A 266,166-nucleotide genomic window follows, 5' to 3' on the forward strand; every position below is an offset into this window, starting at 1 on the left:
ACAAAGCGAGTTCCAGGACAGCCAGGACTACACAGAGAAACCCTGTCTTGAAACACCCCCCACCCCAAAAAAAATTAAATTTAAAAAAAAAAAAAAAAGGAGAGAGATGGTTCAGCCAGTAAAGGTGCTTGAGGTCTAGCCCGATGACCTGAGTTCAGTACCTGGGACCCACACGATAGGAGGGAACCAACTCCCCCAAGTTGTCTTCTGACCTCCACACGCATGCTGTAGCACACATACACCTACACACACACACACACACACACACACACACAAATAAATAAGTAAACATAAATAAATAAATAATGTATCTTTTAAAGGAATAGAATAAGATCCATAGTCTCTCACACTTCTGAGGGCTTGCTCTATGCCAGGTGTTAAGCTAAAGCCCTGTGCAGACATTTATCAACTCACCAAAGTTTATGCTCACAAAACTTCGATGTGGATATAATCATTATTTCCATTTACACACGAGGAAACAGTCTGACATAGTCCTATATAGGCTACAAAATGAGAATGCAATCTGACTGACTTTAATCTCTAGGTCAAACTTCTTCATACATGAGACACATGCAAACACTGCAAGGCATGTTTATTGGGGGAACTATCATGTGGCGAACACTGGGTAGACACTACCGCGGTAAGGGGCTTATGAATCTGCCCCCGCTGGGAAGGAAGGAGCATGGGGAATCTGTGCACTGTTGGGAAGTTCAAAGAGGCTCCAAAGGACAAACAGGACTCTGCTAGACGGGGGTGGGGGTGGTGGGGGTGGTGGTGGTGGTGGTGGTGGTGGTGGTGGTGTGTGGTGTGGGGGAGGTGGGGGGTGGGGTGGTGGTGGTGGTGGTGTGTGGTGTGTGTGGGGGGGTGTAACCCAAGGAGACTGCAGGAGTGAGAGCGTGGTGGCAGCAGCAGCTTCAGGAAGCAGCAGGTCCTCATCCACGAGAGAGCCGTGGAAGATCAGCCCTGAAAGCTAATTGGAAGTCCTTCTGGAACACTTGACAGCAAACAGATACAGGCCAGATAGAATGGAGCATGTCTGTAAACACTTGGGAGGTAGAGGCAGGAAGGTCAGTAGTTCAAGGTTATCCTCGGCTATACAGGTATCCTGTCTCAGAGAGAAAGATAGGGGTGAGGGGGGACGATTCAGTTGGGAAGCTCCTGAAGCCTTTCAACAGAAGAGTATCCCAAGTCAGTGTGATTAAAGGGTTCCATCAAGGAGCCTCTAGGGGCACCTGCAGGGCAGCTGTAAGTGAGAACCCTCTGGTTTCCTACATAGCTTTGGTATTGATGGAATAGCACAGCCGGGCACCAGAACTGAGTCCCTAGGGCATTTGCTAGAGCTCACAGCCTATGGAATTCAGTTCTCAGAGCCAGGTGGCCAATGTTCTCTCAGCCTGGATGCTGCCCTCCAAAGCTCTCTTCTGTGAATTGTTTTTAACATTTAGTGTGTGTGTGTGTGTGTCTGCACACACAGGGCATGTGAGGTTGGGTGGGTTTTCCATTCCACCCTGTGGGTTTCAGGAGTACCAGGTTTTGTGGTAAGTACCTGGAACCATCTCATTGGTCTTCTTCTGTATATGTTCCCCCAATCCCAACATGGACAAATTGAGATCCAGGATGTAGCCTGGGATCTCAGAATACTTCCTACCCCCTCAGTGGTGGGGTGCTGAGCTTGGAGCTGAAAATAGGATCCCACAGCTAGAGAAATGGACAAGAACTGGAGTCAAGCGTGAGGGGAGCAGCTCAGAGTATGGCAGGGACTGGATATTGCCGTGGGCCCTTTTATCACCAGCCAGCCCAGATGTGTCCTTGGTGGGTGGGTATAGGGGCAAGGGGGGTGAGAGTCAGGGGGGGAAGACAAAATTTGCATCTGACAAGGGCCTGTGTCTGTAGTTAAAGCAGCTTCCTCAGCTAAGGGGGATCTCCAAGACAGCCACGCAGGAGGATTAGCTCCAGAAAATCGCCCACTTGAATGAAGGTCTTGAGTGTTTGGGATAGCTGAGTGGAGGAGGAAGGCTTCCCTGAAATGCACTTCCAGTTTCTGGAGCGTTAAGTGACAGCTGGGTGCTATCCTCACGTCCCTGGAGAGGAAAGTTAAACCAGCAGACTCAGGAGTCACCCTCCCACCCCCCGCTGAACCCAGGGAAAGGAGCAGCACTTACCCACAGAGCCTCTTCTCTGGCATCCCTGGGGCTGGATCTGGAATAACCAACTGTGTGGCTCCTTAAGTAGGCCCTCACCCTGCCCCGGAGCCCCGCCCACCCATGCAGGCTCTTCTGAGAAAGGAGGAAGGTGTGGGAGGCCAGGCATGCTGTCTGCTGCCCAGAGAGCCGTTTCTGACCTCAAGCCAGAGCCAGGGACAGCCCTGCTCCAACACATTCTTCCCAGTGTCCCCTTCCTTATTTCAGTGCCCGAGCGCTCCCCGACTCCCGGAGACCAGCCTTCTGGTTCTTTTGCCGTTCTTGATGCCAGGAACCTCTTGCCCTGATGCTAACTCAAACCTGATCCCTGGTTCTGCGGCAGGGGGCTGGGGAATTACAAGCATCCCCATATATATAGCATAGGCTCCTAGTCTTTTCTGTCAATCAAGGAAGCCCCGTACCCTACATCTTAGGGAAGAGGAGAGAGGAGGCAACACGTGGGCGCCCCACCCCCTATGACAGCGCTCTGGTGGAGTTGGCTCCCATCTTGGGGAAGGGAAAGTAAGAACTTAGGGGACATAAAACCCGGAACTATGGGCAAGGTCCGGTTAGCTGTGGAATCCCTAGCAGATGGGCTTAGATTGGAAGTTCTCAACCTGTGGGTCGTGACCCTGTCGAGGGTCGAATGGCCCTCTCACAGGGGTTACCTAAGACCATTGGAAAACACAGATATTTACATTATGAGTCGTAACAGTAGCAAAGTTACAGCAATGAAGTAATGAAATCATTTTCTGGTTGGGGATCACCACAGCATGAGGAACTGTATTGAAGGGTTGCAGCGTTAGGAAGGTTGAGAACCGCTGACCTAGAGATTCATGGAAATGCCAGCTGACATTTAGTCTGTGGTAGTCCTTCCCTCTGCCCAGCCTTCTGTCTGGGGGCCGCAGAACCTGACGCAGTCTGCACAGAGTCTGAGTCAGGAATAGAGGGACCCCCCCTAGAAACCTTGGGCACAGTTCTTCCCTGGGAATTCAGGGTGCTCTTCCTGCTGTCGAGCTACACACGATAGCCAATCAAGCGAGATCCGGAGTTGAGGAGGAGGACCGCACAGCCTCGGGGTGGCTGCAGGGGTCTGGGGTCAGAATTCAAAGCAGCCCTGCTGAGGAAACCTGTAAGTTCCGGGAATGGGGGTGGTAAGAAGTGAACAGTCATCAGTGTTGGGCAATGCGTAAAAGGGGGGAGGGAGGGGACCCAAAGGGGAGGGCTGGCAGGGGCCTAGGGCTCATGGGGAGACCATCGGTCCCTTCTGTCCCTTGGAGAGGCCTGCTTGGCTAGAGTTCAAAGTGGCTGTCACCCACCTCTTATTAACCCTAGCAGCGCCAGGCTGACAGCGGCAGCGCTTTTACAGGGGAAGCCAAGTGTGTTCCTCCCCCCGGCCTTTCCTTCCCCTTCTCAGCAGCCACCCACCCTCCGGGAGGAGGGAGCCCGTGGTGAGGGCCACGGGAAGGAAGGGAGGGCAGGAATCTCTTTCTCCGTATCTTGGCACTACTTCAGTGTCTAGGGGAAGGGCTGGGACTTTCTCTCTGGGACCGAGTTTCTAGAGGCTAGCAACAGCTCCTGGGTCCCTGGCACCCTATTGGCACTGGAAGGAGGCGTCTCCTTGCAGACTGGGATGGGCCGGTCGACCATTGGAAGCGGTTCTTGGCACCCGTTTTTGAGTTCAAAAGAAGGCATGCTTGTGGGCTTCCCCACAGGGCATTAGGGAAGCAGAGGTAGCGGGAACAGAAAGCAGAAGCGGGGGCCTTACTTACTAGGTCCTGATGTAGCTGCTCTGTCTCTTCTAGGTGATTAGCCCTGCCGGTGTAGGCAAGAGGGCACTGGGTGCGGAGGAGGTCGCAAGCCATCTTGGATCTGGGTTCAGGTCTATCCTCACTCCAAGCATTTAATGCTCATCCGAAGACCCTGTGAGCCACCTTACTCTTGGGGAGACATGAATAAGGGACAAAGGGGACGGGTACAGAAGGTCCTGGGATTCAGGCCCCAAGAGCTGACTGAGTGACAGGGCTTGAAGCCAGACCGCACATGAAGGGGGAGATGCTGGAATTCGGGGGCGATCATTAGATCTTGTAATAGGAGACACCACATCCAGTCGGGAGCCACAGAGACGGAAGAAGAAAGGGGATCTATAGGATTTTCAGGTGAGGGTCCGAGGGCGAGGAAATAAAGCGGGCCGGAAAACCCTGGGTTCTTTCAGGAATAAACACCGAAAGGTGCGGGACCTCTAGCGGACAGAAGGGAACATGTCAGTCATGCCTCTCTACCCAAAACAAAAATGGCCGCCGGGGGAGCCGGTCCAAAACGCTAAGACACCGAGAATGGGGAAAGCAGCCCCGCCCTGGTATGGGCAAACTGCCCTTCTCAAAAATGGCCACCACAGCGTCTGCCAAAAAGGAACAGCTCTGAGCCCCGCCTTTGATCTTGTTGGCGGGGCTAAGGGATAAGAACTGCATCGCGCGGGACAAGTCGCCGGCGGCGCCTAACGGAGCAGGTGATTTCCCCTCCAGCCCCGGGTCTAGGGCTAGGAGGTCGCGCAGAGCATTGACACAGGGTACCCCTCCTAGCGTTCGGGAGGGGGTCGGCCGGACCCCTTTCTCTAATTGTCCCTCGTGGCCTGTATCGAGGACCATCTAGCTTGTTCAGGCCTATCTCGTCATGTGACTCACCCCCTCCCAAGGCGGCTACTGAATCCCTGTGTCCTCAGGCCCCCTATTCTGGACGCTTATGAGTGCCCTGCTAACAGTTATAAAAAGCTCTTGCTTCAAGAGTCGGCCATCAATGAGATCCCACTTCCTGTGCTCACCTCTCAGGGTTTGTGCAACTGCCTGACTTTAGATGGTGGGATCCCTTGTTCCCCACAATACCCTTGGTACCTCTAAGACCTGACGTGGGGATCAGGGTGAAATAATATTTTCTAGGGCTTTCATTATGCTGCATCATTACTTTATAAAAGGGCCTGGGAGAAGTAGTGAAGACCTTTGGGCTAGACCCCTTAGCTCCCCAGGGTTCCTTGCCACATTGCTTCCCAGGAATTCCGTGTTCACCTGGCCAGCTCTCAATCTGCATTTAGTGCCTCTCCACTCCGAGGGAGTAGCATGGCTCTCCTTACCCTAGTCTAAGTTGCCCAGAGGGTTCCTCTAGCCCCGCATCCTCTAATAGAGTGTCTGAAAGGTGCAGGCCAATATCTAGTCCTCTGGGAGTCTCTCAAGCCATCCCAGGGCATCGAGGATGGGTAGCTGAGTGAGTTGGCTATACAGAAAAAGTGAGCCCCGCAGAATGGTGATTGCAGAGGCAGAGGGAAAGATGTGTTGAGCAGGGAAAGGGGGCAAGCAAAGATTCTGAGAGGCCCATAGTACAGGTCTGGCATCATGAGAGGTGGTGTAGTAATAGAGAAGTTTCTGAAGCCAGGCTGCCTGTGTCCGAATCTGCCATTAACCTACCCTGTGACCTTGGGAAAGTTTCTCAAAATTTCAGTGCCTTCATTTCCTTTCAGGTAATGGGCATACTAGTATTATCCACATTTTAAGGCTGTTATGAAGATTAGGAAGTTAATACAGTGTTTCACATGCAGTCAGTCAGTAGACACTGTTTTTAACCAGCAGTACAGGTGGTTTTTAAATTGTTTTTCCATTTATTTAATTTCCTATATATTACCATTTTGCTTGCATGTATGTCTGTGTACCATGTGCATGCCTGGTACCCTCAGAGGTCAAAAAAGAGTGTGGTTTCCTTGGGGACTGCAGTTATGGACAGTTGTGTGCTATGTGGGTGCTGGGAATCAAACTTAGGTCTTCTGCAAGAACAGCCAGTGCTCTTAGCCCTTGGCCCATCAGAGGCGTTTCAGCAGGACTCAGGCACAGTGATTGTCACATTTCATAGGTACCACTAAACAGTGATCTCCGTTCAAGAAGTAATAGGTTCCATGGGTTGTATCTGGAACTAGAAAAGTCTCATGGAAATCCTCAGGTTGACTTAGGAAGCCAATTTAGTCGTTCAGGTCTCCCCAGCTCAGGAACTATGGGGAGGAAATATGAGGTGTTCTCAAGCAGGAAGGACATCAGGGAAAGCTGGGAGGAGAGGGAAGGTGGGAAGAGAGAGGTGACAAGCTTTGAAATCTGAACCATCTTTGGTCAGTCCAAAAGCAGGAGGAGAGATGATGGTTCCTTAGCAGAACAGCCAGCCACAGAACCTCGAAGGAGGAAGGCTTTTCCTTTGAAGACCTTGAAGAATTTCCCAGTAACAACTCTGTAGCCCCTACACCTTGGTTAGAAACCCAGAGGCAACTCATATATCCCCAAAAAAGCTTCCCTAGAAACTGGGCTTTTATACAGCAGCTAAGTGTCTTTTTCCCTGCAGATTGTCCCAGGCCACTGTCAACAGTCAGGGTGTGAGGGTGGAGTAGGTCTCTGGAGGGGCTGCCTTTTCAGGAGAGTTGCATGATGGGGGCTAGAATGCCTGGGCTAAGGTGTTCTGTCCTGCACTGTGGCCTGTGGCTAAGGGCAGAGGGTGGTCATCTCCCTTGAGAGACTGGAGTTACTCAGCCCTCCTTTCCAAATTCACTTGTGTGCTGTCACGGCCACTCTGTCTTATCACTGAAGGGACCAAGTAACTAGTCCCACCCACATGGAAGTCTTGATAACCCTCATCCCCAGAGTTCTCCCTAAATGGACACTGGGGAATTGCTGGGAATCCAACTGAGGGCCCCACACATACCAATGCTTACCACTGAGCCACACCCCCAGTCCTGAACGTGGATCCAACTACTGCAGTTCACTCAGGTGACCCTGGCAGATCCATTCTGGGTCTGGGTCACTGGGTTCTACTCATCACCTATGCAGAGGGGAGCGATTTGATTCTCTGAGTCCTAGTTCCCACAGGTGTTGAGTGCACACTGGTGAATAAACCAGGCTGGAGCAATGTGGAAGGGAAGAGAGAAACAGGAGAGTCCTCTTTGCCCTCATGAAACAGCTGGAAGAAACATTAAGCGTTGTCCAAATACTGCATTAGTTATATCTGTGAAAAGTCCTGCTAAACAGGGAAACAAACGTGCACTCTGTAAGGAGGGTCTTAGGTAGGGGTGAGTAGACTAGTTCTAAAAAGTCTGGACTTGAATGTTGACACACTGAAAGCAAGCCAGGGTAGAGAGGAGTGAGGAGCTGGAGAAAAATAGGTGGGGGAAAGGCCCAAAATCAAAGGCCACAAAAAAGCTCTGGACTTTCTGGAAAGGTAATAGGAAGTCACTGTTAAGTTTGATATTTATTTGTTTGTTTGTTTTTGAGACAGGATCTCACTATATAGCACTAACTGGCCTGGAACTCACTATGTAGACCAGGCTGGCCTCAGTTCACAGAGATCCACCTGCCTCTGCTTGCTGAGTGCTGGGATTAAAGGTATGTGCCTCCACATCAGCATTTTTTAAAAAGATTTATTTGTGTGTGTGTGTGTGTGTGTGTGTGTGTGTGTGTGTGTAGGCCGGAAAGGGATGTCAGATCCTATTGGTGCCTCCTGGTGTGGGTGCTGACATACAAACTCTGGTACTCTGATAAAGCAGTAAGTACTTTAACCACTGAATCATCTCTCCAGCCCCCACAACTGGATTTTAAGTAGCTCATACAGCTGTGATGAGGAGAAGGGGTTGCTGGGGGAGAGATGGTAGCAGGGAGGGAGACATGTCAGGAAGCTCCTGTGGGCAATAGCGTCACGTGGAGGCCAAGGGGAGAAGTGAGCTGTGGGCTGGGGAGATGCAATGTGTGCTGGGCGAGCAGGAGGACCTGAGTTCAGATCCCCAACACCACATGAAAGACCAAAACAAACAAAAAATAAAAACAGGTATAGCCAGGCACAATAGTGCCTGCCTTTAATCCCAAACAGAGACAGGAGGATCACTGTGAGTTCAAAGCCATACTGGTATACATAGTAAACTCCAGGATAGCCAGGGCTACATAGAGAAATGCTGCTTCAAAAACAAACACGTGCAGCAGATGTGGTGGCCCAAAGCTGTGACTCCAGCCCTGGGGGTCAAGACAGGAGGGCCATGGCCAGCCAGAGAAGCCAAAAGCTCTAGGTTCATCCACAGTTCTTGTCTCAAAAAACAAAGCATATGCCTTTAATCCCAGCACTCGGGAGGCAGAGGCAGGAGGATCTCTGTGAGTTCAAGATCATTGTGGTCTGCATAGAGAGATCCAGGACAGCCAGGACTATGGAGACACGCATATTTTAAACAAACAAATGAAAAGGGTAGAGAAGGGATGGAAGCAGACAGCCTGACGTCAGGCTACACCCACACTGCAGTAGCAGGACCACCCATGCACCCACACTGCACACACAAAGTAGACGTGTTCAAGAATAATCAGGATTTCCCGGGCCGTGGCGGTGGTGCACGCCTTTAATCCCAGCACTTGGGAGGCAGAGCCAGGTGGATCTCTATGAGTTCGAGGCCAGCCTGGGCTACAGAGTGAGATCCAGGACAGGCACCAAAACTACACAGAGAAACCCTGTCTCAAGAAAAAAAAAAAAAAAAAAAAAAAGAATAGTCAGGATTTGGTAACTAATTGGCTGATGGAAAGCATGTGGTAGGAGTGTCATGGTTAATTCCTAGACTGGTAGCTGGAATAGCTGTGTCTGGGTACTCATTTGGGGAGGATAGTCCTGGAGGAGAAAAATACTTGAAGGGATGGTACTTTGGGACATGCTGTAAGCTTTTATATGGTGGTGTCAGTAAGGGAGAGGTACCGGGTGGAAGCTCAGGCTGCACTAGAGGACTGAGCATTTGAGAGTTGGTGACAGACAGTTGCTACATAAGGATGGGCCCAGATGAGACCTGCAGAGAGGAAGTAGCAGAGCAAGGAGAGCAGTGGCCTTGAGTCAGAGGGTAGCAGAACGGGAACAGAGGCGGGGACCAAGGAAGAGACACCTGAGAAAGGAGAGAACACCAGAGGCTGGGCGCTCAGGAGACAGAGGTGGTAACCTGTACATAAAGTGTTCAGAGTTAAATTGGGGGGTTAATGGTTCGACCTCAGTAGACTAAAACCTGAAAAGTAGCAGGTAACCTTAGCCTGAGAAAGTCAGGAAAAGACGGGGTATTCAATAGGACTTGGCTTGATTGTTTGGGTCCAGAGAAGGGTGAGAGATGGCAAAATCAAGGGTAGTTCCAAGTTTCAGGCATGGGGGCTGAGTGAGTGGGATGCGTTTGCAGGGGATGTGAGGAGGATGTGAGTTTGGGGTAGCTGGGTTCTGAAGTTCCGAAGGAGAGGCCTGGCTGACATTTGGTTCTCTGAGTCTTGATCCATTCTTACCATCTGCACATTCCTGATTCCCAAGAGAGTGCGGGGGAGTCAAAAGCATGGAAATGAGGGCTGGAGATTGGGCTGGGCAGTAAAGAGCACCTGTTGTTTTTGCAATGGACACAGGTTCAGTTCCCAGCACCCATGTGGTGGCCTATATATAACTCCAGTTCTAGCAGATCTGGAGCCCTCTTCTGACCTCCCTGAGCATGTACCTTTGTGCCTATACATGCACACAGGCAAACACTCATGCACAGAAAATTTTTTTAAAATTCCTCCCCCCCCCCCCCCCCCCACCACAGGGTTTCTCTGTGTAGCTCTGGCTGTCCTGGAGTTCGCTCTGTAGACCAGGCTGGCCTCGAACTCCCAGAGATCCACCTGCCTCTGCCTCTGATAGGATTAAAGGCACCACCACCGCCCAGCTAATAAATATTTTTAAAAAGCCTGTAGATAAATTAAGCCAGAAAGTATTTACCTAGCACTTGCTGAATGCAAACATCTTCCTAGGCACTAGGACCCACCAAAGAATAAGAGAGCCAGCATGATCGAGGAACAGCAAGGGCGTGGGGTAGAGCGAGGGAGGAGGGAGTGGTGAGGTAGAAGTGTGCGAGGGCCAGACTGTGTGGAGCTCCATGGGCTGGAGGATGACAAAGGTCTTCATGGTCCAGGCTGCTGGAAAGGCAGGGATTGGGCAAGAGGAGAGGATCCATGTAGGATTTCCCCTCTATACAGGCTCCAGAACCAGAAAAAAGTCCCTTTGTACAAAGGGTGGGTGGCCTATCATGGATGGGGGAAGGGCTGTGCTTGGTCCTAAGACCTTCTTCCTTATGAGGCTGGACAATGGGGCCCCTTGTGAGTGGAATTGGGGGCCAAATAACCCCTTCAGTGATGAGATTCCTCAGCCAGGAAGCATGTGACTCTTGCCACAGGAGATGGGGGAAGGGCACAACTCCCTTTGGAAGGCTTTTAGAGACAGTGCTGTCCCCTGTCTGGGGCTGGAGGAGGTAGAAGTGGGTGGCCAAGGGAGGGACTCTGCTTGCAGGAGCTGAGAGGGTGGCATCCATAGCTGGTTCAATCTTAGAAGGGAGAGGAGGGGCTGCTGGCCCCTGGCCCAGTGGGTGAAGCCGGCCAGAGACCTGGCAATTCTCTTGTGTCCTTTAGAAGTGACAGCATGGAGCTGGAGAGGATCGTCAGTTCAACCCTCCTTGCTTTTGTGCAGACACACCTCCCAGGGGCGGATGTCAGGTAAGGGCTGCTCCTTCTCAAGGATCAGGCCAAGCTCAGAGGGAGTGTTGCAGATAATACTTTGGGCACTGGCCAGGGAAAAGGTGGTTTACAAAGTATTTAACCTTGTTCTGAGGTGGAACTGAACCAGGTCCTCTGCAAGAATACCAAGCACTCGCTGGGCGGTGGTGGTGGCGCACGCCTTTAATCCCAGGCAGAGGCAGGCGGATCTCTGAGTTTGAGGCCAGTCTGGTCTATAGAGTGAGTCTCAGGACAGCCAGAGCTACACAAAGAAACCTTGTCTCAAAAAAAACTAAAACCAACCAACCAAACAAAAAGAATAGCAAGCACTCTTAACCACCAAGCCATCTCTCCAACCCCAGCTTATGTTTTCAAGATTATTTATGTCTGTGTGTATGCAGGTGCCATGAGGCCAGAAGAGGGTGTCAGAGACCAGGGAGCTGGAAGTATAGGCAGCTGTGAGCTACTTCACGTGGGTGCTGGGAACTGAACTTGGGTCCTCGAAAGAGCTGCAAGTGCTCTTAACTACTGAGCCATCTCTCCCGCCTGGGGAGAGCTGAGTTTTATTTACTTAGATGGTCTTCTCTCTCATACTGTGTCTATCATCTATACTGGACTGCTTGAAAACCAAAGCCAAAGGAGTTGGAAGGAGATACTCTGGCCTCAAGGACCGAGCTGACCCATGGGCACCCATGAAACTGAGGACTGAAGTCAGATTAGGTGGGGACTCTGGAAGTACCCAGAGTCCTACCCAGTATACTTGTTCTTTTCTACAGTGGCTTAGATGAGGTCATCTTCTCCTATGTGCTTGGGGTCCTGGAGGACCTGGGCCCCTCAGGGCCCTCAGAGGAGAACTTTGATATGGATGCCTTCACAGAGATGATGGAGGCTTATGTGCCTGGCTTTGCTGACATCCCTAGGTAGGGCCTGGCTGGGGCAGAAAGGAGGTGGGGCTGGCTGGCTGGGGTTGGGATAGGGCGGTCACCTCACCACCTTCTTTACCTTTCAGGGGCATAATAGGGGACATGATGCAGAAGCTCTCGGTGCAGCTCAGCGATGCTAGGAACAAAGGTGAGTTTGGGCATGTGGCATTTGGAGGATTCCCACCCCCACCCCAAGCCCTGGCAAATCCGATACCCTCTCTGCCTCTTGAAGAGAACCTGCACCCACAGAGCTCCTGTGTCCAAGGTCAGGTGCCCATTTTTCCAGAGACCCTGAGGCAACCCGAAAAGCTCAAAGAAGAGACCAGGTCTTCTGCTGCTACTGGGGACACCCAAGATGAGGTTGGTAGAAGGGGGGACCCATGAGGGACCTTGGGGTAGGAAAGGAAGGAGTGGGGCCCACTGTTCACATCCGTGCCCACAGGCAGCTGGTGCTGAGGAAGAACTTCTGCCGGGAGTAGATGTACTCTTGGAGGTATTCCCTACCTGTTCTGTGGAGCAGGCCCAGTGGGTGTTGGCCAAAGCTCGGGGGGACTTGGAAGAAGCAGTGCAGATGCTGGTAGAGGGCAAGGAAGAGGGGCCTCCAGGCTGGGATGGCCCAAATCAGGTATCCTCTCCCCCGCCCCCAAGTAACCTCAGCTCCATTATGCCTTCTCGTTAAGCACCCACCCCTACCTATCCCCATCTGTTTCCCCTACTGTGGCCACTGGGCCTAGAATAGGTCTCCTATATCTGCAGGACTTGCCCAGGCGCCTCAGAGGCCCCCAAAAGGATGAATTGAAGTCCTTCATCCTTCAGAAGTAAGTCTGGGCTGGGCTGGGCTGGACCCTGGAGGGTCTTCCCAGGTGGCAGGAGCTTCATCCAGCCAGTTTTTGGCAGGTACATGATGGTGGATAGTGCAGAGGATCAGAAGACCCACCGGCCCATGGCTCCCAAGGAGGTGAGAGGCTTGGATGCAGTTGGGGGTGTGGAATGAGGGGTACTGACCACTATTTCAATCATTCGTTACCTGATTGCACGACAGGCCCCCAAGAAGCTGATCCGATACATTGACAACCAAGTAGTAAGCACCAAAGGGGAGCGATTCAAAGATGTACGGAACCCTGAGGCCGAGGAGATGAAGGCTACGTACATCAACCTCAAGCCAGCCAGAAAGTACCGCTTCCACTGAGGCCCTGGCTGGACTCTGCTGAGCCTTCCAGATCCCAGAGGGATGCAGAAACCCTCCCGCCCACCCACCGTCCCCTCTCTGTTGCTCTAGTGTTAATCTGGTCTTGGAGCTGCCTTGTGAGCACAGTAAAGGTGGTCCAAGGAAGGTGTAAGTTCATTCTGGTCATTTCTGCCACCGGGGCAAGAAGAGTTACAATGTCCGTCTGACCTGTTCCCAGCTTCACGTCCCCTGTGCACCAGGCAAGAAGGGGTAAAAAGCTCTTTATTTGAAATTCCAGGGTGAGGCAGGGCACACCACAGGCCTCTCAACCACAGGCCTCCACAGTCCAGTTTCCCTGTGTCAGGCAGGCCCCGGCTACACAGTCCAGCTGTGCTCCCACCCAAAGGAAAGTCAGTCAGACCTGCAGGTTGACAAAGGGCGCGAAGCCCGCCATGTCCTGGAGTAGCACCAGGGCCTGGTGCAGGGGTGGCTCCACGTCGATGTCCACACCACGTTTCCGCAGGCGGCTCAGGCTGGGCTCGGCCACATGGTGGCAGTGCCGCACGCGCAGTGAGCGCAGCGCCGGGCAGTACTCCGCCAGTGTCCTGGGGGAGGAGCAGGGTGATGCTAGGTGCAGACCTGTCACGGTCTGCAGGGCCAGCCCGGACACCTGCAGCTCCAGCACACCCTAGGCTTCCCTCCAGCTCAAGGTCTGCTCCTTTCTCCAGTACCCAAGGAAGGGGGCAGGGATGGAATTACAGACTCCAGGCCCCCAGCTCTTTGGGGGCTTCTGGCTCTTAGAGAGTACCTATCCTTGGTTCTTTCCAGCGTTTCAAGATTACCTCCTTGTTGCAGAAACGCCAGAATTCAACTTTATGTCACATCTCTCAGTGTGTCAATCTTGGATCAGAAGTTTTTGTTTTGTTTTGTTTAATTATAGGCTTTCTAGCCTAAAAAAAAAATCCCAGAGGTCTATCTGATGGGCCTTTGCCAAGTACAACCCGCCCCCCTATCCCTAGAGTGACTGCCCACCTCCCACCCTAGCGGCCCCATGCCCAGGCACCTGACACCATCGCTTCCGACCCGAAGGCAGCCTGTGAGGTCGAGGTGCTCGAGTTGCGGGCAGTTTCGAGCCAACTCTTGGACCGCGGTGTCCCCCACATTGGCGTTGACAGCCAACGAGAGGCTGCGGAGGCCCGCGCCGCGTCTCTGCGCCAGGTACACGATGGCCTCGTCCTTGAGCTGGCGACAGGCGGTGAGGTCTAGCTCCTCCAGAGCCGGGCAGCGGTCGGCGAGGCCACGTAGTGCCAGCCCGTCCACCCAGTCACAGTGAGCGAGCGAAAGGCGCTGCAGACGCGGGCAGCCCTCAGCCAGCGCCCCCAGCGCTCGGCGACTCAGTTGGCCGCAGCCGGCCAGTGCTACGCTCCGTAGCTGCGGGTTCCGCGCCAGGACTGGCACCAGGTCCTCGTCCGACAGCCATTCGTGACACGGAGCCAGCGCCAGCTCCTGCAGCCCCTCGGCATCCCGCAGTAGCCGGGCTAAGGCGGCCCGTGGGATCTGTGGACCCACCTGCGGGCGGGAGGCACCGAGACTCAGTCTGTCCCCGGGCCGGGACACTGCCTGGCAGCCGCCTACCTTCAGGACTTGCCACCTGCCCTCCCGGGAGGGACACCATGCTCCCTCCGGGTCGCTGCCCAGTGCTCGCCCCCTGGAGTTCTCCGCGTCGCACCCGGGGTCGCCAAGGGTTTCCAGCGCCGCTGGGGCGGGCCCGGAGGCGGGGCGAGGGTGGGACCCACGCGGGGGCGGGGCTCCGGGCCCGGGCTCACCTGAGCGGGGGCGGGGCTCCGGGCCGGGGCTCACCCCCTCGGGGGCGGGGCTCCGGGCCCGGGCTCACCTTCTCGGGGGCGGGGCTCCGGGTCCCGGCTCACCCACTCGGGGGCGGGGCTCCGGGCCCCGGCTCATCTTAGCGGGGGCGGGGCTCCGGGCCCGGGCTCACCCCCTCGGGGGCGGGGCTCCGGGCCCGGGCTCACCCCCTCGGGGGCGGGGCTCCGGGCCCGGGCTCACCCCCTCGGGGGCGGGGCTCCGGGCCCCGGCTCACCTGAGCGGCGTCGAAGCGGCGCAGCCCGGCCAGGTGCAGCTGAACGAGCGCCCGAAAGGCGCGGCTGACGCGCTGCAGCCGCAGCAGCTGGCGCAGCGGGACCCAGTTGAGGACATGCGGGAGCAGCACGTCTTCCCAGGGCAGGTCCAGGAGCCTAGTAGGAAAGCGGCGCTGACGTCCCCGGGCCGCTGTTACGTGCGAGTCCGTCTGGTATACCCCAGCGTCCCCGCTGGCACGAGGGGTCCAGGTCCGGCCGGGACTCAGCTGCCCTCCCGCGGGTCTCTTTTTCCCTCCCTCGGCCCCTCCAGTGCTCGGTACCTGACAGCTCCCGGTTCTTGCTCCCCTCCGGACTGCTCCATCGGTGGCTCCATCGCGGTCTACTGCGCGTGCGCAGTACGCCCTTCTCGCTGTGGCCTTGAAGCGGCAGCGGCGATCCCGCCTCCTCGGTCTGAAGAGACAGACCGATTTAATCGAGTGCGGTCTCACTGAGGATCCTTATCGGAAAGCTTTCCGGATGGACCCCGAAACCGAGGCAGAACAGACCAGTGATGTACCATTAGATGTCGTCGCAGCTACAGGCTTGAAGGCCGAGGCCGTGCTTTCGCTCTTCGTCGCGGGCCAGTAGCGGCCTCTGAGCGGTGATGGGAGGAGCGGACCAGGCCAAAGGCAGAGGGGGCGGAGCCAGGACTCCTAGGTTACCGAGTGCCTCCCTCCGTCCTCTGGTCGCGTTTAAGCGACTTTGAAAAAAGAAGGGGTGGGGGGACTGCCCAGGCTCTAGCTGGTATGTAGTAGGTGCTCAATAAGTAATTGCCAAAAGAATACGTTAAATGGGCGGCGCTAAGGCTTTTCTTATCACGCAAACTTGTTCAAACCTGCCGTTGCTTGTGAATTGTCAAGTGCACACTCATGACGTCCATCCCTTTCCACTTCAGGACAGCGTGGGCCGGCTTTTTGCCTAAGGAAAAAGGACTGTATAGGACCAGCTGGGGAGCAATGCGTGCCCCGCGCAGCCTACTAGCCGTGCTGCTTCTTGACTGGCCCTGAGTCAACCGTAGGGAGAGTGACGCCCCAAGCTCGCAGCTCGGTCATCAGGCTTCCCTTTCACTGTGCCCCATATCCTAATCCCAAGTCCCACTCTGGGGAACCCCTGGCGTAACAGTTTCCTCCACCATCCAAGGTGGGTGTGGGGGCATGTGAAAGACCGTAGGGCCGTGGCATTCCACATGGTTGCGCACCCCTGTGCCACCGTTTCAGCCACTTCTTCATACAGCTGCTTCCCATCCGTTATCTCACCAGGGCTTTGGGCACCTCTGCAAATGTAGGCAGGTCCGTCCATTTTAAAGATGGGCAAACCGAGGCTCAGGGGAGGAAGCTCCTTAACCAGGAGCAAACGGAGCAAAGATAAAGGACCCAGACATCCTGGGTTTCCCAGAATCCCTTCCACACTACCTCATTACTCAGTGTAGCATGGAGGGAGAAGCCAGCCAGCACCGGAAAGAGCAGAAGAGGGTGAAGCTGGGTGAGGGGGTTGCTTCCTCTCCTCCTCAGCCTGCTGGGGAAGGGGTAGCCTGGAAGGATCTCTGCAAAGACACATGTGGGCGCGTACCTCCTCCGGCCGCGCGCCTCCTCCCCCGCCCCTTTGTCCGCGCCTCTGCGCTTGCGCACTACGACAAATCTGGCGCTGTCCCCTTCAGCACCTCCCGGAACCCGCGCCACCCCTCCCCGCGGTGAGCCCCGCGCACCCCCGCCTCGAACGTCCTCGCACCCTCTGACCTCTCTTCCTTCCGAGGTCATAACCTGTCGGCCCTGGCCTTCCAAAGGAGAGTAGTTGCCATAGTAACTCATGTGGCGTTTTCCTAAAATAGCCAGACCCTCTTCCACCCCGGCCAAGGGCACAAGGTTTGCTTGTGCTTCTCTTCCCAGTCTCTGGGTCACCCCTTCTAAACTCTCGCTCCTGAAAAGGCGGGACGATTAACCTAGGCCGCAAGGAAGTTCTTCCTGGAGTCTGACTTATCCTTCCTCTGCACTCCGGGTGGGTGGTCAGGGCAGGACTCGGGGGTCGGAGGTTGGGAACCCCGAAGTGTTTAAGACTGCGTTCGCTTGATGCCCCTTCCATAGTTGGTCTCCTGGTTTTAGGGGGCGGGTCCGGTCTACTCCTGTACCGTGCGGTTTGCGTGGCCGCGTGCTTGTGGGGGCGGGAGTGCGTGTGGCATGTAACAGGTCATGTGGCAGCCTCCTAGGGACACGCGTGGGGTCTGGAGCAGGACAGGCGTGTGCAGCTGGACCCCGTGTGGCTCAGGAGACGATGGACGAGAGAGAAATGAACATGAGTGGGGTGGGGCATCTGAGGGTTTAAGGAACAGAACCCGGGGTTCTCTACACTCTCCCCTTCCTCTGGTGTGAGTCTGAGGTAGTGACTAGGGGGTTGGCATTCTTTGGGACTCAGGGCCCTGGGAAAGAAGGGAGGTGGGGGGGATTAGCGTTGCTTGAGCAGAGCGTGGGGAGGGGTGGAGGAGGGACTGGGAGGCGGGCGGGCCTGGAGCAAGCGGGAGCCGTGCTGCTTTCACAGCTGAGCGGGCCCGGCCTCTCTGCTTCTCTTCCGTTCCAGCTCCGAACGAGCAGCGGTGAGTACTGGGATGCCTTGGAGGAGGGGCTGCACAGGGGAGGCCCAGGCCCGTTGAGCTTCAAGAACCTGTCTGGCAGGGTTGCTGCTTCTGACAGCTTTCCCTGCCGTGCTTTGCCACCAGAGGCCCGGTTTTCCTTTATGGCCCCTCCTGGACTGGACAAGACATGTCAAACCCCTGGAGTTGGGGGAGAGGGCTGTGGTGCAAGCCCCTCACCCAGACCTGGTCCCTGGTGGGGGGAGGAGAGGATGCGTGTGTCTGATTATGTGTGCAGATGTGCATCTGTGTTTATGATTGTGACGAGGAGGTCTCTGATACACCTGTCTGTGTGTGCATCAGAAGACGAGAGCCTGTCTGTGTATTTGGGTACCTCTTTGTGTGTTCCTGTTTGGTGATCTGTGTGTAAAGCCAGCATGTGCTTTTCCATTATACACATATTTGTTATGACTGTGAGTGTATGAGGGTGTGTCTATGAGCAGTGCTGCGTGTGCCTGTGTACTGGAGGGTGTTGCCTAGGAATGTGTTAACTGTGTACGCCTATCTGTCCTTCTGCATGTGTGTATATGAATTCATATGTGTGTGTGCATGTGTGATATGGAAAAAGGGTGTCTCTTCCCCACTCAGCACCTATGCACTGAAGTTAAGGGCCTCTTTTCAAGCTTTTCTTCTCACCTTTTCCCTGTGTCTCTCGACACTTCCTCGTCCCTATGTAACCCCTCTCTCTCCTTCCAAGAAGCCTGATGTGTCTCTTCCTAAGTGGGGTTATAGAGGACCCAGGGCTGTATTAACGGGTGTCATAGTAGCTGGATGCCATTTCATTTTCCTGTGGCTTGCAGCCCCATGTGATCCAGAAGATGGGATACCAGCCTCCACACAAGAAAGAGTTCCCCACTGCCCCAGAACTGAACTCAGTGAACTTCTGAATTAGCTTGCTCTTTCTTCCTGAACTGATGCTCAGAGCTCCCAGACTGGAGAGGAACTGAAGGCCCACTGAGTGGACCGTCCTTTTTCCCTAAGGTTTCCATGGAAGGAGCCATCAGGGTTAGGACGGGTGATCCCATATTTCCAGGCCTGGCTAGGTCCTGGACCTTAGAAGCCCAACCCACTTCCCCTCCCTCTCTGTCTGAGCTGCCCTGTCTGTCGGACTCCTGTACACGGCACCCATTATCTCCTCCCTCTCTTGCAGGCCTGTCTGAAGAGCATGCAGCCCCCTCACTCCCTGCCTGGCCTCGCCATCCCTGCCCCCCCAGCCTGACCCCCCGGCCCCAGCATGGCCCAGGGTGCCATGCGCTTCTGCTCAGAAGGAGACTGTGCCATCTCCCCACCACGATGCCCCCGTCGCTGGCTCCCCGAAGGCCCAGTGCCCCAAAGTCCCCCAGCCAGCATGTATGGCAGCACAGGATCCCTAATACGACGCGTGGCGGGTCCAGGTCCTCGAGGCCGGGATCTGGGACGTGTGACAGCACCTTGTACCCCTCTGCGAGGCCCCCCATCACCCCGTATGGCTCCCTCACGCTGGGGACCCTCTTCACCCACTGGGCAGCCCCCACCAGGGGCACAGAGTTCTGTGGTCATCTTCCGTTTTGTGGAGAAGGCCAGTGTGAGGCCATTGAATGGCCTACCTGCTTCTGGAGGCCTGAGTCGGAGCTGGGACCTGGGTGGGGTTTCTCCTCCCAGGCCCGCCCCAGCCCTTGGACCTGGCTGCAACCGGAAGTTGCGGCTAGAGGCATCCACATCAGACCCACTGCCAGCTGGAGGAGGCTCTGCTCTTCCTGGTAGCCGGGACCCCTCACGTGGGCCATTGGTACCACCCCAGATTGGGGCAGATGGTCTTTACTCCTCCCTCCCCAATGGGCTGGGGGGGACCCCTGAGCACCTGGCCATGCATATCCGAGGACCTGCAGACACTGGATTCCTACACCAGGTATGCAATCTGCCTTGGGCTGTCTGGGGCCTTAGCACCCCAGCTAAGGGACAAAGCTCAGCCCCTGTTGGACTGAGGGTTGTCTCATATTCACCCAAACCCTTTAATGTCCTAAATCAGCTTTCTTGCCCTCTGTCACTGTGTTCCCGCACCTTCATCCTGTCCCATGTGGTTTTCTTTCTGCTGCTCCATGTTCTTGTGTCCTTGTATGTCTGGCTTTCATTTTGGGGTCCTGTGCCTTTCACTTGCTCTCTGGCTCAGGGGGACACCTGGTCCTCCACCCGGGAAGTCTCCTCTCATGCTCAGAGAATCGCTCGAGCCAAATGGGAATTCTTCTATGGCTCCTTGGACGCCCCCAGCTCAGGTAAGGCTTGGACTTAGCCTAGGGGAAGTGGGTAGGGCCTTCTCCACAGCATCTGAGGACTGGCAAAGAGGCATCCTTCAAACCTTCTTCAGGGCTTCCTTGGGCTCCCCAGTCAGCCAAAGTCTCTCTGGGCTCCAGGCTTTCATCTGCGCCATGAGGATTGGGCTGGGTTCTAGAGGAAGCTGGGGGGTGGGGGGTGAGGGGGGAATGGCCGGATATTGAGGGTTATTCCTAAGAGTAAAAGAAAGTCTGGTCTCCTTCGTAGTCATTCCCAGGCATTTGGATCAAGTGAAGGGTGTGGCAGATGCGTAGTGGTTAGATGATGAAAGAGTCTCCAGCCCCTGTGAGGCCGTGGTGAAGCTATCCAACATAAATGACTTCCTGACCTGGATGTCTGTGCACACAGGTGCTAAGCCCCCAGAGCAAGCCCTCCCATCCCGTGAGGTGGGTTCCAAGCAAGGCTCTGGGGTGGCTGTGGGGCGAGCAGCCAAGTACTCTGAGACGGACCTGGACACGGTGCCCCTGAGGTGCTACCGCGAGACTGACATCGATGAGGTGCTGCTGGCTGAGCGGGAGGAGGCCGACTCCGCCATCGAGAGTCAGCCCAGCTCTGAGGGCCCTGCTGGCACTGCCCGGCCACCTGCCTCACGACCCAGCCCATGCCCTGGCCCTCCTTCCAGCTTGGGCAGTGGCAATGAGGATGAGGAGGCTGCTGGTGAAGAGGATGTGGATGATGAGGTGTTCGAGGCCTCCGAGGGGGCCCGGTGAGTGGATTCAGGGAAGGGAAAGCATGCTGCTCACTGTGTTCAACCTACTCCAGCAAGAACCTGAGGCAGAGACGACAGGGCTGTGAGGACAGCATGGGCAGGATGAGGAGGAGATTCCAGGCAGAGGCCCGAGGCCTGGGAGAATATTAGGAATGTATGGGCTTTGGGCAAGCCTAGGAGTCGGGGCAGCCACATGGACGAGGTGGGGTTCCAGATTATCAGAGGCCAGAAGCCAGAGGCCAAACTGGGGACATGGGTTAGATCCCAGTCCTGGCAAGAGAGTGTGGAAATGTGGGGGCTTTTCCTTTCTGTCTCACGCCCCACTGCTGCGTGGGGCCACATCTTCTCCTAAGATGTTACCAGAAATAGAAAAGGGATGGCAGGAGGGAAGCGGATCAGGGGAAAGGAGGAGAAAGGGAGATTAGTAGGGAGCAGGAAGGAGGGGGGCTGGGTGCTAGCGATGGTCAGGGCTGGGACACCACAGACACTGAATTTCGTGGGCCCTCTCCCCTAGTGGCTTTTTCTTAGGGGGTTTGGGTCTATGGAAAGGGGTTGATAGCCGCTGTATCAGTTGGCAAGAGTTCAGTGACATCCTGCCAAGGCCTGGTTCTGGGGAGCTGATCAGACATTCTCCCTGCCTCTGCAGACCAGGGGACCACATGCTGCTCTCTGGGCCTCTCAAGTCACCAGTTCCCTTCCTACCTGGGACCAGCCCCTCAGCGGATGGGCCTGACTCTTTCAGTTGTGTGTTTGAAGCTATCCTGGAGTCACACCGGGCCAAGGGCACCTCCTATAGCAGCCTTGTCTCCCTGGAGGCCTTGGCCTCACCTGGCCCAACCAAGAGCCCCTTCTTCACCTTTGAGATGCCTCCCCAGCCCCCAGCTCCCCGGCCTGACCCACCCGCCCCTGCCCCACTTGCCCCACTTGAACCGGATTCGGGTACCAGCTCTGCTGCTGACGGTCCTTGGACCCAGAGACAGGAGGCGGAAGAGTCAGATGCTGGGGCCAAGGTGGTCCCAAGGAGGGAGCGTCCTAGTCCCTCCCGTTCTGAGGATAGCCTTGGGCTGGGGGCAGCACCCCTGGGCTGGTGAGTATTTTCTTTCATTGCTCAGCCCCAATCCCAGGCCCCCAGGAATTGCTGATTAAGGGACAGAGCCCCAGAATGAGGAAGTAGTTTATATTCCTGACCAAGAGCAAGTGGTTACCAGATGCCTGTTTTCCCGTTCGGAGGCCTCCTGCCATCGGCCCCCTGCAGCTCCCTCCCTGGGCTCAGATCCAGTGACTGGAGAAGCCATGATTCAGGATGGAAGAATCCCCAGAGAACATCCTCTTTCTCTCTTGGAGGGCCCTCTCCTTCCCAGACAGAGCCTCTCACCCCCACCCAGCCAGACCCACAGCCAAAAGCCCCTCCCTCCCCCTCCCTCCACCCGCTCCTCCAGGAGGCTGTCTCATCCTGCTCTAGGAACGTCCTTTCATAGCCTAACCTTTGTGCTTTCCCCTCTGCTGTTACCCTCTCAGTCATGGCAGCCATGGCAACAGGAGGGGGTGGCCAGGGAGACAGGGTTGCCTAGCAACCAGGAGTTTCCGGCCTCTGTCTCTGGGGTGACAGGTGGCTTTGCGAGTAGAGCAGCTGGGTAGGGAAGGAAGGAGAGGAAGAAGATGAGGGGTGCACTCTGACCCCCCAAAACTGTAACCCCAGAAACTGCTTCTCTATGGGTAGAAGGGTGCACCAAGGAAGAGTCCTCAGAGAGGCGGGAAATGAAAGGAGCAGGAGGTATCCCTAGTGCTCCCAGATCTTTGCGTGACCTCACTGCTCTTCCCCAGCATCCGTTTATACCTGGATGCCTGAGGGGGGGCAGGTGCGGAGATGGGGACTCCATATCAAAGAGCAAACTTAGGGCCGGGTGGTGGTGGCGCACACCTTTAATCCTAGCACTCAGCAGGCAGAGCCAGGCGGATCTCTATGAGTTTGAGGCCAGCCTGGTCTACAGAGTGAGATCCAGGACAGGCACCAAAACCACACAGAGAAACCCTGTCTCGAAAAACCAAACCAAACCAAAACAAAAAACCAACCAACCAAACAAACAAAATACTTAGGTCCCTGGGAGCTCTGGGGAGCAGCCAGGACTCCCACAGCACTGATATGGGTTAGATTTGAGGCAGAACTTCCATTGAGAGATGATAAAGTAGACAGATGGACAGAAGGCTAACTAGTCTCCTCCCCTAGAAAAAAGAAAAGGACCTTTCCATGTCCCTTCACCCATTCCCCATTCCAGGTCTAGAGCAAAGGGGGGTTCTGAATGATCCCCAAGCTCTGCCCCAATCCTCAGCTGCTGCTCTACCCTGGCAGTGAACCACCCCTAAGCCAGTTGGTGTCCGACTCAGACTCGGAGCTGGACAGCACTGAGCGGCTGGCCCTGGGAAGCACAGATACCTTGTCCAATGGACAGAAAGCGGACCTGGAGGCTGCACAGCGCCTGGCCAAGAGGCTGTACCGACTGGATGGCTTCAGGAAGGCTGATGTGGCCCGGCATCTGGGCAAGAAGTAATGCCCCTGGGCTGGGACTGAGGCTGGGTCAAGGAGTGCATCCTCTCCAGTTAATGCTCAAGGCCTCTAGGCAATGCCCAGCTGGCCCCTTCACACTTCCCCTTGTGACACCCCTACCTGTCTGCCCTGCCCGCAGCAATGACTTCAGCAAACTGGTGGCTGGCGAGTATCTCAAATTTTTTGTCTTCACGGGCATGACTCTGGATCAAGCTCTCAGGTGGGTGTTTAACCCTCTGAGGATAGTCCTACCGACCAGGCTTGGTGTTTGGAGTTCCAGCTACGTGTCTTCTTATTTGTCTTGGCGTCGCTCTTCAGTGACCAGGACTTCCTGGTAAGGAGGTCTTGGTGGAGGGTGACATCTTCTTCCTCCCCCCCGTAGGGTGTTTCTTAAGGAGCTGGCCTTAATGGGTGAGACCCAGGAGCGGGAGCGTGTACTGGCCCACTTCTCCCAGAGATACTTCCAATGCAATCCTGAAGCCCTGTCCTCAGAGGGTGAGCAGGCTGGGAGCAGGACTGTCCCCGCGGGGCCACAGAGCCACACATACAGGAGCAAGTGTTTGTGCAAGAGGGAATGAATGTCCACGTTCGTAGGCATGTGCACGCGCATCAGTGTAAATACAGCTATATGCATATGGAACTTGTCTGCGCGGCAGGCAGGATGGCAGGTCAAGTGTGTTTGAGAGGCAGGTGGAGGTGTGTTTGCATGAAGTTGTTCCATATGTATGTGCAGGATCAGATTTGGCCCCAGTGCTGACGGGCTCCGCATATGTGTGCTTGCTTTTGTTTAGTACATTGAGCATGTCGAGTGTTGGGAGCAACCGCCCCAGTAACTTGGGGAACTAGGAAGGGGGAACCAGAGATCGAAGGCTGGGTTCTTGCTGAGGAAATAGGCTGGAGGAGAGACGGAATGGGTTCACAGAGTTCGGATAGTAAGGAAGTGTAGGGCAAAAGGGTGCAGAAAGAACTGGACTGCTGTGGGAAGAGCCCCTGGGAGGTGGTTGAAGCTGACAATCAATTCTCCCCTAGACGGTGCTCACACGCTGACCTGTGCCCTCATGCTCCTCAACACAGATCTCCACGGCCACGTGAGTGGGACATGGCAAGTGGGAGCCAGAAAACAAGAGACTTAAAAGCTTTGGGAGGCTAAGCACCTTCCAACCTCTCAGACCTCTGTTTTCCTCCCTTAGAACATTGGGAAGCGCATGACCTGTGGGGACTTCATCGGAAACCTGGAGGGCCTCAATGACGGTGGCGATTTCCCCAGGGAGCTGCTCAAGGTTGGGGGGAGGGGAAACGCAGCCGGTAGACATTGCTAGAAGGGAAGGACAGGGTACCTGCCCAGCAGCAGGGTTGTAGGGAGGGGAGGGCTGGAACTTGGGACTTGTTGGGTAGCTCCGGCGGCAGGAACCTGGGCTCTAGTGACTCAGCTTGGGGACCGCCCCCTCGCCCAGCCCCCACAGGCAGGCTCTCACCGCACATGCGCACGCGCATGCAATCCTGAGGCAGGGGAAAGGGGGGCCGGTTCTGGAAAACACGTGAGCAGGCCATCCTGGACTCTGCGTTTGCTCTCTTCGGTTCCAGTGTTCACAGAGGGTGGGAGGGAGGTGTCTCTGCTGGTGCGCGGGGGGTGGGGTGTGCACGGGAACCCTGCTCTCCACCTTAATGTATAAGAGCTACAAAGACCCTGTGGCTCCAGTGCCCAGGAGGGAGCCTACGGTAGAGGGGTCAGAGAAGGCGCAAAGGTTTTCCCAGGTTCTTGCCTCCAGGGCACGACGCTGGGACTAGATACTGCTTTTCTGGCTGCTTTGGAAGCAGATCCTGCGCCCAGGTGCCAGGAAAGAGATAGGTACCAGTGGGAGGGAGCCGTCTGACCCTGCCTCGCAGTTATTCTCCTCCCCATGATGGAGATGGAAGGTTTTACCTTGAAGAAGGGGGTCTCTGGGGTACTCTATACATGTGACGACACAGAACAGGTCATGGGTTGGGGTATATTGGGCACCTGAGTTTGAGCGTGTATCTGAGTGGGCGCGTCCACTGTGAATTGAGGTGTCAGTGAATTGTGTGTGTTTGGCAACTGTCTTTGAATCGAGGGACCTGCGTGACTTGAGGTGTTAGTGCTTTGGGTGTAGTTTGGGTATTTGTGTGTGATGCAGCGTGGTGTGCATCTTCCAGCTGGTTGTGCCTGGTTTGACATTAGAGGGTGTTTGTCAACTGTAGATGGTTCTTTTTGGGGTGTACATCTGTAACTTGGGGTGAATGGGAATCGGTGCGTCTGGCAAGTTGGTATGTCTGACCTCGTGGCACATGGACTTGGCTTGGACATTGGGATATCTGCTTATGGACGAGGTCATGACTGTTCGAAGGCCGGCCCGCGAGTCTCAGAGGCAGGACCCCAGAGGGTGGAGGATGGAAGGTCGGGGAGCCAGCCGACCGCGCCCCTCAGTTCCCAATCCCGACAAGCTGCAGGGTGCTCCTGGCGCCGCCCGCCGCCGCCCATCGCGTGCGCGGGCTCGGCCCCCTGGCGAGCCCCCACGCATGCGCCCCCGCTCGCCGCCGGCCCTCCCCACGGCGCCGGGCTCGCGCCGTGCTGCTCCGTCGCGCGACGTCCCCGCCCCAGCCCGCGCCCTCCCCTCCCGCCGGCGCCCCCTCCTTCTGCGGAGCTGCGGAGCCCACGGCGCCGCCGCCGCCGAGCACTCGGTGCGTCGGTGGGAGCCGGCGGGCTCGGGCCGGGCGCTCGCGCCGGCTGTCGGGGAGCCGTCTGCGGCCGTCCGGGCGGCCCGGGGCCGAGGACGGGCGGGGGCATGGCCGGGGGCCGCGGCGCGGCGGCCGGGCCAGCATGATTGGCGTCAACAGCATCCACAGCAGCGCGGGGCGGCTGCGCTCGCGCTCGCTCTGCTCGGTGCGCTACGGGCGCACCCACCGCGGCGCGGAGACCCTGTGCTACGGCTGGCCGCAGCGCTCGCGCAGTCTCAAGCCCGTGCTCTACACCGACCTGGTGGTCAGCCGCCTGCAGAGCCGCAAGAAGAAAAAGGCGGTGAGGGCGTGGGGCCCGCAGCCCACGCCAGGCCCGGCGGCGAGCGAGGGGGCGGCTTGAGGGAGGTGCTGAGGGCAGGAGAGCGAGGAGACAGGAGGGCATGGGTGGGGACGAAGGTGTTTGGGGAGCCCAACGGGGTAGAATTCCTGGGCAGCTAGAGGTGGGCATGTGTTGTGGGGGTGGGCCAAGGTGGACCTTCCTCACCCACCGTTCTGGGTGAAGAGGGTTTTTCTAGATGGGATCTACATAGGACTCTATGACCGGGCTCAGGACCTTCGGAGGAAGGAAGGTGTGGTTGTGGGCCGAGGTAGTCTTGGAGAGGGCAAGATGAAGAGCTGGAAGGCTGGAGACGCGGTTGTGGATTGGAGGTCTTGGTGGTCACTCCAGCCTCCTGGCTGGATAGTTGAGGAGTGAGCGGGTTCAAGGTCCGAGCCCTACTGGGTGTGTGTTGATCAGCCTGGTTTGTGTCATGCGAGGTGGAGGCTTTGGGATGCACCTACCTGCAGACAGGATGCGCAGGCATGGAGTGCCCGGGTAGCCTGTGGCAGGGCATGCATGTATGGGCAGTGAGAGAGTCGGAGCCTGTGGTGTGTTGGGAGAATGAGGGGGTGCTGTGTCCCAGCACCAGGAAGGCACCGACGTCACCACTGCACCCAACTCACGCGCAGGCAGCATCACAGCCCCACAGCAAAACACGCACATGCTGGGGACACACCCACTCACAGACAGGCTGGCAGAAGCGCCCCCACAGTTGGAATCGCTGGTATATTCTGAGCCATCCCCAAGTACAGGGGTCTTGTGACTTCTGAAGGCCATTCTCCATTTTGGCACTTCACGGCCCTCAGATGTTCCCAGGCCAGCTGTACTGAGGGGGAAGTGACTGGTTCAGGACCCACAGTTTGGGGTAGACCGCGACTGGAAGCTGAACTCCGGCTTTAGGCTTTGGTTGGCGCCGCGGCAGTATCAAGTGTGGCTGTGGGTAGAGCACTGAGCCCCGTGGTATCTGGCTGGATGCTGCTATTGGAGTTGGGGAAGGCTCACTTTGTTCTGCAGTTGGGAACCAAAGAGGGTGAATACTTTATCATAGAGCCTCAGTTTCCCCATTTGCTCTGTGTGGGTTTATGCTGTGGAACCAGACCAGAACACATGGTGGAGGGAAGGAGGATTTCTTTGGCTGGCCTCTCGGATTCCATTTAGGGCTGTGCGTCTCCTCCCAGGCTCTAAGCAGGGGAGCCCTTAGTAATAGATAACACCAGCAACTGGCAGTTACTATGCACCAGCTGTGGGCCAGGGTTTCCTGGGCTGACTAGCCAGTTGCCACCACATGTTGCTATGTGTGTTCTCCGGCAAGAAAGCTGCTCAGGTCAGGCAGCTCCAGTGATGGAGATGGGCCCCGGTCTCGGTGCTGCGCTCTAGAGCTAGGTTGTAGTCATGGTGTCCTTCCTCTTAGTTCCACATCCTCTCCCAAGTTAGGAGGGAAGGTTCTGAGCTCTGACACTGGGGTACATGATGTACCTCCCCACAGGATTAATCCACACCTCTTGATTTCTCTCCAGGCCTTGTACAGCTCCATCAAAAATGAAAAATTGCAGTGGGCCATGTGAGTACCGGGGCTGCCTGGGGGGGGGGGGGATTAGGATCGAGTCGGGGCCTGAGGAAGGGAGGGTCCGGGGGCACCAGAGAACTGGGGCTGAGTGTACAGGGAGGGGGTGGGAGGCCGAGATGCAGGAAGGCCACCTCACTTCCTTCTTTGGAAATGCCTGCCGAGACTTGGGGTCTGTCTTGTGTCTAGCTCTGTTGTTATGACAAGCTGGGTGACACAGTGGGGGTGTGTGGGGGGGGTGTGCTGAAACACAGAAGGCCCCTGGCAGCCCAAGGAGAAAGCAGGCTAACTTTGGGAGTGAGTGCAGGAGGTTACCTTGGAGTGCCACAGAACGAGGAATGGAGTTCTCCCCTTTGTCTGGGAAGTGTTCTGTCTGAAGGAGAAGACCCAGTTTAGTCTTCGGGCCCCAGGCTGAGAGCGAGCCCTTGCCTGGCCATCAGTGGACACACACTTGCTGCTGTCTGCAGAGTCCAGTCATGGCTCAGCTCGAATAGGAGCCCTTGGTTGTTAGGCTGCACCTCTGAGGAACAGGACTCAGGATCAGTGTGCAGGGAGGGAGGAGGGGATGGAGGGAGGCTGTGTGGAGGCAACCTTGAGTCAGCAGTGCCTTGTAGGAGATTAAGGGGGAAGTTGGTATTCGGGAGACAAAGGTGTGGCTGAAGTCAGTGTGGACGTGGGGATACAAGGCCACCGGCCTGGCTGCAATGGTTGAAAAGGAGAGTGGAAGAATTCATGCAGGTTCCACGGAGGAGGCAGTGGGACTTCTTGAGCAAGGCGACAAGAGAGGCTGATTTTCCTGCCAGGATTTATGAACAGAGGGGCGCCAAGAGGCCACCTTTCCCCTTTAGATTTTGAGACAGGGTCCCACACTAGTTCTCAGACTGCCGTGGAGTTTTGACAGTCCTGTCTGAAGCCCCCCAGTGGTGGAATTACGGGCACGGGGCTCCAGGCCCGGCCCTTCTCTTCCTTTTGACAGCATGTAACCAACAACTGTGAGCAGTCTGGTGTTAGGTGTGGTTAGGACAAGGCTGAGTCACACGTCCGTCCAGGAGAAAAGTGTGAGGGCTGGGTGTGTGCAGAAACGGACACGATGGGAAGCTTCCACGTGGCAGGGGGAGGGAAGGTCCACACGTGACCCCTCCCCCAGAAGGGCATCTGAGGGAGGGCACAGATCTGCAGCCTGGGGAAGCCTTACTCAGAGGCAGCAGAGCCTCCGCGTGAGGGGAGTCCCTGGCAGCTGTTCACCACTCAAGAGGAGCCTTTGAGGGCAGGAGCTCAGGGTGAAGGTGTGTGGCTGTGTGGCCAGTACTCCTGAATCCATCACACCTGCAGAGACGAGGAGGAGCTGAGACGATCTCTGTCTGAGTTGGCCGACCCTAACCCCAAGGTCATCAAGCGGGTCAGCGGGGGCAGTGGCAGCAGCCCTTTCCTGGACCTGACTCCCGAGCCTGGGGCTGCTGTCTACAAGCACGGGGCCCTGGTTCGAAAGGTGCACGCGGACCCAGACTGCAGAAAGAGTATGTGGCTATGCGGGGGATGGGGGGCAGGGGACGGGTGGGGGGGGGTGGGAGTTGGCCTTCCTCAGGCCACCCTGACCTGCCTTCCCTCCCCAGCACCTCGTGGCAAGCGGGGCTGGAAGAGCTTCCACGGGATCCTCAAGGGCATGATCCTCTACCTGCAGAAGGTGCGGGGCCAGGAGCGGGGTGGTTGGGCTGGCTTGGCAGAGGGGAGCAGGTGGCTGGAGATGGCCAGGCCAGGACGGGGCAGGACAAGATGGGCACCCCCATAGGAGGAGTACCAGCCTGGGAAGGCTCTTTCTGAGGCAGAGCTGAAGAATGCCATCAGCATCCACCATGCCCTGGCCACCCGAGCCAGCGATTACAGCAAGAGGCCACACGTCTTCTACCTGCGCACAGCTGACTGGCGGGTCTTCCTCTTCCAGGCCCCGTGAGTGTCTTCCTCTTTCCCATTCCAGACCCTGCTCCCTGGATTCCACTTTCCTTGGAAGATCACACTCCACAGGCTGGGGACATAGCTCAGCGGTAGAGTGATTGTGTAGTATGCAGAAGGCCCTGGGTTTAGTCTCTAGCCCCGTACATGCCAGACCTGGTGATCATGCCTACAATCCCAGAGCTTAGGAGGTAGAGGCAGAAGTTCAAGGTCATCCTTGACAACATAGCCAGTTTGGGCCTAGCCTGGGATACTTGAGACTATCTCAATGAATGAGTAAATTAATCCATAAGTAAGACCATATTCCAGGTCGGGACTGGCTTTCCTGGACAGGAACCTGGGGTCCCTATGCTGTCTCCCTAGGAGCCTGGAGCAAATGCAGTCCTGGATCACTCGCATCAATGTGGTGGCTGCCATGTTCTCTGCACCCCCCTTCCCAGCTGCTGTTAGTTCCCAGAAGAAATTCAGCCGTCCTCTGCTGCCCAGTGCCGCCACCCGCCTCTCCCAGGTAGTCCCGAATTGCTCAGTTCATCTGCTGACAGTGGAATGGGATGGGTCGGGGTGCTAAGCTATACTCCAGGCATGTGTGATCAGCCATGTAGTATGTGGGTCACAGGAGGAGGGGTGTAGTGGGGATTGAAATCTAGCCCCTTGATACAATTCACACAAAGGACCTGTAGACTAGTGACTCTGACCAGGCACCCCTGGCTGTTAGGAGGAGCAGGTGAGGACCCATGAGGCCAAGATGAAGGCCATGGCGAGCGAGCTGCGGGAGCACCGGGCTGCGCATCTGGGGAAGAAGGCCCGAGGCAAGGAGGCTGATGAGCAGCGGCAGAAGGAGGCCTACCTGGAGTTTGAGGTGAGCCTCCCTGCCCGATGTCTTGGTGTCCCCCACATAGGACAAGGCTAGAGATAAAGCATGGCATCGAAGCATGGAACCCAGCTAGGTGACTGGCAGACTGCCTAATCTCTGAGTCTTCATTTTCTCTTCTGGGGATCAAGTCTAAATTCTACAGCCACTGGGGTTAAGTGACATGTCTGTTCTGCCTCCAGCCCTGTAAAGGCCACAGAAATGCTGGCTGTCACTATCTGTGGTTCGAAGAGCCCGGGGAGGGTCATCGACCTCTCAAAGATGTCTTTTAGGACCAGCACCTCCTGGCTAGGTGGTGGGGCGGGGTGGGCCGCCCGGGACAGGAGGGCAGGCTCTCACTGCTTCTGGCCTTCTGCCTCAGAAATCCCGCTATGGGACCTATGCAGCGCTGCTTCGAGTCAAGATGAAGGCAGCCAGCGAGGAGCTGGATGCCATAGAAGCGGCACTGGCCCAGGCTGGGAGCACGGAGGATGGATGCCCTCCACCTCACTCCAGTCCTTCCCTGCAGCCCAACCCCACCAGCCAGACCCGGGCTCAGCGTCCTGGCTCAGAAGCCCGGGCTGGGGCAGGCAGTACCAGGCCAAAGCCCTGAGCAGGGAACAGGATCAATGGGGGCAGTGCCCGCTGGGCACCTGCATGATGACATGGCCCTGCCTGAGCTCAGCTAGCCTCGGGCCACCCACGAGGGCCTCCTGGCCCAGGGCCCGACCGCGCCGGACGCGGTGTCCGGGGCAGGGCAGGGCTGAGCCGGGCCTCAGAGCCTAGGCAGAGGGCCTCTCAGAGACCCCCCTTTTGTGATAATGTTTTGCACTTTTTCGTACAGGAAGGGTGGGTAGGGTGGGAGGGGCCCGTGCCCCTAATTTTTGATTGGGGGTTTTCTTTTCTTTTTGTGGGGGAGGCCTGATAAAGTTTCTGCTTTCTGCTGAGACCACCCCCGCAGACACCAGCAGTAGCCCTTTGTCCTGGGGCCTGGTTCAGACAGAGGCCAGGAGTTGGGGCTGAGCTGGTCCCCCTCTTTCTCCCCAAGGGCTCACCTCTCTCTTCACAGAGACAGAGGAAGGGTGTCCACACTGAGGCCCCATTCACAGGTTGGGGTGGCACGCCGCTCCCCTCCTTTGGTGGGCCCTGCCCTTTGTATAGCCTCTACCCTCATTAAAACTGCTCTGAATTGCTGGCTGGGTCTCCTCTACTCTCACTCAGGGGCAGGGATGGGCATCACATTGGGGTTGCCGTACCGTAAGTTGGGAAAGGGCCTTCCCCTTCCCATAGGAATCCTTTATTTGGCCCACTGAGGCGTGGGCTTGAGGTGTTAAATAAGATTTTGACTAGGCAGGGATGCTGTACAGAGGGATCCTGGCAGAAGAAGTCAGCCGGGCAGCATTCAGTGCACCTGAGGCTGGGGGTGCCCATGGCAGAGCCCTCCCGGCGGCTCAGGGGGTGGGCACAGCTTCTCTGCCTCCTGCTCCACGGACTGGCTCCCGTAGGCACTGTCTTCTTTCGCCTCTGCTGGGGGAACAGGAGGGAGTCAGGCCTCAGGCCTCAGGCCTCCCGCCTCCCACCCTCAGCCCAGATGCACCTTCCAAGCCGGTCCCTTTACCTGTGCTGGGCAGCTTGTCTCGGGTCTCAGGATCTCTCAGCAGTCTGACCCCCTCATGTAGACCCATGTCCGACAAGGCATCCAGCAGACCCCCCAAGTCCCCACCAGCCAGCTGATGAGAAAGAGGAGACAGGAGATTGGCGTGATGGCTAGGGTGTGGGGGAGAAGGTCCTGGGGGAGGAGGCTCCGAGATGGGTAAGGCCTCTGTCAGCTGGGCAGCGTACAGACTACCCCACCTTGTAACTACGCAGGAGGCTGCCACTGGGTGAGGGGGTCTTCCTGTATGTGTCCACCAGACTTCGAAGCCCCAGTCGCTCGGCCAGTTCTGCCCAGCTGCCTTGGGCTTCTGGCCCATCTAGCATCTGCTCCAGGTTCTGCAGGGCTGCATCCCCTAGTGACAGCCCCGGCCCTGAGGAGACAAATACAGATCTGTGAGGTAGCTCCAGAGGTGGGCAGGGACACATACCTGGACGCAGCTTTTGTCCCTGGTAATGTGACAGCCAAGGCAGACATTGATGGGGTATGGATGGCAGAGCAGGGTAGAGAAAGAGCCCTCGTCAAAGTCCTGAAGGAGATCACCTCTGGGAGGAGGCGCCCGAGACTGGAAGTGCCTGCCAATCATCTCACCTGTAGGGCTGGGTGGGGCCAGGGGTGGCTCCGTGGTGTTCTGAGCAGCATTTAGCAGCAGAGTCTTCACCTGGGGAGAAAGAGTGGCCTGTCACCCCAGACCTTAAGCCAGTTCTCCCCAAGTCCATGACCTGGCCCGCATCCCCAAGCCCAGGCTGTGCCCGGTGCCCACTTCAGTGTTTCCATTGCCAGGATGCCTCACCTTGGTGCTACAGGTGAGGTCGAGAGGTGTATGGCCCCGGAAGTTTCTTTGGGTATCCCTCTCAGGCCCCTCAGAATCAGAGTCGCTCCCGGAGGTAGGGGGTGAGGGCAGAGGGCACAGAGGTTCCTCGTTCTCTGCATGGATGTCAGCACCTGGAAGAGGATGTCATCAGAAGAGACCAGTGGAGGCCCCACACTGCGGACTCAACGATGGCCGGGAGGTCCCCTTTCTCTGTCCTGCCCTGTTCATACATAAGGATGAAACTTACCAGCCTTCAGGAGGAGGCGAGTGAGGGTTGGGGATCCAAGTCCAGCCGCCAGGTGGAGGGGTGTGTTTCCAGCAAACGTCCGGGCATTCACGTTAGCATGGAGCTGTGGGGCAGCAAGGAGTGACCAGCACGGTCCAGGAGGCCAGGCCTTCCCACACACCTCCCGTCCCTCCAGGCTTCATTCCCACCTTGGTAACCAGATGGGTGACCAACCCCAGCTCCTCCATCTCTGTGGCTAGATGCAGGGGTGTTCGGCCCCCTTGCCTCTCCGCTGCCTCCACTTCAGCTCCACTGTCAACTAGCAGATCCAGGCACTCGGGGCTCCGGGCATGAACTGCCAGGTGTACTGGGTACAGTCCTAGAGGAACAGCACACTCAGCCTGCAGCTGTGACCCCCAAGGTGACCTCTGGACAAACCCTGACCGGGTAACCCCTACTCCTGTCTATTAATCACATACCCTTCTTGGTCCCCACCCTTGTCCCCAGGACTAGAGGAGGTGGGAAACTTACCTGCAAAATCAGGCATGTGCAGTATCTGGGGCACGCCGTGGGCCCCACTGTGCAACAGAGCCCGCAACAGGTCTGGGGCTTCGGCACCCGCCCGGAGAGCCAGGTGCACAGCTGAGTCTCCATGCCGATCCAGCAGTGTGGGGTCTGCACCCACCTGCAGCAGGGAGCTCACCACCCTTGTCTGCCCAGTGATGACCGCTAGGTGCAGAGGTGTCTGGGGAGGAAGGCGGAGTGAGCTGAGCCCGCCCCAGCTCAGTGCTCCCCACCTTCAACTCCGCATCCCTCACCAGAGGCTTCCCTCTTACCTGGTGTAGGTGGTTAGTGAGGTTGATGGCCCCAAGGTACTGGGCATGATAGATGACATGGGCTATCTGCTCAATGACACCAGTCTGCCCGTGGATAATGGCCAGGTGCAGCGGCCTGGAGGTTGGAAAGTGAGACTTTGGTCTGGGAAACCCAGCCACCCATAGCATCATCTGCCCTCAAAACTCCGCACCTCCGTGGTCTTCTCCACTGGGGCCTGGTGAATCCTGAATGTTACCATCTTAATCCTTGTCACACCTTGCTACTGTGCCCCTTTCACAGCTAACAAAATTGAAGGTCGGGGAGAGTACATTTCTTGAACACAACTAGAAAACAGCGAGGACCTGAGACCAGATCTGTCCGACTCTAGGGTTCGGCTCTTTGCAGTTTCCTCTACGGGCCCCAGTCTCTAGACCTGGTACCTCTCTAGACCTGGTACCGGGAGACCCCCTGGATGTCCCTAGGCCACGTCCCTTGGGCAGCTTACGTGTCTCCGTTCTCGTCCTGGGCCGTCAGCAGGTGGCGCTGTCCCGCCAGCAGAGCGCGCGCGTCCGCGGTGACGCCGTAGTCCAGCAACGCTCGGGCGCTGCGCTGCGCCAGACCGAACAGGCGCGCGTTGTACTCGCGAGCTGGAGGGGACAGGGCACGTGGGTGCGGGCCAGGTCACCAGCCCGGCGCGCGCCCGCCTGCCAGCACGGCTGAGACGTACCTCGCTGCAGCGCGTCGGGGGCCTGCGGTTCGCCCTGGGGGGCCTGGGGGGACGCGCTCGGCTCTTCGGCCGCCTCCCCAGCATCCACGCCCCGCCCAGAGCCGGCCATCTGCGCTCCGCCCCCTCCACCCGGGTAGCAGCCCATTGGGGCCGCGCCGGACTGGTAGGGGTTGTAGGGCAAGGAGTGGGGGAAAAAGCCGAGGCTGCCACCTGTGGGCATGGGCAAAGCTGTGAGGTGCCAGCCAGGACTCTCCCAGATTTCTTTTCTAACTTCCTCTTATCTCCTCCACCTCTCTCCCGGCCACTGGCACCCGCTCACCTCCTCCAGCGCCTCCATAACCCCCCGCGGAGCCCCCAGAGCCTCCACCCATGTGGGATCCGCCCCCGAAGGGCTGGGAGAAGGTGGGCAAGGCCTTCCTTCGCTTCCGCTGCACTTCCTCCTTGTCTAGGGGGAACAAGAAACGGGGTGTTAAAATCCAACACATGGGTTGTCGTCAGCCCAGCCACCAGCAGCCACCTCTAGGGCGTCTCCAGCCCCTGGGAATCCTGAAGCCCGGCCCCACCTTCCACCAGAGGGTAATAGGTGAACTGTTTGGAGTCGGAGACATCCCCCCCACGCTTGCGTTTCAGCTGCAGGAACACCGTTACAGGCCTCTCTATCTTCATCTTGTGATAGGGCGGTGTCCGGAACACAATGGCATACTGGGGTGGAGGTGGGAGAGAGACCTTTGGTGTCAGTGAGAACTTTGCCTAGTTTCTGCCTCCAGGGCAGGCCCTAGTCCCTCAGTACCTGTTTATGAACGTCTGTGGGAGAGAAGTCCCCAAAGGCTTGCCATCCATTCTCGTCATCCTCATAGAACCGAACCTCAATGTCATCTACAGAGAAAAGTGAGCTTAGTCACAGGGAGAATCTGCAGACCCCATGCATTTATCCTGAAGTTGCCCCCGCCCCCAGCCTCACAGTCAGTGTTTCCAGGTCCAGAGAGGCCTGCCGCCTCACCTTTCTGCACCTTGTCACAAAGCAAATAAACTTCGTCTCCACCGCGCACAGAACCCGCTGTTTTGTCCATTCGGGAAATCTTCAGGTTGGAGGCCCCTGGAGACTCTACACGATGGGAGATGGGTTAGGGCCACACTGATGGGGCTGGGGCCACAGGATTCTTCATTCACCAAGACAGAAGCAACACTCAGACTTGCTGAAGGCCACTCATCTCCCATGTGGCAGGGCCAGGTTCGAATTCCACACACTGAAGGTATCCCAAACGCTCCTCTGGGTCCTCACACCGGGCACCCTGGGGATACTCACTGCTGTCATGGATGGGCTGGGAGATAACCGGCTTCAGAGGCAAGGAGAAGGAGCCATCGCTGGCCCGAAGGAAAGCGGAGAAGCGTAGCCGCACGATGCTCAGATCCATGACTTTCTTCAGCTCCTTGGCCTCCTGCTCTAGCTCCCGACGCTCAGCCTCTGGATGGACAGTCTGGGCGTGAGCTCTGGGTTACTCTTCCCTTCTCCTCTGGAAGTACCTCCTGACATCCCTTGGTCGCCATACCTGTAAGGCCCTGAGGCTTGGAACGAAGCCGCTGCCTTTGAAGTTTCTGAATCATAATCTCCATCATGTTCTTCTTGGTTACGTGCAGGACACCCAGATTATTAAATCTGGTGATGAGGAGGAGGAGTCAGGGGGCTTTGTCCATGGAGCTCTTTCCCATGGCAGAGCACCCCCCCTGGGGGGGAGAGGCAGCCCCACCCCCACCCCCGCCCCCCCGACAGGCTCAGCCTGGCTTTGTCCTCCAAGAAAAGTGTTCCTTTTGTTTTAGCCCTGGGATTCTGGGGCCAAAGTAAAATCTCTCCCTTTGCTAGTCACACAGGTGGGCTGGGACCTATGACTGGCAGGCTGTGAGCATCCCTCTGGGGCCCAGGGACGGGGACACCTACTGAGCAGTCATGTCCTTGGGTCCTACAGACACAGCACAGACCCCCAGCTCCGAGCACTGCTTGCCCACCAGACTGTGGGCATGCGCACGAGGTGGGTCACTGTGCGTGACGAGGTCCACCTCAATCTTGGCTGGTCCCTCATAGTTACAGATCTGAGAAGGGCAAAGGACTGTCAACAGTGGCCCTCGACACACTGTCCCCCAGCCTACCTACCCTCCAGCATCATGGGAACTCACCTTGACAGTGGGGTAGGTCTTCCGGCCCTTCTCACTGGAGGCACCTGGCAGGCCTCCATGGGAGGGCCCTTCACAGCCATATCGAAATCTGAAGCCTCGCTGAAGGTTCCATGACAGAGACATTGTGGTTAGGAGAGACACCCCCCCCCCCCAGTGCAACCACTGGCCATCACTGACCACAATGACCAGCAGTGTGTCTCCTGAACACCTCCCCACAACGGACCAGCAGCAACCAGCCATCCAGTCACAGTGGCTTCCCTGTCAGTTCTAGCTTGTCCCCAAAGCTGAAGCCATCGCACACCTCTGTGGCTCACTCACCTGCTTGGGCTGCTCCACAATCACCAGATAGGGGCTATCAGCTGGAAATAGAGGGGCTTTACTTAGCCAGGGTCCCCAAGCCCTTCCCTCAGGCAGAGGGTACATGCTCACTCCCCTCCTGGTTCTGGGACACCTGAGGCTAAGGACTCACTGACCTGTCTCTGGGGCTGGATCCTTGGGCTCCCCAATGGAGGGGCTGAACTCAAAATCATCATAATCGGGGATGCCATCCAGACCCTGGTTTACAGACAGAGAATGTGGCTGCTCAATCTGAGCCCTCCACCTCCAGGCTCCAAGCCCTCAGCAGTCACTGGGCTCCTCCTCAAGCCATAAGGAAGTTCCTTTCTGGGCAAAGTTTGCAGACAGGACAGATGGACAGGCTGAGACAGTCTGAAGACATGCAGAAGTAGGGGAGTGGAAGAGCCTTCGGTAGACAAGCAGAAGAGACACGGGCACAAGCCGGCTTCAGGGCCAGGCAGTGTGACTCACTGGGTCGTAGCAACTGTCCATGACTCTGGGCTAGGCCCCGCTGTGTCTGGCGGCTTCGGGCCCTTGTTCGGCTTCCCAGGGTTTCAGACGCCCGCCTAAAGTGAAGAGAGACGCGGGAGCGGGGAGAGGGGGAGAGATCAGGATAGAGGTGGGCAGGAGAGGGGGCCCCAGATTTGGGGGAGGGTCTGATCTCCTCCGGCCGCCCGTCCGGGCGTGGCGGGTCAGATCCGGTGGAGGTCGAGATCCGGAGCGGGGCCGGGCCCGGGAAGGGGCAGAAAGTTAGTGCTGCTTAGGAAAGTCCCGAAAATACCAGGGGGAGGCGGAGCCGGAGGGGGCGGGCCTGGAAATGACGCCGGGGCCCCGCCCCCGCGGCGGGAGGGGCGGGAGGCCCGGGCTGTTCCTGGTTCCCCGCAGCGGCCGCAGCCCCCGGGGCTCAGTCGGGGCCTAGCCCGCCTCGCCCCCACTCCGCGGCCTGGAGCAACCTTGGGATTTTCGGCCAGCGTGGAGGACACGGCTGATTCACCCGGGGGCTTTTGTGGGGACATTCCTGCCGTCGGAGGCCTCTTTTCCGAATGGCCCGTAGGCGGGGGCTCTTCCAATGGGGCCCCCGGGGTTCTGCCCGGAGAAGGCGACACGAGCCGCAGGGTGGGGAGAGGAGTTTCCCCCTCCACGGTCTCTAGCGACCCCGGAACAGCTTAGCTTCCCGGATTCTCCCGCTGCACCTGCTCCGGGCGACCGGCGCTTGAGAGCCCAGCCCCACAACCATTTGTGAAACGCGTGTGTCCGTGACGGCAATTTGCGTTTTTCAGCCCTAATGTCTCGTGTGCGTGGTGCGTGTGAGTGGTGGCAGCATGCACGTGCAAGTGAGCATTCGTCCACACAGGTGAGTGAGTCCTGGAGCTGGTCGGCGTGGGCAGACGTCCGTGCACATCTGGATGCTGGTGCTCAGGCACTGGTGCACAGGTGTGTGTGCGGGGCTGACACCCGGCCGGCTGTGCGCAGGCCAGCCTAAGGGCAGGCTTACGTGTCCGTGTGTACCAGGGTGTCCTGTTCGTGTGCGCGCTCTCTGGAGGTGGTGTCCAGCCCCAGACTGTCACCCAAAGTCCCTCCTCCCTCCCTCTCCATTCCCCGGTCACTCAGGGGTCTGGACCCGGCCACTCACCGTGGTGGCGGCTCTGGTTCCGGCTTCTTTCCGAACCCGACCCTGGACCGGTCGCTGCTCCTCTCCCGCAACACGGCTCGAGCCGGGAAAGCCCCTTTCTGCCCCCCGAGGGGGGGAATTCCCGTGACGTTCCTGTGCGTCACTCCTCGAGCCCTTTCTGTATTGGCTGAAAGTTTAACTCCAGGACTCTTGTAGCCAACCCGGGGCGACGCAGGCGCGCCCCTTACGGGGAAGGCTCGCCCGGGGCTGGTCGCCGGGTGTCACCCCGCGCCAGTCCTGCTGCGGAGCGGCGAGGCGGGACGGCGGCGAAGCCAGCGCGGTGCGGGGCTCGGATCTCTGCACCGTCCCAGGCTTGCCCCGGACGGCTAGGGAGCCCACGGGGCCACTCGGCTCTTGCTGCGCCTAGCTCTTGGCTGTCTCCGAAACTGGGGAACCCCGGGGGAAGCGGGCCAGCCCCGACACTCGGGTCCCTCCGGACAGGGACCTCGATGCTGGGAAGTTAAGGGAAGAGGAAGGAGGCCGATCTTGCGGTCAGCCCCAGATTGCCATCTAGCGGCCTTTCTGGACCCACAAGGAAACGCTGGGGTCAACTGTCTCAGTTTCATGGCTTCTGGAGCAGACTCTGGGTTTAAAATGTATTCTCTAAGTGGCGGGTTCACAAGGGCCCAGGCTTTCAGGATGACCTGTTGGAGGAGCAGTGCTCTGGCGGATGTGAACGAGGGGAGGAGATGTTTGTCTGGGAGTCGCAGGCCTCGCTCATACACCACAGATGTCTGGAATTGAAAGGCAACCAACCAGATATACACCTGCAATCCTGGCTTTCGTGAGACCGAGACAGGAGGATCCCCAGTTTGAAGCCACCCTATCTCAACACACATACACACAAAGGTGTCCAAAGTGTAATATTTCAAACTTGCTCCAGTGTAGAAAATGGCTCTCCGTTTGTGGATATTGCTCAGTGGTGCGCTTTGCATGTGTGAGGTCCAGCTGCCATCATAAAAGGTGATGGGAGGATGGGGAAGCAGCTCAGCAGTTAAACGTCCAGGACGACCTTTCCAAGGGGATGGAAGTTCTGTTCCCAGTATCCACTTGGGACCGCTCACAAGTGTCTGAAACTACAACATCAGAGGATCCCATGTTTCTCTCCCGGGCTCCTAGAGTACTGAATTCATGCACACATTTCCTATTCCCACCTCCACATCAAACCCCACATAATTACAATAAAAAAAAATCTATTTAAAAAGCCATCCTGAACACTTGCTCTACTATGTTCATAGCAGCATTATTTGTAATAGCCAGAACCTGGAAACAACCTAGATGCCCGTCAACCGAAGAATGGTTAAAGAAAATGTGGTACATATACACAATGGAGTATTACTAAGCAGTAAAAACAACGACATCATGAAATTTGCAGGCAAATGGATAGAACTAGAAAATATCATCCTGAGTGAGGTAACCCAGACTCAGAAGGACAAACATGGTATGTACCCACTCATAAGTAGATGTAAAGCAAAGGATAACCAGACTGCAACCCACAGTTCCAGAGAAGCTAGCTAGCAAGGAGGACCCTAGGAGGGATGTATGGATCACCCTGGGAAGGGGAAATGTATGAGATCTCCATGAATAAACTGGGGATGAGGGATGGGCAATGTGGGATGAGAACATAAGGGAATGGGATGGTCGAGCTGGAACAGGTATGTAATGGGAGAGCAATGAAAGATATCAGGATAGAGGGAGATATCATGGGGATAGGAAGAAACAGGGTGCTAGGGAAGTTCCCAGAAATCCACAAGGATGACTCCCGCTCAGACTACTAGCAGTAGCGGAGAGGGTGCCTGAACTGGTCTACCCAGGTAATCAGATTGGTGAATACCCTAACTGTCATCATAGAGCCTTCATCCAGTAACTGATGGAAGCAGATGCAGAGATCCACAGCCAAGCACCAGGCTGAGCTTCAGGAGTCAAATCAAAGAGAGAGAAGAGGGATTCTATGAGCAAGGGGCATCAAGATCACGATGGGGAAACCTACAGAGACAACCAAACCAAACTAGTGGGAACTCATGAACTTTAGACCAACAGCTGTGGAGCCTCCATGGGACTGGACTAGGACCTCTGCATAAGCGAGACAGTTGTGTAGCTTCATCTGCTTTAGGGGCCCCCAGGCAGTGGGATCAGATGGGCTTTCTGGAGCCCACTACCTGTGGTGGGACACTTTGCACAGTCTTGATTGGGGGTGGGGCTTGGACCTGCCTCAACTGAATGTATCAAGCTCCGCTGACTCTCCATGGGAGGCCTTACCTAGCCAAAGGAGGGAATGGGGGCTGGGTTAGGGGGGAAAGCTGTGGGGGCAGGAGGAGGGAAGAGAGGGGGGAATCTGTGGTTGGTGTGTAAAATGCATAAAAAAAATCTTTTTTTTTTTTTTTTTTTTTTTTTGGTTTTTCGAGACAGGGTTTCTCTGTGTAGCTTTGCGCCTTTCCTGGAACTCACTCTGTAGCCCAGGCTGGCCTCGAACTCACACAGATCTGCCTGGCTCTGCCTCCCGAGTGCTGGGATTAAAGGCGTGTGCCACCACCGCCCGGCGCATAAAAAAACTTAATAAGGGGGCTGGAGAAATGGCTCAGAAGTTAAGAGCACTGGCTGCTCTTCCAGAGGTCCTGAGTTCTAGTCCCAGCACCCACATAGTGGCTCACAACCATCTGTAGAGAGATCTGGCGCCCTCTTCTAGTGTGCAGGCAGAACACTGTATACATAATAAATAAAATCTTTTTTAAAAATCTTAATAAAAAAGTTTAAAAATAAGATAAAATCTTTAAAGAGAGAATAAAATAATATTAAAAAGATAAGCCATGCAAGGATGGAAAGTACAAAAAAAAAAAAGCTAACTGGAGCTGAGTGGTGGCACACACCTTTAATCCCAGCACTCAGGAGGCAGGGGCAGGTGGATTTCTGTGAGTTGGAAGCCAGCCTGGTCTACAGAGCAAGTTTCAGGACATCCAGAGCTGTTACACAGAGAAACCATGTCTCAGGGGAAAAAAATTAAATTAAGTAAAAAGCCACACTGAAAACGACCTTGCACACTCTGTGACTTCTCGAACACGTATGTCTACAAGAGTTTACAACGTGGACTTCATGTCTGGGTTTCTGGGTGTCAGCTCTCCCTGCAGGAGCTGTGTGCACAATGCATCTCCATTTCTGGAGCACAGACTCTTCAGGGCTCTCCTATGACTTGCCCCGATCTTTAGCACATGATTATAGACTGGCACCAGCACCAGGAAGGGAGTGGTATTAATTCTTATCTCCTCCACCCTTACACTGAATGCTTGAGACAGGAAGTATTTCAGATTTTTTTTTTAAGATTTATTTATTTATTAAGTATACAGCATGTATGACTGCAGGCCAGAAAAGGGCACCAGATCTCATTACAGATGGTTGTGAGCCACCATGTGGTTGCTGGGAATTGAACTCAGGACCTCTGGAAGAGCAGCCAGTGCTCTTAACCTCTGAGCCATCCCTCCAGCCCCAGATTTTTTTTTTTTTTTAATGTTTAGGGTATTTGCATAGACTGCAGGTTGGGCTTAACTAATCCGAATAGATGGAACTGTCCTTTTCAGATTAGGGGTGCCAACCTGTATCAACTTAACACTGTTGATGAAGCCAGGGCTCAAAGAGGCTTAACACAGCCAACCACAGCTGGGAAAGAGAGAGAATAGACTGATTTTTTCTCCAAGACAGGGTTTCTTTGTGTAGTTTTGGTGACTGTCCTGGATCTTGCTCTGTAGACCAGGCTGGCCTCGAACTCACAGAGATCCGCCTGGCTCTGCCTCCCGAGTGCTGGGATCAAAGGCATGTGCCACCACCACCTGGCTGTCATTCCACTTTCTATGTAAGGATTTCTGCTTCTGCATCCAGTCCCAGCATAATGCCTGGTCCAGAGAAGATGCATCAGAAATCTGCTCCATCCATTTGTCAATAAACAGCGAGGACTACTCTGGACAAACAATGTCCCTGCTTGCAGATGGAAATCAAGTAGACATATGCCATTTCTAAGTTCTGCTGAGGAAAATTAAGTGGGCAGGAAGATGAGCGTGAGTAACCAGGAATTTCAGATAGTAGTCAGGGAGAGCCCCTTTGAAGAGGTAACGTTTATACAGTGACTGGAAGGCTGGACATCCTGACATATGCCTTTAATCCTAGCACTCAGGAGGCATGTTGATCTCTGTGAGTTCAAGGCCAGCTAGGACTTTATAGAAAGACTCTTTCTCAAAAACAAAACAAACAAACAGAAAAGACAGTGACTTGAACTAAGCTAGGGAGTGTGTCACCTTTTATATCTAGAGGAGGACCATTTGTGAATGGGGCTGAACACTGCAAAGGTCCCACATGAGTGTGTGCAGCATATCAGAGGAACAGTAAGCCTGTGTAGATGGACAGATGGACTAAAGCAAGAATTTTGGGGATAGGCTGTAGATCAGACAAGAGCATTTTTCTAGCATGAACAAGGCTCTGAGTTCACCCTCCAGTACTCTGTCTCCAAAAGGGTCAGGGGGCAGAGAATTTGGATGCATTTGTTCTGACTAGGATAGGCAATGGGATGAAAATGTCATAGATTCTAAAAGAGTGTATGGTATACCAAGCAAAGGAGGGGGGCCAGGGTCCCATAAATGGAGGCTTGGACTTGGAGGGTGGGGGTAGGTAAAACACACACATAGAATAAAAATAAACATATCTTTTAAAAAAGGAACTTCTGCCTTAATGTTGGTAACTTCAAATGCCTGTGAGCCAGTCACTTGAGTGGAAATGTTGAAGGAGAGTGATTCAGAGAAGTCAGTTAGCCTTAGAAAGTTGAAGCTGGGCATGAAGTCAATGCAATGTATGGTGTTCAATGCTTTGCCAGAGGATGGCATCACCAGAGAGAACAGAGAGCAGGTTAGGGGGCTGGGGACTAAGCGTTGGATGCTCAAATATTCAGAGATTGTGGAGATGAGCTAATAGGGACCAGAAAAGGGCACATGGCCAGTAGGGTGGATGAGAACTGAGAAAAACCAGTGCCTCTTCCTCAGGGAAGACTATTTCAAGGTGCAGATGACAAACTGTGCTGTGGAATAAAATCCTTCTGTACACTGTGAAGATGTGTGCTCTCATTGTCAATAAAAAGCTGATTGGCTGACAGCTAGGCAGGATTTTCAGGGCAGAGAGAATGCTGGGAAGAAGAGGGGTAGAGTCTCAGAGTCAGGAGGAGATGCCATGAGAGGCAGAGCGAACAGGATGGGAAGTACATACATCAGGTAAATGAGCCTCGGGGCAGCACTTAATAGAAATGAGTTAAATTATAAGAGCTAGCTAAAAAAAAAAAACAAGCCTAAGCTACTGGCCAGGCATTTATAATTAATATTGAGTCCCTGTGTGGTTATTTAGGAGCAGCTGGCAGGACAGAGCTGACTGATGGTCCTGATGAAAAACTCTGCCTACACAACTGTTGAGGTGAACATCCTTTTCTCTAGGGACTCAGCTACTAGTTCAGCTCTAGGGACTAGCTACCCCTTGACTACTGTCTCCCAGTCAGTAAGCCTTGGATGAAAATGAATTCCTACGCCCTAATATCCCTCAGCTCTGTTGTTTCTAGCAGGTGAGTGGGTGAAGATATAGGTGTGTGCCATATTCTGCAATTCCCCCATCCTAATATCATCTTGCATGAGAACATTCACATGTATTCTTGGTGTGTGTGTAGTTTCTGCACTACCACCGCCACTTAGAATGAAGAACCAACACAAGAAGAAGAAGGAACAGGAAGAGTGGAGAGTGAACCAATTCTGGCCCAACTCCACACCCCATGCCTTGGCCTCAGACTTGTGGAAAACACTTCTACAGGATGCTGGGGCAAGCCAGCACTGACACACCCAATGATCTAGCAATGTCACTTTTCAGTGTGAGGGTCTCGCATCATGGATCCATCACCAGATTTCCTCTGGTCATTTTAAAAAATATTTTCTTGATGGGCAGGGATGGTACATACCTCTAATCCTAGCACTCAGGAGGCAGAGGCCAGCCTGGTCTATAGAGTGAAATCCAGGATAGCCAGGGTTACACAGAGAAACCCTGACTTGAAAAGAAAAAAAAAATCTCTATTTTTTTAAGTTATAATAATTACATTTTCCCCCTTTTCTTTCCTCTATCCAATTCTTCCCATGTACTCCCTGGCTCCCTCTCAAATTTATGGTCTCTTTTTCTTTGTTGTTACACACACACACACACACACACACACACACACACACACACACACTCTATCTAGTCCTAAGTGCACAAATACAATCTTAGCATCACTTGCATATGCATGATCGCAGAACTGACCACTGGATATTGAATAACCAACTGGGAGGCTCTTCCCTGAGGAAGACTTCTCTTGCTCTCACATTCCACAGTTGCTCAGAGTTCTTTGCCTAGGGTTGAGGCTTCCTGAACTTCCCCTTCCATGTCAGTGTGTCCACTGGTATTGTTCAGGTCAGGCAGCCATGCTGGTGAGACTTCATGGGTGTCTGATTATTTTTGAAATCTACTCTTGCAGAGCTCTAAGGGAGACAAGCATTTTCCTCCAGACCGGGCTGTGGCTTTCTCTGAGGATCCTGTCACTTCTGCATCACCAAGATGTTGGTCCTCCTCGGTCAGACTTGAGGCCTCCTCTCATGCCACCTTTGCCTTCTAAGAGGAGATATTTGTAAACAGAGGGGGAGCTTTTTGTTCTATCCTCCGGCCTCTAATATCTGGCATTCGCTTTCCAAATTACCAGAGGCTTATATTAATTATAAATGATTGGCCGATGGCTCAGGCTTATTATTAACTAGCTCTTACATTTAAATTAACCCATTTCTATTAATCTATGTATTGCCACAGGGCCAAGGTTTTACTGATCCTCTGGCATCTTGCTTCTTGTGTGACTGAATCGAGTCTCTCCCTTGACCCTGCCCCTCTTCATCTGAGTCCTCAGTTTGATTGGTCTGCCTAAGCTTATCCTGCCTCAACATTGGCCTAATAGCTTTATTATCAACCAATGAGAGCAACACATATTCACAGCATACAGAAAGACATCCCACAGCAGGATAGGGAGAGGGGAGAATCTGGGAGGAGTTGTGGGATATGAAATATAAAATATACTGTATGAAATCCTAATTTAAAAAAAGCACCAGATGCATTGCTGTGCATGTGTAATGCCAGCACTTCTCAGGGGAGATTGGAAGCAGGGCCTGGAAGCCTGAAAGCCAGAAGCCAGGTATAGTGTGGAAGAAATAAGAGATCCTGCTTCAACAAGGTGTTAAGATAGAACCAACTCCTAAAAGATGTCTTATGACCTCCACATCCATGCCTGCATTCACACACAGATAAAAATTAATTTAAAAATGTTCCCATCTCCCAAAGCAGAGAAAGTGCCTGTATTCTAATAACTCTTAAATAACCCATGAGTCTGTGCTTTGTAACAAAGGGAAAAGCTTTCCTTACAGTAAATGCTAAGGAATAAAAGAAGAAGTGTTGGTGTCTAAAGATCACCATTGTCAGGCGGTGGTGCGCACGCCTTAACTCCCAGCACTAGAGAGGTGGAGACAGGAATATAAGACAGGTGGAGACAGGAATATAAGACAGGTGGAGACAGGAATATAAGGCAGGTGGAGACAGGAATATAAGGCAGGTGGAGACAGGAATATAAGGCAGGTGGAGACAGGAATATAAGGCAGGTGGAGACAGGAATATAAGGCAGGTGGAGACAGGAATATAAGGCAGGTGGAGACAGGATCTCAGCCCCTCTTTTAGTCTGAGGATCCAGAGAGATAAGAACTCTCTGGTGGCTAGCTGCTCTGCTTCTCTGATCTTTCAGCTTTCACCCTGATATCTGACTCTTGGTTTTATTGATAAGATCATGCTTCATCTGGCATCCAACTTTTGGGGCACAAATTCACGAAAAAGCCCCTTGCCTGTGACTGCACATGGGGGCTCCTGCCGAGTCACTGCCCCACTGGCTAGGTTTCCCTTTTTCCCCCAGCCCTCTGAGCGAGTCTAGGATCTCGTAGCCCCTCACCACAGGCCAGCTCTGCAATCAGGCAGCTCCTGCCACGCATGCTTCTCCCCCAGCATCCCCTGTGTGTGTTTTAGACAGGCTCCCTATCCCGATGGGTTGTGGGCTTTCCCCGGACCCCCTCCTAGGGCTGCTGCCACACCACCTTAGCACCCACTCGGGCTTCCACTGATCTGTGCAGCGGCCTCACACTTCATCATCATCTACACCATCATTGTCGGCAGATTTTGTGAGACAATTGGGAATTCTTAAAAGGGGGAATTAGTTTTAAAATAAAAGAGAGTTCTTTTCCCCACATTAAAAAATGGGAGACACTATTAAGATGGAGGGAGTTAGGTCTCTGTATGATTACACAATGGATGGTGACCTGGCTGGAGGGGGAGGATTACTATTGCTTGGGTTTATAATTGAATACCCAGAGAACTTGAAGGTGAAGAACTGAGAGGTATAAGGAGACTTAGAGGAGGATTTTGACTTGAGAACTTGAGGATGAGATGGAGATGAGGAAGAGCCAGATGGGGAAGTACTAGATGGATAAGAACAAGATGAGAAGAACTTAGATGATGAGGCAGAATTAAGATGAGAGAATTAAGATAGAACCTAGAGGGGACAGCAGATAAAGGTAGAGAGAAATCAGGCAAGAGAGGAGCTAGGCATGAGAACAGAACTGAAGCTGTGTAGACAGAATTTTATCCCAGAGGAATAAAGTAAATGGACAAAGAGCTTGGTGTACTTAGATTCTTTTCTTGAAAATAATTCTCGCAGTACGTAGCTTCTCTTCTGGGCCTCTGGGAAGAATATTATTAAGGCTTGTTCATTAATAATATTCAAAAGGGTGGGTGGTTTTTGGTCATTTGTGGGTTATGGATATTTGTCATCATTTAGGAAGGTTGGTTACAACTTGTTATTGGTAATGGTCAGGGAAAAAGTTGAACACAGGAGATTAGATTCAGGGATCTCATTTTAAAAAGAAAAGAGGGGATATAGAAATGAGATAAAAGACTGGGCAGTGGTGGCACACACCTTTAATCTCAGCACTTGGGAGGCAGAGGCAGGGGGATCTCTGTGAGTTTGAGGTCAGCCTGGTCTACAGAGCAAGTTCCAGGACAGGCTCCAAAGCTACAGAGAAACCCTGTCTCGAAAAACCAAAAAACAAACAAACAAAAAACCAAAACCAAACCAAAACAAAACCAAAAAACAAAAAGAGAAATAGGATAAAAACGTAGATTATTAAATCTACTTTAAAAAAGCAATTACTATTTTTAAATATTTTACATTGGCTTGATTTTTTATGTATTGATACAAATTTAAGGTTATTTTAGTTAGAACATATTGTACATATTTTTCTACTCTTGTTCAAAGTACTGTACCTATACAGCTCATCTAACAATGTAACATAAGTTTCTAGTCCTTGAAAATTATTATTACAAACCATTTAGGATATAAAGAAATGCAGGTTAATAGTCACCTGTTACAATCAAACTTGTAGTCACGTTAGGTATGTTCTCAAGATGAAGCAGATATATTTTAGATAGGCAAGTGGTCTTCAAACACCTTAGAGATCTATAGAATAGGACATTTAAGATGTTTTAATAACTTGTTTTTTTTTTTTTTGTATGTGTGTGTGACAATGAGACATGTCCGCTCTTAGCAGCACCAATCTACTTCAGAGAAGATGATGGGCATCGAAGAAACTCCATATGGAGTTTACTTTCTTTGTGGCAAAAGGTAGCCACTGGGCAAGAAACTGCCCTTGCCTTGACTGCTGACAGTATGCTGTCCAAATGGGACAAGCAGGACAGAAAAGAAATTGACTGCAGAACTTTGCTAAGACAAGGTGGGACAGTCCTTCAAAAATCCTGGTTTTTATTGATAGGACTAATTAGGATTGCGCTTCAGATATTGTCATGATTCAGCTGTTGTTTTTTGTAATAGAAGGAGAATTCTGGTGAGTGGTTTTTCATTTCCTGTTGTAGAATATTAATTTAAGATGAGTTACATTTGTTTATGCTGTGGAACCTTTGGTTAATGATGCAAAGATGTGTTACATTCCTTTATGTTGTATTTGTTTAACTCAGTGAAGCTGTTACTTTGCCTGAAAACACCTGATGGTCTAATAAAGCGCTGAACGGCCAATAGCAAGGCAGGAGAAAGGATAGGCAGGGCTGGCAGGCAGAGAGACTAAAGAGAAGGAGAAATCTGGGAGGAAAAGGAAAGAGAAGAGTGAGAGAACAAGGAGAGGAGGATGCTAGGGGTCTGCCAGCCAGCCACCCAGCCAGCCACCCAGCCAGCCACCCAGCCAGCCACCCAGCCAGCCAGCCAGCCAGCCAGCCAGCCAGCCACGGAGTAAGAGTGAAATTAAAATATACAAAAGTAAGAAAAGGAAAAAGCCCAGAGGCAGAAGGTTGACAGGATAATTTAAGTTAAGAAAAAACTGTCTAGAAACAATCCAAGCTAAGGCCAGGATTTATAAGTAAAAATAAACCTCCGTGTGTGTATTTATTTGGGAGCTGGGTGGTGGGCCCCCAAAGAGTCAAAGAGCAAAAACAACAAAACAACACTTTCCTTTTTAAAAAAAGATTTATTTTTAATTATGTGTTTGTCTGTCTGTGGGTATGTGCAAGTGATGTACAGGCCAGAAGAGTGCATCAGATCTTCTGGAGCTGGAATTACAGGCAGTTAGGAGCCGCTCAACATGGGTGCCTGGACCCAGGTTCAGATCTCTCTCTCTCTCCAACCTCCATAAATGGTTTTCTTTGCTTCCCAGCAGGGGGTCAGCCTGTAGGCCTCTAGCATCTTCTCTACTTGGTGAGATTGAGAGACATACAGTTGTCCTTTCCCTTTCTTCATAGGACGGCCTAGTGCAATTCTGTTGCCCAAGCTGGAGATGACCAATGTTGTTAGGGAACACTCAGGAGACCAGGCCTGTGAGCATCCCTCACAGAAGGGGAGCAAGGGATAGAGAGCCTCATCTGAGGGTCCAGCTACCACTTCCCACTTGCCTGTGCACAATCCTGCCCTAGCTGCTCATGGCCTATGAAAGGGGTGGAAGGCTGACTGGGGTTGGAACCTCAGTGATGAAGTTTTCATGAACCATCACCATGCTGGGGTGGGCTTCTCAGGTGATACAGGTGCCTGAGTGTTGTGGAATATTACTTAAACTATGTAAAGATGTGTTACATTTGTTTCACCTTGCCTGCCTAAGGCACCTGATTGATCTAATAAAAAACAGAACAGCCAATAGCTAGTGTGTAGAGGAACAGACAGGGTTGGTGGGCAATTTAGGCTTAAAAGGAAGAAAGAATGAGGGAGTAGGAGAGGGAGATTCCTGAGGTATGTGTTACATTGGGGACGAGGTTTTGCTTTTGTTTCTACAGGAGAAGATAAGTTGTGGGTACCATCAAAATTGATAAAGGTTCGATTTGAACAAGAGAAACCTCTTAATTAGAGGAGGTGATAGCTCATCAACCAACATGAACATCCAATTTAAACTAACTTACACCAGTAACATATGCCTTTTCATTTAATCAGATAATAACTTGCCAAAAAAAAACATCCCCAAAATTAGTCTTGGGGAAAGGTGTTTATTTTTGTCTTTTAGGAGAATGAAGGTTAAGGAATCTGAAGAACACTGGACAAATAAAACAACTGAAGAAAAGGGACAAATCATCTATCCCAGGAAGCAGAGTGAAATGGCGTATGGGTATATATTATCTAAAAAATTTTATGTCTTCCTAAATGTTTGTTTTTGCTTTTCTCTAAAGATTTAACACTATTGGTCTTCTAATAGTCCCAGTCCAATTAAAATTTAAAGCTGACTTTGGAGTTGGAGAATGGCTCTCTCCTTCTTTAAACTCAAGCATGTTGTTAAAAGGAAAATGCAAACTCTCTGTATCATGCCAGAATAAAAGAGCCATCTTCTGCTATGAGACAGGAGAAAAGCCAAATTAATTAAGGGACTATTCTATTACTAATCTCAACTCTTTGATTCTATTCTGATTCTTTAAACTTTTCTTAAAGTATAAATTTTATATCAAAACTTACAAGATTAATATATATATATATATATATATATACATTTTAAACTTTGTTAAGATATGAATGGTCATATAGAGTACTAATTAATTCTAGAAAAAAGGCTTCAATTAGCTGCATATATATGTCTTTGTGTTCGAGTCTCTTATCAGTTTTCTGCAGGAATTCACAGCCAGGCCTAACATCAACTGAAGTCTCCAGGAAGAAGTTGGGGCCCCACAACAACAACAATTCCACGTGGACAATAATAACATCACTAAGCTGACGAACATCATCTACAGATCAGCTTTGAACTACAAGGTGCTCAGAGCAATTTTGAGATGACTAGATGAGATGATCCAGTCTCAAAGACTACTTGAATAAGGACTTGAGATAAACCCTGAACTTTGGCATTATACACAGACTGGATAGTGAAGGATATCGTTACCTTTCCTAGAACTTGACAATTAACCTAAAATTTTTCTTTCAGGATAAAGATAACTTCGCCCATACCCAGCAGGAAGCAATTTTAAGAATACGACGCCCACATTCCCAAAGAGGTGGTGTGGGGCGGGTGGTTTTTTGGTCTTTTTAATGAGTTTTGGGTCTGGGATAATTTTCATTGTTTAGGGGGGTTGGTTACAAGTTGTTGTCAAGGGTTAGGAAAAAGACTAAGCAGATTAGATTTAAGGTTCTTATTTTTTTAAAAAAAAAGAGAAAGAAAGAAGAAGAAAAAGACAATTACTAGTTTTAAATACTTTACATTGGATTGGATTGTTTTATATTGTATACAAATTATATATATTGAAATTGATATTGTTAGAAAATGCTATATGTATATTTCTAATTGTACTTATATCGTTCATTTAACAATGCAATTTTCTGATCCTTGAATGTTATTATTACCAACTATTAGGATATAAAGAAATGATAGTTAGTAGTTAGACATTACAATAGAACTTATAGTCATATTAGATATGTTTTAAAAATTGAGCAGATATATTTTAGATAGGTCATCTTCAAACCCTTCAGAGATCTACAGAATATGGCATTTAAAATGTTTTAATAACTTAGAAAATTTTTCTTTTTTGTTATGACTATGAGACATGTCGGCTCCTGGCAGTACCAATCTACTTCAGAGAAAATATGGGCATTGAAGAAACTGCGTATGGAGTTAGCTTTCATTGTGGCAAAAGTTAGCCACTGGACAACAAAGTATCCTCGAATCAACTGCTGACAAAATGGACAGACAGGACATGAAACAAAGGACTACTGATTCTTGCCTAAACAAGCGTGGTTATGGCTTTATCAAAAGGCATCTTCTGAGGCCAGGACAATATGGCACCATCCCTGACGTGGCCTTCGCAACTCGGAAAAGGTACAGTGCCCTTTTCTTCGAAGGCAGCTGAACAGGCAGTGGGCCGATGGCTTCTGATGTGCAATGGAACAGCAGCTGAAACAGTTATTCTTGAAGAGTAACTAAGCTCACGCCTCTCAATAGTAAACTGGCATTTGATAGAGGGATGTAGAGAAGAACGGGATGCTGAGATGAAGCCATATGTACACAGCCAAGAAGAATGGACAGCTGAATTAAAAAACCATCAACAATTTCCAGAATTTAAAATCCTGAATCATGACATGACACTAGTGGAATTCAGATGTTTCTGGTTACATGGACTGCTCTCACCCAATGTGGTGGCGCACGCCTTTAAGGACCTGGAGGGCGGTACATACAGGCAGTGACAAGGCAGTCACGTGTTTAGGTTTACAACCAATGAGAAGGCAGAACAGCTAGACTATATAAAGACATACACACAGGTAGTAGGCCCCTTTTTCGAAGAGCTCTCTTGGCTGAAGCAGGATCGCTGAAGCAGGAAGGGTAAGGCTCTTAGTTCTGACCTCTTGGCTTTCTTCTCTGAATCGGCTCTGTGTATCTTATTTAATAAGATGGTTGGTTACATCTACAGTCAGCCAGCTAGGCAGCTGCCAGACAGATAGAGACAGAGTAGTAGGACATACAGAATGAAAAAAGACCTGAGACAAAATGTAGATGAAGAGAAACAGGTTAAATTAAGTTATAAGAGCTAGCAAGAAATGAGCCTAAGCTAAGGCCAAGCTTTTTTTTTTTTTTTTTTTTTAAAGATTTATTTATTTATTATGTATACAATGTTCTGCCTGTGTGCCAGAAGAGGGTGCCAGATCTCATTACAGATGGTTGTGAGCCACCACGTGGTTGCTGGGAATTGAACTCAGGACTTCTGGAAGAACAGCTAGTGCTCTTAACCACTGAGCCATCTCTCCAGCCCAAGGCCAAGCTTTTATAACTAATATTCTGTCACCGTGTCATGATTTGGGAGCTGCCACACCTGAGTCACCTGTGCCCCTGGAAGTCCCCCCAGTAAACTCACTTGTTTATCAGGCTAGACTTGGGTGGAGTAACTTCTTTGGTCTGTCAGTGAACTGATGTTTCTGTATATTGATTAGGAAAACACAGTGGATGTCCTAGGTGTCTTTCCCCCCAACAGGGAGATGTAAGGTGCTTTCCGGGCAGAGCTTGTGGGGCTCAGATGGGAGAAGAGCCTGGGGCTGAGGTGAGGGCCTGGTGTCCAGCTGGCTGTACACGCTGGCTTTTCTGCATCACCCATTGAGTATTTTGTGCCTCATTTTCTCAGGGGCAGGGTTGGGCAAGGCTTCTGATTTGTGTGGAAACTAGGCCTGGTCTGGACCTGAGTGACAAGGAAGGAAGAGAAACTATTATATTTTATGAATATTTCCTCATACCAGGTGGCTTCCATTCCTCGTGTACTCTTCCCTATACCCGAGTACAGTATTTATAGAGGTCCCAACTTCTGGCAATGTGCAAGTGCCAAGCCAAGGGAAGCCTAGGTACTGAGAAGCTGTCTAGATAGCCGGGCATCAGTGTGAGTGGGGAAGTCCCCAGTGCTTCAGGAGCAAGGCCAGCTGGTCACTGGCAGTTCCCATGCCCCCGTCCCCTAGGAGGGGCAGACACTGTGTAGGAAGGACCAGGGAAGTGAAACAGCTCTGCTTTGGCTTTGCAGTGCTGGAGATGGAACCCAGGCAGCCAGGCAACTAGGTAAGCTCTGCCTCTGAGGCACACTGCCGTCCCAGAATCCCAGCAGTGTCTGCCCCACGCAGTCCTGCCTGCCTTACCATGATGCAAAGGACGAGGGGAGAGGTCCTTCCATCACATTTCAGTGGCTGGGGTAGATGGAAGCGGTGGGGCAGGGAACAGGACATACTGCCGTCTGGAGTCAGTCTGATAGCCTGTGCCTGCAACTGTGGGCACGATGGCCCTCCACGTGTCCAGCCTCACGGCCTCCTTGTACTCTCAGGTCACGAGGCTCATCTGAAAGCCTTCTGGGCAGCTGGCTGCTCTGGCTTACTTCCCTGCCCTATGGTCCTGGCTGGCTTTCGTAAGGTTCTTTCTTGGAGCAGTTATCACACTGCCTAGGCCCTTGACACAGCTCCTTCATGGCAGTGGGGAGCGGGGAGCCTCTGGCTGCTAGTGGGGGTCAGGGGGTCAGGGGGTCAGGGGGTCAGGCCTCACTGGTGCTAAGTTCAGCTTCACTTACCTGTTTATCCAAGGTCCAAGCAAGCCTTGGACAGGATATTCAAATAACACAGTACCCTGACACAAATGCAAAAGAAAACCATAGGAATAGGAAATGTGTCGGTACTCAGACATTTATTACATCATAAAAAGTCCATTGGTGTTATTTTCCATATGTACATGCTCCTCTGGGTAGACCCCCCATCAAGTCCTATCTGTCCACCTTCCATGGTGCCAAGCAACTCCGAACTGACCAACTATTTGATGAAAGAAGAAGAACTGGAGGAGGTGGTCCAGGGCTGATGGGACTGGATGGAGAGAGGGACAAAGTGCAGAGTGGTTGGGCTTGGCTCTTAACGCCTAACCTGGCAGGGCACATGGCAGGCACTGCAGGGTTGGCACAGCAGGGTTGGCTCCATGCCTCCCCAGGGCTGCCAGGCTGAAGGCAGAGGCTACGGGTTATGCCTCTGTCACTCTCGGCTTGGAAGCTCAGGAATGAACAGCAGAAGAGAGTCTCAAAGCCTGAAGTGGATCCCAGCAGGGACTAGAAAAGTTCTCACTTCCCCCATCAAGAAATAGCAACAGCAGCTTGCTTTGGGCCTGAAGATGTCTGTGGCCCTTGAAACCGGAAGCGGTGCCTGGAACGCCCGGAAGTGATGGTCCTGATCTCCAGGGACCTGCCTTAGTTGACTTCAGAGGTGGGGATAGGGTCTGTAGGTCGGGGTGTGGACAAGAGAGGCACTGGGGAGGTGGCCTCGATGAGTGCAGGGTTGAGGATGATGGGCAGGGTCATGGGAGGCACCCCCACCTGCAGCGGTGAAGCCAGGGGCTGTAGGATAAGTGGGGGCTGGCCCAGTGGGGGAGGTCCCTCGGGGGGAGGACTCAGTCTGCTGGGGCTGGAGGCCACGGGCGATCCCGAAGAGCTGCTGCTGGCGCCTCGGGCAGCCTCAGGCTTCTCTGAGTCTGTAAGGTGAAGGAAGGCGCTGGCTGCAGTCACACTTGCTGGTTGGCAGGAGACCCTCGAGGTTCTGTTCCCTCCCCCCTCCTCTCAGGTGAAGCTGGAACCTACTCTTTAAACTCACGTCATGTAAAAAAATACACTAAAACATAAATAAAAAAATCAAACGAGTTTCAGTTTAGCCTCTGAATACAAACTCTATTTAGAGACTTGGTTACTGAATGATGTAAGGTGTAACAAAATGCATTCATCTGTCAACATAAAAACCCACAACTCATTTCAGGACGCAGCTTCTTGTCTCTACCTTTTGCTCCTTCACTGTACTCCTCCCTCAGTAGGTCAGTTTTGGTCTGGACGTTACATGCATTCCTGACAGAACTTTGTATAGTGGCGCAGCCCTCTCCTCCCAGCCTAGAGAGTTCATCACAGTGTAGCTGGTCCTGCTGTCTCCATTGGAAAGCAGGCAAACAGGATTCTCACACTGACTTCTTCCCAGGCTTCCAGCTACATCACAGCAGTAATCCTAAACTGCCCCGGGCATCTTCCTAGACTCACCAACCGACCATCTCTGAGGAACTCACCACAGGCCCCCACTTCTGAGGGTATCTCTGGGGAAAGTGGATGGCCGGGTGTCCTGGGGTCACCAGCAGCAGGAGTCAGGTGGGTGGAGGCCAGAGGTTTTTGGCTGTGAGGTTCCGTGGGCATGGGGTCTGGAGCAGAGAATCCAGATGGCGGCACTCAGTGCTTTCTTTCTCTCCTGCAGGATCCTGGCTACCCACCAGCCCTCCAACAACACCCCTGGGAACAGGGTCCCAGGTAGCTAAGGCTAGCTTCACATGCACCCCAAGATGGTGTAACTGGATTCTCCTGCCTTCAGCTCCTAAGTACTGGGGGCTATAGGTGTGTGCCACCATGAGAGTGGAAAGCTATTACTCTGTCCATCCTCCAGTGGACAGAGAAAATTAAGCTTGAGGATTCCTTGTGAGATTAGACCAGATCTTACCCTGGATGACGGTCTGCTTGAAGAGCTCATCACGTAAGTGTGGCAAAAAGCAATCAATGCGCTCCCAGGTAATCTCCCAGAGGGCAGAGGGACCGCCTCCTCTCGCATCTGCACTGTGGAAGATCTCTGCCGTGTCCATCACCAGGAGCATGTTCTTCAGAGACTCAGGGATTGCTTCTGACTGCAGGCAGCAGTGGGACCAGGGAACAGGAGAGGTAAGTTGGAGGCAGCCATGAGGGGCAAAGAGCAAGTCTTCTCGGCATGTGGAAGAGGAAGTGCTCAGTGGGAACTGGGTCGAGGCAGAACATACCAGCAAATCACTGGAACCTGCATGCATGTACTTGTCCATGAAGTCCAGGATGGTGAGCCACAGGGCAGCGAAGGTGGACAGTGACAGCAGTGGGGACAGGTGCTGCAGGAAGACCTAGAGCCCACCGGCCAGCCCCTTTCAGCCAAGGGGAGTGGAGAGCTTCTGTGGCCCTCTCCAAAGCCGAGGGAAGCTGGTTCCAACTTGCAAATATTCAATCAGAGGTTCCTCTGAAATCCAGACTCCCCCCTCCCCCCAAGTCCCTGGGCAGCCTCAACAGCTGGGGTCCTGAGCACTTACATGTCATCTTTGGGCCCTATGAGAAGGCCTGGCTTCTCTGTGGGAAAAGGCAGGCAGGGGGAGAGAGGAGGTGGATGCAGGGTGGTGAGCAATACCTTTGAGAGCAGTGTGGAAGCCCTCATCCGGGTCTCCTCCATTCCACCCACATCTGCAGGGCTGATATTTTCTAACAGCTTGGTCAGTAGAGGAAACAGCACCTGGTAGGTAAACATCCAATGTCAACTTTGCCCCAGGGAAGCTGGGCCTGGGTGGATGGGCATAGAACAGCAGAGAAGATCTGATGCTGGTGAATGGCAGGAGGTCTCGGGTTGCCTTTCTGCCTTACGATCTGAACTTTCCCTGGAGAGCAGTAAGCAGCCGTACCTTGTTAAAGCAGGCCTCCCATTCCAGGGCATCTAGCTTCTGTAGGTCATGTACCAGAAGTGCTCGCTGCAGGTACGTCAGGGCCTGCATCCGCACCTGGCGCCGGGCGTCACAGCACAGGCAGGCAATACCTAGAGTGAGAGCAGGTCAGGGTCTTCCAGGCATTGGTCTGGTGCTCCACAAGCTTCAATGGCACCCGTCCTACCTTGCATCCTTCCAAACCTTTACTCCAGGGTTACCTTGTAATAAAGGGCACCAGCAGTGGGCCCAGAGGGTGCGTGAGTCAGCGTCAATCTTCCGGCCCCCGGACTCCAGGTGGCGCTGCTCCTCTGCCCATGAGCTGTAGATGGAGGCGGCACGAGTGTGCAGGGTGTGCATCAGATCCAACAACTGGGATGACAGGAGTGTAGGATGTGACTAGGGCTGTTGTGCTGGGTCCTTCCCTCCCTCCCCAACTACCCCTGACTGGGTCTTCAGGGGACCCTCAGCACAAGCTAGGCCATAGTCCACTCCTCTCACAACATCCTCGGCTTCAACGGGAGCTCCCTGCTCTCGTCCTGGTGATGTCCCTCAGAGGAAGGAAGTCAAGAGTAGAAGATATGTACACTGAGACCTAAGATCCTGACATTACAGTGAGGAGGGCACTTTCTAGTTTTGAATTTTTACAACGTATTTATCTTTATGGTGTTTTGTTTGTGCACTGGATCCCTGGGACTGGAACTTTAGATGGCTGTGAGCTGCCATGTGGTGGGGGAACCAAACCCAGATCCTCTTTACTGCTGAGCCATCATCTCTCTGGCTCCAAGAACGACACTTTCAATCCTACTTCACACTGCTGATGGACTTACTTTATTAACCTCATTACAATAAAAACATTTATTTTGTTTGTGTGTGCACGCGCCACAACATGTGTGTGGAGGGAACGTGTAGGACACGGCTCTCTTCCCTTCATGTGGGTTCTGGGGTTGACTCAGGTCACCAGCCTTGGCAGCAAGCACCTTTATCCACTTGAGCCATCTCCTGAGTCATGGCAATTGTCCTTGTTGATCTCATCAGGGCTAGTGAGCTGGCTCAGCAGGGAAAAGTACATGCCATGCAAGCCTGGCACCTGAGTTGGACCCTGGAGCCCGTGCATAGGTAGGAGAGAAGCAGCTCACAAGTCCTCTGACCTCACATGCATGCCATGGCGCACATGCCCACACACAATGAGAAACTTAAAAAACAGAGCAAACCTCAGACTCAAAGGTCTCCATGGCCAACAGGTCATGGCCACATTTTTTTTCCATCAGTTTTCTTTAAAAAAAAAAAAAAAATCAACCCCCCCCCCCCAAAACAGGGCTTCTCTGTGTAGCCCTGGCTATCCTAGAACTTGCTCTGTAGACCACACTGACCCTGCTTCTGCCTCCCAAATATATTTATTCTGGTTTTTGTTTTTTGTTTTTTTTTTAAAGATTTAATTACTTTCATACTGTATGGGTATTTTGCCCGCAGTATGTCTGTGCACCATGTATATGTAGTGCCTACCGAGGCCAGAAGAAGGCACCAGAGTCCCCTGAACCTGGAGTTACAGATGATGTGAGCTGCCATGTGGGTGCTGAGAACTCAATCTGGGTCCTCTGAGGAGCAGTCAGTGTCCTTAGCTGCAAAGACACCTCTCCAGCCTTCAAATGAACTTATTCTTAGAAATGGGCGTGCACATGTGTGCCCATGTGACTTCAGGTACACCATGTGTGCACAGGCACCTGCAGAGGCCAGAGAGTGTCGGACTCCCTGGAACTGGAGATAATGACAGCAGTCACAGCTAGCTATCTGACGTGGGTACTAGGAACTGAAGCTCGGACTCACAGATCCACCCGCCCGCCTGCCTCTGCCTCCTGAGGGCTGGGATGAAAGGTGCGCCACCATGCCTGGCTTTTCATCATCTTTCTAAGGCTATTCTGAAGACAACTGTTTCTCCATTTGTCTAGTCAGACAAAGCCAGCCTGAACAAGCAATAACTGTGGAAGGACAGACAAAATGCTAGAGAAGTAGCTGCCTCTAGTAAGGGGAACTCTGGCTGCATATAGGAACAAACGGAAGCTCAATCTTATCAATCCATCTTTTTATATCTTCCGAACCTTGTATCATGTGCATAGATTACATAATAAGTAAGTGAAGTCTTTCCATACATAAATTGAACTAAGGGTCTTCTTGCACACGCTATGCAAGAATTCTACCACTGAGATAAATCCCCAGCCCCAAAAATATTTAATTTAGTGCCAGGTGTAATGGCACACACCTTTGATTCTGGTACATAGGAGGCAGAGGCAAGGAGAATTCTGTGAGTTTGAGGCCAGCCTGGTCTACCAGGGAGTTCCAGGTGAGCTAGCACTACATAGTGAGACCCTGTCTCCAAATGATCAAGCACACTGTAAGCAAAGACTTATAGATGGTTTTGGATAAGGGGAACACTGTGGGGTGGTGGTTCAGGGGATGGGCAGTACACACTGGGTATTTCTTCTGGGTTCTGACTTTCCCTGGAACCGCCCAAGCTCTGAGTCTCAGGTGCAGAAGAAGTAAAGGGTGCCATACTTACGTCCTGACTGACCTGTAAAGACACCGTATGGTAGCTGGCAGGCACGCCTTCATCCTCCTCCTCATCACTATGTCCACCCCGAGTGGCATGCTGGTTGGAGGTTCGAGGTCGCCGAAGCATCGAACCCTCTTTGGGTTTCTTCTTGAAGCGGTTCCCTTTGCTGTCATATTTGTGACTCTTGCCACGTTTATCCTGGGACTTGCACCCTGAGCAGAGCCAGACTTACGTCACCTTCCCACAGCCTTAGGGCAAAGATGCCCTGCCTTTCTCTCCTCTCCACCTGACCCCAACTGTCCCTTCAATAGGTGACTTACCACCATTCAGACTGGCCTCTACAAAGATGCGGAGAGTCTTGACGCAAAGTTCGAAGTTGTCAGGGGTGATGTGAGCAGCATCACGAACAATGAAGGACAATGACTCCACACACTTGAGCAGGGACTTAGTGTCGTGTGGTCCCAGGTCCAGGCCCACCGTGAGGCTGTACTGATTAACCAGGGGGGAAGGGCCTGGCCTGCTGAGCCCTGCTCCTGCTCTGGGGGTGTCAATGTCATCCTTCCCCACCTGTAAAATAGACACGATACAAGCTGGGGCCCCTGTTCTAAGCGGCCCCAGATGTCTCCCTGAGAACCCAGAATCCTTCTTACAAGGTTAGGATGGTAGTAGACTCACCACTAACCAACCACTGTTGACCATATCGGCATCTGTGGCTGATCGGTGTATCCTGCCAGGCCTGCCGTGGTCAGTGTAGACTTCCGAGTCGGAAGTGTAGCCTCGGTCCAGGCTGACATCGTTCTGATGGTAGGATGGGAGCTCGCTGTCTGACTGTGCTCCTATAAGCCAGGCAGGGAAAAGCAGAGTAAGAGCAGAGATGGGACATAACAGAATAACAGATCCTGAAGAAAGGTGCGGAGGCCTGGCATCTTCTCGTATGCCTGGCTTACTTTTGGTCTAGTCACTAAAGGGCTGAGGCCTGGATATCGTCTCTCTCTTGACCAAATAGGGCAGCAAGCTTTGGGCTTCTGACAGCAACTAACAGCAGCTGTTCAGGACAGGAGGTGGCACAGGACATAGGTTTCTGTAAGACGGTCTTCAGGACAGCAGGAACTTGGCCTGAGAGCCTTCTGCACTGCCTACTTGCCTTCATGCTATCTAGCCTGTGGGTAGCCGATACACACAGGAAGATCTGGAGGCAGATGGCAGAAGCCAGGTGTGTTTAATCTGCAGAACGTAATAACCTGTGTTTTGTTTTCCCACAGCAGCTCCTGGGTCCTAACTGCTTATCTGCCAGTGAGCATCTTCCCGGGAAAGGGCATACCAGCATCAGGAGCATCAGCCCTGGCTGTGGCCTGTAGAGCATCTGGAGGCTTCACGCCTGATCCAATGCACTCCAGCAACGTGAAGAGGGTGGCCCAGTCATCACCCGAGTGGATGTTGGCTGCATTGGTCTTGAGGAGTTCATGGAGCCCATATGCAACCTGGTGGCTGACTCTGGACAGCACGCTGGGCTTCATGAGCAACAGAATGCGCAGGGAGAGCAGGACCTGGAATGGAATGGGATAGGGAGTAGAAAGTGGGACAGACGTAGATAGAGTTTCCTGACTAATCATCCCCATTGGTTATTTAGGCTAGTGAGGGGACTGGCTTGGTCTCAACTGTTGCTGATCTGGTCTTGTCTTCTTTTCTTTTGGAGTACTGGGAATTGAACCCAGGGCCTTGCATGTATTAGGCAAGCACTGTACAGCTAAACTACACCCTTGGCCATGCTTCATTTTTTTATATTGGTATTTTTATTAATTATATGTTCACACATAGTTGTAACAACACATAAAGAGTTTCCAATCTATTCCAAAGGCAATATGATACCGACGAAGTATAACATGGCAACAAGGACAGAATTAGGAACAATCTCCTTGTTCCATAGGCTTCCCCTAAGTTTACTTGAATTCATGTGAACTGTGTGTGTACTGAGTTCCACACAATTTTATCACCTGTGTAGGATTGTCTATCCATAAGCTCCTACAATAGCCACTTTTCCAATCCTTTCCTCCTGTCCCATTCCCAACCCTTAGCTATCTGTCCTCAACTTCTAAAATCCTGTGAATTCCAAAGTGTTGTCTAGATGGAATTATCCTTAAGCCTGGTCTCTCCCACCTGGAGACCTACCCGCGTCTATCTTTACACATGGGGTCTGTTGCTCTGAGTTGCTGGAGAGCACTCCACAGTATTTTTGTACCGTAGTTTATTCCTTTACTGCAATCATCAGGCTGACTCCAGCTTCTGGCTTTGATGAATGCAGCTTCAATGAACATTTACATACATATTTAAAATTAAAATAAGCTCTCATTTTTTTCTGGGATAAATGCCCACAAGTGTATTTTCTGGGCTGTATGGTAAGCGAATATTCAGTTTTATAATAAACTACCATTAGAGTAGCTATATTATTTTTTATTCCCACAAGAAATGTATGAATAATCTAGTTTCTCTGTATCCTTGCCAGCATTTGGTATTATCACTTTTAATTTGAGCTATTCTGGTAAGTACACAGTGATGTGTGTTATTTTTGCATTTTCCTAATGGCAAATGCTATTTCATGGGCTTATTGGCCATTTGTATATCATCTATGAAATATCTCTTTCTTTTTTCCATGTTTGCATTTTCATACTGGACCTTTCTCAAGTAATGATTTGTAAACATTTTTTTTTTTTTTCTAAGACAGGGTTTCTCTGTGTAGTTTTGATGCCTGTCCTGGATCTCGCTCTGTAGACCAGGTTGGCCTCGAACTCACAGAGATACACCTGGCTCTGCCTCCCGAGTGCTGGGATTAAAGGCGTGCACCACTACCACCCAGCTTTGTAAACATTTTCTATTGCTTTATAACTTATCTTTTCATTTTTTTTCAACTAAGCTTTTAGATTGAAAGTTTTGAGCATTAGTGAAGTCTGGTTTATCAATCCTTCCTCTTATAGATTGTGCTTTTAATATCAAGTAAAAAAATTATTGGGCTGGGCATGGTTGGTGGTGGCATACACCTTTAATGCCGGTACTCAAGAGGCAGAGACAGGCAAATCACTGTGAATTTGAGGCTAGCCTGGTCTACATAGTGAATTCCAGGCCAGCCAGGGCTATACAGTGAGACTCTATTTCAAAAAAATTAAAAACTAAAAAATAACTAACTAAGTCTTTAGTCAGCTCATGTACCTATGTCTTTACAGAGCTGTTTTGTAGGGACATACAAATGACAACAGAGAGTAACAGCCACTTGCTGGGGGGCAGGCACCCCAGTCTTCCAGTCACTGCTCTTGGCTTCCTGTTACTCTCAAGCTCTTTAGTCACTGCAGATGCTGTACAGTAACAAGAGCAGGAGGGGCTTATTTCTCTTTCTGTCCTTCCCAGCTCCACTCTGCAGCTGGAGTGTAAACATGGGAGGGGAAAGAAGAATTAGGGCTATGCACAGAAGCAAAAGAAGCTTGTTTCAGACTGTGACAGGGTCCAAAAGGAGAGATGTGAGCTTGAGTCCCTCCAGGATAGTGCAGTATTTGTGTTCAGGCTTTTGATTAAAAAAAAAAAAAAGTATGTAATAAACCAACAAACCACATTAGAAATACTTACTTTTAGATCCTAAGATTTTTCTCCTATGTGTATAAAGGTTTTACAATATATATATATATATATATATATATATATATATATATATATATTCTTTTCATTTTTTAGATCTATTATTTTGTATGTATGAGTGTTTTGCCTGCATGTATGTTATGTGTACCATGTACATGCCTGGTGCCCAAGGAGTTCACAAGAGGGCACCATATCCTCTGGAACTGGAGTTACAGATGGTTGTGAGTCACTATGTGGTGCTGGGAACCAAACCCAAGGCCTTTGCAAGAAAAGCCAGTGCTCTCTACTAATGAGCCATCTCTCCAGTCCCTCCACTATGTCTTTAAAATTATCATCTATTTAATTTTTCTGAAAATAAAGGTTTAAGTCAGAGTTCACTTGGGAGATTGAGACAGGAATATGGCCAGCTTGGGCTACATAAAAAGACCTTGTCTTAAAATCAAAACCAATCAACCAAAAAAGACCCAAAGTGAAACAGCTACAAACCATTCAGTTGAACACATCTGTGTGAGTCTATTTTCAGATCATCTATTTGTTCAATAGCTAATATTTGTCTACTTCTTCATCTATATTATATACTTTAAAAATTGTTTATTGTTTATGTGTATGGGTGATTTGCTTGTATGTGCTGATTGTACGTGTGTCTGTGCACTAATGCAGTATTTACAGAGGCCAGAAGAGGGCATCAGATGTCTGGAATTGGAGCTCCAGAGGGTCATTAGCTACTGTGTGGGTTGCTGGAGGTCCAATCAGGGTTCATTGGTAAAGGAGCCAGTGCTCTTAACCTTGGAGACATCTCTCCAGCCCCCAACCTACATAACCATTACTACAATGAAGTTTATTTATTTATTTATTTATTTATTTATTCATTCATCCATTTATTTATTTATTTATTTTATTTATTTTGGGTTTTCAAGACAGGGTTTCTCTGTGTAGTTTTGCGCCTTTCCTGGAACTCGCTTTGGAGACCAGGCTGGCCTCGAACTCACAGAGATCTGCCTGCCTCTGCCTCCTGAGTGCTGGGATTAAAGGCGTGTGCCACCACCACCTGGCTACGGTGAAGTTTAATATTGGCTAGAGTGGCAGACTACGGGGTGCACAACTGTAATCCCAGCTTAGGGAGGCAGAGGCAAGAAGAGGGAGGCCATCCTGAGATACAAACTAGACCCTACATCAAAACAACCCATCAGGGCTATACAGTAAGACTGTCTCAAAAACAACAATAAACCTAACCAACAACAAAACCCAGGCTGGTGAGATGGCTAATGGGTAAAGACACTTGCTGCTATGCCAAGCCTGATAACTCGAGTTATATCCCAGGAATGCAAGCTGTCTTCTGCCTTCCACATGTGTACACATCTACTTACTCATCCATGCAAATAAATAAAAATATTAATATTTTATCATTAATTATCAATTATTTTATCATTAATTTTATTATTATTATTAATATTAAAATGTTAGTAACAACAACAACAAACTAGGTAGAATATTCATCCCATTTCATTCTTTGTAAAAATGTTTGGCTATTGTAGGGCCTGTGACTTTCATTCTAAATTTTAGAATAAGCTTCTCCAGGTCCACAAAAATCTTTGCTGGAATATTATAGAAGCCGCATTAGCAGATGGTAATGGCGCACACCTTTAATCCCAGCACTCAGGAGGCAGAGGCAATCGGATCTCTGTGAGTTCAAGGCCATCCTGGTCTACAGAGAAACCCTGTTTCAAAAAGAAAAGAAAGAAAGAAAAGAAGCTGCATTACATATGTATATATTGGTCGAGGGAAGAACTGACATCTTAAATGTATTGAGTCTTGTAATAATCCATGGTATGGCCTCTTAATGTATTCAGGAGGCTCTCTCTGATTAACATTTTGTAAGTTTTTTTAAGACAGGGTCTCACTATGTAGCCCCTAGTTGGCCTAGAACTTGCTATGTAGACATGCTGGCCTTGAACTTACAAAGATCTGCCTACTTTTGCTTCCTGAGTGCTGGGATTAGAGACACTTGCCATCATGCCTAGCTGCATTTTCTAGTTTTTAGCATATAAATGCTAAATGTTTTGTAAGGTGTCTAAGAATTTCACTTTATTTGGAGTACTTGTAAGTGGTATTGCTTTTATGCTTGTTCATTTGAGACAGGGTCTTAAATAGCCTAGTTTGCCTTTGAATTGACTAGGGAGCTGAGGATGGCCTTGAACTCCTAATTCACCTCTGCCTCTACCTCCCAAGTGCAAGGATTAAAATCCTATCCTGCTAGGATTTCTGTGAATTTGAGTTCGAGGCTGGCTTGGTCTACAAGTGAGTTTCAGGGCAGTCAGAGCTAGACAGGGAGATCCTATTTTGTAAACAAACCAACCAACCTGTGCTGCCAAAGTCCTGCCTGACCTCCCCCCCACTTTTTTTTTAAAGTCAGGGTCTCACTCTGAAACTCATGATGTAGTCCAAGTTGGCCATGGCCATGATCCCCTGGTGATCTGTCTCACTCCTGGATGCTGGTATCATATAGGTGAGTGACCATGCCTGATTATCTAGTGTGAAATTGCAGCAATTTCTTTCTTTCTTTCTTTCTTTCTTTCTTTCTTTCTTTCTTTCTTTCTTTCTTTCTTTCTTTCTTTCTTTCTTTTCTTTCTATCTATTGAATCATCTCTATCTAATCATCTCTATCTATCTATTGAATCATCTCTATCTAATCATCTCTATCTATCTATCTATTGAATCATCTCTATCTATCTAGTCATATCTATCTATCTATCTATCTATCTATCTATCTATCTATCTATCTATCTATTCATCCATCCAATCATCTCTATCTATCTAATCATATCTATCTATCTATCTATCTATCTATCTATCTATCTATCTATCTATCTATCTAATAATATCTATCTAATCACCTCTATCTAATCATATCTATCTATCTATCTATCTATCTATCTATCTATCTATCTATCCATACAATCTCTATCTATCTAATCATATCTATCTATCTATCTATTGAATCATCTCTATCTAGTCATCTCTATCTAGTCATATCTATCTATCTATCTATCTATCTATCCATCCATCCATCCAATCATCTCTATCTATCTAATCATATCTATCTAATAATATCTATCTAATCATATCTATCTATCTATCTATCTATCCAATCATCTCTCTATCTAGTCATATCTATCTATCTATCTATCTATTGAATCATCTCTATCTAGTCATATCTATCTATCTATCTATCTATCTATCTATCTATCTATCTATCTATTCATCCATCCATCTATCCAATCATCTCTATCTATCTAATCATCTCTATCTAATCATCTCTATCTATCTATCTATCTATCTATCTATCTATCTATCTAATCCTATCTATCTATCTATCTATCTATCTATCTATCTATCTATCTATCTATCTATATCTATCAATCTATCTATCTATATCTATCAATCTATCAATCTATCTATCAATCTATCTATCTATCTATCTATCTATCTATCTATCTATCTATCCATCCGAGGCAGAGTCTCTCTACACAGCCCTGGCTCACTATGTTGGCCTCAAATTCAGAGATCTGCCTGCCTCTGCCTCCCAAGTGCCAGGCTGGAATTGCTTTTTTAAAAGACAGGGTCTATGTGACTCTAGCTAGCCTCAGATTCATAGAGATCTGACTATGGCTGCCTCTGCCCCTGGGATTAAAGGCATATACCACCATGTCTGCCTGAAACTGTATTCTCCTTCTCCTCTTCTATGTGTTTTGCCTACATGTATATACATGCACCATATGTGTACCTGGAACCTGCAGAGGTCAGAAGAGGGTACTGGATCCTCTGGAATAAGATTATGGATGGTTGGAGCTATCATGTGGGTGTTGGGAACTGAACCCAGGTCCTTTGCAAAAGCAGCAAGTGCTATTAATGGCTGAGCCATCTCTCTAGCCCTGAAATTACATGTCTTAATTTCAACTTCCATATGTTCATATTATCATGTGGAAGTATGGCTTTTGCGTGCAGATCTTAAGTCTTGTGACTGTTGAACCTAATTGTTGTTCAGTACTAATTTTTTATACTTGAACCATGGGATCTCACCCTTAGGATTCGAAGTGTAAGAATAACAAAATTCAACCCCCTGCCTGCAGAACAGATACAAGATGAAGGTACTGCTAGAAAAGAGCAGCAGCCCAACCCTAAAGCAGACTTCATGGCTAAGGCCATTCCAGGCTCCCCCTCAATGCCACCTGGTAGACTGTACCAGGCCTGAAGCTAGTTCCTGGGCTGAAGTTACAGGGACTGAATGTACTTTCTGCCTTGGGCCATAGCTGACACTGTGGCTGTAGTGCTTGCACTCTTGCCCACCGTCCTGCATGCACTTGCTTACCTGGCCACTGATCTCTTCTCTCCGGAGCAGCCGAATGGCTAGGCGTAGCAGCCCTACCACTGCCCGCTCCACAAGGAAGCAGAAATCTTGTGCCTGAACACACAAGTGGTATAGATGATCTCGAACAGTCTGCCATACACAGCCCACACGGTCCCTAAAAGTCATAAAGGGTAAGGACAGTATCAACTGGACAGGCCACTGGGTAATAAGTCACCTAGGCCTTTCATAGTTCACTGGTATTGTGCCCTAAGCAATCAAGCACAAGCTCCTCCCTTCTGCTCAGAGCTTCACGTGTTTCTTGGTCCCAGAGGCCACTCAGCAAGATGGCTTTCAGCCTTTTGGCACAAGCTCAGTATGAAGTCCGCCTAAAGACTGCCCTCTCCTACCTGTTCTCCAACACGATCCTGAGCAGCATCTCCAGACAGAAAGCAGCATCTTCCTCATCGTATGTCTCTTCATCTGGTGTCACCGAGACCAGAGCCTAGAGGGAGGAGGGGGGCAACAGCAGGAAAGCAGACATGGAAGAGGAGCCAGCCACTGGCTCCGTCCCAACAGAAACCGAGGCCACACCACTACCCCGGTGCCTCTCAGACCTCTTCATCTTCTACCTTCATGAGCTCCTGAAGTGATTCCAGCTGGAGGAACTTGCTTTCTGTGATCATTTTTTCTGGGTCACATTGCTAGAGGGGACACACGAAAGAGGGGGTTTATAACAAAGGCTATAGGGAAGAGAATTTCCAAAAGTCAGGGAAAGAGGGCAGAATTGTCTTTGTTACAAGCCCTAGATATTCACAGGGTCACATCTTTCTAGAAGGAAGGAGTCTAGGATTTCTCATGAGAGACAGATAGGCAGTTACCTTGATACAGTCCAAGGCCACTCTCTTGGCCTCCTGGTTCTCTGTAGATGGGCCCCGTACACTAGACTGCTCAGGGCCACTCAATGTCAGCCAGCTCACAAAGCTAAGTACTGATGACTCTCCTCTGTAGGAAAAGGATACATGTCCTGGTGAGCTCCAACATTCTGACTACCTCCTCTCCCAAGGCCCTCAACCAGTGGGGCTGCCCTGACCGGTTTGATGGCATCTCCTCTCGCTGTAGAGAGATCTTGCCATTGGGATCCACAAAATCTTCTACCTGGAAAACAAATCAAGAGTAATTTACTTCTAGGGGTCTGGAGAGATGGCATGCATTGCTATTGCAGAGGACCTGGGCTTAGTTCCTAGCGCCCACATGGTGGGTTACAATCATCTATAACTCCAGTTCCAGGGCATCTGATACCCTCCTCTGGCCTCCATTGGCATTAGGTATGCATGTGGTGTATATACATATATTCAAGCAAAATGCCTATACACATAAATCTAAAAAAAATTAAAAGAAGTGATGGGGCATAATGGGACATGACTGTAATCTCAGCTCTTAGGAGGCTGAGGCAGAAGCTACATAGCAAGTTCGAGACTAACCTAGACAACTTAGTGAAGCCTTGTCTCAAAAAAATAAAAATTTCTTCCAGTATATGATTTACATTCCTTGTGCTCCCTGGCCCAAGCAAAGTTCTCTGGATTTCTTCCCGTAAACAGTCCATATACTACTGTGTCCCCTCCAAGAGGTGACTGGCAATGGCTTCTAACAGCCTTCCTTTACAGCTTCTCTCCAAGATCTGCAGTATTACACTGGAGATGCTCCTAGTAAGCTTTGGCAAGCATCAGGTTTAGAGCTATTCTATACAGAGCACAGAAAGCTAGGTCTTTGTCTTAATGCTGAACATTCTATTAAGAGTTACCTCCACAGAGTTGTCCTCATTCTCATCTGTTGCACTAAACCTACAACTGCCCAGGCCCAGAACCAAGGCTATGTATGACCTGGCCTGCCCCAACATCCACCTTATCTATGATCTGACCAGCAGACCCCAAACTGTAGGATCTCCACAACACAGGGCAACAACAGGATACCCAAGAAGAGTCCTAGTGAGGGCTTAGCATCAATGGTGTAGCAGAAACCAGAGGCCTCGAGACAGACCAATGACTCTTTGCAATGAACACTTGCAAGTAAAGATACATGGACAGAGGGGTTTATGGAGTGACTCACTGTGTCACACTGCAGCTTCCATAATGAGATCTTTTTAAATTTTTTTCTTTTTTTTTTTCTCTTAAATTTTGTTTTATTTTGGTGGGGTAGGTGCAGGGGTGGAGGGTGGATGTGAAAGGATGGGGAAATGAATGGGATCAAGATACATAATGTAAAGGACACATAGAATAAATTTTTTAAAAATTACCTCCACCATAGCCTTGGGTAAAAGTTGGGCTCGGAAGAGCTGCAGCATAGCCTCCATGATATTCTTCCAGCCCTCCCGAAGGATGTCACCATGACGATGGGCCAAATGGAATACTGTCTTGGCTGCAATGTGGGCTTTAGGGTTGCTTCCAAATACACTGGGCAGGTTCTCAATAGACTGGAAAGGCGGATGTAAAGAGGTTTAGGCTTGGTTCAGGTCTGGAAAGGAGGCTCGTTCAAGTCTCTCTGCCTATGGTTCCCTGACAGTTTTCTGCTATAGTATTAGTGGGAAAGGTCAATCTGATGAAGGTCTTTCCTATGGTATCTCCTCCCTGATCCCATTACTTCAGGCGACACTATTCTCATTCCAGAACTTACGAGATAGAAGTGGACTAAGCTTGTTCGAGAGGGTATATATGATGGGTGCAGCCTCCATGGCTGAGGCTTGCTCTCCTTTGGGATTCTAAACCCACATAGTTCCTGCTCCAACTCACCTCACTACTGAGAGCTGTGAACTTGCACAGAGAGATGATGAGATTGTCAAACACATCACTGAGGCCATAGTGGGCGGAGATCATGGCACACTTCCTGTAATGTCACCCCCATGACAGAAACAGTCACTGGAAGGCCACTCAGCCCTCCCAAATTCTTAAGCAACTTTCCATTGGTTCTTCCCCAATGGGTCACAGAAAGAAACCTTTAACCCCTAATCTGTTTAAGACTGAGATTTCCCAGGCTCCAGCCTCCCTCCCGAAAATCAGGAGACATCCCATTCTGAGGAAGTAAAACCAGGAGTCAAAGAGGCATGGGGACAACCCGTGATAACTTGGTGAGATGAAGGATACGAGACCGAGGCCAAAGCTGGGCTACCTGAAGCCTGAGATGGCTTTCTGGACGATGGTCTCCTCAAGACTTTTATCAAAGACATAAGAGAGAGCAGCAATAGTGGGGCCCCAGGTCATAGTGAAGAGGTCCAGGTCGTAGCTGCCAGGAGGTACACGAAGGAATATGCCCTCAGGGGTAGCCCCTCGATGAAGCAGCACACTCCACACATAGTTCTCACGAACCAGACCTGTCTGTTCCTCAGGCATCACGATTTCCTCATTCCTGTCAGAAGGGAAAAGAAGAACTAAATGCACTCCTGAGAACATGCTACTTCTAAACTAAGAGTTTCACCTAGACAAGTATCTTCCATTCATATGAGGTTATCACAGCTGCAGCTAACTGATCTGTTTCCACCCACCACTGGGGCAAGGGAGAGAGAGTGAATGCATTCATAACCTCACAGTCCCATCTCTAAGCCTTCAGCTCTCACATTCTTTCTGCGTAGGGGGCATAAAGTCCTCCTCTTCTGACTCATTATAAGGAACTAACCATATGAACATGGTGGCACATATCTCTAATTCTAGCACTTGTAGGCTGAGGCAAGAAGATCAAGAGTTCAAAGGTCAGACTCAGCTACCTAGCAAGTCTGAAGCAATCTTGAGCTCCATGAGACTGTCTGAAAACACTAACAAAAGAACTAAGTGCCTGTCTCTGGCTCGAGCCTTACCCTCTAGTGCTGGTCCTGTCTCTATAAACCAGAGAACGCATTTTGTGAGCTCTCCAAGAAAAGCGGGGAATTCTGGGTTAGGAGATAGGGCCATGCTACCTCACTTAAGAGAAATAGTTTGGACTGGAGATGTAGCTCTGCAAAGAAACACATTCCTAGTGCCTATGTAAACCCTGGGTTCAATCCCTGGTACCAACCATGTCTGTAAACACACATACACACAAGAGAGCCAATTTGTATAGACCCTAAGTTTGGAATCCTGGAGTCCCATTATTGTTCAGGCTTCTTTAAACAAGAAATGAGTTGTCACAGAGGAGGCTGCCTAGCTAAGTCTCAAAGCTAAATCCAGGGCATGTGAGTCACTACAGTCTGATGTGACTCTAAAAACAGAAAAAGGGAGCAATGCGTTTCTCCTTAACAGAGATGTACACTACTCTCCACATATACTCACTTGATGGCATGGTACATGTCCTCCAGGACGTCTTGCTCAAAGTCCTTGCCTCCATTCACACCTTTTAGGTTTTTTCGAAACTCCTAGAGATAGGCCAGTACATTTTCCCTGTGTCAATGCTGTACACCACCCAAGGAACTCCTTAAGTCTGTGACAGACAGGACTTTGGAAACAGTTAAGTGAAAGAAACCCTTCTCCATCCCAGTCCCTCTTCTGAAGGGGTCAGCACTCCCTGAGTCTCTTGACGGAACTCTGTCCCCATACAAACTGGAAACTTCCCTTATCTTTCTTGCTACTTTTAAAGCTGTACTGGCTCTTCTCTGTCTTGGTTGGAGTACAAGCTTACCTCCAGGGTCATGGGTACATTCTGTTTGCGAGCGTTGTGGTTATGTTGGTCAGTGTTAAGCATGATGACAGCATAGGCCAGGGCAAAGCAGGCATCACTATTGGCAAATGGGGAGCCATTACAACTCTGAAAAAGCCAAGAATCCATCTGTGTCAGTGTCCTTTTCTGGCCAATTCAATCCTCACTACTACCAACCCACTGGTCAGTGATGGTATACAAGTGGCAGTATCACCCAGGAAAATGGCCAAGTTCTTGCCAAATCTTTAACAGAAGTTGCTCCATGGAAAGCCCACCAGAGTGGAAGCAATAGCTGAGGTTTTTGGCTGAGGGAACAAAGAGGCCCTCAAACTGATCAGGACCCTTGACTGACTTTCTGACACTAGACCTACCCTCCAGTGCTCTGTGAATGCCTCCAGCAACCTGTGAATAACTGGGGCTTCCCCGGGCAGACGGAAGGCTTCCAGGTAGAGCCGCAGAGCTTCGTCAAGCCGCAGACCCTGAAAGCTGAAGGTGCTACAGAGAGAGGAAACAGAATGAAGAGGCTGGAGGCATGGAAGCTGCACAGGTCAAGCTGTTAGTCTTCCTTAACCCTCTCTTACTGGTCAACCTTTTCTTACTGGAACAGAGGAGGTTGATGGATTTGGCAGAGGAGTGGTACAGCCTGGTCACTCCTAACAAAATCCCTAACCTTAGCACTTACCACATTAGCAAAACTCTTGTCTAGACACCTCACCTCTCAGAACCCTGTTCCAGGCCACTTGGCAGTGCTTTCCACTGGAACGAAGGGAGGGGCTCCTAAAGCCTGTGCCCCTTTCAGGTTCAACAGATAAGTATCATAGAAAGAGGCAAGAGTATTATGTGAGCTGGTCATCAGCAAGAACTGGAAGAGACTTCCTCTGAGGGAAGAATGTCCTGTCACTCAGACAGCTCCTTCTTCCTTTCTCCTTTCCCCTGCACTTTCCCCATATCTCTTTCTTCTTGTGAAACTCAGGCATGCTAAAGGACCACACCATCACCGAGTGATAAATATCCCAATCCCCACACCGCTTATTTCTTCCTCACCTCACAAAACTCTCCAATAGGTCAGTGTTTTTGCGGTCACTCACAAACTCTCCAATCATTTTTTTGTCTAGCCGAGGGTTCTCTCGAAGCCACTGGGCCACCTCTGTGTTATCCATGGGGATGGTGAGGAGGCCTTTTTCCTGTAGAAACTGGATCCCCTTCTTTGGTTTTTGATTGAACTGCTCTGTCCCAGTGATCAGCAGCTAGAAGACAAAGACTAGAGGCATCAGAAGTTGCTTTGCCCTGAAGTCAGGCAGGCAGGCAGGCAGGCAGGCAGGCCAGACTCTAGTATAGCCTACAGCTGGTCCCCGAAAGAGCTTTCTGAGTGCTCCAGATGACCAGGACAACCTCCCTCCTCGAGTGAGAGGTCAGAGAGCCAGAGAAGAGGCGGACTGGTGAGGTCTGCAGTTCTACAGCCATCTCTGGTATCTACGGACAGCCAGCATCATATTAGAGCCGGTTCAGAGTCCCTTTCCTTTTTGGACTGCTTTGCTTCGAAGGTCCTGGGTTTGAAGGACAGGGCAGACTAACTGTGATCTCTTTGCTTCCTGTATGTCTAGTCACAGACCTGCAATCAAATACATTTATCTGACAATAAAACGAAGAGAGGATTAACTAGAAGTTTTTATGTTAAGAAAACCAAAAACGCCGGGCGGTGGTGGTGCACGCCTTTAATCCCAGCACTCGGGAGGCAGAGGCAGGTGGATCTCTGTGAGTTCGAGGCCAGCCTGGGCTACAGAGTGAGTTCCAGGACAGGCTCCAAAAGCTACACAGAGAAACCCTGTCTCAAAAAAAGAAAAAAGAAAACAGAAAACCAAAAACTTCCTACCTCCAATCAAGAAGCTATTTACAACTGATACCTGCTATTGCTGGGGAAGGGAGAAAAGACAAGAGAAAAAAAAAAGTAACCAGGGCAATAAATGATTAGAATTTTCTTATCTTTTCAAATGAAGAAAAAAAGTAAACAGTTATTTGTACTTTATCAATTCCCTTTTATGACCAATCACCATGCTAGGCCTGGAGATGATCAGTAACTTTTGCTGACCCAAATGACCGTAGCCTTCAGAGCTTCTGTCATTACCACTTGGAGTATCTGGCTGTTGACTGGAGCAGCTTTGCTCAGGGGCCAACAACAATATAGCCTGGGTGTAAGGAAAGGAGCAGAAGTCGCTGCATCCCAGAAAAACTAGACACTAGCTTGGAAGCTGTCTAAGGAGCTGCTAAAATCATCCTCATCTCATCTTTCGGGACAGAAACCAGGTCTACAGAGGACACCCACACAAGGGTGGGCAGAAGCTAAACACACCAGGGTTGTATGTATGTATGTACCTTTTTTTTGTTTTTAATTTCAATTAGTTCCCGTGGATCTGGCAGAAGACAGGAAAATCGAGGCGGCTTCCTGGTAAACTTTTTGTCAGCTAGGAATGGAAGGAGGAGGGAAACCCATAAGATCTTTCCCAAGGTTACTGATACTCTTCCCAGTAAAACCAGAGTAGTCTCAGAAATTTTCTTCTTTGCAGTCTCCCACCTGCTAGAAATCCTACCTTTTGGGGCTCTGTTTTCTTTCCTCTCTCTGGGGTTTAGAATAAGGGGAAGTGCTAGGGCTCTTTCAGGCATGCCCTTAGGCCACTCAGTTTCCCCATGCTTCCTACTCCTTCTCTCTAAGCCCTCTAATGAAGGAGTTTAGAGTCAAGGGTACTGAGTACTAACCCCCAAAGTCACCAGCTTCCTCCACATCATTGCATCCTGGCTTCCCATGTTCTGCTGACAGCCATCCTCCACTTGGAACATGAAGGCCTAGGGCATCTGAGGCCACGCCTGTGGCTTTCCCATCACTGGCTGCTTTCTCAGCTGGTAACAGGAAAAGATATGAAAACTTATGGGTAGGAAGTCAAGCAGTATTGAAGAAGAAGTTGAGTCTCAAGCCAAAAAGAGCTACATGTTCTTACACTGGGTACCAGCTCTGATAGGGCAAAGTCAAGACAAAGTGAGGAGGGTAAGGGGGGAGAGGGGAGAATGAAAGGAGAGAGAGAGAGAGAGAGGGAGAGAGGGAGATAAAACGAACAATAAGAGATGCTTCTCACTATTGTTAGTTTCTTGGGTGCCATCCACTGCCTCATAGCCGGGTCTGGCTGTCTCCTTCTTCTCTTGCTGGGTGAGGGTGTTGAGGACTTTGGCCTGACAGTGAGCCTCAGTGCTGTCAATCACTGTCAACAGGGCATCAAGGGACAGCAGGTGTGTTGTGTAGAGCTGACCAGACACAGGAAAGGCATTCTGGGAAATAAACAGATCTGTTAAGATTTGAGGTTAGAATAGGCTTCACCTGATTATTTTTCCAAAAATCCAAAAACTTAGGCCTTCTCCATTGCCCTTACAAAATGTCTTTCTCCTTACTGTCCCCATCTCTGACGCGCCCCTCTCTGTACCACCATCACTACCATCGGGAATATTTCCTTGGTAGTTTCTAGAGGCCAGTAACAGTGCTCAGCACCTTGGACAGCAGCTTAGTGAGGTCTTCGAAGAGGTTGGAGCAGTAGTAGTCACAATCGTAATTGATGTAGAGCTCAGTGACAAAGCTGGGGATGCGCCAGAGCTGCACGACAGCCTCCAGGGCCATTTCCTTCATCTCATAAGGCATCTTGGGGTTTTCAACAGTGATGATCTCCATAAGCTTTTTGATGTACATCTGTCAACAACCCAGTGACAACCATTTGGGTAGGGCAAAGACAGGAAGAGAAAATTGGACAGGAACAACATTAAAAAGGAGGTAAAGGCCCACTCAAGAGGCATACACTGAGAGACACCAAAAGTCCTCTAGCCTCAATAATACATTCCCCTCTCTACCTCCATGATGGGGGACAAGGCTCTCATTCCTATTCCCAGTCCCCTGGAAGTTGTCTTTTGTCCGTTTTTGTGTGCGGTCTACATGAGCCCTACCCTAATCTTACATTGGTAACTTAGCAGCAACGCTAGTTTGACTTATAAGAACTCCCAGGCAGAAAAGCTGTCCCATTCATGGTGAGATTACCTGCCAGTCCTCATATTTGGATTCTCACACTTTTTTTTCTTTTCTTCTTCTTCTTCTTCTTCTTCTTCTTCTTCTTCTTCTTCTTCTTCTTCTTCTTCTTCTTCTTCTTTTTTAAAGACAGTTTTGCTCTGTAGCCCAGGCTGGTCTTCAACTCACAGCAACCCCCCTGTTTCAGCTTCCTAAGTGCTTGAATTACTGGCATGAGCCACCATGCCCAGCTGTGGGTTTTCCTACATTATAGTCAATCAGTTTTGTCTGGGATCCTCTTAACTATTCTACTACATTGGCTAGTATGACACAAAGACACAAATTATAGAGGCCAAAATACCCTCTATAGGAAGCTCATAAAGATCAATCTCTACTGCTCTTCCAGAGGACCCGAGTTCAATTCCCAGCACCCACATGACAGCTCATGACTGTCTGTAACTACAGTCCCAGGGGACCTATACCCTCACACAGGCAAAACAACAATGCATAATAAATAAATTAATTAATTAAAAATAAAAGATCTATCTCTAGAGATGGGCCTTCTTGGACCTCCCCCACTCTCTTGGTGCCCTGACACACTATTCCCACCCCCCACCCCCCATTGTCATATCGCAGCCTCCAACTTGGGCTGAGACACCCTGCTCAACCATAGGCCATGCCAACGGCCAGAAGTCCAGGTAGGCCCCCTGCCAATGGATATCCCCCACTCTCTTGGTGCCCCCCCACTCTATCCCCAGCCCCCTCTACCTTCTTGTCACCGTGTCCCAGCCCCCAACTCAGGTGGAGACACTCTGGTCAACTAGAGGCTACACTGGCCACCAGAAGTCCAGGTAGGATGTCTGCCAGTGGACCTCCCCCATTTTCTTGGTGCCATACTACACTACCTTTAATCCACCCCCTCCTCATTGCTGTGTCCCAGCCCCCAACTCGGGCAGAGACTGCCTGCTTGACCAGAGGCCACAGCCTTAGCTCAGGTGGTGACCTGCTGCTCAACCACAGAAGACCAGAGAGAAAACAGAAACCAAGGAACAAAACACTCACCCAACAAAGACACCTCAGAAATCAGCACTGAGACTTATAATCACCCTAAACCCAGATGCCTAGATGCCAGCATAAGAACACAATCAACAACAGCCAAGGCATATGTCTCCACTAGAGCCCAGCTATGCTACCACAGCAGCTTCTGAATATTCCAACACAGTTGAAGCACAAGAAAAAGACCTTAAATCCAACATTATGAAAACAGAGGTCTTTAAAGAGGAAATTAATAAATCGCTTTAAAGAAATTGAGAAAAATACAAACAAAAAATTGGAGAAAGTAAATAAACCCCTTAAAGAAAAACAAGAAAAAACAAACACTTGAAAAAACAAACAGATAAAACTGTTCAAGACCTGAAAATGGAAATAGAAGCAATAAAGAAAACACTAATTGAGGGAATTCTGGAAATGGAAAATCTAGGTAAGTGAACAAGAAGCTTATAGAGGCAAGCTTCACCAACTGAATATAAGAGATGGAAGTGAGAATCTCAGGCATTGAAGATATTGTTAGAAGAAATAGATACATTGGTCAAAGAAAAGGCTAAATCTAAAAAATTCCTGACATAAAACATCCAGGAAATCTGGGACACTATGAAAAGACCAAACCTAAGAATAAGAAGGAATAGAAAAAGAAGAATACCAGATCAAAGGCCCAGAAAATATTTTCAACAAAATCATAGAAGAAAATTTTCCCAACCTAAAGGAGGACATGCCTATTGAGGTACAAGAAGCTTACAGAACACCAAATAGACAGAATCAGAAAAGAAAGTCCTCTAGCTACATAATAATCAAAACACTAAACATACAGAACAAAGAAAGAATAGTAAAAGCTGCAAAGGAAAAAGAGCAAGTAACATATAAAGGTAGACCTACCTATTAGAACTACACCCAACTTCTCAATGGAGACTCTAAAAGCCAGAAGACCTGGATAGATGTCTACAGACTCTAAGGGACCATGGATGCCAGCCCAGACTACTATACCCAATAAAAACTTTCAATTATCATAGATGGAGAAAACAAAATATTTCATGATAGTCAAATTTAAGCAATATCTATCTATAAATTCAGCCCAATAGAAAGTACTAGAAGGAAAACTCCAACCTAAGAAGGTTAATTATATCCATGAAAACACAGGCAACAAATAATCTCACATCAACAAAACCAAAAGAAGGGAAGTAAGGCCGGGCAGTGGTGGCGCACGCCTTTAATCCCAGCACTCAGGGGGCAGAGCCAGGTGGATCTCTGTGAGTTCGAGGCCAGCGTGGTCTACAGAGTGAGATCCAGGACAGGCACCAAAACAACACAGAGCAACCCTGTCTCTAAAAACCAAAAAAAAAAAAAAAAAAAAAAAAAAAAAAAAAAGTGAAATATACACACATACCACCACTACCACCAACAGCAACAACAGCAGCACTACCAACAAAATAACAGGAATTTACAATCATTGGTCATTGATATTTCTCAGTATCAATGGACTCAATTCCCCAATAAAAAGACACAAGATAACAGAATGGATGGGAAAACAGGATCCATCCTTCTGCTGCATACAGGAAACACACCTCAACACCAAAGATAGACATTACCTCAGAGTAAAGCATTGGAAAAAGATTTCCCAAACAAACGGACCTAAGAAGCAAGCTTGTAGAGCCATCCAATATCTAACAAAATATATTCCAAATCAAAAGAGCTGGAAATGGTGGCAAACACATTTAATCTCAATACTCAGGAGGCAGAGGCAGGCAGATCTCTGAGTTCAAAGCCAGCTTGGTCTACAAACTGAGTTCCAGGACAGCCAGGGCTATTACAGAGAATGGGGAAGGACATTTTATACTCAAAGGAAAAATCCACCAAGATGATGTTTCAATTCTTAACATCTATGCCCCAAACACAAGGGCATCCATGAATGTAAAAGAAACATTACTAAAGCTTAAATCACACATTGACCCTCACACATAGATAGTGGGAGACTTCAATTCCCCACTCTCACTAACTCTGAACAGGTCATCCAGACAAAAACTAAACGAAGAAATACAGGAGCTAACAGACATTTTAAATCAAACGGACCTAACATATCTATAATACATTTCACCCAAACACAAAAGAATATATCTTCTCAGCACCTCATGGAATTTTCTCCAAAACTGACCACATACTCAGTCATGAAGCAAATCACAACAGATGCAAGAAAACTGAAATAACCCCCTGCATCTATGGATTAAAGATGGATATCAACAACAACAGAAACAACAGAAAGCCTACAAACTCATGGAAACTCAACAACTTTCTACTGAATGAAAACTGGGTCAAGACAGAAGTAAAAGACTTAGAGTTCAATGAAAATGAATGCATAACACACCCAAACTTATGGGACACAACGAAAGCAGTGCTAAGAAGAAGAGTTCATAGCACTAAGTGCCTACATAAAGAAATTGCAAAGATCTCATACTAGCAACTGAACAATACACCTGAAAGTTCTAGGTCAAAACGAAGCAAGAACATCCAAAAGGAGTAGACAGCAGGATAATAATCAAACTGAAGGCTGAAATCAATAAAATAGAAGCAGAGAACAATACAAAGAATCAAGAAAACAAAGAGTTGGTTCTTTGAGAAAATCAACAAGACTGACAAACCCTTATCCAAACTAACTAAAGAGAGAGAATATACAAATCAACAAAATCAGAAATGAAAATGGGGACATACAACAGACACTAAAGAAGTCCAAAGAATAATTGGGTCATACTTTAAAAGCCTGTACTCCACAAACTGGGAAATCTAAAAGAAATGGATAATTTTCTCAATAGATACCACTTACCAGTTAAATCAAGATCAGATAAACAATTTAAATAGACCTATAACCCCAAAGAAATAGAAGCAGTCATTAAAAGTCTCCCAAACAAAAAAATCCCAGGGCCAGACACTTTTAGCACAGAATTCTACCAGACTTTCAAAGAGGAGATAACACTAATACTCCTCAAATTATTTCACAAAATAGAAACAGAAGGAACATTATCAAATTCATTTTATTAGGCCACAGTCACCCTGATAGCCAAACCACACAAAGATTCAACAAAGAGAATTATAGACCAATTTCTCTCACAAACACTGATGCAAAAATACCTAATAAAATACTCCCAAACTGAATTCAAGAACACATTAAAAAGATCAACCACCATGACCAAGTAGGCTTCATCCCAGAGATGCAGGGATGCTTCAATATATGAAAATCAGTAAATTTAATCCACCATATAAACAAACTGAAAGGAAAAAAAAAACCACATGATAATCTCATTTGATGCTGAAAAGGCCTTTGATAAAATCCAACATTCCTTTAGGGATACAGGGATATAACAAACATAATAAAGGCAATTTACAGAAAACCTATAGCCAACATCACAAAGCAATTCCACTAAAATCAGGAACAAGACAAGGCTGTCCACTCTCTTCATATTTATTCAATATAGTACTTGAAGTTCTAGCTAGAGCAATAAGACAACTGAAGGAGACCAAGGGGATACACATTGAAAAGGAAGAAGTCAAAGTAATGTTATTTGTAGATGATAAGGAGTACACATAAGCAACCTCAAAAATTCTACCAGAGAACTCCTACAGTTGATAAACACCTTCAGTGAAGTGGCAGGGTACAACATTAACTCGAAGAAACTAGTAGCCCTCCTATATAAAATGATAAATGGACTGAGAAAGAAATCAGAGAAACAACACCCTTCACAATAGCCACAAATAATGTAAAATATCTTGGGGTAACTCTAACCCAACAAGTAAAAGACCTGTACGGCAACAACTTCAAGGATTTGAAGAAATTGGAGAAGCTATCAGAAGATGGAAAGATCTCCCACGCTCATCCATCATCAGGATTAACTAGCATAATGGCCATTTTATCAAAATCAATCTACAGATTCAACATAATCCCCATCAAAATTCTAACACAATTCCTTACAAACCTTGAAAGGGCAACATTCAACTTCATGTGCAAAAACAAAAAAACCAGGATAGCTAAAACAATCCTGAACAATAATAGAACTTCCAAAGGTGTTACTAGCCCTGATTTCCAGCTGTAGTACAGAGCTGTAGTAATAAATCCACATGATATTGGCATAAAAACAGACATACTGATCAATGGAATCAAATTGAAGACCCAGACATAAATCCACACACCTATGGACACCTGATTTTTGATAAAGAAGCCAGGAAGACATAATGGAAAAAGAAAAAAGCATCTTTAACAAATGATGGTGGTCTAACTGGATGTCTGCATATAGAAGAATGCAAATAGATCCTTATCTATCACCCTGCACAAGACTCAATTCCAAGTGGATCAAAGATGTCAACATGAAACCAGATACACTGAACCTAATAGAAGAGAAAGTGGGGAACAGCCTTAAACACGCTGGTGTAGAAGACAACTTGCTGAACAGAACACTGATAGTGCAGGCACTAAAATCAGCACTTAATAAATGGGACCTCATGAAACGAAAAAGCTTCTGTAAGGCAAAGGATACTGTTAATAGGACAAAACAGCAGCCTACAGAATGGGAAGAGATTTTCACCAACTTCACATCCAATAGAGGGCTAATATTCAAAATATATAAAGAACTCAAGAAATCGACATCAACAAACCAAACAATTCAATTAAAAACTGGGTATACATCTAAACAGAAAATTCTCAATAGAGGAATCTCAAATAGGTGAGAAACATTTAAAGAAATGTTCAACATCCTTAGCCATCAGGGAAATACAAATCAAAACTACTTTGAGATTCATCTTATACCTGTCAGAATGGCTAAAATCATTAATGCTATCATGATACTGAGGATGTGGAACAAGGGGAACACTCCTCCATTGCTGGTGGGAGTGCAAACTTGTACAGCCACTGTGGAAATCAATTTGACAGTTCCTCAGAAAATTGGGAATCAATCTACCTCAAGACCTAGTTATACTACTCTTGGGCATATACGCAAAGGATGTTCCATCTTACCATAAGGACATTTGCTCAACTATGTTCATGCAGCTTTATTGATAATAGTCAGAAACTGGAAACAACCTAGATGTCCCTTCACTGAAGAAAATGTGGTACATTTACATAATGGAGTATTACTCAGCAGTTAAAAAAATGACATCATGATATTTGCAAGCAAATGGATGAAACTCACTCATCCTGAGTGAGGTAACCCAGACCTAGAAAGACAAACATGGTACGTACTCATTTATAAGTGGCGATTAGCTGCTAAGTAAATGATAATCACACTACAATCCATAGACCCAGAGAGGCCAGGCAACAAGGAGGGCTCTAGGGGGGACGCATGTATCTCCTTGGGAAGGGGAATAGAATAGATTTTGTGGGTGGATCAGGGACTAGTAGGGATGAGAATAGGAGGGATCAGGTGGTGGGGTTGGAGGGAAAGAGTATAAGGAGAGCCAACTAGAATTGGAGGGCATCTGGGGGGTGGCAATGTGGAAACCTAGTGCAGTGGAAACTCCCTGGTGACCCTAGTGAAGATTTCTAGAAATGGAGTATGTGAAATCTGAACTGGCCATCTTCTGTAACCAGGCAAGGCTTCCAGTGCTGGGATTGGGACACCAACCCAACCACAAAACCTTTGATTTATATCTTTGTCCTGCCTGCAAGATGTGCTGGGACAATGGTGCAACATAACTTGTGGGAATGGTCAACCAATGACTGGTCTAATTTGAGGTCCATGCAATGAGAAAGAGCCCATGCTGGACAGCTCAGATAGCCGAGGGTAGAACCAAAGTGTCTGGGAAAAAAAAAATCAATTAAGTGATTCCTAATGATGCTCTGCTATAGTCATAGATCAGTGCCTAGTCCAGTTGTCAGAGAGGCCATCTCCAGCTTATGGGTGATGTCGCTCTGTATGCTGTGAATGTGTTGCTCTGATCGGCTGATAGAGAAAATGCTGATTGGCCAGTAGCCAGGTAGGAAGTATAGGAGGGATAAGCAGACAAGGAGAATTCTAGGAAGAGGAAGGCTGAGTCAGGAGACGCCAGTGAGCTGCTGAAGGAGCAATGCGTAATGGGACGCAGGTAAAGCCATGGAACATGTGGCGATACACAGATTAATAGTTATGGGCTAATTTAGGATATAAGATCTAGCTAGCAATGTTCAGTTGATGTTCCTGGGAAGGCCTGCTCTTTTCTTGGGGGAGGCAGGGAGTGAGTGGATCTGAGGAAGAGGGGAGAAGTGGGGAGAACTGAGAAGGGTGGAGGGAGGGGAAGCTGCAATCAGGATGTATTGTATGAGAAGAATAAATAAAAAAAATTTTAAGGCAGAGCAGTGGCAGAGACGTGGTCGTAATAAAGATCAGAAACTGAGCTATTACCCACTGAGGAGTTAGTGAAAACAAGGAGATTAAGAGCTTGGAACAGGGACGCCTTTAATCCCAGCACCCAGGAAAGGAGCCATCTCCGTGGGACGCAACCAGAACGAATACGAACACTCTGTCTGAGGCCAACCCAGGGCCCAGCTGCTGATCCTGTGAAACCCAACAACTTGGAGGTGTTGGTGAGACTACCCTGCTCAGCTGAAATCCATCCGGGAGAGGATTCAGAATCTTACAACTTGAAGTCTGAGGAAACATGATCAGCTGAGGAGTTGACTTGAGCAAAACGTGACCTGAGAACACAAAAGATGGTGCTACCCAGCCACAGAACCAGATCACCAGAATCATAAGCCTACACTACACCGACTGGGAACAGGTAAGCCCCCATCTCCAGACCAGCAGATCAGGTCTCTAGCCCCTGGGTCCTACCCATTGGAGTCCCAGGGACCAGACAGCTACCTTACCCTGCTCCCCCACCGAAAACAAAAAACAAAAAACAAACAAAAAAAAACAAAAAAACCCAACCCCTACGAACCTAACAACCACTGAAACTATAAGCACACCCTGCACCAACTGGGAACAACTGCTCCCTGAGACAGAACCCACTAACACTGATGGACTAAGCTGCTCCCAAAAAAACAGAGCCCAACAGCACTGATTTAACCAAGAACTCCTAGTGGACCAAGACTAACAATTAGAACAAGAGAGGCACCTTTAGACACAGACACTGCCTATACCGAGCAGAGGAAGAGATGAGTAGACGCCAGTGCAAAAATACAGGCAACAACATAAAGACCTATATGACAACATTAGAACCTAGTGATTTCTATACCCGCAAGACCCAAACATACCAAGGCAGAAGAAGCAGAAGAAATCAATCCTAAAAATGACTTTAAGATGATGATAGAGGCCCTTAAAGAGGAAATGAAAAACTCCCTTAAAGAGGAAATAAAAAATTCCCTTAAAGAAATGGAAGAAAAGACAAACAAAAAATTAGAAGAAATCAAAGAAAGCCAAGAAAAAGTAATTAAACAGATGAAGGAAACAATTCAAGATTTGAAAATTGAAATTGAGACAACAAAGAAAACACAAACTGAGGGAATGCTGGAACTGGAAAATCTGAGTAAACGAACAGGAACTACAGATGCAAGCATAACCAACAGAATGCAAGAGATGGAACAGAGAATCTCTGACATTGAAGACACAATAGAGAAAATAGATTAGTCAGTCAAAGAAAACACTAAAGACAAAAAAGTCGTAACACAAAACGTCCAAGAAATTTGGGACACCATGAAAAGACCAAACCTAAGAATAATAGGGATAGAAGAAGGAGAAGAATACCAACTCAAAGGCACAGAAAATATATTCAACAAAATCATAGAAGAAAACTTTCCTAACCTAAAGAAAGAAATACCTATGAAGATACAAGAAGCTTACAGAACACCGAATAGGCTGGATCAAAAAAAAAAAAAGTCCCCTTGCCACATAATAATCAAAACACTAAATATACAGAACAAAGAAAAAATATTAAGAGCTGCAAAGGAAAAAGACCAAGTAACATATAAAGGCAGACCCATCAGAATAACACCAGACTTCTCAATAGAGACTATGAAAGCTAGAAGGTCCTGGACAAATGTTATACAGACACTAAGAGACCATGGATGCCAACCCAGACTATTGTACCCAGCAAAACTCTCAATCACCATAGACGGAGTAAACAAAATATTCCATGATAAAACCAGATTTAAACAACACCTGTCCACAAATCCAGCCCTATAGAAAGCACTAGAAGGAAAAATCCAACCTAAAGAAGCTAAACACACCCATGAAAACTGAGGCAATAGATAATCCCACACCAACAAATACCAAAGAAGGAAAACGCAACACGACCACAAAAAAACAAAACAAAACAACAACAACAACAAAAAAAACAAAAACAGGAATTAACAATCACTGGTCATTAATATCCATCAATATCAATGGTCTCAACTCACCTATGAAAAGACACAGACTAACAGAATGGATAAGAAAACAGGATCCATCCTTCTGCTGCATACAAGAAACACACCTTAACTTCAAAGACAGACACTACCTCAGAGTAAAGGTTTGGGAAAAGGCTTTCCAAGCAAATGGACTTAAGAAGCAAGGTGGTGTAGCTATCCTAATATCTAATAAAATAGACTTCAAACTAAAATCAATCGAAAGAGATCAGGATGGACATTACATATTTATCATAGGAAAAATCCACCAAGATGAAGTCTCCATTCTGAACATTTATTCCCCAAATACAAAGGCACCCACATTCACAAAAGAAACATTGCTAAAGCTTAAAATGCAAAACAAACCCCACACATTAGTAGTCGGAGATTTCAACATACCACTCTCACCAAAAGATAGATCTACCAGACTGAAACTTAACAAAGAAATAAAGGACCTAACAGATGTTATGACTCAAATGGACTTAATAGATATCTACAGAACATTCCATCTTAACACAAAAGAATATACCTTCTTCTCAGCACCCTACGGAACCTTCTCAAAAATTGACCACATGCTTGGTCACAAAGCAAATCTCAACAGATACAAAAACATTGGAATAACCTCCTGTATCTTATCGGACTACCATGCCTTAAAGTTAGATTTCAACAACAAAAATTATAAGCCGGGCGGTGGTGGCGCACGCCTTTAATCCCAGCACTTGGGAGGCAGAGGCAGGCGGATCTCTGTGAGTTCGAGGCCAGCCTGGTCTCCAAAGCGAGTCCCAGGAAAGGCGCAAAGCTACACAGAGAAACCCTGTCTCGGAAAAACAAAAACAAAAAAAAAAATTATAGAAAGCCTACAATCTCATGGAAACTAAATAATGCCCACCTGAAACACCAATGAGTCAAGGAAGAAATAAAAAAAGCTGAGGGGTCCCCAACTGGATCAGGCCCTCTGAATGGGTGAGACAGTTGATTGGCTTGATCTGTTTGGGAGGCATCCAGGCAGTGGGACCGGGTCCTGTGCTCATTGCATGAGTTGGCTGTTTTGAAACCTGGGGCCTATGCAGGGTCGCTTGGCTCGGCCTGGGAGGAGGGGACTGGACCTGCCTGGACTGAGTCTACCAGGTTGATCTCAGTCGTCGGGGGAGGCTTTGCCCTGGAGGAGGTGGGAATAGGGGGTGGGCTGGGGAGAAGGTGAGGGGGGCGGGAGGGGGGAGAACAAGGGAATCTGTGGCTGATATGTAGAACTGAACTGTATTGCAAAATAAAAACAACAACAACAACAAAAACAAAAACAAGCCGGGCGGTGGTGGCGGCGCACGCCTTTAATCCCAGCACTCGGGAGGCAGAGCCAGGTGGATCTCTGTGAGTTCGAGGCCAGCCTGGGCTACCAAGTGAGTTCCAGGAAAGGCGCAAAGCTACACAGAGAAACCCTGTCTCGAAAAACAAACAAAAAAAACAAAAAACAAAACAAAACAAAACAAAACCCTATTAAATCCAAAAAAAAAAAAAAAAAGAAATTAAAGATTTCCTAGAATTCAATGAAAATGAAAGTACAACATACCCAAACTTACGGTACACTATGAGAGCAGTGCTAAGAGGAAAATTCATAGCTCTAAATGCACACATAAAGAAGATGGAGAAATCTCACACTAGTGACTTAACAGCACACCTGAAAGCTCTAGAACAAAAAGAAACAAACTCACCCAGGAGAAATAGATGCCAGGAAATAATCAAATTGAGGGCTGAAATCAACGAAATAGAAACAAAGAGAACAATACAAAAAAAAATCAATGAAACAAAGAGTTGGTTCTTTGAAAAAATCAACAAGATAGACAAACCCCTAGCCAAATTAACCAAAAGGCAGAGAGAGAGCACCCAAATTAACAAAATCAGAAATGAAAAGGGAGACATAACAACAGACAACAAGGAAATCCAGAGAATATCAGGTCATACTTCAAAAACCTGTACTCCACAAAATTGGAAAATATGGAAGAAATGGACAATTTTCTGGATGGATACCACATACCAAAGTTAAATCAAGACCAGATAAGCTATTTAAATAGACCAATAACCCCTAAAAAAACAGTCATGAAAAATCTCCCAACCAAAAAAAGCCCAGGACCAGATGGTTTCAGTGAAGAATTCTACCAGACTTTCAAAGAACTAATTCCAATACTCTTCAAATTGTTCCACACAATAGAAACAGAAAGAACATTACCAATTACCCTGATACCCAAACCACATAAAGATGCAACAAAGAAAGAGAATTACAGACCAATCTCCCTCATGAACATTGATGCAAAAATACTCAACAAAATATTGGCAAACCAAATCCAAGAATACATCAAAAAAATTATCCACCATGACCAAGTAGGTTTCATCCCAGGGATGCAAGGATGGTTCAACATATGAAAATCTGTCAATGCAATACACCATATAAACAAACTGAAAGAAAAAAACCAACATGATCATCTCATTAGATGCTGAAAAAGCCTTTGACAAAATCCAACACCCTTTCATGATAAAGGTCTTAGATCAGGAATACAAGGAACATTCCTAAACATAATAAAGGCAATTTACAGCAAGCCAACAGCCACCATCAAATTAAACAAAGAGAAACTCAAAGCTATTCCACTAAAATCAGGAACAAGACAAGGCTGTCCACTCTCCCCATATTTATTCAATATAGAACTTGAAGTTCTAGCTAGAGCAATAAGACAACAAAAGGAGATCAAAGGGATACAAACTGGAAAGGAAGAAGTCAAACTTTCACTATTTGCAGGTGATATGATAGTATACATAAGTGACCCCAAAAATTCTACTAGGGAACTCCTACAGCTGATAAACTCCTTCAGAAAAGTGGCAGGATACAAGATCAACTCAAAAAAGTCAGTAGCCCTCCTATATACAAATGATAAAAGGGCTGAGAGAGAAAGAAGTCAGAGAAACATCACCCTTTACAATAGCCACAAATAAGATACACTAACTAAACAAGTGAAGGATCTTTTTGATAAGAACTTTAAATCTCTAAAGAAAGAAACTGAAGAAGATATCAGAAAATGGAAGGATCTCCCATGCTCATGGATAGATAGGATTAACAAAGTAAAAATGGCAATTTTAACCAAAGCAATCTACAGATTCAATGCAATCCCCATCAAAATCCCAACACAATTATTCACAGACTTGGAAAGAAAAATACTCAACTTCATATGGAAAAACAAAAGACCCAGGATGGCTTAAAGAATCCTGTATAATAAAGCAACCTCTGGAGGCATCACCATCCCTGACCTCAAGCTCTACTATAGAGCTATAGTAATAAAAACAGCTTGGTACTGTGTAGCATGAATCTTAAAGAGTCTTACTAATAAAAATAAACCTGGAGCCAGGTATTGGGGTGAATGCTGGAAGATCAGAGAAGCAGAACAAGCCACAGCCACCTCACCTCGCCAATTCCTCAGCTGACCCTGTTTCCTCATACTGGAAGCCTCTGAGTCCTTATCCAGAATGAATCTCAGCTGAACTGCTGCTCAAAAGCCTAAAAGCTTAAGCAGCTCTAATTCCTGGTCCTCACATCTTATATACCTCTCTGCCATCACTTCCTGGAATTAAAGGCTCTTGTTACCACGCCTGGCTGTTTCCAATGTGGCCTTGAACTCACAGAGATCGGATGGATATCTGCCTCCAGAAGGCTAGGATTAAAGGTGTGAGTGCCACCATTTTCTGGCCTCTGTATCTAGTGGCTGTTCTGTTCTCTGACCCCAGATAAGTTTATTAGGGTGCACAATATTTTGGGGAACATAATATCACCACAGTACTGGTATAACAACCGACATACAGACCAATGGAATTGAATTGAAGACCCTGACATTAATCCACGCACATATGAACACCTGATTTTTGACAAAGAAGCCAAAAGTATACAATGGAAAAAAGAAAGTATCTTCAACAAATTTTGCTGGCATAACTGGATGTCAATATGTAAAAGATTACAAATAGATCCATATCTGTTATCATGCACAAAACTCAAGTCCAAGTGGATCAAAGACCTCAACATAAATCCAGTTACACTAAACTTAATAGAAGAGAAAGTAGGAAGTACTCTTGGACGCATTGGCACAGGAGATCACTTCCTAAATATAACACCAGCAGCACAGACATTGAGCTCAACAATTAATAAATGGGTTCTCTTGAAACTGAGAAGCTTTTGTAGGGCAAAAGACACGGTCAGTAAGACGAAAAGACAGCCTACAGAATGGGAAAAGACCTTCACCAACCCCACATCTGACAGAGGACTGATCTCCAAAGTATATAAAGAACTCAAGAAACTAGACATCAGAATACTGAACAATCCAACTAAAAAATGGGCTAAAGAGCTAAACAGAGAATTCTCAAAAGAAGAACCACAAATGGCTGAAAGACATTTAAAGAAATGCTCAACATCCTTAATCATCAGAGAAATGCAAATCAAAACGACTCTGAGATACCACCTTACACCTGTCAGAATGGCTAAGATCAAAAATACTAATGACAGTCAATGTTGGAGAGGATGCGGAGAAAAGGGAACACTCCTCCACTGTTGGTGGGAGTGAAAACTTGTACAACCACTGTGGAAACCAGTATGGTGGTTTCTCAGAAAATTGAGAATCGATTTACCTCAAGACCCAGCCATACCACTCTTGGGCATATACCCAAGGAATGCTCAATCATACCACAAAGATACATGCTCAACTATGTTCATAGCAGCACTATTTGTAATAGCCAGAACCTGGAAACAACCTAGATGCCGTCAACTGAAGAATGGATTAAGAAAAATGTGGTACATATACACAGTGGAGTACTACTCAGCAGAGAAAAACAATGAGCATGAAATTTGCAGGCAAATGATGGAACTAGAAAAAATCATCCTGAGTGAGGTAACCCAAACCCAGAAAGACAAACATGGTATGTACTCACTCACAAGTGGATACTAGATATAAAGTAAAGAACAATCAGATTGCAACCCACAGAACCATGGAGGCTATATAGCAGCGGGGACCCTAGGATGACTGTGGCTCATAATAAGTTTTGGTTTTACTCAATTACTGGGCAAGCCTCAATGAATCATTTCACTATTAGGATAAGAATTTATACTGTATCGAGCTGATGATAGAAAAATAAAGGAAAAAAAAAGAAAAAACTTTTAAAATCTATCTCTACAGCACGATTGATAGATTGAGCAGGCCCCACTGATAACACCACACACTTCCCTGTTGTTTTACTTCCAAGGTCAGGAAACTCACCTCTAATTGGAACTTGAGGTGCTCCCGCATGCTCTCAAAGAGTAAGAAGCATACTCGTAGGGAAGCAGCATACAGGTTCAGCCGCTCTACGCTGAGTAGCTGGGGATCAGAGAGTGAGAAGCCATGAGGTTCTGAGACTGAGTAGAAGTGAAGATACAGGAGAGCAGCCCCGTGCTGCTGCCACATAGGGCCTGTGTTCTAAGGGAACTCATTTGTTAGTGTTTCCTGTTGTCAGCTCTAAAAAGTGTTGCTTTACACTGATTTGTTTGTGTGTAGGAGAGGGAGCAGGGACACACATGAAAAGGTACAACCCTGGTAGCTGCTCCTCTCTGTCCACTGTCTAGGTCCCAGGAATCAGACTCAGCATGTCAGGCTTGATAGCACATGCTTTTACCCACTCAGCTATCAGGCTGGCCTGTTTCTGTTTTCTGTTTTCATGTAGCTCAGGCTGGTCTTGAATTCACTGTGGAGCTGAGAATGATCCTTATCTTCCTGCCCTTCCCTCCTAGTGCTGGATTATAGATACGAACCACCACACCTGACTTTCTGACAGAGTCTCGATTTAGCCGTTACTTCCTTAACTCCTTGTAGAGTTTTATTGTTACTTCTGGCCAACTGAAAGGGAGGTGGTTTCTCAGGATGATAATCATAGGGTTCTCTGGCTTCTTAGTCTCCAAAAATAACCAAGGTCTCTGAGCAATCACATCTTTTTTAAAAATATGATTTATTTATTTTTATTTTATGTACATTGGTGCTTTGCCTTGCATGTGTGTGTGAGGGTGTCAGGTTCCCTGGAACTGGAGTTACAGACAGCTATGGGATACCACGTGGCTGCTGGGAATCGAACCCGGGTCCTCTGAAAGAACAGCCAGTGGTTTTGTTTTTTATTTTTTGTTTTGTTTTGTTTTTGTTTTTGTTTTTTTGGTTTTTCAAGACAGAGTTTCTCTGTGCAACAACAACCCTGGTTGTTCTGCAACTAGCTCTGTAGACTAGGCTGGCCTTGAACTCACAGAGATCCGCCTGCCTCTGTCTTCTGAGTGCTGGGATTAAACCGCCCAGCTGCAGCCAGTGTTCTTAACTGTTGAGACATCTCTTGAACCCTGAGCAATCGAGTCTTACCTGGAATAGGTGGCGACACATCTCATCCTTGATGAGACCCAAGAGGGTCTGGCACTGGGCTACAGGGGCTGACTCAAGAGCCACAGTCAACAAATGCAGCCCCATGTGGATCATAACTTCTGAGTTGTGGCGGTCATGTGGATTTGTGAGGGAGATAAGGAATCGAAAGAGCTCACGGATGCAAGGAAGACCGTAGGGAACCAAAGCTGTGCCTGGGAAGGTGGGACGAGAACAGGAACACTGAGATATATCCTGGCTGCTCAATAATACTTCGACCTGTGTGTGTGTGTGTGGGGGGGGTTCATGGGTGGGGGGTGTCATGTGCACGTGTATATGGAAGTCATAACAGGATGTCAGATGTCTTCCTTTTATCGCTCTCTTTCATTGCCTTAAACAGGGTCTCTCGTTGAACTGGAAACTCACTGTTTCAGCAAACTCTCAGGACCCACATGTCTGCATATCCAATGCTGGGGTTACAGGCATATGCAGCCATGCTTAGCTCTTTACATGGGTGCCAGGGATTTGAACTCAGATCCTCATGCTTGCAGAAAAGCAATCTCATCCACTGAGCCATCTTCCAGCCCCTATCTGTGGCAACATAAATTAATTTCCTTCAAGGAGAAGAATCCACTACCCATCTCTTTTTTTTAATTTTATTTTTATTTTTTATTTTATTTTATTTTTTTTTCAGAGCTGAGGACTGAACCCAGGGCCTTGCGCTTGCTAGGCAAGCACTCTACCACTCAGCTAAATCCCCAACCCCCCACTACCCATCTCTTATTGGGTGAAATCTGAATCAAGGATTTTTGTTAAAAGTCCCAAGCTTTATACTGTTCCTTCTCTCTTCCTATAGTCTCCCAAAGTCCTTCTCTGAATGACTTAGGGAAAGGTTCCACCCACGCCAATAGTTTTATAGCACGATTCCATTTCCTGTATAGAAAATGGGACTCGGAGGCAGTAGTCACCTTCATCCATGTTGGTCTAGGTTCAGAAAGTTTATCTGGTAGGATGGGGCAGATGATTGGGCAGAGCCTTCCAGAGAGTACCTACCTTCCTTCTGGGAGGACTGGGTAAAGCGAACGCCCCGGGGATTGACATAATCCATGTCGTGGACAGAGGAAGAGGCAGAGTGGTCAGTAGGGGATGTGCACTCCTCTAACACTTCAGGGATAGACTCCACCGATGCTGACTGGGCCTTTTCCACATGAGCCCCTTCCTGCTGTGACCAGCAGCAGTCAGATATAGGAACAGAGATGAGGCAAGAACAACTTAGAATTTATTCCCCTAAAGTATATGTCTTCCAAGCTGTCTTCAGTGGACCATAGATCATTGATTTAGGAATCGATATAAGATGGCCCAGGGCCATCTGAGGCAACCCTGATCTTGGCTGACAGTACTCTACAGGTGCAAAAGTTTGCCCATGCTCAGCATTTAGATGATTACCTTCCTGTAAAAGCCATCATCCCTCCCTGTTGTCAGACGCTCCCATACTGACACTGCCTTTTCACAGCAGGTCATGATGTGCGTTTTCTGGGGAATGGGAAGACTCCCGATCCCAACCTTCCTCCTCCTTTTTTTTTTTTTTTTTTTTTTTGTTCCAGGACAGAGTTTCTCTGTATAACCCTGGCTGTCCTAGAACTTGATTTGTAGACCAGGCTGGCCTCTAACTCACAGAGATCCACTTGCCTCCTAGGTGCTGGGATTAAAGACATGTATTGCCATGCTTGCCCAACCTTTTTTTTTTTTTTTTTTTTTTTTTTTGAGCCCAATCTTCTTTTAAGACAAGGCTTGGGTTCAAAACCCAAAAGGACAAGCCAGTTCCTACAGTAACAAATTGAAGAGGGACCTTCAGGGATCAGTCATACCTGAGGGTCAAGCTGATCGGAAACTCCTATCTCATTGCTCCCGGGCTCTGTAGCTGTGCTTTCCCTTGGGGAACCAGCTTGCTCCAAGTCAGTGAGGTCCTCCTTGGAGGTGGTCTGGGAGGATAATTCCAGGCCACTGTCTGTACAAGGACTGACCACTGCTGAGGCAGCTTCTGAACTTGCAGAGGAGATGGATGAGGGCACATCGATGAAAGGCATGCCACCTGACAAGGACAGAATGGAACTTGAAGGTGAGAGAAGCTCTGTGAGTAAAGCATCCTCTACAGTACCAGGGTCTTGCTTCTTAGACTGAATGTTCAACCTGAAGTCATACAGGGTTGTTAAATGGTCACAGTTTGACTTTCTGTTCTCTGCAGAAAGATCAAAGCCCCTCAGTTGATTGGCTTTCCATTTCAAATCCCCTCCCTGAGAAAGAAAGGATCTTTTCTATCTGTTTTCATCAGAAGAAGCAACCAGGGCACTCACTAGTAAGGTTAGAGGACAAGGTGGCTCCATTTGGGGTGGGCAGCTCTGAACCTGGTAGGACTTTGGTTGTATGACGTGGAGGCCGAGGGGACCTTTTCTGCTTCTTCCACTTGGATGAGTCACTCATGCCTCCTGCTCTCATTTTCAGCTGGAAATATCATACATTGTTAGTATCCAGACTAAAAGAGTAATTTAAACAAAGATGTTATTCCTAGAAGTATCTCAGCACTTAGTCCTTCTGGTCTCTAGAAAACAGCTTATTCCCCACATCACTGTCAGATAATCTAGACCATCAGACTATACACCTGTGCCTCTACATTTGCAGCTTTTTTGGAGTGGCCCAGTGGCCTCCACATTCTGCCTTTGGACTAATCATTGATACAGCCAGCTGTCACACTTATCACTATGCTTCCTGGGTCCTGGGTGCTATCCATGATGCATGAGCCTCTTGCTGAACAGGTAAGGGCAGCCTTCGCCTACAGGCCTGTGGACTGACTTCTTCCACAGTCACTCTGCAGAGCAGCTCCTGGTTCTAGTTCCGGTCCAACTATTAGCACCCACTCCTTCCTACCTAGATTCAAAGCTTTCTCACTAAGGCATGGACTGGGACCTAGACCATAAGGACAACTTTTATTCTGGAATTTTTGCATTAAAATGGATGGTCAAAAGTTATTTTTTAGAGAAAGGAGTGATACTCCAATTTATGTGTGGCATTAAGAATGGAGGACCATGCCATGCTGCCACTCCCAATTGTGATATAGCAATAAAACCTCTTGTTCTTCTTACAGTTGTTCTTCCTAGATTCATTTTGTTTATTTTATTATGTTAGTTACTTTTTTAGACAGGGCGTCACGTATCCTGGGCAGGTCTCAAATTCATTATGTAGCCAAGGATGACCTTGAACTTTGGGTTCTGCTTCTACCTAAGTGTTAGGATTACAGGCGTGTGCTACTACACTTTGCTTACATGGTGCTGGGGCTCAAACCCAGTGTATATGCCAGCAAAGATTCTTGCAACTGAACTACATCTCCAGCACCACTAGATACAATTTTAAAGATCTGTTCAATTTCTTCTGATATTTGGAGATAAAAGTCTTTCTTCAAGCTACCTTACTCTCAAAGCTTTGATAGCCTCTGATTACCTACTAAGAAACTAGATAATTCTTCCTTTCTTCCTTCTCCAAATATCCTACTAAAGGAGAGAGGTCCCCAAACTGAACCTTTCTCCCAGTTCTTAACACAGTACCAGCTTCTCAATGGATTCATATTCTTGTCCCTCCACCTCCAAAACACCTGCAGTCATATGCCTAAAACTGAGCTTCTGTGATACACAGGAATCAGAAGGATGCTCTTTCCAGTAACCTTGGGGTGCAGTAGAGCACACTCATGGAAAAAACTGATCTGGGAGAAGAATAAGACAGAGAGCAAGAAACCCAAAGGATCAATGAAAGAAAACAAGGACCATCTGGCCTTACTGGTCATTATCACTGAGCTCCAAAAAGTCCAAACAACTAAAGGTTTAAAAGCTAACTCTCCTTTCCAGGAGGCTCCTCTATATCAGTCCCACTTCTACTGAGAATGACAATTAGTAATGAACACTCTTTCCACACAGGATGTGGAATTTCCTATTCGGTATTTCCTATCTTCCACTCTGAATTCTGCAAAGTTAGCTCCAAGCAGGTTCTTTCAGTGAGTGTGCCTGGCCTCCTGACTGGTGCAGGAGCCTGAAAGCTGGCAATTTTCACAAAGGCCTCGCTGTTGCTATGTTCCCTGTCCTAAGGCTCTAAGGTACATGGCAGGCAGCAAGTGTCCATGGAACCCTATGCCACCTTATCTGTACAATTCTATATTCCAAAAGACAGCAGTAACTTTATAAAAAATAGTATAGGCTCTAGGCAAATAATCATGGCAACATGCACGCTAGCCACTGAAGAGAGCTGAAATTTGTAACTATGCAAACACAAAATGAGACAATGCATTCAAATAGGACAGAGACACACCCCTAGGGAACACTCACACAGAGTTATTTTATCTTCAATGACAGGAATGCTCACAATCACACGTCTGGCATGCACACTCATGTTATGGATAACCTAGACATCTCTTATCCCTTTCTCCTCATCTTTCTAAAGCAAGACTATTTCAAGGGGTCAAGTAATCTTTAGCTTATACTCCTCCACTAAACTCACCTATATCTAAAATTTTAAAGGACAGAGGGTATTTTTGCAGATATTAGAAAATCCCCAGTGCCCTGGGTTGCCATGGTCCCTAGTTCCTTTCTATCAACTTAGAGATCTGAATCTTGCAGATCCCTTTTATGTAACCAAGAAATAAAAGACCCTCACAGGATGTACCACCTTTACCCATCAACACAGCCAGGTATCCAGATCTTCTCAAGGACTAAGCTTAAGCTCTCTACACCAGCTCTGAGACAGGGGAGGGGAGAAGGAAGGATCTTGCTTGAGGTCCCTGTAGTTTCCCTAGAAATGGTGGGCCTTAAGACTCCACACAAGAAGAGAGCAGGACCCAGACTCTCTAGGCTCACTATGTGATGTTCAAGTCTTAATTCTGCTCCCAGGCAACCAGAAATCCCAGGAGAATTCCCAGCACTGCAAAGCTATGAACACATGCAACTCTTCAAAAGCCAAGCTGTGTTACTAGAGTGGTAAGTTGTGCTCTGAACAACAGAAATGGGACTCAGTGTTACATATAAAAAAATAAACATTTAAATAAATAAATAAAAGGGGGGGAAGGAGAGGGAGAGGGAGAGAGACCTTGAGGTTCTTAAAGAGTAGTACCCTCTCTAACTGGTTCAGGGCTTTGGTCTGCTCCCCACTACTTAGCTCCAGTTTGTTGAGGAGACATGGAGAAATCTGTGAAAGACAGGCAAATGCACGATTTAAAAAGAGTGAAATAAACTCAGACAGGGCACAGGGCAGGAATGGGGATGAATGGGAGGGAACAGGGGCAGGTCAGGTGCATGCACCTAATAGCCAAGGGTCATTTCCATGAGGTCTGAGAAGTCCAGAGTTTCATTCAAGACAGAACGAGGCCATCCATTCTTTTCCTAGCAGTTTGAGAATCCTTTGACCTGGAGTACAGCTTGATTTGATATCTTTAACAGAGACTAGAGCTAGCAAGCCCCATCTTACTCAGCATTAAGAAGGAGTTGGGGCACAGCCTCTCTAGGACTCTTACTAGCCGACAAGACTGAGCCACAAGGGGACAGCCAGACTGTCTTCTTTGTCAACATGCATCTTTAGCTCAGCTTGCTAAGCCTCGTCCTTAAGGACTGGCTCATCAGCATACATGGTAAGTCAACAAAGACAGGTCAGAAAGGAAAGCCTGAAGAAGGAGGGCTTCTGGCCTCCTTCTTCAGACTGTAGGAGTGACAGCTATTGTAGATTTCAAGTAGACCCATCTATGCAAAAGCATGTCTTTGCTACTGAGCAATAGTACTCCATAGCACTGAAGTCTAGAAGTTAAGGAGGTTTGGACAGGGGACAGTAGATGAACTTTCAGACCCCACCTTCTTCATGTTGGTTCCCACATAGCTCTTGGGTTCTTCTTTAAACTGAGGTAACCTATAAGATAGAGAATGGCATGACTGTCATTGGGGATAATGACAATGATCTCCGCTATACTAGTCATAGCAAAGTATATTGGCCCACAGTATCCTTGTCTCTTAGTTTAGGTTTATGAAAATCTAGTTAGAGGAAAGCTAATCTCATCCCTTTTAGAGCTTCAGAGCCATAGAAATTGGGATATGTAAGACATAGATAAGTAGACACTGGCGCAGGGTGACTAAGCACTCTTGGGAGTATGGAGGTTCTTTTCCTCCTTGGGAAGCACTGCTGAAAGCCAAGAGATAGGGAGTTAGGCACAGAGAAAATAGTAAAAGCAGGTTGGTGCTTTAAAGGCAATAAATCCATGGGGTGAGAAACTTGGCAACAGAGTCCAAGAGCAGTCTAATGTGCAGATAGGGATTAAGCTTGAAAGCAAAAAGAAATGCCATTGGGAGGTTTAAAAGTTATTGCTTCGGTTCTTCTCTAGTTTGTCTTTGGAAAGGAGGTATAGAATAGGCAGTTAGATTTAGGACAAAAAGGCTTCTTGGGCTCTAATATGAAGGAGTCCTTCCTAGGGAAATCAAAGATCACGGTTTCCCTGGAATTAAGGGGTCTGCCAGGATATAGAACAGATATAGTGCTAAAATCAGGAAGTTCCAGGCAAGCCAAGATAAGGGCCAATAAATCGGCTTTTCCCACTAATAGTTGTCCCAGCCTTGGCCTTCTTTTACAGAAATCAGGCTGAGCTCTGGAAGCTCAGCAACCTGTTCCAGGCTGCTTCAATTTGGCATCTTCTCTAGGCTCCCTTTCCCAGATGCTGCCTGCACAGAAACAGACACAAGTTTGGGAAGCAGAGATTAAATAACTCTTGGTCTCCCTGAGGCCACGGCAGCTCTCTCTTCTTTCTCCCTTGCTCAGTAACCCTGGGCCTGGAGAACTACTGCTACCTACAGTCCCAGTGGTCTCTGATGGGGTTGTGGGGTTGGCCAGGTCCCTAAAGTGGCTGTGTGGAAGCAGGCAGACTCAAGAGGCCTGGGCAGCCGGGCAGAAGCAAACAGCAGCAGGTTTACCTTGTGAAGAGCAGCTGCACCATGTCCACGAGAGTGTGCTCTGCGGATTTTCTCAATAACTCTGCACGGGCAAAAACAAATAACACAGGTGTCATTACTTGCTGGGCTATTATCAGGAGACTTCTCAGAGCAGACTCCCCTCCAAACTGTGTTTACCAAGGATTATGCCAAACTTATTAAAACCAGCTCCAGCTCAGCCTGGTAGCTATAACTTTACCAGACCACTAGGTGGTACTACTGAGTCAGGAAAAAGGGGACCACTAGCTAGGTTTTCTTGGGTTATCAACTGGCGTCAATTGGTCTCCCATGGGAAAAGATTTGGTTCTGGAACCGAGTCAGTCTAAGATTCATCCCCATTCCTGCCTGGGAACAATGGATTAAGATCTCTATTCTAGCTTCACAACCAAACCCCTAAGGTTACCCAAGGTAGATGCTGGAGAAATCCTGTTTCTCTGGGGTTCAGAAATAGCATCATCCTGTATACATACTCAGATACCAGATGCCGGCTCCAGGAGGTGAAAGAGCTAGTGTTCAAGCACCTACCACTAAGCCTCATTTCAAAGCAAATCCGGAAGCAGGACTGCATAATCTCACACACAGATTCATTTGTTAAGTGGGTGCCCACTGGGGTTAGCAACAGAGTTCGGAGGACCTACAAGGAAGAAAGAGAAGGCACTGTGATAACAGAGTCGGCTGACAAAGCTTAACTGAAGGGAGAACACGCACCTCCTGGGTACATTCGTCGTCGTTATTATTATTGGTGCTGTGGTGTGTGCTTGTTCTTGTGTGCTTGTGTGTGTTTATGGGCATGTGCAGGCCACAGCATAACATGGGCGTCAACCTCAAAAATGTGGTCCAACTTCTTTTTTTTTTTTTTAGTTTTTTGAGACAGGGTTTCTCTGTGTACCCCTGGCTGTCCTGGATCTCACTCTGTAGACCAGGTTGGCCTTGAATTCACAGAGATCCACCTGGCTTTGCCTCCCAAGTGCTGGGATTAAAGGCATGCACCACTACCGCCCTGCTTTCCCCAACTTCTTTTAAGGCCAGGTTCACTGACCTGGAGTTCACCAATTAGGCTTAGACTGGATGACCAGCAAAGCCCCAGGATCCTCCTGTCTTTACTTCCCTGTGATTACAAGTGGTTTTTTATATGTGTTAGGGAATCTAACACAGGTGTTCATGGTTACAAGGCACACTGTTTATTAACAGAGCTATTGATTCAGTTCTTTCTCTTTTAAAAAAATGTGCTGGAGATCAAATTCACATATGCTTGGCAAGTGCTTTACCAAGGAGCCACATGCCCAGCCTAGGAGTGAGGCGGTCTCCCTACCTCCTGGGTTTTGTTTGGTTTTTTTTTTTTTTTTTGACATAGGATCTTGCACTTAGTCCAGGTTGGGTTGGAAGTTGTGATCTTCCTGCTTCAGTCTCCCAAGAACTATGATCACAAGTATGCATAACCATGCCTGATTTCAGGGTTTCTTTCTTTTTTTTATGTTAGCAAGAATGCTGACCTCAAAGATGGGTACAATGTCACATGCTTGTACTATTAGCATTTGGGAAATCAAAGCAGAAAGATTAAGAATTCAGGTTCTTCCTTAGTTATATGAGATCCGCTCCCCCCACCCCCGGGGGTGGGGTGGGGAGACAACAAAAAATTAAAAACTAAAAAAAATCCCAATTAAGTTGGTGTGGTGGCACATGCCTTTAATCCCAGCACTCAGGAGGCAGAGGTACACAGATCTCTGAGTTCCAAATTAGCCTGGTCTACAGAACAAGTTCTAGGACAGCCAGGGCAACACAGAGAAACCCTGCCTTAAAAAAACTAAACTAAACTAAAAACAAAAAAATTAAGTGCTAACCTTATTTCATTCAACCTGATGGATGGAGACTCCCACATGCTTGACTTGGGAGTCCTTTCTTTGCTTAGCATGCTCATGATACAAGTTCATAACTCACTCTAGCTCTAGGCCCACACACCTAACAGATGGACGACACAGATACAGTCTACTAGAGGCACAAATGTATTAAAGGCTTCTGGTATTTGATACCAATTCATTTAAAGCTTTTAAATTATTTTTCCTAGAAAAGCTTTTACTTTGGGTATCTGAGCTCCTTGTTTGGAAACAGAGTCAGTCTCTAAGCCTCACTGGAGTCAAAACACAGCTTCATGTTCCCAGCAGACTCGGGTAAGTAGAGCCAGCAGCACCAGCCCTTGGCCATTAGTGTAATTGTTCTTCCCTCCCACTTACCTGGAGGATTTTCATCAGGACAACTTCATCACTGGCAGGATCTGTGCCCACAAAACGGGCATGAGTGACAGCATCTGCCATGTTCTCCATGCCCTCTGCTGTGCCCTCATGAGTTGGATCTGTTCCAAAAAAAAAGGGAACAGATTAAATCATGTCAAGAAGACAGGGAAAAAGGAAGATGGCCATCTATAAATGGCTTGGAGAGACTCTGGCTTTCTCACCAGTCCCCTAACCTATTGTTTTTTTGAGCTACCTAAGAGTTTTACCCATAACTGGCTTTAACAAGCCCCTCCGCACAACTCTACTGAGTCAAAAAGCATGTCTCATGTATCAAAATTACCTGTAGTATTACTTGAACATACACGCCCCGGCTCACTTCTAGGTTTTTTTTTTTTTTCTGTAAGGGGTGTGTGTGTGTGTATGTGTGTGTAGGTCAGAGGTCAGTGTCGGGTGTTTTCCTCAATTACTCTCCATTTTACTTATTTTTTTGAGACAGGGTCTCTCATTGCGCCTAGAGCTCAGTGATTCAGCTAGACTGAAGCGAGTACGCCTCAGGGATCTTCCTGTCTCCACCTCTCCAGAGCTGGAACTACAGTGCCCAGTTTTTTATGTGGGTGCTAGGGCTCCAGTCTCAGAGTTTGTGTGGCAAGTATTTTACCAACTCAGCCCGGAGAAGCTTTGAGTTTTGTAGGTGTACAGTAGGGCCTAAGAACCTGCATTTCTAATATCTCAGGTAAAGTGAATACTGCTGGTCCAGGGATACACTTGGGGAATCGCTAGTAGTAATGTACTTATCTTATAGTGGAAGGGCCTAGAAATAGGAACAAAAAGCAGGAAGAGTCAGAGCTTTGAATGCTAAGGTTGTAGCTTTTCTCTTTTCATCTTTTTTCCCCACTTCCACCTTTATTGAGACAGGGTTTCTCTGTGTAACAGCTCTGGCTGTCCTGGGACTTGCTTTGTAGACCAGGCTGGCCTCAAACTCAAAGAAATCCACCTGCCTCTGTCTCCTGAGTGCTGGGACTAAAGGTGTGCACCACCACTGCCCAGCTCTCTTTTCATCTTTTAACTTCTCTTTGGCTGTTTTTTGGAGTTGTATGTTCTGGTGCAATTGGATTATGGGAATGAGGGAAAAAATAGATGGTTAATGCCACCAGTACTTCTATCTGAGTACCATATTACACCAGATCAAAGGCCCTTTGAGTTCACTCTTATTTAAAACAACAAGATTGAGCAAGAATCTTGATACCTAGGCCACGTGTGGTGCCACACACTTGACAGGCTGAGGCAGTAGAGTGATGAGTTTGAAGCCAACCAGGACTATAGAGAGAGAGACCCTGCCACCTACTCCAAATAACTTGTTTTCATTTCTTTAGTTAGCTTTGTTTTTTGAGATAGGGTCTTGTGTAGCCTCTAGGCTGGCCTTGAGGTCACTATGAAGCTAAGTGTGGCCTTGGGTTCCTTATCCTCCTTCCTCTACTTCTCAAGTGCTAAAGTTATAAGGCCTGTGCCAACCATACCTAGCTTACAAGAAAATCTTGTTCCTCCTTTAACGAACCAGGCTTTAGGAGAGAAAAAGAAACAAACTGATAGGACCGAAGGCTGGGGAGTGGGAGGCAGGTAGGATCTCAGCTACAACCCTGAGGTGAAAGGCTGCTAGTCAACTCGAATTCTGTCAAGGGATAAACTCTGCTCTACTCTTGTGGTAAAGAGTCCCAAGGAGCAGGCTAAGAGCCACCTCCAGCAAGGCCTGCAGAGTCCTGCAGAACTGCCTGGACTGCTGGCTTCAGTCCCGGGCTGCTTCTCAAGGGTCCACTTGGCTGCTTAGCTCCGGAAAGTGAGCTCAGGGAGATAAGGAGGGCAGGCAGGCAGGCAGCAGCTCAGGCGGTGCTGAAGCTGAGGGAGCAGGAGACTAAGAGCCCCTCCTGACAGCTGTGGTAGGAGGCAAGAGACAAATCTCACCACCCCTCCCTCCTTTTTCTTCCTTTTGAGACAAGGTCTCACTACATAGCCCTGGCTAGCCTGAAACTCACTATGTAGACCAGGCTAGTCTTGAACTCACAGGTCTCCAAAGTGCTGGGTTTAACGGTGTGTGCCACACCTGGCAATTTCCCAGTTTGGTACCTGAAATTAATATAGTTCTTGAGCCTAAAGCTTGGGGGATTGCCAAGAAACCTGACCATTTCTCTTGCAACAATAAGCCTCTTGCAAAAATGCGCCCGAAGTCTACTTTTTGTTTTCTCTTTCTCTCCGGTCTTTGTTGGCACCGGTCTCTGACATGTCCAAGACTCTCTGTCCTGCTTGCAGCATCCCTCTTCTCAGTATTCAGTAGCTACTTTAAAGAAGTGTAAAGGGAAGCCAGGACTCAGAGCACGATGTGGTACTCCAGCTTCTTCTATCATCCTCTTGTATCTCTTTCAATTAGGATAGAACATTCCATTCTTTTTGTTTGTTTGTTTTTCAAAATAGGGTTTCTCTACATTACAGAGATGGCTGTCCTGGAACCTGCTTTGAAGACCAGGCTGGCCTTGAACTCATAGAGAGGGATTTGACTGACTCTCTTCCTGAGTGCTGGGATTAAAGGTGTGTGCCACCACCGCTTGGCTGAAAACTCTGTTCTTTATGGTCCTTGCTTAAAGCTTCTCTCACAACTCACTGACAGTCGTTACTTGGGTCTAGAGGGTCACAGTAAAGCCAGGTCTTTCTCAGTGTTGAATGGCAGGCATCTCAGCGGTCAGTGAATAGCCGTCCTGTCGCATCTCAAAGCTCCTGGGAGTCTGTTTCTTCCTCTCTTCTACTAATCTTTTGATAAAGTGATTTAAATTCTTTTGATCTTTTTGTATTCTTATTCCTTCAGCTTGAACAAAGTACAAAGTCCATTTTCCAAAAAGACAGGTAATAGTGACAGGTCCTTCAGAATCACAGGTAGAGCCTGCCAGCAAGCTAGATAACCAGTGGTACAAATCATGGCTCAACAGATACATGGGGCCAGTCCTTAGAACAGGATGGAAAATAATCTCAGAAGCCTTGGGCTGCAGGATTCAGGGGCAATGGGGGGGGGGGGTTCTGCTAGGAGGTTGCAGACACAAAGGGTGACTTGACAAGCTCAATTAGTAGACCTTGTATTCTTCAAGACTCCAGAACATCCTCCTTCCTAGTCACTTGTGAGCCAGCTTCAGAGAGCTGCCAGAGTTGCTTCTGCTTTCTGGCTTTCGTACATTCCTTCCTGCTCCTTTTCTCATGCCTATAGCAATCATCACCTCCCAACATTCTCCTTTCCCACCACAGGAAGCTTCATTGACCAGCTGGCCTGAGGTCTCCAATGACCAGCCTGTTTGCCAAGTCCAGGAAGGGACAGAGGAAGGAGAAAAGATCAAAGGGAAAGACTCAGAAGGGCAGCTGCTGGAGGCTGCGAAGAGACACGACCTGCAGGTGGTGCTCCGGTCAAGGCTGGCAGCAACTAGGCCTGATTTCTTTTAGGGAAAGTAGGAAGCTGAGTCTAGTGGGCCTGAAGAGGTTGATCCCTTATTTACTCAGAACCTGGCTGACACCCAAGACTCATGCTCAGGGTCCTGAGTGCTTCAGCTAAACAAGTCAAATTTTCTAGAAAAGATAGAGTTTTCTCTCCCTGAACTTAAAGGTCATTCATTTGCTAGCTAGAACCTGGGTCTCATCTTTCCTTGTCTCCACTTTGGAACATAAACAGCTGCCCACCTGTTTTCTTTGCTCCTCACTTTTTATTTGTTTGTTTGTTTGTTTTCTGAGACAGGGTTTCTCTGTGTAGCCCTGGCTGTCCTAAAACTCATTCTTCAGTCTAGGCTGACCTCAAACTCACAGAGATCCTCCTGCCTCTGCCTCCTGAGTGCTGAGATTAAAGGCGTGCACCACCACGACAGGTTTTGCTTCTAACTGTTTCACATGGCTTTTTAATACGGGAAAAAGAATTAGGATTCTGAGTGACAACACCAACTGAAAAAAAAGAAAGAAAAAAAAAAAAGAAACGAAAATGCACATCTTACATAAACTGACTGAAGGGGACATAACTCAGTAGTGGGGTGCTTGCCTAGTAAGTGTGACGCCCTGGGTTCAAGTCCTGATATTGAAAAAACAAAACAAAACAGATCTACTGTAGATTGGGTGAAATAATAGGTCTAGACTGAGAGCAAAACTTTAAAATACAATGACAGATAATGGGTTGTTATTCCTACTATACAAAGAGCTTATACCAACTGTTAAATCCAAAAGAGAGACAAAGGAAATTCAAAGGTTCAACCTCAATGAAATGAAAACAACATACAGATTTTTGCCCACCAAAGTGGCACACACACACAAAAGTAAACCGGTAATATTCAGAGCTGCAGACAGCAAGAAGAAATGGAAACTCTCAAGCATTACTGGTGGGAATGTAAAGCTGCAGCCTGCTGGGGAAGTAATCTACAAAATGTAGCACTTATAAAAATGTGAGATAGATATACAAACTTTACACCAGAAACTCCAAGTTCAGAAATAGTTCACACAGAAATAAAATTGGTAAATAAGGCCATAGAAACAAGGATATTTATTTCAGCATTGTTTATAATGGTTTCAAAAAGGGAATAATGTTAATATTAAAGACACCATTATATCAGAGGTGGATGAGAAGGAGAAATAGAGAGTTATTATTTGATAGTTAAAGTTTCTGTTTGGGCAATGAAAAGATTTGACAAATAGATGGTAGAAATAGTTGCACAATGCTGTAGTCGTAACTAAAATTATTATATACTTAAATTTGATAAAGAGGGTTAGGGATGTAGGGTGCTTGTCTAGAATGCATGAAGTCACTGGTTTGATCCTAACATTTCATAAAACTAGGTGTGGTGGCACAGGCTTATCATCCCAGTATGGGAAGGTGAAGCCAGGAAGACTTGAAGTTCATATTCATCCTTTCTACATAATGAGTCTGAGGTCAGCTTGGGCTACATGAGACTGTCTTAAAAAAAAAAAAAAGTTAAAAGGGAAAATTTTATATGTGTGTGTGTGTATAATGTATATGTATATATGTATGTTTTACTACAATGAAAAGAATAAATCAGCTATATAATTATATTGTGTATATCAAATTAACACTACTAAGTGAAATACAGAAAATACATAACACAAATCCCCTTTCACCCACCCTTTTCAAAAAAAGGATAATCAGGCTGGAGAGATGGCTCATCGGTTATGAGCACTCTGCTCTTCCAGAGGACGTAAGTTCAGTTCTCAGCATCTAGATTGGGTTGATATAAATGTCTGTAACTACAGTTTTAAGGGAATTTGACACCTTTTCTGGCCTCTGTGGGCATATGCATGCATGTGGTGCCCATATATACATTCAGGTACACACACATACACAAAAAATGACTAAATGAATTTTAAAAAAGAAAAAAAAGATAATACTGCCTAAATCCAGTACTTGAGAGGCTGAGGCAGGAAGACTGCAAGTTCCAGGCTACCTGGAAAGACCTGTCTTAAGATGGGTGTGTGCATGTGGGGGAAGGGTTTGCTTATATTTATATACATCAAGAAAAAGATAAGGAACAAGTCAAGTCGTGTCATTAATACTTCTTCCTAAAGAAGAGATTTCAGCACTAAGACAGAGGAGAGATACTTAGCTTTTCTTTCAGATGTCTCAGTATTGTTTGTTTTCTTACAATAAGCACAAATTATATTTGGAAAATAAGGTAAACCAGAGCCAGAGGGATGGCTCAGGGGGTAAAGGAACTTGTTGCCAAGCCTAATAATTGGAGTTTGATCCTTGGGACCCATATAGTGGAAGAAGAAAACCTAGGCCACAAATTGTCCTCTAAGCTCCATGTGAACACCTTTCCGTGTGCATGTCCCCAGTCCCTACTCCCCCATACAAATAAATAAAAGTAATCTTCAATAAAGGCAAACCAAAGCACAATGGTACCATACTCCTAACTCTCACAAAGGATGGTAGAAACCAGACTCTCAGGCAATCTCCTCTCTTCTCTCCCTCCATGTACAACCCAGTCCATTAGCATGATGAATAGTAAGTAAGCCTATTCCTCTACTAGGAAAGGGACAGCTGGTATCACTAGGAGGTTTAAGGCCTAAGCAACTGAACAGAAGCAGGAAACAGAGTGCTGGAGTTGTCCGACAGAGCCTGAGGGTTACCTATGAGTGCGTAGGACAGGAACTTGTTGACAGAGCTGAGAGCCAGGCCGGTGATAGGACCAGTGGTGTCTTCAGAGCGAATAACTTCCAGAAATGGACGAAGGAATACATTTGGCTCAATCTCTGAGAGATCTGCAAGTAAAATGAAGAAACACAAATCAAAAATGAAAAGATACTAACAAAAGCTAACCCTAGCAAAAGGTCAGTTTTGTCTGTTGGATGAAGCTAGAGGTCTTCCTGGCTGGGTCAACCCTCCTCCCCCTAGAATACCTTGAATTGAGTTCCTGACACTACCATTTTATTTGTAAAAGTTTTAGTATATAGCTCTAAAAGATTAGTAATTTTTTTTAAAGATTTATTTATTTATTATGTATACAGAAGAGGGCGCCAGATCTCATTGCAGATGGTTGTGAGCCACCATGTGGGTGCTGGGAATTGAACTCAGGACCTCTGGAAGAGCATTCAGTGCTCTTAACCGCTGAGCCATCTCTCCAGCCCAAGATTAGTAATTCTTAAAAAGCACATTTAAAAAATTAATAGTAAAATTATTAAAAGAGGGAGTTTTATGTATGTCATATATAGACTATCAGAGGTTTTTTTTTTTTTCTTTTTTAAAGAGTTATTCATTTATTTTATGTGTATGAGTGCTCTATCTATATGTACGCCTGTATGCCAGAAGAGGGCATCAGATCCCATTACAGATGGTTGTGAGCCACCAAGTGGTTGCTGAGAATGGAACTCAGGACCTCTGGAAAAGCAGCCAGTGCTCTCAACTGCTGAGCCATCTCTCCAGCCCCAGACTATCAGACTTTTCACTATTATTTCATTATTGTTGTGTTGTTATGCTGGAGATTGAGCCCAGGACACTGCATGTGCTATGCAACTATTCTTCCACTAAACTACGTTCCCAGCCCTTGATCACAATCAAGAAATTAAAGCCAGGCAGTGGTGGCACACACCTTTAATCTCAGCACTTGGGAGGCAGAGTCAGGTGGATCTCTGTGAGTTCGAGGCCAGCCTGGGCTATAGGGTGAGTTTCAGGAAAGGCGTCAAAGCTACACAGAGAAACCCTGTCTCAAAAAACCAAAAAAAGAAAAAAAGAAAAAGAAATTAATAGCTGGGCATCAGGCATGGCAATTCCTACCTATAATCCCAGGTTTCAGGAGGCAGACATAGGAAAATCACTACACATTTGAAGCAAGCCTGGTCTACACAGCAAGTTCCAGGCCAGGGAGAGTAGCAGGCTACTCTGTTTCAAAACTCAAACAAAAAGAGAAAAGAAAAAAAAAACAAAACAATACTTATTTAATATAGCCAAAAAGCATGAGTCTATTTCCCATGCTCATTTCATCATCTTCTCTAGTGACACACAGGTAAGCTTTACCTTAAGTACAGGGTATGACTAAAGAAACTCCAGGGTGAGGGAAAACCTGGTTTGGAGTCCCATGCTGAAAAGGAAGCCTAAATTAAGCAAAAAGCTGAGCAGCCTCCAGTTACAGAGACCGTCTGTGATCTTAGACGGCCCTCATCACTCTTTGCTTCCTTCCTCCCCAGAGAGCACGGCAGCTAGCTGTCCTGAGATGAAGGAGCATGGTGGCTTGAGAAAAATAAGGTCTGAATAAGACACTGACAGGCGTCAAATGACACGATAAGCAGAGTTGGGGTCTACATGGTTCTAAAGCTCCCCAAACCATATGTCTGCCCTGCCTAATTGCCAGCACATACTTCTAGTGTAGCAGATTTCATTCCAGGTCAAGAAGACACACTGTCCTGAACTACCTGACTTTGCTGAGGGTTGAATTTGCTTTTTTATACTCTACTGTGGTTTCAGCTTTCAGAGTTAGTTCTTTTAGTTTTCCTAAAGAGGCCAGAAACTTTTAGGATATATCAAGGCTATTGCACTTTTACAGACAAAGAGAAGTGTGTGTGTGTGTGTGTGTGTGTGTGTGTGTGTGTGTGTGTGTGTGTATTTGTTCTTATGAACCTTTATTTTCATGCAAATATATGGCACTCCCTACTCAGTTCCTACCTTTTGTCTCTCTGGGCAAACATTTTCTGGGCCGGCTGCTTCCCAGATTAATGCTTTAATTAATTGGCAGATTGGGTAGCATTTTCCAAGCCTGTCTGTACAGTGATCACATCAGCTGTACAAAACCTGCTTCCCATTCCCCACTGGGTCCACCCAGAGATGACAACTTCCATTAAAAAAAAACTAAAGAGAAATGTGTGTGCACGCATACACGTGTGCAATAATAAGCATTAAGGTAGACAGACGACATAGGAAAAGTGAACTATGGAACACTTTTTAAGAGCACGTTCCAAAGTGTACAGTTAGGCTAGGGAAACGGCTAGGTGAGGATCAAGTGCTTGCTGCACAGGCCTGAGGACCTGAGTTCAGACCTCCAGCACCTCTGTAAAAGTCTCTAACTCTAGCTAGGGGCTTGCTGGCCAGCCAGCTCAGCTGAGAAAATTCAATGAGTTACTCCATCTCAAAAACCAAGGTAGACAGCCATAGAGGAAGACATCTGAGTTCTGGCCTCCACATCCACATGCACAGATGATCACACATAAAAAAAAACCTTAAAATCATCTTCTCTTACTATTTTAGGAACACAAACGCTTTGAGTTTACCTTGGCCTGTCATCTAAAAAATGTTCATTTTTTGGTATACATGAAATATTTATCCAGGCTATTTGCATGCAGTGATTTGTCCCTATTTATTGTTGAATAGTATTCTCTCCTCCATGGACGTGTCGTAGTTTCTTTATTCACTCACTGGCTGAAGGACATCAGGTTCTCTGGTTTACTACCACCTGCCTAGTTAGAGCAGTGGTTCTCAACGCCTTGGGGTCCAACAGCCCTTTCACAGGGGCTGTCTAAGACCATCTGAAAGCAGGGATATTTACATTATGATTCGTAACAGTAGCAAAATTATAGTTATGAAGTAGCAACAGAAACAGTTTTATGGTTGGGGTCACCATAGCATTAGGAAGCTTGAGAATCACTGACTCAGAGACTTCTTATCCGAATTCAAGTCCTTTAGTGACAATACAATTATTTGCAGATGTCCTCCCAGTCTAAGGCTTGGTCCTTTCCAGGCTTTTACATGTCTATACAGCAGAAATAATTTTTGTTTTATTTCCATCTTGTTGCTTTTGAGACAGGGTCTCTCTATATAGCGCTGGCTGGCCTTAAACTCAGAGAGCTGCTTGCCTCTGCCTCCCTACTGTGAGAATTAAAGACGTGTGCTACAACACCCAGCTTTACTTTGATGAAACCCTATCTGTCTCTTGGTTGTTGCTTTGGGGTTTATTTGTTTGTTGTTGTTTTGTCTGTTTGTTTTGAGACACGGTTACTCTGTGTAGCCCTAGCTATCTTAGAATTCACTCTCTAGACCAGGCTGGCCTTAAACTCACAGAGATCCACCTGCCTCTGCCTCCCAAGTGCTAGGATTAAGGGTGTACACCCACCACCCAGTAAAACCCAATTTATCAATATTTATTACATGGATTGTGTTTTGGTGTGAAACAAGATCTTATGTAGCTTAGATAGCCTTCAACTCCCAAGTGCTGAACTGACAGGCAGAGGAAACCTCATCTGGCTCTTCTGGCTCTTTACCTTATTTATTTTGAGAAAGACTAAGCAGTCTTGGCTGGCCTGGAACTAAAAATACTTTTAAATAAATGTTTTGGATTTCATTGCATGAGTGTTTTGTCTGATATATATATATATTGAGATATATATATATATATATATATATATATATATATATATATATATATATGTGCACCCTGTTTGTGCTCAGTGCCTGTAGAGGTAAGAAGTGGGTATTAGGTCCCTTAGGAGTTAGGGATGGTTGTGAACCACCATGTGGGTGCTGGGGTGCTGGAAACTGAACTGGGTCCTCTTCAAGAGAGCTCTTTCCTCTGAGCCACCTCTCTAAGCCCAAACATCAAGAATTTTCTTTAAAAGTCATTATCCATCACATGTAGCTGTCAAAAATACTAACAGCTAGAATGCCACATTACCAGAAAAACACAGCTTTGTCTTACCCAGAGTTGGGATAAGGTAAGAGAGACAGACAATGGACACTGTTGATGGAACCTGTGCTGGCCAAGTCTAGCTTTTGTTCCTTGTTTTGTGGCGTTGTTCCCCAAACCTTTCAGGACTGTATATTCAGGTTCAGCTGTCTTGGAAGTTTCTCTGGGTACTTTTCAAAGTAAGGTGTGACTATTCAAAAGTTACTGCTCCCACAAACCATCTTTACTATTTCCTCACAGACAGTGTAATCTCATGGGTCACAGTTTTGATGCCTTTGTATTTCCCATAGGTAAAATGGGAAATGCCCCTTTTCACAAAGTTCTTGAGCCCATTAGCATCAGGATAGCAGAAGCAGTCAAGACTCCCCAGTATAACTAAGACCTCATGACACACTGCTGTAGTAACCATTTTTGGCTGTCGAAGAAAAGAGAGTTAGTGGAATTTTACAATGCTTAAGGGATGTGGAGCAGTTGTTAGCAGCCTTGATACTCATAATAATAATAATAATTCTTCCTCCTCCTTCTCCTTCTCCGCTTTGGCTATTTATTTACCTCTCAGGCTCATTAACTACAGATTTTGCTAATGTCAATTTGGAATTTTCTTTTTCATTTCCTCTTGTTCCCTTTAAGTCCCCTATAGATAGCTGACAGGTAGTAACCGATAATAAACTTATAAAGTGTCTTCTCTTCTTGCTGATATAGAAGAATGAAACTTTTTACTAGATAAGAGGAATTTTGATGGAAAAAGCTGCTCCAAGTACAATGGCTGCATAAAGCTGGGGTGTGTCAGCAGGCTGTAAAGTACAGCAACACGTTTTTAATTTCTCCTGGGCTTTGAAACTGCTTGCTTGATTCTGGGCTTGGTGGTAATAGTGCATGCAGAGGAAGGGCTACAGCAGTTTTGGTTTGCCTGTATGTTACAGATGAATTGCTCACTGGTTCCCTCTAGAAGGAAAAGAACTCGTGTTAAAAGCTCATACATCAAACTTGTGCTCCAGGGAGGGAGATGGCTCAGTCTGTCCTCAAGCTGCTGTTTGAGGACAGTCCCTATGGGCCTCATTTAGCCTGTTGGCTTTGTTAAAGGGGCCTTGTTCTCCCTCTTGGATTAGGAATGAACCTGGACAAACCTAAGGCTTAATTCATAGGGCAGTACTTCAACCAATAACTAACAGTGTATAGCCACCGGGTAGGAAGAGAGGAACAGAAGAAACTAAAATCCTAGTACAGTCAAGCCACAACATTTTATTTTCCATTTTAGTCATAGTTAGTAAACCCATAGAAATAATTTGGTATTGGGGCTGGAGAGATGGCTCAGCAAGTTAAGAGCACTGGCTGCTCTTTCAGAGGATCGGGGTTCAATTCCTAGCATCCATACAGCATCTCACAACTGCCTGCATTTATGTCTTTGTAAGAATGTCAGATCTCCTGGAACTGGAGTTATAGACAGTTATGAGCAGTCATGTGTGTGGCTGGAAATTGAACCCAGGTCCTCTAGAGGAGCAGCCTGTGATTTTAATCTCTGAGACATTGCTCCAGCCACACTTGGTATACTTCTTAAGGATTTAATGCAGTGTTTATGCAGCCTGGCTTTGTAGTTAACAAGACCTGGGTTCAAACTCAATATTTTCCATTTATTGTAGACCTTAGGTATCACAACCTCTGGGAGCCTCCATTTCCTTATTAGTGAAAAATGGAGGTGGTGGTATTGTTTCTTAGAGTTATTGAGAGAACAAAATAATCTAAGTATGATCTGTCTCACACATGCTGGTCTCAAACTCTGGGCTCAATGGATCCTTCTGTTTCAGCCCCCTGAAGCTGGGATTATAGATACATAGCACAGCTACTATCTTGAAAGTTGTTTAATAACTTACGTAGTTATTGCTGATGTCAGAGGCCAGCTGAAGTTGTTTTCCCAGACAATGGAACAAGACTTGCATAAAGTGATAGGTAGCAGCTCTAGTGGCAAGCTAAGCTACCTTTGTCATTTAGCAGGGATGCCCATAGCGAGCCAGCCTTTCACTGCTGTCCCAACCAGGATTCATGCATTGTATTGTCAGATAGTATATTTCCTGTGTGCCCTACCTTTAAGCACTTGTCTTATCTTTTTAATTTTTTTAGATTTTTTTTTCATTTTAATGTATAAATGTTTTGCCTACATACATGTGTGCGACTGGAGCCCTCTGAGGTCTCAAGAAGGTATCAGATCTCCTCTTACTGGAATTTCTGATGGTTGTGAACCACTATGGGGGTTCTGGAAACTGACCCTGGGTCTTCTGCAAGAGAAACAAGTACTCCTCACCACTAAGCCACCTCTTCAGCCTCTTGGTTTATCTTTTTCTTTTCCTTTTTTTTATTAAAAAAATTTTTTCATTCATTTTACATACCAATCAAAGATCCCCCCTTCCTTCCCCCCCCCCCAGCCTTCCCCCCACCAACCCTTCATGGGACTGGACTAGGCCTTCTGCATGGCCAGACATTTGTGTAGCTTGATCTGCTTGGAGAGCCCCCTGGCGGTAGAATCAGAATCCATCCCTGGTGCATGAGGGGGCTTTTTGGAACTCACTACCTGTGCTGGGACACCTTGTATGGCCTTGAGGCAGGGGGAAGGGCTTGGACTTGTTTTATCTTTTTTAAAGTGGAGGCTAAAAGTGATCTCAAGCAGTACAGGGTAGTCCTATTCAACTGCAGGAAACAGTAAAAGTAAGTACTTGGGCACAGAGATTCACCAAGAATGTCTGTTACTACTTCCTGTGCTGCTGTCAGATGTTTCTGGACAAGCACACCCTCTAATCTCTCTACAGGAAAAGCTGTGCAGCTGTGAGGACAGAAAGACGGCCAAGGTATGACAAGGTGGTCCAGCTAGAGAGTCCATACAAGAGCCCCTTTTCTTTACTGGTTATCTTGAAACTTTCTGTGGCAGATCTCTAAGAAGGATGAGTTTTTATGTCATTTCTGACTTAGGCTGGGAACTTGTGAACATAGTCTGTAAACTACCAATGACAGATAGGAAGGAAATATAATTATTTTTTTTAAGATTTATTTATTTATTATGTATACAGAAGAGGGCGCCAGATCTCATTACAAATGGCTGTGAGCCACCATGTGGTTGCTGGGAATCGAACTCAGGACCTCTGGAAAAGCAGCCAGTGCTCTTAACCTCTGAGCCATCTCTCCAGCCCGGAAATATAAATTTATGACTTATAATCTTCAGACTTTTGGATGTTAACCCCAAAGTGTGTAAGTTGAGGAATCACTCGTGTTTAATCAGAGTATGTTAGATTTTTCTTTTCCATTCACATCCACCAAATTGGAGGTGGGTGTGGTGGCTCAGGCCTGTAATTCCAGTTGTTTAAAAGGCTGAGGCAAGAGGATTACAAGTTCAAAGCCTGCTTGAGCTACAGATAGGGTTCAAGATCAGCCAGGGGAATTTAGCAAGACCCTGTCTCAATAAAGAGTAAGTAAGGCTGGTGATGGAGCCCAGTGCCCAATACCTGCAAGGTCCTGGCTTCAATCCCAGTACTAATCTATAAAAAAAACCCCATCAATTAAAAAGTAGAATTCCAAGCTGGGCAGGGATGGTACACACCTTCAATCCCAGCACTCCAAGACAGAACTACACAGAGAAAACCTATCTCAAAAACACCAAAAAACCAAACAAACAAAAAGCAGAATTCCTAAAGTAACAAAAGTGTTTAAAAACAAAACTCAAGGGCTAATTGATAGCTTAAAAAGTGAATACTTTCTAAAATATTTTCATTTTTACTTTATAAAACTCCAGCTCCAGGGGATCTTCTTCTGGTCTCTGTGAGGGTACCTGCACACATGTGGCATTTACACATAGGTAAATATATACACATAAATCTTCAAATAAAACTTTTTATTTGAAAAATTAATTTACTCATTTATTTTGTGTTTGTGTGTGTAGTTCCGAGGGCAGCTTGCAGGAGTCACTTCTCTCCTTCTCCCATGCAGGTTCCAGGGATCGAACTCAGGTCTTCAGGGCTTGGTGGTAAGCACCTTTATCCTCTGAACGATCTCACTGGCCCTCCAAAGGGTTGCTCATGAATCCAGTATAAATAATTTTCCTTTTATTTTTAAAGACAGGGTCTTGTGTATCCCAGGCTGGCCTTGAACTTCTGGTTCTCCTGTCTATCTCTGGTATTGGGATTACAAATGTGCATGCGTTACCATATCCACTTTCCTGTGGTGTGGGCAGTGAACCCAGGGCCTCAAGCATGCTAGGCAAGCACTCCGCCAACTGCGCTCCATCCCAGCCCCCACTTGCCTTTCTTTAATATATTTTTGGTAAAAGATTGTTTTTTATTTTACATGTATGAGTATTTGCCTGCATATATGTCTGTGCACCATGGAAGCCAGAAAGAGGGCATTGGATCCCCTGGAAGTAGAATTATAGACAGTTGTGAGTCACCCTGTGAATGCTATAAACTGAATGTGGGTCCTTTGTAAGAGCAGCAAGTGCTCTTAACAACTGAGCTATCTCTCCAGCCCAGAAATTATTCTTTTTTTTTAAGTTTAATTTAATAAAAAAAATTAATCCTTATACGTGTTTTTTGAGAGAGGCTCTATGTAGTCCTGGCTGTTCTGAAACTCCCTATATAGACCAAGCTGGCCTCAAACTCATAGAGAACTGCTTGCCTCTGCCTCCCAAATGCTGGGATTAAAGGTGTACACCACCACCGCCGCCGCCACCACCTCCTTATTTTAAATTTGAAGACAGGCTCTTGTTATGTCATCCTGGTTGGTGTACTTGTTGGCCTTTATCTCATGGCAATCTGCTGTTTCAGCCTCCTGGGACCATGGGCCTGCTGTGTCATCATGCCCAGCTTTAAACCACAACTCTTTTTTTTTTTGTTTTAAGATAGGGTTTCACTACATAGCCCTGGCAAGCCTGGGACTCACAAAGATATGCCTGCCTCTGCTTTCCAAGCACTGGGATTAAAGGTGTGTGTCACCCACCCACACTGGGCTTGGACCACTACTCTTTTATGTCCCCTGGTGACCAAAAAACCTTCAAAGTGCTTTCCTACTAAACTGTAGCACCTCAGAAATTCCACTTGTAGACTGTTCTCAAGCTCTGACTTTCACAAGAAATAGAATCTTGAGTAGACAAGCCATAGTCAGAAAAGTAGAATGTGGTGACCTAACAGCTCCTAAGATAGAACTCGCTAGCACAGACAGAAACCAAAAAGCAGTTGTACTCAAATACTTTTGCCCTGTGCCTCTGGATATAGAAATGTCAAGAGGGTTAAATGAATGACTTCTGTTTTTATCATGGGGTGATTTACAGGTTTGTTGGATGTGATCCATCTTGTGACTGATTCTGCCTCTGGAAACCTAGGTCAGTATTTACAGGATGAAGAGCTGATGGGGGCAGCTGATGGCCCTACAGAAAGCAAGAAGAGAGAAGTAGACTCTGAGAGCAAAAGGGTGGAGACAGGCATTTCTGAAGCTAAATGGTGTTGAAATAATATACCCCAGGCCTTTTTCCTTGTCAGCGTAATCCAATTGAGAATGCCCAACTGCCCCTGATAAGAGTCACTCAGGAGTGAAGAGCTTCACCACCAGGGAAAGCAGCTTATGTGTGCATTTTGGCTCAGGAATGTGTCAGCCCGATGCTGGCCAAATGAGAAAAGGCTACTGCAGCTGAGAGCACCCTCCCTGGGAGGACAGTCACCACTAGGAGCATAGGCTAGGAGAGTCCTCTTCTGTCTGAGGGCAGTGTTTGAGGCCACGTGGAGGCTCTGACACAGACTACTGAGGAGAGGAGCAGCTCTGACACAAGAAAACAGTGTCGGGGTTCATCTCCCCTTTAGTCAGGTCACCCATCATTTGAGAAGACAGACTTGGGGGACATTGGCAGATTCTCAGATTGACAATGGGGCAATTTGGGACATCTCTGTTTTAATGTCCTAATAAGGTAGTCAAGCTTTCTGTCCACCAGTGTTGAGCAAGGTATAAGGACAATTATCACCAAGCCATATCCAAAAGTCTGCCTTCTGCCTTAGGTTAAAGGGGCCTTTGGGCCTCTCCCATTTGTGGCCCTGACTAATGAGAAATCGAACCTGTATTGATTTTAGGAGGACCCTAAGACTCCTTTCACCGGCAGAGGTTAGATTTCCCATCCTTAAAACTGTTTCCAGCACTCCTAGAACATGAGTCAGTCACCTTCAGAGAACCCTCTACCTAATCTGCACTCTTTGTTTACTGGACTGTTTGTGCCTTAAGACTGACAGCTCTCCAGGGTGGGAATTCTGGCCGCTCCTCTATGCTGTCACATGTCGCCTTGGTTATGAAATTATTCAGTATGCCTACTATGAGCAGCATCATGACACTTCTCTTCTGGAGGACTCTAAAGAATATCCAAATAAACCCAGTCCTCCGCAAGGCCAAGGAAGAACACCAGAAACCTCTTTCTGCTGGAGCTTCGTAAGAGGTAATAAAGTTGAATGACTAAGAGGCTTTGGAGTCAGATGGACCTGGGTTTAACTCCAGTTTCCAACACTCACTAGTTTTATAAAGTAAATTTCCTTATCCTTTTGAAGTTTCATTTTTACTCACAAAAATGGAGATTACGAAGACAAAAGGTAAGTAGGTATTGGATGTGGCATGGCACAAGGTACCAAATAGTGACTGTTCTTATTATCTTTCTTTCCTCTAAAAAGGCCATGAACAGTCCACTCAAGAAGGTGACATGAAAAGCTCTGGAAGCTTTGGATACAGACTCACACTAAATACAATCCTGCCAAGGGGTGAGAAATCAGTCCTCTTCCATGATCTAGAAAGAAACAAAAAATTCAGCTTCTTTCTCTGATCTATATGTACCTTGCAACTGATAGGAATTAATATAGCTATCCCAAAATGCATCATAAGTATCAGCCATCAGTTATATGGTATCTTGGGATTTATCTTTAATTTATATTCCTTTTAAGATCTAGGAGTCTGGCTGGGTGTGGTGGTGAGCACCTTTAATCCCAGTACTTGGGAGGGAAAGGCAGGAAGATCTCTGTAAATTTGAGGCCAGTCTAGTCTACAAAGTGAGTCCCAGGACAGCCAGGGATGTTACACAAAGAAATCCTGTCTCAAAAAAACAAAAATAAATAAATACAATAAAAATCTAGGAGCCCGCCGGGCGGTGGTGGCGCACGCCTTTAATCCCAGCACTCGGGAGGCAGAGCCAGGCGGATCTCTGTGAGTTCGAGGCCAGCCTGGGCTACCAAGTGAGTTCCAGGAGAGGCGCAAAGCTACACAGAGAAACCCTGTCTCGAAAAACAAAAAAAAAAAAAAAAATCTAGGAGCCTGAAATCCTAGGTCTCTGGATGAAACAGAAGGATATGGAGTTCAAGGCCAGCCTGAACTACATAGTAAAGCCCTATACAATAAAACAACAAACAAACATAGAATTAAAGTTAATTAAAAGTAAATAATACCAGCTAACATTTATCATAAATGCTATTATGTACCAGGCCCTGTGATAGGCGATTTGTACCCATTTTCCCATTTCGTGTATATACAGGGTACAAAACATGAAATAAAGTGTACAATAAGCACAATATAATATTATTTAGGGGCTTTTTTTTTTAAGCCCTAGAGTCCTACTCCAATGTCCTCTCTATACTGCTAAATAGCTTATTTTTTAAGTTTTAAGTAAATATAAAAAAATTGAAGAGTAGACCTTCTATCATTCCTAAATGTTTGTGTATTTAAAAAAACTTATTTTTATTTTTGTTTATTTGTGAATATATGTATATATGCTCACAGTGGACAGAAGAAGGCATCAGATTCCATGGAGCTGGAGTTCCAGATGGTTCTAAACTTCCTAATCTGGGTGCTAGGAACTGAGCTTGAGTCCTCTGGTGTAACAGTACTTTCTCGTTAGGACCGCCAGCCCTCAAATAATGACACGGAGACTTATTGTGAGTTATGAAAGCTCAGCCTTAGCTTAGGCTTGTTCCTACCTAGTTTTTATAACTTAAATTAACCCATATTTTTTAATCTACATTCTTCCACCTGGCTTATTACCTCATCTCTGCACTGCCCATCCTGCTTCCTCTGTGTCTGGCTGGCAACTGCACCTTTCTTCTTCCCAGAGTTCTCTCACTGCCAGAAAGTCCCGCCTATGCTCTCCTGCCTAGCTATTGGTCATCAGCTTTTTATTACATCAGTCACAGCAATACATCTTCACACAGTGTACAAATATTCCACAACACTCTGGAAAAGCAGCAAGTGCTCTTAACCATTGAGCCATCTTTCCAGCCTCATGAAGAGTGAATTTGAAATATTTTCTTTAGACAATCCCACTATGTATCCTTGGCTGGCTTGGAACAGACTATGTAGACTGGACTGGCCTCTGATTCAGAGAGATCCAGCTACTTCTGCCTTCTGAGTGCTAGAATTAAAGGTGTGCACCACCACATCTGGTTTATTTTAACTCATGCATTTGATAAAATTAGACACTTAGAGACGTTAAATAAGCAGTTGACACAGTTACTAAGTTGCAGACCTAGGGTCTAAGTGCTACTCTGACTTCCTTGCATCCTTAACTTCTAGTCTTAGCTCCAACACTAACTGGCTTTGTGTCACTATACAAATGACATCATCTCAGTTATCTCATTTATAAAATATTTTAGCGCTTATTTTTGCTATAATATTCCAGGATTTGCAATATTTTCTGGAATGTCCATTGAAATTATATATTTTTTTCTAGAATATTGTTGATCCAGGTGTAACCTGCAAACCAATACAGTTTTCAAACTATTACTTGGTAAACATTGAGATAGACAGAAATTGAGAGAAAGTACTAACAATTTGACAGATTAGCACCTAGCTAATAATAAGCTCATAAGGTGGGAATGATGGTCTATGTCTATAATCTCAGTGCGTAGGAAGTTGGAGTAGGACTGTGAAGTTTGGACTACATAGTGAGATCCTGTCTTAAACCAAGTTTATGTTTTTTTAATATAATTTTATCTCATAATTAATTTTATTATGCTTTATGAAACTCTGCAAGTGCAATGCATTGACAAGAAGAGAAGGCATGAAGACAAAGCACTGGCCTTTCAGCAGATACTTTGAGAAACTCTATTTCAGAAGCTCATCTGAACATCACCCTGGGATTACTTTTTTTTTTTTACAGATTTATTTATTTTGTATACGGCATGTATGACCAGAAGAGGGCACCAGATCTCATTATAGATGGTTCTGAGCCACCATGTGGTTGCTGGGAATTGAACTCAGGACCTCTGGAAGAGCAGTCAGTGCTCTTAACCTCTGAGCCATCTCTCCAGCCCCAGGATTACTTTTTGAAGTTCTAGTTTGTCTGTTAATTGCATATGTATAAAGACTTAACCTTGAAATCAAAAAAGCCCCCCGGATGCCCTGCTGTATACAACCAGAAGTGGCAGAAGGTGCCTCTGCCAGAGCCTTTCCAGTGGCTTTGGCAGTCATAGCTGAATCTAGAGCTCAACATTCACTTCTGTCAAGAAGTTCCTAGGAGTTAGAGAGATGGCTCAGAGGTTAAGAGCTCATGCCGCTCTTCCAGAGGTCCTGAGTTCGAGTCCCAGCAACCACATGGTAACTCACAACCATCTATAATGGGTTCTGATGTCCCCTTCTGGCATACAGGTGTACATGCAGATAAAGTACTATATACATAAATAACTCTTAAAAAAGAAGTTCCTTTGGGAAAGTAAACTGTGATTCTCCTTTTTCTTTTCTTTTTGGTTTTTTGAGACAGTGTTTCTCTGTGTAATCATCTTGGCTGACCAGGAACTCGCTCTGTAGACCAAGCTGGCCTTGAACTCACAGAGATCCATCTACCTGCCTCTGCCTCTCAAGTGTTGGGATTAAAGGTGCATGCCACCACTGCCCAATGATTCTCCTTTTTCTTAGAAAAAGTGACGAAGTCAAGGTGACAGTGAAGATTCCTGGTGGACTCATTTAAAAAATAAAATCTAGCCCTTCTATTTTTCTACTGACTAAGTTCCTACGAAGCCAAAATCCATAGGATAAAATGCTGAATGAAGGTATCTTAGCAGCCATAGAGTTTAACTAACTCATTTAACAGATGAGGAATGTGGGTGTCTTAAGACAGATACTACTTTATCCCTTATCTGTTCATTGAATTCACATTCTTCCTGAGAGTGATATCCAGAGCTTCTAGAATGCCCAGATATGATACTGTCATTCTTGCCTTCAATAAACCTTTCAATGTCACTCTGAGCTTTCATTTTAGAAGTAGATTAGCTAATTCTTGTAACACCACACACATACACACACACACACACACACACACACACACACACACACACACACACACACAAAAGTCAAGACTAAATGTGGTTATCCTGAGAATGCAAGGCTGAGTCAATATCTGGAAAACATTTTAACATATCAACATCCTAAAGAAGAAAAATACATGATTATGTCAACTGATGAGGGTAATCTAACAAAATATAACATCCATTCACACCCACATTAACATCCACAAAAAACTGATAGTCATACTTTAGAGTAAAACATTGAATGCATTCACTAAAAGTGAGAACAGAGCAAGATGTCCACTGTCAGAGTCCTAGAAGTACTGGCCTGTACAATAAGTAACGGAAATAAAATATAAATTCAAAGCTGGGCATGGTGGCACACGCCTTTAATCCCAGCACTCTGGAGGAAGAGGCACGTGAATCTCTAAATTTGAGGCCAGTCTGGTCTACAGAGCGAGTTCCAGGACAGCCAGAGCTACACAGAGAAACTCTGTCTTGGAAAAAAAAAATTAAAAAGAAATAAAACCTTTTTGGCACAGCTATATATACATATATATCCCCAAAGAATTCACAAACAAATCTCTCAGAAGAAGCAAAGTTAGCCTAGTGACAGAAGATCAACAGATAAAAACGGATCTTGTTTCTATATTCTAACAATGAATACTCCAAATCAAAGTACACACACAGACCCAGGGGTTGTACCGCACACCTTTTTTTCTTTTCATTTTCATTTTCTTTTTTTTTTCTTTTTCTTTCTTCTTCTTCTTCTTCTTTTTTTTTTTTTTCTCTCCCAAGACAGGGTTTCTCTGTGTAACAGCCCTGGCTGTCATGGAACTTGCTTTGTAGACCAGGCTGGCCTAGAACTCAGAGATCCCCCTGCCTCAGTCTCCTGAGTGCTGGGACTAAAGGCTGCAGCACCACCACTGGGGTTTGTAATGCACACCGTTCCTCTCAGCACCTGGAGGACAGCCAGGGCTACACGGTGAGAAATGGAGGAGGAGTGGATTAGGGGGTAGGAGCAGAGGGAGGGTGGGGGGAGGGATTGAGAGGAGAGGAGGGAGGAAGGGGAAACTGCAGCTGGGATGTAAAATAAATAAATTAATAATTAAAAAAAGAAAAAAGTAAATATTTATGTATAAGTCTAAAACAACACTTATAAAACCTGAATGCTGAAACCACAATATACTGATAAAAGAAATAAAAAAAGATATAAATAAATGGACTGACATACCATGTTCATAGACAGGAACGCACAGCATTGAAAAGATGTCATTTCTCCCCAAACTGATCTGTGTATTCAGTGCATTTCTTTTGAAATTCCCAAAAAGATTATTTGTAAATATAGACAAGGTTATGTTAAAATTGACTAGAAAGACTAAAGAACTGGAACACTGAATAATACTTGAAATTGAGAAATACACTACTGACTTTAAGACTTAATAAAAAGACAACTCAATGAAAAATGTTGGAACAGGACATCCAAATGCAAAAAAATTTAAACCTCTCATTTTAAGAAACATCAATTCAGCCACGATCTTGGTAAGAACTGAGCATGATGCTACATGGCACTTGGGCAGCAGAGGCAGCAGGTTCAAGACCTGCATGGGCTACATAGCCAGGCTGAGGCCAGCCTAAACTACATAACAAGTCTCAAAACAACTGAAAGATCATACAGAAAAAAAAAATCTATAAACTTTAAGAAAAAGAAAAAAGCATAGGGGAAAAGGCCAAGTGAACTCAGATAGTAAATCAAAACATAATCTGTGCCAGACATGGTGGAGCACACCTTTAATTTCTGAATTCAAGGCCAGCTGGTCTACATACTGGCTAGCCAGAGCTACTTAATAAGACTCTGTCTCCAAACAAACAAAAACTCCAGAATCTGTAAGGTAAATAAATACTCATAAACTGAACTTGGTAAAAAATAAAAACAGCTGGATGTAGTGGTACTCATTTTTAATTCCAGCATTGGGAGGCAGAAGCAGGCAAATGTCTGTGAGTTCGGGACCAGCCTAGTGTACATACTGACTTCCAGTATTGCTGGGGCTATATTATAAGACCTTGTCTCGCGGCAGTGGTGCTGCATGCCTTTAATCCCAGTACTCGGGAGGCAGAGCCAAGCAGATCTCTGTGAGTTCGAGGCCAGCCTGGTCTACAAAGCGAGATCCAGGGCAGGCACCAAAACTACACGGAGAAACTCTGTCTTGAAAAACCAAAAAAGACCTGTTTCAAAACAAACAGAAAACCAAAACAAAAACCAGACAAATATAAGGGATAAAGAGATGGCTCAGTAAAATACTTCCTATGCAAAGGTGAGGACATGAGTTCAGATCTCAGCACTTCCTATAAATGCCAGGTAAGTGTAGAAGCCTGCTTGTAATCCCAATACTCAGGAGTTAATGACAGGTGATCCCTAGAGCAAGCCGGCTAGCTAGCCTAGCCAAATCAGCAACTCTGGGTTTCAATGAGACCGCTCTAACAAATCTGAGATGGAGAGCAACTTCAGAAGGCGTCTTCATCTGATGTCAGCCTCTGGCCTCCACACACATGTGCTCACACACAAGTATATGCATACATATACACATATATCACACACATATACATATATAACCTAGGGATCGGAGGACAGAGCCAGCTACTAGAGTAGACATAGAGGCCAGACAGTGGTGGCACACACCCTTAATCCCAGTACTGGGAAGCACACACGCCTTTAATCCCAGGAAGTAACACGGCTGGGTTGAGAAAGGTATACAAGGCGTAAGGAAACAGGAACTAAAGAAGTTCAGCTGAGACCCTTTCAGGTAAAGACTCAGAGGATTTCAGTCAGAGGATTCATGGAGTTGGTGAGGTAATAGGTGGTGGCTGTTGACTGCTCTGTTTCTCTGATCCCAAGGCAAGTTTATTAGGGTACACAATATATCACTACAGGCAGAATACTTGCCTACCATGCATGAAGCCCTGGGTTTGATCCTGAGCACCACACAAACCAGGTGTGGTGTTGCATACCTGTAATTCTTTTTTTTTTTTTTAAATGATTTACTTATTTTTACTTTATATGCACTGGTGTTTTGCTTGCATGTATGTCTGTGTGAGGGTGTTGGATCCTCCAGAACTGGAGTTACAGACAGTTGTGAACTGCCATGTAGGTGCAGGGAATTGAACCAGGGTCCTCTGGAAGAGGAGCCAGTGCTCTTAACCACTGAGCCATCTCTCCAACTGGCACACTTGTAATCCTAACAACTCACTCAAGAGGTAGAGGCAGGAGGATTAGAAGTTCAAGGTAATTGGGGCTGGAGGGATGGCTCCGTGGTTAGGAGCACTCACTGGATGCTCTTCCAAAGGCCCTAAGTTGCATTTCCAGCACCCCACATGTAACTCCAGTCCCGGGGATCGATCCAACTCCCTATTCTGTACTCCAAGGGCACTGCATGTACATGCTGCACAGACATACATGTAGGCAAAATACCCACACACATAAAATTTAAAATATTCAATTTAATCTCTGGCTAAATAGTGAGTTTGAAGCCAGCCTGAGTTACAGGAGACCCTATTTTAAACAACAACAACAACAACAACAACAACAACAACAACAACAACAACTAATCAAGCCAGGCACGGCAAAGCAAGTTTGTAATCTCAGCACTTAGAGTGCTAAGGCAGGAGGCTCTCAGGTTCCATCCAAGCTAGGCTGGACTACATTGCAAGACCTTGTTATCAAATGTTCATAGCAATTCTAGTAGTAAACTGGAGAACCCAAGTGTCCTTCAGCCAGTAGGCAGATAAACTATGGTACATACACACAAGGGACTACTACTCAGCAGTAAAAAAGAATGAACTACTGATACATACAACAGCTCACATAAATCCCAAAGGCATCATGGTAAGTAAATGAAGCCAGTTTCAGAATATTACACCATGTATAATATGATTCCCTTCATGTGAACTTCTTGATAAAACCATGTGAAGGAGAACATATCGTGGTTGAAGAGTATGACTATAAAGGGAAGACAGAGGGAGTTCTCTGGGGGCAATTAAACTATTTTATATTCTGTCTGTAGTGGCAGTTACACAAATCCACTGTTAAAATCCACATAACTATGTATAAAAAATTCTAGCTTACTATAATAGTTCAATGAAAAAAAATAAAGTTGAGATAACCTTAGCCTTTTAATCCTTAATGTCCAAGGCCAGTATCCATGTGATGTGGCCCAGCAGCAGGCTCTAAGACCAATGTCTGAAGACATTCGGCTTCGACTCAAGGGAATGGTAACTATGAAAGTGGAACTCAATTCAGAAATGCTTTTCCTCTCAAAGGTTGTGGAGAAGGCCAGACTGACATGCACGGAAAGTCGATTCTTCCCTTCTTGGACTCTTCTAATCAGTATAAGAAAAGATTTTAGAGTTGGGAACTTCCTTTTGAAGCCTTCACTTGAAGCTACCCTTTAAAGAAAGCAGATTGTAGCTGGGTGTAGTGGTGCACGCCTTTGATTCCAGCACTTAGGAGGCAGAGGCAGGCGGATCTCTGTGAGTTTGAGGCCAGCCTGGGCTACATACTGAGTTCCAGAACATTAAGTCATTTGGCTTTGGGAATTCAGACCCTACCTTCAGTTTCCTGCTTTAACAATTTGCATATGAGGATTACTGTCCCAAGGCTTAGCTAAAACAAAAACATTAAAAAAAAATAAATTGTGCCAGGTGTGGTGGTGCATGTCTTTAATCTCAGCACTCAAGAGACAGAGCAGGGGGATTTCTGTGTGTCCAAGGCTAGCCTGGTCTATATAGCAAGTTCCAGGACAGCCAGAGCTACCTAGTCTCAAAAAAACAAAACAAAACAAAAACAAAAATACTTTACTAAGGCATAATTTACCTCCATGTTTGACACACAGGAAACGGATACCAACTCTTACCTGGCTAGGGAACTCTGGCAACCTTAACTTTACTAAGGGAAGTGCTGACTCAGCTGCACACAGATTGGAAAAAAAAAGGTAGAATTAGGAAACAAGGAAGACTTTTTACCTGTACATAGCCAACTGCCCCTCACTAAGTAGAATTTCTACATAAAAATGTTCTTTACCCTGCTTTAAACAAACAAGCTACTATATATACACTTAGAGTCCTTGTCTCATAAAAGCCTCTACTCCAGCAGACATTTGATTTGCCCTGAGTTCTACTGGCAAAGTCTCAGCCTTTGGGTGGTGGTGGCAGGGGGGTTGGCATCAAACACAGAGGCTGGAGTAGGGTTTCAAACACCTGTTTCAGTTTTTTAAGTGTCCAATTCAGGCCACTGTGCTCTGGCAACAGGGACCCAGATGATGTGACTTCTCTCCTGCCAAATCCTCAAATTAAAGAGCCTGCTCCCTCAGGGAAGAAAATGATAGAGAGCTGGGAGGGGAGGGGGAGCCATGAAGAACTGTTTCTTTTCAAATTAAACAGATGCAACCTTATGACCTAGTAATTTTACTCAAGTATTTATCCAAAAGAAACTAAAATAGGCTCACAAATATAGACAGACAGATAGACAGACAGGCAGATAGATAGATATTTATAGTGGTAATAGCCCTAAACTGGAAACAATGGAAATGTTTCAGTAAGAGGTCAGATAGCTTTTCTTTTCATACATCTACTATCAAATACTGTCCAGGAAAAAAATACTGAGCTAATAAGATGTCTGAAGTTCAAAACCATGCTAAACTTAAGGAAATGAAATACAAGCCAACCCATCTGCAGGAAATCTCAAAACAAAATTAATCTGTTGTGACAGGATCCAGATTCTTTTTTCTCCTGGGTATGGAGTGCGACTCAAAGGGACACGAGGGCGCTTTGGGGAGTGATGAAAATGTTCTCTCTCTCTTTTCTGATACCAGTTTTGAGTCAAAGTCTCTTTATGTCACCAAGACCTATCGAGAATTCACTACTAGCCTAAGCCAGTCTCACGCTTGGAATCCTGCTGCTTCAGCCTCCTAAGCGCTGGAATTACAGGCACGCACCACCATGTCCAGCTGTGTCTTTTCTTAAGATGATTGAAAGCAGTTATATGGATTATACAATTACCAAAACTTACTAACTGAACATCGAAATTCTGTATGTTAATTACACTTGAAAAAACAAAAAGAGAGTGGTGTGTGTTTGTGTGTGTGTACATGTGGTAGAGAACTTGTCTAACTGGAGTACAGATCTTGGTTTGACTCCCCCCACCCCCAGCACCACAAAAGAAAGAAGGAAGGAAGGAGGAGAGTATCAGGAGCATTGGGGCCAGTCTCCCTACTTGGAATAATAATCAAGACAGAAGAGAAACAAATTTGTTTCCCAATCCACCATCCTGATACCACAAGCTTAACAGCTGGCTGGGCTCCCACCTCAGTGCCCCCTGGACAACTTTAGAAAAATAAATGATTTTTCTTTCTTTTTAAAATTTATTTATTTATTTATTTTGGTTTTTTTGGGACAGAGTTTCTCTGTGTAACCCTGGCTGTCCTGGAACTTGCTCTGGATACCAGGCTGGCCTCGAACTCAAGAGATTCACCAGCCTCTGGCAGGCACCATCACTGCCTGGCTTTAACATTTATTTTTAATTGTACATATTGTGAGCACAGGTGCCCATGGAGGCTCCAAGAAGGAGTTGAATCCCTTGGACTCTAACTTATCTTTTCTTGTCTAATATAGCCCAGAGGGGCCTCCAGCTAGCTGAGGCCTAGCATGAACCTAAGCTGTGATCCTTCAGCTTTTGGCTCTGGAGTGTTCAGGCCTGTGTGCACCACCTGATTTTAGGCTCAGTGGGCAAAGGCACTTGCCACCAAGACTGATGACCTAAATACTATTCTCAGGACCCACATGGTGAAGGAGTCAATTCCAGCAAGCTTTCCTGCCTCAACACATTACACACAATAAATAAATGTAATAAAAACATCTTTAAAAACAAACAAAACCATCCTAGTTTTACAGCCACAGCATTGATGAGTAAGTCAGAGTTCTGACTCTAGAGCTACCACTGCTCTGCTCTGATACCCTGCACTGAGGTGACCTCTGAGGCACAACTCTTCCCTTGTAAAATGTATAAGTAGTCGAGTGAGGTGTAACACCTATATTCCAAACATTTGAGAGGCTGAGGCAGAAGGATCTCAAGTTTGAGGCTGGTCTGAGCTACATAGCTTGACTCTAACTGAAAAAACTAGGAGTATGTGACCTGTGTGCTTTGATTTAGCTCTTAACAATGTGAGGTTCAGAACTCTTACAAGTTCAAGCAGCCTCCAGGAACCCATGGGAAAGGCAAGCCTTGTTATTGTCCTCTGTGCAAAGGCCACTTGTCCTTTATACAAAGTTAGATTCCAGGAGACAATGCAACAACCGTAAGACGTGAAAAACTGCTAACACGGCAAACCCAATGTGGCATGGGATGAAAACATCGATCTCTACAAAAGCCAGAGGGCACACACAACTGTTACCACTTGGGAGGCTGAGGCAGAAGGAAACTAAAAGTTCAAGAATATACATAGCAAGACTGTCTGAAAAAAAAAAATTCCAGAAAGTAGACTGTAGATGAAAACACGTATCAAGTATGTGCAATGTATACACTGTGGTAGGCATTTTATACATTATCTCATTTAATTCTCAAAAGAATTCTATAAGGCATGTTTGCTAAATTGGATTTGAACCTATGTTTACCTGACTTCAAAGTCTATGCCTTTTTCTATAGCTATTTGGCAGGAAATAAGCTGGAGATCCAGAGTCCAAAGAGAGGTCTTGTGGAATTTTAACATTTTTTTCCTTCTTACTTGTAACTTATTTTATGTTTTTAAGTAGCTCTTGGCATTAAACAAAAGAAAGGGTTAAACCTACAGTTAGGAAGAGGAAATTCCCTGGAAAATTGAAACACATGCTGTGGCTCTGACTCAATTTCACACCATTTGGTTGAGCAACCTCCATAGTGTATGAGAAAAACTCCTCCCCTCTCAGCCTCCCACCCCCATACTTTATGCATTCTATCACCTGCTGCCTTCCTTCAGACTAAGTGAGGGACAGGAAGGGAGGAAGGCTATACATCTTTACTTGGTGCATACTTAAGCTAGAGGTTAGCAAGCTCAGAGGAGGAAAAAGCACTATGTGAAAAAAGAGAAAGTATATTCTGCCTCATTTCTACTTGGACCAGCATAGGATGGAAATCTTATGAAGGTTTGTAATGAAGGAAGGGGATGGCCTTCTGCTGGGGAGGAGAGGGGGAGGCTGTCTTCCTGGAGAGTAGGCAGAATTCACAACAAAGCACATCGACACCTGTTTCCTCGCCCGCTATTTTATGCTCAAATGAACTCTGTATTTCTGTCCACGGGAGCTACGCTTCACCCAGGCTAGCAAACGGGAAGATGGATACACTAAAAAAGTTTTCCTTTGCTATCCTTTTCAAACAGACTTTTTCTCATAACAATAAATACCACTATTTGGTACTGGAAGCTGACCAGATGAAAGATGCTTACAGGACCTAGACTACAGTAGGCTCTATGGTGGACACCTGGGGGAAAAAATAATAAAAGGAAAGGGGGAAGTGTAAACTACCAAGTGCTACTAGGGGAGTTTCCAAAGCTTAATCTATAAAATGACACCTCCACAAGAAGCAGGCCTTGAATCGGGAAACAACAATTTAGGATTTTCATGCCTATGCACTAAAAAAGCTTTGAAGCTTTTGTTCTCCCATTTTGAAGATATAAACTGTCATGTACAAAGTTGACCCTGCAGAAGAAAGCAGTCATGAGGAAAAAGCCCTGAAGACTGAGGCATCATATCAAAAGAAGCCACATGGCACCAAACTACAAACGACAAATAATGTCTGACTCTAGGAGAATCCAAGAAGGACCACTAGAAGAACACCCAACTGAGTTCTAGACAGCCTAAAGAATTGTGAGATATAATACAATGGCTGTGGTTTTAAGTCACAAAGTTTTAGAGTCATATGCTGCACAGCAATAGACAGGTGAAACAATTGGCACTTTATTAAAAACAAAGCTAGTAGTCCTTTGGTACCGGGCATAGAATAGGCTATAGTACAGGAACACAGGAGGAGCTAGCCAAGATTAGTTAAGGGTGAAGAAATCTGGCTGGGAGCAGAGGGCATGTGTTTGAAGTTTCAGCTGTTCAGGAGGCTAAAGCAGGAGGCTGTTTGAGCCCAAGAGTTCTAGGCCTGGACAACCAAACAAAACTTAATCTCACAATAAATAAATAAAATGAAATTATAATGGAGAAAATTTTATTGGTATTAGCCACCAAAAAGTAAATATATAAAGCTGGAGAGAGGGCACAGCAGTCAGGAGTGCTCCGTTCTGCCAGAGGACTGGAGTTGGATTCTCAGCACCCACATCCAGGAACTCACAACAGCCTGTCCTTCCAGCTCCAGGGGATCCGGTGCCTTCTGACAAATTTTGTGGTCACCGCATTCATGTGCAGAGGCATACAAACACACAGGCACATAAATAAATAATTTTTAAAATTATATATGCATATACATGAATAAGCTTAATTAGAAATAGACATAAATGGGGAAGTACTTAAAAATTTTATTGAAATCACAAAAGAAGTCTTTATATAGAGAAGACACAGATAAGGGGTCAAATATAAAGATATTAACTGTTTCTATATTTACTTAAGCCTTTAAAAAATTATTTTATGATGGGCAATGATGGCTCATGCCTTTAATCCCAGCACTTGCAAGGCAGAGGCAGGTGTATCTCTGAGTTTGAGGCCAGCCTGGTCTATAGAGCTAGCCCAGGACAGCCAGGGCTACACAAAGAAACCCTGTCTTGAAAAAAACAAAACAACAACTACAAAATTCTTTTATTTTTAATTTGTTGCGTTGTGGGAAGGAGGCACATGTATGTATATGTAGAGGAGGTCAGAGGTCAGAGGTCAACCTCTGGTGTTATTCCTCAGAAGCTGCCCACCTAGTTTTTTGAGACTAAGTCTCTCACTGGACCCCACTTCCCTGATGAGGCTAAGTTGGCTGGTCAGAAAGCCTCAGAAGGATTTGCGTGTCAGCGCCTCCCCAGCACTAGGATTACAAGTGCACACCACCATGCCCAGCTTTTTATATAGCTGCTGGGGACTGAACTCAGGTCTTCATGTTTAAGCATCAAGTACTTGACTGACCCAGTCACTTCCTCGGCCCCTGGAAATGACCTTCTACCTCTGAAATTCAGTGACTAAGATTTCTGATCATTAGACATACCAAGTTTTGCCACTTGTTAACTTGGACATAGATTTCATTCGTTTGTTTTCTTTTGCTTTAAAACTGTTGCCAAGGCTAGCCCTGAACTCCTCCACTCAGGTGACTCTCCTGTCTCAACCTCTCAAAGGCTGTGCCTCCATCCGTGTACAGCTAACAGTATTATGGTTTTGAAGTTTGGCATTCTGTTTTGGGACTTGTGTGTACTTACCATTTGCCCTAACACTGAGCTACATCCCCAATGCCACAGTTTAAAACTATGGCTCACACAAGACCTAGATGGTTCTGTTCCTAACACCTGCTGAATACTCACTACTGATGTGATGGAAACACGAGAGAGAGGCAAATGAAATCACCAAGCAGAAGCAATCGTGTCCTTAGTCAAAAGCTAGAGAAGTAAAAAATAAACAAAAATCCAGAGGAGAAGGAAGGGGACTGAATTTAATCTCAAGAATATAACCTAAGGCCGGGCAGTGGTGTTGCACGCCTTTAATCCCAGCACTCGGAGGCAGAGCCAGGCGGATCTCTGTGAGTTCGAGGCCAGCTTGGTCTACAGAGTGAGATCCAGGACAGGCACCAAAACTACACAGAGAAACTCTGTCTCGGGGGGGGGGGGGGGGGGAGACTCTTATCTAAGCACACAAGCTGGCTATGGTGGTGCACACTCGGACGAGGGCACCATGATGGGGCAGTTCAGTCCAGTCTAGGCTGCATGACAATTTCACCACCAACATGAGCTATATGAGATCCTGCCTCAAGAAAAAAATAAATAAATAAATAAATAAAACCCAGAAACAAGGGACCCTGCCTTTGAATAAAGTAGAAAAAGGAATGAAGAAAAGAAAAGCATTATCTTGTCTGTAGTAAAGTAGGACATGCTACTGTTACTATGATGTGCTATCACCCCTATTCTAAGTTAGTCCTTTATCGCTGATTCGTGGTATACAGGTATAATGATGTACATGGGAAACATCCTTCACAATTTCATTTGTTGAATGCCCAGTCCCCAGCATGGTTCTTCTTTGGAAAGTTCAAGAAACTTTAGGAGGTGGGGCATAGCTGGAGGCAGCAGTGAGGTAGGTCTTTGAATTGATCTGCCTCCCAGTCTCTTATTCCCTCTCTGCTTCCTGTCTGCTATTAGGTGACTATTTCCCCCTCCTCCCCTCTCTCACTATTGTGAGGTTCTACCTAACCATGGGCCTAAAACCAATGGAGTCAAAGACAGTGGCTAAAAATCTTTAAAACCAAAGTTAGTGCCTTTCCCTTTATGATTTCTTGGTCAAGCTATGCAAAAGTAACTAACATATGAGGTCTTGTTTTGATGGTAATAAAACTGAGAGTTTAAGCCTGGCTCTCCTACAGTTCATGTTCTCAGTTTCAACGAAGGAACTAGCCTTGACTTCTTACTCTCAGAACTAGTCTCTTTCCATAGAATGCTATTGCTTTAGTATAGAATTCTACAACGTATTGTGTTTCTAGGTAACTGATGTTTATAAGCTCCTGGAGGGCAGCAGAGACAAAGGTCTTTGCTTTTGTTAGTTACAGTGTGGTACAGAATATTATGAACATAGTAGCATTCAACTAGTGCCCTTGAAGTAGTTGAAAAAGGACACGTGAAAGTACTGAAGAAATAAATAGACACCTCAATTTTCTATTAAATAAAAAAAAAAATCACCTGTTATTCCCAGGTTAAACTAGTAAAAAGCACCGTTTACAAGGAATAAGGCAGCACCTGAACAGAATCCCCACACATGTGACCAGTGCCTGCTGGCCAGACATGGAGTTTAGAGAAGTAACATGTCTGAGGAGAGGCTGCCAATGGCTATGGAAAGCAGCCTAAACTTGGAGGTGGCTGTATACGGATGGGAGCCATTTTGTGCTCTTTGGGGAAAATGTTAATGAGAGGTTTCACAAATGTCAGACTTGCCTGATTAAACGAAGCCAGCTAGGTAGATGTTTTCCATATTAATGCCATCTCTGCTGAAAGAGCAAAGAGGGGGAAGAAAAGGAGGTTTGAGAAAGGAAAATGATAAACCTCAATTATTTACAAAAGAAATTATGATTCTGCTAGCTTGGGCAAGGATATCAGAGAAGAGAATTGTTATCATAAGGTAGGCCTGGCTGTTCTACTTTCTCGCCCCTTTCAAGAAGAAAAAAATCAAGCCTTGAAGTCCTGAAAGGTGAAAGACTAGATAAGTCTAGTGTGACCAGTGCCTGGGCTACTACTACTAGACTTCGAAGTAAGTCATAGAAAACTCATCCGAATAGTTACTTTTATGGTGGTGGCACACAACTTCGATTCCAGCACTCAGAAGGCAGAGACAGGCAGATTTCTGAGTTTGAGGCTAGACCAGCTAGGGCTGCAGTCAGACCCTTGTCAAAAACAAAACAAAACAGCCGGGCGGTGGTGGCGCACGCCTTTAATCCCAGCACTCGGGAGGCAGAGCCAGGCGGATCTCTGTGAGTTCGAGGCCAGCCTGGGCTACCAAGTGAGTCCCAGGAGAGGCGCAAAGCTACACAGAGAAACCCTGTCTCGAAAAACCAAAAAAAAAAAATAAATAAAAAAATAAAAAAATAAAAAAACAAACAAACAAAAAAAGTGACTTTTTTCAGATTTATTTTATGTGTATGAGTATTTTGCCTGCATGTCTAACTGTAAGGGCACCATGTATGTATCTGGTGCTTGAGAAGGTCACAAGATGGTGTCAGAGCTTCTAGAACTGGAGTCATAGAGAGTTGTGGGACACCATACTTGTTGGGAATTGAACTACTGCACCATCTACTAAGTCTCTCTATGTAGCTCAGGCTGACCTCAAACTCAGGATCCTTGCCTCTGCCTCCTGTGCTGGAAATACAGGCCTGTGTTACCAGGACCGAGTTCCGGCTTGAATAGTTACTTTTACAACTTTAAAGGAAGCTTAGAGTGATGGTTCATGCCTGTAATCCTAGCACTTAAGAGGCTGAAGCAGGAAAATTAAGAGTTTAAGGCCAGCCTCAGCTACAGAGACATTATTTAAGAAAGAAAGAAAGAAAGAAAGAAAGAAAGAAAGAAAGAAAGAAAGAAAGAAAGAAAGAAAGAAAGAAAGGAAAGAAAGGAAAGAAAGAAAAAGAAAGAATAACTGGGCATGTTGGAACATACCTATAGTTAGGAAGACTATGGATGAGTTCAAATCCAGCCTGGGAAACACACACACACACACAGGGGGTGGGGGTGGGGGGTGGGGTAGTAGCAGTAGTAGCAGCAGTATAGGAGGGAAGTCACTCAAAGTTTAAGGATTTTTTTTTCTTAATTTGAGCCTGTCTTTCAGATTTTTTAAGTATTTCTGTAGGATTCTCTCCTTATTTCATTTCACATGCACAGAATTAAATAACTTAGACTCCTTGTTACTGATACCAACTCTCTTGCATGAGTTGCTATCGGTTTTGCTACATAAATGAAGGGGCAGGGGTGGGCAAATGCTACTGATTCTGAGAGTTCAGCTTCCTTTTGCCCTGTTTCTCCCCAGTCAGCCTGCAATTGTGCCCTAATCAACCAGCATTAATACAGATGCACAAAGGTATTTATTTGCTGCTGATCTGACTAGCTGTATTCAGACTCGATCTCTATGTGTATTTAATAAATCACACTAGTTAGGTGGATAGGATTAGTTTCAAGTCACCTAATGACTATATCATGAACTGCGGCATTAAAGGGATTAATATTAATCTGAGCCACTGCAGTTCAGTGGAAAAGGCCAATCCATTCTTCAATAGTAGCTCCAGTCGGCAAGAAATCCTCAACAAGACCAGGAAGATTAATGAGGGCTTCTACACTCTGCCTGCAAATCTTCACCTACCAGGATGGAGAGTAGTGAATCCCAGTCCAGAAGAGCTCATAAATAACCTTCAATATCACAAGTATTTGGGGCAGCTGAGCCCCAGTGAGGGGGGGCCAGGCAGCTTGCTCATCATCTTCTTGTAACCCACACCATCGAGATGGCACAGGAATTTTATGGGCCCACACAGCAGCCAGTTTTGTTTTCTTTCATGTAAGAGCCCACACCTCATAAATCACTTTCCTATTTCAGGAAAAGAAGAATACTAACTGCAGTATGAGTTTACTGTGTGTACTCAGAACACAAAACTTCTCACTAGAGTATGGTTTCCCTTCCATAAAAGTGGAAGCATAACCCAATGTCTATTATACATGGAATATGCTTTCAAGTCATGAGATCTTTCCTTCATTCACTGTTCAATTCTTCCTTAGTGTATACAAAATGCTAGGCCAGCTGGGTCACTCTTGATTCACATTCAGAACTATGTTTTTGGTCAAAGCGAGCACACACTAGGAAGACTGTATCTCTAAGACAACCAGCATTTCCTCATAGACAGGCCCTAATTTCACCATTTTAGAGACCACCAAGACAAACCCACCCAGGCAAGCTGAAGAGTACCACAGGACAAAACACAGCTTAGAATTTAAACTGGCTCAGAAGCAAGTTCATGGTGCCAATACACTATGCAGATTGAGAAAACATTAGGACACAACCATGTCAAATCACTAAAGACCCATCCTCCTTCATGACTCTGAGGACAATACCAGGTACAGAGTTGCATGGCAAAGCTCAATCTGTTAGGGAAGTCAAACTGAAAAACAGTATCAGCTTCATAATTTGGGAATAAATTAAGTGTGGGTTTATTCCAAATTAGACCCTTGTAATGGATGCAACTGCCAAGCAAAATAATTTTCTTTCTTTTTTTTTGGTTTTTCTTTTTTTTAAAATTTTTTTATTTTTATTTTGCAATACAATTCAGTTCTACATATCAGCCACGGATTCCCTTGTTCTCCCCCTTCCCGCCCCCCTCACCTTCCCCCCAGCCCACCCCCCATTCCCACCTCCTCCAGGGCAAAGCCTCCCCTGCGGACTGAGATCAACCTGGTAGACTCAGTCCAGGTAGGTCCAGTCCCCTCCTCCCAGGCCGAGCCAAGCGATCCTGCATAAGCCCCAGGTTTCAAACAGCCAACTCATGCAATGAGCACAGGACCTGGTCCCACTGCCTGGATGCCTCCCAAACAGATCAAGCCAATCAACTGTCTCACCCATTCAGAGGGCCTGATACAGTTGGAGACCCCTCAGCCATTGGTTCATAGTTCATGTGTTTCCATTCGTTTGGCTATTTGTCCCTGTGCTTTATCCAACCTTGGTCTCAACAATTCTCGCTCATATAAACCCTCCTCATTCTTGCTAATTGGACTCCCAGAGATCCACCCGGGGCTTGGCCATGGATCTCTGCATCCAGATCCCTCAGTAGTTGGTTTTTCAAGACAGGCTTTCTCTGTGTATAGCTTTGCGCCTTTCTTGGAACTCACTCGGTAGCCCAGGCTGGCCTCGAACTCACAGAGATCCGCCTGTCTCTGCCTCCCGAGTGCTGGGATTAAAGGCGTGCGCCACCACCGCCCAGCCAAAATAATTTTCTTGACAGTTAAAAAAGGCAAGTCTGTCTCCACTATAGTTCCTGTGACTCTTCCTTCACTTCCCATTTCCTACAGCTTCTCTCCTGGTTCTAAGGAAATAGATCATGTCCCATGGGAATACAAAGCTTTCTCATCAGAGCAGAGTTGACTTAACTTGAAGTTTATGCCAGGACCCTCAGGACAAGTTGGGACAATAATCAGAAGTGTTACCACGCTACGATCACGTGAATACACCACAATAATCTGCTTGAAGCTCCAGCCTCACTAGGTGACTAGGAGTATTTATAGCACCTACTCTTGCCAGACATTCCAGTCCTTCTAACAAGAAGGTCCTCTAATCATCAATGGAAAGATGTTCCCTGATAGGAGCAGTTTGTGTTACATAAGTCTATGCAAAGGAGACTTCCGGCAGCAAGCTTTTTTTTCTTTAAAGCACCCTCCAAAGGAGAGCACCCTGAACACTGCTGAGTCCCCAGGCCATCATGTACATGAGACAGGGCCATCCAGCAGGATGCATCAGGCTCTAGGAATGCTGAAGTCCACATATTTGCCATTCAACACCAAAATGGCTTTTCAAGTTCAATCAGCTATAAATGTTGCTTTGTTTTAATTTTCCACTGAACTTCCTGGAACCTATTATCCAACTGTCAGGGATGTATATTTAGCAAGAGCAACATGGCCTCTTTGCCACTGCCCCACTGCTCATGTCACCTCCAATAAATAGAAAACCAACTCCTTCTTCAATCTCACTGCAAATGTGGCTTGTGATCAGTAAAGAAAAGTCTTGGTTTAAAGACCACAGTCTGAACAGTAACTCCCTATAGTTAGGTGCAAATCTCCAACATCCTCTAGGCTAATGCTGCTGCAAGGTTTACTAGTCCTAGGTAAATCTACTATATCCACTGGAACACAAATCTGCATGCATACCTCATTTTAGGGGATGCTAGTAATAGAAATGACCTAACAGAAACCTAATACAGACTAATAAGAATCTCTGCTAATATAGGCATGGCAGACAGGCAATACCAATGCAGTGTATCATATTAATAGGAAGATCTAAACAACCAAAATTCAGGTTAAGAAGAATAAGCAGGCAGATACAGCTTCAGTTTCATCTTGGGTAGCTAACTTGAAAATGCAATCTCTTGGGAACAGAAAGCATGAAACACAACTAACTTTTTCCACTTTGTCAAGATTCTTTTCAGCTATTGACATTTTTTATTCTGACATCAAATAATAAGAATAGATTTCATCTGAATGAAGAATACAAATACACTATTACCTTTCCAGTTCACCATTTGTATCAACTACAAATTCCCCTATATCTTCTAATGATCTACATGATGTCCTTTTCATTCCACAAATTCCAGCATAATTCTTCAAGCTCAACAGAAAAGACGAGGCCCGTATGTTGTATGTAAAATATAGTTGGTCATATTTCTCCTAAATTAAACAACCACAAACCAAGAACCAAAAATAGGAGATTTTTCCCATAACCTAGAAACATAAAATAAACTAAACCAAAATTGAAAATAATTTTTTAGCCAGGAATGGGAGTATTTTTCTGAGGCAAGAGCTCATCTATAGCCCAAGTTGGCTTGGAACTCACTATCATAAACCAGGATGGCCTTTAACTATGAGCAATGCTTTAGTTAGTGAGAGCCCAGCTCTGAATCTCCAAATTTAAGCCCTTCCCTATCTTTTTAAGAAAAAGAGGGTTTTGTTTTATTTGGAATAGAAAAAACATAAATTAAGAAAAATTAAGAAAGAACTCCCAAGAGGAACATCAAGGGAAGAATATTCTTTTTAAGGAAAAAATTTCCCCTCAAAATTTATTTAGTGTGTGTGTATATGTGTGCATATGCCTGTGTGCGAGTGTATGTATGAGTTTGTGAATGTGTATGCATGTTTGTGTATCCCCCCTCTCTGTGTATGTGTGTGAATATGTGTATATGCCTATGTATATGTGTATGCATGTATGTATGTATGAATTTGTGTGTGTGTATATATATACATATATATATATATATGCATGTTTGTGTATTCCTCTGTGTGTAAGTATGTGCATGCATGTATATGCCACACTTTATAGTTGCCCATGGAGGCCAGAAGAGGGTGATGGACAGTTCCCTTGAAACTGGTGTTACAGACAGTTGTGAGCCATCAGATGTGGGTGCTAGAAATTGAACTCAGATCCTCTGGAAGATCAGTAAATGCTTTTTTTAAAAAGTATTTAATTTTATGTGTATGGGCCTGAGTGTGTGTATGTATACCATATGTGTTTAGGCACCTACAGAGGATTGGATCCTCTGGAACTGGAGTTACAATTATGAGTTGCCATATGGATGTTGGAACCAAATCTGGATCCTCTGCAAGAACAGTAAATGCTCTTAACCACTGAGCCATCTCTCCAGCTCCCTTAAGGACATGTTTAAGTTGAAGTATATAATATCCTAAGTATATAACTCAATCAATTTTCACTTTCACTCTTCTACTTTAAACTGCTGGATCCAAAAAAAACCAATCATGATTTCTCATAGTTGCAAAGGCTCTAAAAGAAACCACAATTGTGGCTTCTAACATTAATGGACAGTTTTGACTACACTTTATATAAACAGTTCTTTAGTTTCTTTGGTGCTAGAGGACTAACCCACAGACTTGTACCTGTACCACTAAGCTACATCCCCAGCACTAATCCTCATAAATAATAGCACACAATTGGTTTTTATGTTGGCTTTCTTTCACTCCACACTGGAATCATTTACCAACATGGGAAAATTTCATGTATACTATAATATGCTACAGCCCAATAATTTTTTTTTTTTTTTTTTTTTTTTTTTGGTTTTTCGAGACAGGGTTTCTCTGTGTAGCTTTGTGCCTCTCCTGGAACTCACTTGGTAGCCCAGGCTGGTCTCGAACTCACAGAGATCCGCCTGGCTCTGCCTCCTGAGTGCTGGGATTAATGGCGTGTGCCACCACCGCCTGGCAATTTTATTATTTTTAAAGATTTCTTTACTTATTATGTATACAGACCCCAGAAGAGGGCATCAGATCCTATTATAGATGGTTGTGAGCCACCACGTGGTTTCTGGGAATTGAACTCAGGACCTCTGGAAGAGCAGCCAGTGCTCTTAACCTCTGAGCCATCTCTCCAGCCCCAGCCCACTAATTCTTATTGCTGTAAAGTATTCCACTGTAAGACTACACTGCATTGAACCACCAGCTGGGATCTGGTCACGATGGGAGAGCCTGCTGATACCTAGGGTTTTCCAGTACAGGACCATACTCCAGGAGGATCACATCGCAGCATGCCTTCATATCCACCAGCCCAGCACCCAGAGAGCCTCCAATAGATACAGAATACCCAAGAATTTGGGCCCCCAATTTCTCCAAGGTCCCTCCCACCCCACCCCGCCGCTGCATCCAAATCCTCAAATGTCTTCATACGCACTAAGAGAATCCCCTTTCCAAATGCCTCAACAACTTGCAAGAGACTTATGTCTCCAAGTATCTCAAAGTCACCTAGTACCCCGAGGAATTCTTGTGCAATCAAGCCTCCAAAGTTATCATCCAGGCCCTATGAGCAAACTACGTTACCTACTATCTCAAAGTCCCCTAGTTCCTGCTGGAACTTCAGTGCAATCAAGCTTCCAATGGCATCCAGTCCCTACTGGCAAACTAAGTTAGCACATGACTGAAAGTTCCCTAGTTCCTACAGGAGACCCAGTACAGTCAAGCCTCCAAAGACATTAAATCCCAGCAAGCCATCAAAATCTCCAGATGTCATAAAGTCCTCTAGTTGCTGAAGCAACCTCAACACAATCAAACTCCAAAGGCACCTAGACCCTGAGAGGGACATAGGTCCCCAAGTGTCCCCAGGACCATCAATGAAAACAAGTCCCTATATGTATCCAGGTCCCCTAATGTACCCAGGTCTCCCACCACTGGGAACCCACCCAGTGAACCCAAGTCCCCAGTTACCCTCATGTTCCCCAGGGAGTCCTGGTTTTGAGGATTCCCTAGACTTTCTGGAGCCCTCAGATACATACAGCAACCAGGAGACCCAGCACAGTCAAGCCTCCAAAGACATCCGGAGAGACAGAAGAAAACACGCACTGTGTATTCAAAGCAAGAAAAGGGGCTGCTGCAAGAATATTTCAGTAACTGCATGCACCCAAGCCAGGAGAAACGCATGGAGCTGGCACAAGAGATGGGTGTGACAAAGCAATAGATCCAGATCTGGTTCAAGAACCAACGGGCCAAGCACAAACGGAAGAATGCTTCAGAAGGAGTGCCAGAGACAAGTGGAAGCTGTAAAGGTGTTTCTGAGTCAACCGGTTCCTGTGTTCCCTTATCTGTACTTGCCTCAGCCAATGGAGAGTCCATGTCTCCAGGTACATCTGGTGTGGGCTCCATTCCCAACCTCAACCCCTGCCTGGAAGCTTCTCTCCATGGTGATCAGGCCTATGAGGGTGCCAGGTGTAGTCTCAAAGGGAACCTGTTTGATTTTGAATCCCCACTTGCAGCTGCCCACTCTGGCCAACCCGAAGCAAATGAAGCCCCAACTGACCCAGCAGTAGCTGAAGGTACAGCCTCAGCTGAAGCTCCACTTCCCATGGCATCTGCAGCCTAAGAACCAGAGGATGCTCAAGACTCAGATTCATCTTCTGAGAAGCTCTGGCAACAAGTCCTTAAGGACTTGGACACATTAGAGGACTGTTAGACTTGGCCCGACATCTTCTGTGAATTTGCCTTTTCCCAATTTAATTGTCTCAGTTTTTGTAATATATGAAATAATTACATAAATATACCCCTATACAGACCTAGTGTTTACATATGTAGCCCAGGTTGGCCCTGGGTTCAGGTCATACTCCCCCTGCCTCCAGAGTGCTATGACTCCATATGTGTGAAACATGCATATTTTACTATGAACTTATTTTTATAACTAATGAGTCATTTATTCTTTTGCTTTAAATAAAGTGTTTTTTGACACACACACTAAAAAGAATACACTGCATTTTATTTATTTTATTTCTGATGGATATATAGCTAGTTTACTTTTCTTGAAGTTCCTATGAACAGCACTGCTATAAACATCCTCAAACACATCTTTTGTTAAACACATGTACGAGTTACTATTGGGCATATCCTTAGACACAGAATTTGCTGGTTCATAGAAATTCAGCCCAAATAGAAGTAGCCTCCCCTAACAACCACTAATTAAGAAAATTCCTTAAAGGCAGATCTTATGGAGGCATTTTCTCAATTGACATTCTCTCCTTTCAAATGACTCTAGCTTGTGTCAAGTTGACATAAAACTAGCCAGAACAGGTGGCACCCATACTTTGGTCTGTCAAGGTATCCCTATCTGAGATGAGTAGATGTGTGTACTGCGTTTCCCCAGGAAAAGTCTTGTCACACAACACCAAGTTTGTGACTGTCACTAACAGTCTTTCTTTCTCTCCCCCTTCTTCCTCCCTCCCTCCCTCCTTCCTTCAAATGACAGATTCTCATATATAACGGGGCAGGGAGGCCCGCAGCCTTAAACTTCTTCAATTCTGTACAGCCCAGGTTACCTAGGAACTTGCAATCCTCCTGCTTCAATCTCTTGCTCTATCTATCTGTCTCTGTCTTCCTCTCCCCTTCCTCCCTCCCTCCCTCTCTTTCTCTCTCTTCTTGCTCTGCTGGAGATTGAACTACAGCTCACATGGAGTCAAGTATCAACCACTGAGCTTTGTTTCCACACCCCTCCTAACATTTTTGAAGTTTTAGGGATTGAATCCAGGGCTTCTATATGCTAAGCAAGTGTTGTAACATTTAGTTATATATACCCTCAGCTCCCCTTGTCCCTCTGCTGTTTCATATACACCTCCAGTGTCCTCTAGATACAAGCTCAAACGAAGCTTGAATTCTGATTTACAAACAGCATTTTTGTTTGTTTGGTTGGTTTTTTATTTTTCAAGACAGGATTTGTCTGTGTAGCTCTGGCTGTCTGGGAACTCACTCTGTAGACCAGGCTGGCCTCGAACTCACAGAGATCTGTCTGGGTTCTGCATGCAAGTGCTGGGATTAAAGGCATGCGTCGCTGCTGCCTGGCACTGTTTGTTTGATTTTTTTAAGATTTATTTATTTATTTATTTATTTATTTATTTATTTATTTATTTATTTATTTTTATGTGTGTGTTTTGCTTGCATGTATGTATGTGTATCACATATGTACCCAGTGTCCTTGGAGATCAGAAAAGGGTGTTGGATCCCATGAAACTAGAGTTACAGATGGTTTTGATCTGCCATGTGGATGCTAGGAATTGAACCTAGGTCCTCTGAAAGAGCAGTCAATATTCTTAAGCCCTGAGCCATCTCTCCAGCCTCCCAGGCATACATTCCTGAGATAGATGTAAAGCTGGTCTTGTTTCTTCATTTACTAAGTCACTGACCTGCAAACTGAACCGTGTCTCTGAAGTGCGGACAGCAGGTAAGTGCTGACATTTTGATGGCCACATCACATTTCAAGAGTCTATGAGAAGTCCTAGAATGACCATGCAAAGCTAGCCAAGAATCTCCTTGCCATGGACAGATGTTACTAAGTTTAGCTGACATTAAGTTGTAAATTATTTGAAAGATGGAAACGGAGTCTCCTTAGAGCCTATGTAGAATTTCCATTTATTATCAGACACATGAGCTGTGAGTGTTTTTGACCTAGGAAATGAATTACCATCTCCTTTTTAAAAAAAATAAAAATTGTGTTTTTGGGGCAGAGGCTTTCAAAACAGGGTTTCTCTGTGTTACCCTGGCTGTCCAGGAACTTGCTCTGTAGACCAGGCTGGTCTTGAACTCAGAGATCTGCCTGCCCCTGCCTTTGAGTGCTGAGATTAAAGGTGTGCACCACAACACCCGGCAATAGTTAAGGTCTTAATATGCTATAACTTTTGTTTGTTCGGGATTTTTTTTCTTGTTTTTAGATAGGGTCTCATACAGTAGCCCAGGCTGGCCTGTAAATTCATTATGTAGTGCAGTTTGACATCACACTTGAGGCAATCCTCCTGCTTCAGCCTCTCTAGTGCTGGGATTACAGGAATGTGCTACCATGCAAAGCTATAATTTTCTTTACAATGCTATGATTTTGTCCTCAAAAGTCTCCACATGATGATGACTATGATTGTGAGGTATGAGCTGTAAGCATGTATTCAAAAATTAGTACATACCGCCTTTTCTAGGCTGGAATATATACTAGGAAAAAATCAGTGAATATGAAATATAGCTTAAGACTCTGCCCTCAGATATGTGTTGGCTTAAACTTAAACCTTGCTGTTCTATTTGTATACATTTGCAACTTACTTATTTATTTATTTACTTATTTATTTATTTTTGAGACAGGGCTTCTCTGTGTAGCCTTGGCTGTTCTGGAATTTGTGTTCTGTTGACCAGGATGGCCTTGAACTCAGAGATTTCCCTGCCTCTGCCTCCCTGTGCTTTGTTTAAGGATATGTACCATTATGCTCAGCTTTAGTTTATCTCTTTTTCAAAAATCATTCTTTATTTTATGTGTATGGGTATTTTGACTGGTGTCCATGGAGTAGAAGAGGGCATCAGATCCCCTAGCACTGGAGTTAGAGACAGTCATAATCTACTGTGGTTGCTGGAAACTGAATCTAGGTTCCCTGGGAGAGCAACCAGTGTTCTTAACCCCTGAGCCATATCTCCAGCCCCATAGTTTATTGCTCTTAGAACTCAATCATATATTCATGTGGAGATTTTATTATGTACTCTCTAAAGGCAGTGACTTTGAAGCCAGAAAAACCCAGATTTAAATCTTAGTTCTAATGTGGTCATAGGAAATAAATTTTTTAAGCCTCAGTTTCTACATCTGTAACATAAAGAAAGAAAAAAGGCCAGGCTGGTGGTGGCACACACTTTTAATCACCTTTAATCCCAGCACTCAGAAGGCAGAGGCAGGTGGATCTTTGTGAGTTCGAGGCCAGCCTGGTCTACAGAGCAAGATCCAGGAACGGCGCAAAACTACACAGAGAAACCCTGTCTCTGAAAAACCAAAAAAAAAAAAAAAAAAAAAAAAAAAAAAAAAAAAAAAGAAAGAAAGAAAGAAAAAAAAAAAACCAACCCAACCCTACCTCATAAACTTATTTAAGAATTATATAACAACAAGCAGAATACATTCAGGAATAGTTATGGAAATTTTTGAAAAAGGTTGAACACCAAGAATATTTGGTTTGTATATTAAAAGATATCCTGCCAGGCAGCGGTGGCACACACCTTTAATCCCAGCACTCAGGAGGCAGAGCCAGGTAGATCTCTATGAGTTTGAGGCCAGCCTGGTCTACAGAGCGAGTTCCAGGACAGGCACCAAAGCTACACAGAAACCCTATCTCAAAAAACAAACAAACAAACAAACAAGAGATATCCTAAGCCTGGGATATGGTTTAGTGGTAGAGTGCTTCTCTAACATGCATGGGCCCTGGGTTCCATGCCTGGTAACAAAAAAATGGTATCACAAAACAATACTGGGTAGATTCAGAATACTGAGTACAGAGTTTAGTGGCATAGTTATTGAAATCATTAATGATCTAACAGCTGAGGATCGGGGTTGCTACATGCTGTATATGCTAAGAGGAGGCTCAGGGATACCTTAACTCAGCATCTTCTTACTCAGGCACAGCAGCATCCACATGAAACACTTATTCTTTAGGTAGCTAAACCAGTAGAGAGTAATCAAGATTTTCTAGCCAGGAAGTCAAGTGTGAGAGCACTTTGATAATCTCAGAACCTGAAAGTCAAGGCAGGAGGATCAGAAGTTCAAGGTCATAAATAGTGGGTTTGAGGTCAGCTTGGGCTATATAAGACTCCGTGTCAAACAAACATAAGATTTTTCAGCCAGGCATGTAGCTCACTCTTATGATACCTGCTGAGGCAGGAAGATTGCAAGTTGTAGGCCAGCCCAGTTTACATAGTGAGGACATGTCTCAACAAACATACAAGTTAAACAGTTTTACACTAGGGTCATTTTGGTCAATTGATTCTGACAAAGGTACTAAGACTATTCAAGGAGGAAAGAGCAGTCATTTCAATAAAGATCAAGGGGCAACTAGACATTCATATGCAAGAGAAAGGCACTGATACAGTTTGGGGCTGGAGTGATGGCTCGGCAGTTAAGAGCACTAGCTGCTTTTCTGGAGGATCCAGGTTCAACTCCCAGCACCGACATGGTGGCTCACAACCATCTGTATCCCCAGTTCCAGAGGATCCAATGCTGTGCTCTGGCTTTTGAGGACACTGCACATACATGATGCACAGACATACATGAAAGTAAAGCACCTACACATATAAAATAATAAAATAAAAAAATTTTAAAGATGCAATTTACTTAGAAGTAATGTTATAAAATTATAAATTCAACTGTAAAGGCATCAAAAACTTAACTCAAATTGGATAAAAGATCTAAATATGAAAATTAAAACTATCAAGTTCTTGAAAAAAAATGTTAATGTATTGAAGGTCAGAACTGGCTCCTGTAAATTGTTCTGACCTCCACTCACATACACAGCACAGGTGCACCTACACATCTCTCCTTGAGCTGTGGCAATCAAAAATGTCTAAATCAGTGCTGAGTATCTGGTTGGGTGGATGGGAGCAAAAATCATCCAGTTGAGATAGATTTTTGTTGTTTATTTGTTTGTTGGAGGGGTGTAGTTCACTAGGTAGCTCAGGCTGGCCTCAAACTCACTGAGATATGCCTGCCTCTGCCTCTAGAACGCATGCCACTATACCTGGCTTGAGATTGTGTTTAAACTAAATGATGTCCTGCCCCCAAGCTTCCTCCCTTGCAAAATTACTGATGATCTTATTTCCTTAGCAGATTAGATAGGATAGTTTTTCAGAACCATTAAATATTCCATCATTTGGGATGATCTTAGACCTTGTCTACTGGCCAACAGAACCATTCAAAAATTTTTGTTGGCCGGGCAGTGGTGGCACACACCTTTAATCCCAGCACTCGGGAGGCAGAGCCAGGCGGACCTCTGTGAGTTCAAGGCCAGCCTGGTCTACAGAGCGAGATCCAGGACAGGCACAAAAACTACACAGAGAAACCCTGTCTCGAAAAATAAACAAACAAACAAAATTTTGTTGCTATTTATTCTATAGGGAAGTGCACATGGAGAGGCGAGAGAATGACTTTCTGTAATTGCTTCTCTCCTACCTTGAGGGTTCTGGGAAATCAACCTCAGGCTGTCAGCCTTTACAGCAAGTGCCTTGAACTGCTGAGCCACCTTGACAGCCCCTTTTAAAATATAGCCCAGGCTAGCCTCAAACTTGTGATCTTCCTGCTTCTGCCTCTTCAGCATATCCCACTGGTGTGTGCTACCACAACCAATAGAACAACAGCCAATAGAACCATTTTGAAGTTTTTAATCCAACTCCTTCTATTAGAAGGCCATATATTAGCATAATTATTTATATTTGGCATGGAATTTCTTTTGTTTTATACACTATATTCTGATTATGGTTCCCCTCCCCCAACTCCTCCCAGATCCTTCCTAACTCCCCACCCACCCAAATCCACACTCTTTCTTTCTCTTTCTCATTAGAATACAAAAAGACATCTAAAAATAATAACAAAGTAAGATAAAATAAAACAAACTGGAATATGACAAAACAAACAAAAAGAGACAAGGAAAGCACAAGAAACACATACAGACATATTTGCACACATATTCACATGCACCAGAACCCCATAAAACATAACACTGGAAAACGACATACATAAAACCTATAAGGAAAAAAATTAAAAATAAATAATGCCCAGACAAATAATTATGAGACAAGGAATCCCCCAAAATGTGGTATGGCACTTCGTGTTTACTTATTTGATTACATAACCCACATGCCAAACAGTTCACCACTTTGAAATGTTTAGTTCAATATTTTTACTGTATTTAGAAAGGTGTACAACACTGGGCGGTGGTGGCGCATGCCCTTAATTCAGGCACACAGGAGGCAGAGGCAGGAGGATATCTGTGAGTTCAAGGCCAGCCTGGTCTACAGAGCAAGTTCCAGGAAAGCTAGGGCTACACAGAGAAACCTTGTCTCAAAAAAAATATTTAAAAAAAAAAAAGAAGAGGAGTAGGAAGAGGAAGAAGAAAGAGGAAGAGGAGAAAGGGAAGGAAGAGAGGAAGGAAAAAAGGAAGGAAGGAAGGAAAAAAGGTGCACAACTAAGTACGATGATTTTTTTACAATACTGATCCCTCATATTTTATAGCATTATCCTAATTAGTCTTTTTTTTGGGGGGGGGGTTCGAGACAGAGTTTCTCTGTGTAGCTTTGCACCTTTCCTGAAACTCACTCTGTAGCCCAGGCTGGCCTTGAACTCACAGATCCACCTGGCTCTGCCTCCCGAGTGCTGGGATAAAAGGCGTGCGCCACCACCGCCCGGCACCTAATTAGTCTTACATAACATAAGGGAACTAAAAAAGCTAAAACCAAAGTCAAATGTAAGGACAGTCACATTAGCATTGCCTTCTAATAGCAAAGGGCAATGTTCTTCAAAACAATCAAAACCACAGCAAGCTATGAAGTAAATCAAATAACCAAGGTTTGTTGAAATTTAGAGCCACTGGTACAAAGAAATTAGGAAAAATCAAGTCATTCCTATACTAAGGTTCTGTGCCAGAAACTCTATAAATACTCTTTTTGCCTCTTGTTTCCTAAATTGTAATGTCGTAAGTTAAAATAAAAGTAATTCAAAGACTAGTAAAAGCCAACTAGCAGACACTGCAAGGCTTGGAGCATTTCACCATTAATTCAACTTGTTTTGATTCAGAGTTTTGAGTTCCTATACAAGACAATCACCTTACTTGATGGAAAGGTCAAGATTTCACCTTATAGGGTTGAAGAGATAGCTCAGTGGTGCAAGTACTGGTCTTGCAGAGGACCCAAGTTCAGTTCCCAGCACCCACACCGGGTGGCTAACAACTGTCTCTAGCTACAGGAGACTTAGACCTCTGACCTCCGAGGGTACCTGCACCCACCTGCTCATGCCCGTACACAGACACACATGATAAAAACTTCCTTCCAGCCTCTTCCCATTGCTGCTCTAACTATAGTGCCACTACGGCCTTAACTTCTTTTCTAAGCCGTGGAATACTACTTGTCCTGCTATTGTCACCGCCTAATTCAAAGGCTGTGGCCAGCAGGAAGAAGTGGCGTTTGGAGCCAGAGCTGTTGCACACACCAGTTACCATCTTCCAAGTATGAGAAACACTTCCAGACCCTTCTTTAATCAATTTGATCAATCCAGATTGCAGACTACTCTAAAGCCAGTGACAGGAGCTGAGCTTCTGAGACCAAAACCATTTTGTTAAAGAATAGTACACATCCAGCAAAGGAGCCAGCAGTCAAGACACCCCAGCAATACTAAGAATAATACACATCCAGCAAAGGAGCCAGCAGTCAAGACACCCCAGCAATACTAAGCCTGACCTTCCTTTACCTTCCAGCCCTCAAGGCCCTTGCCAAGTCATTGAGAACACACTCCATCTGACTCATGCTTACTCGCATTTCTGTTTACTGACGATAGTCATGCGGATGATAGAAACGTTACTCCCTCTTCTTTTCAATGATGTCATGACATTTAATATACTTTTAACAATAATGTCAAAAACACTTAATATATTACCTACTAGGTAGACACTGTGATACTATTCTATTTACATTTATTTTCAAGATTTATTTATTTATTATGTATACAGTGTTCTGCCTGCAGGCCAGAAGAGAGCACTAGATCTCATTACAGATGGTTGTGAGCCACCATGTAGTTGCTGGGAATTGAACTCAGGACCTCTGAGCCATCTCTCCAACCCTTATTTTTAATTTTTATAATAACCTTATGGCAATTTTTTTAACTATAAAATAGATCTAAAAAGTTAAAAAAAAAGCTAGAGAGATGAGATGAGTCAGCAGTTTAGGGCACTTGCTGCTCTTGCAAAGGGCTCAGGTTCAATTCCCAGCACTCACGCTGGTTTACAACCATCTGTAACTCCAGTTCATTCCAAGGGAATCTAACACTTTCTTCTGACCTCCACAGGCATCTGTGTACCATGTGGTACACAGACACACATAATGTCAAAACAGTCACATACATTTAAAAAAATCTAAAACAGTAAAAACATTTAAAAATTTTTATTACTGTCTATTATATATTCATTTTTATTGATGGGTTGATTATTTTTATTTTTTTGGTTATTTTGAGACAGAGTTTCTCTGTGTAGCTTTGGAGCCTGTCCTGGAACTCACTCTGTAGCCCAGACTGGCCTCAAACTCATAGAGATCCACCTGCCTCTGCCTCCCGAGTGCTGGGATTAAAGGCGTGCGCCACCACTGCCTGACGGGTTGATTATTTTTATATCAAAAAAATTAGAAACAGGGTCTCTACCTCAGGCTAGCCTCAAACTTTCTATATAGTCAAGGATGACTTTGAACTTCTGGTCCACCTGTCTAGCTCCCAAGTGCTAGGATTACAGGCTAACACCACCATATCTAGTTTATGCCTTATTGAGATTTGAACCCAGAACTTCAAGCATACTAGGCAATATACCAATTGAGCTACATCCCCAGCCCTTTTGTTATTTTTGTTTTTTGAGACCTGGTCTCAAGTAACTTAGGCTGGCTTTGAACTCATTATGTAACCAAGGATAACTCTGAACTCATCTTTCTGCCTCCACCATCTGATAGTTGCAATTACAAATGGACACTACCATATCCAGCTCTACACTTAGTGAGACGAGATCTCACTGTTTCCTAGACTAATTTCAAATTCCTGGGCTCAAAAGATCTTCCTATCACCTCTTGAGTAGCTGGGACTATAGGTACACACTACCATATCTTGCTTAATTTTGCTTTATAAATTAACACATAGTAAATTGATTTGGAGCGTGGGACAGATTTTCTGTTAGTTTTAACACATACATATACAGATTCATATAACCACTACCAAAATGAGGATATAGAACAGTTTCCTTACCTCAAAAATTCTTTCATAGTGCCAGGTGGTGGTGGTGGTGGTGGTGGTGGTGGTGGAGCACACCTTTAATCCCTGCACTTAGCTAGGACTATTACACAGAGAAACCCTGTCTTTAAATTTTTTTAAAAAAATTCCCTTCATAGTCCCATGGTTGTCATATCTTAGTTACCTATCTTTATCCTGTAGCTATTAAAACACAAGCTCTGAGGTTAAAGTTGAGTTAGTACATGAAGATCAGGGTCTATGGAGAACCCCAATCATGAGGAAGAATCACGTTAGGTCCAGAGGCAGAAATTAGGAAAGCTCTGGTGGACAGGTGTGAGTGGTCAATGAAATTGTTTGCTAGGCCGAGTGCTGACTATATCACAATGTTGCTGGTCAAATAGAAGTTAACCCACTGTTTTTTATTTACTTATTTACTGTTTAGATTTAAAATTTTTTTAACTCAGTTTATTTGTGTGTAGGGGCATGTATGTGGAGGTCAGAGGACAGCTTGCCGGAATCAGTCCTCACCTCCCACCAAGGGATCGAACTCAGGCTTCAAGAGAAGCATCTTCCTTGCACTGTTCCCTGACTCTCTAATTGTGACTTTTCAGAGTGCCATATGGCCAGAATCAGTCACTCATCTTAATGGATCTGAGCTCTATCCAAGCTTAAACATATATCGACAGTTCGTTCCTTCTTATTGCTAAGTTGTATTCCACACTGTCCCTATTTTACAGATGAGGCACCTGAGGCTTGGAAAGATTAAGTAGTCTGCCCAAGGTCATCTAGGTGAGACCAACATTTAAACCAGGTCTGCGTATCTCTGATCTAGAACCTATACTTTTACTAGCTCTGCCATTTCGCACTTATTCTTCTAGGCTCTTAGAAGAGAGACAGCAGCCTATGATCCTGATTGAAACATCAAGAGCTCTTGTGAACCACAGCATAAGAGTTTCCTATTTTCCAAAAATAAGGCTGAGACTAGTTTGTCCTCTGTCAGCAATTCCAGGCTCTCAACAGAACATGATACAGAGGCAAGTGCAGGAACTATAATCAGTGAAATGGTCCATATTTAGAATCGCCATTCTGCCACTTACTAAGTAGATGACCTAAAAGTTCATCACCATTTGGACCCTATTTCTCCTATTATTAACTGTTCATAGTATTATCTGGAAATACTTTCTTTGTTAAAATGCGTTATTGGTGGAGGGTGTCGGAAGGCAAAGCTTGCTGCAGTAGGAGCATGGAGTTCAGAAGACAACTTTAGGGAGTCAATCATATCCTTCTACCATGAGATCCCTGTGACAACTCAGGCTGTCAGGCTTACACACAAGTGTTTTTACCTGCTAAGCCATCTTGTTGGTCTTTGAAATATTCTTGAAAAGATTAAAGAAGATTATATATGCAAAATGCCTAACACATAATATTGCATAAGACCAATAAAATCTTGCCAAATGAAATGCCTACTAAAAATATAAGTCAGTATTTATCAAATTATTAGATGGCCTGACCTATGCCAAGAGTATAAAAGACCTTCTATTAAAAAGAGATTTGATGCTATTATACAACATAATGCCAACCTGTGTAGATGGATCTGTAAATAATATATAGAGATAAACTCATGGTTAATCTTAGATAATAGCTCTAACTTTCTACTTTGAGACAGAGTTTTCCAATGCAGTCTAAGTGGGGCTTGAACTCATGATCCCCTATTTCTTATCTTTCAAGTCACAGGATTACAGGCATACATCAGCATGCTGAGCCTAGAAACATTTAAAATTTTAGCTTTTATTTATTTTTGTTTATGTGTTGTTTTATGCATGTCTGTCTGTGCACCACATGTGTACAGTGCACACAGAGGCCAAAAGAGGATTTTGATCTTCTGGAATTGGAATTCCAGATGGATTTGAACCACCATGTGGATGCTAGAAATCAAACGGGGTCCTCTGGAAGAGCAGTCATCTTTGCAAAGATGGCATCAAACACTGAGCCATCTTTCCAGCCCTAGAGTATATTTTTAAAATTACTAGTTTTCAACTTTTTGATTTCAGGTGCCTAGCTTATTTTTTTTTTTAATTTGTGTCTATGTGACTATCTGCCACATGTGTATAGGTTCTGTGGAGGCCAGAAGAGAGTGTTAGATCCCCTAGAATTGGAATTACAGGCAGTTGTGAGTTGTCCAACGAGAGTGCTAGGAACCAAACTCAAATCCTCTAGAAGAGTAGCAAATGCTCTTAAGTGCTGAGTCATCTCTTCAGCTCTACTCAACTCAATTTTAAGATGGGATTTGTCTCAATAATTTAGATACCTTAGAAAAAAAGCATACTGAAATTATGTCTTTTATATTATATGGATTTCTGTGTTACTTTTGAGTAATTTGTTTACAAAACTTTGGTGTTCTTACAGCTATCTATTAGCACATGCCTGTAATTCTAGAACTCGAGAGGCTGAGGCACTAGGATTGAGTTCAAGGCCAACCTAGGCCACAAAGTAAATTACAGGAAAGCTGGGATTATAAAGCAAGACCCTGTTTCAAAAAACAAACAAAACAAAAAATTAGGGGGTGCCTGTTGTTTGTTTGGTTTTTTTTTTTCCCGAGACAAGGTTTCTCTGTGTAGCTTTGCACCTTTCCTGAAACTCACTCTGTAGCCCAGGCTGGCCTTGAACTCACAGAGATCCACCTGGCTCTGCCTCCCGAGTGCTGGGATTAAAGGTGTGTGCCGCCGCCGCCGCCGCCGCCGCCGCCGCCGCCGCCGCCGCCGCCGCCGCCGCCGCCGCCGCCGCCGCCGCCGCCGCCACCAGGCCCTTGTTTTTGTTTTTCAAGCCAGGGTTTCTCTGTTTAACCCTGGCTGTCCTGGAACTCAATTTGTAAACCAGGCTGTCCTCGAACTCAGAAATACGTCTGCCTCTGCCTTGGAGTGCTAGGATCAAAGGCATGCACTACCACCACCCAGCTTAAAAAAATGAGAGGGTTCTTTAGGAAAACAGAGTACGGTTCCAAAAGCTTATAAAGTTCCCAAATAACTTCCAATTCTCCACATAAAGGAATTGTAAAGGGTCATTTCTTTCCCTTTGACAGCCTTTTCGTCTAAATAGGATAATATCTGAATATTTAGGAGGAAGAGAAGAAGATTAAAAAGAGACTGGAATCACAGAAAGACTATTCAAATCTATCTGTAAGACAACCTGCTTTTTTCTGGTGCTTCCAATAAACCTTGCTTCAAATGATGTTTGCTATGTGAACCTGTCAGTACAGAACTAACTTTTGACAGCCAGGTCTAGTTTAGTAGGTGTTACAGTTTGGCTCTGGACTATCCCCAAACACTCATGTGTGATGAAGACTTGGTCCCCAGCTGGCAGTGTCAAATGAGAAGTGACTGGACCATAGGGTGCTAACCTTATCGATGGAGTAGTCCACTAATGAGTTCACAGCTGAATGGCCTGTTAGCTGGAACCTAGTTAGATGAAGTAAGTCACTGGGGAGTGCCCTGAAAGGTGGGGCATCTTGTTCCCAGGCTCCTCCTCACTTTCTAGGCACTAGCTGCCACAAGACAAACAGTCCCACTCCACCACACCCTCTCCACCATGATGCTTTGCCTCAGCAGGCTCAGAAACACAAGAGCCGAGTGATCATGGCCTGAAACCTTTGAAGCTATGAGTCAAGATGAATATTTCCTCCTTTACTGACTTCTTTGAAGTATTTTTGTCAGAGAAACACAAAACGAACATATTAGGTTTTTAAATTAAGGCTGCAAATAAAACAAACCTGCTCAAATCATGGTTGTCCATCTTGGTCTGGAAGCAGAACCAAGGCAGAGCTTTATAGCAGAACACCTTACAAAGGTCTGTCAAGATAGCTCAGTTAGCAACATGCTCTCCATGCAAGATGAGGGCTGGAGTTTGGATCCCCAATACCAATGCAGAATACAGGTGTAGTGGCACATGTCTCTAAGTCTAGTGCTGATTAGAAACAGGCAGAACTCCTGGGGTTCACAGTCTAGCCCAATGAACTATAAGTTCAGTAGAAACTATTTCAAAAAATAAAGTGAAAAGAGCTGAAGAGATGACTCAGCAGTTAAGAAAATGTACTGCAGTGTTTATGGCTCACACCTTTAACCCCAGCACTCGGGAGGCAGAAGCAGGTGGATCTCTGAGTTCGATGCCAGCCTGGTCTACAGAGCGAGTTCCAGGACAGCCAGGGCTACACAGAGAAACCCTGTCTCAAAAACAACAACAAAAACATTCTGCTTGCAGAGGACCTGAGTTCAGTTACCAGCTTCCTTATCAGGTGACTCACAAGTGCCTGTAACTAGCTCCAAGGGATTCAACACCCTCCTTCCTCCATGGACATTTGCACTCATATACACAGACCAACATAAACATACACACACACACACAAACACACACCCCAATTCTTTCTTAACCTAACTTTTATGCTTATAACTTACCTGGGCTCTATAATTCTTTGTCATCTGAAAAAAAATAAAACCATCTCTAGGCTAGGATTTCTACTAGGATTTCAAACTGAATGTCTTATCCCATCGCCTTACAAAAAAGGAGAAAAGCCGAATTTATAACCAGTGTTCTAAAAACAAATAGATAAGGCTGGATGGGCCAGGGGTGTGGATCAGTGGTACAGCATGAATGTACCATGTACAAGACCTGGGTTTGATCCCTAGAACCAACCAAACAAACAGCAAAGTTTAAAATACCTAATTAAGGGCCGGGTGGTGGTGGTGGTAGTGGTGGTGGTGCACGCCTTTAATCCCAGCACTCTGTAGACCAAGGCCAGCCTGGTCTACAGAGTGAGATCTAGGACAGGCACCAAAACAACACAGAGAAACCCTGTCTCGGGAAAAAAAAAATACTTGAGACTATAAGTGTTGCAATTTTTTTCAGATTTTAGAATATTTGTATTAACATAATAAGTTATCGTGGAAATGGGACACAAGTCTAAACACAAAATTCAGTTGTGTTCTAATATATATGTTACATATAATATATATGCTGCAGATAATTCTATACAATATAATATTTTGTGTTATTTTTACTTGGCATACCATTGCTCAAACATTTTTGGATTTCATAGCATTTTTTATTTTGGATTTTCTGATTCAGGATGCTCAACATGCACAATAGAAACACAAAAGGAAACTCTGGGCTTTAGGCTGCCTCCAAATGCACAGAAGCACAGACTGTACATAATCTCTCCTTTAAACTATAGTCTGTAATATTCTGACACCAAGAATCTCATTACAAGTACACTGTAATGACATTCATATGGAATAGAATCCTCCTGAAAATATTTCAAAAGTTATATGGAGAGAGGAAAACAGGTCCTAAGAATCTTTCAGCTTTAGGGATTTTAGAGATCATTTGTCAACTTTCTTATTTTAGAGAAAAAAACAAGAAGATCCCTACCCTCTCCCCCTAAAGAAGAAAATACCAGAAACTAGGACCTCATTAAAAAACAAACAAACAAACAAACAAAACAAAACCACCCTAGGAGGGGCTGGAGATGTGGATCAGCAGTTTAGAGTACATTCTGCTTTTGCAGAGGACCCAAGTTCAGTGTCAAGTGCCCACGTCCAGTGGCTCACAAGGACCTGCAACTCTAACTCCATCGAATTCTGATGACCCCTGTGGCTTCTGAGGGCTCCTGCACTCATATGCACATATCTACACACAAAGACACACATACACAAATTTTTTTTTTAATTTTAAAGAAAAAGTTCTAGTTTAGCCTAACTCTTGGCAGACAGCCTGATGGTGACGTACGGGGAGAATAATAATTGCTTGGTCACCAGCTCCCCCGTTCATGTGGTCAGTCTATCAGTAAGGTCCTTTCACTGCTTAGAATTCCACCTTTTTGCTTAGGAAGCTGGATATTATCTCTAGCTAAGTCTCAATACTCAAACTTTACACCAAGTCACCTCACTACAATAGAACTGTTTTAGTCTCTAACAGGCAGAATTGAGCTGTGTATAATAGTGCAAGCCTGTAATCCTGGCACTTGGGAAGCTGTGGCCAGCTAAGTCACAGGCTAGTCTGAGCTACACAATAAGACCCTGTCTCAATAAACAAAAATAAAACAAACAAAAAAGAGACAGAACTGACCAGAATCTGCACTTTTTAAATAGGGGTCTAATGTATCCCAGCTGACTTTGAACTTGTTATACAGCAGAAAATGACTTTGAACTCCTAATCTTCCTGCCTCCACTACCTCCACCTTCTGAGTGCTGGGATTAAAAGCAGGTCCCTGTTCTCTGAGGTGCTAGAGATTGAACCCATGGCCTTGCGATGCCAGCCAAGCACTCTACCAACTGAGCTACACACTAGCAGTTCTCTGTGAGTCCAGACAGTAGCATTCTCTCCAAAAGTTCTAATGCCTTGTCTTCATAGCTAACCAATCAAAATCTTGGAGAAGACAATAAAAGTGACCTAATTACTATTTCAAAGCACTCAATCAGACCTTACGGTATTTATAGGTCTGTGTCAGCCTTGTCCTCATCTACCCTCCTTACATCTTGGATTGCCTATTCTCCACACTGACTGCTCCCATAAACACCGTGAGCCAAAGACTCATCCAGGACCTGTTATTTCTAAACTTCAATAAACTAGATGATGCATGAGCACCTCTCTGTAAGAACCAACAACACCCTCACAGCAGGCTGAGAGTAAAGCTCAACTCGTACAGTGCTTACCATAAGTGAGGCCCTGGGTTCAATTCCTGGGGCAACACACACCTCTAGAACAGAAATAGTCAAAAATGGCTTTTTTTTTTTCCCCTTAAGCCTACAGCACCCGGTATTCCCAGGCGGTCTCAAAAATGGCTTTTAAAAAAAGACACTTGCAGCATTCAGCACTATTCTGTGTTAGAGGCCAACCTGGGCTATGTAGTAAGATCCAGTCTCAAGAAGAAGAAAAAAGAAGGAAGAAAAAAAGAAAAAAAAAAAAGACTTTAATCTCTATTATGAGACTCCTTGATAATATCCAAAAAGAATGGGCTGGACATATACCTCAATTGGTAGAGTGCTTGCCTAGCTTGCACAAAGCCCTGGGTTTAATACTCAGCACAGCATAAACAAAACAAGGTGAGGAAAACATCTATAATCTCACCACTTTGGAGGTGGAGGAAAGAGGATGTCTTTTTTTTTGGCTACATAAGGTTTAAAGCAAGCCTTGGTTATGAGACAACACCCCTCCTCCATTTTTTCAATATGGGGCTGGGGGGATGGCTCAATGGGGAAACTGTCTGCTGAACAAGCATGAGTATCTGAGCCAAGTAAGGCTATGTGTGCACCTGTAACCCTAGCATTCTCGGGGTGGAGATAGGAAGATTGCATGGGCTTGCTAGCTGCCAGCCTAGCTCCAGATTCAGTGAGAAATCTTACCTTAAGGTGGAAAGTGATAAAGCAGGACATCCAACATCCTTTTCTGGGATCTGTATGTGTGCATGGGTGTTAACATCCACACATACATGGGGTATATATTACACACACACACACACACACACACACACACACACACACACACACACAATGTACAGCAATCAAGGAAGTCACCTGATGCTAATCTCTGGCTTCTATTACATACAAACACATATATGTAAACACACGCACACCCAAAAATGGGTACATAGACCACATACAGAACAAAAGTTCAAGGTCAGTCTAGCTACATATGGAGTTCAAAGGTAGCTTGGAATACATGAGACTGTCTCAAAACCATGTCATTTTACTTCTTAGTCTAAAAGAATCACAGTATCACCATAACTGTTCAGTTTAGTTCAGTTGTACCAAAATTTAAAGGCTCAGTGACAAATGGGTTGAAGAGGTACTAAGGATTATCTAAATCCAAATGTAGGGCTCTTATGAGGAGACGGTTTCTTTGTAGGACTGCCATGAAAGTCCTACCAAAAGGGGTGGAAAATGGATAGATCATTAGCTACTAGGCTTATTTTAAAGAACAAGAGGGTTTTTATTTGTGTTTGAGGCTGAGATTACAAGAGAGATAAAGCAACTAACACACTGAAGCAATATTTACACACATATCTGCAATATATACCATGGCTAATTTCAGAGACATGACAGCATGGAAGAAGCAGAGAGAGGGAAGTGTAAGGGGAATATAATTTTCATATAATATAAACCCCAAGGCCTGTAAAATGGTTCAGTGGGTAAAGGTGCATGCTGCCAATCTAGATGACCCTGGATCCACCTTAGGGAAAGAAAGAACTGACTCCAAGTTGTCTCCACACACACCTCCCATTGTATACATGCACTGATACACATACACACACTAAATAAAAAAATAACCCACAAAAATATATCAATCTTTAAATTCCAGTAAATGTGTAATTTTAAATTTATCTTACTATGCACATACATACACTCAGGCACATACACAGACACATAAAATAAAAACTGGTAAATATTTTTTAAAAGTGCACATAGGCCAGGTATGGTGACACATGCCTTTAATCCCAGCACATGGGAGGTAGAGGCAGTAGTATCTCTGTAAGTTCTAAGCCATCCAGGAATACATAGTAAGACCCTGTGTCAAAAAGAGAACATAAAGTTGGAAGGGGAAAGTAGTGGGAGATAAAGGAGAAAATTGGGGAGGGGGTACATTTAATCAAAACATTATATGTATGTATGAAATTCTCAAACAATAAAAAATAGGTATGGCTTCTGGACTGAGGATATAGCTCAGTGACAAAGCATGTGCTTGGCATATAAGCATGAGGCCCTGAGTTTGATTTCCAGTAACAAATACACACACACTAAGTTTCTGTCTTCACTGTCTCTCCTAGCAGTGAGCCAGCATCCATGTGGTTTGCAGGCCTACTGAGAAGTCTACACTATGAAGAACTGAGGCCTCTGGAAATGGCTAGGGTGAACATAGAAACAAACCTTTCCATTCAGTTCTACTTTCAAATGGCTGTCTCCCTGGCTGGTATCTTGAAAGAACCTACCTACTAGCTAAGTAGCCCCCAAATTCTTGACGCTAAGAAAGTTTTTAAAATACTAAAAAAACCAAAGCTGCCATATTCTTGGGTAATTTGCTACACAGTGATAGACAGCATAATATCAAACCAAACAGGTTTGATACACAACTGTATTGTATGGTAATATGACTATTTGATGAACTATTAAATAAGAAAGATTCATCTGGGCTGGTGAGATGCCTCAATGGGTAAGTGCTTGCCTCCAATCCTGACAACCTGAGTTCAATCCTTGGGACCCAAACAGTGGAAAGAGAGAACAAGTCATCCTTTGAGCTCCACATATCACTGCTGTGTGAGCACATGTGCTCAAGCACATACACACAAATAAATATAATAAGAAAGAATCATCTTCAAACTAAAAATAGGCAGTGCCTAAGGTATCACTAAAAGTTAAGTAAGGATAAAAAATGGCTCCACTGGAAAGGATTATCTATCTTCTCCAATACTCATCTAAACACTGTCGTAGTAAAAAAGACTACATGAGAAAAGCCTAGAACAATATCCTCTTGCTAATTATATTACCTATCTTCTAGCTCTACAGACACGGGGTTAATTAAAGATAGGTTTCAAATACAAGGAAGCCACAGTGAGAGGGCTGTTTCTTATCAGATCAGTTATGGGGTAAAGTTGAAGAAGCAAATTTATCCCCAGAGACATAGGTCTGACACTAGGTTGAGATTCACAAGATTCTCCCTGAGTTTTCCTTACCTCTAAATGCTGGATAACTGATGTTCACTGAATTCTGATATTTGTATGAATAAAAATGAAGGGATTTAGCAAATCTTGTTCCTGCACACAGTTGTCAAAAAAAATCTGACCTTTAGAACAGGAAAAAGAGGGGGATTTACAGATTTAAAGAAGAGGCAGTAGCTGTCTGCTGTATAACAAACCTTTGAAAAATTATGAAGCAGTGAAAATCCCCTACAGGTCCCAACAAAATGTGTTCAATTTGCATTCCAGCAAAGCTTTCCATACATACCACTTGGCTCCTGTGTATACTTCCAGGCAAATAAAGCCCAAGGAATAATCCCACTGGGACCCAAGTCTGATCTCTGATATATTACAGCTACGTAGCTCCAGACCTAGCTCCACAAACTGCCTTTTTGGTTCCAAATAACTAAATCAAACTCATCCTGATAAGCTTTGAAAACAGGGAATGTGAGGAGTGGTTTAATGAATGTTACAACTCAACCTATTACAGACCACAGTACATTACGGAAGGGGGGTGGGTAGTGGTTCTTATGCTTTCCACATCCCCAAATCTCCCAAGACCAAATCCAGACATACCTGTCATTCACCACACCTGACTTACTCAAAGCCTGACTTTGATCAAATGGTTAGGATACATTCATAACCCAACACCAATATGCACTGATGGGCGGAGGGACATTACTGTGACTACCATCTGCTTACTTTGAAACCGATTCAAATTTACTGAACAAAAAATAAAATAAAATAAAATAAAATAAAAAATACCAGCATTAAATACTGAAATATATTCTGATTTGCAGTATTGTAAGGAACTACATAGCAAACATTCAGTACTTAACAATCTTTCTAAAAGTTAGAAAAATCTATCGCTCAACATGTAAATTGAAAAGAACACTGTTAAGGAAAATATATTTCTAGAGAAAAGCAAGGAACCAGTGGTTCCAGTGTGCCCTCCCTCCTTCCTCCCTTCCTTTCTCCTTCTTCGTCTCTCTTTTTGGAGACAAGGTCTCACTATGAAGCCCTGACTAGCCTAGAACTTACTATGTAAATCGGGCTGGCCTTGAACTCTTTCCTGCCTGGTGGAGGCCTGCAACACCATATCTGGCTGGACTGGCTGGAGTTTTAGTATCACTAGTACTGGAGAGTAAGGATGTAACCTCGTAGTAGAGTGGTAAGAATGCACTAACTACATGTGTTAGGTCCTGGGTTTGACCCCTGGCAACACCCCCCCTCACACACACACACACACACACACACACACACACACACACACACACACAAATAGTACTAACAACTGAAATTAAAAAGAATCAATCACTCGTCAGGAAAAAGAGTTAATTCCCTCTCTAGGTTACTGGGGACAAGACTGTAGTTCAGTGGGAGAGTCCTTGCCTACCATGTGCAAGACACTGAGTTTGATCCCTATCAGTACTGCCGATGAGAGAAGAGACTGATTTTATAAGTGGGCAGATAAAGTGGAAATCTATAAACAAACTGAGACTGTTGTATAGTTAGCAAGATTAGGCCTATGACATGGTCTAGGAATCTGATAGCAGAATAACAGCCCATCCCAAGACACTATTTATTTACTTATTTATTTGTTTATTTATTTATTTGAGATAGGGTCTCACTATGTAGCTCTGGCTGTTCTGGAATTGTCTCTGTAGACAAGGCTGGCTTTGAACTCAGAGATACACCTGCCTCTGCCTCCCAAGTGCCAGGATCAAAAGTGTGTGCCATCAGCCCAGCAACTTTGTCTTTTTCTGGTTTTTGCAAGTCAGATTTCAACCCCACCTGACATGTGGTCTAAGCTATGACCACTGTATTTGCTGCAAACTGTCTCTTTTAATGTTGTTATTTTTAAGTGCTAGAGATTTAATCCAGCTTAATAGACAAGTGCTCCATCAACTGAGCTGCACCCATAAATTTAAAAATTCATTCTTAATTAATTCTTAAGCACAAAAACTAAAACCTTAAAACACTAGGCCCAAAGACCAGGCCAGTTATTTCAGGAAAGATGTTGCCAGGAGAACCAGAGCTGGAAAGAACTTTATTATCAAAGCCCAATTCAGTCTCGAAAGCTTGGGAAGTTATAATTTTTTATATATATTTTTTAAAACAGGGCTGGGGACATAACTCAGGGGTAGAGAGTACTTGTCTATCATGGGTGAGAATGCAGAGCAACTGAACCCTTCTGCACTTACGAGAATGTAAAATGACGGCTCTAAAGTCAAGGAAAACCATTTGGCAGTTCCTTACAAAGTTAAACATAGACATGCCATATGACCCAGCAATTCCATTCCTAAGTATACATCCAAAGAACTGAACACAGGTCCTGAAACACATGTACACACATGTTCTTAGCAGCACTATTCACAATAGGTTAAAAAAAATTAGTGAACACATCTTTAACCCTTCTGGAACCTGAGGGATTTTTGTCATTGTTGTTGGTTGGTTGGTTTTTTTGAGACAGAGTTTCTCTGTGTAGCTGTGGCTGTTCTAGAACTCACTCCACAGATTAGGCTGGCCTCAATCTCAGAGATCCACCTGCCTCTGCCTCCCACGTGCTGGGATTAAAGGTGTGTACCACCAATGCCTGGCTGGATCCTGAGTTTTAGCTGTAAAAAGGAAATATTTTAAAAGGTATAGTCTATTTTGTGGCTATGATATCCAAATGAAAAAGAGAAACACTGTCACAGCCATGAAGAGTCTAAGGAGAGATGACAACCCAATACATGGTTCCTGGGGTGGGATTCTGGAAGAGAATAAGGTCCTTAGAATAAGGCCAAAGAAATGTAAATACAGCATGGACTTGAATGACTGTAATGAATATTACATTAATGTAAGATATATAGTAGAAACTAGGTATGAAGCATATGAGAACTTTTTGCTTTAATTTTATTGATTTATATTTATTTTTATGTGTATGACTTTTGCCTACACACGTCTGTACACCATGCATGTGTGTAGTATCCACAGAGGCCAGAAGAGGGCATTTGATCCCCTGAAACTGGAGTTAAAGATGGTTGTGAGTGCCACATACCTATAGGGAATTGAACCCAAGTCTTCTGAAAGAACATCAGCAGTGCTCTTAACTGCTGAGCCATCTATCCAGTCCCTTTGGAAACTTCTTTACAATATTTCTACAAATCTAAATCTATTCTAAAATAAATCTGCCTAAAAGAATTTGTTTTTGTTTTTTGCTTTTGTTTTGTTTTTTGAGGCAAGGTCTCACAGAGCCTAGACTGGCCTTGCACTTGGTATTACAGCCAATGATGACTTTGAACTCCTGATCCTCCTACCTCAAGTGTTAGTATTATAGGGTGTGCCGTTGCTAACAGTTTTTCAGTGTGGTGCTGGGGATGGAAACCAGGGATCCATGCATGCTAGGTAAGCATTCTACCAACTAAGCTATGCCCCCAGCCAAGGAATTTTTAAATGCAAAATTGATTTATAATTCATGAAATTCTATTCAATTGCAAAATATAACCTCTAGTAGGTTTAGTAGGATGTTAGTAGGTAGGCAGCCATCTTAGTAGCTCAGAAACAAAGAGCTTAAAGGGTTAAGTTCTATGGTAGAACCCAGCTCCCAGAAACATCCCAGCTGTTTCCTGCCAGCTGGTGCTTCATGTCTGACTTTCAATAGAGTTGATTTTCTTTGTATGACTATTTTTTGCCTCTCAACCTGTCTGGTTTGAGGAAAGAATGGTTACTTTTTAAAAGAGACTTTAAGCAGGTAGGGGATTTAAGACGACAAAAAGTAAAATTTAAGTCATGGGTCTGGCTATTTATTGGGTCTATTTCCTAACTTGTTGAAATAGATATGATTTTTAGACTCAACTTCAAATGTAGGAAGAGTCAGACAACCAGAGACAGAATTTAGCAAGGGTACCCAAGCCCTGCCAACTCCTCTTCTGTCCTCAGGGGGAAAGAAGAAGAAGAAGAAACAAAAGTCCCAGAAGTACAGGAAATTGTTTCTCAGAGGAAAGACAAGACTTCCTTTCCCAGAACAATCCATCTCCCACACTGACATCCTGCTCCTGCTATATTTACCCAGCCCAGATCTGCCCATGACAGACTTCCAGCTGCACTGCTGCCACATGGCCCTGTCACTCAGCTGCAGCTCTCCAAGGGGAGTCTGTCCAGAGGGCAGAGCCTCGAAATCACTACACACTAATCCATGCTTCCTCTACTGCTAGCCTTCAGAGTAAAGTGAGACAAAATACGGACAGTATTACTCCCTGCTTATTTTGGAAGTGACTGGAGAGACAAGAGGAACTTCATTTTATATAGTTGCTAATTTTGACTGCTCTCATAGTAGCTAGTGAGGGAGTGTGAACAATGAAAAGACGAAAAAGGGAAGTTAAAAATAACTTTGTGGATGCTAGCCAGCCAAGACACATCACTTAATATTTTCTTCCACCTTAACCCACTAGGATCAGTCTGTCAAGTCCCCTTATTATAGGGAACGCTTCAGTTCTGAGCAGACAGATCCGATGAATAAAGCATGAGGGTGTTTCGTTCACCACACTTCCTCCTACTTTATAACGCACTCACTCAAAGGGGAAAGCTCAAACTAGACCTGACCCGTTTCCTGTTCTAGTGGCTCTGTATTCTACGGGCTTCTTTCCCACTTCAGGTCCCTATCCCAAGCTCTTTTGCTCCTTTCTACCTGTTCTTCCTCACTCTGCCTCTCTAGCTGCTTTTCTTTCCTTAGTTATCTCTCTCTTTGCTTTAAATGGACAATTTAACAAACATGGCTTACGAAAGTAGTGGTCATATCTGTAGCCTATTTTGAGAGCAAAAATACTCAAAGCAATAATTCCTCTTTTCTAAGGAGGCACAGGTGTGTATATTAATGAGATCCTTAAAAGCAATATAAGAAAGTAAAGGGAAATATAGGCAAACAGGAGGGAAAGGTGACAGAAAAAGAGAATAGGAAATGATTTTCTAACCTTTTTTAATCATTTCTCTTCACGTTCAAGGGACAGGGGTACTTACAAACCTTAGAGACTTTTAAAAGCTTACGCAGAGTTTCTCAATGAAGTCAACTAACCCTTTAAAAGATGTTCTGAGATAAAAAGTAGAAGTAGGAGGAGGAGTTTACAGCCAATCCCACTCACTAAACAGGGACCCTGTATGCTCTCAGCTTGGGCAACACTGCCAGGTTTATCCACGACCACCAAAAATAAGTAAACAAATAGAAAAAGGAGGGAATATATGGCTGTTGTTATTATAACTTCAAAAACAAGCATTTGTGCTTTTGTCTCAGTGGAGAAAAAAATGCACTGGGTGATGGATGCTAGGAAATTATCAAGTTTCCCATCAAGCCTCATTGAGCAAATCTTTATTTTTAATTGATTTATTTCTCCATATAGGGTGCCTGCCCTGCATGTATGTCCTGCATGTATGTGCACCATGTGTGTAAAGTGCCTGTGAAGGTCAGAAGAAGGTGTTTGATCCCCTAGGACTGAAGCTACAATGGTTGTGAGGGAATCAAACCTGGGTCCTCTGGAAGAGCAGACAGTGCTCTTAACCATTGGAGCCATCTTGCCGGTCCCAAACCAAATCTTATTTGAAACCTCAAAACTGCATTTGTTTTATTTTTCTGAGACAAAGTCTCATATAGCCAGGCTAGCCTCAAATTTGCTATGTAACTGGGGCAGCCTTGATCTGATCCACTTCCCAAGTGCTGAAATTACAGACGTGACATCATGTCCAGCTTCAAAATTTCTTGTAGCCAGGCGTTGATGGCTCACGCCTTTAATCCCAGCACTCGGGAGGCAGAGGCAGGCGGATCTCTGTGAGTTCGAGGCCAGCCTGGTCTACAGAGTGAGTTCCAGGACAGGCACCAAAACTACACAAAGAAACCCTTTGGGGGTGGGGGAGAGACACCTTATTGTAGTCACTAAATTTTTTTAAGTTTCTTACCAAGTTAATGTTTTGGGAACTAAACATCAATTTAATGTAGCATTTTATATTTAGCAGTTATATTTCCCATAGAATGAAAAGTCATCAATTTGGTAAAGCACTTCATTGGCAAAGAGCTTTTTAAGACCAAAACAACTAGCAAAGAAAAAGAGAGGAGAATTTCCCACCTCCCCATCATTCAGTCATATGTTAGGGTTGTCAGTGAGAATGGACAGCAAAACACTACATGGTGGTGTCAGCTCTTGGCCTGTCATTCATTTTCAACATGTTCGTTTGCAGAGAAACATTTGCAGTTCTAAGACTCTTGCCAGTTATATATTTAAAGCCAGAAAATACAAAGACAGGCTTCACCTAGAAAGCATCACTGCTTCTGAGCTGACACACCTCAGTCCAGCATATCCTATAAGCAGCTCTTTCCCAGGGAACAGCTTCAGTGCATTGTGATCAGTGTGAATACTTGGCTAACAGACATTCTGAGCAATAGTTTAATGCTGGAGCCATTTTTCATCAGCTCTTCTTCTATTTTCTCTGGTGAAGTCTCATTTTTATGATTTGAATTCTTCATTTATCTTTATTCTGGCTGTTTCTAATGCTATCTTACCATTTGTAAAAATGTTTTGTTTGTTCCTATCCAGTGTTTTAAAGAGCTGTAAAACCTTGGTGGGTTGACCCATGACTCTCCATGGCACTCAGTCACTAAATTTTTTTTCTACGAAAAGAACAGCATCACAGCTGGGCCACACTGGTGCACTACTATAATCCCAGCACTTGGAAGACTAAAAGCAGGAAGATCATGACCAGCCTGAACAGCATAGTAAGTCTCCATCAAATGAATAAAACTAGTACCACTTATAAATGCTAACTATGAAAATGGCAACCTGAAAGGGTCACTGTATTAGCAATGATGTGTAGATTCATTCCAAATACTCATAGCCTGAATCTAATTATGAAGAAACACTTCAAAAAATGAGAATTATTGAAAGGGAGGAAGGGAGAGGAACAAATAGAGTAGATGGATAGATAATAGATGTATGAACCTGTTCTATATAATTATAAAAAAGTCGATGACATAACTAGGCGCTGTGGCACACATCTTTAATCCCAATACTCTATGAGGATCTCTATGAGTTTAAGGCCAGCCTGCCCACTGTTTAAGGTGCCACCTATAGGCAGGTGGTCCTGGATGGTATAAGAAATATATTGGCTGAGCAGACCAGTAAGAAGCATTTCTCCACAGCTTCTGTTTCAGTTACTACCTTCAGGTTCCTGACCTCCCTCAGTGATGGAGTATGACCTGACAGGGGCAAGATGAAAAAAACCCTTTTTTCCTCAGGTTGCTCTTGGTCACAGTGTTTTATCACAGAAAAGTGACTAATACATAAATTGGTACCAGGAGGGGGCATTGCTGTGATAGAACTGAGCATGTTGTTTTGGGGTAATTATGGAGTAGTTTAGAATGTTGGGCTAGAAAGGCCACTGAGTGTTCAGAGTTTAATGAGAAGTTGGGGGAAATAAGGTAACACTGAGATGGACAATAGGTATACAAGTCCAGTCTATAACTTAAAGGGGGGGGGTGCTCCAGGTTTTAAAGTCTACAGACAATGAAGGCCTGTCTGGCTTATGAAATTTCAATGGAAAGTTTGAGAGATCTTTAAAACTCTATTTGGGAAATTAATATTTTTAATAAAGAATCTGTTGTTCAAGCTGGGCGGTGGTAGTACATGCCTTTAATCCCAGCACTCGGGAGGCAGAGGCAGGAGGATCTCTGTGAGTTCGAGGCCAGCCTGGTCTCCAAAGCTACTTGGACTACCAAGTGAGTTCCAGGAAAGGCACAAAGCTACACAGAGAAACCCTGTCTCGAAAAACTGAAAAAAAAAAAAAAAGAGAATCTGTTGTTCTATTTATCTGGGCTATGACTAACAAGAGACAAAAACAACTAAAGTGAAATGTTTGCTTTGCTGGGACAATTGATAATGGTCATCTGGGGCTGAAGAATCAGCTGTGATTAAGAAGAGACCAGCGGGTTGGGGATTTAGCTCAGTGGTAGAGCACTTGCCTAGCAAGAGCAAGGCCCTGGGTTCGGTCCTCAGCTCTGACAAAAAAAAAAAAGAAGAGACCAGCATTATTGAAGCAAATTCTTCTGGGAAGTGTTTCCTCAGGGTCAGTGCAGAGAAGATGTGTTCCAGAGGGGACCAAGGCTGTATCAGCTGAACTTAGTAATATGTAAGAGTTTCCTAGGTGGTACTGTTTTGAAGGCATGAAGGAGTCATGGAGAGTAGTTAAGAGTTGGCACAGTGAATGTGTGGGCTCAGTTGAAGTAGTGGTCCCAGGTATGAAGTGGGCACAGACAGAAGCTCAGGCTTGGCACCATCTGGCAGGTTCCAAGACCCTGCAGAGAGCCCAAAAGATGCTTTTGGAGAAGGTACAGCATAGTTGCAGCGGAGATGACAGCATTTTGGAGATGCCAGTACCATGGAATGAACACTCAGGATAGCAGCAACTGTGGAGTACAGCCATCCTGAGCCTAGGAGACAAGCTGCATGTGCTGTGGCTGGCAGAGTCAATGAAGTAGAATTGCCAAGGCCCTATGGAGCCCAGAGGATCTTGAGTGGGTCCCAAATGTCAAGCACTGAATTTTTCACACTGTTGAATTTGGGATTTTGCTTTGATTTGAATGTAATTGTCCTGGTTCTTACTTAATTCTTGAAGTAAAAGAGTATGTATTTTATTTTTGATTTTACAGGAGCGCACAGTTGAGAGACTTTAAATATTTTTTACAGGAGCCCACAGTTGAGAGACGTTGGATATTTTATTTTTATTTATTATTTATTTTATTTTTTTGAGACAAGGTTTCTCTGTGTAACAGCCCTGGCTGTCCTGGAACTCACTCTGTAGACCAGACTGGCCTCGAACTCAGAGATCTGCCTACCTCTACACCTCCTGAGTGCTGGGATAAAAGGCGTGCACCACCACTGCCTGGCAACTTCGGATATTTTAAAGATACTGAAATTTTAAAGTGAATTTTTAAAGACTATGGGACTTTTTAAGAGTTGGAATGTTTTATATTGTGATATTAATATAAACATGACATCTTAGGGACAAATGAGAAAGGAAAAGTTATAGTTAATAGTAATATGTTTGTGGATCAAGTTGATAAGTGGCCAGTTGGATGCTGGTTGCTTTCTGTCAACTTGACATAAACCTAGCCATATCTGGGAAGAGGAAATCTTAATTGAGAAAACGCCTCCATAAGATTTCCTAGAGGTAGCCGAGTGGTGGCGGTGGTACATACCTTTAATCCCAGCACTCGGGAGGCAGAGGCAGGCAGATGGATCTCTGTGAGTTCGAGGCCAGCCTGGTCTAGTTCCAGAACAACCAGGGCTACTAAGTGGAAACCCTGTCTCGGGGAAAAAAAATTTTTTTCCTAGAGGCAAATCTGTAGGGTCTTTTCTTGATTAATATTGATAAGAGAGGGCTCAGCCCACTGTGGGCAATGCTACACCAGGGCATGTTGTCCTGAACAAGCCACCAGGAGCAAGCCAGTAAGGAACATTCATTCATGGCCTCTGTCTGCTTCAGTTCCTGCGTCCAGATTCCTGCCCTGATTCTCTCAATGATGGAGTGTGACCTAAGAATTGAAAGATGAAATAAACCCTTTCCTCTCCAATTTGCTCTTGGTCATGGTGTTTTACCACAGCAACAGAAACCTTAACTAGGACAAATGTTAGTGGCAAATTATTGAATCAGCCAGGTGGCGGTGGCACATGCCTTTAATCCCAGCACTTGGGAGGTGGAACCAGGAGGATCTCTGTGAGTTCGAGGCCAGCCTGGTCTACAGAGTGAGTTCCAGGACAGGCACCAAAACTACACAGAAAAACCCTGTCTCAAAAAAAAAAAGATTATTGAATCAACGTTAAATTTCTTGAACTTGATAACTATACTTAGATTAAATGAAAATATCTTTGTTCTTATGAAACATAGTACCAAGGGATATATGATTTATTTCTCAAATAATTTAGAAAAATAACTTTATATACACATGTGTAGTGAGAAAGAAAACAATAAAATTAACTAGCAAAAGGGCATATAGGAGACCTCAATATTAATTGTACAGCTTTTTTGTACATTTGAAATTACTGGCTAGACATGGTGGCACAAGCCTGTCAACCCAACATTGGGAAGAATGAGGCAGGAGGACTGCTGTGAGTTTGAGGCAAACCTGAGATATAGAGTAAGTTCCAAAGGCTACAAAGCAAAACCCTGTCTCAGTAAACAAAACAAAAAATATTTAAAAACCAGATTCCCAAAACTACATATTACTATCAGATGGTCTAATAAAAATGTCCTAACATCAATTAGGTAAATGGGGGGAAATAGCCGCTGGTGTGGGAACAAGCCAACTTTCTCTTTACCTTTGGTTTTTGGAGAAAAACTCTCCTGACAAACATTTCCTTTATCTTCTTCAGTCCACACAGGCAGTCCTGTTTTATGTTATGACTTGAGCCTGCAGTCTAGGACCCTGGGATCTCCCATTGCTACAGACATAACAATTCCACTAAAGAAGGTACTATTCACTTTCTTCCCTAGGAACCTAGAGAACAAAATGAATCTTTTAAAACTCTGAAATAACACTGATTAAGATGCTAATCTTGTGCTCACCTGGGAGGATTAATGAACCTTATTTGGATTCTGACAACAGGAGTCTATTCTCCCCCAACTCCCTGCATATTTTTTCCCTACAGTCTTCTGTCCAGGTGAGCTGAACCAAGGATTTTTCTTTCTGGGCAGAGGAAAGTAGGATCCAAAGTCATCAGGCCTGCTCATAAAATGTGTTTATCAAAGCTGGGTGGTGGTGGCGCACACCTTTAATCCCAGCACTAGGGAGGCAGAGGCAGGTGGATCTCTGTGAGTTCAAGGCCAGCCTGGTCTACAGAGTGAGTTCTAGGACAGCCACGGCTGTTACACAGAGAAATCCTGTCTCAATAAAAATGTGTTTACCTATAGTGAGTATTAACAATGAACCATGAATGTAGATTCACATTAGAGAGAGAGAAAAGAGAAGAGAAAGAACTACCATTTAAATTCAGAATACAATAAACTACCCAGCAAATGTCAGGTTATTACCAAGGTTTTTAGGGTAAAATCCTGGATTGGTAGCCCCAACAAACTAGCCACCATCCCCAGTATATCACCTAAATAAACAAATCGAAGTGACAAGAAAAGAGATTTATTTAAAATAGCCACATTTGGGAAAGGAACAAATAGAGCAATCCAGGCCGGGCGGTGGTGGCGCACGCCTTTAATCCCAGCACTCGGGAGGCAGAGCCAGGCGGATCTCTGTGAGTTCGAGGCCAGCCTGGGCTACCAAGTGAGTTCTAGGAAAGGCGCAAAGCTACACAGAGAAACCCTGTCTCGAAAAACCAAAAAAAAAAAAAAAAAAAAAAAGAGCAATCCAGTGACCCCTAAGTCAGTCTTTGGGGATACGGACAGGGAGGTTTAGATTTAAACAAGGTTTGGAGGTTTAAATGGATAACGTCCCCTGAGGTGGTATTGTGTTCCCCAAAATATTGTGCACCCTAATAAACTTATCTGGGGTCAGAGACAGAACAGCCACTAGATACAAAGGCTAGAAAATGGTGGCATACATACCTTTAATCCTAGCATTCCAGAGGCAGAGATCCATGTGCTCAAGGATACAGCCAAGCATGGTGACTCACGCCTTTAATCCCAGAAAGCCAGCCTTTAATCCCAGGGAGTGATGGTAGAAAGCAGAAAGGTTTATAAGGCGTGAGGACCAGAAACTAGAAGCATTTGGCTGGTTAAGCTTTTAGGTTTTGAGCAGCACAGTTCAGCTGAGAGCCATTCTGATTTGAGGACACAGAGGCTTCCAGTCTGAGGAAACAAGACCAGCTGAGAAGTTGGCCAGGTGAGGTGGCTGTGGGCTTGTTCTGTCTCTCTGATCTTCCAGAGTTCACCCCAATACCTGGCTCAGGTTTGATGTTATTAGTAAGAACTTTGAAGGTTTCTGCTGCAGACCCCATACACTCAGCCATCTGATTTGGCCCCTGTCATATGGTGCTGTTTAGGGGCTGCAGCCGTGCGGGAGGAAGTAAGGCACTGGAGGAAAGTTCAAGGCCTCACCCCAATACTAGTTCCTCTCTGCTACATGCTTCCGACTGGTGATGTGAACTTTAGCTTCCCCCCCCTGCTGCCATGCGGGCTACTTGCTACCACACCTTTGGATCCATAAGCAAAACTAAACTCTTCTAAAGCTGCTTTGGTCATGGTATCTTATCACAGCAAAAGAAAAGTGACTAATACAGAGGGCAAGGGTTATGCATAATTAAGCAGTCCTGGTCATGGTATGGTACCACCCAACACTGGCCCTTCATTGTCTTAGCTCTGGTCTGTTCTACAAGGTGATGGTCTGATAAACTTTCACAACCATGTACAATTTCTTCCTGGGAGGCAAGTTCCTCCTCTGGCTGGCATTAAGACTTCAGTCTTTACCTTCCCCTAGCATGGCACTCCTGGGACATTTGGGTCTGTTTTAGCAGTCTTAAGAAAGGGACATACTAGCCAGGCGGTGGTGGTGGCGCAAGCCTTTAATCCCAGCACTCGGGAGGCAGAGCCAGGCGGATCTCTGTGAGTTCGAGGCCAGCCTGGGCTACCAAGTGAGTCCCAGGAAAGGCGCAAAGCTACACAGAGAAACCCTGTCTCAAGAAAAAAAAAAAAAAAAAAAGAAAAAAAGAAAGGGACATACTAGCCGGGTGGTGGTGGTGCACGCCTTTAATCCCAGCACTCGGGAGGCAGAAACAGGCGGATCTTTGTGAGTTTGAGGCCAGCCTGGGCTACCAAGTGAGTTCCAGGAAAGGCGCAAAGCTACACAGAGAAACCCTGTCTCAAAAAAAAAAAAAAAAAAGAAAAAGAAAGAAAGAGAAGAAGGGGACATACTCAACCCCCCTCCCCCTCCATTCCTCTCTCTTTTCCTCCCTCTCCCCATTCCCTACCCTCTACCCCAAACCCCCATGCTGGGGATTGAACCCAGGACATTACACATGCTAGGAGAACACTCTACAACTGAGCTACATCCCCAGCCCACAATATCTCCTCCCTTCTAAGAGCAGTTACAATGCTACAGGTCTTTTTGTGAAATACATTCATTCTCCCACAACCATTCTTGCTCTTTTAGAAAGATATTAATCATAGTTTAACTGCTTTGCTACTTCACTATGTCTTGGAGCACTTGAAAGTTCTAGGAATACTTTTCCTAAGGAAAAGTAGGCAGCATTCTCCCTGAGATCTCAAGGCTACTTCTGGGTGTTTTCTCTCTGGGATGTAAAAGTAAAAATGTGTGATGAGATGAATTACTGCTTATGGTAATCAATAATCCTACCCAACATGACAAGGGTTTTGGTGCTTCTATTCTCACATGAGATCCTGGCTAAAAAAATACTAAAATACCACGTTTGGTTTTTTGGTTTGTTTTGGTTTGGTTCTTGGGTTTTCAAAACAGGGTTCCTCTGTATAGCCCTGGAACCACATGTTTGTTTTTAGCCAGAACTATTAGGCCTTATCTGAACAAAGGGACTTTCCTCACTCTTTTAGCACCTCCACTAAATAGCTCTTAAAATCTTTGATTTGTGCCCTAAACTTGAAATTTCAGAAGCCCAAGGCTTCAGTGACTCAAATGCAACGCTAAATTGTATTGGGAAAGCTACCGGCCGTGAATGTTAGCCTCTAATGCAGTGATAGCCCGTTCAGACTGACCAATCAAAGGCCAATATAAATGGACTAATAAGACCTAAAACACCTACTGTCCCAAAGCAGCTAACGAAGGTTCCATACAACTACTCATTCCTGTGGTCACTGCTGGGCAGTCAGGGCTAAGAAAGGGAGGGAGGCTGGGATTGAACAGCACCATAGCATCCCATGACCACTGCTGTTTAGAAAACACCGCTGTGGGCTGGAGAGATGGCTCAGAGGTTAAGAGCACTGACTGCTCTTCCAGAGGTCCTGAGTTCAATTCCCAGCAACCACATGGTGACTCACAACCACCTGTAATGAGATCTGGTGCCCTCTTCTGGCCTGCAGACACACATGCAGGCAGAACATTGTATACATAATAAATAAAATAAATCTTTAAAAAAAAAAAAAAAAGAAAGAAAGAAAAGAAAACACCGCTGTTCTCCTGACCATCCTAGAACCTCTTTCTGCAAACCAGAGTTTACAATTTCCTGAGGTCCCATGTGGAAGTTGGACAGACTTCAAAACCCAGTGTCCCGTTGTCCACAGACCCCAGAGTTTCTCAAGTCACCAGCTCACCCAGACCATAAGCTTTATGAGAATGATAACTTTGCCAGTGCCTTTGAAAAGTAGACCTCTACTAGCCAGTTCAGTTTCTGACACACAGTCAGAACTCAAGAAATATGTATTGACCAGATACACACAAACACAAACTTCTGCTGAGAGTTCCTGGAGATAACATTCTGTAGTTTGTAACACAAATGATTCTTTTCTTGACCCACTAAAAGACTAAAAAAAAAATGGCATGTCAAATACAGTATGTCTAACTTCCAGTTTACCATTTAAAAAAGGAATAAAGTGCAAAGTACCAAGTGACTCATCAATCATAATTACATCCACAACCCTTATTATTTCCTCAAGGAAGAACATTCATTTTCACGTTCTCTAGGACTGTAATGATTTAAATGGGCTCAAATTAATCCCTGCCTGGCAAAAACTGAGTAATCCAGAAACTAAATAGAACTATTTTACTGCAAGTAAATTGATAGAGATGAAATTCAGATTTTAATGCCCTCCTGGTTCCCAAACTTTAAGGGGCTTTGGTACCTCACAAAAAACAGGAAGAAAATAAGAGAGTCTGGGAGCGCAGTTCAGTGGCAAGCGCTTGTCTAGCATGTCCAAGGCCTTGGGTTCTATCCCCAGCAGGAAGAAATGAAGGAAATAAACAAATAGTGAGAGGGGCATTCTGGCAACACTCTCTTGGATTCCTTGCCCAAGAAATAACACTGCAAATCCAAAACAGTGCTGGAACAAGGGTGAATCAAACTCTCTCTACCAGGCTTCCAAACTTTTTGATTACTATCAACAGAAAGACAACTTAGACTATAACCCATCTTTGATTTTTTGTGCACAGGTCTGTGTGTGTGTGTGTGTGTGTGTGTGTGTGTGTGTGTGTGTGTGTGCATACACATGTGGGAGGGTGCACATGTAAGGAGGTCAGAAGTTGACACTGGGGATCAATCTTCCTGGATCTCTCCTTTATTTTTTAAGACAAGGTTTTTTACTAAACCTGAAGCTCGCAAACGGGCTAAACTGTTTGTCCATCACACCCCAAGAGTCCTGTCCCACCTCCCCAGAGCTGGGATCACAGAGCCATGCCACTGTGCCGGGCTCTTTACCAGGTCCTGGGGAGCCATGCTCAGATGCTCAGACTTGCATGGCGAGCAGTTTACTGCTGTGGATATCAGTCTGTACAAATAAAACACTGATTGGCCAGTGGCCAGGCAGGAAGTATAGGCGGGACAAGGAGAGAGGAGAATTCTGGGAAGTAGAAGGCTGAGTCAAGGAGACACTGCCAGCTGCCGCCATGACAAGCAGCATGTGAAGATGCCGATAAGCCACAAGCCACATGGCAAGATATAGATTTATAGAAATGAGTTAATTTAAGATATAAGAACAGTTAGCAAAAAGCCTGCCACGACCATACAGTTTGTAAATAATATAAGCATCTGTCTATTTATAAGTGGGCTGTCAGTCTGCCGGGGCTTGGCAGGACCCGGAGAGAAAACTCCAGCTACACTTTACCAAATGAGTATCTCCTTAGTCCCATAACACATGCTCTCAATGAAACAAATAATATTTGCGTTTTTAATAACACATGATACACCAATAGCTTCTACTTTATCTCCCCATCAATGTTACTTGCTTTATCAGAAAGCATGATGTGCTCAAAGGAGTCATGTCAAAAGAAAAAGTAACCAGTTTGAAGATGATTTCATTGGCCAAACAATTTAAACACTAGTAATGACTGATTAATTGTAAACTGTGACTAATTAAATATTTGTAAGTTAAATGAGGCAAAAACCAAATTTGACATCAATAATATGCACTTCCTGCTCTGAATACTTATTAAAACCAAAGAATTAAGTATTTAACCATGCTTTTGTAGTGGAAATTGATTTATTCTCCAGTACAGAGGAGGGCAGTTGTTCATAGAGAATGTCAACTAATAAATGCAGAAAGAATGATAGAATTAAAGAATCCTAATTCTCTGACACAGAGTGAAATGATTGATTCAGGTATTCTTCAGTGATGCTCAGTAGGTAACAGAATGTCAGAGAAAGGGATGTTGAAATCATCACTTCGTGGATTACTTACTAATTGCAAAGAGAAAATGAACAGATCTTACAATGAAGAGATACAGCAGGAGCACCAGAGCAAATAAGAAACTTAACAGTAACAGCAGAACAAGCCCACACACTGGTACGTGCCTATAGCCTTGCATTTGGGAGAAGAGGCAGGATTAGGAGTTCAAGGTCAGCCTGGCGGTGGTGGCACGAGCCTTTAATCCCAGCACTGGGGAGGCAGAGTTCGAGGCCAGCCTGGTCTACAGAGTGAGATCTAGGACAGACACCAAAACTACACAGAGAAACCCTGTCTCAAAAAAACAACAACAAAAAGGAATTCAAGATCATTCTCAGTTACATAGCAAGGTAGAAGCTAGCCTGTGCTACATAAATCCCTGTTTCAAACAAACAAAAACAATAGCAAAACAGATAACCTTACACAGTGTGTCTCCTGTGGTGATATATGAAATATATATGCAACCTATGAAAATATTCAGGAGACAATCTAGCCGAAGCAGGAGGATTTCAGTGAGATCCTGACCTGCCTAAGCTACAGGGAGGCCCTGTCTCAAAAAGACTTGCCAAAAATGTTTAACCTGAAATAAGCCTTTAGCCCTCACTTCTAGTATATAGGACTATATGGGATAGGAGAACAAGTTAAATAACTCAGGTAAACCTGGAATGTAGGCTATTCTGCAGACAAATGGTTCACTCTGTACACAAAGTCCATGTCAGGGGCTGGAGAGATTAGCCAGTGGTTAAAAGAACTTGCTGCTCTCACAGAGGACCTGGGTTCAGGTCCCAGAACCCACGTGGAAGCTCACAACCAACTTTAACTCCAATCCTGGGGGATCCAGTGCCCTAATCTGGCCTCTGTGGGCATCACACACACACACACACACACACACACTCACACACACACACACACACACTACACAGATATCACCCATACATATAAAATAAATCATTTTTTTAATTTTGAAAAAATAACTGAGAGAGGACACACACACCATAGTACCCACACCTGTACAATACACACAACCACACTAAATGAATATAATTTTTAAAAACTTAATAAAATAAAACATAATAACTAGAAGGTGAGCTGGCAGTAGGTAAAGAACACTTGCTGCAACAACCTGAGTTTGGTCCCTGGAACCCAGGTATAGGTGAAAAGAAAACTGACTCCACAAAGTTGTCTTCTGACATCTACATTCACACAAAATAATAACAAAAGTAATCAATTAATTAAAATTGGGGAAGAGATAAGATGCCACACGCCTCACTAATATGACATCATTAATTCACTAATGGGAAGCATTCTGAAAATATCACTCTAGCTCTCAGGAAGAGTCAGGACATCATCTCTGTTCCTGTTTTGTTAAATCAGTTTGATGTCAGTTTTCTTTTCTTTTTTTTTTTTTTTTCTTTATAAGATTTATTTTTGCTCCAGGTGTGGTGGCACACGCCTTTAATCCCAGCACTTGGGAGGTAGAAGCAGGCGGATCTCTGTGAGTTTGAGACCAGTCTGGTCTACAGAGTTCCAGGTAAGCCAGGGCTACACAGAGAAATCTTGTCTCGAAGAGAAAAAACAAAAAATATTTATTTTTTTATGTGTATGTATATTTTGTCTGCATGCATATATATGTGTAACACGTGCATGCCTGATACCATGGATTCCCCAGAACTGGAGTTACAGACAATTGTGAGCTGCCATTTGGGTGTTGGGAATTGAATTCTAGAGGTGTAGCCAGTACTCCTAACCACTGAGCCATTTCTCTAGCCCCAGGTGCCTGTTGTGGGATATTTGTACACTGGGTGAAGATATAGTACTGTGATTGGTTTGATAAAGAGCTGAATGGTCAATAGCTAAGCAGGAGGTATAGGTGGAATTTCCAGGGAGAGAAAGGTAGAGAAGGAGGAGTCGAGGAGCAGGAAAAGCCAAGAGACACAGAGAGGAAATAAGAGGTGCAAGATGGAAGAGAGGTAATGCCACATGATAAAATGTAGGTTAATATAAATGGGTTAATTTATTTTAGTTATAATTTAGTTACAAATATATATTTAGTTAAAATATTTAGTTTATTTATGTTATAAGAGCTAGTTAGGAACAAGCCTAAGCTATAGGCCAAGCTTTCATAATTAATAAAAAGTCTCCATGTCTTTATTTGAGAGCTTGCTGGCAGGACAGAAAAAGACTCGTTATAGGTGCCAGTTTTCTTAAATCTGTTGTTTACTCAAAGAAAATGAATCTTCATATGGAATGAGGGTTTTTTTCCAGGCTTTTTTTTTCTGCCAATTAATTATTTTACTTAAAAACAAAAATAACTAATAGAAAAACCTTACCAAAATCAGGGAGATCTTATTTGTTCCTATTTTTAAGGACTTTTCCCAATTCAAGGCCAATTCTAGATAACACTGAAATCCTTTTGACTCTTTACCTCTGTAATCAATGTCCCCATTCACCCTTCCTCTCCCGTTCTTAAGCTGCTTTCTGGAATACGAGATATGAGGAAGCAGCTGCATGGGTGACTACAGAAAGGTCTTCCTCCTACACAACATCTGGCCCTGCCTTTCCACCTAATCCAATGCCGATTTATTGCCCTCTGATGTACACTCACTCTATTAAGCTACTTCCAAAATACCCACAATTCACACTAGGCCAGAAACTTGAGGCAATAATGTGATTATTCCACAAACTGACAAGTAATTGCTCAATAAGCGTGGAACAAGGAAAGGCCAATTGTGTTCTGTGCACATGTGGCAGCCCTTCATGACTTGGCCTACAGTGGTAGCAGTGTTAACACAAGGCTGGTGTTCCAGAAGAGATGAGAGTGAGAAGCCAGCCAGCAGGCATCCAGGAGCTCTTGTCCATCTAGGTCCATGGAAAGGTTGTACAACAAACAGAACCGGGTAATAACTGTCTGTTGACTTCCTGAGGCAAAACTGAGAACAAGGTAGTCAGAGCTTCCTACCTACCACAAGCTTCTAAGATGATCTGAGCTGAAGGGCTCTAATTTGTATTTTGCTATATATCTAACTCTTCTAATGGCTATCAGGAGAAAAAAAGTATTCATTCTTTCCATACACATACCCTATAGTATACTCTTTCATAAACTGAAGTGGTCAATTAAGGACCTATGAACATGAGGCAGGTAGACAGGGGAGGGCTAAAACAAACTCTCCACTATCTTTCCTCCTTAAAACTACATACTGATTGGATTTCAAACATTTGGCTTTCTCTGAAATCCTTTTGGCGTTTGCCCTGAGTTTGAGTGGGTGTGGGAGAAAGTGACTCTGCCTGCCTCCTTGTTAAAAACGAAGGAGCAGCTGGCTTTCCCTCTTCTCACTCAACTGATTGCTGACACAGCAAGTTGGGCATATACCCAGGGGGACATCAGGCCTCAAGAGATAGATGTGCTAAAGAGGACACAGGCAATGAAAGCAGCCCCCGGGACTCTGACACCTGACACAGACCGTCCTGCTACAATGCCTACCAACTATGCTACAAAGTACTCAGGTACCTTTGCCTCTGTTTTTGAGAACTAAGATATTAACAATGCATTATTATTATTGTTGTTGTCGTTATTACTATTATTACTATTTACAAACCTCTTTATAATAGAGGAAAACATGCATTCCTACCAGTCAGACTTGATTCTGACTGCTACGTGTGTCAAGAGCTGTACCCACAAGAAGCAAGACTATGTAGAGCTCTCTTCTCTCCCCTCCTCTCCTCCCTGTGAGACAGGGTCTCACTATGAATCCATCCTTTCCTGGAACTCACTGTATAAACCAGGCTGGCCTCAAACTCATGATCCACCTGCTTCAGCCTCCTCTGTTAGAGCAGGCATACCCAGCTGTCTTTTCTCAGGAGTTTGATTTGTTCTCTTACACTCGCCCTTACGTGTGTCCACGTTCGTGTGTACATGGGTTTCTGCTGTAGTGCACAGGCACACGGAGGCCTAAAGTCGCTAGTGGTGTCATCTAGTGTTCTTCACCTCTTTTTTTTTTTTTTCTGGGACAGGGTTTCACTGTGTTCTGTAGCCCTGGCTGTCCTGGATCTCACTCTGTAGGCCTCGAACTCACAGAGATCCAACTGCCTCTGCCTCCCAAGTGCTAGGATTAAAGGCGTGCGCCACCACTGCCTGGCTATAGCCACCTTATTTTTGAGACAGAGTCTCATATCCTTTTTTAACAAGGTCTCATTTTGTTATCCAATCATGCTCTGAACTGCTGAGCTTCAGCAATCCTGCCTCTACCTCCCAAACAGCTGGAAGTATAGGCATTATGCCCAGATAGCAAGCCATAGTCTAACATGTTCATCAATTTTATGTTATGTGTGTGTGTATATATATATATATGGTCTTATGTTCTATTATAAACCAAGAAAGTAAAAAGGGGTACAGGAAGTTCATACATTTGTCCAACTTTACCCTTCCAATATTCAGCCTTTTATATAAATTTGTCTGCCAAACTTGGTTCTTTAATTTCTTCTAAAGAAAAACAAAGTAATTTTCTGTTATACCTTGGACAATTCAAAAGTTCAGTTCTAGCCATGTCTTTAATCTCAGCACTCAGAAGACAAAAGTAGGCAGACATCTATGAGTTCCAAGCTAGCCTGGTCTACATAGTGAATTCCATCAACCAGGGCTACATAGTGAGACCCTACCTTAAAACAAAACAAAAAGTTCACTTCAGTCCCAAGTGAAACAAAGTCAATGCCTCACTTATCACTCTTCATATGCTGGTTAATGATATATGACTTATTCTGCTATTCCCCAAACTATAGACACCTGAAGAAAAAAAATGAGTCTAGACATGCAATCAACAAAGGAAATAAATCGAGCAACTTTTTGTATCATGTAGTCAATCTTTTTCCTGACAATTACTCCTAAAATCTCTTTTCCCTCTACCTCTCTCCTCTTCCAAATGAAACCTGAGGTAGAGCATTCTTGAACTGTTTTTTTTTTCTACCTAGGCAGCTATTTCTAAGATGCCTAGGCCAGACAGGTGTTAAGTCATAGTTCCTCCCCGGTTGGCATCCAGACTGTTTAAATGTTCTCTGAAACCTCTGGAGGGTAGATGTACTCAAACCTCCTAGCTGAGATTCTGAATTCAAAAAGCTTGAGACAGACTGTACCCTACAGGTGTGTTTGTCCAAGATAAACTATATTTAAATAAACTCCTAACACATTCACTTTCTCCAGACACCTGCTTCTCCCTCTTAAATTCAAGTATGTTAGTTCCTGCTATCCCGGTTAGCTCAGTAAAGAAATATCCTATCCCCAAGAAATATTCTATGCAATCCACTGATGCCTCTGGAAACATCTAAGTTTTGGCCATAATAGCTTTACATGAGGAAGCCAAATTGAAAAACACAATTTTTGTTCATTCTCCTTGACTTGTTACTCAAAGAAACAAGAAAAGATGGCAGCAAGCTGGACACAAGCCTAGCCTGTGCTAAATACTAATACCAAGTCAAAGGAGAGAGAGAGGAGGGAAAGGTGGCAGCAAACTATTCTCCTTCCCCGTTGTCCTTTCCATGCCTGGTAAGGAGCACATGGAATAGAGCAGAGACCACAGCAGCTCACAGTGGTCAGAGCCATTGGTCTAACACCAGCAGCTACAAGAACACATGTGGCTCTCACTCTTTTGCACTCCCTCTCTCTATTACTATAGACTCAATGCCTAAGTGCCTAAGGAAAATGCCCGGCTCATAGCAGATATTCAGGAAATGCTAGCAAGAAGCAACCCAATAACTCAGGAAAAGAAAGAATCCAAATCTCAGAGAATGAATAAGAAAAGGTTCAGAAAATTAGAATAATTCCATGTTGTTTATACTGGCCTCCCTAGTCTGATAATCTGATAATCAAAACAGCACATAAGTCCTAAAAAGACCTGGAACTAACTCCAAGCACACACACGGGTGGGAGTGAGAATGCACACATAAAACTAAAAAAAAAAAAAAAAAAAAAAGTCTTCCTCAAGCCTGGCCCTGAAGGCTGGCTATAATGCCATTAAGAGATGGTCCCAGATGGGCACAGTAGCCTATAATCCCATCTCTTGGGAGGTAGAGGTAAGAGAATTCCAATTCCGAAGCCAGACTAAGCTATATAGTAAGACTTTGTCAAAGTAAACAAGTAAATAAAATAAAAACAAGGCTGGAGCCGGGCAGTGGTGGCACATGCCTTTAGTCCCAGCACTCGAGAGGCAGAGGCAGGCAGATCTCTCTGAGTTCGAGGCCAGCCTGGGCTACAGAGTGAGTTCCAGGAAAGGTGCAAAGCTACACAGAGAAACCCTGTCTCAGAAAAAAAAAAAAAAAAAAAGGCTGGGATGTAGCTCAGTGGTAGAGTACTTGCCTAGCATGTACAAGGATATGGATACAATCCCCAGGATCCCCACAAAAAAAATTCTATAAGAAATTTTATTGTGATAGTTTTAGAATATTTCTTTCTGCTGTAAATCCAAGTTTTTCTAGCAAAGAATCCCTTTATACAAATATATGTGCACACACATGAAAACATATACATATATGGAGGACATGTTTAAAGATCAAGGACTTGCAAAGGCCTATCTAGTCTGGCAAAAAATTAACCAAAGACGACAGACCATATCAGTTAGACACATTCTTCTCAATGGTCATCTTTTTTCAGACCTAAAACCAAGAGCACTATCAGGAACCCTGACATCTGACCTTCCTTTTTATGCTCCCATTCCATGCCACAGATGTTACCACAGGGTCTAGCCATGAGGTTGAACATAACTCTAGTGTTTTGCCAGAGCTCCATAAGATCACTACAAGAGTGAAAGAAACTGTATCATTGGAATCTAAAGCTACGGCAGGGTTTGGGCAGATACAAAGGACACTCGGGGACAGAAGGGCCACCACCCACTCCCACAGTGGCTCTTTTGCCCCTAAGTCCAGGATACCCCCAGCCCTGCAGGCAGCACAGAGTTAACTACCCACCCGTTCGGAGAAGCACAAAGGTACATCACTGCAACATGTCTAACATTTACATTGCCTCTCTCTGCTCATTAAACAGGTTTTGGTTAAATAATGAACAAACTGTATTACAGACTCCGATGAGAATTCCAAAATTATAAATCAACTGGGAAAGCCCAAAGGAGCAGACAGACAGGGAGGGGGGAGAAGGATAATATTGACTAATATAAAGGGCGCAGCTTGACAGTGGATATTCCTGCCACACCTGAGCAAACACACTCTGTGGGGGGAGGGGAAAGAGAGCAAGAGAGGGGAGATGGGACAAGACAGCCTGAAATTTGCATCCGGAAAAGATTAAAAGGGATTCTTTGGGGATAGAGAAAATACATAATATATATTACTATAAATGCAAAACTGTACTAAAAGCTAACTCAAATGTCAAAGATTACAGCTTGAATAAATTTAAATATAAAAGCCATGTGCTTCCTTGAGTTAATGAGAGAGACATAAAAGGACAAAGTGGCCAAGAGGCTGCCTTATGCTGCCTTTGCTGGGCAATGGGTCCAAAGTTCAGCCATGACTACACCCAAAGGCTTCCCTCCAGACTTCTGGGCCCTAAGAAATGGGAATTCATTAATTTTGTAGCTTACATGTGATTTTTTTTTTTTTTTTTTTTTGGCTTTTCGAGACAGGGTTTTGCTGTGCAGCTTTGGAGCCTGTCTTGTTCTGTAGACCAGGCTGACCTTGAACTCACAGAGATCTGCCTGCCTCTGCTTCCTGAGTGCTGGGATTAAAGGCATGAGCCCAGTCATATGTGATTTTTTTTTTAATGAACTATAAAGCTAGGTGCAGTGGTGCACACCCATAGTCCCAGCTACTCAGGAGATTAACAAACGCATTACTTAAGTCCAGAAACTCAAAGCAAGCCTGGGCAGCACAACAAACCCTGACCTAACCTTAAAGAAAAACACTTTTTGAGCTACAATTCACATACCATAAAATTTATCATTGTAAAGTATTCAATTCAGTAGTTTCTAATATACTTTCAAAGTTGTACAACCATAAAACATTTTGTTCACTCCAAAAGAAACTCCTCACAGAAACCACACATCTGCTCTAACTCCTTCAGAAGAACACAGAAAGGATCTAAGAGACTTAATGACTGAGGGGGACAATCAAGTCCCCCTCACTGACACTTTTCTCGTCAAAGTAACAATATACAAATTCTGTACTGGGAAAACTTTGGGCCAGGATTGGTAGCAGATGCCTGTAATGTTGGCACTTAAGGAGTTACATGTTAGTACCGGGAGAACTCATGTTAACCACTGCCCATTGATTTTTCTAACTAGTTCTTTTTGGTTTATTTGGTTGTTTGCCACTAGGGGTTGAACCCAGGGACTTGGGAATTTGAGGCAAGTGCATCACCATCTAGCTGTATCCCTGACCCATTTTGTATTCTTTTGTTTTGAGATAGGGTCTCACTAAGTTGCCCAGGCTGACCTTGAACTCATTCTATAGCCTAGACAAGTCTTAAACTTTCAATCCTCCTGCCTCAAGCTCCTATATTGAGACTGCAGGTCTGTACTATGTCTAGGTTGTTTATTTGCTTGCTTGCTTCTTTAAGACAGGACCTCACTTTATAGGCCAGACTTTCCTGGAAGTCAGTAGATACAAAAAGTACCTTATATGTTTAATGTAAGGACAATAAGGAAAAACATCTCAATACCTATGTGGTGGTGTTATTTACTATGTGACCCAGGTTTGCTCAAATTCATGACACTCCGTCACATCCTGAGTGCTTGGGTTACAGGTATAAGCCACCAGATTTGGCTTATAAACTAAAAATTTAAAGCCTTCTCAATTAAATGAGATTTGTTCCTTTATAGATAACTTCAGTCCATGTTTGGGAAAATAATGTTCTCCAAACTTTCTCCTGTGTTTCTCATAAAATGAGGAATTTCTTTCATTTATTGTTTGTTTAATTTGTTGAAGTCTAAGTATTGTTCAATTATGGGCTGAGATATACCACTACCTAACAGCATTCCAAGACTATATTACAAGAGTCCTTTAGAATCAAGACAGGAACACAGCTCTGAGGCATTCCCTTTTAGTCTATATTGCCTTAAAAAAAAACACAAGGGGAAAATAAAAAACAATAATAACAAAAAACACGTAGGTATTGACTTTCCTCCCATTACCCTCTTCTCCCCCACACACACTAAAAAGCACTTGGTATACACAGTCCCTCTAAGTAAATGTACCAAAGCAATGTACAACATGGGAAAGAACATTAACGCAGGTGTCAGAGCCTGAAATGTACTCGATTCCACCTGAGAATTAGCTAAATCATTTTAGGTGTATTGTTTGTTTTCACCTTTCGGTTTTGTCCTTTGAGACAGGATCTCATGTAGCTCAGGCTGGTCTAAAACTGGTATATAGCTAAAGGATAATTTTGAATTTCTGAACCTCTTGGCTCCTCCTCCCAAGACCTGAGATTACAGACAAGGCGCATGTCACCACACCCAGTTTTATGGGGGGTTAAGGATTGAATCTAGGGCTTATTCATGGGAAATAACCACTTTGCAAACTGAGCTACATCACCAGGCCTTCAAGTAAATCCCTTTCGACTCTCTGGACTTCACTTTCTTTCATTAAAAGGGGACAGTATGCATGCCTCTTTCATGCATCTCTGTAAAAGTTTATAAGGATAATAAATATGGAAGTGGCTTTGAAAATTCTAAATGTGGGTAATACATAAAGTTAATTTGATTAGGAACAAAGGACTCTGAGAACATAGGAATACTGCAAGCAGTGAAATAGAGACTGGCAAGCTTTATTTATCCATGAGCCAAATCTGACTTGCACACTTCTTAAAAAAGAAAATATGTACTTCTCCTGTACATCTTACCTATGACTAGTGAGCTCCATGGACAGAGCTGAGCATCCACAGAGCTGCATACAGCCTACAAGCCTCAGGTGTTTACTATATGATCTTTTGTTTTCATTTATTTGCCCTCTATAATCCTTTATATGAAAACTGTCTATCTCTGCAGTAAATCAAATACATGCATTTCTTACTAGGCCAAGTAATTCTGTCTACACGTGGAGCCTTACCTGTTACGTATTTCCTACGAGTGGAGCCTTCCTTACCTGTTACACTGTTTAAGAATTCTACCTGCATGTGGAGCCTTACCTGTTACGCTGTTTAAGACCTCCTTTAGATGACTGAAACTGTGCAGCAGAGGATCCCGTTCTTCATCCTGGAGAATCATAGGTCAAGAAAAAAAAATAATAATAACTATTCCAAAATAGGAAAGAGAAAATGAAAGATCAAACTTTTTCTCTAAATCTAACCAGAAAATTGAGTGTTTTTCTTCTGAGGAAAAAAAACACACACACACACAAAAACTTAGCCATGGCTCCTCACTCTGTTATTTCAGACACTGTGAGCTTACCTAAAGTAGGTTCTTCAAAGCTAATCTATAACCCAGTTTCTTTTATTATTTCTAAGATTTTTTTACTCCCTTTTCTTTATTTTGTGTGCATGTGCAGGCCATGGTCCACACATTAGGGTGAGAGGACAACTTGTGGACTCAGTTCTCTTCCTCCACCATGTGATCCTAGGGATCACTCTCTATTCATCAGGGTTGGGGGCAGGTGCCTGCCCACTGAGCTATCTTTCTGGCCTCAACCCTGTTTCTCCTCTTCCACAGCCCATATGGAAGTCACACAACTGAATATAGGGGGAGGTCTTGAAAGTTTGGCAACAGTAAAATGTCCCTGAATACAGACAATAAGAATGCCTGAAACACATCAGCTCAGATTTCAAACTGGCATGTTTTATGAGCTACCATACTTTTGCTGTACATACAAAGGTTTCTGCTCTTCTAGAAACATAATGTAAGTTTAGTTATGGGAAAAAGATTTTTAAAGATTTCTCTACTGTCATTCCTCAGCATGTAAGTATCACATTAGTATGTCTTTGTAGAATGTTTGGTTTTAAAGATTGCTGCTTGTGTTACTGACAAGGTCCTTTAAAAAAATTATGAAATGAATCTTGGCTTACGACTACAAAAGAGAAAAAAAAGACTACAAAAGAATTTCTAACAATTATGCAAAAACAGCTTTGTCAGAATTAAAAATTATAAAGTCAGCTGCACGGTGGTGGCGCATGCCTTTAATCCCAGCACTCAGAAGGCAGAGGCAGGCAGATCTCTGTGAGTTCAAGGCCAGCCTGGTCTACAGAAAGAGTTCTAGGACAGCCAAGGCTCCACAGAGAAACCCTGTCTCGAAAAACAAAAATTATAAAATCAAATCAAAATAGCCATCAACTCTGAAAAACAGGGACAGTGCTCTACATCCTGCAGTACCAAATACTAAGCCATGATTAATTCTTTATGTAAGAATAAATAAGTACATCTACCTCATTAGTATGTAAATCTGCTTTCATTTTTAATAAATAGTAAGACTATGTGCATATCAAAGAATGTTTTTAAAACATTTGTTTGTGTGTGTATATGTGTGGACACTCCCATGCCTTGATGTGTGTACATGTGTGGGCACTCCCATGCCTTGATGTGTGTACATGTGTGGGCACTCACAAGCCTTGATGTGTGTACATGTGTGGACACTCCTATGCCTTGATGTTTGTACATGTGTGGACACTCACATGCCTTGATGTGTGTACATGTGTGGGCACTCACATGCCTTGATGTGTGTACATGTGTGGACACTCACATGCCTTGATGTGTGTACATGTGTGAACACTCACATGCCTTGATGTGTGTACATGTGTGGACACTCACATGCCTTGATGTGTGTACATGTGTGGACACTCACATACCTTGATGTGTGTACATGTGTGGACACTCACATGCCTTGATGTGTGTACATGTGTGGACACTCACATGCCTTGATGTGTGTACATGTGTGGACACTCACATGCCTTGATGTGTGTACATGTGTGGGCACTCACATGCTTTGATGTGTGTACATGTGTGGACACTCCCATGCCTTGATGTGTGTACATGTGTGGGCACTCACATGCCTTGATGTGTGTACATGTGTGGGCACTCACATGCCTTGATGTGTGTACATGTGTGGACACTCACATGCCTTGATGTGTGTACATGTGTGGGCACTCACATGCTTTGATGTGTGTACATGTGTGGACACTCCCATGCCTTGATGTGTGTACATGTGTGGGCACTCACATGCCTTGATGTGTGTACATGTGTGGACACTCACATGCCTTGATGTGTGTACATGTGTGGGCACTCACATGCTTTGATGTGTGTACATGTGTGGGCACTCACATGCCTTGATGTGCGTACATGTGTGGGCACTCACATGCCTTGACGGAAGTGTGAAAGTCAAAGGAGAGCTCAGAGAAGTTGCTTCTCTCCTTCCACTACGTTCTGGGGACCAAGCTTGGGTCATCAGCCTTGGTGGCAAGCACCTCCACCCTCTAAGTCATCTCAGCGACTCCCAAAGAATTATTTTTAAATAAATTTCTTTATGATTTATTAGCAGTAAATGTTTTATTTGTATGCCTATTTTACATACCTAGATGCCCTAGGGTATATAAAATTTCTCAAACACAAAGAAATCGATAGTGAAAAGAGTGCCCAACGACATCATTTATTTAAGTATGTATGTATAGGAACCCAAATGTCTCTACTTTTATTTCATATGTACACATGATACAGATATATATTAGAACTTTCTAACTTGGCAAGAATAAATAAACTATTTGGTGAGTATGTTTGAAATGTTCTCATGTTTACTTAAAAACACTGATTGGGGGCTGGGGAGATGGCTTAGCAGGTAAAATACTAGTTAGAAAGCACTAAACTTGTTTTTATAATTGTGCTAAAATTTGTTCACATAATTCTACAAATATACATACATACATACATACATACATACATACATACATACATGTATATATACACACATATACACAGAGCAACAAGCAGCTAACTTTAAGGCTGTATGAGGGGGAAGAATAAAGAAACTGGATAAGAGAGAAAAAAACCCAGAGGCATCTGGGAGAGTCCAGAGCAGAGAGAAAAGAGAAACAGCCTGGACATGGCCAGGGATAGGGTAGCTGGAGAATGGGAGGGAATAGTGGAGAGAGCAACAGAGCTTGAGAAAGCAGGGAGTAGACAAATAATGTGGATTATAAGGAGGAAGAGGAGCTGGCAGGGGGGCTCAATTGGGAACAATAACAACAACAAAAAAACATATCACAAGTTCCTGAAGAATGCTGGCATTTATCTACTAGCTAGAAAACCTTCTATAGGCCAACTTGAGCCCATTTGTGGACCTAACAGTAACAATGAAGTTTCTTTTTTGTTGTTTTTTTTGTTTGTTTGTTTTTTTGTTTTTCGAGACAGGGTTTCTCTGTGTAGCTTTGTGCCTTTCCTGGCACTCACTCTGTAGCCCAGACTGGCCTTGAACTCACAGAGATCCGCCTGCCTCTACAGTGAAGTTTCTTATTCATCTGATTGGCAAGATATGACCTGCTCTGTATGAGAAGCTTGCAGACTCCATTGCACAGATTATCATCACCCATCCATACTCTATCTATGTATTATCAATAACTAAACTAATTTGAATGACTTTGCTAACTAACTATAGCCCTAGGAAATTAGAAGTCTTCATGATGTTTCTAGCGTACTAAAGCAGTCCCAAATATCAACTTTATTTATAAAAGAACTAGAGAGATAGTACAGCAGCTGAGTCTGATTCCTAACAACTATATCTAGCTGCTCATAACCACCTGTAACTCCAGCTCTAGAAGAGCTGACACCTTCTAGATTCTACACACACACACACACACACACACACACACACACACACACACACAAACAAATAAATAAATAATAGATTTATAAAAATGTGGCAGGGAAGGGAACGAGCTGGAGGAGGCAGCGAGGCTGGCGAGGCCTGCAGGTCGCATGGCTGGAGCTCCGGGCAGTGGTGGGCCAAGCCCCAGGGCGGGGGAGCCACTGCTACAGCCACGCAACGCCGGCCAGGGCTCACCCCGAGCCCCCCCCCCCATGTCGGCCCACAGGAAGCCCCAGCAGGGCTTCCTCTCCAGCCTCTTCACCCAGGGCAGAGTTGCCCTCTCATGCTCCTAAAGACGCTAGAGACGAACCCATATGTCAAACTTCTACTTGATGCTATGAAACACTCAGGTTGTGCTACTGACCAAGGGAGGCACTTTTCTTGCAAAGACTGTGATGGAAATGTCAGTGGCAGGTGCTGTGGGATGGTCTGTATGTCAAGTGTGTTGCTGATTGGTCAATAAATAAATCACTGATTGGCCAGCGGCCAGGCAGGAAGTATAGGCAGGACAAGGAGGAGAATAAAGCTGGGAAGTGGCAGGCTGAGTCAGAGACACTGCCAGCCACCACGATGACAAACAGCATGTGAAGATGCCGGTAAGCCATGAGCCATGTGGCAAGGTATAGATTAATGGAAATGGATTAATTTAAGCTGTAAGAACAGTTAGCAAGAAGTCTGCCACGGCCATACAGTTTGTAACCAATATAAGTCTCTGTGTTTACTTGGTCAGGTCTGAGCGGCTGTGGGACTGGCAGGTGAGAGAGATTTGTCCTGACTGTGGACCAGGCAGGAAACCTCTAGCTACAGGCGGGTTTGATGCTTCAACGTCCCAGATTGTTTTGTGCCAGAATAATATCCAAAATGAGGCCCACATGAGCAGAGTCGTCACCCACGAGCTCCTTCACGCCTTCGATCATTGTCGGGCTCACATCCACTGGTTTACCAACATCAGACATTTGGCCTGCTTGGAGATTCGAGCTGCTGTCCTCAGTGGAGACTGTTCGCTTGTGAATGAAATCTTCAGGTTGCATTTTGGATTAAAACAACACCATCAGACCTGTGTGCAGGACAGAGCTGTCCTTTCCATCTTGGCTGTTCGGAACATCAGTAGAAAAGAGGCCCAGAAGGCCATGGATGGCGTTTTTGAGTCTTGTTTCAATGACCGTGAGCCTTTTGGCAGGATCCCACATACTAAGATGTTCGCCAGATCCGCTCACAGGAACTTTAAGAACCGTGATCGCTATTACTCCAACATATGAAGATGCTGGCCGTCATTATCTCTGAACATCAGGACCATGAGGGGAAATGAGGTTCTTAGACACAGTGTATACAATGTAAATGATCAGTTAAGCACTGGACACAGTGCAGAAGGTGAGATGTGGTTCTTAGACACAGATGTATACAATGTAAATGATCAGTTAAGCACTGGACACAGTGCAGAAGGTGAGATGTGGTTCTTAGACACAGATGTATACAATGTAAATGATCAGTTAAGCACTGGACACAGTGCAGAAGGTGAGATGTGGTTCTTAGACACAGTGTATACAATGTAAATGATCAGTTAAGCACTGGACACAGTGCAGAAGGTGAGATGTGGTTCTTAGACACAGATGTATACAATGTAAATGATCAGTTAAGCACTGGACACAGTGCAGAAGGTGAGATGTGGTTCTTAGACACAGTGTATACAATGTAAATGGTCAGTTAAGCACTGGACACAGTGCAGAAGGTGAGATGTGGTTCTTAGACACAGATGTATACAATGTAAATGATCAGTTAAGTACTGGACACAGTGCAGAAGGTGAGATGTGGTTCTTAGACACAGTGTATACAATGTAAATGGTCAATTAAGCACTGGACACAGTGCAGAAGGTGAGATGTGGTTCTTAGACACAGATGTATACAATGTAAATGATCAGTTAAGCACTGGACACAGTGCAGAAGGTGAGATGTGGTTCTTAGACACAGATGTATACAATGTAAATGGTCACTTAAACACCGGATATAGTGAAGAAGGTGCTGGTTTTAGCATTTGACTACAAAAAATGGATATGGCAAAAAAGGAATTCCTTAAACTGCAAGGCAAAATTGGATGTTTATAGCTAATAATTTAGTAAATAAGGTAAATAAATGACATTTTTGTAAAAAAAAAAAAAAAAAAAAAAAAAAAAAAAAAAAAAAAAGGTGGCAGGACTGGAGAGACGGCTCAGCAGTTAAGAGCACTGGCTGCTCTTCCAGAGGACTCAGGTTCAACTTCCAGCAACCACATGGCAGCTCACAGCCATCTATAACTCCAGTCTCAGAAGATCTGACATCCTCTTCTTATCTTAAAAGGTAAGAAGTCTTTCTGATATTTTTAGTTATACTAAAGTAGTCCAAAATATTAGGCACACACATGGTACATAGATATACAAGCAGACAAAATACCCATTTATATAAAGTAATAAATTTTTTTGATGATTCCTTTTTATTTTTATTTTTTTACTGTGCATTGGTATTTTGCTTGCATGTATGTCTGTGTGAGGGTGTCAGATCCCTTGGAACTAGAGTTACAGACATTTGTGAGATGACATGTGAGTGCTGAGAACTGAACTTGGGTCCTCCAGAGCAGCAGGCAGTGCTCTTAACCTCTGAGCCATCTCTCCAGCCCCAGATAAGAATTTTTTTTAATTTTAAAAAGAAAAGGGCATTAGATCCCTGGAACTGGAGTTACAGGTCATTGTTAGCCACCATGTGAGTGCTGGGAATCAATCTGGGGTCCTTTGGAAAAGCAGCAAGTGCTCTTAACTACTAAGTCATCTCTCTAGTCCCTGGTTATGGTGTTTTATCACAGCAACAGAAAAGTAACTAAAATACTACCCCATTCCCATTATCAAGAATGCTTTCCCTTTCTTAATAAAGTGTTTCTGTTTCATGTATGTATACATTATATACATACACACACATATATATATTTACATACATATACTATACATGTATAGAGAGAAGAATGTGGTCATCTTTTAGGTTAAGCCTGTAAACCTAATTGCCAATTGGAATAAAACAGAAGTATCCTTGGATACCAAGAACAAATCTGAATTCTTATTATTCTCATTATTACTGGAAACATGACTATTGTTTTAATTAGGGAGACTTTTTCATGTTTATTTGTGTGTATGTGTATGTAAGGGCACACACATGTAGTAGTTAGAGGACAACCTGTAGGAGTCAGTTCTCTTCTTCCACCATGTGAGTTCCAAGGATTGAACCCAGGTGATCAGGTGTGGTAGTCTGAATGAAAATGCCCCCATAGGCTCATATGTTTTGAATGCTTAGTCACCAAGGAGTGGAACTGTTTGAGGATTAGAAGAATTAGGAGGTGTGGCCTTGGAGTAGGTGTGGCCTTGTTGGGGGAAGTGTGTCACTGGAGGTGGACTTTGAGGTTTCAAAAGCCCGTGTCAGGCCCATTTTCTCTCTCTGTCTGCTGCCTACAGATCAGAATGTAGCTGTCTGCTACTGTTCTAGTACCATGTGTGCTGCCATGTTCCCCGCCATGATGATAACAGACTAACTGCAAGCCCCCAAAATTAAATGCTTTCTTTCCTAAGAGTTGCTTAGGTCATGGTGTCTCTTCACAGCATAGAACAGTGACTAATACATCACTGTTTATCCACTCCTTATCTACAGCTTTATCCAATCACCCACCTTGCCAGCCCTAGGTTGTTGTTCTTTTAGTCTACAAAATAATGGGTTTCAACTAGAGAGTGGTGGTGGTGCAAACCTGTAACCCTAACCCTTCAGAAGTGGAAGCAAGAAGACCAGGAGTTTAGGCCGGGCAGAGGTGGTGCACACCTTTAATCACAGCACTCAGGAGGCAGAGCCAGGCAGATCTCTCTGAGTTTGAGGCCAGCCTGGGCTACAGAGTGAGTTCCAAGAAAGGTACCAAAGCTACACAGAGAAACCCTGTCTCGAAAAACAAAATAAATAAATAAATAAATAAATAAATAAATAAATAAATAGATAGATAGATAGATAAGACCAGGAGTTTAAAGACAGCTACATACTAAGTTTGAAGCCCTGTCTAAATAAACAAATGTAATGGGTTTCATTATGGCGTTTTCATATATATGTCATTATACTTTGTTCTTATTCACTACCCCCCACTGCCCTCTCCTATCCTCCCAGCCTTTGTAGCTGGTTCTCCACTCCCCTCTTCTTTTCTTTTGATTTGTTTTATTTATCATGTATAATGTGTGTATATATACATCACATGCACATGTGGAAGTCAGAGGACAACTTTATGGAATTGGTTCTCTCCTTCCATTTTTATGTAGGTTTCAGAGATCAGGATTTCAAAGCAAACACATAACACACTAAGCCATCTTAGCAGCCACTGGTTTTATGGTTATTTTTTTCTTCTTCTTCTTCATTTTCATTTTGATGCATGTGTGTGTGTATATACATGTTCACAGACATATGGAGGCCTGACGTTAATTCTAAGCATCTACCTCCATCACTCCATCTTATCCTCAGAGGCAGAGCTCTCAGTCAACACCAGAGCTCACTGATATGGCTACTCTCACTAGCTAGCTTGCTCCAGGTATCCCTATCTCTGCCTCCCAAGGCTTGAATTGCAGGCCTTACCCTCTCAGCCACTTCACCAGTCCTGGACAGCCACTAATCCTTTATATGTGTTTTGGGGATCCAAACTCTAGGCCTCTTGCTTGTACAGCAAGTGTTTTAACTGCTGGACCATCTCCCTAGCCCCTGCCCTTTTAAGACTTATTTTTATTCATGTGTATGTCCACATGAGTATATGCTACAGGCTGCAGGAAAATATTATAAGAACTCAGCTGGTTATGGCAAAGCCACTACCTGAAGGGATCAAGGAATTCCTCCAGAGGAAGCCAAATTCCAGGGAGCTTTTGGTGTTACTTGGCTTGTTATATATCAGCTGTCTTCTGTTATGAAAATCATGTGTGCCTTCATAGTTTTCCCAATTGATTTTTCCCTAAGAAGTGCTAACAATGTGGACTGATCTCTCTCTGGACATATACATTCCAGGTATTTGGAGAACAGCCTCAGGAAATGCTTCCTTCCCCACAGCCCATCCATTTCTCCCCTTTCAGCACTGGAATCAGATATCTCCCTTAGCCACTTTCAAGGACTAACAGAAATAACAGTCCAGACCACCACATGCTAGTCTCCTGATTTAAGGTAAATTCCAAAAGGAGATACCGCCTTAAGTAATAGCTTTACACAATTTAGCTCGAACCTCCTTTCTTACAGCCTTAATAACTTTATAACTTCTTACCTAACCACTTCTCAGAATGTAGACTGAGAACATAGATCTCCTTTCTGATATACTACCTGGACATTAGCACTCAGTTGACCTCCTCTTTTACCACTCCCATTTTGGATTGTAAAAGAAAGCCTGGTGGTCACTACCTGAGGAAAATTCTTATCTGCTTTTATGACCCCATAGAATTCAAGCCTGGTGACCTTGCTCAGCCAGAGGATTGCTATTGCTTGGGTTTATAACTGGATTCATGAGAGACTTAGAGGGAACGGAGAGAATAAGGAGACAGAGAAGAGAAAGGAGAATGGAAGAACTAGATGGGTAATAATTGGAGAGGAACAAACTGAGACGGAGAAGAACTAGATTGAAAGGCTAGAAGAGAGTACTAGAGGAATGAGATGGAAGATGAGGAAGAGCTAGATGAGGAAGAATAAGATGAGAGAGGAGATGGGAGAGGAGCTGATATGGGAAAGAACTAGATGGATGAGAACCTCAAAGGGGCAGAACTAAGATGAAGGAATTAAGATAGAACCTAGAGGGGACAGCAGACAAGTGTAGAGAGAAATCAGGCAAGAAAGGAGCTAAAAATGAGAGCAGAATAGAAGCTTGTAGAGAGAGAACTGACACAGAATAATAAAGTGTATGGACTAGGAGTTTCGTGTACATAGATTCATTTCCTTTTATCAAAGATTAATTATCAGTTGGTTGTAGATAGTCCCCTGGGAGGGGACTATCGAGGGGCTAGACCCCCATAGTCTCCGATAAGTAGACAGCATATGTGTGCAGGTACCCAAGGAGGCTAGAAGAGGATATGTGATCACAAGAGAGTCGTGAGTTGCCCAACATGAGTGCTGTGAAACAAACTTGATCCACTGGAAGATTAGCAAGTATTCTGAACTGGTGAGCCATTTCCAGCCCCAAGTCCTGTTCCCTCCCACCACCCCCTGCTGTGGGATGGTCTGTATGTCAAATTACTCTGATTGGTCAATAAATAAAACACTGATTGGCCAGTGGCCAGGCAGGAAGTATAGGCGGGACTAACAGAGAGGAGAAAAGAAAGAACAGGAAGGCAGAAGGAGTCACTGTCAGCCGCCGCCATGACAAGCAACATGTGAAGATACCGGTAAGCCACAAGCCACGTGGCAAGGTATAGATTTATAGAAATGGATTAATTTAAGATATAAGAACAGTTAGCAAGAAGCCTGCCACGGCCATACAATTTGTAAGCAATATAAGTCTCTGTGTTTACTTGGTTGGGTCTGAGCAGCTGTGAGACGGGCAGGTGACAGAGATTTGTCCTGACTGTGGGCAAGACAGGAAAACTCTAGCTACAACCCTCCCCTTTTTTTTGGTTTTTGAGACAGGATCACAAGTAGCCCAGGTTAGTTTTGAACTCAGTATGTACCAAAGCTAGCCTTGACATATGATCCTTTTTCTTCTACCTCCCACGTGCTAGGATTATAGGAATACACCACCACACTGAGCCAGCTCCCTGTTCTGCTTTCCTGTCACATATATTCTATTGTTCTCTTTTCTCTCTCCTCCTTCTATGAGGTCCTATCCCTTTACTTTTTACATCACCTTTCTTCTTTCATCACATACGTGCGCACACACATGCACACACACACACACACACACACACTTAGTTGATTGCTATTTTTACCAAAGATGAGATCCCTACAATAACTCAGTGACCAGAATGTGTGCCCACTCCCCACTTACCAGTGGTATATGGGTGCTCCATCGTGCATTTCGTTTGATGGCACCAACAACAATGTTAATTTCTCCTTGAATGATGTAAATATTCTTGTCCACCATCCTGACAAACCTACCAGAACAGTAGAAAAGATTGGTTAATATCTTTTCCCTTTAGGGTTTTTTGCTTGTTTAGTTGGTTGGTTTTTGTTATTGTTGTTGTTTTGGGGTTTTATTTTGAGACAGGGTTCCTCTGTGTAGCCTTGGCTGTCCTAGAACTCACTCTGTAGACCAGACTGGCCTTGAACTCAGAGATTTGCCTGCCTTTGCCTCCCAAGTGCTGGAATTAAAGGTATATGCCACAATGCCTGGCTTTTCCCTTTCATTTTATGTATATGAATGCTCAGCCTGCGTGTACATCTGTGCACCATGTACATACCCAGTACCAGCATAGGCCAGAAGATCCCCTACACCTGAAGTTACAGATGGTTATGAGCCACCATTTGGGTGCTAGGAATTGAACATGGGTCCTCTAGAAGAGCAACAGGTTTTTTTAACCACTGAGTCATCTCTCCAGCCCCAAGATGGGGAATTATTAAAATAGCTAGCCATGGATGGTGGTACATACCTGTAATCCCACCTACTAGAAAGGCTGAGGCAGAAGGATTGAAATTGCAAGGTCTGCCTAGGCAACTTATCAAGCCCCTATCTCAAAATAAAAAATTTAAGAAAGGGGTGGGAGGGGTTGGGAATTTAGCTCAGGGGTAGAGTGCTTGCCTAGCAAGCACAACAACAAAAAAACAAAGAAAGAAAGAAAGAAAGAAAGAAAGAAAGAAAGAAAGAAAGAAAGAAAGAAAGAAAGAAAGAAAGAAAGGAAAGAAAGAAATGGGTGGTAATGTAGCTTAGTGATAGAACACTTGCCTAACGTTCATGAGGAACTTGGTCCAAAATCTAGCACTATCAATTAATTAATTAATTAATTAATTAGGTCACCCAAAGCATACTCATGATTAGCCTAACAATGTGAGAAATGTCATTTGACTTTCTAGTACCAAGATTTTCCACCTATAATACTAAGATTAAATCCATCTTGAATTATGAATCTAACTACCTGAAAACTAACTGTCCTAAAAGTCTCTGGAAGTTCCAAGTAGTTCAAGATACAACTCCAAACTCAACAACGCAGCAGAGTGTGATAGTGTACACCGTTAAACCCAACACTCTGAAAACAGAGAAAAGCTGAGTCTCTGTAAATTCAGAGGCAGTCCAATGCACATAGTGAATTTCACGGCAGCCTGGGATACATGAGATTTTGTTTCAAAAAACAAAAAAATTTAAAAAAAAATTTTTTTTTGGAGATAGGGTTTCAATATGTAGACCAGGCAGGCCTTGAACTCACAGAAATGCCTTCCTCTGCCTCCTGGGTGCAGGGATTAAAGCTGTGTGCCACAAAAGAACAAACATTTCTTTAAAATAAGCAAAAGAAATAAAATAATGAAGGTTGCTAAGAAGAACAGTTTTAGCCACTGTGGTGGTGTGTGCCTTTAATCCCAGCACTTGGGAGAATGAGACATGCAGATCTCTGTGAGTTCAAGGCTAGCCTAAGCTACATAGTGAGACCCTGTGTCAGAGAAAGAGAGAAAAACAAAAGCTTTTTGGTTTGGAATCACTATTGAATGTGAACTTAAACACTGCATGAATTCTGCCAAGGCAGCTCCAAGACACTGGCATGATGACTCGGAAGTTCTAAAACCTCACATGCACTGAGTTACTGCAGGAAATCACCAAGAAGACTACAGTGAATGCTTTTGTAAAGCTGATACTCTGTGAAACTCTGAAACGACGCTGAAAGCTAACTTAGTATTATAACTGCTCCCAAAGGAACTACTGTAGGATTGCTTGTGCTGTCCAGAATAGCACTTAGAAAAGATATTTAATTCTTTCCCCAGGTGAAAATATTGAACAATAGAATTTCTTCTGGGAAGACTAGGGATGCAGTTTAGCTGGTAGAGTGCTTGCCTAGCATGCACGAGCTCTAGGTTCAACCCCACCACCACTTACATGAACCAGGCTTGATGGTGACCGTCTGTAATCTAGGCACCACAGCAGGTAGTGGCAGAAGGACCAGGAAAAGCAAGCCATCCTTCATAACACAGCAAACTGGAAACCAGCCTGGCTTCATAAGACTCTTTCCCAAAAAACACTTTTTTTTCTTGGCATAGAGTATATCCTAGGAACATGCAACAACAAATTTGCCACTTCCCATTATTTAAAAACTCCTCAGAGTCTGGTATGGTGGCTAATGCAAGTTAACACTGGTATTCAAGAGTGAGTTTGAAGCCAGCCTTATCTATATTATCTATATTATGAGTCCCTGTCTAAAAAAAAAGAAAAAAGAAAAAAAAGAGAGTTCAGAACTATTGCAAAGAAAAAAAAATTATTAAACTTTCTATTTCTAACACTATTTATGTAAGGAAAAAAAACCACTCATGCAAAACACATAGTTATTTTTTGAACATGTGATATTTAGCATACAAAAAGCTACATTCAGACTAGTGGTGCAAGGGAAGACTCTCAGTACTTCCCAATCCTATCTTCCATGCTTCTGCTCATGACTCCTATTATAAAACGGATGTTTATTAACATTTTACTCTTATTTCACTGACATGTACCTTTAAATAATATACAATATCATTCTATGTTTTATGTGTAATTAATATTTTATATATTCTTCTGCAACTTGCATTTTGATGTTTTATCTAGGAGTCATCCATGTTGATAAGTACAGTTAATATATTTTGTAGATACACACACACACACACACACACACACACACACACACACACACACACAATAAAGCATCTAAAGCTGGGCAGTAGTGGCACATGCCTTTAATCCAGGCACACAGGAAACAGAGGCAGGCCAGCCTCTGCAAGGTCAAGGCCAGTCTGGTCTACACAGCAGCCAGAGCTATACAGAGAGATCATGTCTCAAAAAAAAAAAGAAAAATGGCCGGTGAGATGGCTCCGATTTTGAGCACTTTCTGTTCTTTCAGAGGACCCAGCTTCAGTTCCCAGCACCCACATAGTGGCTCACAACCATCCATAGGCACGCCCAAGGTACACAAACATACATGCAGACAAAACACTAATATACATAAAATAAAACTTCTTTAAAATTAAAATTTTGTTGTTTTATTGTTTTTGAAGACAGGGTTTCTCTGTATAGTCTTGGCTGTCCTGGAACTCACTCTGTAGACCAGGCTAGCCTCAAACTCAGAGATCTGCATACCTCTGCCACCCAAGTGCTGGGATTAAATCTGTGTGACACCAACTCCCAGCTTTTTTTTTTCCAAGATTACATTTATTTTTATTTTACGAGCATTGGTGTTTCACCTACCAGTACGTCTGTGTAAAGGTTTCGGATCCCCTGTAACTGGAGGTACAGACAGTTGTGAACTATCATATTGGTGCTGAGAACTGAACTCAGGCCCTCTGAAAGAGCAGCCTGCTCTTAAGTACTCAGCCATCTCTCCAGCCCAAACTAAATTTTTAAGTAGCTAAATATTTCATATTTTACAGAGATGGGATCCCCAGAAAATGCAAGTCATGAAAACCATCAAGCTAAGCATGGTGGCACATGCCTTTAATCCCGGAACAAGGGAGGCAGAGGCAGGCGGATCTCTGAGTTCGAGGCCAACCTGGGCTACAGAGTGAGTTCCAGGAAAGGCTCAAAGCTACACAGAGAAACCCTGTCTTGAAAAAAAAAAAAAAAAAAAAAAGAAGAAGAAGAAGAAAGAAAGAAAGAAGGAAGGAAGGACGGAAGGAAGGAAGGAAAGAAAAAACCAGATATCCACACACAGAAGAATGAAACTAGAACCCTGTCTCTCATCTTCCACAAAAAAGCCAACTTCAAACAGATCAAAGCCTCAAAACTCTGAACCTGTTAGAGGAAAAACACTTCAGGATATAGATATAGGCAGGGACTTTCAATGAGAATGTAGTCACTCAGGAAATAAGGCCAACATGATAAATGAGACCTTGTGAAATTGAAAAGCTTCTGAACAGCAAAGGAAACAGTTAATTGAGTAAAGATACAGTCTACAGAATAAAAGAAAAGCTTAACTAGCTATACATCTGATAGAGGTCTAACATCTAAAATATACAAGAAATAACAACCCAGAGCCAGGGAGATGGCACTGTCAGAAAAGCAGGAACTTGAGTTCAGATTCACAGAACGCAAATAAGGAACATGACAGCAGGTACCTGTAACCAGAGTGCTGGGGTAGTGGGGACAAGAGGACCCCTGGAGCTTGCTGGCCAAGCCAGTCTAGCCAAATAGGTGAGCAGGTCCAATGAAAGACCCTCATCTCAAAAATGAAGATGGAGAGAGATGGCAAAGGGCACCTGACATTGACCTCCAGCCTCCAAAGGACACATACGCATGTGTACCTACACAAACATGTACAACACACATGCTCACACAAAGAAGAGGGGAAAAAAGGTTTCAAACAATCCAATCAATAGATGGGCTAGAAAATGAACAGACAGTTCTCAAAATATGAAATACAGCCAGGCGCAGAGGCAAATGGATCTCTGAGTTCGGGGACAGCCTGGTCTACAGAGTGAGTTCCAGGACAGCCAGGGCTGAAAAAAATTTTTTTTTCTTCTTTATACTTCGCTGGTGGAACTAGTCTAGCCACATGGAAGTCAATATGGAGGTTCTCAAAACACTAAAAATGGGTCATTCATATGACCTGCCATATCACTCGTGGGTACTTAACCCTAGGGACTACTTCAAGACAACATAACACAGAGATACTGGAACATCAATATTTACTGCAGCCCTATTCTCAATAGGTTCATTAAGGAACCAACCTAGGTAACTGACAACAGGGGAAAGAACAAGGAAAGCGTGGTGTAGGAATATACACAATGGGATTTTCTTCAGTCACCAAGAACAGAGTAATATCATCCCCAGGATTTTGTATCCAACTGGAGATCATTACACTAAGTGAATTAAGACAATCTCAGAAAGAAATAATACCATATATGTGTATATCAAAGTAATAGTAATACTGTCTGGGGGATAAAGGGGACCAATGGGAGGAAAAGAAGCAAGAAAGGAGACAGTAAGTGGAGATGAGGGGGATGTGCTCAATATACAATACACAAGTAAATTTTTTTTAATTATTTTTTTAAATGATACTACTAAAGCCAGGTATGGTGGCACACATCTGTAATTCCAGCAATCAAGAGACAAAGCAGGAGAGGCAGGATTCTGAGGCCAGTCTAGCCTACATGGTGAAATCCTGTCTCAAAAAATCAAAAGGAAGGGCAAGGAAAAAGAATGGCTGCTCTTCCAGAGGACCTGGCTTCAATCCCCAGCATTCACGTGGTGGCTCACCAACATCCATGAGAGCTAGCGTCCTCTTCTGGCATCTGTGGGCACTGCACACATGTGGTGCACAGACATGCATGCAGGCAAACACATAAAACTAAAATTTTAAAGGAGTCCCAGAGATGGCTCAGTGGGTAAAGCACTTGCTACCAAGCCCAACAAGTCTGGTCCCCAAGACCCACTTAATGAACTGAGAGATCCAACTCCTGAAGTTGTTCTCTGACCTCCACATATGCACCACAGCACATACACAAAATACACAAAATAAGTAAATGCAATTTTTTTCATTAGAAAAAGAGGACTAGAGAGATGGGTAAGTACTTAAAGACTTGCCAAGCAAGAGTAAGGACCAGAGTTCAAATCCCCTGAATCCATATAAATGCCAAGTGGGCACAGTAGCCCACCTGTTCTAATTCCAGCTTCAGAAGGCAGAAACAGGATCCTTGGAGCAAACTGACTAGCAAGACTATGGGCAAGCTCTAGATTTGATTGAGAGACCCTGCCTTAGTGAAAAGATGGAAGATTGGAGATGATTACAGACATCAACCTTGGGATTCCTCGTACACACAGTGCACATACACAAACATGCAAAAATGTGCACACACACTATATACACATGAAAATGTAAAAAGAAAAAGCAAGAAATACGAGTAGAATAAACACTTTACAAAGTAGAAAATACAAATAACAAATTAATATAAAAGGATTATTAAGCCAGACAGTGGTGGTGTACACCCTTAATCCCAACACGGGAGAGGCAGAGGCAGGAGGGATGTCAGGGATTCAAGGCCAGCTTGGGCCATATACTGAGTTATAAACCAGACTGGGCCGAGCAGCAGTGGCGCATGCCTTTAATCTGAGCACTCAGGAGGCAGAGACAGGGGATCTCTGTGAGTGCGAGGCCAGCCTGGTCTACAGAGTGAAATCCAGGACAAATATCAAAACTATACAAAGAAACCCATCTCGAAAAACCAAAAAAACCCAGACTGGACTAACTAAAGAGTAAGATACTAACTATCTCAAAAACACAATAAATCTGACAATACCTTAGTAAGACCAAATGGCTAGAGTATCTAACTAATAAAATCAGTTTGAATAACAATTTGGGATCATCATGCCAAGTTAAAGAACTTCATATCCTTTATCTTAGCAATTCCACTTCTAGGTCTAGACCTTACAGAAATAAAAAAATTCTGAAAAAAATTCTGGCAAGGGGTAGGTGTGGTGAGACTAGTCAGTAAGGCAGAGCATTACTTTTGGTGATGATCTGGGGTTGTTTTTTGTTGACAGGTTGATGGTTGGTGTTTTGTTTGTTTTTAATGAGGACCTTGCTCTTATAGATGACCTGCAACTCAAGACACTGGTGCCTCAAGTCTCCTGAGTGATGGATTACAGGCATGCCCACACACTAAGCTCAGCCTTTCTCAAGTCAGGGTTTGCTCCCTCTTTGCCTTTGCAAAAGCTACTCCCTTTTTTTCAGAATGTTCTCTCCTCTCGGCCACTTTTGTAAACTCCACCTCATTTCACATTAAAATTCAATAATGGGGGGGGGGGGCGGCGGTAGTGGCGCACGCCTTTAATCCCAGCACTTGGGAGGCAGAGCCAGGCAGACCTCTTGTGAGTTCGAGGCCAGCCTGGTCTCCAAAGCGAGTTCCAGGAAAGGCGCAAAGCTACACAGAGAAATCCTGTCTCAAAAAACCAAAAAAAAAAAAAAAAAAAGAGGGAAAGGAAAAAAAAATCAATAATCAAGCCAAGTGGGGTAGCCCCCACCTTTAATCCCAACATTTGGGAGGCAAAGGGAGGCTGATCTCTGTGAGTTTGATGCTAGACTGGTCTACAATGAGTTCCGGGACAGCCAGGGCTACACAGTGAAACCCTGTCTCAAAAAACAAAAATCAATAGTCAAATTATGATATGCTTTTGGTTATAAGAAGAGTCTTCAGAGGCAAGACAGATATGAGTTCCAGTCCTTACTGCTTATACCTAAATGACTACAGCCAAGATCTATTTCTTTTCTTTTCTTTTTTTTTTTTCTTTTTTCCCTCTCACCCCCAGTGTTGGAGATTGAACTCAGAGCTACACACATGCTAGATGAGCACTGTACTACGAATTATAACCCTTTTAAACAAATTTCCTAACTTTCCTGAGTCTTTGTTTACAGTTTTCCACAGTAGCTATATGTGGTAATCAACAGAAAGATTAAGTGTTCAGGGCTAACCTGGGCTAAACATTGAGACCTTGTCCAAGAGCAAAACAAAACAAAACAAGAAACCCAGAAACAAAAAAAAAACTACAATTCTCCATTGCAGACAGAATGAAGCCATTTTCCCTTGGGTTTGTTGTGAGGCACCACAAGGCACTGAACGTTGTCAGCATCCACTAAACACTCTGCTTTTATGATGGTGTTTGCTCACAAGTCTTCCTCAACTCACTCATTCTCCTAAACAAAATGAGCACATCTGTCGTCAGCCCATAACACTGTGTATACAGCCCTTCTTACACAAACCTCAGCCAAACAGCGACACACATCTGTAATCCCAGCAATGGGAGGTGAAGGAAGGAGGATCCCAAGCTGCACAGTGAGACCTTCTCTCAAAAACAAAACAAAAAACGGGGGGGGGGGGGGGGGGGGGCTGGAGAGACGGTGCAGTGGTTAGGAGCAATTGTTGCTCTTACAGAGGACCTGGGTTTAGTTCCCAGCACCCACACTGTGGTTCACAATCATTTGTACTCCAGGTTTAGGGGATCTAACTCCCTCTAACTTCCATCTGCACCAGGCACACACATGGCTGGCACACACACACACACACACACACACACACACACACACACACACACACACGCAAGCAAAACACACTACTGAGCTTGGAAGAGAGAGGCACACACAAAAAAACTTACTGAACAAAAATTAGAGAAAGAGTAGGAGTTACAAAAAGTCGAATGAGGAAAAAGCAGGTATTCTGCTCTGACCAGGCACAGCTGGAAAATCCTCTCAAACCGGCTAATCAGGTGCCCAGTGTACCTTAGCTCTTCGTGCCATCTCCTCTTCCTGTGGAGATTCTGAGACTATCTCCAGAACCATATGTGGGGAAGCCACTGACCTGTCCAAAACCGCCCATCTTAGAGATAAAAATGAAACAGCGTTCCTCTCTAGCCCTCATCTTTAACCACTCAGAACACACGGGTATAAGGGTGACCAGCTTGAGTGACAGTGGAGTGGGAGCAGCAGTGACAGTCTCATACAGCCTGTCTATCTTCTAAGAATCATCCTGTACTAAAAACTAGGAAGGCTAGTCATACTGTACTCAAGTCTCCAAACAGTAGCCACCTGCTGAATAAGCAGCTGCCTTCTTCAAGTTAGGAGCCTGCATATTACAGGCTCTGCTGCTTCCTATCCATCTTCCACCTGACTCACTTCAGTCAGTAACATTATCTGTCCGACATGCATTCAAATTTATAACTCTTGCTTATAAGATTTGTCCTCAACCAGGCAGTGGTAGCGCACACCTTTAATCCCAGCACTCGGGAGGCAGAGGCAGTCAGATCTCTGTGAGTTTCAGGCCAGCCTGGTCTACAGAGCGAGATCCAGGACAACCAAGGCTACACAGAAAAACCCTGTCTTGAAAAACAAAAACAAAAACAAAACAACAACCAAAAGATTTGTCCTCATACTTCCACACTTATATTTATATTGCTTCTGTGATCACAGTCACTATCTGGAATAAATCATCACTTCCAGGATCATTTCCACTGCTATTGGAATTCCAAAGGAGCATACCACTCTACTATATTTTCCTTTAATTAAACAAATGCAGTTGAAACATAAAAAAGAACAACAATTTGTTACATTTATGTCATAGCTCTTCTAGCATAAAGGTAAAATGGATCTCTCCTTCTCCCTTCAACTCAACGCCACCATGAACCCGGCATCCAATCATTCTAATCAGTAACAATCAACATGAATAGAGTGTGATCAATCAGTGGTCTTCCCAGTGATGCTGTTTATAAATAGTATCTCCTCTCAAGCAGGAGCTGTGTCTTCTTCCTCTCTAGCTGCCCACTGAAGCCAGAATAAACACTCTATCAATGGGTGCTATTATTGTAAAGCAGCAGCCATCTGACTTCTAGAACATAGGAGACTGAGAGTATGGTAAGCTGGAACTAGAACTGATACCAGCTACTAAAATGTGCCAATAAGCATCACTGTTAAGACTGGAACATATGAGCCTGGTGGTGGTGATAGTGGTGGTGGTGCACGCCTTTAATCCCAGCACTCGGGAAGCAGAGGCAGTCAGATCTCTGTGAGTTTCAGGCCAGCCTGGTCTACAGACCAAGTCCAGGACAGCCAAGGCTACACAGAGAAACCCTGTCTCAAAAAACAAAAAACAAAAAAAAAAAGACTGGAACATACTATATAGTCTGCCTACAGCCACTATTTAAAAAAAAGTTTGAAGTGTAAGAAAACCTTAAAGAAAATTTATGTTAGTAAAATTATCCTTACATAGAAAATTACATTCTGCCCTCTGCCCCCAGCACTGAGGATCAAATCCAGGGCCTCTCTTTCACAGGCTAGGTAAATGCTTTATCACTGAGATACACCCTTTTTTGGAAGAGTCTGCATCTCATAAAAAGCAGTGTCCTGTACCATTCCCATCCCATTTGCTTTAAATCTATACATATAAATTATAAACACTATTCCTTCTCTTCCTAACATACGTGTATTAACACACTCATTTTCAGGAGGGCAGAGAGAATTAAGTAAGAGAAACTTGGTTCAAGGATTGTATCCTCCTAGATAACTTGCCTTCCAATACCCAGAGACAGTGTTCCACCTTGTTTCTACTTAGCATGCACAAGCACTACTGACTGCCAGGGCCTGGCCAAGCCACAAAGCCTAACCACATACTAAACTAATCCCAGGGATGCATGACACTTTGTGGGGCCCAATATCTGCTGAAAGGAACTAGGCAGATTCTACTTTTAACTTTGCTACTTTCTTTTTTTTTTTTTTTTTTGAGACAGGATCTCACTGTGTAGGCCAGGCTGGTCTTAAACTCAAATGTTCTTTCTTAAACCGAAAGTAATGAGATTATACATGTCTGTCACTACACCTAGCATATGTCACTACTTTTCAGAAGTATATAGCCAGACCGGGTGGTGCAGGCCTGTAAACCCAGCTACTGAGGAAAGATCACAAGCTCAAGGGCTACAGAACAAGTGTCCAGGCAGCCAGGACAACTTAGAGAGACCATGTCTCAAAATAAACAACTAAAGCAAGCTAAGGATATGACTCAGTGGTAGACTGCTTGGCTACCATCTGTAAGACCCAAAGGTCCCATTATTGTAAGACCATGTGTAAATTGAGCATGATTTTTCATTTGTATCCTCCACAAGGCCGACACTAGTGCCTGGTACTCTTGAAATAATGGTGTGTGAGCTTCTGCACTAAAAAAACACTACACTGTCTCTCATCTCTAAATTACTCTATCTTTGATGGACTTCCACCGATTTATAACACAGCAATGTCAAAGGTCATTCCTGGGCCATAAACTACACTCTGCTTCCTTGACTCTCACCACCAGGAGTAGAACATCTCTCATGACTTGTTTGTCTGTTTGAGACAGGGTCTCCTTTAGCCCAGGCTGGCCTCTAACTCAAGTAGCAGAGGATGACCTTGAATGTCTGACCCTCGTTTCTACCTCCTAAGTACTGGAATTATAGGTGTGTGCCAACATGCGTTTATGAAGTGCTGAGGACTGAACTCAAGACTTTGTGCATGCAAGGCAAGCACTCAACCAGCTGAACTACATCTCCAGCCCTTTTCATGTTTTCTAATCTACTAAAAATAAATAGCCCACCAGTACCAAATTCATCAGTATTCAAATCTCTCAATCTTAGCACTCAATCGAATGTATCACAATAGAGTGGCTTCCTCGTGATTAAACCGCATATCCTTAGGGTAGGTGGGAAAAAGTCACAGTGGGTAAATGCCTACCCAAAACAGACACCAAAAGTGTTTACAGCAGGGTGGTAGTGGCACATGCTTTTAATCCCAGCAACAGGGAGGCAGAGGCAGGTGTATCTTTGTGAGTTCCAGGACAACCAGGGATTCTGTCTCAAAAAAAAAAAAAAGTGTTTACATCAGACCCACGGTGACAGCTGAGCTGTCCCGTGTAAGGGAAACCTTACAGGCAGTTCCTCAGGCTGCTGGCCTCAACTCTTCTACTTCCTAATCCAGACGGCACTGGTTCATCTTTCAGAATTAATGAGGCACTTCAGTTGTATTAGGGTCGAAATCACCCAGAAGTGACAGTGTACAGAATCTGGAAAGATTCATTATCTAAAAGCCTGAAAAACCATCCTTAGGTTTGCTTTCCGTTTTTAAGGACTTCATTCTCTATGGAGTGCAGAAAGCTAGAAGAAGAGGAGTTGGAGGCTGGGTTAAGCCTAGAAAACGAGACACGATTCTGGCACCCAGAGTCACAAGCAGAGCTGGAAACACCCGTCCGGGGGCAAGGGCCTGACCTTTGGTCCCTGCACACCTCCCAACTCTCTCTCAACCAATCCTTTGGAGTCATCTCTCCCCCTAAGCCCTTCAGCCAGCCCGCTTCGCCCAACTGAAGGACCCTTCCTCCTTATTCCTTATGGCAACGTCAGGCAGCCTTGGCGACGCCGGAACTCTAGGAAGAGACTTCGCTGACCTGTCAGCGGATCCAAAATGGCGGGGCCTAGTCCCAGTCCCGGCAGCCGCAGCTCATGTCCAGCCGGGCCCCGGAGCGTCTCCCAGCCGCTTTCCCGGCGCTGGCGGCGAGTGAGGGAAGGGAAGGAGCCTGTTTTCTGGAAGTCGATCCTAACTTCAGGGGGAGAGCTCACTCAGGCCAGGATAACTGGGCCGGGACGGTCGGTGGAGCCGGCTACCTTCCCTGTCAGCTCACTGACGTGGTAACTAGCCTCAGTCTAGCCCGCTGCCTGGTAACTGAGCGGGTCCGGCCGCGCTCAGCCAATCAGAGTGTGGAACCCTGAAAAGTGGCATCCCAGCTATCCAATCCAAGAAAGGGAATCGGCTCCGGGAGGCGTGTAGTGCCCAAAGAGACCGGACCAGATTACAAGAGAACGAAGAGTAGGTAGGGGGACAGCCAACGGATACGAGGATTCTCTGACTGACAGTTATAGCAGCCAATAAAGAATGAGGAACTCTGTTGGGCGGTTAGAGAGGTGGGGTTAGATAGTGTTCGGTTGCAGCGCGCTGTTTAGCAGTGGCTGCTGGGCAGCCGGGGGAAGGAAGGCTATGATTTGCTGGAAAGGGGGCGGGGTCCGTTTTGAGAGCTTGAGCGGGCGACCCTACTCCCCCAACCACATCCTACCAAAGTTATCTGGGTATTGCTACTTTAGAGAACACTCCCTTTCCAGGCAGGTCTGGGGCCCCTCTTTCCTAAATCTAACCCATGCGATCTTTCCCATACCGTCCTGTCTCTGTGCCCCATTTTGGCTGCTCATAGGTGTGTGTACCTGTCTCATTCCAACTCTTGACTGCGTTTTCTACTCCATTCCTACCATCCAGAAATAGAGAGAACGGGGCCGGGCGGTGGTGGCGCACGCCTTTAATCCCAGCACTCGGGAGGCAGAGCCAGGCGGATCTCTGTGAGTTCGAGGCCAGCCTGGGCTACCAAGTGAGTTCCAGGAAAAGGCGCAAAGCTACACAGAGAAACCCTGTCTCGAAAAACCAAAAAAAAAAAAAAAAAAAAAAAGAAAAAGAAAAAAAAAAGCAATAGAAAGAACGGTAGCAGAAATCTTGGATATCTAACTGAAGTATCCTCATTTTCCAGAACTGGAAAAAGTTCTACTGAGGAAAGCTGGCTCCGTGCATAGCAGAGAACAACAGATCCAAGTGTGCTAATGCATCTATCCAGCCAGTTCAGGAGGGGTGGGGAATATTTAATACTTCTTTTTAAAAAACAAAAAACAAAAACCCGGGCGATGGTGGCACTCGGGAAGCAGAGGCAGAGGCAGAGGCAGAGGCAGAGGCAGACTGATTGATCTCTTGAGTTTGAGGCCAGCCTGATCTGCAATGCGAATTCCAGGACAGTCAGAACTGTTACACAGAGAAACACTGTCTCGAAAAACCAAACAAACAAACAAAAAAGAATTTGTTTATTTTATGTGTATGGGTGTTCTGCCTACATGTACTGTAGCCTGTTTGGATCTCGTGAAACTAGTTGTGAATCGCCATGTGAGTGCTGGGAATTGAACCCTGGTCTTCTGAAAGAGCAGACAATGCTCTTAACCACGGAACCATCACTACAGTCCCCCTCAATAGTTCTTATTCCTTATTCCATAGGCCTATGACTCTCAGTCCCACCCTTCCTTGGACAAATCTTAACAAATGATTGGGTGGATGGTGCATGAGGATCAAGTTTGAAGACCTAATCTCACACCTTTAGTCCACATCATTGAAAGGAAAATGGAAATTTCACCTTAGCAATGCCTACAGGTGAGACCAGAGAGCTAGCTTAGCATTTGTGTGCTTGCTGCTCTCCCAGAAGACCTGAGTTCAGTTCCCAGCATCTACACATCTTACTACCTACTGTAACTCCAGCTCCGGTTCCAGAGGGATCCAACACCTTGGGCACATATTCACACACATAACTTTGTTTTTGTTTTTGAGACATGATTTCTCTGTAGCCGTGGCTGTCCTTGAATTCATTCTGTAGACCAGGCTGGCTTCAAAAAACACAGAGATCTGCCTGCCTCTGCCTCCTGAGTGCTGGAGTTAAAGGCATATGCAACCACACCTGGCAAAACAAATCATTTTTAAAGAAATGCTCGGGCGGTGGTGGCACACACCTTTAATCCCAGCACTCGGGAGACAGAGGCAGGCAGATCTCTGTGAGTTCAAGGCCAGCCTGGGCTACAGAGTGAGTTCCAGGAAAGGTGCAAAGCTACACAGAGAAACCCTGTCTCGAAAAACCAATAAGAAAGAGAAAAAAAAAAAAAAAAAGAAAGAAATGCTAACAAGCCTCTCCTTTCAAATGACAGAGACTGCTAAGGTAATAAAAGTATCTAGAAAGTCTGGAGAGATGGTTCAGTGGTTAAGAGCACTGGCTGTTCTTCCAGAGGACCAGAGTTCAATTCCCAGCACCAACATGGCAGCTCACAACTGTCTGTAATTCCAGTTCTAGGGTACCCGACACCCTCATGCAGGCAAAACACTAATGCACATTAAAAAACAAAAAAGTATCTAGAGGTTGGGGATTTAGCTCAGTGGTAGAGCACTTGCCTAGCAAGCGCAAGGCCCTGGGTTCGTTCTTCAGCTTTGGAAAAAAAAAAGACAAAATTTAAAAAAAAAGTATCTAGAAATGGAAATGTATGAAAAGGGGGCGAGAGGGTGGTTTTCTGATTGCAGAATAAATGGTGGAATTCCTAGCCAATCTGCTGATAGAATTGAGGGAAAGCACTGAAAATGCAGGTCTCTCCATTTCCTCCCATTTATGAACAACTTGAGTCCAGAAAGTTCCATATCTAAGGCCATAGGACTGTGGTCTTGAAATAGGCATCCAAAGGCATCCGTGGATCATGGTCCTCTAAGAACCCATCAGAACTGAAGTCTGCCATGAAGAATCACCCAGTATCTTCCTGCGTTGGTGTCTTGGTCTTGATCCAGCTAAGGAGCTAAAAGATGACAGGTGAAGACAATACACCACCAAAGCACCTCATTCTCTGGAACCTCTGACCCTGTTTCTCTTCATCTGAAAACTAGGGCTTGGTCTCTGGGTCCCGTCTCATGTTGGAGAGACAACTGGAAAACCCTGTAAGTGTTTCCTAACTAAAACTCTACTCTCCCAACCCTACCTACACATGCCTCCAGACGTTAGACATCTTAAAAGCATGCGGTTGTGAATTAAAGATGGAGGTACGAAAAACCAAAAAAAAAAATAAAATAAAAATAAAAAAAGACGGGCGGTGGTAGCGCACGCCTTTAATCCCAGCACTCGGGAGGCAGAGCCAGGCGGATCTCTGTGAATTCGAGGCCAGCCTGGGCTACCAAGTGAGTCCCAGGAAAGGCACAAAGCTATACAGAGAAACCCTGTCTCAAAAAACCAAAATAAATAAATAAATAAATAAATAAAAGATGGAGGTACAGATAGATGATAGATGGATAGATAGATAGATAGATAGATAGATAGACAGACAGACAGTGATATGACAATCCTTCTGTCCTTCATAAGTATTATATATCATTTAACAAATAAAACACCTTCTTTCTAGATTTCAGTACAACACTTACTGAGTTTCTAGAAGAATAAATAAGGATAGAAGAATAAAGAAGAGGCGGGCGGTGGTGGCACACGCCTTTAATCCCAGCACTTGGGAGGCAGAGGCAGGAGGGATCTCTGTGAGTTCAAGGCCAGCCTGGGCTACAGAGTGAGTTCCATGAAAGGCACAAAGCTACACAGAGAAACCCTGTCTCGAAGAAAAAAAAAAAGAATAAGGAAGAAATGGTTCTTGCTCTCCTAAATTTTATTTTATAGATGACAACACATCAGCTGATCCCTTCAATATGGAAATGGAATGATAGAGAACATACATTAAGGGGTCATGGGAGCAAGAGGCTACACATCTAACTTATCTGGTAGTTCAGGGAAGGCTTCTCAGATAAAACAAGACCTAAGTGGAACTCAGAAGTCAGCATCAGCAATATGATTGGTTATTGTCAGGAAAGACTAGAGGTGTTCAGGACGAATGAAACTGACAACAGAGTCAGAAAGCAGAGCTCAGTGTCCCGTCACACACCTGTAAACACTGCACTCAGTATAGGCAGAGGTAGGATAATAGTTAAAAGTTTCGGACCAGCCCAAACCACAGAGCTACAGGGGCAAGACCCTATGGAAAAGGAGATGGGGAGTTCAGATCCTGAAGGTCTAGTATGCCACCCTAGGAAACTTGTCCTTTCTCCTGAGGACAATAAAGATAACTGATGTGTTTTAAGCATTGATATGTATGCTCAGATTCATCTTAGGATTTTTGGGCACAGGGCTTAGGACTCTCAGGGGCACCAAGAAACCCAGCCTTTCATATTCCTTGAACAGCTGTCCCATCCCTTGCAAATGCCTAATCAAAAGGCTCCAAGGCTACCCCTTACCCACAGGACTGAACCTGGTGTGGGGAAAACAGAATTGCTGAAGCTGGGAGAGCACAGCCCAGGCTAACTGATAGTGCAGACTGAGAGGCCAAGCGCTCACACCTTCCAGAGCACCCAGCCTGAGGCCAGAGCGTCACTGGAAGTTCCGTTTTATTTTGGCCAGGGTGGGAGTTGGCATCGTTGTTACTTGTCCAAGGTCACTGAGTGAGGGAAGGTGCTGTATACCATTTTGATTTTTCTCGTTCCAAACCCTGCGTTCTCCAAGTTATCTTCGTCAGGGGAGAAAAAAAAATAAAGATAGCTGAGAAGAGAAAAGGATATGATGGAATGGGGGTGGGGGGGTCGGACTTGAAAAAAAATTACCCTTTCAAAGAGGCAGAGTAGGGAGCAAAGCAGCGGCCAGAAGGAAAGAGGAGAGACGTACGAGGACTGGAACAGAGACAAAGAGTGGAAAGACAGACAGCGACAAGTGGGGAAAATCGGCGAAACAAGCAGCAGCAAAATGTGAGCGCTGAGACTCGGCGGCCGGGTTCGCCGTCCCACCTGGCGCTCCGGCAGCCCTCTCCCCAGGCACTGCTTCACGTCGCTCCGAGTAGAGCCCAAGCCCTCAACTCGCCACCAACCGGGCTGGCCTCCGGCCGCTACGCCGACTACAGTACTTTTGCTGGCTTAGCCGAACCCGAGCGTCCCAGCTGGAGCGCGGTCCCGGCCACGTGGGGGAGGGGGCGTTGCTCTGTTGCTAACGGACGCTTTTGATTGGTCAGAGGGCGGAGTTCTTGGCTGCCCGCCGGCAGGACCCCTCCCCACTAAGGCGGGGCCTGAAGGTTCACAGCTGGAAAGGGAGGAGCTAGGGCGGCGCAGCTGGAAAGGGGCGGGGCCTAGGGCGCGCAGCAAGCCGCGGCGGGCTGGGGGCGCCCTGGGCTGCCATAAAGTGAATGGGCGCCGGCGGGGGGTGGCACTACACCGTGAGGCTCACGCTCTCCTCCGCTAGCCTGGGAGCGCCCAGCGGAGCGGCCGCCCCGGAGCAGGGGGGCGGCCCCCACCCGGCAGGGTGCCTGGCCCCTGGCCCCTGCTTGCGCTCCAGAACGCAGCCGCCGCCGCCGCCGCCGCCGCCGCCACCACCACCGGGAGTCTGCCTGCTGCGGGACGCACGGTGAGTGCTTGACTATGCGGGGGACAGGAGCCCAGGGGACCGGGGAGCCAAGACTGGTCCCGGGACTCCTAAAAGGGAACCTGGGGCGGCTGAACTCTGGTGCTTGGGGAACCGGTCAAGACTGGAAAGGCGTACAGCAGCCCCCGGGCTGGGACATGGGAGAAGGGAAACTCCGGGTAAGGACCCAGGGGACCGGGAAGATTAAGGGGACCCGGAGAGAAGCCGAAGAATTGCACGGATCACAGAGCAGGGAGTCTGGAAACCTTTACCAGAAAGCACCCTGGTGTCTAGAGGAAGTGGGCAAACGACCAGAAGGTAATAGGGGTAGCAGAGACCTCGCCAGCTGAGGCGAGGGCAGGGTGACGGTCGTCCAGCGTAAGGGCAACAGGCGGCGCCCAGCGCCCCTTGGCCCAGGCTTAGACAGACTCCAGCGGCTGGAAGTAGGGGTGCTCATAGTAGCTCATGCTTTTCTTCCCAGCTGCTCCGCAGTTGGAATAGGAGCCGTGTTGCGAGAGTAGTACTGGGTCAGATGGCCGCTGAGAGCTACAGGGCCGAGGCTGCCAGCTCAACGCGACAAAACTGACGGGCCTGTCGTGGGGCGTCGGGACCTGGAAGGGTCCAGATCTGGGGCCGCCTCAGAATCCGACAGAATGTCAGCGGCACGTGGGGTTTGGAGCGGACAGAATGTTTGGGGCGGCAAAGTGGGTCTCTCCGGAACAGAAGATGTGCCCAACAGTGGTGGACAGAATGTCCCCGGCTGACTGGCATGTCCGTCTATCCGGCAGCGCCTGCCTAGCTGAGGCTTGTGCGATGGGGTCGGCTCAGGGGTGTCCCCTGAAATTCCAGCTCCCAGTTTGCAAACTTGGTTCTTTCTGGCCCTCCTGCCTGTTGGACCCGGAGGGAGCAGGGAGAGTAAAAGATGAAGCGTGGCCTTGGGGCAGGGAGCCTCTTCGAGACAACCCCGCTCTAGCTCAAACAGATCAGGGCATCAATAGACTTCCACAATCCAAATTTGAGGGAAAAATCAAGGCCAACAAAGGAAAGAATAAGCCATAGGTGCATCAGCAGCAGGTCAGTGAACACCCTTCCACCCACAAGCCCCTGACAGTTCCCTCACAAACTCAGAGCCAACTGTTAACCCTTCCCCCCACCCCATCCCTACTTCCAGTAGAGAAGACCAGATGCCCTCACAGTCCTAGTCTGGTTGTTAGCCCACTCAAGGCTCCTTGACCGACAAAAACCTACCAGACAAGAAAATTGTAGCCCTTTCATAAAGCAAATCCTGCCTTCCTGAGAGAAGGAGAGAGGGAAAAGGAGGCAGATGAAACCCACTCTGTCGTCCCACATGATGCCTGTACCATCCAGGAAAGGGCTCAATTGCCCCGTTTGCTTCTTTCTGACCGAGGGAGAGCCTTGACTCCTCTGGGCCAATAAAATGACCACCTTCCCTGACCTCCAACTCTGACTAGAGCCCAACTGAGGAGACGGGAACCCCGAATCTATACAAGACAACTCAGCTGGGGAGTGAGTTTTCAGGAGGACAAGTGCAAAGCACTGTTTAACAATGAGTAATCTTAAAAAGTCCACTTTCCTCATTCTCAACCCATAAGTAAAATGTAATTCTGACTTCTCACACTCCTGCCTCCACTCCTCAGTCCTGAAGTTTACTTAGGTACTGGCTAAGCCCTTGTCCTCACCTTTTTTGTTTGTTTGTTTTGTTTTTGTTTTTTGAGACAGGGTTTCTCTGTGTAACAGCTCTGGCTGTCCTGGATCTCGATCTTGTCCTCATCTTTTATTTGTCCCTTGCTTTGCTTGATAAATACAGAATCATGCCTCAACTACTCCCATCACATCCTCATACACATTTTAGGGGCTGGTGTTCCCGTTGCTTTTGAAAAAAAAAAAAAATCAGTGAAACTATGCAGGAAATGAAGGACTCCACGTCAGGGAAGAAATAAAGAAGGCATTAGAGTTGGTTCTTTGAAAACCCAAAGTTTATCTTTCATCAAAAAGACAAAAAAAGAAAACTAGATAGCATTATAACATAGATGATTGAAAAACAAAACAAAACAGAACAACTTTCTTCCACTTTTGCATGAAACCATGCAGCTGAGAGCATGACTGATCAGTCACTCTTAGGGAGGGAGGATGTAACGGGCCTAGAGAAGCCAGAGAACGGAACTGAAGTACAGCTTGGTGGGAGAGTATTTGCATAGCATACCCAAAGTTCTGGATTCCAAAGAAAGAGAAAGAGCGAGAGGGAGAGAGGATAGTTGGCAAAATGGGGGACCAGGAGGGCTGCTGGGAAAGAGCCACCAACAGTTTGGTGAAACAGGATGAAAATCTACAACACAATGAAAAACCCAAATGAGCCGAGGATTTGCCTACTGAAATCCTGAAACTGGAGATGTTGGGGGTGGGGGCTTTTAGAAGGGAGAATCACAAGCTTTGGATAAATAGGAAAATGTGCTCTAGTACAGTGGCCAGCTAACTTCCAGAGTTCATTTTCAGAGAAGCAGTAGGTGGGAAGTAGAAGTGGAATCTTGAGGGCTTCAGAGGACCAGAGCTCGTCAGCCGCTCGTGGTTGCAGTGTGGAGAGCGAGACAAGGAAAAAAAGCAGAACGCGGTTCAAACCTCCTGGCTCTGTGCAACCAAGGACAGTTTCCTGCCTTCTTGGAGATAAGCAGGGATGGACATTCCTGCTACTCAGGGGCCTGTGAGCGTTAAATGAAACATATCAATTACGTACAGAGGAAAGCTCTTTGTAAACGGAGAGACACTGGAAGGAACCTTACTGCTATTATTCTTCTCAAACGGCAATCTCCATGACCATAGAATCTTTCTTCAGGAGGCGGGGTCCTTCCTCTGCCTTGGAGTAGCCCGATCATAGCCTTGGTTCAGCCACAGCCAGGTTCTTAAGGACAGAGGGAACATCTCCCCTGGAGTTCTTGTGTCAGCCATCACCCCTGTCCCTCTCTGGGAACATGAGGAGTTCCCCTTATGTCTTACCTCTCTACCAAATAGCCTGATCTGAACTCTGCCTGTCTGCTGCTCAAGAATGTCAATGAGAGCCGAGGATCCAAGTCCAGGAAGGGAGGGCAGGATGAAAGGGCTGAAGCTGGACTACAGTGAGTGAGGGATGGGAACAGTCAGATCTTTTCTTCCCCATTCATTTTAACTGACACTTGCTACAGTATGGGAGAGAGAGATGACAGCTAGCCCAAAGGATCTATTAGGTCCTGAGCTTTAGAGGGCCTACAGCGTGCACAGTCACTGACAATGACCTTTAAGAGTGACAGGGAGGAAAAGTAGAAGAAGATGGACGTGAAAAGAGAGCTATGGAAAGAGATGGAAATGATTTGCAAGCCTCTCTCCACCTTTCCTTCCCCATCTTCCTTCTTCAAGACCATCTTTAATTTTTTTGTTTGTTTGTAACAGGGTCTCCTCATGTAGCCCAGGCTGGCCTTGAACTGGAAACTTCCTGCCCCAGCCTCACTGCTGTTGCCAGGGATGGTCTCAACCTTCCTTATAAATGTCCGTTTCTCTTTTCCTATCTCTCCCCAGCCCGATGCATTCTAGTCCCCACTGCAAAGAAACATCACAAAGATGCTACTTTTGTATGTCACTTGCTACCGACAAGCCTTAAACTAGCCCCACAGTGTGCCACAATGCTTCCTGGCGGGCAGCACAGGTGGAGGAGAGTGACACCCTGTAGCCTGCCTTCCCTGCAGCCTGCCGTCCCTATGTGATGATGTCACCTGAAGGCTGGGGCTGTAAATATTGCCTATGCTTTATGAAGTAGGGTGCAAAAATCAATCTGGAGTCTTTTTTTTTTTTTTTTTTTTTTTTTTTTTTTTTTTTTTTTTTTTTTGGTTTTTCGAGACAGGGTTTCTCTGTGTAGCTTTGCGCCTTTCCTGGAACTTGCTCTGTAGACCAGGCTGTCCTCAAACTCACAGAGATCCGCCTGGCTCTGCCTCCCGAGTGCTGGGATTAAAGGCGTGCGCCACCACCGCCCGGCCCAATCTGGAGTCTTAATTAAGCTAGAGGGACCAGGGATGTGCCTCCGGTAGTTTGGAGGTGGAAGAGTGTGTGCTTTGCATGTACAAGGGGCCTGGTTCAATCCTGAGCACAAGAAAATCACATAAAATCAAGCTAGAGATCTCAGAGAAATTTCATATTAGTTGCTACCATTTCACATCCTGCCTCTATTTTCCTACGTGGCCTCCTTACGTAGCCCACGCTGAATTTGAGCTCTAGATCTTCCTGCCTCAGCCTTCTGAGGGCTGGGATTACAAGCATATGTGACCACACCCTCAATTTAGGATTTTTTTTTTTTCCACAAAAAAGCCTAGCCGAGAACACTCTAGCCTTGACTGTATTAAATTTGACCCAGCACTTGTCTCTCATCATGGACCTCCTCAGTCTAAGCCCTTTCTTCTGCTTGCCCCTCATGTCCCACATTAAGCCTTTGATCAAATGCGGCTCTGTGTTACCCTTTAAACACTCCCAACAGTTCCGGGTTATTTGGAAGGCCTTGCCCCTTTTCTTTCTTCACAACTACCATATCAGCCAAGTACCTACATTCTCTGAGCTCCAACACTTGATACCTCTTTATATGGGTCCTCATATCTGATCTCCCACGACCTAAGGGTTAGATCCATGGGCTCTGTTCTCCTATCATATGTTCTGTTTGTATTCCTAGACTGTAAGCAAGCTAAAGTTTGTGGACTGCAGTCCTTGAGGACCCCACTTAGTACACATACAATGCTTGATAAAAGAAGGAAGCAAGGGATGGACCCTGAGAAGCATGCATGATTGCTTTTCCGATCTCCGATTCATCCCTTTGATAACTTCAGCACATCAGATCACTCCAGCCCCCACCTGAGGTACTGAGTTTCCTCCTATGAGCAAAGAGGCATCTGTCCCCTTTGCACACTGCAGTTCAGCAGACCAGAGTCTGGGGGCTGTGTATCCCAAGTGAATAGAAGGCTATGTCCATTCCAGGGATTCACTTCAGCCTTAGGCTTATGGGATGGCACTATACTAGTTTAGGATCTTGGTTTTCACCTGTTTCTAGTTTACTATTTGCTGAGCAGAGCCACAGACCACAGCCCCTGCTCTGCTTCTCTCCCTCTTCATTTACTCCCTGCAAGATGAGGATTTCCCCCCATTCCTTCCAGGCTGTTCCTCCTGCTCAGGCGTTGTTATTTCAATTCATCTTGGGTTCTCCCAGTGCCCTTGTTCTACTCCTTTGGCTTTTGGACTGTAAGTAGTTTCCATGATAGTTACCCTCTTACCATGAGCTTGTGTTCCTTGGGAACCATAGTGGCCTGTGATCTTGTCTTTGCCTTAATGTCTCCTGAATATTTTGTGGTTGCTGGTCCATTACAGACTGATTGTACTTTGGAATCAAAACATACCTGCACTTCTGTCTTTCCTACATCTGGGCTAGCCACCATGATGCCAGTGAAGTCTGGACCTTGCATCTCCAGCAAAGTGTGTCAAAAAGAGCAGGAGTGGACAGACAAACCCTCTCGGAGCTAGATTCATCACCATAGTTATCTTTTGGCTATGTTTGGCCCTGCCAGCATCAACCAGCTTCCACACTACTGCGTATCCCTCCCTATCCACTGAATTAGATGAAGTCCCTGGCCCATGGCCCAACTCCCCAGCTTCCTGACCTCTAGCAGTTTGGGGGAGCTTAATCCTCAGTCAGCCTGTCTCCAACTCAGATAACAAGTTGGCGCCCCCAGCCTTCGCCTGAGCGGCCCACCCGGACATAAGGCTGCCTGCCTGAGTTCTGTGCCCTCCCTTTCATCTCTTCACAGCCCGGCCCGGCTTTTGTGTGCACTCCTCTTTGCAATGTCACAGAGTCCTTCCCAGCCCCCCTCACTGTAGTCAGGAACTCAGTCCAGACTCCCAAGGCTTCCTTCTGTCTTCCCCAGCCCCTGATGACTGGGGCTCCCTGCTTGCATCCCTTAGCTGCTTGCATCCCTTAGCCCGTTTTACTGGTTCTTTATTCTGTGCGTTCTAAGTTCAGGACTGAGCGCTGCATCCCTCATTGAAGTGCAGTGTCTCACCAGTTTTCACAAGGTGACTTCTTCTTTGAGACACAGAGTCTGGGGAGGCGAGCCACCCAAGCAAGGGTGAGTTTTTAGTCTCCATTCTAGCTCAGTGGCTCATTTAGTGCTGAGCTCCTAGAAAGAGCTAGAAAAATATTCTGAATTTTATTTTTATATAAGTTATATGTTACTTGAACCTTATAACAGTATTGGCCAGTTGTGGTGGTGCTTGCCAGTAGGCAAATGCTAAAAGGATAAGACAGGAGGGTCATGTGACAGGAGGCAGCCCAGGCTATACTTTGGAGCTAGGGATGTAGGTCAGTTGGTAGAGTGCTTGGCTAAAGATGAATGAAGCCCTAGGTTTGATTCCCAGTATCACATAAACTATGTGTGGTGGTGGCACACACCTTTAATCCCAGCACTTAGAGTGTGGAAGCAACAGGACCAGAAGTTCAAGGTCCTCCTCGGCTACAAGTGAGCCCAAGGCTATCCTGAGCTACTGAGACTCTATCTCAAAAACTAGATATGCCGGGCGGTGGTGGTGGTGATGGTGCACGCCTTTAATCCCAGCACTTGGGAGACAGAGCCAGGCGGATCTTTGTGAGTTCGAGGCCAGCCTGGTCTACAGAGCGAGATCCAGGAAAGGTGCAAAGCCAGACAGAAAAACCCTGTCTCAGAAAAAAAAAACAAAAACAAGAAACTAGATAGATAGATAGATAGATAGATAGATAGATAGAAAATCTAATAATGAAGGAAGTCATGAGCACACCTGTAATCCTAGCACCTGGTAGGAAGATCACAAGTTTGAGACTAACCTGTGCTATGTAGCAATACACCATCTGAAGGGGAAAGAAAAAAAAAAAAAAGGCAGGCAGAGAAGGGATTATTAGTTCCCTCTTAAAGATGATGAAATACCTTGCCAAGAATATATAGTTAGTAAGTTGGGGGTAACTAGGACATCTTTTGACTCCGAACCTAATTCCTTTGGCCTATAACAGATCACCATCCTACCTGACCCCTAGCTCCAGCATCCTCAAGCCTTCTTCTTCCACAGCCAAGCAGCCTCTCTCCATTAGCCACTAAATGAAGAACATTATTCCCTGGTCCCCTCGGCCTCCTCCTCCCCCACACAGAGTTCTGAACTCCTGGGACTGAGAGAGCTGAGGTTCAGAGGGGCCAGGGAGGGGGAGGGGGGGGAGGGGAATGACAAGCTCCAAAACAGCCCAGGCAGCTGTCCCTGTCAGAGAGAGAGGAGACTGTGTGACGGTGTGTGTCTGCCTGCCTGGATGTGGGAGAGCATATGTGGGAGAGCGCGTGTTTTTGTGCCTCCAGCTTCAAGTCCAAGGGCTCATTGTGTCTAAGTCGGGGCCGTGTGTGTCTGCACATGTGTCTGCCTGTCTCTGAGAACACACAGCTTGAACTCAGCCCTGTCTTTTGCTCTGGCTGCTAGCCTCTTCCCTGGCCTCCTTCTACTGAAATAGAGGATGAAATCAAGACCCAGGTATGGAATGCCAGGGGAAGGGAAGCTTGGAAAACGAGGAGCCTGCCAAAACAGACTGGGAGGATGAACGGCAACAGAGAGACACAGCTTTTCCTGCAGGCAAACCCCACTGTCCCTTTCGCCCAGTTCTACGCTGCTTCTGTGGCTCCTGGAAAAGTCAGCAGCATGGTTTGAATTTCAAGGTCGTCTTGAATCTAAAAGAAGGGCAGGCTGCAGAGAACCTCAATTTCCAGCTCTAAGCTCGTCCCACATCTTTCCAGAAATTTGTGAAGAAGTGCTGGTCAGACTGTCACAGGTCCCCGCAAGGCCATCTCCATTGCAGTGGAGAGCTGTCAGGCCTAAATTCTCCAATTCCAGGCCTCCAGCTCCCACCCTAAGACCTGGACAGGGAGGTAAATGGAGCACACTTGTACCTCTGGCCTGACTTCTTCCCTTCCTAGCTGGGCTCCCTGTAGTCTTGCTCAGCTCCCTAACCCCAGCAAAAAGTCCAAGATCACAACCCTTATGCCAGCAGAAGAGCAAGGATTGTTTTCACCCTCCGCTTTGACCTCTGTCCTACTGTCAACCTGGCTTGAGGTGGGGCACAGCTGTGCTCTCAGCTGCCTGAAGGGGACATTACCATGTACAAACACAGGCCATTGTCCATCTGCACCCCCTTGAGAAAGGCTCTTAATAAATTCAGACCAGACAAGTGATGCTCATCTCAATCTGGGCTAATCCACCACATTAATGCCTCCCCATGTCGCCTGCACTACATCATCCCTGATGATGGGGAGGTGTTAGAGACAGAGACACCCCCACCCACCCACAGACACACACCTAGCTCTCTCCTTCTATTCTAGTTTCTGTCCTTCTGCCCAAGAGGCTCCAGGAGTCAAGAGGGCCAGTACTGTCCCTTTTCTCTCCTCCCATAAGAGGTCTTGGGAGAGCTGACCAGAAGGAGGACCCTGCAAGGGAACCCTCCATAGGGACCCACGCAGGCTCCTTGACAAGGAATACTAGCAGGAAGTATAAGCGTGTGTGTGTGTGTGTGTGTGTGTGTGTGTGTGTGTGTGTGTGTGTGGTGTTTTGGGGGATGAGTCTAAAGGAATCTATACTTACTGTCTGGAATGGTGTGAGAGAGGCCAGGCATGAGATGGAGGGATGACTACAATGAGGTGAGCTGTTTTAGACAAGCAGAGGAACAGAAGGGGCCTAAGTGCCCTGTGATTTTCTTTTAACTTTTAGATTTTTATTTATTATTTTTACTTCGTGTGACTGTCTTACATGCATGGAGACAGGACAAGGGTACCGGATCCCCTGGAACTGGAGTTACGGATGGTGGTGAGCTACCACATGGGTGCTGGGAATCGAACCCAGATCCTCTGCGAGAACAGATGCTTTAAGCCACTAAGCCATCTCTCCATCCCCACCCTGTGTTTTCCAAACTTTGTTTTGACATGGAACCATTTATTCAAACAAAATCCTTGCAGAAGTATTAGTAACCCAAACAAGCAGAACTGCCCTATTGCTGAAGCCAACCCAAGCTAGAGTGCCGTGGCCTGCAGGGAGCTCCACGGAACACAATTTGAAAAGCCTCTTTCGGAGCCGACAGATCTAGTTCAGGTCCTCCTACAATTTATAAGCTCAGTGGCTTAGTTGAGTCACTTTGGTTCCTAGGTTCCACCTATGAACTGGGTGAGCCAGGTTGATCACCCTTGATCTTAGTGTCAGTGTCTGAGACCTGGAATTTTCTGAATTCCAAGTTTGGGGGTGTATTTCCAGTTTCAGAGTTTGGGCTTGTTTTTTTGGTTTTGTTTTGTTTTATTGGGTTTGTTGTTGTTGTTATTGTTTTATTTTTTTATTTTTTTGAGATAGAGTTTCTTTGTGTAGCTTTGGAACTTGTCCTGGAACTGGCTCCATAGACCAGGCTGGCCTCAAACTCACAGAGATCTGCCTGCCTCTGCCTCCTGAGTGCTGGCACTAAAGCCGTGCACCACCACCCGGCTCTCAGGTTTATTTCTTAATTATTTTATTTTATTTTATTTTATGTAATTGGATATTTTATCTGCATGTGTACCTGTACACCAGGAGAGGGCATCCGATCCCATGGGACTACAGTTATAGATGGTTGTGAGCCACCATGTGGGTTGCTGGGAATTGAACTCGGGACCTCTAGAAGAACAAGCAACCAATGCTCTCAATTAGTGAACTATTTCCTTGGCCTGCAATTTCAGAGCTTTTGGAATAGAGATGCTCTACTGGAAATCTAAAGAGATATTCTTTGTGTACATGTTTGTGTGTATGAAGGTGCACATGCACATATGTGTGGAGGCAGAGATCAGCATCTGTCTCTTCCCCCGTCATTCTGCTTCTCGTTGAGTCTATCCTTGAACTCAGAGCTGGCCGAGTCAACCTGACTGCCTGGCAAGTAGACTGCTGGGTCCTCTTGTTTCTATCTCCCCGGGCGGGGCTGGGGTTACAGGGTGATGTTATGTGGGTGCTAAAAAAAAAAAAATCAAACGTAGGTCCTCATCCTTGCATGACAGGCAGTTTACCAACTGAATCACCCCTTGTTTTTTGAGACAGGGTCTCATGTAGCCAAGGTTGGTCTTAAAGTCCAGAGCCTCTACCTTCTGGGGGCTAAAATCATAGATCTACATTACCACACCTGCTTCTAAACAAATATCACATTTTAAAAAAATTTTTTTAAAAAGTAAAAAAGAAAAAAAAAACTGTAAAGCGGGTGGTGGTGGTACATGTCTTAAATCAAGCACTCAGGAGGCACAGGTAGGCAGATCTCCAAAGTTCAAGGCCAGCCTAGACTATAGAGGGAGTTTCAGGACAGCCAGGGCTATACAGGAAAACCCTGTCTTGAACCCCCCCCCAAAAAAAATTAAATGAATAAAACTGAAATCTAGCTAGGCATGGTAACACAGGCCTGTAATTTCAGCATTCCAAGGTAGAGAGGGAGGATGATCACAGATTACATCCAGCCTGAGCTACATGAGATCCTGCCTCAAACAAATAAAATGGAACGGCTATGACACTAGACATGGGTCCAACGTTAACGAATCTGTAGTACACATGTGTGCATAAAACCTCTCAGAGCACACCCTCTCCTCATTGGGCTTCTCTTTCTCAGCTCTATTTGTTTGTTTGTTTGTGTTTGTTTTTGTTTTTCGAGACAGGGTTTCTCTGTGTAGCTTTGCGCCTTTCCTGGAACTCACTCTGTAGACCAGGCTGGCCTCAAACTCACAGAGATCCGCCTGGCTCTGCCTCCCGAGTGCTGGGATTAAAGGCGTGCACCACCACCACCCGGCTCCTCTCTATTTTTTAAAAGGATTTCTTTTCAGTGTATGGGTGTCTTCCTTGCATGTATGTCTGTGCACCCAAGTGCCTAGTCCCTGGGGGAGACGGAAGGGTTTGGATCCACTGGAAGTGAATTATAAATAGCTGTGAGCTGCTAGCCATGTGGGTGCTGGGAATCGAAGTGGTGTCCTCTGGAAGAGCAGCCAGTGCTTTTAACCCCTGAGCCATCTCTTCGCATGCTATTCTAGAGTACACCGTTCGGGCTAGCTTTATGTCAGTGGGTGAGAAAAGAGGCAAGAATGTTGTGGGGGAGACCCTATTAGGAGCCTGATAACCCCAGGGTTTTGTTGTTGTTATTTTGTTTGTTTGAGGCAGGGTCTTGCTATGTGCTCTTGGCTGACCTGGTGCTCACAACGTAGGGTAGGCTAGGCTCAAACGCATGGGCGATCTTCCTGCTTCTGCTTCTTGAGCACTAGGATCACAGGCATGCACCACCCCGTCAGGGTGGCCCTAAGTCCCCGGTTTTTAACCTCTGCTAACTTGATCTGTGTCTTCTCTCTTTCCTCTAGAGCCCACCCTCCATGGAGTTCGGGCTGCTCAGCGAGGCAGAGGCTCGGAGCCCTGCGCTGTCTCTGTCAGATGCAGGCACTCCACACCCTCCTCTCCCGGAACATGGGTGCAAAGGCCAGGAGCACAGTGGTGAGCGCGCCCCCTTCTGGGGGTGGAGGAGAAAACAGTTTAGCCTTGATGGGCGTGTGGGATCCAGAGTGGCAATCTGGGTGGAAGCCAGCCAGGGGTTGAGGAATTCCTTGAGGTCCCAGAGCCAAGAGGATCCGCACAGGCCCTAGCCCCCTATGACCTGCTTCCTTCTGCCCCTCAGACTCGGAGAAGGCCTCGGCCTCACTGCCGGGGGGTTCCCCCGAGGACGGCTCTCTGAAGAAGAAGCAGCGGCGGCAGCGCACGCACTTCACCAGCCAGCAACTGCAGGAGCTGGAGGCCACCTTCCAGCGGAATCGCTACCCCGACATGAGCACGCGCGAAGAGATCGCGGTGTGGACCAACCTCACCGAGGCCCGCGTGCGGGTATGGCTCCGCTTGATCCGCAGCCCTCACCTGCAGGCTCCTCGCTCTCGCGGGGGGGGGGGGGGGGCCTAAGTAGCTGGTGGCTCCTGCGGTGCGGGCCCCACGTCGGCTCCAGTTCCCGCCCGGGGATCTCCACCTTCCAGCAGCCTTGCCTGCCACTCCCTATCAAGCGATTCCTCGCCCGGCCCAGGACCAGGGCTCACCTTCTCCTTGTCTTGATCCCGAGCTGCTCCCCCCTGACCCTGAGGGTCGCTGGCTTCTCGTCCCGGCCCCCCTGGCTCAGTGCGCTCGTCCCTTCTAGCTTGCATCCACCTCCGATCTTCCCTGCCCGGGCTCGATCATACTCTGGGTGGTCCACTCCCCAGCCGCCCCGTGTCCTGACAGCCTTTCTCCAATGCCCGCAGGTGTGGTTCAAAAACAGACGCGCCAAGTGGCGGAAGCGGGAGCGCAGCCAGCAGGCGGAGCTGTGCAAGGGTGGCTTCGCAGCCCCGCTCGGGGGCCTGGTGCCGCCCTACGAGGAGGTGTACCCCGGCTACTCGTATGGCAACTGGCCGCCCAAAGCGCTCGCCCCGCCGCTCGCCGCCAAGACTTTCCCGTTCGCCTTCAACTCGGTCAACGTGGGGCCTCTGGCTTCGCAGCCTGTATTCTCGCCACCCAGCTCCATCGCCGCCTCCATGGTGCCCACGGCCGCCGCTGCTCCGGGCACCGTACCGGGTCCCGGAGCCTTGCAGGGCCTGGGCGGGGCACCCCCCGGGCTGGGTCCAGCCGCCGTGTCCTCCGGGGCAGTGTCCTGCCCTTACGCCTCAGCAGCCGCAGCCGCCGCGGCAGCCGCCTCCTCCCCCTATGTATACCGGGACCCGTGTAACTCGAGCCTGGCTAGCCTGCGGCTCAAAGCCAAACAGCACGCCTCTTTCAGCTACCCCGCCGTGCCCGGGCCGCCTCCGGCCGCCAACCTCAGCCCTTGCCAGTACGCCGTGGAACGGCCAGTGTGAGCCGCAGGTCTGTGGATCATCCCCGAGGGCAGGGCAGTAATTCACAGCCTCCCCGGACAAGGGTCGCCTAGACTGGCTTGCCCTCGTCCCAAGGTCTGAAAGGGGTGCTTGGGCACCCGGGGAGGGGCGGCAGGCTCCGAAGGAGGCCTTTCCCCTCACCGCCCCGAGGGGTGGTCTGGCCCCTAAACGGAGAGCGCGCCCCTGGGACTAAGGCCAGGAATAGGGACCAGCTCCCCCAGGGCCAATTCACCCTTGGCCCATCCCGCCTTCTCCAGACTTCCCCTATCCCGTTTTCAAAGATCACTGAAATAAACGTGCGCGGACTGTCAAAGGCCTGATGATTCAGACTCGCGCTTGAGGCCTTCTTCCTCTCATCCTTCCCATTGTCCAAACGGACAGCTGGATGTACGGGAACGGAGTGAGCCTCCGGGCTTGCAAGGCTTCAGTCTCACTCCTTTCCTCCAGGATGGGGAAGCAGGGATTCCTGGAGTCAAGGAAAGTGAAGCTTGGTGTGACCAGCTAGTTGACAGAGATCGTCCTATGCTGGTGCTGCGACGCCACCTCGTGGTCTCAGGGAGGACAGCTGGCAGGTCTGGTCCCTAATGCTTAACTTTCAGGGATCTATTTTGCAATTTAGGAAGCCTATGATTTTAGCACTTGTTTCTTACTGTTCCTTTCAGAGGCTTGGACCTCTCACAGCAATAAAATTCTAGTCTGTAACAGACATTTATTCAGCGCCTACCAGGCCTAGGATTCTTCTTGAGTGTTTGTGTGTGCCTCTGTCTTCCCACACACCCTCAGGCTTCCCACCTGCAGATCACTGTCAGCAGCCTTCACAGAATCCACTTTCCCCCTCCAAGTCAGCAAACTCTCAAAATGATGTTGACCTCTTTAATTTAAAAAATAGAGCAAGAAGAGAAAGATTTCTAAATATAAATATAAATAACTCAATTTTAAGGACCTCAGTCCTATCCATCCCCTTCCTAGGGTTTGGTTGGCCTTCACATTCAAGGCAGAAAGATCAAAGCACACCCTATTCCAAGGATGACATTTCTTGGTTGTCATAGCTTTCTGCCACTCGGGGGTATATGTCCCATGGGGGAAAACATACAAGGAAGGGACCCTAATCATTCTCTCACACCTAACCCTTAGTGCCATGGAGGAAAGCCTGAGGCTCCATCTTTCTTTCCGGCTCTCATTGGCTCTTGGACTTAACTTTGCTCTTGGGCCTGAGGTAGGCTTTGTGGAAGAAGTGAGCAAATAGGATGAAATAGGTCCCATACAACATAAAGGACCAGAAGAAGTGTTCCATTGTTGTGTAGCATCCTTTTTCCTGCCTCCAGATGTAATTCAGGATGCCAAAGATGGCTCCCATCACCATCTGCAGGATCTGCAAGCTGGTGATGACCATGGGAAGCATGCTGGGTTGTTTCACTTTGGCAGCCTTCAGAGTGTAGTAGGTATACATGATGGAATGTACACCCAAGTTCATGGTCATGAACCAGCCACCTGAAGGCACTCTGTCCTTGTAGCCAAAGCTTGTGTACAGTAGCACTGTGCTGTGGTGGTACCAGTGAACAAAGATGAGGGGACGCTTACGCAGGATGATGAAGGCCGTATCTCCTGAGAGATGAGGAGTCACAGCTGGCATACCACCCAGTGCTAGGACCACCCACTACCCTGGGTGTGGGAACGCAGCAGGAATTCTCAGGGTGGGGAAGAGGGAGAAATGCGTTGTTAGGACTTAGGGGTAGGGAAGGGACTCCATATGATGGGTAAGGGGAGGGCTCTGAGGAGGGTACAAGTCACTGGGCACCAGAGACAAAGCCTCTACACTCACCGAGTTCAACAATCTTGCTGAGAACAAAGAGACAGGACCAGAATTTGACTATGGTATCATCAGTGTAGCTGGTGAAGCAGACAGTTTGCTTGAAGCCCCGTGTGAATAGCAGTATTCCCATATACTTCCACATCCTCACTGTACCCAGGATACTGAAGTCAGACAGAGCACAAAGGTATAAGGGCCCGTTCCCCCTGCAGGAACCCACCCCCACCTCATTCTCATCTGACCAGCTCTCTAAGCTCTATTACCTCCTTACCCTTCCAAGGGGGTGGTTCCAGCTTTTGAGATCCTGGGGCCAATCTGATAGATCTAACAAGTATTCTCCAGGAGATAAGGGTTGAGAAAAGGCCAATCAGTGTGGAGGAGGGGTGAAACTAAAAGTTAAGAATGGGGTTCTTGAGAGGGGGGGGGGAGTCAGAAGATATGAGTGGCAACATAGGGAAGAACATGAGCAGGAGGGCTGGGGAAGTGGTTGATAGTCTGTGATGAGGAATTTAGGGACCAAGACTTTTAAGACTAGAGAAATTTGTTGATGTATCGATTTCATGAGTACAAGAGGAATGGAGTAGAGCCTAGCATCTGTATTCCCAGAATTCAGGAGGCTGAGGCAAGAAGATCACAGTGAGTTTGAGGCCAGCCTGGGTTCCGTGGTGGCAATTAGAGGCAATTAGAGCAGTCTGGGATACAGCTTGAGAAGCTGTCTTTAAAAGTAAGCATTTTTAGGCCAGGCAGTAGTGGCATATGCCTTTAATCCCAGCATTCAGGAGGCAGAGCCAGGTGGATCTCTGTGAGTTCGAGGCCAGCCTGGTCTACAGAGCAAGATCCAGGACAGGCACCAAAACTACACAGAGAAATCCTGTCTTAAACTCCCCCCCCCAAAAAAAAAGCATTTTTAAAAGGTATAGGCCAGGTGGTAGTGGCACATGCCTTTAATCCCAGCACTCGGGAGGCAGAGGCAAGTGGGTTGATGTGAGTTCAAGGCCAGTCTGATCTACAGAGCTAGTTCTAGGATAGACAAGGCTATTATACAATGAAACCCTGTCTCAAAAAACCTAAATAGCCGGGCGGTGGTGGCGTACGCCTTTAATCCCAGCACTCGGGAGGCAGAGCCAGGCGGATCTCTGTAAGTTCGAGGCCAGCCTGGGCTACCAATTGAGTTCCAGGAAAGGCGCAAGGCTACACAGAGAAACCCTGTCTCGGGGGAAAAAAAAAAAAAAAAAAACCTAAATAAATAAATAAATAAATAAATAAATAAATAGATGTAGGACAGAACAGAGACTGCCATCGAGCCCAAGAAAAAAGAAACACAAGGTAATATGGAAAAGTCAATGCAGCTGAGGACTTTAGAGAGCCTTAGGTTAAGATAAAACAAGGTGTCAGGACTAAAGAACAGGCAGGGAATAGGTGGAGGAGAACCTTACCTGAATATTGCCAGACAGGAGGACCAGAGGATGAGAGCCCCCTGCAAGCGGAAGCCCTTCCGTGCTCTCATGTAGTTCTGGCCCACAATGATGAGCAACAGATAGATGAGAACTATGAGGAACGAACTTCCCCTGGAGGGCAGAAAGCAGAGGGGAGGGATTCACAGGTGGACACTGCTTAGTGGAAAGCCCACTCATCTCCCCAAGGGACTCATGTAGACTGGAGGTCCACCCGTGTGACATTTTGGCTTCCTTATTTGTGTGGGGAAGCGGGGGGGTGGGGGGGTGGGAGGGTGATACTTTAGCAGTATTCACACACCTAAAGTACCTAGCACAGGGCAGGAGCCATATGCAAGGTCTCTGCAAGGATTACTTTCTCAGTGAAGTTGGGGGCAGACGACAGTTTTGTCAGCCGGTCTGCCCGCAGCCAATAACTGTACCATCCAGGCTGTGATGTAAGGAGAGTGTAGCAACATCTTCTGCCTGTTGGGCTCAGGGCGAGTTGATTAACAACAAAGTCAGCCCACAGACCATGTCTGGGGTGCTTTAGGGACAAGACAGAGAGCTTTGGGAAAGCAAAGGGTTCCCAACTTCAGGGCAGCGAAGATGGGACATTGGGAAAACATAATTGTGTAGGAAAGACTGACCCCAGGCACCTGCACAGGTGGGTCCTCTCTCTCTGAGATCACCTAACAGCGCTTCATTCTGGTCAATCTCATTCCTCAGCTGTAGTTAACATTTTTCCCCTTTGTTTTGGTCTCTTCCCACACCCCTCTCCCCATGTTCTCCCTTCTGGATCCTTTCTTCCAGCTCTAATCTCTTTGAAATGTGCCTTGAAGGACGGGGCGGGACGGGAGTGGGGGCGGTTGGAGGCACTACCCCGGCAGCGTTGGAAACCTTACAAGCTTTCACTCCCCGTCTCCACTCCCCTCAAAGCAGTTGGTCCTTCCCCCTCACCAGGTCTCACCAGTACTCCTCCAAAAAGGGCCTTAAGTCCCGCGACATCTCGAAGTTATAGGGTTGGATCAGCTCCGCTTTGAAACCACGTGAGAAATTTAAGGATATGGCCATTTCGCTTCTGCAGAGGACGAGGTTCGGAGCTTGGGATGAGGGCTGGGCGAGAGCCAAGGGAGCCGAAGATGGAGTGGATTTCAGGACCAGACGAAGAAAGGCAGGACAGAAAGGACTTGTGTGCGTAGGAGAAAGGGCCCCAGAGCCGGATACGTGCGCTGCTGGCCAGCCCGCTCGCGCTGCGGTGGCCGCGGCTGGCCGTATATATCGCCAATTACCAAGCTGGGGACCCAGGCTGTGCAAGGCCAGCTCCCGCCCTCAGCAGTTATCCAATCTTAGCCAAGAGTCGTCTCTGTCCCGCCCCTGTGCCCCATCAGCATCCTCCTCTCTGACTGATCCTCCTCAAGGGCACCTCCCCCATGAACCAAGCACTCCCCAAATCCAATAGCATAGTCCCTCACTCCTCCCAGTTCCCTCTTTTTTTTCTTTTTTCTTTTTTTTTTTAATTCCGTCAGCAGCTCCAAGTTGGCTCATAAACACCCCCTGCCCCAATCCTTGATTTCACTGAATACCCAGGCAGACCAGTTCGCCTCTGGCACAGCCGGCTGCAGCCTTTGCCTCATTTTGCTTCAGTCTTCACCTACTTGGCAGTGAAGAGAAAATGGAGGTGCTCTCGGCTACTGGTGCCTCTTCCAGAGATGGGGGCGTCAATTTCCTTGTGAAACCCAGGCTGTAATAAGGAAGAGCAGGCTGGGCCATCAAGGAAGGCACTAGCCGCTTCTGTCTCCTAGCTTTGGATCTGTGCTTGTGGGAGGAGGGAGATGACTTAATGAATTTTACTGTTGAGTTGTTGATGTTAATACCTGAGGAGGCGGCACTCAAGCTGTTACGGCTTCTTTATAGTTTCCTGAACTGTCCTCTCAGACGCCCAGTAAAAACTTTGGAGAGAAAAACGGGGTCACCCTCTGGAGAACCTCCCTAGGGTTTAAGAAAGCTGGTGATCCAGTGAACATCTTTAAGCCTGCCATTTCTCCTCCCAGTCTGAACTTGTCTAATGGAATCTACTCCCACACCGATGTATCTGGCCGCAGTGAACAAAATGCTTCGAAACTTGTAAGCCCTTATTGACTGTCTCTTGTTTCGCTCTTGGTTTTATGAAAGTGAAGGAAAACCAGAAGGCGTGAGAACAGTTTGAGAGGAGATGGGAATCTGCAAAACAAGTGCAAAGAAAAAGAAATGTGAACTGGGCTGATGGTGGCACTCCGGAGGCAGAGGCAGGTGGATCTCTGTGAGTTCGAGACCAGCCTGGTATACAGAGCTAGTCCAGGACAGCTAGGGTTGTCACACAGAGAAACTCTGTCTTGAGATGAGAAAAAGAGAGAGAGAGAGAGAGAGAGAGAGAGAGAGAGAGAGAGAGAGAGGAAGGAAATACTTAATCATTGAGATGGCTCAGTGATTAAGAGCACGTGTGCAACCGTGAGGACCTGAGATCAGATCCTGACACCACAGAGCAAGCCAGTGTCCTGTTCTGCCTACCTGTAACCCCAGGGCTGTGGGGACAGAGAAAAGAGGACGGCTGGGACTCACTGGCTGCCAGCCTAGCAGAAAATCACAGTCTCTGCATTCATTCAGACTGTGCCTCAAAGGAGTGACTTCTATAACACACACACACACACACACACACACACACACACACACACACACGCCCTAGAAAAACAGAAGTTTTAATTTTTAAAAAATACTTAAGCTGGGCAGTGGTAGTGCACACTTTTAACCCCAGCACTCAGGAGGCAGACACAGGTAGATCTCCGAGTTCAGACCAACCTGAAAAACCCAGTCTGGAAAAATCAATATATATTTATGTATTTTTAAAATTTTTTTATTTAATTTTATTTTATTTTTACTGGTCTGGAGAGATGGCTCAGTGGTTGAGAGCACTGGCTGCTCTTCCAGAGGACCCAGGTTCAATTCTTAGCACGCACGTGGCAGCTTCTAAGTGTCTGGGGATCTGGCACCCTCACACAGACATACATTCAGGCAAAACACCACATAAAAATAAATACATTTTTAATTAAAAATATTTTATTTGCATTTATGTGTGTATGTCTGTGTTAAATGTATGCACAGGTGCCCTTTGAGGCCAGCTACAGTTCCTGGCAATAATGAACTCCCCAACACGGATGCTATTGAACCCAGGTCCTCTAAAGCACTCTTAACCACTGAGCCATCCCTAGAGCCCCCAAAGCAGTTAAAAATAAAACACTTAGGGCTGTCTTACAGAAGGAGGAAGTGGGGGGCTCTGCCTCTTCCATCTGAATGACTCAAATGTGGACCTCTCTGTCTCTGCATCTTACCAGCTCTCACCTGGTTACTGCAGCCATCCACCACTGAGGTCACATTAGCTGGTTGTACTTCAGCCTCCTTTAATAACATACATTTCTTTCTTATTGTACTGAAATCAGAAAACTGTTCCCAAACCTGGCTGTTCACCAGGTGCATAAGCCCCTAACTTAGACATTTCCTTAGAGAACCTCTGTCCGACCATCCAGAAGAGAGTTTTGTCAAAACTCTGTCGGGTCCTGTTGGTTTTCTACCCACAACCTTCAGTGAGCCTAATGGCTTCAGAACCTGACTCTCAGAAGTCTTCAGAGAGGACGTGTTTGACAGGTGAATGAACAGCAGAAAAGAACAGGGGCCGGCAGGTGACTCAGAGGGTCAAGGGACTTGCTGCCCAGCCTGGCGAATTTGGTTTCATCCCTGGGATCCACATTGTGGAAGGAGAGAAATAACATCTGTAAATTTTCTCCTGAGGTCAACATGCATACTATGGCATGGATGTTCCCACTCCATACACAAAAGAAATTAATTAATTAAAAAAAAAACTTTAAAACAGTGTCTCATCAACTAGCCCTGGATGTCTTAGGAAGTGCTATGTAGATGAGAATGGCCTTGAATTCACAGAGATCCACCTGCCTCCCAAGTGCTGGGATTAAAGCCTGCACTGCCGTGACTGGCTGTTGAAAAAATAAATAAAAGTTTTAAGGACTAACAGTATTGTTGAAGCTGGTTAAGAGCACTGGCTGCTCTTCCAGAAGACCCAAGTTCAATTCCCAGCATCCACAAAGCAGCTCACAACCATCTGTAACTCCAGTTCCAGGGATCGGATGTCCCTATCTGGCCTCAAGGGCATTGCACACATGAAAATACTTTTGCAGGCCAATAGTCAAAAACAGTCCCCTAACACCAGGCATGGAGTGTGACAGCTGGAACTCGCAGTCTGTAAACCTGGGTGACACTCTTTGTTCCTCCAGGATTAATGTTCCAAACTTATCTTTTTTCTGTCACTGTATTTTGATGGCCCTCCTGAAAACCTCAGCATTTAGGAAGAAGTGATAGGGTGAGCAAGATGGCCAATTTGGGCTGTGGCTTAAGTAGTTTATATAATTCGTCACTTATGTTTGCTGGTGCCGGTCACTGCCTGCTGTGCCTACAAATTCTCGTCCAGCTTCTCTCCCATTTGCAACTGTCTATTGACATCTCCACCAGTGTATTCCAGTAGCATTATCAGATAAACCCATCAAAAAGAAGTTATGACCAGCTTTGGTGGAGCACGCCTTTGATCCCTGCGCTATGAAGGCAGAAGCAGGCATATCTCTCAGAGTTTGAAGCCAGCCTGGTCTATATAGTGAGTCCCAGTTCAATAAGACTCTGCTTTAAAAAAAATTATTGCTATGTTCTTTAATTCTTCAAAAATAGTCTGATCTTTCCAGCCACCAGTCATCTAATCTTTCAGGTTAGATTTTTTTTTTTTAATTATTCCATGTGACGTGAAATACTAGCATTTCTTCTACAAGTAGCATGGTCGAGAGAATTCCTCTCTTCAGATTCTGTCTTCAGGAAACCTTGGAGAAAGGGATCATATAACACCTCTTAGCCTCAGCTTTCCAGTCTAAACTGGAGATAATATCCTCCTTAGAAGGATGTTTGAGTTCAATTCCTAGCAACCACATGGTGGCTCACAACCATCTACAATGAGATCTGGTTCCCTCTTCTGGCCTGCAGGCATACATGCAGGCAGAATACTGTATACATAATAAATAAATAAATAAATAGATAGATAGATAGATAGATAGATAGATAGATAGATAGATAGATAGATAAATAAATAAATAAATAAATAAATCTTTAAAAAAAAGAAGGATGTTTATGAAGATTGTGTGAAACCCTGTGTTAGAGAGCATCACACAGTTGGAGTGGCGGCTATGCTTATGATCCCAGACTTGGAAAGGAAAGGTGGGAGGATTATTTCAAATTTGAGGCCAGCCTGAGATACATAACGAGTTTCAGATAAGCTATAGAAGGAGATACCACCTAAAAAGCCAAAACCAAACCAAACAAACAAAAAGCATATTAAATAATATTAGGCACTAAGCAGTCACCAATCATTATTGCTTAAAAGGTGACTTTACAAATTTTAACTTAATTTCAATAAAACTCAACTAAACTACATTAAAAGGAAAGTCATGGGGGCTGGAGAGATGGTTCAGTGGTTAAGAGCACTGGCTGCTCTCCCAGAGGACCTGGGTTCAATTCCCAGCACCTACATGGCAGCTCACAACTGTCTGTAACTCCAGTTCCAGGGCTTCTGACACCCTCACATAGACATACATGCAGGCAAAACACCAATGAACATAAGATTAAAAAAAAAAGGAAAGTCACGATTGGAGATTGGATTTAGACTCTTGTGATAGGCTTAGCAATATGGAACTGTATACTTAAAAATGATGAAGATGGTAAATGTTATGTTTTACTACAACTTAAAAACTTGAAGGAGAGAATCATGAAATAGAGTTTTAAGTAGGGCAAATAAAGAATGGCTGTGTGTAATACATAAAGAACATATTCATAATCTTATCTACAACTCCTGATAAACAGCTATGAACACAAACAGATCTAGTTCACACGCTCTGGCCCTTCCAAGTCTACCTCTGTTGCCAGAGGCTCTTTCTTTTTTTTTTTTTTTTTTAATTGGAGGTTCATTGAGGGGAAGGGAGAGGAGGGGAGAGAAGGGAGAAGAGACCAGTCCCTGGGGACAAGAGGGAGGGAGAGGGAGGGAGGGAGGTGGGGGGGAAAGAGGGAGGTGGGGAGAGAAAGGGAGGTGGGGGGAGAGGGGGGAGAGGGGGAGGGGAGAGGAGAGGAGGGGAGAGATGGGAGCAGAGACCAGTCCCTGGGGACGAGAGGGAGGGAGAGGGAGGGAGGGAGGGAGAGGGAGGGAGGGAGGGAGGTAAGGGAGGGAGGGAGAGAGAGGGAGGGAAAGGGAGAGGGAGGGAGGGAGGTAAGGGAGGGAGGGAGGTAAGGGAGGGAGGGAGAGAGAGGGAGGGAAAGGGAGAGGGAGGGAGGCTCTTTCTAGGTTATGGTAACTGCCTTTCTGCTTCCCCAGCTGCCACCATTACAGGCCGCCTTCCTCCTCCTCTTCCTCTTCCTCCTCTTCCTCCTCCTCTTCTCCCCACTTCTCAACCTTCTCCTCCTCCTCCTCCTCCTCCTCCTCCTCCTCCTCCTCCTCCTCCTCCTCCTCCTCTTCCTCCTTGGTTGTGTTATTAGACAGGTTCTCACTATATGGCTCCTGTTATCCTTGAATGTGATCCTCCTGCCTCAACCTCCTGAGTGCTGGGATCATAGGCATGCATCTTCCGTCCTGGCTATCCAGAAAGGTCTTTCTAAAACACACATCAGGCATGCCTGTGATCCTGAGCACTTGAGAGCCTGAGGTAGGAGGAACAGCCTGAGCTTTATAGCAAGAACCCATCTCAGAAACAAGAAGGCATATGCCAATCAGCTCATGTCACTGTCATTCTTTTTTGTATGTGTCTGTGTATGTGTGTGTGACTCGTGTGTAGTGTTCATGTGGGTGAACACATGTAGGTGCTCATGTGGATGTTTGCATGTGTGTCTATAGGAATATGTGCAACATTTTTGCAGGTATATTCACATGCATATGGAGACCAGAGGTTTACCAGATCTCCATTTTATTTTTTTGAGTCATTGTTTCTTACTAAACATGAAGCTTCGGTTTGGCTAGACTGGCTGACCAGTGAGCTCTGGGCTGTCCCCTCACCTGCCTTCTCCCGATGCTGGGATTGCAGACACGTGCCTGGCTTTTCACATGGGTGATGGGGATCTGAACTGAGCCATCCCCCAGCCTCCAAGTCATTCCTCTTTAAGGATGACCATAAAGTCCTCAGGACAAATACCAGATTCCTTAGTTTAACTTGGATCAGTGTCTTCCAGCCAATGTCCCAGCATCCCTCAGCCCCTGCATTCCATATTTTAGCCATAATACAAGCCTTACAATTCCATATACCTCCTCTCTTTCTCTCAAGATTTGTTTCCCTTTCTAAGTACATTATTTTCTCTCCTGGACACATTTTGTTGTTGTTATTGTTGTTGTTTTTGTTTTTTGAGACAGGGTTTCTCTGTGTAGTTTTGGTGCCTGTCCTGGACCTTGCTCTGTAAACCAGGCTGGCCTCGAACTCACAGAGATCCGCCTGGCTCTGCCTCCCAAGTGCTGGGATTAAAGCCATGCACCACTGTCACCTGGCTCCTAGACACATTTTTATCTGTTGTTTAGCCCTAAAGTCACTTGGTTTTTGAGAGACTACTCAAAGCCAAAAATTGTGGCACATGCCTTTAGTCCTAGCTTTTGAGGGGTGGAAGCTGGAGGATCAAAAGTTCAAAATCATCTGCAGCTACAGATCTAGTTTGAGATCAGCCTGGGCTACGTGAAAGACCCCATCTTAAAGGAACAACAAAAAACCCTAGTTTTTCAGGTAGGATCAGCTTCATCCTTGTTTCTACCCAGAGGCCTTTGTCCAAACTGCCTAGCAATATTGTGACTCTCTCTATGACATACAGTCAGCCATGTATTTTCCACATTGTCCTTGCTCTCCCAGACGGTTATCTTCATTAGGTCACTTGTCCTTGAGAACACCTGGTCACATGGTAGACACACAAAATACCTGTGGCCTTGAATTGAATATGCACTGAAGTGTAAATATAAACAATAAACATGTTGTTTTAAAAGACTCAACTTCCCTAGTAATTAAGGAAGTGAAAATTAAAGACGATGTATAATATCATTCTGATTAACAGCTATTAAACCGAGCAAAATAGCTAACGCGGGCTAGAGCTTTAGGGAGCGGGGTTATTCACATCTGACTAGTAGTCAGGTCAGTTTTCGTAATCCATCTAAAAACAGGACTAGACAATACGAAGCAGGCGCCAACTGCTTTTTGTTGTTGTTATTGTCGTTTTTAAGATAGAATCTCTCTTGGGGCTGGAGAGGTAGCTCAGTGGTTAAGAGCACTGGCTGTTCTTCCAGAGACCCAGGTTCAATTCCCAGCACCTACACGGTGGCTCACAACTGTCTCTGGCTCTAGTTTCAGGGGATCTGACACTATCACACGGACATACTTGCAGGTAAAATACCAATGTACATCAAATAAAAATAATAAATCATAAAAAAAAAGACAGGGTCTCTCTGTGTAGCCTGGAACTCATATGTAGTGATAGATTGAGTACCCCAATAAAGCTTGCCTGGGGAATCAGAGGACAAAGCCAGGCACTCTATTAAAACATAGAGGTCGGGCTGGAGAGATGGCTCAGCGGTTAAGAGCACCGGCTGTTCTTCCAGAGGTCATGAGTTCGATTCCCAGCAACCACATGGTGGCTCACAGCCATCTATAATGAGATCTGGCGCCCTCTTCTGGCATGCAGGCAGAACACTGTATGTATTAATAATAAATAAATAAATCTTTAAAAAAAATAAAAAAAAATAAAACATAGAGGTCAGGCACTGGTAGCACACACCTTTAATCGTAGCATTTGGGAGGCAGAGATCCATCCAGAACTCTCTAAGTTCAAGGCCACACTGGGAACAGAACCAGGTGTGGTGGCACACACCTTTAATCCCAGCACTAGGAAGGAAGGAAGATGGCAAGGCACAGAAAGGTGTATAAGGCATGAGTAAACAGGAAGCCTCACAACATGGCTGGCTTGTTCTGTTTCTGTGATCTTTCAGCTTTCACCCCAATATCTGGCTCTGGGTTTTTTATTAATAAGACCTTTTAAGATTTGTGTTACAGTAGACCAGGGTGGCCTCAAATTTGGGGATCCACCTATATCTATCTCCTGAGTGCTAATTGAAATATATATAATATAATAAATAATAAAAATAGTATGCCAAACTGTGCATGGTGGTGCATGCCTTTAATCCTGGCACTCAGGAGGCAGAGGTAGGCAGATCTCTGTGAGTTCGAGGTCAGCCTATTCTACAAAGTGAGTTCAAGGACAGCCAGGGCTACACAGAGAAATCTGTCTTGAGGGGTGGGGGGGGGGAAAATTCATCAGAAGGACATTGCAATTTGTGTATCAAACACAGGTGTACCCAATATCATAAAACAAGTACTAAGCCATGTAAAGTAACAGATTAAACACAGCACATCTGGTGAAGGGGTACACACCTGGAACATAGAAGCAGGTGGATCTCTGTGAATTCTAGGCCAGTATGCTCTACGTAGCCAGTTCCAGGACAGCCAGGACTACATAATGAGATCCCAGCTCAACAAAACAAAAACCCCAAACCCACAACACAAGAACAGTAGATGACTTTAATATCTCACTCTCACCTATATGTGAGAGTCACCCCCCCCAAATAAACAAAAACATCTGAGTTCAATGCTATCACAGATAAAATGGACCTAAGAGATACCTGTAGACTATTCGATCAGCCAGAAGCTCACATATGCAGGGGTACAAAGAACAAGAGAACCCCTGCTCACAACAAGGCGGAAGGAGAAAGCTGACGCCTGAAACTTGACATCTTTGTGCCACTTATTGCTCTTGCAAAAGACCCAGGTTCAATTCCCACCCCACAACCATCTGTGACTTCAGATCCAAGGATTGGATGCCCTCTTCCGGCCTCCGTAGATACTAGGCATGAAAATGGTGCACAGACATACGTGTAGACACTACACATAAGAACAAAATTTTAACTAAAAAAGTAGAAAATTGTTCTTAAAATTCAGGGAAAAAGACCCTGCTAGCCAAAATAATCTTGAGCTAAAAGAATAATGATGTTGGTACCACCCTTGCTTGTCTTCAAGCTACATTACAGAGTCAAGGTGACAAGGACAACATGGAACTGGCACGAATAACAGAGACACAGATCAATGATGCTGAATGGAAGACCCAGATACGGCCAAGTGTAATGGCACACACCTTTAATCCCAGCACTCGGGAGGCAGAGGCAGGCAGTCTCTGTGAGTCTGAGGCCAGCCTGGTCTACAGAGCAAGATCCAGGACAGCCAAGGCTACATGGAGAAACCTTGTATTAAAAAAAAAAAAAAAGACCCAGATATATATCCACAGAGCAACAGCCACCTGATTTTTGACAAAGATGACAAAAATATACATTGGAGAAAAGACAGTATCTTTAACAAGTGGTGCTGGGAAAGTTGGATATCCATAGGTAAACAAATAAAGCCAGATCCTATCTCTCATCTTGCACAAGAATCTAGTCCAAAATAAATCAAAAACATTCCTGTCAGACTAAACACAGAACCCATTAGAGGGTTAAGTAGGGTGAGGGCTGGCCTCAAACTTACCACAAGATGGCCAAGGCCTAGGATGACTTTGAGCTTGGATATTCAATATTAGCCATAAGCCAAAAAGTGATGACTTTGAATTTCTTTGTAAAAATTTCATGACATATGTTTGCCGATGGGGGCAGGGCACATGCCACAGTGCATGTGTGGGGTTCAGAGGACAGCTAGCTTAGTGGTCGAACACTCACATATCATGTATGAGGTCCTGGGGTTGATCTCCAGAACCATATGGGTACACACACTGCACACACATACACTTAAAACCGGGTAGCCATGAGCTGGACCTAGAGGCCGACACAGGCAACTCTCTGTGAATTCAAGGCCAACCTGGCTTATGTACCTAGTTCTAGGCTGGCCAAGGCCACCTAGAGAGACACTGTCTTGAAAAACAAACAGAAAAATCTAGTAGCAATGATAATAACAGCTAACGTTTACTGCTTGGCTATTTGCCAGACACTGGCTAAGAACTTAGTAACAAGTTGAAGAATACAAAAGGCCTAGACCACACAGCTGGACAAAAGCTGTAAATATCACCCTTCTCAGGGTGCCCGGAACCTTGTAGCGCTAAAGACATCGAGATGAAGCAAGTGAGTGCCCCTGGAAAAGCATGCACCATCCTCCTCGATCTCGTTCTGTAGACCTGGCTGGCCTCGAACTCACAGAGATCCACCTGGCTCTGCCTCCCCGAGTGCTGGGATTAAAGGCGTGCGCCACCACCGCAAGTTACACTCTTGAAAGAGACTTCTGGGTTCAATCAAGAGGGAATACGCCAAGTAGGTTGTTAGGAGTTGAGTGTGACCCAGGAAGCTTGAACATGTGCTAACACTTCTGCTTCAGACATACAGCCTCAAAGAGATGTGAGTGAGACTCTTCCCACAGCTCGAGAGGGACCCTGAGGAAAATACGCAAAGAGGGAAAACCACTCGAGAGGTGTGGGTGAAGCAAGGCCCGAGCTGGTGAAATCTGCCCGTTTCTGCCTGTGAATGGCTTCTGGAAGGGGATAGGTGCAGGACAGCTACTCATGGCACAGGCCCAGTTGCTTCATAAACCCTGAGGTGTGAGTGTCTCCATGACTTGCTGTTTCTACTGATTCTCTGGCTGAGAGGCTGAGCCACTGCAAGTTCAGGTCTATCTCGACACTTCACCTGACTTGTTTAGATCTCTTCTTCAAGATTATGTCTACCACTCCCCTGGCACATTGGTTTTCAGATTTGTCTGTAGAAAACAGCCAGCTCCCTTAAACTTCTGCACATCTAAGAGCTTGACCAAGAGGCCATGCTGTTCCCAGGATGGAGAAGCACACAAGTATGCACCCGCTTCCCATTGTTTCATACTTGAATCTGTAGCTAGACTCAACTATGATTAGCTGTTGTGAATCTACACTGTTGTTTCTCTAAGTTATATCTGAATCTTGTGAGTTTTTTTTTCCAGGCCATGTGTCTTGTCGCCCAAGTGTATAAGAACTTTTCTGAGAGTCAAGGTCATGTCTACCACACCACCAATCTATCAAACCCTCAGGAATTTACCTCCAAAGAAAGTCCATTTCCTTCTCCACTAATCCTACCATAGTCTAAGGCAGAACTTAGAACATACCCAAACTAGACCACTCAAGCAAAGCCTTCACTATTATAGCCTAGTATAGCAAAAGACACACATACTATTTCACAAAGAGTTTGCTTGCCGAGAAATGGAGGGAGGTAGCTATTATCAAAAGATAGAGACAAAAGGAGCTTGGCAAAGAGGATTGCCTCACCAGAGCTAAGATTTTGGCAAGATACACAACAGCCCAGCTGAGAATAGTAACGCACATCTGTAATCCCAGCACATGGAGCTAAAGCCAAGAGGGTCAGGAGTTGAAGGTTATTCTAATCTATAGCAAGTTTGAGTTCAAGGACAATGAACTGAGTTATATGAGACAGTGTCTCAAAGAAAAAGTTAAATAACAGCTTCTCTCCCACCCTGCCTGTCTTCTGGGATGCCAGAGTCACAGGTTCCCTCACCTCACCGCCCCTCAACCTGGAAAGTTTTCATTCAGTGGCTGGGTTGAGTGCAAGGCACTCTTTGTTCAGTGGGATGTCAAAACAACATTTCTCGTATGTCCTTTGTTCCCAACCTTGACCTCTGCCCTCTATCAAGTTCTTAGCTGTGGTCTCCCATGTTCTCAGCTTCTGAGTCTTATGCTTAGAACAGTGGTTCTCAACATGTGGGCCATGACCCTTTGGCAAACCTCTATCTCCAAAAATATTTACATTTTGAATCACAACAGTAGCAAAATTATACTTATGAAGTAGTAATGAAAATAATTTTGTGGTTGGGGTCACCACAACATGAGGAACTGTACTAAGGAGTCTCAGCATAAAGAAGGTTGAGAACCACTGGCTTAGAGGGTCTCCTTGCTGTGGACCTGGGAGGCCATGGGAGTTTTATAGGGGAATGATGGCCTAGATAGAGATCAGAGGATCTCTTAGAAACGTAGAGGCAGGTACCTTTCCTTTAAATGACTAGCTTGTGTGACACCTTCTTGAAGACCCAGCATCTTCAGTTTCTCTTTGTCTAGCTCAGTCATCTCCCACTTGACAGTTTACCAAGGTGAGGTGAGGCAGTCAGAGGCTCGTCTTCTTGTTTTATGAGTTAGAGGCTTACTATGTAGCCCAGGCTGGCCTACACCTCGTGATCCTCCTGCCTCAGTCTCTGGAGTACTGGAATAACAGGGCTGTGTCACCTCTGTGCCCATCTTGCTCATACTGAAAAATCATCCCCTACCTTGGATTACTTGCTACCCTCTTGCCAACACCCCCAACACACACATACACACACACACACACACACACACACACACACACACACACACACACCAACCTCACACTGTAATCCATGCTGATTTAGAACTCCCTGGACAGCCCAAGGTTCCAGCTTGACGCAATCCTCCAGCTGCAGTCTCCCTTGAGATTTCAGATGTGTAATACCACACCCAGCTTTCTCCCACCCCCAGCCCCCTTTTTCTTTTCTAAAGAGTTCTAACTCTTGGAGTCCAGGCTGGCTTTGGATTTGCTGTGTAGCAAAAATAACCTTGAACTTCTGACTCCACTTCTGGTGCTGGGACTATCGGCATGGACCACCGTACCTGTTGCTTAGGACCAAACCCAGTGCAGGAAAGCACTACCAGCTGAAGTATATCCCAACCTTACTTTATTTATTTATTTATTTATTTATTTGGTTTTTTTGAGACAAGATTTCTCTATGTAGCTTTGCGCCTTTCCTGGAACTCACTTGGTAGCCCAGGCTGACCTCGAACTCAGAGATCCGCCTGGCTCTGACTCCTGAGTGCTGGGATTAAAGGCATGCACCACCACCGCCCAGCAATGCCTATTTTTTCCAACCTTACTTTAATCATTTAAAGAGCATATTTTGCAATCATTTATTGGGGGAGCACGTGTGTGTGTGTGTGTGTGTGTGTGTGTGTGTGTGTGTGTGTGTGTAGGTCAGAGGACAACTTGCAGGAGTCAGTTATCTCTTTCTACCTGGTGGTTTCCGGGGAATTGAACTCAGGTTGGCAGGGCTGGCAGCAAGCACCTTGACCTGCTGAGTCATTTCACTGGCTCCGTTTTAATCATTTTTGAAAGTAAAATAAAATATAACTTTTATTTGATGGGTTGACCCCATAAATGTGTGTGCATCAAATACATGCCTGATGCCTGAGGAGGCAGAAGAGGGTGCCAGCTGCCATGTGGGGGCTCTTAACCACTGACTCACTTCAATCTTTTTTGTTTGTTGGTTGGTTGGTTTTGTTTTGTGTTTCGAGACAGGATTTCTCTGTGTAGCCCTGGCTGTCCTGGAACTCACTCTGTAGACCAGGCTGGCCTCAAACTCACAGAGATCCACCTGCCTCTGTCTCGCAAGTGCTGAGCCATCACCACCTGGCTCATGTGAATCATTTCGACAAACTCAAGTCAGTGGTGCTAACTACATTCAGTGGGTTCCTTGGTTTGACAGTGCTGGCGCTCCAGCTCCGCCCCGTGTGGTGCTGCACCTGAGTGTTCCACCATGGCCCACGGCCCCAGGGTTTTGCAACTACTGTGACTCTTTCCAAAGCTTTTCATCTCTGCCATAGAAACTCTGCACTCATTAGGCAACAAGCGCCCCTGGTCCCTTCCCTCCGGCTCCTGTTAACCTGTCACCCATTTCCTCTCTTCCTCTCTTTCTCTCCTTTTTCCTTCAGGGGAAGGGAGGGTGTCTTTGTGGTGGTTTGGGTTTGGGTTTGTTTTTTGAGAAAGGGTCTTAGTATGTAGTCTGGAACTCATTATGTAGCTCAGGCCAGACTTGCCTCCACACCGGTCCTTCTGCCTCAGCTTCTCCAGTACTGAGAATTCAGGCATGCACCACCACACTCATCTGGAATCTAATTTCTGGCCCTAACAATTTGCCTAGTTTAGATTTTTATTGGAAGTAGAATCATCATATTTTTCTTTCTTTTGACCTTTCTTTTTTTTTTTTTTCAAGACACCATGCCCAGCCATGTTTATTTATTTATGTGTGTGTGTTGTAGGTATGCATGTCTGTGTAGCACTTGTATATCTAAGCTAAGATGTATGGCCAAAGCTGGCCTGGACTTGTAAATACTCTGTCTCCTCTTCAGCAATCCGTGGATTACTGTGAGTTTGAGGCAAGCCTGGGCTATAGGATGAGATCCTGTCTTAAACCATAATTTTCCCTCACCAAACAAAATAAAGAATTATTGTCAGGCCAGGTGGTGGTGCACACCTTTAATCCAAAGAATCTGGCTGGGGTGGAATCTGCTTCTAATTCCACTGAAATGGCAGAGGTGGGAGAACTAGGGGTTCGAGGCTAACCTCGGATACCATAGTGAGTTGAGGCCAGCCCAGACTACATGAGTTTCTGTCTCAAAAACAAATCAAGAAAAGTGGGGGTACTGAGGATGTAGTTCAGTGGGTAGAGTGCTTGCCCAGCATGCATGAAGCCCTGGGTTCTATTCTCGTGCCATATAAACCGTGAGTGGTGACTCAAAGATGTAAACTTCTAATGACTTTCAACTACGTTAAGAATGCATCTGGGGATCCAGCGGTGGTAGAGCGTACCTTTAATCCCAGCACTTGGGAGGCAGATTTCTGAGTTCCAGGCCAACCTAGTGTGTAGAGCAAGTTCCAGAACAGCTAGGGATACATAGAGAAATCCTTGTTGTGGGATATTTGTACATTGCAGGAAAATGTATTGCTGTGATTGGTGTAATAAACAGCTGAACAGCCAGTAGCTAGGCAGGAGGGATAGGCGGGACAGGGAGAAAAAGGAAGAGGAGGAGGAGTCTATCGAGGCACAGAAGAAGACACCAGGAGACACAGAGCAGAAGCAGGGGGTGCAAGATGAAAGAGGGGTAATGCCATGTGACAATCTTAGATTGTGTAAATGGGTTAATTTAAGTTATAGAGCCAGTTGAGACAAGCCTAAGCTAAAGATAAAGCTTTCATAAGAAGTCTCTGTGTCATTATTCGGGGCTGGTGGTGAAAAAGCAAGTCTACCTGCTATCACTTTCCACGATGGTGAGTAGGTTGGCTCCCCTGCTGTTCCTCAACATGAGCAGCTCCCAGGTGCCTGCCTGGGATACCTCTGAAACTTTGTGTCAAAGCGTGCTCTTGCTCCTTACTCAGGTGAATCAAGTCCTTTCCTGCCCAAGACTTTCACAGGCTCCCCATTACCTACTAAGCTAAGTGGTACCAATGCTGGTGACCTCCCCAAAGGCAATCAGGGTGTTAGTTGACCCCTCTGAGGGAAAGTATAGAGGCTTTAACCTAGGAGTGGCAGCTCCTGCCTGGAATCCCATCATTCGAGGGAAGGGTCTGAGGCAGGGACATGGCTTTGACCCTGAGGCCTTCCTAGGCTACAGACACTGTCTCACAAAACAAACAGTTACACATGGATGCTCACTGTATTACCCACATACACCTTTTGCAACTAATTTGTCCTGAAGACATTAGAACAAAGCAATATTGCTCAAGGTGCATGTAGGCAAGTGTGTCTAGTATTTTGGATAACAATGCAGCAATAGCATAAGCAGCGTGGGACTGGTCCATGTCCATACGGCCGGGACGGACAGACCCTGTAATATACTGGGCACTGGGTACATAGAATCCCCCAAGTGACAGTCTAGTCACAGACATCAATTATTTCTAGATTAAAGGCTTTGCTAGATACCACACCAAAGCTTAAATACAAGCCAAGAGGATCTACCTAATTCCAAATAACCTCACTGTACACCAGAAAGAGAAAGAAAAATACTAGTATTATTTAGAACAGTGGTCCTCAACCTTCCTAATTCTGCAACATTTAAGACAGTTCCTCGTGTTGTGGTGACACCAACCATAAAATTACTTCGTTGCTACTTCATAACTGTAATTGTGCTACTGATATGAATCATAATGTGACTATCTGATATGCAGGATATCTGATAAGTGACTCCCAAAGAGATTGTGGCCGACAGGTTGAGAACGGCTGGTTTAAGGAAATCAAGAGTATAGGTGAGACCTGTTGCCACATGACTGCACATGCGCTGTCCGGTAGTCAAGCAAAAGACTTAGTCATCCCTCATGTTCTACCCTATGTTCTATGCGATCCTTGCATGGTGCGACCACGTAACTTGTGTGCAGCGTGATCACGTAATCTATGTGCATGTGTGGCCTAGATACGTAAGCTCATATGCACATGTGTGGGGGAAATCCATAAAAAGCAGGTCACAGACTCCTCCCCTCCCTTCCTCTCCTTCCTCTTCTCCCTCCTCTCTCTCCCTGCATGATCATCCATAGGCCTAAGCACATTCCCCTCCGTTCCTTCTCTTAATAAACTCTTATAGTGGGTTTTGTTGTGCCTCGTGGCTTTTCTCGCACAATAAACAGCGCCGCACAAAAACAAGGTGAAAGTCTTGCATCCTCGTCCACCCAAACCTACTGATCTGCCACCCAGAAAAGGAAAGGACCACTCACAGCAGGACATGGAGGCTCAAACCTCTAATCCCAGAATTATAGAAGGTTTGCGAGTTTAAGGCAAGCCTGGGCTACACAGCAACCCCCTGTTTGTTTCTCTGTCTGTCTGTCTGTCTGTCTCTCTCACACCCACACACTCACATACACACACAACACACAAAGTTCAGGGCCAGAAAAGCAATAGCTGAAACAAAAAAAAACAAAAAAACAAAAACTGCTAGAGCTATAGAGTGAGATCCAGGACAGGCACCAAAACTGGGATTATAGGCATATAATCCTTTTTGACAAAACAAAACATTTTTATGAACCAAGGTAGCTCAGTTGGTAAAGACACCTGCTGTCGAGCCTGACAACCTGAGTTGTACCCTGGGGACTCACGTGGTGGATGGAGAGAACTGACTCCCTAAAGTTGTCCTGTGACCCTTATGCACTTGCTGTGGCACACATGCATGCATGTGCACATGCATGTGCACACACACGTAAATAAATGTCAAACAATTAATTTCTCATATGAATTAATTTGTCCCACAGCATGCAAGTAAAAGACTGAGAAAACCTTTCTGAGCTGGTTCTCTCCACCATATGAATCCCGGGGATCAAACTCAAGTTCACCAGGCTTGGCCACAAGCACCTTTACATGCTAAGCCATCTCACCAACCCTCTAATAGAAATCTCTAAGGAAATGGAGAGATGGCTCAGTGGTTAAGAGAGCTCACCACTCTTATAGAACAGCAGGGTTCCCAGCATCCACAAAGAGCAGCTTCAAAGAATCCAGCACCCTCTTCTGGCCTCCAGGAGTAAGTACATGCATACATGTGATGCACATAAACCCACTAAGGCACATACACGTAAATAAAAATAAATATCTTTTTTTTCCAAGACAAGATTTCTCTGTGTAGACCTTGCTATCCTGGAACTCACTCTATAGACCAGGCTGGCCTCAAACTCACAGAGATCTGCCCGCCTCTGCCTCCTGAATGCTGGGATTAAAGGAATGCACCACCACTGACCAGCTACAATCTTTCTTAAAATACTTGACGTAAACAACATAAGGGAAGAAGGATTTATTTGGGCTTGTAGTTCAGAGACTTACATCCATACTTCTTGGCTCTTTTTTTTTTTTTTTTTTTTTTTTTGGTTTTTCGAGACAGGGTTTCTCTGTGTAGCTTTGCGCCTTTCCTGGAACTCGCTTTGTATAGACCATGCTTGGCCTTGAACTCACAGAGATCCATCTGCCTCTGCCTCCCAAGTGCTGGGATTAAAGGTGTGCACCACCACTGCCCGGCTTTTTTTGGTTTTTCAAGACAGGGTTTCTCTGTGTAGCTTTGTACCTTTTCCTGGAACTCATTCTATAGCCCAGGCTGGCCACCACTGCCCAGCTCCTTCTTGACACTCTTGATTCTGGATGCATTGTGAGTTAGGGCATGTGAGAACATAAGTGTTGGGTAGAGCCTACTCACACATGGAGGACAAGAAGAAAAGCCTGGGACAAGATGTGTGCCCCAGGGACATGCATGCCCTCAAGGATCAACATGCTGCTGCTAGACCCCACCCAAAGTTTCTAGAATCGTGCCAAATAGGACTGCCAGCTTAGGACCAAGCTGTAGCTAGTCCTCTGTCCCACCAGCCAGCTCCCAAATCATGACACAGAAATGTTACTGATTATAAAAACTCAGCCAATAGCTTAGGCTTGTTTCTAATATGCTCTTACAACTTAAATTAAGCTATATCTTTTAATCTATGTGTGGGCATTACCTTTGCTTTGTAATGCCCATGCTGCTTGCTCTGTGTCCCTGGCGTCTTCTCCCTTCTTCTTCTTCCCAGTGTCCTCTGTGCCTGGAAATCCTGCCTACCTATTGGCCATTCAGCTTTTTATTAAACCAATCAGAGGACATATCTTCATGGTGTACAAAAAGATTATTCCACAATTTTTTCTCTAAATAAAAAGGAAAGGTTTTTAACTCTAACAATGCACAACTATATACAATAAGAACAATTACCAAGTAAGAAATACATTTACAATGTCCAGTCCATTAGTATTTGGAAAATTTAGAGAAAATATTCCATTACCTATCGTCTCTTGATGAGTCCAAAGTTTTGTACCTAATTTACTTTCTATCTTGACTAAGGGAAACTTAGTCATGATAGAAACTGTCTAGTCTTCAACTCTATCAGAGACCTGAGAAAGATATAATATTACCAGGAAGTGCAGAGCAAGAAACGTCCAAAGCTACGAAGTGACAGAAGCAGCAGGCTGCCTGGACAGTCACCCAGAGTTCCTCTGGAATGTTGGCACAACCAACTTTGGTCTAGGGACCTAGATTGTATGACAGACTTTTCTGTGAAGCAGGAACTTTTGAAGGACTGTCCTACCTTGTCTTGGCAAAGTTCAGCAGTCTCTTTCTTTTGTGTCCTGTTTGTCCAGTTTGGACAGCATACTGTCAGCAGTCCAGGCAAGGGCAGTTTCTTCACCCAGTGGCTAGCATTTGCCACAAAGAAAGCAAACTCCATATGGAGTTTCTTAAATACTCATCATCTTCTCTGAAGTAAATTGGTGCTGCCAGGAACAGATGTGTCTCATTGACATGAAAAGCACCTTGTCGACAAAATAGTTTAAATGCCATGCTCTGTAGGTCTTTGAAGTGTTTGAAGACCATTTATCTATCTAAAATGTAGCTGTTTAACTTTGAAAACACTTAATATGAGTAAAAGTTTGATTATTATACATTACTAATTATTAAACTGCATTTTTTAATTATACATTTTTAAACAAACTGCATAAGCACAATACCCCAAACAAGAGTAGAAACATACATTCAATATAACAAAAATAACTTTAAATTTGTATCAATATGTGAAAATCCATACCAATGTAAAATATTTGAGACTAGTGGTTGTTTAAAAGTAGACTCAACAACCCACTCTTTTATCTCATCATTTATATATTATATCCCCCCTTTTTCACTTCAGAAAGAGATCCTTGAATCTAATGTCCTTTGTTCAGATTTTTTCTGATCATGATAAATAACAATTTGTAACCAACCCCTTAAACAATGGCAAACAATGTAACCCACTGAATGAATAAAAACCACCCATCCTATCTCTTGGGAATGTGGGCATTGTGTTCTCTAGACTGCTCCCTGTTGTCTTTGGGGAACCTTGAGAAAATTAGGATAATGATCAAGTCCTGGCTACAATAGTCTGTGAGACTGGACTATTAGTCAACAGCCTTGAACTGTTCTGGATGTAGAACTCTGAAGAAACTCCAACAGAGGTACTCTGAGATGCTAGATTACCTGGACCACTTATTTTCATTAGTATCTGGTCCCCTTGCTCTGAAAACACAAACTGTCAAAGGTAACATACATATCTGCATTAACACAAGTATGGAATGTGTAGTATGTACAATCACTTAAAGATGATTTTTTTGTTCTATATTTGAGCAGGTAAAAGGCATTTGTCAACTTTATAAATTCTTTTGGACTGCATAACCAAACTGTAATAAAAATCGCTGTCTAGGGGTTGGGGATTTAGCTCAGTGGTAGAGTGCTTGCCTAGCAAGTGCAAGGCCTTGGGTTTGGTCCTCAGCCTTGAAATAAAAAAATAAACAAAAAAGTCACTATCCATGTCATATGGAAGGATGGCATGTAATAATAAGTCATGAGGGCTGGTGGTGGTGGTGCACACCTTTGATCCCAGCACTTGGGAGGCAGAGGCAGGTGGATCTAAGTGAATTCAAGGCCAGCCTGTTCTACAAAGCAAGTTCCGGGACAGCCAGGACTGTTACACAGAGAAATCCTGTCTCAAAAAACAAAAACAAAAAAAAAAAAAGAAAAAAGAATAAGTCATGAGGACTCTGTAGCCAAGATTTATCATGTCTCATCCAGTCTCAGAGCCATTCCCATGCAGAGGGAATCAGCTTACACATCATCTGTCCTGTAGTCATTCTTGGTTTCTCCCCCATGTCTGTAGCCAAAATATTCAGGAGGTCTCCCCTGGTCAAATCTGATCTCTATTAACCTGGAAGGAATACATGGCCTTTTGTTTCCACAGGAAATAACCTCTTCCCCAACCTAACACATTTTTTTACTTCCATTTTAAAGTTAAGGCATTTCTAAAGTGTATAGGCTGGTTTAATTCAGCAGTCCCTTCCACAATCCAATGTCTCTCAGCAGCTGTTATCTGTTCATTAGCACTCAAAAAATTCAAAATTGACAGGCAGTGGTGTCACACGCCTTTAATCCCAGCACCAGGAAGGCAGAGGCAGATGGATCTCCATGAGTTCAAGGCCATCCTGGTCTATAGAGCGAGTTACAGGACAGACATGGATGCACAGAGAAACCCTGTCTCAAAAAAAAATTTTTTTTAATTACCAAAGCATCATATAAGGGCCAAACTCCCTGTGTTATAATATTTCCCACTCTTATTTGGCATATTCATTTATTATTATTATTATTATTATTACTTCTCTTTTTAAAACTTTATTATTTTTAAACTCTTTTTTTTTTGGAGACAGGGTTTCTCTGTGTTGTTTTTGATGCCTGTCCTAGATCTCGCTCTGTAGACCAGGCTGGCCTCGAATTCACAGACATCCACCTGGTTCTGCTTCCTGAGTTCTGGGATTAAAGGCATGTGCCACCACTGCCCAGCTTTTAAACTCTTTTTTATGACTGTCTATACTCTTTTATTTTCTTAAGCCTACACACACCGTTAAATACAGTGTAACCTGTTTAAAGAGTTTCCCCCACCCCCATCAGAACATGCTTTACTGTGTGTCTGTAGCCTTTTCTATCTGCATGAGTAAAACCTTAAACCAACCACAGCTTAGCGCATGGAGTACTGGTGGCTCAAGCCCCACAGGCAGTGGTTGGGAGATGTGTCTCTGTACCGTGGCCCCATAAGATACTGTGGGGCCAGGAAGCTATGTTTGGTTCCATTTTTGGGTGTTTGGAATACTTTTTTTAAGCTTTCTCAGGTCTTATGTGTAAATGTGTGGCACCATTTGTAGCTAGTCTTTCTCTGTCCTGCCAGCTCCCAAATCATGACATGGAGATTTATTATTAATTATGAAAGATTGGCCAATAGCTCAGGCTTGTTTCTCACTAGCTCTTATAACATAAATTAGCCCGTATCTTTTCATCTACATTCTTTCATGTGGCTCCGTTACCTTTATTTTGTAATGCCTATACTGATTGCTCTGGATCCTTGGCATCTCCTCCCTTCTTTACAGCATCCTCTGCTGTGGAATAATCCTTTTGTCCACTATGAAGATTTATCACTAGGATTGGTTTAATACAAAGCTGATTGGCTGGTAGCCAGGCAGGAAGAATAGGCAGAACAACAAAACTAAGGAATGAAGAAGGGTGACAGCCAGACGCAGAACAAGTCGGACACACAAAATGGGATAGAGATAAAAGCCATGTGGCAGAATGTAGATGAATAGAAGTGAGTTAATTTAAGTTGTAAGAGCTAGTTAGTAATAAGCTTGAGCTATCAGCTGAGCATTTATAATTGATATTAAGCCTCTATGTCTGGTACTTGAGAACTGGCGGGTGGGGAACAAAAAGTCTGCCTACAAACGACACCCAAACCATTGGCAAGAATTTCCACATAAAAAATGAGAAAGCTTTAAAAAAGATTCTAAAACTGAACCAAACACACTAGGAAAGTTCCTAGTCTCATGAATCACATGGGCTGCTGTCCCGGCCAGCGGGATCTTCAGCAGAGAACCTAGAAGGAGGAGTGGTGAATGACGGGACAAGAGACACAAAGAATTGACAGCAAGACAGTATTCTGATCAAGCTGCAAAATTTTATTTTTCTCAGGTGGGTTTTATAGCAAGCAGACCAGGAAACTTTCTTTGGGAAAAGATCAGGGGACTGTTGAATTGCCAAGCAACCCAACCAAGCAACCTAACCACAAAACATTGTTACTAATGGTCACTGTAGCAGAAAGATAAGGAAATGTTAAGTTATTTTCTAATAACTCAGGACTTGTTCAGGCATGTCAAAAGTTTCTGGTTAGTGGCTCAATTCTGGACAACAGAAACTTAACTCAGGCAGGCAATATGGCATGGCTCTTGAAATTGTCCTCGGCAGGCTGCAATACAGAGAGGCATCTCCTGGCCACTGCCTGTGAGCCGAGCCAATGTGCTGCGTGGTGGTTTTAGGGTTTTGCTCACTCAGACAGAAAAAGGTTACAGATACACAATAAAGACAGATTCAGATTTTTTAAAAAAGGCTTGGAAGAGAGAAGAGAAAGGGTATTTAAAAATAATAAAGTCCTTGAAAAGGGAGTAAAGTAATATAAAAGAAAAAAGCCACACAAAGATGAAAAATACATAGAGAGTCTGGATCCTGTATTATTGTGTTGTCTTTGAATTTTTTGGCTGCTAGATTAAACCAACCTATATATTTTGAAAATGTCACTGGATGATTGTGGCACATGCCTTTTAACCTCAGAACTCAGGAGGCAGAGGTAGGTTGATCTCTGTAAGTTCAAGGCCAGCCTGGTCTACGGAGTGAGTTCCAGGACAAACTCCAGAGCTACACAGAGAAACCCTGTCTCAAAAAAAAAGAAAGGAAGAAAGGAAGAAAGAAAGAAAGAAAGAAAGAAAGAAAGAAAGAAAGAAAGAAAGAAAGAAAGAAAAAGAAAGGAAGGAAGGAAGGAAGAAAGAAAAAAGAAAGAAGGAAAGAAAAGGAAGAAAGAAAATGTCTTGACTCCAAACTTTAAGTCAAAAGGTGTATTGCTTTGGGGGAGAGGTTATGCTTTTATTTCCACAAGAAATGAGAGACTGTAGATTCATTCTGGGTTAAAGAAAATCAGATTTGGGGCTGAAGAGATGGCTCAGCAGTTAAGAGCACTGGCTGGACTTCCGGAGGTCCTGAGTTCAATTCCCAGCAACCACCTGGTAGCTTACAACCACCTGTAATGAGATCTGATGTCATCTTCTGGCCTGCAAAAACACATGCAGACAGAATACTGTATACATAAAAAATAAATAAACTTTAAAAAAAAAAGAAGAAAATAAGATTTGATCAAGGAAGACCCCTATAATTTTGACTACAAAGAAATAAACCTAAAAGAACTACAAGACACATAATGTATATTTTATCTGCTCAGACACATGACAAAAAATCATCTTTGGCTGACTTGTGTACAATGCACAGTCTATATTTATGCTAATACAAATATGTATGTTATCATTAAAAGTTTATGTATTTTGAGAACAAGAGGACCAGATACTAATGAAAATGGATGACCCAGGTGATCCAATATCCAGAACAGTTTCAAGGCTGCTGGCTGAGATGATACAGACTCACAAACTATTCCAGCCAAGACCTAACAATTATCCTGATTTTATCAAGGTTCCCCCAAAGATAACAATGCCCACAAACAACAGGAAGTAGTCTGGAGAACAATATCCACATTCCCAAAAAATTGGTTATGGATGTTTATTGGTTACAAGTTGTTATTGGTAATGGTCAGAAAAAAAAGCTGAACAAAGAAGATTAGATTCAAGAATCTCTTTCTGAAAAGAAAATGGGGGATACAGAAATGATAGGATAAAAGGGTAGATCATAGAACCTACTTTTAAATAAAAAATAGCAACTAGTAGTCTTAAATATTTTACATTGATATGGATTTTTGTACATTGATACAAATTTAAGTTAACTTTGTTATACTGTATGTATATATCTACTCTTGTTTGGGGTATTATGGTTATGCAGCTCATTTGAAAATATAATGTATAATTAAGAAATACAGGTTAATAGTCATCTATAATAGTCAAACTTAGAGTCATATTAGGTCATACACAGATATATTTAGATAGATAGATAGATGGTCTTCAAACACTTCAAAGACCTACAGAATATGGCATTTAATATGTTTACTGTCTGCTCTTGGCAGCACCAATTTACTTCAGAGAAGTTGATGGGCATCAAATAACTCCATATGGAGTTTGCTTTCTTTAAGGCAAAAACTAGCCATTTGGGCAAAGAAACTGCCCTTGCCTCAATTACTGACAGTATACTGTCCAACTGGACCAACAGCATGCAAAAGAAAGCAACTTCCAGATAGTCCTTCAAAATTCCCTGCTTCTCAGAAAAGTCTGTCAGATATTCTAGGCCTGTAGACCAAAGATGGATGCCCCAATGTTACAGAAGAACCTAGGGTGATTATCCGGGCAGCCAGATGTCCCTGTTGTTAGGTAACATTTCACCCTTCTGGGTTTTTTTTTTTTTAATTATGTATACAGCATGTATGACTACAGGCTAGAAGAGGGCACCAGATCTCAATACAGGTGGTTGTGAGCCACCATGTGGTTGCTGGGAATTGAACTCAGGACCTCTGGAAGAGCAATCAGTGCTCTTAACCTCTGAGCCATCTCTCCAGCCCCGCAAGGCGACTTTTCAATGGAGGAGAAAAGCAAATTGAAACATGCAGATAACATCTCACCTAATCAGACTAGCAAAACCCCAAACACTGGCTTGCAGAAAGGCTGTAGGCTAAGTAGGGGTCTTTTAGGGAGTTGAAGACTAGATAGTCATAGTTAAAATTTTCCTTAGTTATGATAAAAGGTAAATTAAGTATAAAACTTAAGAGTCTTATACTCTTAAGTCACAAAGATAAAATAAATCATAGAGGGGGGCACTCACCAACCTAAGACAGAGCACCAGTGTGGCCTGGGCAGGAGTCTCCATGACGGGTAAGTTGACCTGCTGACGTCCCACACAGCCTAAGTCAGAAGCTCATTTTTTAGTAAAAGGGGGACCTGTAGGGTCCTGGCCCCTGTTTTAGATAACTGTTGCCTTGCTTGCTGACCTTGATCTTGATATCCTCCCTATGCTAATTCCCTCCTGGGTTCCACCCTCCTGAATGCTTAAGGGAAGTTTCTTGTCTGTGTATCCTGCGTAATGGGCGTTAACAGCTTAAATGCAAGATGGTAAAACATCGGTAGCGAACTTCTGCCCTCCAGGGTTTTCCCATTGTGCTGTAAGCCTGTATTTAAGACCTCTTCCCTCCTTCAATAAACAGCATTTGGCATTAAATAAAAATAAATAAATAAATAAATAAATAAATAAATAAATAAATAAATAAATAAATAATAAAAAATTTTAAAATAAAAAAAAACCTTAAAAACAAAATAAATAAATAAATCATAGAATATTTTCTCTAATTTTTGCCAAATACAAATGGACTGAATATTATAAATGTAATTCTTACTTAATAACTGCTTTTATTGTATATAATCTTACAATTTTAAATTTAAAACCTGCCTTTTTATTAGACAAAAAGGGGGAAATGCTGTGGAATAATCCTTTTGTACACTGTGAAGATTTGCTGTGGGATGTTCTGTATGGCAAATGTGTTGCTCTGATTGGTCAATAAATAAAACACTGATTGGCCAGTGGCTAGACAGGAAGTATAGGCGGGACTAACAGAGAGGAGAAAAGAAAGAACAGGAAGGCAGAAGGAGTCACTGCCAGCCGCTACCAGGACAAGCAGCATGTGAAGATGCCAGTAAGCCATGAGACACGTTGCAAGGTATAGATTTATGGAAATGGATTAATTTAAGCTATAAGAACAGTTAGCAAGAAGCCTGCCACGGCCATGCAGTTTGTAAGAAATATAAGTCTCTGTGTTTACTTGGTTGGGTCTGAGCGGCTGTGGGACTGGCAGGTGACAAAGATTTGTCCTGTGGGCCAGGCAGGAAAATTCTAGCTATAAAGATTTGTCAGTAGGATTGGTTTAGTAAAAAGCTGATTGGAGCCAGGTGGTGGTGGCGCACCCCTTTAATCCCAGCACTTGGGAGGCAGTGACAGGTGGATCTCTATGAGTTTGAGGCCAGCCTGGGCTACAGAGTGAGTTCCAGGATAGGCTCCAAAGCTACATAGAGAAACCCTGTCTCGAAAAAACCAAAAAAGAAAAAAAAAAGCTGATTGGCTGGTAGCCAGGCAGGATGTGTACATTGGACAACCAAACTAAGGAAACTGGGATGCAGAAGGGAGGAGTCAGAAGAGTTGCCAGCCAAATGCAGGACACACAAAATGAGATAGAAGTAAAAGCCATGTGGCAGAATGTAAATTAATAGAAATGGATTAGTTTAAGTTGTAAGAGCTAGTTAATAATAAGCCTGAGCTGTCAGCCAAGCATTTATAATTAATATTAAGCCTCTGTGTCAGTTATTTGGGACCTGGTGGATGGGAAAGAAAAGTCTGCCTATAGTCCTCTGTGCCTGGAAATCCTGCCTAGCTATTAGCTATGCAGCTTTTTATTAAAACTGTCAGGGTGACATATCTTCACAGTGTACAAAAAGGTTATTTTTTGTACCAAACCTTTATGTTGAGAGCATAATGATCTGCTATGTAATAGTATTGTAAGGTTCAGTCTTGGGAGTGATTAGATTTCAAGACTCCACCTTCATTAAAGGGACAGGTGTATATATTAAAAGGCTTCGGTACTGTAGCCTGTGAGACCAGCTCCCAGGACTGCACACAGGGTTGCAGAAAAGAATGCTTTTCAGACTATTGGGACTTAGGAAAATTTCTTATTTATCTGAGGGAATAAGACTCATGCATGTACTGACCAGACCATTTGCTTTATTTTCTCTCAAGTTCTTATTTTTAATCTTCTTTGTTCTGCCTCCCCTTATGTCTCATCCCAATGGAAAGCAACAAAAAGCTACATTTGAGAATCAAAGTACATTCCTTGAGCAAATGATGAGGAGCAGAGCCATTTACCATGGCAACACATAGGTAAGGACATGGTGTTTGGCATTTTCCCCGGCAGTAGCATTAAAAGCATCCCAAACTTGCCAGGCGGTGGTGGCGCGCGCCTTTAATCCCAGCACTTGGAGGCAGAGCCAGGCGGATCTCTGTGAGTTCGAGGCCAGCCTGGGCTACCAAGTGAGTTCCAGGAAAGGTGCAAAGCTACACAGAGAAACCCTGTCTCGAAAAACAAAACAAAACACACACACACACACACACACACACACACACACACACACACACAAAGCATCCCAAACTTAAAAAAATATGTTTTTTATCCTGTTTGCAACCCCAGATCACAGGGAAGGAAACTTGTACCACTTTATTCAAGGCTGTGAGGCCAGACCATTCTCTGTAGCTCTGGCTAATTATAAAACTTTTCCCGCAGTTAGCTGGACACAAAACTATTTTGTAGAGAGCTGTGTGCAGCCGCGCCTCAAAGATGGCACTGGCTTCCACCTTCCACCCTCCCGATGGTGAGTGCTCTCTGTGATAAACAACTCCTTATTTGGCTAAGGCTAGGATCTGGCTTGCTTCCCCGTACCTGGACCTATCCGCAGTACCCACGTGGCAGACTGGGGTTGGCTACCCAGAGGCTATTTAAGTTGTGGGTTGGCTCTCCCCAGGGTCAGAAGATTGTCTCAAGGTTCCTGAATAAACTGCTTGGAGAAGAGCCTGGTGTTGCGTCTTCCTTGCTGGTCGAGGCGGACGTGACACTATTTCACTCTGGACTTGGTTAATTGATTAATTGTTACTTGGGACCTAAACAATAAACAGTTAGTTAGTTGATTTTTGAGTCTTGTATTTAAAAACCTGAGGTTAGAATTTTGTGCAGAGAATTAATTGCTTGAGAAATTTGTTTAAGGCATTAGTTGTTGGTCTGTGTTATTAGCCAAACTTACAGCAAGCAGGGAAACTGGCACCTAAGTTGTTTTGTGTCTTAACTTGGTTCCACAATTAGGTATTTGGAAATTTGTCCTTGTGAATTATTTGTAGGGGCAACTAGTTTATTCTGAATTTTAAAAAGCTGTCTTTGTAGCTGAGAATACTGTCATTTTCCTATGAAAAATATCCCAGTATTATTTCTATTCATCAAAACTGTAAAACTTAAGCAGAAATCATCTTCCTGACCATCCACAGCTATATGTGTGCCCAGTAGATGGAATATATTCATGAGATAAACATACAAGCTGTGGACAAAATACCCATAGCTGTTTTTAGGGAAGAAATGTAGTGGCACATGAGAAAAATTACAGACAGAGGCAACCGGTTTTCAGAGTCTCTAGTCCTGTAAGCCTTGCTTGATGGGGTTCTTCCATCAGAGAATTATTCATCTGGTGGGTTGACACCTGAACTATCCATTGCCATCTGCTGTATAATATGACCCCTGATAAAGCCATTGCTGCCAGCGGCTCTCAGAACTTCAGGATAACTCTTTTGTCCCTTTAGTCTCTTCCACCCCCAGAGGGCACAACGAAATGGCTTATGACCTTAAATATGCTGGTGTCTTGACATTGGATTTAAGGTTCAGAACTGTGACAAATGAATTTCTCTTATTATAAACTACATAGTGGAAATTCTTTTATTATAGCAGCCTGAATAGACTGAGACAGAAATCAGTACCAAGAAGTGGGTGTTGCTGGATATGGAAGTGCATGCCTTTATTCCTAGCACTCAGAAGGCAGAGGCAGGCAGATCTTGATTTAGAGCCCGGGGGTTAGATAGTGAGACCCTGTCTTAAAAAAGATTGGAGTGTTGCTCTAACAGTTGCCTAAAATACAGAAGCTTTGGATGGGTAAAAGCTATCAGAATTCAGAAGAACATTCTAGAAAAGGTATATATTGCTATGAATAGACTATAGCACTCTGGTGTAGGTGGAGTTAGGACTGCTGGCTCCTCAGTACATGACACGGAGACTTATATTAATGATAAATGATTGGCCAATGGCTTAGGCTTGTTACTAAATAGCTCTTGTGTAGTGGGTAGCCATTCCAGCTTTGATCTGGAAGTTCCAACCCCCATTGAGGCTATTTTTCTTTTAGTAATGTGCTTGGGTTTAGAGAAGGAGTGAGCCAATTCCATCTCCAAAGCCAGCTTGGCTTATAATTGAATTGAATTGGAACCACAACTTTTCTAGATTGATAGAGAGATAGATGTTAGACAGTGAGATTTTACCGTGTGTACATTGGTACCAATAGATTCTTTCTTTCTGCTGTAAACATCCAGATATCCAAGGCCTTATGATTTTTGGAAGATGGGTATTTCCATTATCCTGGAAAGACAAAAACAGAACCCTACCCCAACCTTTGATTGTTAAATTTTTCTTACAACTTGTAGAGATGTCACATTGGTGGATGATCTTTTACTTCTCCTCATCAAGGGGTTTTTCCTGTTCGAATCGAATTTTTATTAATTTTGTTGGTATCCATAGCTTTTCTTCTCCTGCAGAAACAAAGGCAAAACCCCTTCCCCAACGTAGAACATATCCAGGTTTCCATTCTGAGGTCAGCACATCCTTGAAATAAACCGGTTGGTTTAGCTCAGGAGTTTTATCTGTCGTCCAATGTCTCTCCGCAGCTGTTGTTCCTTTCTCATCAGCATTGAGAAAATTCAAGGTTAATAAAGCACTATGCAATCTATTTCTAGGAGTCATTGTTACCTGTTGCTGCTTATTTAGCATATCCTTTAAAGTTCGATTGGATCGTTCTATGACTACTTGGCCTGTGGGATTGTGTGGTATACCTGTAACATGCTTTATATTGTAATAAGCAAAGAATTGTCTCATTTTATTGGAGACATATGCTGGGGCATTGCCTGTCTTAATTTGTACAGGTATTCCCATGATGGCTATAACTTCTAATAGGTGTGTAATCACAGAATCAGCCTTTTCAGAACTCATAGGAGTTGCCCATTGAAATCCTGAATAGGTGTCAATGGTATGATGTACATACTTTAATCTTCCAAATTCTGCAAAATGAAACACATCCATCTGCCAAATTTCATTTCTTTGTATACCTTTTGGATTGCTCCCTGCAGGTAATGGAAGTTGGTTATAGATGGAACAAGTAGGACATTTTTTCACAATATCCTTAGCCTGTTGCCAAGTGATGGAGAAATCCTTCTTCAAATCTTTGCTATTTACATGGTATTTCTTATGAAATTCTGAAGCTTCTAGCACATTACCTATTAGTAACTGATCAATCTCATCATTACCTTGTGCTAGAGGTCCTGGCAGACCTGTATGGGATCTGATATGTGTTATATATATAGGATGTTCCCTTTTCCTGATGATTTCCTGCAATTGTATGAATAATGAAGTTAATTCTGTATTATCAGGAATAAATTCAGCAGTTTCAATATGTAAAACAACTCACTCTGCATATTGAGAGTCAGTGATTATATTGAGGGGTTCCGTGAAGTCCATCAGTACCATAAGAATGGCATACAGTTCTGCCTTTTGTACAGAGCTGTATGGACTTTGTACCACTTTACTTAAGTCTCTTGATTTATATCTTGCTTTCCCTGATTTATTTGTATCAGTATAGAATGTGAGGACTCCAGAAATTGGCTTTTGTCGTACAATGTGAGGAAGGACCCATTCGGTCTTCTTTATGAATTCTATTCTCTTGCTTTTGGGATAGTGGTTGTTAATCTCTCCCAAAAAGTTACTGCAGGCTCTCTGCCAGTATTCATTATCTTTCCATAGTGATGAAATTTCTTCATTAGTTCAAGGTACTACAATTTCTGCTGGGTCCATTCCTGTCAACTGGCGAAGTCTTAGTTTATCTTTTTGAATCAAATCAGAGATCTTTTCTATATAAGTCTTTAATTTCTTATTTGGTTTACGTGGTAGGAATATCCCTTCCAATATAATATCTTCCCTCTGCATCAAAATACCTGTTGGGGAATGTCTGGAGGGGGATATGACAAGAATGCATTTAAGTTCTGGATCCACACGATCCACATGTGCTTCTCGAATTGTCTTTTTTACTAGAGCCAATTCCTTCTCAGCTTCGGCTGATAATTCTCTTGGACTATTTAATTCTTTGTCCGCTTCTAGAGTATTAGCCAAATTTTGTAGTCCATCTTTGGGTATTCCCATGATACCCAGTAAGTTGGAAATGCTTCCTAATAACTTTTGAAAATCATTAAGAGTCTTCAATCGATCTCTCCATAGTTGTACCTTTTGGGGTCTAATTTTTTGTAGCTCTATCTTATATCCTAAGTAATTAATAGAATCTCCTCTTTGTATTTTTTCAGGGGCAATTTGCAGTCCCCAGTGAGGCAAAACTTTTTTTACTTCTTCAAACATGCTTTCTAATGTATCTAATTTTGGATCAGCTAATAGGATATCATCCATATAGTGATAAATTATAGATTGTGGAAACTTTACACGAATTATCTCCAATGGTTTCTGCACAAAGTATTGGCACAAAGTAGGGCTGTTTAACATTCCCTGTGGGAGGACCTTTCATTGATATCTCTTGACTGGCTGAGAATTGTTATAATTAGGTACTGTGAAGGCGAATTTTTCTCTATCATTTTCTTGTAAGGGTATGGTAAAGAAACAGTCTTTTAAGTCAATAACTATTATAGGCCATTCTTTAGGTAGCAGAGAGGGCAAGGGCATCCCAGTCTGTAGGGAGCCCATTGGCTGAATTACTTTATTAATAGCTCTCAGATCTGTCAGCATTCTCCAATTACCAGACTTTTTTTTAATAACAAATACAGGAGAATTCCAAGGGCTGGTAGATTCTTCAATGTGTTGAGCATTTAACTGCTCTTGAAGCAGCTGTTCTAAAGCTTGTAGCTTCTCTTTTGTCAAAGGCCATTGTCCAACCCAGACAGGTTTATTAGTTAGCCATTTTAAAGGTAAGGCAGTTGGTACTTCTGAGAGTTCAACAGCAGTTGTGCTCTGTTTGTGAACAGCCTGAATGGTTGGTGACTGATTTTTATAGCATGTCATGATATTGTTCCTAGAAACATGCATTGGTCTGTATTCCCTTTCTGAAAGTGTAGGAATTTTAATCTGGGTATTCCACTGTTGTAACAGATCTCGGCCCCAAAGATTTACTGCTACATTTG

At 45.4% G+C, this 266,166-nt stretch overlaps 7 protein-coding genes, 1 long non-coding RNA gene and 1 pseudogene across 28 annotated transcripts; 5 read left to right on the forward strand and 4 right to left on the reverse strand.

Annotated features, from left to right (window-relative positions):
- The first annotated feature begins 4,577 nt into the window (after nucleotides 1-4,577).
- Cuedc2 (CUE domain containing 2) lies at nucleotides 4,578-12,982 on the forward strand. 4 transcript variants are annotated; one of them, XM_059246185.1, is made up of 9 exons: nucleotides 4,578-4,689; nucleotides 10,643-10,726; nucleotides 11,503-11,646; nucleotides 11,736-11,797; nucleotides 11,882-12,009; nucleotides 12,092-12,274; nucleotides 12,406-12,467; nucleotides 12,547-12,607; nucleotides 12,692-12,982. In XM_059246185.1, exons 2-9 carry the CDS (start codon nucleotides 10,653-10,655, stop codon nucleotides 12,836-12,838), a joined length of 861 nt encoding a protein of 286 aa, XP_059102168.1. In that variant the 5' UTR covers nucleotides 4,578-4,689; nucleotides 10,643-10,652; the 3' UTR covers nucleotides 12,839-12,982. The 4 variants fall into 4 exon arrangements, with proteins under 4 accessions (XP_059102168.1, XP_059102191.1, XP_059102185.1 ...); XM_059246208.1 differs by having other exon boundaries at nucleotides 12,092-12,142; XM_059246202.1 differs by having other exon boundaries at nucleotides 11,936-12,009.
- Nucleotides 12,983-13,090: 108 nt separating this feature from the next.
- Fbxl15 (F-box and leucine rich repeat protein 15) lies at nucleotides 13,091-16,660 on the reverse strand. 6 transcript variants are annotated; one of them, XM_059257060.1, is made up of 6 exons: nucleotides 16,365-16,660; nucleotides 15,788-15,870; nucleotides 15,234-15,363; nucleotides 14,916-15,069; nucleotides 13,881-14,386; nucleotides 13,091-13,422 (listed from the first exon to the last, which is right to left on the reverse strand). In XM_059257060.1, the coding sequence occupies exons 3-6, from the start codon at nucleotides 15,284-15,286 to the stop codon at nucleotides 13,233-13,235; spliced, it is 903 nt and encodes a 300-aa protein (XP_059113043.1). In that variant the 5' UTR covers nucleotides 15,287-15,363; nucleotides 15,788-15,870; nucleotides 16,365-16,660; the 3' UTR covers nucleotides 13,091-13,232. The 6 variants fall into 6 exon arrangements, with proteins under 6 accessions (XP_059113043.1, XP_059113039.1, XP_059113041.1 ...); XM_059257056.1 differs by having other exon boundaries at nucleotides 15,470-15,870; nucleotides 16,365-16,658; XM_059257058.1 differs by having other exon boundaries at nucleotides 15,470-15,870; nucleotides 16,151-16,658.
- Nucleotides 16,661-16,693: 33 nt separating this feature from the next.
- Psd (pleckstrin and Sec7 domain containing) lies at nucleotides 16,694-31,774 on the forward strand. Of its 2 annotated transcripts, XM_059257053.1 has the most exons (18): nucleotides 16,694-16,947; nucleotides 17,485-17,539; nucleotides 18,726-19,463; nucleotides 19,725-19,827; nucleotides 20,234-20,591; nucleotides 21,241-21,681; nucleotides 22,945-23,139; nucleotides 23,279-23,359; nucleotides 23,522-23,634; nucleotides 24,169-24,227; nucleotides 24,330-24,419; nucleotides 27,733-27,776; nucleotides 29,112-29,296; nucleotides 29,393-29,463; nucleotides 29,569-29,726; nucleotides 30,093-30,237; nucleotides 30,445-30,588; nucleotides 30,962-31,774. In XM_059257053.1, the coding sequence occupies exons 3-18, from the start codon at nucleotides 18,810-18,812 to the stop codon at nucleotides 31,190-31,192; spliced, it is 3,072 nt and encodes a 1,023-aa protein (XP_059113036.1). In that variant the 5' UTR covers nucleotides 16,694-16,947; nucleotides 17,485-17,539; nucleotides 18,726-18,809; the 3' UTR covers nucleotides 31,193-31,774. The 2 variants fall into 2 exon arrangements, with proteins under 2 accessions (XP_059113036.1, XP_059113031.1); XM_059257048.1 differs by lacking the exons at nucleotides 16,694-16,947; nucleotides 17,485-17,539; nucleotides 18,726-19,463; ... (1 more) ...; nucleotides 20,234-20,591; nucleotides 21,241-21,681 and adding an exon at nucleotides 22,164-22,368.
- Nucleotides 31,775-31,826: 52 nt separating this feature from the next.
- Nucleotides 31,827-39,072, reverse strand: Nfkb2 (nuclear factor kappa B subunit 2). Of its 2 annotated transcripts, XM_059246220.1 has the most exons (23): nucleotides 38,958-39,072; nucleotides 37,796-37,890; nucleotides 37,462-37,543; nucleotides 37,307-37,347; nucleotides 36,989-37,087; nucleotides 36,753-36,904; nucleotides 36,367-36,473; nucleotides 36,123-36,281; nucleotides 35,817-35,921; nucleotides 35,607-35,692; nucleotides 35,380-35,518; nucleotides 35,136-35,261; nucleotides 34,817-35,026; nucleotides 34,595-34,736; nucleotides 34,110-34,224; nucleotides 33,805-34,018; nucleotides 33,483-33,652; nucleotides 33,295-33,397; nucleotides 33,027-33,178; nucleotides 32,825-32,894; nucleotides 32,434-32,606; nucleotides 32,198-32,309; nucleotides 31,827-32,106 (listed from the first exon to the last, which is right to left on the reverse strand). In XM_059246220.1, exons 2-23 carry the CDS (start codon nucleotides 37,814-37,816, stop codon nucleotides 31,982-31,984), a joined length of 2,703 nt encoding a protein of 900 aa, XP_059102203.1. In that variant the 5' UTR covers nucleotides 37,817-37,890; nucleotides 38,958-39,072; the 3' UTR covers nucleotides 31,827-31,981. The 2 variants fall into 2 exon arrangements, with proteins under 2 accessions (XP_059102203.1, XP_059102208.1); XM_059246225.1 differs by lacking the exon at nucleotides 38,958-39,072 and having other exon boundaries at nucleotides 31,827-32,103; nucleotides 37,796-38,092.
- A 15,648-nt stretch (nucleotides 39,073-54,720) lies between these two features.
- On the reverse strand, nucleotides 54,721-211,137 carry Gbf1 (golgi brefeldin A resistant guanine nucleotide exchange factor 1). 11 transcript variants are annotated; one of them, XM_059257067.1, is made up of 41 exons: nucleotides 210,860-211,137; nucleotides 198,786-198,891; nucleotides 188,127-188,193; nucleotides 107,964-108,095; nucleotides 101,808-101,926; nucleotides 100,102-100,210; nucleotides 99,559-99,619; nucleotides 98,452-98,506; nucleotides 97,721-97,795; nucleotides 94,924-95,071; nucleotides 94,438-94,661; nucleotides 93,623-93,788; nucleotides 92,573-92,784; nucleotides 91,454-91,552; nucleotides 76,271-76,465; nucleotides 75,864-76,053; nucleotides 75,490-75,630; nucleotides 75,109-75,197; nucleotides 73,780-73,982; nucleotides 73,107-73,230; nucleotides 72,718-72,843; nucleotides 72,372-72,454; nucleotides 71,239-71,475; nucleotides 70,863-70,956; nucleotides 70,370-70,546; nucleotides 69,167-69,231; nucleotides 68,955-69,078; nucleotides 68,706-68,777; nucleotides 68,484-68,578; nucleotides 68,098-68,251; nucleotides 61,426-61,651; nucleotides 60,780-60,940; nucleotides 60,425-60,671; nucleotides 60,111-60,316; nucleotides 57,775-57,925; nucleotides 57,536-57,666; nucleotides 57,268-57,369; nucleotides 56,876-56,989; nucleotides 56,566-56,746; nucleotides 56,144-56,272; nucleotides 54,721-55,567 (listed from the first exon to the last, which is right to left on the reverse strand). In XM_059257067.1, the coding sequence occupies exons 2-41, from the start codon at nucleotides 198,879-198,881 to the stop codon at nucleotides 55,287-55,289; spliced, it is 5,661 nt and encodes a 1,886-aa protein (XP_059113050.1). In that variant the 5' UTR covers nucleotides 198,882-198,891; nucleotides 210,860-211,137; the 3' UTR covers nucleotides 54,721-55,286. The 11 variants fall into 11 exon arrangements, with proteins under 11 accessions (XP_059113050.1, XP_059113049.1, XP_059113048.1 ...); XM_059257066.1 differs by having other exon boundaries at nucleotides 93,623-93,791; XM_059257065.1 differs by having other exon boundaries at nucleotides 60,123-60,316; nucleotides 97,697-97,795.
- Nucleotides 116,780-118,555, forward strand: LOC131906445 (uncharacterized). The gene is made up of 2 exons (XR_009378149.1): nucleotides 116,780-117,362; nucleotides 118,250-118,555. It is a non-coding gene; the product is annotated as an uncharacterized LOC131906445 (long non-coding RNA).
- On the forward strand, nucleotides 191,896-193,044 carry LOC131906434 (mitochondrial inner membrane protease ATP23 homolog; annotated as a pseudogene).
- Nucleotides 211,138-227,886: 16,749 nt separating the features above from the next.
- Nucleotides 227,887-229,446, forward strand: Pitx3 (paired like homeodomain 3). The gene is made up of 3 exons (XM_059246235.1): nucleotides 227,887-228,004; nucleotides 228,186-228,388; nucleotides 228,793-229,446. The coding sequence occupies exons 1-3, from the start codon at nucleotides 227,887-227,889 to the stop codon at nucleotides 229,378-229,380; spliced, it is 909 nt and encodes a 302-aa protein (XP_059102218.1). The 3' UTR covers nucleotides 229,381-229,446.
- Nucleotides 229,447-230,439: 993 nt separating this feature from the next.
- Elovl3 (ELOVL fatty acid elongase 3) lies at nucleotides 230,440-233,896 on the reverse strand. Its single transcript, XM_059246248.1, has 4 exons — nucleotides 233,612-233,896; nucleotides 232,645-232,776; nucleotides 231,221-231,372; nucleotides 230,440-231,003 (listed from the first exon to the last, which is right to left on the reverse strand). The coding sequence occupies exons 1-4, from the start codon at nucleotides 233,713-233,715 to the stop codon at nucleotides 230,576-230,578; spliced, it is 816 nt and encodes a 271-aa protein (XP_059102231.1). The 5' UTR covers nucleotides 233,716-233,896; the 3' UTR covers nucleotides 230,440-230,575.
- Nucleotides 233,897-266,166: the final 32,270 nt, after the last annotated feature.

This window comes from Peromyscus eremicus, chromosome 1, assembly GCF_949786415.1.
Source record: "Peromyscus eremicus chromosome 1, PerEre_H2_v1, whole genome shotgun sequence".
In the NCBI taxonomy this organism is placed as follows: domain Eukaryota; kingdom Metazoa; phylum Chordata; class Mammalia; order Rodentia; family Cricetidae; genus Peromyscus; species Peromyscus eremicus.

Bases quoted from the DNA above. Each gene is read 5' to 3' on its own strand.
- Cuedc2 (XM_059246185.1), top strand. From the start codon at position 10,653: ATGGAGCTGGAGAGGATCGTCAGTTCAACCCTCCTTGCTTTTGTGCAG. The intron at 10,727-11,502 runs GTAAGGGCTGCT...TCTTTTCTACAG, and splicing joins CTCCCAGGGGCGGATGTCAG to TGGCTTAGATGAGGTCATCT. The intron at 12,468-12,546 runs GTAAGTCTGGGC...AGTTTTTGGCAG, and splicing joins AAGTCCTTCATCCTTCAGAA to GTACATGATGGTGGATAGTG.
- Fbxl15 (XM_059257061.1), bottom strand. From the start codon at position 15,286: ATGGAGCCACCGATGGAGCAGTCCGGAGGGGAGCAAGAACCGGGAGCT. The intron at 15,070-15,233 runs GTACCGAGCACT...CTTTCCTACTAG, and splicing joins CAAGAACCGGGAGCTGTCAG to GCTCCTGGACCTGCCCTGGG. The intron at 13,423-13,880 runs GTGCCTGGGCAT...CTCCTCCCCCAG, and splicing joins GTCGGAAGCGATGGTGTCAG to GACACTGGCGGAGTACTGCC.
- Psd (XM_059257053.1), top strand. From the start codon at position 18,810: ATGGCCCAGGGTGCCATGCGCTTCTGCTCAGAAGGAGACTGTGCCATC. The intron at 30,238-30,444 runs GTAGTCCCGAAT...CCTGGCTGTTAG, and splicing joins CCGCCACCCGCCTCTCCCAG to GAGGAGCAGGTGAGGACCCA. The intron at 30,589-30,961 runs GTGAGCCTCCCT...CTTCTGCCTCAG, and splicing joins AGGCCTACCTGGAGTTTGAG to AAATCCCGCTATGGGACCTA.
- Nfkb2 (XM_059246220.1), bottom strand. From the start codon at position 37,816: ATGGACAGTTGCTACGACCCA. The intron at 35,519-35,606 runs GTACTGAGGGAC...CCTCCACCCCAG, and splicing joins CCACAGACGTTCATAAACAG to TATGCCATTGTGTTCCGGAC. The intron at 32,107-32,197 runs GTAAAGGGACCG...CTGTTCCCCCAG, and splicing joins AGACAAGCTGCCCAGCACAG to CAGAGGCGAAAGAAGACAGT.
- Gbf1 (XM_059257062.1), bottom strand. From the start codon at position 198,881: ATGGTGGACAAGAATATTTACATCATTCAAGGAGAAATTAACATTGTT. The intron at 76,466-91,453 runs GTGAGTTTCCTG...GGTTGTTGACAG, and splicing joins ACCTCAAGTTCCAATTAGAG to ATGTACATCAAAAAGCTTAT. The intron at 68,252-68,483 runs GTAGGAGAGGGC...TATGACTTTTAG, and splicing joins AGGATCGTGTTGGAGAACAG to GGACCGTGTGGGCTGTGTAT.
- Pitx3 (XM_059246235.1), top strand. From the start codon at position 227,887: ATGGAGTTCGGGCTGCTCAGCGAGGCAGAGGCTCGGAGCCCTGCGCTG. The intron at 228,005-228,185 runs GTGAGCGCGCCC...TCTGCCCCTCAG, and splicing joins CAAAGGCCAGGAGCACAGTG to ACTCGGAGAAGGCCTCGGCC. The intron at 228,389-228,792 runs GTATGGCTCCGC...CAATGCCCGCAG, and splicing joins TCACCGAGGCCCGCGTGCGG to GTGTGGTTCAAAAACAGACG.
- Elovl3 (XM_059246248.1), bottom strand. From the start codon at position 233,715: ATGGCCATATCCTTAAATTTCTCACGTGGTTTCAAAGCGGAGCTGATC. The intron at 232,777-233,611 runs GTGAGACCTGGT...TCTGCCCTCCAG, and splicing joins CCCTTTTTGGAGGAGTACTG to GGGAAGTTCGTTCCTCATAG. The intron at 231,004-231,220 runs GTGAGTGTAGAG...CTCATCTCTCAG, and splicing joins CAGCAAGATTGTTGAACTCG to GAGATACGGCCTTCATCATC.